The sequence below is a fragment of the Triturus cristatus genome, chromosome 6 (genome assembly GCF_964204655.1).
Source record: "Triturus cristatus chromosome 6, aTriCri1.1, whole genome shotgun sequence".
In the NCBI taxonomy this organism is placed as follows: Eukaryota; Metazoa; Chordata; class Amphibia; order Caudata; family Salamandridae; genus Triturus; species Triturus cristatus.
In genome coordinates, this window is record NC_140589.1 from 583,341,608 (window position 1) to 583,629,965 (window position 288,358).

Sequence of the window (288,358 nt, forward strand, 5' to 3'; positions counted from 1 at the left end):
AACCTTTCTCACGCAGGCACTCAATGACTCTGTCCAATTGGGTCTGAACTTCCTCTTGTGTTTCACCTTGGATCAAAATATCATCAATATAGTGACATATCTGAATTCGTGGATGAACCGGTACCTCAGCCAAATGCTCTGCCACCAGCCGATGACATATCGTAGGACTATGCACATAGCCCTGGGGAAGACTTCTAAACGTCATCTGATGCCCGTTCCACGTAAAACTGAATTGTTCCTGACACTCAGGGGCAATCGGAATCGAAAAGAAAGCATTAGCAAAATCAATGGACGCATACCATGTACCTGGATGTTTTTGGATTCTTTCAATTAAGGTAATAACATCCGGTACTGCAACAGTCAAAGGGCGTGTGTGTCTATTCAATTCTCGATAATCAACAGTCATGCGCCAAGAATTATCACTCTTACGTACAGGCCAAACAGGATTATTCCAAGCAGAAGTAACTGGGGTTATAACTCCTGCATCCACCAACTCCTGAATAGTGGTACTAATCTCTTCATGACCACCTGGAATACGATACTGCTTCTGACGAACCACTTTTGTCGCCTGGGGAACTTTTATGGGGGGCATTCTTAAACGACCAACCCGTACAGGCCTGGACGATATATAATGTTTAGTTCCAAATTGGTAACATCCATCATCTAAGTGCAAAGTCATTCCTTTCAAAATATCAATTCCAATTATGAATTCTAAGAGTGGTACCACTAATACAGAGTATTCTTTTCTAGGAATTCTACCTATTCTCATTTCAAGTAAAGTTTGAACTGCGGGAGTTTCCTTTCCACCTAATCCGGTAATTGTAAAAGGCTGACCTTTAAACTTCTTTGATTTTCCATGAATAAGAGTGGCCTCCGCTCCTGTATCTACCAATGCTCGGGCCCTTTGGACATTACGATGTCTCCAATAAATATCAATATCTACATAGGGTCTATTATCTCTGTGAGCCCATCTGTGTACTGGAGCTTGACCTATTTCCTAGTCATCTTTACTGCGTTCTGTGTACCAGGATAAATCAGGATAAAGACTCTCACGTTTCCCAGGTATCGATACCTCCTGTTCATATCCATCTCCATTACGAAATGGATTCCTGTTCTCTGCATTGTACTGCGGGTTTCGATCGGCCAATCTGTGTCGATCCTCTCTCCTTCTCAACTCAGGGGATTGATCCCTATCATCTCTACGTCTGCTGTTAACATAATCATCTCTCCCCCTCTCTCTTTCCCCCTCTCTCTCCCTGTCTCTCTCATGACGGGGGGACAAATCACGTACATAACGTGGATCATCACGACGATCAGAGCGCCCACGGCGGTCGTCATCACCACTACCGTCAGAAAAACCACGATCACACTCAGTTGTCCGAACACGCCGGGCACCCTCCTTTCGATCCAAGCCACGTTTGCGAAACATTTCCCACAAACGAGAAGTAGTCTCACCGTCAATGTCCTCCTTCCGCACACCATCGGCCATAAGACCAAAAAACATATCACGTCTAGTAAGTTTATTGTCACCAGGAGTACGAGTGTCAGGCCGGAATTGCCGTTCAGGTTTAAACCACTCACCCAACTCACCGAGTTGGCGTACCGATTCCAGCACCATAGACAATATGTTACCAGTCTGATTAATCAATAAAGTCATCATGACCTGCTTATAAGCAACAGGGGAAGAACGAATAATACGATTCCGCACAGAAGATGTCAACAAACCATCAAGCAACCTGTCAGCAGTATTCAAAAAAACTTGCCGTTTTCATCACCTCCTCTTTGAGACGTTGTGCAGCATCGCGCAAAGTATACCACGGTTTGTCATTCACAGGCCAGTCAGATTCAGTAGGATATTTTTGATTACAACCCGCAGTCGCCAATTGAAGCAAAGAAATTTGACCACCAACATTAAAGTTACGAAAATGATCCTGGACAGTAGAATCCGAACTCAAGGAACAAAACTTCAAACAATCGCCAGCATCCAACATAATGCCAGCAGCGCCCAGTTCATAAAGGCGCACCATCCATGTGAGTAAGGACTCACCAGCTCGCTGCCGAAATCGCTGCAAAATATCACTAATTTCTTGTTGAGTAAAATCCTCCAAAGAGTCTAAAGCAATACCATTCGGAGCACCGGGAGCCTGCTGCAACTTCCGCCGAAAAACTGGATGCACCGAGACCGCGGGACGAGCATCACAAGGAGCTCGACCAGTACACGTAGAGGAACAATCAGTGTAAGAAGCATCGACCCCACTCGAAGGACGAGCGCAATCACGGGGTGCACCATCAGAGGCGCAAGAAGCAGACTTACAATCACGGCCGGAGCGAGAGGACTCGCGCTTGGCAGACTCCTCACCCGAGGAAGGAGAATCACTCGAGTTCCAGATATTACCATCCCATTCATCAGGATTCCAATCCAGTCCGGCTTTCGCCACGACCAGACGCACCTTTCGCTTCGAAACCCGACCACGCCGATTTTTGTATTTATAACGAGCAATTCGCACAGCCGCCCTCTCGGCAATAGTTTGGTACGTCTCAAGTTTGTCAGCAAGCAACTTATTTTGACACCGCAACAAAGTATGAGCATTCTGAATCTCAACAAAGTTCGCTTCCACATCCTTATGCGATTTCTGCAAATTCAACAACCTCTCATGCAGAATCCTGTACGCAGACAGAACAATCCAACCTCTGCGCCCCAAAACGGGAAGCTCATCACCCTTAGATACCGGCGCCTTCTGTAAACAAGTAATCACATTAGCCGGCTCCGCCAGCTCCAAGAAAGAATTCCAATTCTCACTCAAACCAGTAGAATCAGCCCACTCACGGGCTAAGGCTTCATAAGGCGTTGAATCCCAGCCGGGAATATCAACGGGCAACTTAAAAGTAGATTTCGACTTTCTAGAAAACATTTCGGAAAAGAAAGAAAAAGAGAAAAAGAGAAAGAAGAAGAAAGAGCAAAAAACTACACTCACAATTATATAGAAATAATATACAAACGAAACCACGCACGCGCCGAAAGCAAACACGATACAACCACAATGCACACAGGTTTCGTAAACGGTTCGTGACGCCAAATGTTCTGCTTGGGTTTTCGGATCAGATAGAACCCGCTCATCAGAGCCTCACTAACCCAGTCAGAACGTTACCCCCTCCCTCTCCCTAGGGCCTATCTACAATAGGTTACCACATATATCTTACCACCTAAGGACAGGGACTTCCTACTATACATACCAAGACCTCTTATAATCGGCGGCCTCGCGATCCCATACGGATCCAGACCTCTCTGCCCATACGACAGTATCACAAGTGGCGGCCTCGCGATCCCATACGAATCCAGACCTCTCTGCCCATACGACAGTATCACCAGTGGCGGCCTCGCGATCCCATACGAATCCAGACCTCTCTGCCCATACGACAGTATCACAAGTGGCGGCCTCGCGATCCCATACGAATCCAGACCTCTCTACCTAGACGGCAGTCTCAGCACAATCGGCGGCCTCGCGATCCCCTACGAATCCAGACCTCTCTGCCCATACGACAGTATCACAAGTGGCGGCCTCGCGATCCTATACGAATCCAGACCTCTCTACCTAGACGGCAGTCTCATACGACAGTTCATCCTATGATCACCATAACATACAAAAAGGGAATCAGTCTCACTATTCATCAGATCACACAAAGATTGCCAGTTCGAGCATAGCCTGTTCTCAGGTTCGAGGGGCTCCTCTTTCCCTTATTCAGTTACCACTTACCTGATCAGGGTTAACATCTGTTCATGTAGCCGCAGCTGACTAGAAGAATAGGCTACCCTCTCATACAAGAACACGCAGCACATGTTGGTTCACTACAAACTGGGTACTTTATTACTCATTACATACACAATCACATAACATTACGATATAACACATAACCTGCAAAGAAAAGTGAAAGATTAAGTTGTACACTCTAATAAGAAAGGGTCGACATCACCTTAGTTGTATGTAGCCTGCACTCAGTGGTCATCTAGGTTCCCTTCTCGTCTGTGCCTCGGCTCGCCTGGAAGTCACACCTCCGCAGTCACGGATACATGTCTGCACCACTATGCGCTGTTCTCTTCACCCTTCTCCGAGTCACTGGGACCTCTTCCTTCTCGGCTACTCTCTCCTCTCTGGCTATTCTGCTAGGAGAGTATCTGTCTCTCGGTTCTTTTCCGCCTTCAAGATGGCGTCTGTCTTCCCTGGAATAAGTAGTAGCTTTACTGCTAACGGCTAGATGCCGCCTACGGACTGAACATGTAACTGCCTCAGACTTTCACTAATATAGAGGTGCGTTTCCTCATGGAAAATTCCGGCCTGTAACCTGCCGCCCACCAAATTCTTGTACCTCCCCGTACCAAGGACACGTTCCCAGCCGGCCGGCCTGATGTAGTGTCTTCGGCACGAAGAAAAATACAATCCTTCGATAAGGGCCGGCCTGAACCGGTTCTCTCCAAGCGAATAACACCTCATAACTAAAACATTACATTTGACCTAGAAGCATCCCAAGCTGCCGGAGCAGAAAGAAAGATGGAGTCTCTCCCGTTTGAGGCCTACCAGGCCTGAATTCAGCACAGCTCCATGAAATACCCTCACTACAGGACAGGTTATCCCTAATACTAACGAATCTATCCCCTAGGCTATGTGTGCAAGCCCTGATCTATGGGGAAGAGCACAGAATCATGTCGAAGTGCCTAGTAAATAGGCTCCATTCACTACTCTAACCCTTAGACTTGAATGATAAGAGACTGAAGTCACATTCTATCATTGTTCCTCACAAGAAGGCCGGGAAAATCGAGCAGAACACCTGTAAGCTGTGGAACACCATGCCATTCACATTGAGGTCTCAAACAAGCAGGCTAGGCTGGTTTTTAGAAACTCCTTAAAGACTTGACTCTTTGCTTTTGGGATCTAAAGTATTGTCACATGATCGCTGAGGACATTGTCGACATCTTTAAGTTAGCATGAGCCCGGTAGCCATGATGCTGCTTTTGTGCACGCTACTACATGTCTTTATTTTTGCAAGACTCTGTTTATGCCTTTCACATGAGAACTCTCTGCTGTGCTAATTCTCTGCCTGTTCCTGGAGTTTAGTCTGAACATTGTGAGCAAGGTCGATAAACACTGCTCCATGTTATTCTGTTCTGGTCAGACCCTAGCACCTAGACAAAACATACCAATGCAGCTGTTTGTGCTGGAGACTCGTACTTTGATATTGTGGGATGCATGCTTAGGTAAAGTACACTTGGAGAGGGACCAATCCAGAGAGAAGAGCACCACGCACCTGTGATGTAGAAATATTATCTATGTCCTGAAGTATGGGGTATGCTGACAAAGCCCAGAGGTCTTCTATTATATAATAATACTTCTTCTTACTAAGGAGAGGGAGCATAGGCACTGTAGTCCTTTCTCCATAGACTTTGAATAATAACGTCTCCCTTTATGATATATGGCCTTACTGCAATGCTAACGATATTGGTTTATGCATCTTTATGCTAGTTGTGGCATAATACTGCATTTTAGAGCACGTTAGTTAAAATAAATATGTTAAACTATCTTCATGTCTCTGTCAGATCTTACTGTAGACAAGTAAAAATATATATATATATTTATATACTCTAATCAGAAAAATCCAAGAGATTATTTACAAGGTGTTCCAAAAGGGCATCATTGTCGTTTATAAAAAAGAGGGATGCCATCCAATTCAGAAGAGCGAAGGAACATTCATGTTCTTCGTGTGCGGGTGCATCCAACAGTAGAATAGGGCAACTTGCGTGATACTTGATGAAACTCTCCTGTAAGAGGCGCTTGGCAGCCTCATAGGTATCCCAACAAGCCAATATTCCAAGAGCAGATGCACGCATCATACGGGCGTCACCAGAACAGTCCTGGTCATGGGCCAGCAAGGGACCCACCAACAGATCATAATCCGGGTCCGCGCCTGATGTTGTGGAGAGGCAGATATCCAAAGCCCAATAGAAAGGGCACCGTCTGCAATGGAACACAGGTTGCACGAAAGTGAAATAAGCGTAGCGAAAGATAAGCCCATAGCTCACACTCAGAGTTGCCAGTGGCAAGCTTCCGAAAAGTTTCTGCATGCATTCACGGTATAGTCGCCATGGGTTTGGTCAGTGCAGAACCACAGGATGGGTATCCATTGCCTAACAGGAGCAGAAGTACCAGCACTCCACACACCAGCAAGAGGATAAATGGAAAACCTCAGAAGGCGCAGGAAAAAATAGAATGTATAAAGGCCGGTATTACTCCAAGGGGAACAACCTTTACAACGCAACTTTTACAACGCACTACACTTACAACGCATGTTTTACAACGCAAAATCCATTACAACGCATTGCATTACAACGCATGACACTACAACGCATTTTTAAAAACTACCTTTACAACGCATTCCATTACAACGCATACTACTTTTACAACGCATACCATTACAACGCATAATATTACACTACACTATCCAACACTTACCCTACTGTTGCACCCCCTGGAGTTAGAATAGTAATTTTTACCCCTATACTATCCAACACTTACCCTACTGTTGCACCCCCTGGAGTTAGAATAGTAATTTTTACCCCTATACTATCCAACACTTACCCTACTGTTGCACCCCCTGGAGTTAGAATAGTAATTTTTACCCCTATACTATCCAACACTTACCCTACTGTTGCACCCCCTGGAGTTAGAATAGTAATTTTTACCCCTATACTATCCAACACTTACCCTACTGTTGCACCCCCTGGAGTTAGAATAGCAATTTTTACCCCTATACTATCCAACACTTACCCTACTGTTGCACCCCCTGGAGTTAGAATAGTAATTTTTACCCCTATACTATCCAACACTTACCCTACTGTTGCACCCCCTGGAGTTAGAATAGCAATTTTTACCCCTATACTATCCAACACTTACCCTACTGTTGCACCCCCTGGAGTTAGAATAGTAATTTTTACCCCTATACTATCCAACACTTACCCTACTGTTGCACCCCCTGGAGTTAGAAAAGTAATTTTTACCCCTATACTATCTAATACTTACCTTAAATTCAATTTAATATTATGCGTTGTAATGGTATGCGTTGTAAAGGTAGTATGCGTTGTAATGGAATGCGTTGTAAAGGTAGTTTTTAAAAATGCGTTGTAGTGTCATGCGTTGTAATGCAATGCGTTGTAATGGATTTTGCGTTGTAAAAAATGCGTTGTAAGTGCATGCGTTGTAAAAGTGTGCGTTGTAACGACATACTTCCTTACTCCAACAAGGGGGCCTAGGCGCACTAGTCGTACTTTCTGGCGGCGCAGTTACAATGGCTGTCGTACTGGACGGCGGGTAGGAATACAGGAGAAACTCATACGTCCCAGGGCCGGGTCCCTACCCCGGAACTACGTCGCCTACTGCTCCCAGGTACTAAACCTCGACGGACATATCCGTTACAGGTGTCAGTGGCCCGTCGATGTGTGGTAAATAATTTAATTACCGGGACTTAATTTGATACGGAAACATAATAAAAATAGCTCAGTAAAATAAGAGGCAGAATCCGTGGTATTAGAGGTTCGGAATGGGCTTTATTCCAATGGACGATTCGAATCGGTGTCTCCAAGTTCCATCACCACGAAGGTTCAGGAAGTGGAGTACGTACTTTATCGATAAGTAAACACTTTTATACAATAGGCATTACAGTGAAGCAAATGCAGGAGGCGTAACAATTGACAGTGAAGATAAAAGATACATGCGGAGCAAAAGTAGGCGTAACTGGGTGTAACTAAAGAACGTCATCAGGTGTGACGTCATAATGGGGTGGTTCCATGAAGGAATTTCGCAATGTCAGCAGAAATACTTGGTAGGAATGCGCGCACAGCAGCATGACGTGTGATTGACGTGCAACTAGGGGGTGAAGGGGACTTGACATTTAGCTCTACATGTGGCGACAGATGTCTGGAGGGTCAAGTCAACCTAATCCCAAATCATATCTAACATCCTATGTTTAAAGAACTATGTTATCCAAAAGAGAGGTCTCTTAGAGTAGAATCTTATTCTATACTGACTATACTGACTGTTAGTGCGTGTACAAGCGTCTAAGTGTCTACACTAGATGCGAGGGCAGAAGTCTTCCATAATAATAGGGCTATGAATTACTTGCATAAAGACAGAGAAGCCGGGCCTTTGCTCGGTAGCTGGAAGAATGTTTACTTAAACTACTAGACAGGAATGCATAGGGCAGGGAACGGAGCAGATAATTTCGAAGGTGAAATACAGTTTTTGGCAGGCAACAGGCTGATGTCAGGCATCGTGAGCCGCGCAGAGAATGAGACAAAGTTCATGGTCACAGATGCAGGCTCAGACTGGAGCTTTCATAGGCAGAAGGCAAGAAAAGCTTGATGACAGAATCAGGGCCTATTTGCCTGGACTGTAAAATGGCATAAGTGAACCATATAAAGCCGGTGGCCTTTCATACTTGGGAATGGAATATCCAGCCTATTCATGGCGGATCTGAAAGAGGACATGTCGACGGTGGACGCACATGTGTTTGCGTCTTCATAACTGGAACTGGAGGGAACATACATGTACTTGTGATTCATACATGAAACCGTTGGGGTCCAAGATAGGGGACATAACTGATCGGAAAAATCCATATTTCCACATTCCCTCCTTGTCCCCTACTTGCCCGTTAAGAGATATCAATCTTCATCAATCCGTTGATCTGTTCATATAACATCATTTGTTCTTCTTTTTTCTTCTGGGATGAATGAAATCCTGGTGGTGGAATACACGATGTGGCACACAGACCACAGATCGCTGGTCCACATTGTAGACATAGACAGCAACTGAATAGTATGAGAAAGCCAATACCTAGGAAGGATAGGACCTTCCATCCAAAGGTAGATAATACACTCCAAAACCAACCGGACCAAGTCCAGGTGCCTGGATTCTGGTGTATCTGGCTTACAATCTTGTGAAGGCGAGTTATGGCTTTATACACAGATGGCGAATTTTCTGGTATGAAAATGCAACAACTTGATCCGATGACCCTACAAGCTCCGCCCCTATCGGCCAGGATGACGTCAAGGACAAGACGATTTTGAAGCACAACAATCCGCATAGCAGACTGCTCTTCTGTTAAATTGCCTAAGGCGGAAATAGTTTCGTTCACTACTGCTTCAAGGGTTCTAGTTAATCTACGTATCAGCTTACTATTAGTAACGGTACCTATATAGGGAAAAAGACCTTTATTGAAATCTGTATATTTTTCCCATGCTGTTTCAGTGTAATCGACAATTGGGAGATCTCTCCTTTCTCTATTGTGTACTAAATGAGTATTTCTATGATAATCAGGAGGAGCTAGGAAAACAGGTGGCAAAAGGAATCCGATGTAGCAGGTACCATCCCAATCTAGTGGCAAACGTATGTATGCCGTCTGACCACATATGAAATAGGAATGGCGGGAAGCTCTAAATGTAGACTTGCCTTGATCACTAAATTCTATTACAGTAGTGCATCTACTATGGCCCATATGTATGGAACCATTTTTCCTTACACATAATTCACCTTTTACTGGGAATATTGACATAGCGGGCAAAATTGGAGTAACTTCGGATTCGACATTTAGAATCATAAGATTAAGTGTAAAATTACCTAATCCATACACTTCATTTTCTAGATCAGTTCCTGTTCTTTTGGGAAGTCCCTCCTTGTTAGGGTAGCAGACTTTAAGTAAAACTAAGTTCAAATTTCCCCATACCCCGTTGTCTTGATAAACTGCAGAATTCGAATCTAGGGAATTTATTAAACTAAACCATGCTCCACAGGAGCCGTTGTGTGTGAACGGGTATGGAAAGAGAGGTAGAATTCCTTTATAATTCTGATAGGGAGGGAGTCGGCCACATATCCAACAATTTGTAGCATTGTTAACCTGATGGGAATGATGTAACATACTAATAAACGTGTTATTGCGCAGCGCAAATCTATAAGGCAACTCATGCGGAGGTAATTCACTAAAAGAATGTTCAGCAGTAATATTATAAACATGTCTAGAAATAGGATAATATATGTGCAACAATATACTTGCAGTAATTATTAAAAGACTTAAGAAAAACAAAATTAATAACGTCACTGTGCAATGACTACGCAGTGATTTACAGTACGCATGTCGTTTCAACATTTTTCGGGTTTTTTCTCTATTCAGGTCTAAGGGATACATGTCAGAGACAAATTCAACCGCTTCACCTTGGAGAGGACTTAAACAATCAAATTGCCCGACTGGTTAGACCTGAGTTTTAGTTTATATTGTTCGTGTTTACTTGATTCAACCAAAGGAAGTTTTGAGTCAATGGGTGAAAACACACGAGGTGTGGTATTTACATCCGATGGTAGTCCATGAAATTTCTTGATATGACTTGAATGCACCCAGCCTTTCCTGCCTTCGATCTTCACGGCTGTCCTTGTGGTGAGCAGTACGAGCTGAGGCGACCTCCACCTAGGATCCAGCTGAGACTTCCGATCAAAGTTCCTCACTAAGACCAGGTCCCCCGGAACTACGTCATGGGGTTTCACCTCAGTGTTGTCGGGAAAAGTTGCAGCTACCTGTGAACGACAAGATTGTAGTGCAGACATCAAGGAAGCCAAGTAATCTGTCAGCATATTACAGTCAACATCAGTTATTTTGCGTGGTATAGGCATCCCCCACATATTTGGTGGTCTGCCAAAGATCACCTCATACGGGGATAGCCCTGTTCGAGAGTGTGCTACCATTCTCATGTAAAAGAGTGCAACTGGTAACGCTACTACCCAGTCGACACCTTTCTCCCTGCATATTTTGGACAATCTAATTTTCAGGGTCTGATTATGTCTTTCCACGAGACCTGCTGCCTCGGGGTGTCGGACACAGTGGAATTTCCACTGATAGCCTAACAAAAGTGAAACGTGTTTCATTAGTTCGGATGAAAACGGCTGGCCGTTATCTGAGTAGACAACACGTGGTAAACCGTATCGTGGGAAGAATTCTCGAACCAACTGTTTGGCAGTAGTCGGGGCAGTGTAATCTGAAACCGGGTATGCCTCTGTCCAACGGGAAAGAGCACAGACAACTACGAGAACATATTTGAATCCTCGACATCGTTCCATCTGGATATAATCCATCTGGAGGACTTCAAAAGGGTGATCAGGAGGCTGAAATCCACCCTGTTCTACGGGAATGCTTTTTCCTGGGTTAAACTGACAACAGATCATACAGGTACGGACCTTTTGTTTAGCTGCTGCTCGTAAATGTTTGTTGAACCAAATGTGTTGAATGCTGTCTAGCATAGCTTTTTCTCCTAGATGCGCTGGACTATGTACAGTGTTAATAATGACTTGGACCATTGAATCAGGGAGGAACCACACAGATTTTTCCTTCGTCATCCATCCTTGATCCGTTTGGATCCCTCCTAATTCAGTCCATTTCCCTATTTCGTCTGGTGTAGCATGTGTCTGTATGTCAATTACGTCAAGAGCGGGATCTTTAACCGTCATACAATATGTTGGCGTCGGGACTATTGTCTTTGTCATGTCGGATGTTTGAGTTTGAGCAGTCTGTTTGGCTGTTCTGTCAGCTAGATCATTGCCTTGAGAAATGATATCAGTAACTTTCGTATGAGCTTTACATTTCATAATTGATATTGCAGTGGGTAGGTGTATTGCATCTAATGCAATGAATGAGGGGTCCGTGCTGAATGTGGGCACCGTGAGAAGTTAAATAACCTCTCTCTCGCCACAGCACGCCGAAGTCATGTACAACTCCGAATGCATAACGTGAATCAGTGTATATGTTGACTTTTTTATTTGTGGCTTGAATACAGGCTTGTGTCAGAGCGACGAGCTCTGCAGCTTGAGCTGACAAGGTATTTATGCAATTTGTTTCAATGATTTCAGTGTCTGTTGTGACTGCGTAAGCGGCCACTAACTCTCCCGTACTTGTTCTCATACATGAACCATCTACATACAACGTCAGGTCTGGGTCTGACAATAGGACATCTGTCAAGTCTTGTCTGGGTTTCGTCGTGATTGTAATAACTTCAATACAATTATGAGCTAGTGGGTCTGTTCCGCTTACAGGTAAAAGTGTGGCAGGGTTCAATGTGTTACAACGTCTAATTTCTATATGTGGCTGAAACAATGTTAATTCGTAACCCGTGAGTCGTGCAATAGTCAAGTGTTGTGTTTGCGTTCGATTCACAAGAACCTCTACTGTATGTGGTACTTGAACTGTCAACGGATGTCCTAACACTATGGCATCGCTTTGTCTGATTGCTAAAGCTGTCGCTGCCACTGATTTTAGGCATGCAGGCAAAGCCTGAGCTACGGGATCTAGTGTACTAGAAAAATAAGCACATGGTTTGTATGATCCTGCTTGTTCCTGTGTGAGTACTGACAAGGCAGTACCTTCGCGCTCTGTAACGAAGAGTGTAAACTGTTTATTGTAACATGGTGTTGCTAAAACAGGTGCTTGGCATAAGGCTTTCTTTAGGCTTTCAAACGCTTGTGCATGTTCCTGAGTCCAAGGGAGGACAGTCGATGTGGCTGCCTCCTGTGTTGTCAATTGAATGAGTGGTTTTGCTAGAAATGCATACTGAGGGATCCACTGCCTACAATATGAAGTGAGGCCTATGAAAGCCCGCACCTCCTTCTGTGTCTTGGGTATTGGCATATTAGCTATTAACTGAATGCGGTCGGGTGTAAGCTGCCTTCCCTCCTTGGACAGCGAGTGTCCAAGATAAACAACTCGCTGGACACAGAATTGCAGCTTGGAAGGGGACACCTTGTGCCCCTTTTCGGCTAAAAATTGTAAAACTGTCAATGATGCTTTCTCACATTCAGGTTCGCTTCTAGCGGTGATCAGCAGATCATCGACATATTGAAGCAGGGCAGTGTTTACTGGCATGTGGATACTGTCGAGTTCTCGTTTCAGTGCTTGGCTATAGATGCTGGGGCTTTCTGTAAATCCTTGAGGTGCGCGTGTGAATTTAAAGCTACGTCCATTTAAACTAAATCCGAACAAGTATTGGCTTTCCGGATCTATTGGGACACTGAAAAAGGCATTCTTGAGATCAATTACAGTAAAGAATGTTGCCTCGGAATCAATAGCTGTCAGTAATGACGAGATATCTGGGACCACAGGGAATTGTGGCACAATGCATTTGTTCAATTCGCGCAGATCAATAACCAATCGATATACAGGCGGGGCTTTTGGATCTGTTCGTTTAAGAATCGGAATTATCGGGGAATTACATACATTGGAGTCTGTTTCCACAACCACTCCTTGGGCAATGAGCTCGTCAATGATTTGTAGTAAAGCCACTACAGCATCTGGTGGTAACTTGTATTGTCGCATTCGTGGTAGTACCACTCCTGCCTTTAGCGTAACTCGATATGGTGTAATATTCATGCAACCAACATCAGTAGGGCCTTGTGCCCATAAATGTGTAGGTAAAGTCTGCAGTCGGGAATCCATGTCTCGAGACACATAGTGACCTTTGAAATCACGTAAAAACAATCTTACTCCTTCCGGAGAACAACATATTATAGCTCCTAGAGCTTTCAGTGTTTTTATACCTAACAAGTTTTCTGGACATGATTTGGTAAGCAATAAATCTGTAGTTCTGGTCAAGGGTCCTATCGTAAGTGGAAGAGGCTGTGATACTTCATTAACAATAGGTTTTCCTGAAAAACCAAGGGAAATATTCTGTAAGCCTGAGAGGGGTGCCCCTGGAACTTCACTACGTTTTATGGTTGTTCGACTTGCCCCTGTATCAAGTAAAAATTTTCTATCTTGGCCTAATAATTCACTATGTACATAAGGTCCTTCTTGGTCTACAGGGACCTCGATAAGGGGTAAGTCAACTTCCCTCTCTAGGCTGCTTCATGCGTATCGTTGATAGTCAGGATAGTCGTACTGTGCGGTCTGGTACAGCTGTCGTGTCGTGGTTTGTGTGGCAGCAACCGGCAGCGCTGGTGCAGCTGGCACAAACTGTATAGACTGTTGTGGAGCTGGCATGGACTGTGCATGCTGCGGGGCTCCTTGTTCATTCTGATCCTGTCTAGGTGGCCGTGGTCTTTCCTGTGTTTTACCTGTGGCAATATTACGCTTCAGGACTGGGCAATCGTGTATGTAATGACCTGGTTGTTTACAATAGTTGCATGTCCCTTTTACAGGTCCTGCTGAATCACTGGACTGTGTCGTACCCTTTTTATGACCTTCAGCTGGAACTGTCTGGGAGACTAGCATTTTCATTTTTGTGTCTTTCATGCGTCTTTGTTCATGTTCTTGTTCCTCTCTAATTCTATTGTGATGATACTGTAACATTTGTAACATTTGTGATGGGGTGTTACCTTGCCAGGTACTCTCGAATTTTAATACTCTATTCTTCACTTGGGACAAGGAATTTTCAACTAATTTTGTCACAAACAGATGTGGATACGATTCGCTACTTGCCTTTATGCCACTATTTATACCAAAACATTTTTCAAATCGGGCATAGAAATCACTAGTGTCTTCATCTTGCTTTTGTTTACAGGCTGAGATTGCACCCCAGTCTTCCTTTTTCGTAGTTAATAAACGTGGCAATACCTGTACTAATAAACCTGGTAGCGCTTTAGTTTTATCCCCAAGCCCTGAACCTGGACCTCGAGCTTTTTCTTCATTTTCTAATGCTGTCCAGTCTATCTTTTGGTCTCCCACCTCCCACTCTTTTTCCTTAAGTTTTTCATAAATGCCAGCAGGCATTAATACCTTTAATATGGTCATAATGTCGGGATAGGTATACTCTCCCATGAGTAACATGTCTTTAATTTCACGGTGAAAACCCGCTGGGTCTTTGTCATGACTGGGTACCACTTTCTTCATTTCTAACAATTCTATTTTTGATATGGGTGTATATACAAATACACGTTTAAACTGATTGTCCTCGCCCTTTATTGGGTGTACTTCTCGTAAGGGATTCTGTCTGTCCATATAATACGTCGTTCTTTCCTTAATGGGCAGTGAGACATGTTCTGGGCATACAGAAAGAATGTACTGCTTTCTTGATTCTAGTATTTCTCTAATTAACTTAGTACCTGAACCTCTCCATCTATTCGTGAGTAGTTCAGTCAATATATCAGGTAAGGGACCAGGATCCGAATGTTGGCTTTTATATAGTATAAGAAGTTGTTGAATCATATAAATCCCAGCTAAACGCTGTTCATCTGGGGTGAGGTTCAGAAATGTGTGTGCTACTGTATCATCACCATATTTTCCGGGACTGTCAACCCAATGAACGGCTGACCTGGCTAATTCTTGTTCATCCATAGAATTGAGTAAATGGTAACCCCTTCGTTCTCGGAGTAATTTGTCAGCGGCTTGGAACGAATGCTCGGGTGACCTTATATTTATTATAGGTGTTTGGAAATTCCTGTTATTATCTGGACATATCGGACGTATCGGGTCAGTAGAACATCTAATACTATTACAGGATCTTCCTCTACCTACATAGGCTATGGTTTCTGACTGTCCTGTGGGCAGTCCTGATCCTTCCTCCTCCTCGTTTTGTTCAAACTGGTCTACCGCTAATCTCTCTTCGTGTAGGCGTTCTATTTCTTTACGGATCTTTCGACACATGGCTATTATACATTTTTGCCTATCATGTCTCCCTTCTGATATATTCTGGCTCCATCTGGTAAGAGTCTCCATTGTTTCCGGATCTACCCCCGGTCGGTCTTGATTTCTGATCACACAATTTATGAGGAAACGTAACAGTTCCCCCTGTATCTCCACTTTCTGATATTCCATAACTCTGTTAATACATTCAGAATCTCGCCCTGTTTGGACAAAATGGTATATATTATCTAGATGCATAGTCATTCCTGGTAACTTCCCTAAATACACCGCAGCTCGTCTGATACGTAATGATGCCAGGATCATTTCGTCCTCTTTGCCGGGCACAGGATCATATCTACAATCTACAAGAAGTTCCTTAAGCGTGCGGGAATTTATGAGTTTGGGGGTACGTGGATGCGCTGATTCTTGAAAAGTAAGTTTATTTATTCTGGGTGGCGTAGAAAAAGTGTTAATAGCACCTCCGGTAGCCCCGTCTGGGGTATCGGGCGTGAAAGGATTCGTTGAACGTGATACAGCAACTATAGGTGTGGACACAGCTGTAGAAGTAGCTGTAGGAACAGATGTGGAAACAGATGTGCTTGCCGGAACTTGTGTCAGGATCTGTTGTTGTAGAGATACAGATACAGGATCTTGGCGTTGAACTTCCCCGGCAGACGGTCTATGGGGGGCGGTGTTAGCATACTCGGGAGCTGCGTCATCTAAATATGAGGAAAGAAAAACATCTTCTGCGGTTCTAGTATGCCCCTTAGGATGCACTTTTATTGGAAATAATGGGGTTGGCAAGTCTTTTGGTATCTCTGGAGTAGCCTTAGGTAATCCTTCGGCCAGAAGGGGATACATACCATTCATAAGGGCATTTCTTTGTCTGTCTACTTGTTCTGACTTCACTCGTGTACCTTCTTCAATTAATAGATTTTCTCGGACTTTATTTGAATTCTCCTTATTTTTCTCCTCCTGTCGGAGTGCTTTTTCTGTACGTCTATGAGATTCTTTGCGCCATAACTCAACGGCGTCTTTCTGTGACTGTCTAGCTTTCCTTTTCCATAACTCTTCCTCTACTTTCATGATGCACTCTGCATCCCAGGTCCCCGCTGCGGGCCACCTCTGACTTTCTGGTAATTCCTTGGTGTAGTCTACCCATAAATCAAGAAATAATATAGCGTCTAAGCCGTGTTTATGATACATGAAGTACCCTGGAGTGTCCCTAGGAGGAATAGGAACAGCTTCTTCGAGTACCCCTTTTCTAGTTGTGATCTGTCTTAATTTCGAAAAGAGCGGCATATTGAGAACTGATCTGATACTGGATTTCGAACAAAACTTAATGAGAACTGATCTGATACTGGATTTTGAACAAACTTAATACAATAAACACAATAATGAACAGTCATTCATACCACAATATGCAGGACGTTATTAACACATTTAACATTTAACATATAAATGAGCAACAATGATGATGACGATCTAAGGAAACTTAATCACTGAACATAATACTCGGCATTAACTGAAATATTCGGACTTTATATACTTGATATACTAGATATACTGCTAAACAGTACAGATACACTGCTAAAACAGTGCAGACCGGATTTGTGTACCCAAACCCGTCTTGACCGGCACAGTTTATGTGCACGTCAGAACGCCTCCCCAGTAATGGTACTCACCGGGTAGCTCGGAACGGAAGGCCTCGGAACGGAACTGAACTGGACTGGACTGGACTCGACAACTTCGGAAACTTCGGGACATCGGGAACCTGGTGGGCCTCTGTATACCTCGGATCTTGCTCTCTCAGCTAGGCTCTGGTCGGGATACTTCGCACTTCTCACCGCCTCGTCTGGGTGTTGATCGCAGCCTCAGTCGCCCCCGCTTGACCGGAGGGAGATACAGGAAATCCTGCTGGTACGCGTTGCTGTCCGTCCAGCTGTGGCAGGAGACCGGGCCTGCAACGCACCGCCGGCGCGTGAGATGAGAAAGTGTCCCTGTTCGGGAGCCATTCATGTGGTAAATAATTTAATTACCGGGACTTAATTTGATACGGAAACATAATAAAAATAGCTCAGTAAAATAAGAGGCAGAATCCGTGGTATTAGAGGTTCGGAATGGGCTTTATTCCAATGGACGATTCGAATCGGTGTCTCCAAGTTCCATCACCACGAAGGTTCAGGAAGTGGAGTACGTACTTTATCGACAAGTAAACACTTTTATACAATAGGCATTACAGTGAAGCAAATGCAGGAGGCGTAACAATTGACAGTGAAGATAAAAGATACATGCGGAGCAAAAGTAGGCGTAACTGGGTGTAACTAAAGAACGTCATCAGGTGTGACGTCATAATGGGGTGGTTCCATGAAGGAATTTCGCAATGTCAGCAGAAATACTTGGCAGGAAGGCGCGCACAGCAGCATGACGTGTGATTGACGTGCAACTAGGGGGTGAAGGGGACTTGACATTTAGCTCTACATGTGGCGACAGATGTCTGGAGGGTCAAGTCAACCTAATCCCAAATCATATCTAACATCCTATGTTTAAAGAACTATGTTATCCAAAAGAGAGGTCTCTTAGAGTAGAATCTTATTCTATACTGACTATACTGACTGTTAGTGCGTGTACAAGCGTCTAAGTGTCTACACTAGATGCGAGGGCAGAAGTCTTCCATAATAATAGGGCTATGAATTACTTGCATAAAGACAGAGAAGCCGGGCCTTTGCTCGGTAGCTGGAAGAATGTTTACTTAAACTACTAGACAGGAATGCATAGGGCAGGGAACGGAGCAGATAATTTCGAAGGTGAAATACAGTTTTTGGCAGGCAACAGGCTGATGTCAGGCATCGTGAGCCGCGCAGAGAATGAGACAAAGTTCATGGTCACAGATGCAGGCTCAGACTGGAGCTTTCATAGGCAGAAGGCAAGAAAAGCTTGATGACAGAATCAGGGCCTATTTGCCTGGACTGTAAAATGGCATAAGTGAACCATATAAAGCCGGTGGCCTTTCATACTTGGGAATGGAATATCCAGCCTATTCATGGCGGATCTGAAAGAGGACATGTCGACGGTGGACGCACATGTGTTTGCGTCTTCATAACTGGAACTGGAGGGAACATACATGTACTTGTGATTCATACATGAAACCGTTGGGGTCCAAGATAGGGGACATAACTGATCGGAAAAATCCATATTTCCACAGATGTATGCAAAGAGTCCACCGCATGTCGACGGGGACCCCGCATTACTCCCTACGGCTATCGCTGGTCGGCCGGCCCAAGCGGGAGACATACTTTACAGCAGCTATGCTCCGTGCATGGACGGAATGCGATCTAACAGACGCGGAGGCACTGTTTGCAGAAGGGCAGCTCAGACCTTACGACCAGCTCACGGAGGATTACGATCTACCTGCGGGTCAGTTTTTAACCCACCGACAGCTCCTAGAACACTTTCGGCCACACGCGGACCTCTCCGCAGGCGAGCCCAAGACCCACCCGGTCATTCACACTATCCTACATATGGGTACAGGTCAGCACTTAGTTACATGGATCTATAAATCCATAAGAGAGCTAACGAATAAATCACTACTTGTTCTCCAAGCCACATGGGAGGACGAACTTGAACGTCAGCTACACGACAGGGAGTGGGATAGGGCCCTAGAGTTCCCTAAAAAAGTATCAAGGAACACACGTTTTAAAAATATTCAGTATTAGGTCTTACACAGAGCGTATTTAACACCAGCGCGCCTACAGCGGTTCTACCCGGACACTCTATTCTTATGCCCCAGATGTCACTCGTCAGACGCACACTTTCACCACATGTTCTGGAGCTGCCCCACCCTACGACAGTTCTGGTCAGTAGTCCTCGTGACCCTTAAAAGACTTACAGGCCTTCCGGATATACACACCTGGGATGCGGTCGCTCTCGGAATATTCCGTAGACCCAAAACACTCAAAGTGCCCATCCGCTTTGTCACCCTAGCAACGCTACTAGCAAAAAGAAGCATTGCCATGAACTGGCGAGCCCCATTAGGCCCCCCTGTAGAGGCATGGGCGGGAGCGGTGAAAAAATGGGCAACAGCGGAAGTAGAATCACTCCGGGAGGAGGAGGTGAAAGGACTGCGAAAGCATCCCATATCTACAGAATGGGCCATATTATCACACCAGTTCCAACACTTACAATCGCGCGCTGATACAGGCATATCTCAACATACCACTACCGACCTAGACGCAAGTACCTCGAAAATGAGCACACATGACACTGCCCCCATCTCCCCGGCTAACGGGTGAGGCACACAATACCCCTCGGTGCACTATACTACCCACTGCCGCTGGTTCGGCTGTCCTTGCGCCTGCCCCCAAACAACGTCCTACCAGCTGCATACTACAGCTAAACTGACCCAGACGCCATGCTTATGGCCCACATCCTGGCTTCCCCCCGCAAAGCATCCCCAGTTTTTATTCCCCCCGGTTCCCCCCCGGCATCACAGTACAGAGAAGATATATGGACTGTAACAACAGATACCCCCCTCAGAGGACAGGATGCATATCCTACAACTGGAGAGCATAACTACTGTCGATTACATAAGTGTAATGAGATGAGCTGTGGCTTTTGTTTGTTGTAAAAATGATAATAAAAAATATTTTTTTTTAAAAAGGCCGGTATTACTCCAAAAATCGTCTGAAAAGATTAAACAAGCCCGGAACCTATAAGTTTAAAAAAATGTGCAAGGCCTTCAGTATCAGATGCATTAAAGATATGGTGAATCAGTTTGCCAAAATGTAGTGGGAAATTCATGTTCAGCAGTGACTGAATCTCACTAGATGTTCGAGCCACCTGCAATTCGAAGGTCTCTCGATCAGAAATGAGAGCGACCTCTTGTTGAAACAATAGTGCTTTGAGCCTGCTTAGTTTATTGAAATCTGTTTTCAAAGTGGGAATGGAATGCCACAATCTATTATCCCATGCAGGGGTGGAAAAAGAACATTGCTGCAACAAGTAACTCTTTCGGAAACCGTTACTATATACGAAATGCCTGCCCATAACCTGCAGCAGTTGTGGTTATTTAGGATAAGATAACTACCATTAGAAAGCAATGTGAGCGTGGTAATTATTGAGGGAACAGGTGTTCCCTTTAGAAAACTGGCCAAATTTGGCGCTGATATGTTGCAAGCGCCGTGAAGTTGAACTTGTGTACAGACTAACCTGTGCCCCGCTGTAGAATCACAGTTCGACCCTGTCAGGAAAACCTCTTTATCTTCACGTAGACAGTGAAAAGTAAACGCTAACGACCACATTTTGTGCAGGAAAGTATTACCAAGGGGTTCAAATCTACCGATAGGATAATGTTTCATGCATGCAGTAAACTGAAAAAGAGAAATGGGTAATGAAATAACCCTGTGTATCAACCACACTGAAGAATCAGTCTCTGCTATCAAGAATGGTAGCTGCTCAAACTTTTCAATATGTAACAGTGTGCATGTTGAATCTTTCATGGACATAAGTTTTTGTTTATCTGTCAAATTAAAGGGCATAAACAGGGCAGTTGTGTCATCCCAACACACTTTCCCATTTTTCAATGTTTGCAAAGTCCAGGCGAATTTCATTACAGAGCGCAATTTATTTTGACTATGATACAAAACAGACACATCATTTTGCACAATGTCAATAACAGATGAAACAATATTGTGCAAAGTTTAAATACGAGAAGACAAAGTATTAATGCTGTTGTCAACCACATCCAAAACTTTACACAAGTTGTCTTGATCTAGTTGTCGCAATCTGAAAGCTGCCTCCATTTGGGACATGTTGGACCTGGCACCATTGGCGTGGGTCTCCCTTCCATTTTTTCGCTATGCCTCCTCTGTTGTTGACATGTTTTTGCTGGTGTAGATGCTTTGGGCACTTTGCCACTGCTAATCAGTGCCAAAGTGCAAGTGCTCCCTATGATAAATTGATGTATGGATTAGTGACTCCATTATTGGCTTATTTGATTTACTGTCAGACCCTAGTACAGTGCACCACGTGTGTGCCCAGGGCATGTAAATATAATGCCGCTTGCAGCACTATTTGTGCCACCCACTGGAGCAGCGCGGAAAGTGTGTCTCAGGCCTGCCATCGCAGAGCCTGTGTGCAGTCTAGTACTGCCATGTCGACGCATCCACTTACCAGTCACCAAACCTTCCCTTTTCTACATGTTAGCCACCCCTATGGTACCCCTATGCACCCTACCCAAGGGTAGGGTGCATTGTATGTAAAAGGTAGGACATGCCCTGATGTGTGTGGCATGTCCTGATAGTGAATTACCGACATTTTTGTTTTTCATTATTGCAAGGCTACCTGCTCCCATAGGCCAGAATGGGAAGTTTGATTATAACACCTTATAATCATAACTGACCCAGGGAACATGGTAGAAAAACTAATTTAGTATGCCTGAACTCAGAATGATAAAATACATCGTTTTGTGAAGTTGGTTTTAACATTCTGTGTTTGAAAATACCACTTTTAGAAAATAGGTATTTTCTTGCCTAACTATCCAAGCCTGCCTCTGCTAGGTTGTGTATTCTATGTCTGGTTTCTGGATGACAGGGGCTAGGGGGCTCCAGGAGACAGGGTGAGTCGGCACAAGACTAAATAGACCTATCTGCATTTGGAGTGGTGGGAGGAGTAGCACCTGAGCCTCAATAGGGCTGTGCCTGCCTTCCACAATGCTGGCTCCACCTCCTGTGGTGCGTCTGATAGCCCTGGCCCTCACTGACAAAGAAAGAAGTTGAGCACTGGCAGAAAGCACCCAGAACTGGTTTGGACTAGGTACAGGACCCTCGGCCTTCAGAGGACAAAGGATTTATGAGTATAAATATGGGACCCAGACCCCAAGACTTTAGATCACTCCTGGGAATCAAGATAAAACTTTGCTGAGGAAGAAGAACTGTGAAACTGAAGGAGGAGACTACCCCTAAGCTGCGTGTTGTTGGGGTTGGCCTGCAGTGGTTGCTTCATTGCCAAAGAAAGGAAAAAAGGACTGAGTATGCTTTCATCATCTTGAGGAAGAACTCCAAGGGCTTGAACTTGCGCTTGCCTCCTGCCTGAAGTCTCAGGGATACAAGACTTCACCCCTTCCGCTTGCCTGCATCTAGAACTGCGGTTTTAGTCACTGCAGAAGGAAATTGCAACACCGACGCCAGCGAGCGACACCGTCTTCTGCATCGAAGCCGCAAACGCTGCTCCAACTTGCACCGTAGACCCGACGCCGGCCGCCATGCCACATCGCCGCCAGCGAGCAATGCCGTAACCTGCCCGAAGCCGTGAGCGCTGCTCCGACTTGTGCCGTGGTCCCGACTCCTGCTGCAGTGCCGCATCGACTCGACGTGGGTGACCGAACATCCATCGACAGCACGACATCGTAAGGAACCGTGGTTTCGGCATCATCTTGACGTTACCTCCCCGACGCAGTAAGGAACCGTCGTCTCACAACCCCTGCGCTGCAGTAAGGGACCGAGTCTACACCTCCCCGGGGGTCATAAGGAACCGACGCCGTGCAGCGCCAATGAAGCCGCACCTCCCAGATGCCGTGAGCTGTCTTTGTTTTTCAGCGCTTTTCCAAGGTACTGTTCTTTGGGGGTCTGTTTGACTCCAGGGAAGACGCCGCGCGCCTTGTGGTCAGCGCCGTAGTTTGGGATTTCTCCTGTCACGACGTCGTAATAACCCCAGGTGGAGTTATTTGTTGCTAGAGACTGATTTTAAGTGAATAACCAATTTCTAAGCATATCTTGAGTACAGTATTGTGGATTTTTGTTGTTTGGGTCTTGTGTTAAGTCTATATAAAAATACTTATTTTTATAATACAACCTGTGTGGTGTCCATCTGTAGTGTTGTCACTGTATTACTGTATGTGTTCACAAATGCTTTACACACTGCCTCTGAGACAAGCCTGTCTGCTCGTGCCAAGCTACCAAGAGGGTGAGCAGGGGTTATTTTAGTAGTGTATCCCCCTTCCCCTGACTAGAAGCAAGGGTCCCTATTTGGCCAAAGGTGTATACCATTGCCAACTAGAGACCCCCAGTTCTAACATTGGTGGCAGCGGTGGGATTCTGGACTTGCATTTGTGACTCATATACAGTGATTGGTGTACACTACTAGTGAGTGCAGACCAAACGCAACCACATACATTTGGTGGAATTTCTTTTCTGGGATTATTTTTTGGACAACTGCCAATACTTACCATGGAGAGACCAGCATCCAACGCATCCGCAGATTTAGATTTCGAAGAAGAGAAGATTGACACCTACACGGTGCCACACCTGAAGGCTGTTTTTAGGCAATTCAAAATCCCCAGGAGAGGCCACGTCATGAAAGAGGCATATCAAAAGGCTCTGAGGGCCTGGTTGGAATCTAGGAATGCCGGTGAGCATCCCGAGGAGCCTCTCATGGAGGGGGAGAATATGGATGGGCAGCTGGAAGGGCCATTGGGCCTGGCTGGTGGGCGAGTACCTTCCAGGGCAGGCAACAGTGTTTCTTCAAAGGGCATGTCTCCAGAAGAGCTGCAGGGCAGGGAGAAAACCAGGATGCATGAATTGGAGCTCACAAAGCTCAGACTGGGGAAGGAAGATAACGAGTTGGCATTTCAGAGAGAAAAAATGTCCCTAGAGGAGAAAAAGATGCTTTTAGAGCATGAGAGAGGGTTGAGGGAGTTGGATCTGAAAGCAAAAAGTTTAGAGAATCCTCCCTCTGGTGGCAGCACACCGTCCATGCCTGTGGAAGCAAGGGTGCATATACCTAAAGATGTAGTGAAAGAGTTTTATAAGAATGATGACATTGGTCAGTGGTTCAGGGCCTATGAGGTAGCCATGTCCTCCCATACCTTCTATTCTTAGCAAGACTATTCTACTGAAAGACACCAAGATTACAGGATAGAAGAGAAGCAGATATATGCAGGGCCTTCCTACGTTAAGGCTAGGGTAATATAACACACTAAAATCAGGTAAAATAGTGGTGGTTGAGGGTCGTCATAGGGTGTCAGACCACAAAAGTGGCTCAGTCACTACATTGCACCCCATGACCCTCGATCCTCACCATTCACATATATCAGAAACAAAATCTTTTAACTAAAGGCACATCTATGAGTGAAGCACTGCATCTTTAAACTGCAAAATTGAATCACTGCAAAGCAAATAGCAACTGTATATCATAACAGAAAAACAAAACTATCATTGAAGCACTGAATGTCTCAATTGAAAGTAAAACCATTTAAAACTATATTTCTAAATTGAAAGACAATAAACTGCAGGCCATAATCGAAAGCATACCTACAAAGGAAAAAACACATTTCACAATCAAAAACACATCTGCTAAAAAGCACATTTTGAAACAGAAACTCTTGTGCTGATGTGGCTACACAAAAACATATAATTCAAAGCAAATCATGACTGACTATGTTTAAAAAACTACATCACATAACTGAAAAACATAGCAAAAGATATGATAATCACTATAGAGCAAGCAAAGACTGCAATACCTAAATACATGTAAAAGCAATAACTCAGGTGCATCTAGAAATAGCACACAGATATCTGGATATATGTTGAATGGATACACAAAATAAATGAATCAAGCTTTTGAATGCTCCTAATGCCTCTAATGGTTAAACTGGAAACTCTACTGCCAAACTCATCTATTATAGCAACAGCAACAGGTGTTTCTCTTCAGTCTTTAACTCAGAAAATATCTACTCTAATTTTAGTGTCTCTATTATTTCATCCCTAAAAAAAAAAGTTCTGCACTGTGAAAAAGAAAACACACACAGCCTTTTCCCATCGCATCTGAACTTAACGTTGATAAAACAGTTCACAGTTCTGGCAAAGCACATCCTGTAGTTCCCTCGTTTTTTTCTTCACTCGTACACAAGCAGTTCCCCTGTGTGAAAGACACACAGTCTTCATGCATGTAAAGTCAGCCTCACATGAAGGAAACAGTTCCAATCGCAGCACACTCTGCTGATCCCTCTTCGCTTGGAAAGAAGCAGTCCATCTGTGTAGGACACAGCTATCCGGCATCTATCTTCATCTGTATCTCCTTGACAAAGGAGGACCCCATCCGATCCGGTCAGCCACAGGACATCAGCTTCCATCAGCCACATGACATCAGCCGCCATCGTCTGTCTGGCGATCACGCCAGGCTTGGGGGGGAGGGGAAGGGAGGGGAACCCACTCATACGGGGACTGGGCACCATGCACACCAAGGCGTCGCAGTACGATAATCTGAAAAAAGAAACAAGCATCACTTTTCTTGCAAAAATAAAACTTCAATTCAAAAGCACACGTTTTCTGTCTTGCATTTCTGAGAGTACAATATTTTCATTTCTGTCTGCATAGCTCTCCTCTAGCTCTGGGGAATTGTCTAAGAATTCTACCCATGCTTTAGCCTCTGAATTCTTGGTAAAATCTCTCTTTTTCTCTACACAGCAAGAAGGGCTGGGGCAGTCTCCTTCACTCACTGCACCCCTCACAGGTGCTGCCCCCGCCTTCACAAAATCTCTGCGGACACTAACTGGACCCTTGCCAAACATAACAAACAGAGACTTCTCTGCTCCTTGCACTAGCCCCTCCTTTACAAAGCTTCTGCAGAAGCTGTGCAATGCCATCTTATCACACCAAGGTCAGGGCAAGCCAGCTACAGCTCAATCCACATGTAGTATTTTTCCTAACTTTGCAAATCCCTTTCTAGCTAAATGTTCACAGCCCAGAGCTGTGAAACTATTTTTTCTCAAATGAAATGCACAAAATTCAACTAAAACAATCCACTCAGCAGCTCACTTCTAAATTCAACCACACTTTCTCTGGCCAACAGTCCAGCCTTTTATTTTTTCTTCTTTCTCCCCTCTTCTCTTAGAAGGGAAAAGCACATTTCTGCATGCACCTTTTTTTTAGGAATACATGTCACACACTCCCAGAACTCCTTTCATGTCTCAGACGAAAAACAGCTTTAACCTCTCCTGACCTCCAGCAAGACTTCACATTCTTTAATCTGAAAATGCTATACAATTCTGTCTGAGTCTGTACCCCTTCTTGTGTCTCTTCCTATATCATCACATTATCAATGTAATGACAAAGCTGCACTCCAGAAATAACTGACACCTCATCTAATTGCTCTGCCACCAGCCAGTGACAGATCAGGGGACTATGCAGGTCCCTTTCAGGCAAATTCTAAACTATCATCTGTCTACCACCCCATGAAAAAAAACTGAACTATTCTTGACACTCAGGGGCTATTGATATAAAAAAAAGAAAAGCATTAGCAATATGAAAAGTCGCATACCAAGTCCCATGGTACTTCTGTAACAATATCTGGGACAGCATCAGTCAAAGAAGGTGTATGTTTGTCCATTTCGCAATAATCAACTGTCATGCGCCAAGAATTATCACATTTGCGCACCAGCTACACAAAATAATTTTAAGCATTAGTGATTGGGGTCACCAACCCTACCTCTATCAAGTCCTGTGCAAACTGCTTTTCTGTCTATATAGGCCATTTAATAACCATTGCAATCTCCCATAGGCAAATCACATTTTCTCTCACGCTGTTCTGTCCAGTATCTTTTAGTGCGCAAAAGCACAGCATTTGTCCAGCATCTGAATTTAAAAGTGACCTCTTCGTTCCCTGCACTTCCCTGTAACTAAAAAGGGCACATTGCTCTTGAATTAACTGACAAAATACATTTTCATATTTCTGAATTAACCACATATCAGAATTATTGTACACAATCTGCTGTTGTTCACATTCAAAATCATATTGGTGCATTTTTCTTGTGAAGCAAAATGTATCATTCACTGTCATGTCTAATTTATATTCGCAACCGGTGATCGTTAAGTCTAAAACACTGGTCTGTTTTTCTTCCTGTACATTACTTTCTGGCTCTTCGGAAGAATTAATTAAAACTGTCTGTGTAGCTTGTAGTCTGACTGCATTCTCTGTTACATTTATCACATCTGAATCCTTCTGGCTGGTCAAAGCAAACAGCTTCAGAGCCTGGTACACGTTTAATTCTGTCTTCAAAGATATATTTTCAAACTGGGCATCAACTAACTGTTTCTTCAGCTCACTGCGTTCTTTTTGCAAATGCTCAAATGGTTGATGCATATCAAACAACAACACATTCAGAATAACACCGGTGTCTCTGTCTAAAATATCATTAATCTCCTGCTGAACAAATTTTTTCTCTAATATCTCACATTCATGTTGCAGCTGAACACATTTTATATGCATTTCTTAATAAACACTTGAAAGGGATTCAGCCCTTTCTGCCTAATGTAGCAAGCTATTTATAAGCACTTTTTACAAAACACACCTAAACACACACACACCAATTCTAACTCAGCACAATTAGCTCACTTCACGAGCCAGCACACCGTATGGGCTACCCCCATTCAAATAAATCAATTGGTATCTGAGAGTCCGCTTTCAATTTCTAGAAAACAACACATTTCTTCCCCTTAATTCCACCTCTTCGATCCTGTTCGTGACGCCAAAATGTAATGAAAGGTCTCAGATCTCCCCTGGACCAAGGTATGTACCGCCACTTTCCCAGGGAGAGAAAATCAGTTCCAAACTTACGGAATATAACATATAGACAGCACTTCCTAAGGTGGGCAAACTTTCAACCCTACCCCAAAGGCAAGGCAAGAAAACAATATCACATGAGTCTCCTCTAGACCAAGGTAACACACACAACACTTCTCTAGAGCGAGATATACTTTGCACATCACTTGCCAGGAGGGCACACTCATCACCTCCTACGACAAGGAAAAGACGAATTCAAACATATGGAATATATAAATTTATTAACACAATACATCAATCACGGGCAGGCCGAATATATATTGATCAGGGCAGACTCTCACATATCAAATAACCGATTTGAAATACACAATCAAAGCAAATATATATGTAGAAATATATATGTATGGATATAAGAATCAGAAAATAAGAAGGAAAGGAAAGAATTCAGTAAAGAATCAAGAGACAGTTAGTAGCAGAGACACCTCACCCACTGCTTCATCATTTCACCCCACTTCGCTCAAGGGGAGTCCCTTGCTTGAACTGGGTGAAAGCTCAGAGGTGACACCAGCCCACACTCTTCCGTGACAACATGTCTGCTCCATGGCGTGAACTTCCACCAGGCCAGTGTAGGCTCCCCTTTTTAATGCAAATTCAAACACAACGAAGCTTCTAGCAAGCCTCGCCCCCTCGTTCTCATGAGAGCCCATACCAGCCTGCTCCAAGGCCACTGCATCGGTTGATCAGGCCTTTGCTATGGCTCAGAGACAGACCAAGTACATTCCTCTGATAAGAACTAGTTCTCTCTAGTCAGTAAAGTGCGAAAAACAGGAGAAGAGCAAAACATGCCCTCCCCACCTCTGCAGCTTTGTGCAGGCACAGAAAATAGCTTCAGTCATGAAAATGGAGTTAGTTAAGCCATGCACGCAGAAAGGCCCAAAGCAAGATGGATTCAGAAAAACAAGGATGACATGAAACCATGTCAAAGGCAATAATCAGCACTGCCATAAAGCAAGGTAAAGTCAGAAATCAGAATGACATGAAGCCATGTCAAAGGCAATAGTTCAACACATAATTCACATAACCCAAATAACACTATAGACTTTATCCCTCAGTATACAACATTGAGCACATGTGTGCACCACCACCCACAACACTGTACCTTGACATCCCATACCTTCTATTCTTAGCAAGACTATTCTACTGAAAGACACCAAGATTACAGGATAGAAGAGAAGCAGATATATGCAGGGCCATCCTACGTTAAGGCTAGGGTAATATAACACACTAAAATCAGGTAAAATGGTGGTGGTTGAGGGTCATCATAGGGTATTAGACCACAAAATTGGCACAGTCACTACAGCTCCCGGGTCCACAAGGGTCATGTGGGAGACTCCGCCAAAGGTGGGCACGGTCTCCAGCAGAAGAGTGGGGGGGACAAGGGTAAACAGAGGGAGCTCCAGAAAAGGCCCCAAAGTAATTCCCAAGGGAAAGGTTCCAAGCCTCCCCCTGAAAAGAAGTCAGGGGCCCGACAGAGAAGCCTATTGACAGGGGGCCCAAGACTTGCTTTAAGTGTGGTCAAGTGGGCCACTGCTCCTTTGATGTGAAATGTCCCTTGTATGGGAAGACAGCACTCACTGGTGCCCCTCACCAGCAGGTAGCTAGTGAAGCCCTGGGGGAGGAGATGGGTGCCCAAGGTGGGAGGGGTCTCGTAGAAATGTCCTTGGTCTCTTTAAGAGACAGTGAGATGGTCCCCAGGACCCACCTGCCTGATAACACTAAGAAATATAGGCAGTGGGGGACCATCAATGGCCAAAGGGTGGAGGCTCTGAGAGACACCGGAGCCAGTGTGACAGCTGTCAGTTGTCAGCTGGTGTCTGGAGAGCAGGTGATCCCCAATGCATTTTTCCCAGTAGTTGCCGCGGACAACTCAGAGAGCCACTGCAGAGTGGCTCAGGTTCCCTTTGAGTGGTGGTGGGGGGTCTCAGGTACCTTTCAAGTAGCTGTAAGGCTAGCCATGCCTGTAGACTATCTGTTGTGCACCGACTTAGAAAGTACACCTTGGGCGAAGGTGGAGAGAAAGTCTTATCTGGAGATGTTGGGTCTGCCTGAGTGGGCGTGCGCGACCACTCGGTCTATCGCCGCCAGTAGAGGTGTTCAAGAGGACCTGGAGCCTGAGAGTGTGGCCCAGGTGCCTGCTTTGAAGAGAAGAGGCAGGGGGCACGGGAAACCAGCCCCCATAGTTCAAACGGTCCAGGAGGAAGCAGAACCTGAGGGGGATGCTCTGGAACCTGCAGGGGAGCAAGTGGCCGAACTGGGGGACCTGCCTGAGCTGACCCATTGGCAGCAAGAAGGAGGACCCTCCAGGGAGGAGTTCTGCGAAGAGCAGAACACGTGCCCTTCTCTTGTGGGTTTGCGGCAACAGGCCACAAACCAGTCCGGATCACATTGGATCTAGTAGGAGAATGGACTTGCGATCTCCCATGAACCCTTTGCGGGTCCTAAATGTAAACCGCCTAAAGACCCATTTTGAGAGGTCCGAAGTGGGCATGCTCCTAGCAACAGATGATGCAATGGAAGAGGAGACCAAACCTCTTCCTGACCTCCTGTCTGCAACAGAGCAAGATGGGTCAGTGGAGGGTGTGAACCTCTCTAACTCCCTGACACCTGAGCAGCAGGAAGACTATCACCAACTGTTGGGACAGTTTCCGTACCTGTTTTCCCTGACTCCTAGTGTCACTGATTGGTGCTTCCATGACGTGGACACTGGGGACAGTCCTCCTGTAAAGCATAAGGCTTACAGAGTGACTGACAGAGTGAGAGCTTGCATCAAGGAGGAGGTCTCCAAGATGTTTGCATTGGGGGTGATTGAGTCCTCTCAGAGCCCTTGGGCCAGCCCAGTGGTCTTGGTCCCAAAGGCTGCCGCGCCTGGTGCCACGCCTGAACTACGGTTCTGTGTGGACTACCGAGGACTCAATTCAGTCACCAGGAGCTGATGAGCTCATTGATCGGTTAGAGGCTGCTCGGTACTTCAGCACGTTTGACTTAACGTCTGGGTACTGGCAGATCACCTTGACTGATGGGGCCAAAGAGAGGTCAGCATTCTCCACACCAGATGGGCACTACCAATTCCGGGTTATGCCCTTGGGATGAAGAATGCCCCTGCCACCTTTCAGAGGTTGGTCAACCAGGTGTTGGTTGGGCTGGAGTATTTCAGTGTCCCCCACCTGGATGACATCCAGTGTTTAGCACCAGTTGGGAAGAACATCTGCGTCACCTCTGGGAAGTGTTGATGGCTCTGCGAAAGGCAGGCCTCACGATCAAGGCAAGAAAGTGCCAGATCGGGCAGGGTTCCGCGGTGTACTTGGGGCACCAGGTTGGGAGTGGCCAGGTGGCGCCCCTACAGCCCAAGATTGATACCATTCTGGCTTGGGAACCCCCCAAGACCCAGACAGAGGTGAGAGCCTTTTTAGGACTCATCGGGTATTACTGGAGATTTGTCAAGGGGTATGGCAGCATCGTTGCACCCTTGACAGAGCTGACTTCCAGGAAGCAGCCCAAGAGAGTGATTTGAACGGATACCTGTCAGAAAGCTTTCGACGCCTTGAAGACTGCCATGTGCAAGGCCCCTGTGCTTCAGGCGCTCAACTTCTCAAAAGAATTTGTTGTTCAAACAGATGGTTCAGAGCATGGGGGTACGGGCTGTTCTGGCACAGTTAAATGAGGGAGGCCTAGACCAACCTGTAGCCTTCATCAGTCGGAGGTTACTTCCACAGGAACAGAGGTGGAGTGCTATTGAGCGTGAGGCATTTGCTGTTGTCTGGGCACTGAAGAAGTTGAGACCATACCTGTTTGGGACTCACTTCCGGGTTCAGAAAGACACAGGCCCCTCAGATGGTTGCTGCAGATGAGGGGTGAGAATCCAAAGCTGTTGAGGTGGTCCATTTCCCTACAGGGGATGGACTTTACGGTGGAACGCCGCCCTGGTACAGAGCACACCAATGCTGATGGTCTGTCGAGATGTTTCTGCCTTAGTGATGAGAACTCCCAGGAGGTATGGTAGTTCACCCCTCATTTCAGCTAGAGGGGACACGTGTTAGACCTGGCACCATTGGCGTGGGTCTCTCTTCCATTTTTTCGCTATGCCTCCGCTGTTGTTGACATATTTTTGCTGGTTTAGATGCTTTAGGCACTTTGCCACTGCTAATCAGTGGCAAAGTGCAAGTGCTCCCTATGATAAAGTGATGTATGGAGAGAGAGGGAAATTTTATTGGAGCCACTCTTAATCCCCCGGGGCTAGTATATATAAACAAAAAAAGAGTGTATCCGTTAGGATTTGACAAGTGCTGAGATATTCAGAAAAGCACAGGGGTGAATCACTTTGTTTTTAGAAGAACCCTCACTCACCAGCCTAGCTGGTGACATGCTTCATCATTGGGTTCCCACCGGAGAGACCGAATGTCTACCCGGTGTGCTACGACGCCTGATTTACAGCGGAGCTGGTTTTTTGTGTGTGTAAGGGTAGTGCGATCCGTGATGGTGCTGTTTAAAATGTGTCGCAATTTAAACCAATAAACAACTTTTAATAGTGGTCAACTGGACACCGTTAAAAATAGTGTGGTGGACGTGAGAACTCTGGTAATAAATGGACCAGCTACGTCCTAAGAAAGGTGCAATGTGAATAAGATGGTCAACATGTTTCTGCTTCTCACGATACTACATGAAGCATTCTTCAGGACCTAATGGTGGACCACCACGGCGGTATACGCTCGCTAAGGCGTACCCTGACCTGTGGGGTCCAGAACCGCTAAAACTTACGGTTGTTGTAAAATAACCCTTCAGGATTTCTGAGAGCTTTCAATTCTGTTGGAACAAGGCAGAAGTAAAAGAGAAAACAAAACAAACAGTGATTCACAACATACATAAATATTCACAAGGAACAGACCATGGACATTCAAACAGATTTGTGAATGAACTTCATGCTCATAAACGGTGAATTTTAAAAGAACCTGAAACACCGGGAGTTGACACTCGTATCAGCCCGTGCCGGTATAGTGGATTTCCCGTGCTGCTAATTAGCACTAGTCAATTGTGCCAAAGAGTGCTGTGCCCTAGTGATAAGTAATTGCAACAAGGGTAAACTTTCACGTGAAGTGCACTCTAGGTACAAGAGCTTCTTGCCCTCACACTATTAATCAGCGTTAAACTCTGGCTGACTACGGGAGGCAGAAGAAAATAAAATAACGCTTGGCTTTGTGAATGGAGACGCGAGGTATTGGCAAACTGATTGGTAAACACCCACACGGAGCCACAGAGATGTAGAAGCTTACGTGATGTTGAATTCAACGTCACTGCATGAGTCCGGGTGGGGGGCGGGACTTATAGTCACACGCTAAACAAAAGATAAATAAATAATAAACGTAAGTAACTTACGTGGTAGAAGTGGAGCGGGATTGGGCAAATCAGGACCTCTACTTACTACTCCAAAGTCACCAGCCCACGGAGAACCTATTTGGTCCACCTTCAGAACTCGAATGTTAGCAGCTGGGCCGGGAGGTGTACTGAAATAGAAGGCGTTCTTCCCATCGAGGAACGTAGCGTCATCACGCACAACACGTGATTCTGTTAGTGCGAGGATAAAAGACTAGACTGCTACCCTCAGTAAAGGGACGTAGCGTCATCACGCCGATCATGTGATGCGGGAGGGGAGGATTAGATTGCTGCGCTCGCCTCCTGTGTAAAGAGTAATACGCGGCCACAACGGTTTCCTAGGAAACCAATAAACACCAAGAGTTCCATTAGTGACGAGGTTATTTGGATGAAGTCGGTTAGAACGACACGCAGAGGAATGAGCATAATGATGTTAATGTTCATTTCACTGGAAAATGTGTAAAAATAAAGTTACATGATTCAAATAAATCAGTAAACACCAGGAGGTCTGTTGTTAACGTAATCATTTGGGTGATGTCGATTGTTGGAATGACATGCCGGGAAATGAGCATAGTGGTGTTACTGTTCATTTTACTAATAAATTGTATGATACAAGTGATGTAATCTAATGTAATGTAATGTTCAGCGTTTTAGTACTGTACCCCAAGGAATATTATCATTGAATCCCATAATGTGACTTGAAAGGCGATAGATCCAGCGATGTTCTTTTTCAAAGAGGATATTCGCAGACCTATTCCCTGGTCTAATCTGTTCAATAATTGTCCATTTCAGGTCGTCAGGGGTATGTTTGACAAGTGCATAATGTTCTGTCATTTTAGTGATGTTTTTCCCACAGCGGATGTTACTTCTATGTTCGACAATACGCTGTTTTATTTTACGTGTGTTCATACCAACGTATCTGACGCCACACGGGCATGTTAGTAAATAGATCACGATTGATGAGTTACAATTCGTGTGTGCCCGCTGGGTCCACACTTTGTCCTGTTCAAGATCTAGGGTCTTACTGGCTTTCGTAAGATGGCATACACTGCACTGACCACAGGGGAAATGGCCTGTCACTTTTGGGAGCCCCCAAACATGTAATACAGAAGGAGTATTGCCATTTGATTTACTGTCAGACCCTAGTACAGTGCACTGCGTATGTGCTCAGGGCATGTAAATCAAATGCTGCTGGTGGGCTTGCAGCACTGGTTGTGCCACCCACCATAGCAGCGAGTAAAGTGTGTCTCAGCCATCGCAGAGCCTGTGTGCAGTCTAGTACTGCCATGTCGACTTGGTAAGTGCACCCACTTACCAGTCCCCAAACCTTCCCTTTTCTACATGTTAGCCACCCTTAAGGTAGGCCCAAGGGCAGGGTGCATTGTATGTAAAAGGTAGGACATGCTCTGATGTGTGTGGCATGTCCTGATAGTGAATTACCGCCATTTTCGATTTTCACTATTGCAAGGCTACCTGCTCCCATAGGCCAGAATGGGCAGTTTGATTATAACACCTTATCCGTAGCTCCTGGGTTAGGGACTACCAAATTGGTAGCTATCCCTTTTTTACCCTGCCATCCACCACTATGCTCTAACCTTACCAGCAAACAATCTAATTACCTTACAAACTAAGGAGATTGCAACACTTCTTATCTGCTGGAGACGACGGCGGGCGATCAGACGACTCATCGATTCACTGACCAAGCTGCTCCTCGCCAGGACCTGACCCTCCAATCTCGTTTGGAGGTGAGTCCTACTCATCTCGCTGTGGTGCTGGGATGCCGCTCCACTGACCACCGCATCGATCCTCTGCCGCTTGTCTTTTCGGACGCCATGACAACCTCTGGCCTCGTCCGACCTGCTGCTCCCCGTGAAGATCGGACCCTCCTGCCGGAATTGAGGCGAGTCTCCCGGCGGCTGCTAGCATCACCCACGGCTGAGTGTTCCCTGTTCTGAGCCCCCCACGCCCTTACACCACCGCTGGTGCGGAGGCCCCGTTTAGATTGAGGGCTTGGCGGAGCTCCCCAAGCTGGTCTGCGCCCTGTCGCCTCCTATCACGGTGGACTGGTCGATGACAGGGGACCTATGGATTAACGTTCCACCCTGGAGCTGATCTGGACTGGGCGAATCTCCTCGGGGTGGTCGGCGCCCTGCCTCGACGTTGCTGAACCTGCGTCCTCTCCTCGGCTCAATCACTGCCACATTCAGTCCTTGTTGCTGGGACCTCCTCACCTTGATGTGGCCTGGTGCTTGCGGTGACTCGTGGCTTCACCCCGAACTCCGGAGGAGGCTGTCGTGGCTTTGTTGTGTGAGCCTCTCCTTGCCTTCTCACCGCCCCCTGTTGGAGACTAACGAGGCTTCGTCACTTAAGCCGAGCACGGCAGCGTCCCCGACTGAGGAGATGTCTGAGTTTCCAACCTTGACCGATTCAGCCACCCAACACTGTTTCCCTCTCCCGAAAACAGGTATTGTGGGATGAATCTGGACTGGCGCAGTATTGCCACACAGCCCTTGTTATCGTCGGTACCATCCCCTTGCCTCTCCCTAAACTAAGGAGAAGGTTTGTTACGGCCTCTTTGAATGAGCCTCTCCCTGCCTTTCACCCAACCACCTTTGATGACAAATGAGGCTCCGTTCACGTTACATGACCCATGCAGCCACTCGACGTCATAAGTAAGCTTCTGTAATGCCTAACCCGACTGTTTTAAGTCCTTGTTAACCCTCTTCTTAACACCGGTGTAGCAGGTTGAGTGTAATGACTGCTGATGCACTAAACCTCTTCTACAAGTTTTACTCCTAAAATGGTGGGGTCCCGCCTGGTCTAAAATGGCGTAGATCCTCAAAGCATCATCACACTCCAAAAAGACTTTCACTGCGACCATACAATAATCACCAGAGCTAATGTTTTCTCTCCACCCCTGTGACCGCCCCCCCATCAACAAGCCTTGAACCACGCCCTATCCGATGCCTATGTTACTTGAGCCCTGATTGAATTGATTAACCTTTGCTTCCACTGTTAATACTGACCTTGACCTAACTGGCCACAAAAATCCTATTCAATTTGATATCATACGTAAACTAAAGTGGTTTTGAATATGATGCTTATTAATGCCCTCTTTATGTCTTGTTACGCTTCCTTGCCATCGTTCTTCGCTCCCACTAGCTCTCCAGAGCCCTTTTAACTCATTAAATAATGGCACTAGAGTTTTTTCCCACCCTGAAAGAGCACTCCACTGTACCACGCACAGCAGCTGTGCTCCCTACAGCCCTTCTGCTCTGTTTATTGACCACCGATTTTTCGCATATTTTATGAAGTTCTATTTACTGATGATAGCTCTTGGTACCTTGTCCCTTGTGCTTTAATTCCTCTAGGTTTGGTTTTTAAGTATTTTTACATTGCCGTTCTTTCACCTTATATTTTTAGAGGCCAAATTTCGTTGTGATTAATCTCACTTTTCCCACCGATGGTGCGCCACGGCGTGTGACGTTGGAGCTATTAATTTCTCCGGTGCGACTTTGATTATAAATGAGTAAGTCACTTACGCCTAGGTTTTTTGAACCTTCATGAATCCTTTATTTGTTTTGTGGATCATCATTACAATGACACCTCATAATTCTTTGTAGGCGTCACTCACCCCACCCTCATTTGGAGCCTATCAGCCCTCGCGCCTTTTGACGCCAAGCCAACATTGACCATATGTCCACCTTCAAATATGGTAAATATAGCGATTCCTTCCATATTGAGTCCCCTTCACTTTTCCATTGTGGGACCTGGAATTCATTTGTAACACTGACCTAATATCATTGTAGGTGCCATTCCTTTGTGTTACACCGTCACTTCTGTCCTGAAGAAGACCCCGTTAGTAAGGAGCCAACTAACCTACCTATGTCCAGGGGTCGAAACGTCGACAATATGATGTTGCCAGTACTTTCAACAGTGCAATTCACACTGTGTTCTTCTGTCCGTACATGGTTTTTGTAAATAATCTACATTCAAACCAATGAATTTCATCTGGATTATGTGGCTTAAAATTGTTTTGCCTTACAATTAAGTTGTGACAGTTTCATATAATTTATATGTCACTTCCCCTTTTACCTCACTAAACTCACTACCCCCTTCCTTCCTATGGCACCCCGCACTGTTTGATTAATGTCATATCCATTTATGAAAAATGTGTATCTTGCCAATGTGTGATTAAATAACACTTTGACATCATTTTTTTATCCTTTGATATCGATTCTGTGTTAGCTCTTAATCAGCTTGTATACTCTGGGACCATTTTTCTCTTATACTGTTTATTGACCAACCAGAACACTATTCTCCCAATGTGTGATCTACTAGGCCCTCTAATGCACATTTTTTGTGTTCTATGCTTATGAATGCTTTCGCGATTTATTGCCCAGTACTATAATTAATCTGTCCTGTCTCTTAATTGAAATGGTTTTTAATGATGTTTATTAATGTCCTCTCTAAGTGTGATTCCCATCCACGCCATCGATCTACCACTGACTCGGATGCCTCCATGTCCTTTCAATTCCAGGCCTAACTAACATCGCCCCCACTAGCTCGCCAGAGTCCTTGGAATTATTCCATAACACCTCTAGAGTTTTTTCCTGCCCTAAACAGCTTTCTGCTACTCTACGTCCTACAGCCTTATATCCTTCAGCCCCTCTGCCCTGTATATTGACAAACCAGAACAGTTGCTCCCTGGTGGTGATCTACCTGGCCCTCCAATTCTAATCTTAATATAAGTTATACCTTTTGAAATCTTTTGTCTGGTTACTGTAATTTACTGTTCCGCCTCCTAATCTGACTCACTTGACTTGTCCCCTCTCTCTCCCAACTAGCACTGTCCTCCCTCTCCCTGTAACCCAAGTGATTTTGCACTCCCTCCTTGGCACTTTCCGATCGCACCCACATGTCTGCCGTCTAACGCAGACCTTGCTCTCTTACTGCTTTACTCCCCTACTTTAGTTGACTTCGTTATATGCTTTTCCTCCCTCCACCGAACCCCCCCTTTTCATCTCCTTCCCTGGTATCCCCACCCCTTCCTTTCCTTACATCTACATTGCCCACCAACCTTGCTTTCTTCTACCTCTCTCTATCTCTTCATTGCTCCAACATGCCCCCCATTAACCATGTCCCCAACCCACTGGACCCTACTCTATCCAGACATAGTCCTTACTCATGGACCATTCTTTACCTCCCCCCCCCAATCTCACCAAAAATGCCAAGAAATGTTTTAAACACGAATTACTCATACTGCACCCTGAAACACTTATTGTAGATAACTACCTCACCCTCACCTCCCCTATAAAAACTAACTACATCTTCTGTTCAAAGCGCCCCTCCAAATGGAAAAGCATCTTCCTAAGACATCTCCCAATCACTAAATCCACTAAAATCCCTTATGGATTCAAACTGACAACTACTCCCTCCCCAACTTTTCTAGGTGAAATTGACATCTCCATTTTCAAAACGGGAAACATCCTCATACAAGCCGCTGAATCCCACCTCACCATCTTTGAGCTCCATTTCAACTCCTTGTCACTCCAACTACACAAAACTATTCCTGACCCCCACCTACCCAACCTCACAATGCCATTTCGATCTCCCCCTTAACTCTGACCCTATCCTCCCCCTCCCCTGACATCTCAACAACTAATCTCATCTCCCAAACAACTGCACCTAAATATTCCCTCCCCCTAATGACCCTCCCACTTCCTGACATCCCATCTGCACACCCTCATTCCCTAATACACACACAGTTATTTGACTGGTCCCCTCCTTCCCCTAATATTACTTACATAAATCCTCCGGCCACCCAGCCTTTCCTCCCTGAATCCCTGCCCCCTCACCCTGAATCTTCCACTGTGTACCCCCTGACCTCATCATCTCCTACCCTGTACCAGTACGCACACCACCCCTAAACCCCGATGCTGCCTTTCTCCGTACTCCCCATGCCCTCTCAACTTCTCAAACCACACCTCCAGAGGCCACAAATCTCCTGTCCCCATCCACTCCACTCCCCTCACTCAACAACCTGAGTACTCCTCATTCCCCCCCTAATGGCCTCTTACTCCACTCACTTCCCCTACACAACAAACCTCCCTCCAAGGTATGCACAGAACTCTTCCTATCCTCTCCCTCCTCCCCCACTGTGTTCCCCTTCACTCTAATAACCCAGACACTACTCAACATTGAACACAATCTCTCCACTCTGACAATGGAACTCACCAGACTTAGAGATGATTTTAATTCCCTCAGTTGCATAACCCTCACCAAGCGTCCAAATTCCTCCTATACCGGCTTAAAAAAACACGCTTATGTCAAACAGTGGAGAACTACTCCTCTCTGCTGCTGTATTATTAGGCCTTGCCGTACCACGTGCCAACTCTCCCCATCTGACATTACTGATCTATGCAACTCTTACCATACTAGTTCCTTAATTAATGATCCTCCCCTATTCTAACATCCCAGTTATTCTGGGGACTAGCAGAATCCCCTCTTTGCCCATCTCCCCCAGACCCCTCCTCAACTCACCACTATCCGCTCCTGCTCACCCCACAAAAGCAACCTTAAACCCCTGGCCTTCATGCTTATAAACTGCCGATCTGCTGTCCGACATGCAACTGAAAGAGCTGAAACCGTCCTAAGTGAAACCATTGACATCGCCTTCCTCACGGAAACATGGCTCAATGACCATACTACGAGCATACTTAACTTACTCTCCCCATCCAGTTACTCTATCATCAGAAAAGACAGACCCGAGAGAATAGGGGGCAGTCTAGCCATAATCTTCAAAAATGAACTTCAACTCTCCCTTGTTAAAAACTCCGATCACTCCACCTTTGAATACCTCGAAGCTGAACTAAAAGTGCAGGGTTCCAACTAAATTTGTTTACATAATATTTACCACCCTCCAGTAGATCCTCTTCCTTTCACAGAAGAAATATCTGACCTTCTGACACAATCCTCCATATCTAACTCCAATAATCTCTTCCTTGGAGATCTTAACCTCCAATGGAATGATATTAATGACCCTACAATCACCCTCCTCTCCAACCTTCTTGAGATTAATGACCTTAACAGCTGTGCCAGTCCCCAACTCACACCAAAGGAGCCATCCTTGACGCCATTATAACTAACAATGACTTGGCCTGCCTATCCAACATCATCCCCATAGACTGGTCTGACCACCACCTCATATTATTCACCATTGCTAGCACACCCTCACCCCCACCCACTAACAACATTAAACCTAAGAAATTGACCAGAAATCTAAACCTTATCCCTCCCCTGGAGAATTAGAATCTAAACTCCAAGCCCAACTTCTTCTCTCCCCATTCTCCCAAAATGCTAATGAGCTTACCAAACACTTCAACAAAGTTGTTACCGATGTTCTAGACCTTATGGCCCTGCCTAAACTAAAAAATCAAAGAAGTATCCCATCCAAATCATGGTTCAACTTAAAGATCAACAATGAAAGACGCTCACTTAGACTGATGGAAAGAACATGGAGACAGCATCCTTCTCCCTCACACACCTCAGAGTGGCTAGATCTTCATACAAGAAACACATTTTTAAAGAAAAGGCATCCTTTTTTCGTTCACAACTTGACCGGGCCAAAAATAGACCTAGAGAACAGTTCAACATTGTTCGTAGCCAAACATCCTATGCCCCCCCAAAACCGACGGCCTCAACTGCTAAATGCGAAGAAATTGCCAACTTCTTCTTGGAAAAAATTGCAAAAATTGATCAATCGTTAACTCAAATCCCTACCAACTCACAACATACTGCTGATATCGCATCTACAGCTCATACCTTATTTCTCTTATCCCCTGATTTCGACTCGCACATGCCCACTACTACACCTGCCCCTATTTACTCCCTACATTTACCTTCTACCACCCGTCCTCTTGACCACTCCCCACACTTACCCACCAACACATCCCTTGAAACCAACCACTCTTACACTCAACTTAAAAACAATGCCTCCTGGCATAATTTCCACCCTGTTACTGAGCTTGAAGTTCTTAACATCATTGCCAAACTAAAACCGTCCTCTCACACCAAAGACCCCCCTCCCTTCAAACCTAATCCATGACCTTAAGCACATCATTGCTCCTCCTTGGACCACAATCATCAACACCTCCCTTGCCACAGGTTATGTCCCTATCTCTCTCCAAGTCGGACAAATCACCCCCACTATTAAAAACCCTAATGCCGACCCTAATGACCTAAACAATCATCACCCAATCTCTAACCTCCCCTTTTTTTCCAAAACCCTCGACAAATGTGCCCTGCTCCAATTAGACAAACAAATTGAAAATTTCAACTTAATGGATTCTTTACAATCAGGCTTTAGGAAAGGCTGTAGTACGGACATTTTCACGCTAAACATAATAGATGACATTCACCACTCCCTTGATAATGGCGAGACCTGCATACTTATCCTCCTTGATCTTTCCGCAGCGTTCGATACAGTTAACCACTCTGCTCTCCTCAATGTGCTCAGAGATCGTTTTGGCCTCAGTGGTTCTGTTCACAAATGGTTTGTCTCCTATCTCCAACACCGTACACAGCAAATCAAACTCCAAGACTGCCTATCTAATCCCACACCAGTCTCTCTATGGGTCCCTCAGGGATCTATTCTCTCTCCCTCTCTCTTCAATCTCTTTATGGAACCCCTCACCCTCATTCTAAAACAAGCCGGAATCAATTACCACTTCTATGCCGAATACACCCAACTCTACTATAAGATTAAATCCCACTCAGATGTCCTACACCTTAACAACACCCTGACAAAGGTCCAATCCTGGTTCCATTCTAATCATCTCAAACTCAACCCTAACAAAACGGAAATCATTCTTTTCTCCCCTAAAAATAACTTGCTTCCCATCCAAACCTGGATCTCTAATCTCAATGCGCTCAATTGTTCACTCTCCTTATCTAACTCAGTAAAATCTCTAGGGATTTCCACAGATAAAAACCTAACTCCCAATGGCTACATTAAAAACACGGCTAAAGGAGCCCTCTACACTCTCCACCATCTCAATAAAATTAACCCTTTATTCCAAATGATGACTTTAAATTAGTAGTCCAATCACTGGTCCTTCCGCGAATTGATTACGGCAATGCCATCCTCACTGGTGTTCCAAAGGTTCACCTAGCCCCACTCAAGTCTGTGCTAAACCTTGCCGCCCAGCTCGAGACCGACAGCAAGCGTTCCGAACACATCTCCCCAGTCCTTAAAACACTTAAATGGCTTCCCATTGAAGATAGATCCTCCTACAAGACTGCTTGCATTACACACAAAGCCCTCTATCAAAATACCCCCCCTTTACCTCTCCAAAAACTCAGCAAAGGGGGCAGCTCACACCTGATGAGAAGTACCAATGCTCACCTACTCGTCCCTCCCCTCCAAAAAAAAAAGCACACTAACTCGTTCCTTCTCCAGCAATGCCCCAAACATCTGGAATGCTCTCCCCAAAGACCAGCGATGTAACCCTTCCTACATCAGCTTAAATAAAGACCTTAAATGCTATCCACTCAATAATTACTGGGGGTCATAACAGTTGCCCTACAATCCTTCCCCCTTCCTACCCCCATTTAGGCTCTCCCCTCATTCTCTTACTGTCCCCCTCCATCCCCCCTCTCTTTCCTCGATTTTCCACTGACACTGTTGCACTTGCCCCTTTGTTACCCTTCTGCTCCTCCCCTTCTACTCACACCCTCTTATCTTCCATCTTACTCCCCTTGTCCATCTTTCTTCCACCTACTGCCCAATGTCTTACTTCGTTGTACCTGCAACCTCCTACTACTACCTCCTCTCATAAAGCATATCACCTAATGAGCATTATGTTTATATGTAAATAGCTTTTTGTACTATCTGATTGTTATTCTTGTTTTGTATAAGCGTAAATGTGAGGGGGCGGGGCAGGGGCCACGATGTCCAACCCCTTTCTCACCTGTAATACGGGGAGTGCGAGCGCCGGATGGACAGTGGAGATCTAGGGGCGCAGCTCCGAAACATCCTTCTACCACACCCCCCTTCCCTCTCTCCCCACAGACAGGCCAGACGCCGGAAGAGAAAGGGGCTAACCCCGGAAGCGATCCGTCTCCACCATTCAAAGGAGACCTGGCCCAGGAAGTGATCTCTCGGAGCGGAGCAGGAGGAGTAAGCCGAAGGATGACAGGAGCGGAGCGGAGACACGAGGAGCAGAACGACAGCGAACCGGACCAGGTCGGGAACGAGAGCGAGACCGAACCAGAGGATCTGGAGCGAAGGCTGGTGGTGTCCCCTGGAGGAGGCTGTGGAGCGGCCGCAACTCTGGAGAGTTGCGGCGAGGCCGGTGAGTGACGAAACTCCAGGGGAAAGACCGACAGGGAACACGGCGGAGGGAGGAAACTGAGCAGAGGGAGGGTGGAATCGGGTAGGGGCGGAACCCAGGGCACTATCAGTTTATTATTCCGTGCACCGTTTTGTCCTATACACCCTCACTGGTTATCCTGAGCCCAGAGTGCGTGTCCGGCAGCCCTAAACCTCGGGGAAACCCTCCTCAACCCGTGTAAATATCTTGACACACCTTTCCCCCCCCCTCCTTGTGTTTTAGTTCATCACGGTTATTCGTTAGACAACCAGGAGGTTCTCAAACCCCTTACTTTCCCATCCTATCCTCCACGATATAACTGAGGAACGCTGTTCCAGGTAGCGGGGACAACCCGACTAGGAAACACGGGGGAGGTGACGGGTAGAATAATACCTATTCCTAATTGAATGACCCTGACACTGACGGCCCACTGTTTCTTTTTTACATGAGCCTTCGGGAAGAACCAACCACGGCTGAAGAAGCAAGGCAGACGCCCTTGAGGTCCAGCTCCGAGGAAGAAGACGATGACCAGCGTCATCCCAGTACCTCTTCGCGGATAGGACCCGATACCTTCCCAACCGCCACAGCAAAGAGTGACCTACCTGACAATAAAACATTCGCATTTGGAAAATATATTCAGCCTCCGCGTCTGTATATCCGACCCGCCCTCCCACAGGTGGTGTCAGAAGTGGGATCCGGCGGAGACATGGAGGCTGCTTTGGCGAAGATGGCGGAAAAACAGGAACATCTAGGAAAAGTCATGGAAAGGTTCCTTACAGTGGTAGAGGAGGATCGAGGAAAAATTCAACAGGCTCTCACCGGACAAAGCCAGTCCCATGGAGCCGCCATGGATAAAATCACAGAGGTGTTGGGACATCAGCGAGGGCCTACCACTCTTCCGTCTATGGTTCTCCAGCGATATGTACCTGGAGAAGACCCTGATTTCTTTTTTAATAATTTCGAGCGCCTTGCTACGGCAGCGGCCTGACCGGCGGACAAATGGGGTCAGTATCTGGGTCCCCTCCTTTCAGGTGATCTCCAGGCAGCATACCAAGCTGCCACCGTGCAAGGAGCCATGCCTTATGCGGATATCAAACAATGTATCATGGAGCGTTTGGGAATAGACGACGAATCGTATAGAATAAAATTGCGGCAAATCAAAGAAGGTCCTCAGGAAACTCCTGGAGCACTATACTTCCGGGTGAAAGATATGACCGATCGCTGGATAAAACCCGCCACCACCGATAAAGACGGGATTATGGCGAAGATCTATTTAGAACAGTGCCTGTCCTCTCTTCAACCACACATACAAAAATGGGTACGTCAGCAGGCCCATCTCACACTGGAGACCGCCGTGGAAATAGCCAGTGCGAACAGCCGGGCACAAGAAGTACAAAAGGGGAGGGAAGACCAACCGTGGAGAACGGGAGGACATGCGACCCATAGGCCCCCTCGACCTCCGGTGGTAAAGAAGCATGATCACATTACCCTCATACCAAGTACCCCAATACTACGGCCTCCCACTCCGGGACCCCAGTGTTTTCATTGTGGTGGGATGGGTCATATTGCAAGGTTCTGCTCCCAAAAGGAAGAACCTATGGAGATTGGAGTAGCACGTAATTATTACTGCTCTTATTCAACAAAAGGAGTGCCCCCCTATCACTGTCAGGTAAAAGTAAATGGACAAGCCGCTATGGCGTTGGCTGATACGGGCTGTCGCCAGAGTGTGGTTAGGCCACAGGACTGGGAACCCAGAATACAAACCAGTGGGGAAATCGTGGCCATCCGCTGTGTGCACGGAGATACGAAACAGTATCCCACCGCTAACATCCAGATACAACATCAAAACGATGTAAGAACTCCCCTGAAGGTGGGTCTCATACCCAATTTACCGGAACAAATCATTCTGGGAAGCGATTATCCGCACCTACCCCAAATGTTGAAAAGTACCACGAAATCGGAGAAGGATTGGTGGAGAACAGCCCCTTTTGCGAAAGAAGAGGAACCAGAGTGGCCACCCTCAAAGCCACGGAAGACCAGGAAACAAAAGAGAGCGGAGAAAAAGAAAAACACCATGGCTTTAACCATCGTACCGGCAGACAACCCGTGGGAAATAGATCGGAACTTTCATGCTGCGCAAAGGGAGGACCCAGTACTGCAAGAAGCCTGGAACTCCGCTTTAGACAGCGAGGAACCCCAACGAGTAGGTCCCTACTTTTTCGTTAAAAAGGGATTACTGTGTAGAAAGGGAAATCCTACCCAGCGACCTCAGCTGCTAATACCGGGACCTTTCCGAGAAAAAGTACTCTTTCTGGCACACAGTCATTTGTTGGGGGGTCACTTTAGTGCCGACAAAACCGAAAAACAGATCATGGAACGCTTTTACTGGCCTGGCATATACCAACAAGTTAAACAATACTGCAAGGAATGTCCTATATGCCAAAAAACTAGCAGATACCGCCCCCCCCTGTTCCCCTCCGCCCCTTGCCGATCATAGACGAACCATTCAGTAGAGAAGGGAGGGATATTATTGGCCCCTTGTTACCCTCCAGAAGCGGGTGTCGATACGTGCTGGTCATTGTCGACTACACCACCCGATTCCCAGAAGCAATTGACCTACGTCGCCCCAACGCTGCCAATATTGCCAGTGCCATGATTAAGGTGTTCTCCCAAGTAGGGTTCCCAAAAGAGATCCTGACGGATCAAGGGACACCATTTGTGTCCAAAATCATGAAACAGGTATGTGTCCAACTAGGGATTAGCCAAATTCGAACCGCAGCCTATCACCCGCAAACAGATGGGTTAGTGGAGCAATATAATGCCACCCTCAAGTCCACCTTAAAGAAATGATTCGATCTTGAATCCCGAAAATGGGAAGAGATGCTGCCCCTAGCCTTGTTCGCAATTCGATGTAAGGTACAGAAAAGCACTGGTTATTCCCCGTTCGAGCTTCTATACGGGCGCCAGCCAAGAACCTTGCTGGAGATTGCCCAAGACAAATGGGAGAACGAACCAGAGAACAGCAGACCGTTAGTGGACTATGTATCCGCTCTGAGAACCCGCCTAGGCCAAATCCGAACCATAGTCCGCAACAATCTAGAGACGTCTCAGGTGAATCAGAAGAAACAGTACGATAAAGGGGCAAAAGAGAGGTCCTTTAATGTAGGAGATTCAGTACTACTTTTAATGGCTTCCTCGGATCACAAACTGCTAGGCCAATGGCAAGGCCCGTACAAGGTGACCGTAAAAGACCTATCGGATAGACATCGATCCTACAAGGGGCGTGTCCCAAATTTTCCATATTAATTTGCTGAAGAGATGGGAAGGCCCGGTACCGGTGGGTATGGCCCGAGTAGAAGACCCTTCCCCGCTGTTTGTCCAGTGCATAGAATCCACCTTAAACCCTGAATTGAGAGATGAGTTGATCACCGTCCTCTTTCCCCTTCAACATAATTTTTCCTTATCCCCCGGAAGAACATCCCTGGTAGAACATGCAATCAGGATATCCCCAGGGAAAAGGGTGCGACTCCGACCTTATAGGGTACACGAGGCCCGTCGAAACACCATTAAAGAGGAGATCCATAAAATGCTACAGATGGACATAATCGAACCGTCCATAAGTGAATGGAATTCCCCAATTGTATTAGTGCCAAAGCCCGATGGCTCTGTACGATTTTGTATTGACTTCCGGGAAGTGAACAAAATATCCAAATTTGACACTTATCCTCTTCCCAGAGTAGACGAGATGGTAGAAAGGATTGGATGCGCTCAATATATCAGTACCCTTGATCTCTGTAAAGGGTATTGGCAAATACCCCTACGACCACAAGATAGGGAGAAAACTGCCGTTTCCACAACCGATGGCCTATTCCATTTTAAAGTGTTACCCTTTGGGTTACATGGCGCTCCGGCTACTTTCCAAAGAGCCATGGACCTAATCCTACGACCCCATGAAGAGTATGCCGGAGCGTACATCGATGATATAGTCATCTACAGCAATTCCTGGACCCAACACATGTCCCACCTATCACAAGTGATACAGGCATTGGGAACCTATGGCCTCAAAATAAATCCGGCAAAAAGTCATCTGGCGGCTCAAACTGTAAAATACCTAGGGTATTTATTGGGAGACGGCGTCATTAGACCCCAGGGCTCCAAATTGTCGGCCATCTCTCAGATACCTTTGCCCCGAACCAAAAAGGACCTCCGGGCCTTTTTGGGGTTACTCGGTTATTACCGACGCTTTATCCCCAACTTTTCCCACATAGTGGCCCCCCTCACTAACCTACTGCAAAAGGCCGTAAACACAGAACTCACCCTGAAAAACCCCGGCCCTGAGATTGTGCACACATTCGAAACATTAAAGGCATCCCTTACTTCCGACACAGTACTAGTCAGTCCGGATTATTCCCTCCCATTTGTTTTACAAACTGATGCGTCCGACCAGGGTTTGGGCGCCGTGTTATCCCAGGTCTCTAAGCAGGGAGAAGAAAGACCCATAACCTACATCAGCAGAAAGCTATTTCCACGAGAGAGCAGATATGCCGTGATAGAGAAAGAGGCGCTGGCGATTAAATGGGCAATAGAGACTTTACGATATTATCTCGAAGGGAGAGACTTCACCCTATATACAGACCACGCCCCCTTGGAATGGTTATCCAGAAACAAAGTTAACAACGAAAGGGTAATGAGATGGTTCCTTGCCTTGCAACCCTATAGGTTTTAAACGAAGCATCGTAAGGGAACAGAACAAGGGAATGCGGACTTCCTGTCAAGATATCCCCAAGACTCAGAACCTAGTAGTAAGACAGCAAGGGAAAGGGGATGTGAGGGGGCGGGGCAGGGGCCACGATGTCCAACCCCTTTCTCACCTGTAATACGGGGAGTGCGAGCGCCGGATGGACAGTGGAGATCTAGGGGCGCAGCTCCGAAACATCCTTCTACCACACCCCCCTCCCCTCTCCCCCCACAGACAGGCCAGACGCCGGAAGAGGGAGGGGCTAACCCCGGAAGCGATCCGTCTCCACCATTCAAAGGAGACCTGGCCCAGGAAGTGATCTCTCGGAGCGGAGCAGGAGGAGTAAGCCGAAGGACGACAGGAGCGGAGCGGAGACACGAGGAGCAGAACGACAGCGCACCGGATCAGGTCGGAAACGAGAGCGAGACCAAACCAGAGGATCCGGAGGAGTTCTGGAGCAAAGACTGGTGGTGTCCCCCGGAGGAGGCTGTGGAGTGGCCGCAACTCTGGAGAGTTGCGGCGAGGCCGGTGAGTGACGAAACTCCAGGGGAAAGACCGACAGGGAACACGGCGGAGGGAGGAAACTGAGCAGAGGGAGGGTGGAATCGGGTAGGGGCGGAACCCAGGGCACTATCAGTTTATTATTCCGTGCACCGTTTTGTCCTATACACCCTCACTGGTTATCCTGAGCCCAGAGTGCGTGTCCGGCAGCCCTAAACCTCGGGGAAACCCTCCTCAACCCGTGTAAATATCTTGACACACCTTTCCCCCCCCCCCGCCCCCTCCTTGTGTTTTCGTTCATCACGGTTATTCGTTAGACAACCAGGAGGTTCTCAAACCCCTTACTTTCCCATCCTATCCTCCACGATATAACTGAGGAATGCTGTTCCAGGTAGCGGGGACAACCCGACTTAGAAACACGGGTGAGGTGACGGGTAGAATAATACCTATTCCTAATTGAATGACCCTGACACTGACGGCCCACTGGTTCTTCTTTACATGAGCCTTCGGGAAGAACCAACCACGGCCGAAGAAGCAAGGCAGACGCCCTTGAGGTCCAGCTCCGAGGAAGAAGATGACGACCAGCGTCATCACAGTACCTCTTCGCGGATAGGACCCGATACCTTCCCAACCGCCACAGCAAAGAGTGACCTACCTGACAATAAAACATTCGCATTTGGAAAATATATTCAGCCTCCGCGTCTGTATATCCGACCCGCCCTCCCACAGTAAACAATGTCTCCTTAATTTACCTGTTTGAATGCCATGCTATTGAATTATTATTGTTGTACCTTTACTGTCATCACACTTATGTAAAGCGCTCTGATACCTCAGAGTCTAGCCAGCGCTATATAAAACCTCTAAAATAAATAAATAAATAAATAAATAATTGAAAAAACTGACCCAGGGAACGTGGTAGAAAAACTAATTTAGTATGCCTGAACTCAGAATGATAAAATACATCTTTTTGTGAAGTTGGTTTTAACATTCTGTGTTTGAAAATACCACTTTTAGAAATTAGGTATTTTCTTGCCTAACTATCCAAGTCTGACTCTGCTAGGTTGTGTATTCCATGTCTGGTTTCTAGGTGACAGGGGCTGGGGGGCTCCAGGAGACAGGGTTAGTCAGTACAAGGCTGAATAGACCTATCTGCATTGGGAGTGGTGGGAAGAGTAGCACCTGGGCCTGAATAGGGCTGTGCCTGCCTTCCACAATGCTGGCTCCACCTACTGTGGTGTGTCTGATGGCCCTGGCCCACACTGACAAAGAAAGAAGTTGAGCACTGGCAGAATGCACCCAGAACAGAAAAACAATGGATTTAGGCCCAGATCTCTGTACTGGGGTGAATGTATGACATTGTTCTGCATTCTGTCCATCAACTGTTGTTTTTGCATTTGTCACCCCGAGTGGGAAGGGTATGCCCAGACGTGGGTCCCGTGCTCTCCATGCCACTGGAATCAAACTATCCTGGCTGAAGAGGGTTGAAACCCGAAATCGGTCCTAGGATGCTTGTTTCCAGTCCTGGGAGGACCTGGCTTGGCAAATCGGGCTGGACTGTTCCCATGAGGCACAGGGTCAAGACTGATTTGCATATGGCTGGGTTCAAACTGGAACGGCATGGTGAGCAAAAAAACAATGGATTTAGGCCCAGATCTCTGTACTGGGGTGAATGTATGACATTGTTCTACATTCTGTCCATCAACTGTTGTTTTTGCATTTGTCACCCCAAGTGGGAAGGGTATGCCCAGACTTGGGTCCCATGCTCTCCATGCCATTGGAATCAAGCTATCCTGGCTGAATAGGGGTGAAACCCTGAAACCGGTCCTAGGATGCTTGTTTCCAGTCCAGGGGGGACCTGGCTTGACAATTCGGGCTGGACTGTTCCCATGAGGCACAGGGTCAAGACTGATTTGCATATGGCTGAGTTCAAACTGGAACGGCATGGTGAGCAAAAAAACGATGGATTTAGGCCCAGATCTCTGTACTGGGGTGAATGTATGACATTGTTCTGCATTCTGTCCATCAACTGTTGTTTTTGCAAAGAAAGAAGTTGAGCACTGGCAGAATGCACCCAGAACTGGTTTGGACTAGGTACAGGACCCTCTGCCTTCAGAGGACAAAGGATTTATGAGTATAAATATGGGGCCCAGACCTCAAGGCTTTAGATTCCTCCTGGGAATCAAGACGAAACTTTGCTGAGGAAGAAGAACCGGGAAACTGAAGGAGGAGACTACCCCTAAGCTGCGTGTTGTTGGGGTTGGCCTGCAGGGGTTGCTTTATTGCGAAAGAAAGGAAAAAAGGACTGAGTGTGCTTTCATCATCTTGAGGAAGATCTCCTAGGGCTTGAAATGAGCTTGCCTCCTGCCTGAAGTCTCAGAGATACAAGACTTCACCCCTTCCGTTTGCCTGCATCTAGAACTGTGGTTTTAGCTGCTGAGGAAGGAAATTGCAACACCGACGCCGGCGAGCGACGCCGTCTTCTGCACCGAAGCCGTGAGCACTGCTCCGACTTGCACTGTAGACTCGACGCCGGCTGCCGTGCCACATCGACGCCAGCGAGCGATGCCGTAACCTGCCTGAAGCCGTGAGCGCTGCTCCGACTTGTGCCGCTGCTCCGACTTGTGCCCCGTTTCCGACGCCTGCTGAGGCGCTGCATCAACTCCGAAGCTGACATCGACATCGTGGAGCCGATCCTCGACATGGGTGACAGAGAATCCACGGACAGCACGACATCGTAAGCAACAGTGGTTTTGGCGCCATCGTGACATCACCTCCCCGACGCAGTAAGGAACCGTCGTCTCACCTCCCCTGCGCTGCAGTAAGGAACCGAGTCTACACCTCCTCTGGGGTTGTAAGGAACCGACGCCGCGCAGCGCCAACGAAGCCGCACTTCCCCGACTCCGTGAGCTGTCTTTGTTTTTCATCGCTTTTCCAAGGTACTGTTCTTTGGGGTCTGTTTGAACCCGGGCCCGACGCCGCGCAAATCGTGATCGGCGCCATACTTTGGGATTTCTCCTTTCACGATATCGTAATAACTCCAAGTGGAGTTATTTGTTTCTAGAGACTGATTTTAAGTGAATGAACTATTTTTAAGCATATCTTGAGTACAGCTTTATGGATTTTTGTTGTTTGGGTCTTGTGTGAAGTCTATATAAAAATACTTATTTTTATAATACAACCTGTGTGGTGTCCATCTGTAGTGTTGTCACTGTATTACTGTATGTGTTCACAAATGCTTTACACACTGCCTCTGAGATAAGCCTGTCTGCTCTTGCCAAGCTACCAAGAGGGTGAGCAGGGGTTATTTTAGTAGTGTATCCCCCTTCCCCTGACTAGAAGCAATGGTCCCTATTTGGACAAAGGTGTATACCATTGCCAACTAGAGACCCCCAGTTCTAACAGGACAGTTTACAGATTTCATTATGTGCTGCATATGCAAAACGTTTAGGATGAGGTGACCTTGGATCTAAAAGGAAACCTGCCAGACCAATGTTCCCAGATAAACGTGAGAGATGTTGTTTCACAGACGACAATGATGACTGTCCCAACCACTGTTGACACAATTTACCCACAGAGACACAATTTACCCACAGAATATGTAGTAACTGTAGGTGTTTGTGGAAAGCGAGGGGAAGGTCTATTTAGTTTAAATCCCCCTGCTGAATTTGAAAAACGCAACTGGCAAGTATTAGTACTGAGGGGCCATATTAACCAGCCCAAGGGAGTAATAGTGGATGAATTAAGGGTACCATTGTGGACCATACCATGTAAGTCCTCTAGAGAATAATTTGTGTACTGCTGCCAGTCGTCATAAGCTGCTAATGACGGGAATGAGGGAGAATTACATTTTTTAGCAGTAGCTAAACCATTCTGATTCAGGAATATCAGCTGTGATATTATCAAACACGCACAATGCAATGTATCAGTTCCCTGCCCCTGCCGATCTTTGGTACCCAATATTGATTTTAAATAAATTGTGTCTTCCCAATAATCATAACCTCTGAAGGATAAATCGGTTATGAAAGTCGAAGAATATACCAATTTGGTATGTGTGAGCATGAATTTAGTGTGTGTTTGTGCACTCAATTTATAAAAATAGGATCTCGGGTCAGAGAGATTATAGCCTGAAAGGTAGACACATTTATTTTTCTGTGTTTGCGAACTGCCTTGAAATGGAGCAGAGCAAAACCAAAGGGGGATGATGGACAGAGTGTTGAACATTGCAAGCACTCAGCCCCAGTCAACTGATCTGGGTTTAATCCATCATAATTATTTAGCTCACTCCGCCACCCCAGTTCAGACATGGCCGTATGCAAATCAGTCTGATCCTGTGCCTCATGGGAACAGTCCAGCCCGAACTGCCAAGCCATGTCTTCCCTGGACCGGAAACAAGCATCCTGGGACCGGTTTCTGGCTAATCAGCCGTCATCAGCTAGGCTAGCTTGAATCCAGTGGCAAAGTGAGCAAGGGACCCACATCTGGGCATACCCTGCCAACTTAGGGCGAACAAAGCAAAACTAAAGGAGTATCAGAGCGCTTTACAGCATACAAGAAACATAAACATTAGAATACAGTGAGTAGCATAAGAGTGCTGGAGGTCCTATAGATCGAGGTCATTGACCAGATGCATGGAGATGACGCTTGAGGAGAAATTCTTTTAGTTGTCTCTTGAAGTTTGTGAAGGAGGGATTGGTTCTGATGTGGGTAGGGAGTGAGTTCCAGATTTTTGGGGCGTTCCCTGAGAAAGAGTGGGCGAGGGCTTTTTGTTTTTGTCTTTTTGGGGGGATTAAGAGGAGCGAGTTGGAGCTTCTTCGGTTTCTTGATTGTCCAGCTTTTGTGAGTTTGGCTGCGAGTTAGTCTGGTTTGCCTGTGTGTAAGGCTTTATGGGTGAGACAGGCAGTTTTGAAAGTGCAGCATGCTTCGATGGGTAGCCATTTAAGGGTCTGTAATGCAGGGGTGATGTGGTCGTATTTCTTGGTACCTGTGACCATTCTTGCTGCTGCGTTTAGGGTGGTTTTCATGGGGGCTATGTGTGTTTTATGTGTCCCAGTTAGTGTGGCACTTCCATAGTCAAGTCTGGACAGAACTAGAGATTGGTTTGCGACTTTTAGGTCATTGGGGGTATGAAAGGTTTGATTTTGTTGAGGAGATTTAGGTTGTAGAGGGCACCTTTTGCTGTGGAGTTCATGTTGAGATGTGTGTCTAGAGAGATCCCTAGTGATTTAGCTGATTTAGCTCAAGGTTGTTTATCCATTCTTGGATCTGAGGGGGTTGTTCATGATTGGAGAAGACAAGGATTTCGTTTTTTTCTTGGTTGAGTTTGAGGTGGTTGAGTGTTAGACAATTTTCTACTTTAGAAAGTGTGGAGTTGAGTCGAAGGATGTCATTGAGGGAGGATACCTCGAGGTACAGCTGGGTGTCGTCAGCATAGAGGGGGTAGGCGATGTTTGCTTGTTTTAGAATGGTAGTGAGTGGTTCCATGTAAATGTTGAAAAGTGAGGGGGAGAGGACTGAGCCTTGAGGGACACCTCGAGTTGAGGGGGAGGTGTCGGACATCGAGTTCTTGATCTTTATGCTTGGGAGCGGTTATGTAGAAATGAGGAGAACCATTTTAGGACATTGCCATCTGCTCCAATGCGCTTTTGTAGGGCGTCTAGGAGTAGAGTGTGATCAACTGTGTCAAAAGCAGCAGATAGGTAGAGGAGGGCAAGTAGGCAGCATTTCTTAGAGTCAAGGGAGTTGTGAATGTCATCGGTTATGCTCAGTATAGCGGTTTCTGTCCTGCATCCCTTTCTGAACCCGGATTAGTGTGAGTCAAGTAGATTGTTAGATTCCAGGTATTGGTTCAGTTGGGTGAGAATGCATTTCTCCAGGATTTTAGCTAGGAAAGGGAGGTTGGTGATGGGCCTTAAGTTTTTGAGGTCATTTGGGTCAGCATCGTTTTTTTTAGAAGGGGGGTGACTTGGCCTTGTTTGAGGCAGTCGGGTATCAGACCGTTGTTGAGGGAGCTGTTGATGATCTTTGTCCACAGTGGGGCTAGGGTGGGGTTGAGGTTCTTCACCAGGGAGGCGGGAAGAGGGTCTGCATAGTGGTCGGAGGGTTTGGAATTAGAAATCACCTTGCAAATGTCCTCTTCGGAGAGAGGTTTGAAGTCCTTCCAACGCTTGGGGGAAGATGGCGGTTTTGGGTGAATGCTTAATTTGGTGGTTGACAGAAGGGGGGGTCTCGGCTTCGGGGAGAGTGTTGTGAACTAGGGTTGGGTTAGGTCTCGTTATGGGTGAGGATTTGCTGTGTTTGGATTGAGGGTGTTGGTCTGGGGAGAGCTTGATATTGGTGATTTTGTCATTGAAGAATTTGGCCACGCTGTTTCACTGAAGTTTCGAGGCAGGGGGGTTAGCTTTGGTGTGGTTGGAGGTCTGTTTCTAGATGATGTCGAAAAGTTCTTTGGGGCGGTTGTACTTGTACTGGTCAAGAGGAAGTAAAAACTGTGGCGCAGGATGAACTTGATCATACTGTAAAAACTCCTGCGTCTGCAAGGATGGTTCAAAGATAAAAGTGACATCAGCTGATGTCAAAGAACTCGCCCACTGAATCCAACACGGGTGAAAGGCCTTAGAATTGGGCTCGCCTTCGTGACCGCCTCTAGAGTAGGCACAGGCGATACCATAAGAATGTGTTTCCCCTGAGCCAAAGAGCATTCCTTCAGGATCACCATCTATACTGCTGTAAGAATTTTCTCAATGGGGAAAAACGCATCTCTGCTGATGTGTACAAATGTAATTTATAGGCAATGGGGACTGTATCTCCCTCATTGAATGTCAGGTAATTGAAACCCACTGTACCGGGTACAATCCGTATGACTAAGTTAGTCGTGTTATCACGAGTTAACAAGAAGTTGGTCGCAAGCAGATCAGACTGCAAAGACCGAAGAATATCTGTATGTTTCGGAAGCCAGCTGGTAGACGAAAAAGAGGGTTGTATCAATGCGTCAAGTGGTTTGATACGCTGAGTAGAATCAGGAATGTCGGTCCTCACAAAATTCAAAAAAACCAGCACAGATTGTAAATTCTTAAGATTGGAAATTAAGCAAATTTCTCCAGAAAGTGGGGGGCTAAGCCCCTCCCTTCATTGTTGAGTTCGTAACCCAAAAAGAGAACCTCCAAATAGGCGATGTGAGACTTAGCTAAATTGAACTTGTACCCTAAGTCTGCAAATGACAATATGTTGCGGTCAACACGCACCAAATGTGGTATTAATTCGTCATCCGTCAAATAAATATCATCGATGTAAGAGAAAGCATCAGGATCAATGTCGTGTAAAAGTGACACAACACGTGCAGCAAACGCACCAGGGCTATTCCTATAGCCCATCGGCAACCGTGTAAATCTTGGCTGATTGCCGACCGCAGTAAATGCAGTCTAGTCACGGCTCTCAGGAGCCAAATTGTGACTGTAAAATCCATTGGAAATATACAAAGTGGTTTTATACTTTTTTCAGACAATGTTATTTATTAACGCAGAGCTGTGGGTGTTCTGTATGGCAAACGTACAAACATGACTGTTCAAATTTCTGTAATTCAAAACTATGCGATATGAACCGTCCGGTTTCGATATCGGAAAAAGAGGATTATTCACGGATGAAACACAGGGTTCAATTACACCCTAACATTCCAACTGGGCCAAAATGTCACTAACGGACGCTTTCGCCTCCCGTTTGATTGGATATTGTGCCTGTGGCTGTGGCAATGATTGCAAAGGGATCTTATGTGCCGGTGAATCTCGATCCCAGCCCACCTGATTAAGATACACAGTCGGCGCAAGGGCTAAAGGCCATCCCGATGCGTAAGCCTGTTTAGCTTCTTCAGAGACGTAACGCGAAAAACTCAGAAGTGTCCCGTCCTCCCCTCGGGAAGAGGCTAAAACAAATGGAGAAGGCCAATCCTCCTCCGCCAACAGAATGTCATATGAAGAAGTTAGGTTGTCCCAAAAGATACCTTTAATTGTACGTTGTATATCACCTTCAATGTGGAGGACTATCTCATAAAATCTATCAGGGGGTGCAACTCTTGTATCAGCTGTTTCCACTATAAGGAATGTGTCAGTTGCTCTCGCCTCCAGACAAGGACGGAGTACCTCCCGTACTATGGTAACCTCCGCCGCGCAAGGAGGGTCACAGCCCATCTCCAATCGAGGAGCAGGGTTCTCACCATCTGAGGTATGCATCGCTGTCAAAGTGGCAACTTTTTTCTTCTGAAACGGGGCACGATATGGCGGTTGTCCCTCCGTTTTGGCATTTACGTCAAATTGGCATGGTGGATCAAGTTGCTGTTGTGTGGTCACGCCTTATCTCCAATCCTGTCGCTCCCCTCCACCGTACTGTTGGTCTGATGAGTCCTTTAAGGAACGAGAAGAGCGAGGATCAGGAACCTGAAACCTCACTGGTGTCTTAATCTTAGATCTGTCACGTAAATCATACCTACGCTCAGAAGCATCAGTGTTTCGGTGAACCAGTACGCAAACCTTGCTTCTGCTGTTGTTGTTGTTTATTCTTGTTCCAATTCTTTTTAGGAAAGAATGAACGCCCCTCCTTTTCAGGAGGGGGTTTATTTTGCGGTTCAATAAAAGGTCTAACTCCCAAATTATTGAGCCCTAATGATTTAAACACTTTAGCTATAATCTTAGTTAGTTTGCAGGTGAGTCAGCACCTTGAGGCAGTGGCTGACGTGGATAAACAACGCAAATTGCCTGTTTCCCCCTTGACGTTAGCTAGAATCATGTCGGAGACTATAGGGAATACCGCAACCAGTCTCATTCCCAACTCCAGGGCGGGCTCCGCCCCGTGTTCATCCTGTACTTTCTTAAGAACCGTCGGAAGCACAGTCATGGAGGGGGTACCAAAGCATGGTGAATAAACCGCCGCAAACACCTTCCCCCACCTGCTAAATTGCGAATAAGATCTTTTGGTAAGCTCATCGTAAGTATCCTGTGTTTATCCAAGGGAGTAGTATTGGGAAATACAGCTTTGAGTTACTCACATTTCTCTGCTAACAGAAGGGTAAATCATCCCTATTTTGCGAGACATATATTGTATCACACTTCTGTGTAAATGGACTAAAGATTGAAGCAGCTCTGCGTGTGTAACACCACGATAATTTGGGTGTGGTGTAAATCCCACCAAAACAGGCTATGTGGCCTCATCGACCGATAAAGGGCCTAAACGGACCACTGTAACAGGATGAGGTAGGGTGCCATTAAACCAGATGGTGTGCTCTCAAGCTGACAACGGAACTTCAAGTGGCATGTTCATATTCATGAAAGAAATTATCATTCCCATCCACCGCCGAAAATGTAACTCAAGAGTAAAAAACCTTGAAGCGAAAAGCAGCGTTCGCTTCAACCACAAAGTTAATATCTGCCCCCGCAACTGGGACTCCATGTTGAGTCAAATGAGCAGTTAATGCTGTGCGATTAGGAGCAGGAATATTTATAGCCATTATCTAATGAGAAAGGAAAACAAGGAAAACGGTAGTGCAACACTGGGTGTTAAAGAAGAAAAAACAAAACTTTTTCGAATCCAAGCTTGAAAAACCTATAGGGGCCGATTCACAGAACTAACTTAAGACAAAATCCTAAACTTACTACTTTTGGTATTCACAGAAGTTAGGATTTTGTCTTAAGTTTGTCTTAAGACAAATTTAAGACAGACTTAAGACAGTCTTAAGACAGACTTAAGACAGTCTTAAAACAGACTTAAGACAAACTTAAGACAGACTTAAGACAGACTTAAGACAAACTTAAGACAAAATCCTAACTTAAGTCTGTCTTAAGTCTGTCTTAAGTCTGTCTTAAGTTTGTCTAAAGTCTGTCTTAAGACTGTCTTAAGTCTGTCTTAAGACAGTCTTAAGTCTGTCTTAAGTTTGTCTTAAGACAAACTTAAGACAAAATCCTAACTTCTGTGAATACCAAAAGTAGTAAGTTTAGGTTTTTGTCTTAAGTTAGTTCTGTGAATCGGGCCCATTATCTCCAATATAGGGGTTAAATCCATCGCACCACGGATGTCTCCGGTAATTGGTGAGAGGGTGTTGTGGACAAGCAGAAGCTCTACTCAGGGGTATCACAAATAATTACCAGACCAAACGTTGGTGGCGCCATGTTGCAGGGATTCTGCACATACACAGAACGATGCGCAGGATTATGGGACCTCGGTGTATAGGGGCTGAGCCTTACTACCACCTTAATACCCAGGAGCCCAGGACCTACTAGCTATAGTGTCTCACTCGCTCTGCTAGTCAGAAATGGAGAAACAAATGATTAGACACCCCAGAACACAACGCTCCCAGATCTCTCAAGAATTGCAGTAACAAGACACACCTTTTCGCTCACACTCTCATACTTATCCACAATAAGATCTGACAGAGAAACGAAGATAGTTTAACATATTTATTTTAACTAATGTGATCTAAAATGCAGTATACGTGCCACAACAAGCATAAAGATGCATAACACCAATATCGTTAGCACTGCAGTAAAGCTACCTATCATAAAGGGAGACGTCATTATACAAAGACTATGGAGTGCCTGTGCCCCCCCCCCCTTGGTAAGAAGAAGTATTATTATATAATAGAAGATCTCTGGGCTTTGTCAGCAGACCCCATACCTCAGGCCATAGATCATATTTCTACATCACAGGTGCATGTTGCTCTTCTACCTGGAAAGGTCCCTCTCCAAGTGTGTTTTACCTAAGCATGCATCCCACAATATCAAAGTACGAGTCTCCAACACAAACAGCTGCATTGGTATGTTTTGTCTAGGTGCTAGGGTCTGAACAGAATAACAAGGAGCAGTGTTTATCAACATTGCTCACAATGTTCAGACTAAACTCCAGGAACGGGCAGAGAACTAGCACAGCAGAGAGTTCTCATGAGAAAGGCATGAACAGAGTCTTGAAGAAATAATGACATGTAGTAGCGTGCGCAAAAGCAGCATCTTGGCTCTACCAGGCTCATGCTAACTTAAAGATGTCGACAATGTCCTCATCAACCACGTGACAGTATGTCGCCCGGTCTCTTGAGTAGTAATAGCACTCATTAGTGCTAAGACGCCTTGGCATTAACATGCTTTAGAAAAACCTTACTTACTTACTTAGCATATTAATGTTATGCATGTTGTAAAGACACAAAGTCCGATGTAGTTAAACAAGTCACTTTTATTCCACGTGTACAAGTGGCAGCAAAACGATCTGCCTACATGCAGTTAATCGCCTGTTCTCCCGTGAACATTCCATGACATCATATAAGTACCACAGTGAACATTCTACAACATTTAAGATCTAAGAGTATAATCATTACATGACTGGCTAATAAAAGTGTTAGTGTGAATTATAAAGTGTATGTGACTGTAAAATGTACATGGGTGCAATATAAACTAATGCCATCACTGCAGATTATATTATAACTATATACAACATCTCCCTTTTTTAAATAAATGAACAAAGATGAAAACAATTTGCTGATACATAATGAAATCAGCAAACCTCTTAGGTACCTTAGCCCTTTTGCCAGAACTTAAAACATTATCGTCACTATCACTTTGCGAACAAGCATTTTGTTCTGTAAAACATAATTCTGTGATATATTTTAGTACCAATCTCTTTTTTCCAACTTCACTGTTACCCAGTGAGTTATTATTGTCACCTACAACATAATCACTCTTTCCTTCATCTGAACTTTCCTCACAAACCTCTCTATTTTCACAAACTACTTCCCTCATGCTTTTCATTACAAATCTTTTTGTACTCCTAGGTAAAACCTACTGGAAAAACGCACTTTCATCTGAGTCTTTCTCACCCTTATCATCCATCAACTTTTCTTTTTTTTTTTTTCGAAACCGTTTATTACAAGACTCAAAAATATACAAATATGGGCCTACAACCTTCCGGCCGGCCGCTAGCAATGAAAGGAGCATACGATATACATTTATAAAACACATGGTGCGGCTGAGCATGCACAGGAGGTAACATCGTTGCGAGCCACACTATCCAGACCCCACTATACGGTTCCATTTTAAACTTAAAGAACAACAAATACAAACAAACCCACAAGGCAATCCTCAATCGGAAATAGCAACACGTGCTCCCCTAGAGGGGGGATCCTAGCCATCCATAGGAATCTCAAGAGGGGGGAGAGATCAGAACTAGGGCTGGGTACACCTAATGCCCAGGTACCGGGGGGATGAGTTGGCTAAGGGGACGGGGCCGGCGACGGATCAGGCAATAACGGTGGAGCACAGATTCCCCCGCGGTAGGCGTTCCAGGGGCCCCACACTTTCACCCATGTCGCAGGCTTACCTCTCGCCACATACACCACCTTTTCCCGAAACATGCACCAATCCATATGTTCCTTCCAGGCCGAGACAGTCGGGGGCCTCTGGGATCCCCACAGCTGGGCAATATCACGCTTGGCAACCATATACCCCAGAGTCACCCACCACGTCTGCGGCACCGAGTAATCGGTAGGCTCCCACACATTCAACAGGCATCTCCTCGCCCCATCAACTTTTCTTGACCAGGTTTCAGTAGAACAACAGCACTCTTGTTACACCATCCTCTTTCTTTTAGCATGACAGCAAGATTCGACACCCTCGCAATTTGAGCAGGTGCAGAATAAACCGATTCTCCTTTTTGTACTTTGACTGGTATTTTGACAATTACCCAATCCTCTTCTTTAAATTCCTTTGATTTTGTTCTATTGACAAAATCATGATATAACTTTTCTTTCTTTTGTTTTGTCACAATCCTTTTTTGTACATTCATTTTCCTATCATGGATTTCTTCAAATTCATTTGTTGGATTATAATATCTACCAAACGGGGTGTTGCAGGGATTCTGCTCATGCACAGAACTATGCGCAGGAAACCAGGACCTCACTGAATTGCGGTGTACCAAAAACTCACCTCAGTACCCAGAACCCCTATCCGACTTGCGTCAGTGTCTCATTCACTCTCTGTATCATCTCGAAGCTACCAATGATTAGACAACCCAGAACATGCGACTTAGAGTAGTCTCAGGAATGGTGGGAATCAGAAATACCTGTTTGTTATTATTCTCATATCTGTCCACAAAAAGAGTAAGCAGAGACACAGTAATTTTAAAACGTTTATTTTATAAACTACGTGTCCTAAGATGCAGTACTTTGGCTAACATAAGCAGACAAATGATTAAAATTAAAACCATCAGCATTGTTACAATACCATAGAAAATGAAGGGAGAAATCATATTACAAATGATAGTGGAATACAACCGCCTCCCTTCGCTAGTAAGCTACTATTATTATAGAAGGTCTCTAGGTTTGAATGGGGAACCCCATACCGTAAATATCAGCTTAGGTGAATCACATCACAGGATCAGATTTGCTCTGTGCCTGGAAAAGTTCTTCTCCAGAATGTGTGTCTAATGCATGCAAACTGCAATATTAAATGCGCTCGAGTCTCAGATATTTGCAGCTGTGTGCGTGTTATGGCTAGAGCGTGGGCCGATCAACCTGAATTCAAAAGCATACATTGTTTTGTTGGCCCTGACTGTTTCTGCACACAATGTTCAGACCAAGGTCGCGGTGCACGGCTAGGGAAGTGAACAACAGACAGTTCTCATGTGAAGAAAAGGCAGGCAAGCAGTTTTCATATAATAACATCTATCTGCAGTGTCGTGTGCAAAAGCAGCAAAAGTGGCAAGATTGCGTTTCTAACTTCTAAGACGCTTATGCTAACATAGCAATGTGTGCATCTAAAACTCCGTCTCCACTACAGTGGGTGTCAATACAATGGTCCCTTTCCTTTACCGTTAACAAATAAAAAGGAGAATATCCTGTGACATCATTGGTTGCATTATTATAACTGCATACCTTTTCATGTATGAAATCACAGACTGATAACTATGATTCTACAGCTTGTTAAACAGCTTTTTTTACCAATTTGTTGATGTGTTCTGCTTGTCCGTTAGAAGAAGGACTTTAAAAAGGTGGGGTTTCTTGCTTAATATCAATATTGGTGTATGAAATTAGACATTTTGCCTGAAACTTGTTGTGTACCATTGTCTGGAACTAATATGTTAGGCAACCCTTCTATTGCGAAAATGTTCTTTACAAATCCAATTACTGTATCTGTAGTAATATGTGGAATAAATTCAAAATGAATCCATTTGGAATAAAATTCAGAAAGGACAACTATAAATCGATAATCAGCTTCCAAAATGTTAAATGGGCCCAAAAAATCAATTGCAACTTTAGACCATGGTACTTTTGGAATATTAACTTGATGCATTTCATTTTTACTACTTTTCCAATGTTTGTCGATTTTTAACATTCTACATAGTTCTGTACAAATAAATTCACTTTTTAATCTATGCCTGGCCAGCAATAGTAATACCGTAGTAGGATGACCCTTATGAGCTAAAGTTAACAATGTAGTCCTTATTAGACTTGGTGGCACAAATAGCTCATGTCTTAACAACAATCCATTTTCAATAGTCAATTCCTCTGCCATTTGTAATAAATTTGTCAAAAATCAGGTCTAAATTTCTCAAGGGTGGCCAGCCTCTAGCCATGTAGATCATTACTTTCTGTAGTACAACATCACTTTTTAATGATGCATCTAACCACTCACCATCCCGGATTTCTCCTTCACTATGTGTAACAGCATCCCCAGCTGCTACAACACATTCATAATCCTCAGCCTTATCATCTTCCTTATTCGCCCATGGTAACCATGATAAAAATCTGATTGTTTGTTTAACCCACCATGAATATACCTTACTTTAAAATAATAATCCTGTAATTTGTAAATTAACCATAACAAATGTGATGATGCTTTGAAATTTCATCTTCCACATCCATCCATCCATCTTGTAAAGTAGTGGTGTGTAATTAATTCAAACTCTTCACCCCACAAATAAGTTTTTAGTTTTCCAATTGCCCATACACACACCAGTTTTTCTCTTTCGATGGTACTGTAGGAACAACTGCTCCTATGCCTATAACACTGGCATCAACAGTTATTATACTCTTTCCAATGGAATCATAAGGTTGTATGAGCCCAAGTCCAACTAGCTATAGTGCTTCACTTGCCCTCCTAACCTTTCCAGAGAAACAAGTGAGTTGGCACCCCAGAACACAACACTGTCGACCCTCTCAGGGATCCCAGTAATAGGACACACTCATTTGCTCTCTCACTGGTTTTTGCCCACAATAAAATAAACAAGAAACATGGAGGAAGTTTAGAATATTTATTTAAACTATCATGTTCTAAGATGCAGTATTTGAGCCACAATTACAAAACAAATGGTGCATACTGAAAATACTGTTAGCATGATTGACAAACATAAAAAGCTCTGTCATTATAAGACATATTAACCTGACCCCCCCCCCTTTCTACTGAAGCTGAATGGTTATATATATAGCAAATATCTCTGGGTTTAGTGACGGACCCCGCACCTTAGCATAGGGATGTTCTACATCTCAGCTTACGCACCAATCTTGCCTCAAGACCTTCGCTCTCATAGTGTGTTTTTAGAGCTACTACCCTAAGTTATCTGACAAGATATGTTTGCTCACACGCCACAAACCGCAGCTGCATTCTCATGCTATGTCTAGGTGCTAGTGCCGGACCAGAGAGAATATCAAGGGGTATTGTTTTTTGACCTTGTCCATGGTGTTCAGACTAAAACCTAGGAAAAGAGCAGAACACGAAAACATATGCAGGTTCTGTGTGAAAATACAATATGGCACAAACGTGAGTGTATTTATATAGTAACCTGTGCAAAGAAATGGAAATGCAGCCTACAACGTGCACAACTCGGCTAACATAGGAAAAATGACAATGGGCCATGCAGGAAACACATGACAATTAAATGAACTTTCCTGTTCTGTTCCCCCCTCAAACGTAATCTGTTTTCGCAGTAAGCTTCTCATCAGTTCCAGAAGTAATGAGTACCCTGAAAAAGTTGTGAATAATATTCACTAAGACCTAAAAATTATTTAAGTGTTTCTTTTTCCTGAGGACTATATGTTTCCCTGATAGCCTTAACTAAATCATACTTTGATTTTAAGACTTCCATAGTTAATGTGTGACCCATATATTCAATTTTATTTTGTAGAAATTTGTACTTTGAAACAGTCATACCCTTCTTTTGTAAAATTGTTAGCACTTTATTCAAAATATCATTATGTCATAGATACCCTCTGCATGAATCAAAATGTCATCCTGAAATTTCTGGACACCTCTTACATCTTTAAATAACACATCCATTAACCTCTAGAAAATGCTTGCGGCTGTTGCTAACCTGAAGGGCAGGCTTACATATCTGTAAGCGCCAAAAGGTGTTACAAAAGTAGTGTAGTCTTTGGACTCATTAGACAACCTTGCCTGATGATATGCTAGCTTTAGATCCATCAATGAAAAATATTTTGAACTACTTGTTGCTGCCATCATCCTTGGAGGTTTTGTAATGGATGGCAATCCACTATGATATTTTTATTGAGTGATCTCAAATCAGCACATAATCTAATTTCTCAATTCTTTTTGTAATTACAACTGCAGAAACCCACTCAGAGGAGTCTGTTGGCTCAATAATTCCCTCTCTACAGAGTTTATCCAACAAATCCTTTAACTCATTCCTTACAGAGAGTAGTACTGGTCTTACTTTCTGCACAACCGGAATGGCCTTGTCTTTTATTTTGGTTGCATGTTCAAAACCTTTTACGCACCCAATGTGGTTAGCAAAAACGTAATTTTTTTTAAACTTCCTCTACGTCTACATTTCTTCCTCACAAACATAAGACACAAGTAGTTCACCAAGTACTATGGGATCTGGTGTACCTTGTTAAAAAATTACACCCTGCCTACCCAGATCTCTCCAACCAACTATGTTCTTTCCTTTTTCTGCAACATATATTTTGGTTATGATGCATCTACCTTTAAATTCTAACATGTTTTCAAAGTACCCTTCCATGTTTATGTTGAATTCCCCAAATGCTTTTGGAATTACATCAGTTTTTTGTAAAGTATTGTCCCTCCAACACTTATAAAAGTTTTGATCCGCTAGTATGGTGATGGGTGATCCTGAGTCAGCCTTAATGCTCAGTTCCAGTTCACCAACATGTACTGTTCCTAATGGGGCCCTACATTTCCCAGTACAATCTTCCACAGTAAAAATAATGTTAGAACATATTTCCCCGTCAAAATCTTCTAAAGCATTAACTTTAACATTGGTTTGATAATTAACTTTTGAACTTTTGCATACTGACTCAAAATATCCATACTTATGACACTTAATACACTTTTTGAATATTGCAAGACAACTTGGAAAGCCCCCATATGAGACCTAGATCCACACCTCTAACATATAAACTGTTTTTGTGTTGAACCTATTGTTTTTTAACTTCTCAGCTGTTTTTTGCTTTCATATGTTGTCTATTAATGCATAGACAGTTGAAGTTTGTGAATTTTCATTTGCTAAAGCTATGGTGAACATCATCGAACATTCAATCCACCTGGCAATATCAATAGCTTCATGTAACGTTGGGTTTCTACAAGCTAGTACTCCCTCTTGTATCTTGTTTGAATGACAATGAAAAGACAAATTGGTCCCTGATATGAATATCAACCAAGTCTTTAAATTCATAAGAGGCCGCTAGTACTCGTAATGCTGCAATGTATTGTTTTAGGTTTTCCTGTTCAGATTGTGTACGCATGAAGAAACCATGTCTTTCAACCAATACATTGGGTTCCTCCATAAACTGTCTTTCACTGCGTTTGTCTACTTCTTCATACTCGTATAATGGTATAAACTGGCCTGGTAAATTTTCATATTGTGGTAGATTGTCGAAGATTTCTTGCCCGGCATTACCATGTAAACCAAACATCACTGCTTTTTTCCTTTCTGAGTCATATTTTTTTGCCATCTATTCTCACTGGATACATTTCAAAGGCGCTATGTAAATTCTAACATCTCATAGATGGCTTCCATGGTTTATTCAAAAAGAGTGCTGGCTGACTTATGATATTACTTTGCATCATGCTATACCACTTTGAACGATCCTTTTATTTTTAAATTCTTTGCTTGCTTCTGTTGTGACAAAAAGAGCTGCTGTACAAAGATATGTTTATAAACTGCTCAGTGGTTTTTGAATTTCTTGTTGTCTTTTAACATGCACTTTTATTCCACTTTTAATCTGCTGCCTTTTTATTTTTTATTTCTAGAACAAAGTATTGCATAAACAATGGCACACTCAACGCTGCCATTTGTCAAGCGATTCTATTGTCTGAATGTTTTTTACTATAATCACTTACTCCGTTGCTGTGTGCTAATGTGATTCCTGCGTTGATAGTTCAAGTAATTCAGATGTGTGCCAAAAACTGTACTTTGTCTTCCAGCACTGCACTCGTTTAAAAAATGTTGTAAAGACACAAAGTCTGATGTAGTTAAACAAGTGACATTTATTCCACAAGAATTAAAGTTATAGGCCCACATGTACAAGCGGCAGCAGAACGAACTGCCTACATGCAGTTATTCTCCTGTTCTCCCATGAGCATACCATGGGGGAACAACCTTTACAACGCAACTTTTACAACGCACTACCGTTACAACGAAACTGTTACAACGCGAGTGCATTGACAACGCAGGACATTACAACGCAAGTCTTTACATCGACTTGCACTAGATGGCGTGCTAACATTAAAAATAGTGTAGTTTACTATCCCAACACCTTCCCTACTGTTACGTGGACTGGAGTTGGAATAGTAAATTACACTTTTTTAATGTTAGCACGCCATCTAGTGCAAGTCGATGTAAAGACTTGCGTTGTAATGTCCTGCGTTGTCAATGCACTCGCGTTGTAAAACTTTCGTTGTAACAGCATGCGTTGTAACAGCATGCGTTGTAACGTCATACATCCTGGATAATAAAGGTGTTAGTGTGAATTATCAGGTGTATGCGACTTTAAAATGTACATGTGTGGAATATTAACTAATGCAATCACTGCAGAGTATGTTATAACTATATACAAATATGCGCTCTAGGGCCCTGGTGATTTTGGGAGGCCTCTGGAGAAGAAACACGTGATACGTGGGGGAGGTGTTAGGGTGTGGTTAACATGGAGTATGAGATAATGCACAGTATGTGAGTGTATGCTGAGCAATTAAGAAGTATTGGACTGCAGCTCTTGTGTGACGTATTTCATTTGCATGCTCCCGGGCTGAGGAAGACGCTACACCTCATGACGAGTAGGGGATACGTGCCCCAAAGAAAACAAGGCTGCTCTCCCTGAGAGTTTGCAATGTTACAGCAAACTGCTTGTGCATGTCACGTGTACCTCAAATTGATTCAAAGCAGTCTGCGACTGGTACATGTGGAGTCAAAGCCCTGTTCCAGCTATACACGGCTAAAGAAGAAAGTGTAGGCTCAGCAGAGTTTCACATTGAAAACGCCCGACAAAACCGCTGTTAAGGCGGTCGACGGAAACGCTGTGCTACGCCCCGAATACGGAGTAATTACTTACATGAAGCAGAGAGATAACAGCAGCGACAACCAAGTACGAGAAACAGATAATTTACTCATCGTCAAAGACAAGTGAAGCATTCTGCGACTTTAGATCGGGCGTGATGACCCAAGCTCAAGTACAAGGTTTGTGCTTTCTGAAGTTGCAGGGGCTGCCGGGTCCAGCAAATGCTGTCTGAACAGCATGTGCTCTCAATGGCAGAAAAAAGGGGGCATGAAATACAATGCATCCGTGTTCCTGAAGCCACCACTGCCCTTTGACATTTCTAAGAAACAGAACATTGCTGCCAGGTGGGCTGTGTGGATTGAAACATTTGATGACTTCATAGATGCACTAGAAAAAGAAGATGAAAACTTTAAAAACCTTGAAGACAATGGGGTGAAAGAAGTAACAAAGAAAGTTTCACAGACTGAGGCAAAATCATACCAGAAGATAAAAGAAGTGTTGGAGGTCAATTTCAACCCAATGCCAATTGTTGACTATGAAAGGTATATCTTCAACCAAGCAAAACAGGTTGGTGAAACAATGGACAAATTTGTTGAAAGACTTGATACACTCATTAAACATTTCAAATTCTGTGATTTCACTGACAAAGAAGCCATGCGCCTCAGAGTCATTAATGGCTGCCTGTTAGATTAATTTAGAAGGTGCATGTTGAAAGAAACCCACAGCTTGGCGAAAATGATGATGGCTGTGAGAGCAGAAGAATGAGCAGACCGACAAGCTGCTCACATGAAAGCAGGAACAGCTCACAATGAAATGGCTTTGGCTGTGCAAAGCAAGCAAAAGCAAGATGCACGTAAGTCGACGTCTTCGAAGAAATCAAAGCTATGCTTCCATGTAAGAGGGAGGCTGGCCCGGAGCCCCAATCTCTGCCTGACGCTGTATCCCCAGGAGCCGACATGGAGCCAGGGCTTGTAAAATCGAGGGGAAGCACAAAAAGGGTTAATCCTTTAACCCTCCCCGTGCAGGTCGATGGAAAGGCCGCCTCACGAGAGAGCCAATCAGGAGAGAGAAGCGGCCTTGATGAGGAAGAGAGCCGGAACGATGAAAGCAAGCCGGAAGCGGAGCAGAAGAGGGAAGACGCCGAAGAACAGCATGAAGCTGGGGTTCCAGACTCCAGAGACAGGAGAAGAAGGACCTACGCGCCACCTTCCTGCCCTGGGAGACAGTGAGGATCCCGAAGACGACATCCCAGAGAGTTGGTCTGAGGAGTGGCAGACCCCCTCCCCCCGGAGAGCCGATAACGCGCCACCGCAAATCTGGAGAGTTGTGGCTTCTGTGGTGAGTGTTTGAGCAGGGGAATGAAAAGTAAGGGGGAAGGAGAGAGAGAGAGAGGGACAGAGAAAACCAGCTGATACCTGTTTTTTTTTTATTTCCCTTGTGCTCTCCTGACCTGGGGGTCTGTATTCTTCCCGGCATAAGATTTTGACCCGGTTTAGTGATAAAAACGCCCATAAGAGGGGCAAGGCATTATTTCTTAATTTTTTTGTTTTGTTGTGTCATGATATATTGTGCTCCTCCCCTACACACCGGCAGTGACTATACATGAGCCAGAATCAAAGGCGGGTTATCGCTTCAATTTGTTTATTTTTCTTCCCTCTTTTCTGCATTTTTAAACAAATGTAAAAGCGAGATAGGTAATCAAAAGACAGGACTTCAATATAGGAGCAAGCACTAGTATTTCGTGCTATTCACCTCTCTTCCCTACTACAATCCTTACGTTCTGCAAACCCATGTCTTCGGTGTGGTGGTGGTCTATTCTATAAAATAGGATAAGAATGAGCCATATACTTACCGCCTTCTCTTCTGGTTCCCTCCGCGAGCGACCTGGGGTGAGTCCATCATCGGTACCGAAACCTGTAGAAGAGTGAGAAGAGAAGAAGCACTGTGAGAACAGCTAGGGCACGGAAAAAATATAAAACAACAGGACACTAATCTGGGACAGAAAAATGCTCTAAACATCAGCAAGGAGCACAGGAAGAGAAAGAATAAGGGAAGAAGGAAAGAAGGACTGTAGCTTGACAAAGAATCGCTTTCAAGAATTTTTTTTCCCCTCATTTTTTTTGGATATAAATAGTCAAATAAACAGTCACATTTGAGCCCATAGTCCGGCCTCCTAGATTTTGTTTCCAACCACCCCTCCGACATTCCGATAGGGATTTTCGTTTCCCCTTGAATGTGAATGTCCAGCCATCAGGCAGGTCTGCAAAGGTTGTGGAAAAGGAAATAATTTCATAACCATGTGCTGAGCTAAAGAAAAATTAAGTGCTTCATGATGGAAAGAAAAGATGGACGTGTTAACGTTCTAGAAGCACTCTCACATGCCACAAAACAAACAAGTATTTGCAATGCAATAGCTCGCCCATTTGCGAGACTTAGAGATATTGGCATTGTAAATGACAATGTCTTTTATGTATGTGTTTTTGTTTGCAGTGGAGTGGATGTATGCGGTGTGAACTGGAACTATGCGGCTTGAATTGGAATTATTAGTTGTGGAATTGTGTGGTGTGTAGTGCATTTGTGTAGTGGAATTATGTGGCATGGCGAATAGATAGGGTGAGAGCTGCACAGATGAGATAGAAAGCAAGATAGAGAGGGATAGGTAATTTGTGCACAAAGCGGTGACTGAATCCAGACAGAGGAGCAGAATGAGTATGTGAGAAAGAGAGAAAGAAGGGGAGAGTAGGCGATAGATACATAAAGAGGGAGCTCCTGTGTATGCAAAAGATACCCTAAGAAGAGGAGGAGCAATTGGGTTTGCGGGACGGAAATCTTGAAAGGGAACGGGAAAGAAACTGTGATTGAAGACCTGAAGTGAAGCACATGAGAGAGGCGGGAAGAGTGCATGAGAGAGCAAAAGAGAAGTGTGAAAGAGTATGAGAGAGAGGGATGAGTGGGAGGGCAAACCAGGGAGGGTGGAGGCAAGTGGTGAACCAGTGCATAACACCAGTAGGAATATGAAGATAGTATGTGTGAACAAGCAGTATGGAGAGGGGATAGGGAGTGTGAGGGAGGGATGAGGGGGTCGCAGTGGAATTGCAAGATAATAGGGGTAGTGGTAGTGTGAGGGAGAGAGAGGAGGGGCAATGGGTGTGTGGGGGAGAAATGAGAGGGTTGGTTGAAGTGCGAGGTAGAGATGGGTTGTTTTTTAATTGTTTTGTTGTGGAATATTGTGTTTGGAATTGTGTGGTCTCGTGTGATGTTGTGTAGTATATGTTGCATGGTGTGCTGTGGAAATATGTGGATAGCAATTACATGATATTAACTCTTATGAAATTATGTAGAGTGAGATTGTGTGTGATGGACTTAATTATGTGGAATGGTACTATGCGTTGTGGAGTGGTGCAGGGTAGAGAGGAGAGGTGCAGGGTAGAGAGGAGAGGTGTAGATTAAAGAGGAGTGGAGTAGAGTAGAGTGACATCGAATGCAGTAGAGGTCCATAGGGTTGAGTGCAGTGGCAAGAGTGCATAGGAGATAGGGGTAGACTGTACTGGCATAGCAGTGTGGTGCACAGCAGATTAGAGTGGCATACAGTAGAGTGGTGCACAGAGTATAGTGATGTTCAGAATATAGTGGTGCCGAGTATATTGGCATAGTGTGCAGTGGCATAGAGTAGGGTGTAGTGGCACACAGAAGAGTATAGCCAAATGGCTTAGAGTGCATTGTAGTATAATGCAGTGGCGTAGACTGGTGCAGAGAAAAGTAACGTAGAGTGCAATGGTGTAAAGTAAAGTGGCATAGAGTGCAGTAGAGTAGAGTGGCATGCAGTGATGCACAGTACATTGGCATACAGTGCAGTGGTGCAGAGTGCAGTGGCGTAGATCCCAGTGGTGCAGAGTGGAATAGAGTGACGTAGAGTAGATTGTTTTGAGGTGGAGTGAAGTGGCGTAGAGTGCAGTGGTGCATTGTAGATTAAAGTGACAAAGTGTATTGGCATAGAGTGCAGTGGTGCATAGTATAGTAGTGTGGAGTAGAGTGCACTGGTATAGAGTACGGTGATGTACAGTAGAGAGGCTTTGAGTTAAGTTGCACAGAGTGGAGTGGTACAGAGTAGAGTGCAGAGACGCAGTGTAGAATGGAGTGGCATAGTGTGGAGTGGTATAAAGTATAGTGCAGTGATTCTCCTCCACCATAAGACTGTTTTTCTTTTTTTTTTTTTTTTCTGTATCTCATATACAACTGGAAATTGTGGGATGAACGGTATAGCGCCTTTTGGAAGTCTAGACATAGGATATTCCTACTCCCACATGTACCAAGAGCCTCTACGAATGGAACGGCTTGGTCTTCCTCACTGTTTGATGTTTCAACTATTTTTTCTGGCGTAATGTGGTAGAGGCGAGTGTATAGCTAGAGACAATACTAGACGTTATGGTATACCCTCTAAGTTTCAGCTGTCTAAGGTAGAGATGAACATATGACATGTTATCTGCCTTCAATGCTTATGATATCCATTATTAAAACCAGAGGTGTTCACTGTAAAAGGTTTACTGCAGGCATGTTTGGCTATGGATTGTGGAATGTTTGTTTTGCAAAATAACAAATTCCAATAAAAAAGATGTTTAAAAAAAGAATATCGTGCAGTGGCACCATGGGGAGTGGCACAGTGTGGAGTGGTGCAGAGTAGAGCGGAGTTGGGTAAGGTGGAGTATGCATGGTGTGGTAGCGCACTGCCATTACAGACAACACAACTTGAATTGGAATGACCATTACATTTGCACTGACATACAGTTTTACTGATAATAGTATAAAGCGCCCAAGCGATAATGTGTGGAAATGTCATCACCTCGTGTAATGATTTGTTTTGATCGCAATAAAATATTTGTTTCCGCCACATTCTAAATTACAAAAAATTATGCTTTATTCGTGTTTTCCATATTCTGAAATATCTGCACAGTTCATTTACAGACATTTGCATTCTTTTTGTGCTAGAAAAAAATACCATGGTACAGAATACCCCGAATAGCCAGCATGATTGTTATATAAAGCCTAACACTTTGAAGTCAGATAAAGAAAAGTAAACAACAAGATCCTTAGAAGATAGAGCCTGACATTTGACCTCTGTCTTTTAATACACAGCAAATGTGGCAAGATAAGAACAAGATTTAAAGGCGTGTTTACAGAAATTCTGTACTGCTGGAAGACTACACTAAAATAGGGTTTGGGCAAGGAAAGGGATGACCTCAAGCTGAACAGCCTAAAAAACATAAAGCCAGCAAACAGAAACTAAGCAAATGTGATTTACAAACCACAAAGCCAATGGTAAGCAATGGGCGGAATGCAGTCCCAAGGAACTTATACAAATGTCCCCAAGATGTTGTTAGCAAACCAGACAGTTGTGCTCTCCATTAGGCTTTGACCTAAAACAGTCTCCCTTGCATTCCACTGGAGGATACAGTAAAACAGACAAGAGAAAGATGGTGAGATGATCAAGGATGTGCCTAACAATGTCTCATGCCAATAGCTGAAGGTTACGGTGCTAAAGAAACCAACAGGTTGAGGAGTTACGTCCAAAGATGTCTTATGCCAATGGCTGAAGCTTGCGGCGCTAAAGAAGCCAATGTCTAGATGAGTTACATTCAAAGTCCATTAAATTAAGTACAGGAGACGCTAAACCAAAAAAAAAGAAAAAAAAGAGGCTAGGCAACCCGTTATCCGCTTACTCTCTTGTCACCTCCATCCCACATATAGTACTGACAATGTGCAAGAAGAAGCAAGTCATTCTCCAAAAACTCCATTCTGATTGCATATTATCTCAATCTGTTAATAGGTGCAGAGAGGTGATGATATGCCCTCCGTCTCACCAATGCTTACTCTGGATGTTTTTGGAGCTTTCTTTGTGTGAAACCACTCTTTCCTTGCATTTATCTTGTCACTGTCTTTTTTTTAATAACAAATGTTATTAGGTTTCTCAAAGCATATCATTCCATGTACTAACATACATATACAATATCAGTAAGTACATTGGGTCATATTTGGTAACAATGTGCTGTGGCATTAGTGAGAGTCAGTATCTAATACAGCAGTGATAACATAGTGACAGGTACCGTGCTGGTACAGTCATTGTTGCCTGTAATAGTTCAACCCAGTTTTAGGAACATAACAATTAACTGAGACTAATACTGCATGAATCCTCCCTCTACCCTAGCGACAGGTGCATCCAGTAGACTCTGATTCCATGAAAGACCTTCTTAGGCGATAGTGTTTAGTAGTGTGGGGTGGCTGAGGTACCCATCTGTTCGAGTTCGTGGGATGGCAGATATCGGGAAGACGTTATTGGAACCCACCGTGTTCGTAATCTTGTGTGTAGTAGTGAGGAGGGCAAGGGGGGCAGAGGGGGCACAGTGGGCAGGCCAACAAGAATTAGCCAATTGGGTAGAGACCTAGGAGGCAACTTTCCACCGTGTGCCACAATGTGCCCCCCACTACCTCCCCTAGGGCCGACGTGACCTGGCACCAAAATTGGAGCAGGGCGGGACAGGCCCAGAGAATGTGAAGCAAATCGGCATCCATCTTGTTCGAGGAATCTGGGACAAGCTGCTGTAGTGTTGGGAAAATGGGGGGTTACCGATGCGGTGTGAGGTATCCATGCTGCGTTATCCATGCTGCGTTATCATGTGTATGAATCTGAGTCGTGAGTTGGGGGATACCTGCTTGGGGTATTCTAATATAGTTTTTCACTGTTTGTCTAGGAGTGTTCTATTGATATCTCTCTCCCAGTTGTGCTGTACTGGTAGAAGAGGTGAGGGTTGGTGTGAGCGGATACTACAATAAAACCAGTGAATCAAGTGTCTGCCAGTCCCCATCAAATACAGTGAATCAACTAGGTCATTTGTGTCTGGTTCAGTCCCATCCAATGCCTAATGTCGATTGATGTATCGCACCAGACCTGCATGTACCATGAAGGGCACCCTGTGAGCCCTTGTTCATGTATAAAGTTTGTGTGGGTACGTAATGTTCCATCTCTGAACTGTGCCCCACTACTCACATGCCTGTCTGTGCCCATGGAGAAAGTCCACGACGCGTTAGTGTGCCGTTGGGGTTGGGAAGGCAGAGGAGTGGTATCTTGTCGCATTCTTTACACCTCCACTGCTCCTGTGTAGCAAATGCACCCTTTTCTCACCAGTAATCTTTGTCCATTGAGCACTCTTCAAAATGGAGAGCAGCAGGCCCTTGACTGAACTGAAGTTTAGAAGGACAACTGATTGACAAATTGTGCCAAGAAGCACTAAATGAATAATAGGAACGTGCTGCTCTTGAGCTAAAAAATGTATTCTCTGTATACAACTCAGACGTCACTTAGAGAGATGATTAGCTCAAGGATGTGAGGTTGGTGAGTGGCGGAATGGCATCCTGAATGTCTGCTGTGGACAAGAGTTCAGGCAAATAAAACAAGATCACCCTCACCAACAACAAGGGCCGGCTGAGCAAAGAGGAGATCGAGAGGATGGTGCACGAGGCAGAGAGATACAAAGCAGATGATGAAGCCCAGGGGCGTAACACAGGCCCCCGCATCCCCCGCAGTGCGGGGGGGGGGCCCCGAGCTGCAGGGGGCCCCCTCATCACTGTACTCACCCCAGAGAGCTCCGGATTAAATTCGGACCGGTGGCCCCTCTGTGTACCTTGCAGGGGGGCCCCTTCAACTTTCGTTACTCCACTGATGAAGCCTAGAGAGAGAAGGTTGCTGCCAAGACCTCACTCGAGTCCTACACCTTCAACATGAAAAGCACTGTGGAGGATGACAAAATAAAAGACAAGATCAGTGAAGAAGACGATAATGGAGAAATGTAACCAGACCATCTCCTTACTGGAGAGCAACAAGCTGGCAGAAAGAGCTGGAGAAGTAGTTTCGCCTGCATCATTTGTGGCACTTCAGTATGTCCTTGGTGAAGACTACTCCATCTCCACTGCTGACATACACCTCCAACGGCCCAAGAGTAGGGCCATCGAAGGTTTGGCCATTTGTCTGCCCACCCTATTTACAGTGGGTGGACAAATGCCCAGTTTTCACTGTCCGTCACCGCCAGGTAAAACCGAACGGTAAGGGACAGTGGAAACTGTAAAGTGACACTCAAGCCATGGGAGGAAACTACCATGGCAAGATGGTCATTGATTTTTTTTAATCTTTAAAAATAAAATCCTGGTTTGGTATTTTCTATTTCGGAAAAAAAAAAACTTAAAAGTTTGCTACACGACTCCATCAAACTTTCAATTCAATTCAGGAACAGTCTTGACAGTGGTTACAGTAAATACAAGAAATGTCGTCTGGGCCGGCGGGCATCTGAAAATTTGGTGGCAGGATACTCCGTCAGGGGCAACAGAGTTCTTTACCCCGTCACCCTGATGTAGTAAATGCCCATGTGCCAAAACTCTAGATTAGGCCTTTTAGTCTTTTACTCATTTAGTAAGTACATGGAACAAGCACTGGCAAAGCCAATAGGTCTGCGGTTGGATAGCATCCTTTTGGCTTTGTTAGTGCTTGTTATTGTTTTATCACGGTGCTAGCAAAATGTCCTATTGGGAAAGCTGTTGGGCCTTTGTCAATTTAAAAAAAAAAACACTGGCTAAAAGCAAAAATATATTTTTTTGTCTCAAAAAATGCACAGATTGCCATAGTAGTCAGTGGCGCTTAAAGGAATACTTTGAGCGTTGATGAGTTCATTGTGAAAGAGCAGAATGCCATCACTTTGAGAAAAGTTAGCCAAGGGATAAAGTGTGTTGACCCATTGTCCCATGCTGTAGTGGGCGGAAGAAAAATGTGAATGACAACAGTCGAATGGCTGAAGAGGGCTGTCTGAAATTCCCAGTAAGTATGTTATCATTTTAACAAACTATAGAGGTGGGCGATTGTGGTCCGGCATCGCAGATACACGAGAATTGCGATTCTCCTATTACCATGACTACAGAATCTGAATTTCATTAAAGACACGGAGGCTAACATTATGCATATTTCTCTTAATGCAGTCTCAAGGAGCTGCATACATCACAAAGCAAAAAGGTTCCAGAATAGAACATTAACAGTAAATAAAAGGCATGAGCCCATAACAGACTGCCTCTTTTAAATGTGGTGTAGAACAGGATAAGTCCCGAAAAAACTTGGAGTTGAAACAATTTCTTCAAACCATCAGCAAACGAAGGAAAGGAAGAAAGATTATGAGCCGGAGGTCAAAATTCTGAAGTTAAGAGAGATTATCTGAAAAAAAGAGAGAAAGATACAAGTAACTCCAGAATAGGAGATGGAAAACTGAGGAGGCAAGCAAAGTCATTAATTAATTTATAATTTAGGAAAAAACATCAAGTAAAGCGATCAAAATGCAATAACAGTAAGTACATTGAAAGTACATATTGTAGACTTTAAATATCCAAGGGAAAGTGGAGGGAGGGATAATGTTAGCCTCCGTGTCTTTAATGAAATCCAGATTCTCTAGTCATGGTAATAGGAGAATCGCAATTTCATTACAAAACCAGAGGCTACCATTATGCATGTTGGTAGTTTTGTAAGACTACATCAGACATATGAGTAATTGGTTTACAATAATGCTGAGCAAAAGTCCTTGCATTAGACCAATTGGCAGCCATAAGAATATCATCCAACTTACCTCCAGGCCAGAAGGACTTACTGGCCATAGCACCTCTGATCGAATGAGCTTTAAAGATTTTTAAATCAATACCTGCTAAATTCATAACAATTTTAACCCACCTAGCAATGGAAGCAGAAGTAATAGCTTTGTGAGGTTTGACAAAAGAGATAAGTAACTGATTCACACCTAAAGGGCGAAGAGCATTCATTCTGCTGTCGTACTCTTTCATACAATCCATAACACAAAGTTTCTTGCATGAATCAAATCGTGGATAAAATATAGAATCAGACATAGTCTTGGTTCTTCTAAACAAATCAAAATTGACTCCAAACATATTGTAGGATCTATTCGAGATTTCAAGAGCTTTAACGTCAGAGACCCTACGACAAGATACTAGGCAAAGCAGTGTAGCGAGTTTGATGGATAGATTTTTCCTATTTAAATGAATATTATCAGGCCAGCTAGAGAAAAGATCAAGAATCAACTTAACATCCCAGAGAGATTGATATCTAGGTTTAGGAGGTCTCCTGAGTCTAATACTTTTGAGGACTCTGCAAATAATGGCGTTTTTACCTACTGTTTTGCCATGAGCAAGAGAATGTCCCGCGGAGATAGCCGACCTATAACAGTTGATAGACCTATAGTTAAGACCTCTTTCGAATTGTTCTACAAGGAAATTAACTATGTCAACGATAGGTGCTTCCACGGAATCCAGATTCCTTTCTAAGCACCAATGTACCCATAATTTCCATATGTTGTTATACCGGCAGTGTGTACCAGGGGCCCAGGACTCTCCGAGGAGAGTTGAAGCTGTTGACAAAAGTCCTGTGAGATCATTGGATCTCCTGACACTCTCCAGGCAAGAATGTTCAGATTCCCTGTTTGAACTAGGGGGTGATTTCTTCCGTCTACGTCTGTAAGAAGATCCACAAGGGAAGGAAATAGGAAGGGAACGTAGTAAGCAAGCTCCAGGGTGGTGGGGAACCAAGCCTGAGATGGCCAGAAGGGAGTGACCAGGACAATTGAACAACGTTGATGTCTCACTTTCTGAAGAACTCTCTGGACCATTGCAAAGGGGGGAAAGGCATATGCGTTGGTCCCTTTCCAGCCCTGTAGGAACGCGTTTACTGCTAGAGCACCCGGGTCTGGCATCCAGCTGTAATAATTCTCCAGCTGGAAAGTCAATCTGCTTGCAAAGAGATCTATTTCCAGAGGGCCCCATATATTGTTGAGAGAATTGAAGACAGAGACGTTGAGCTTCCAGTCGCTGTGGTCGAAGAGGAACCTTGAGTTCCAATCTGGACCTGTGTTTGTTTTCCCTGGAAGATATTCAGCCCTTAGGGAGATCTTGTGTTCCAGGCAGAACATCCAAAGTTTCTTGGCTTCTTGGTTCTCAAGAGGTCTGCAGACTTTGTTCCACCCAGGCGGTTTATATAGGCAACCACGGACATATTGTCCATCTTTAGAATAACAGATCTGCCTTGAAGAGAATGTCTGAAACTCATCCGAGCATAGAGACCGGCAGTCAGTTCTAGATGGTTTATGTGGTGAGAAGATTCTTCTTGAGACCAAACCCCGCCCGTGTTCTGATCTAGGAAACAGGCTCCCCAGCCATGAAGGCTCGCATCGGATTCTAAGGCAAATTCTGGTGTTGACCCAAAAATTGCTTTTCCGTTCCAAGCATCAAAGTTCTCTAGACAGCAGGTTAGTTCTAATCTCGCTTCCTGGTCCAGGGAGACACGATCCCCATACCAGAGGCCTGATCGTAGGGCCTTTGCTTTTACTCTTTGAAGAGCTTGATGATTTAAGGGGCCCGTAAAGATAGCTTGGATAGAGGAAGAAAGGAGACCGAGTAATCTGGCAAGTTCTCTTAATGATAAATTCTGTTGTTTCAGAACGTGTCTTATCTCTTTCCTGATTTTGGAAATTTTCTTTGATGGGCGAAGAAGAAGACAATTCATGGTATCTACTGTAAATCCCAAGAACTCCAGGGTTCTGGAGGGAGATAGTATCGACTTTTCCCTGTTGATGATGAACCCTAGTTTTTCTAAAAGGTCTATTACTGTCTTCAAGTCTTGAATAATCTGAGAATGGTCCTGGGATAGAATGAGGATGTTGTCTAGGTATATGATCATACGTATACCCTTTTCTCTTAGGGAAGAGGTGACTGATCTAATCACTTTGGTGAAACACCATGGTGCTGAGGAAAGGCCGAAAGGGAGAGCTTTGAATTGGAAGAGATTGTTTTTCCACATGAATTGAAGAAAAGATTGATGAACCTTGGCCATAGGGATGTTAAAGTAAGCGTCTTTTAGGTCTAGTTTGACCATCCAGTCTCCTTCCAATAATAAATCTCTCAGAAGATGAATGATCTCCATCTTGAAGTGCCTGTAAACAAGATATTTGTTGAGTTTCCTTAAGTTTATGACAGGTCTCCAACCCTTGTCTTTTTCTGTACGAGGAAGAGTGTGCTTATAAACCTTAACATCTCGAGAGGAACTTCTGTGATTGCACCTTTCTGAAGCATGGAGGAAATTTCCTTCTCTATTATTTTTTCTTGATCTAAGGAGAGAGGGATGTTTCTGGGGAAAGAAGTTTGAAAAGGAATCTCTGTAAAGTCTATCATAAACCCTTTTACCATATTCAGAACTCATGGGTCTTGAGTAATCAGTTTCCAATTGTGAAAAAAGAATTTGAGTCTGCCTCCGACCTTTGGAAGAAAAGAAGGGGAAGGAAAAGGAACTGTTGTACTCACTTTGAGGGTTGTTGTCACTGGAGGGTCCTCTTGATCTGAAGCTTCTGGAGCGAAAACCTCTTCCCCTTGGTGGGTAAAACTGGGGGGTAATTGAGGGTTGGTAACCTCTTCCGCCGTATCCTCTAGATCTAGGGTAGGGCCTGCGGTTGAAGTGGTAGGAAGAGAGGCCTCTTCTTCCGGCCCTTCCAAAAAGGTTATTGGTATTAAATACTCTCCTCATGTTTTGGTGAGCCTTGTCCAATGCTGTAAAGGTAGACACATATTTACCTAGTGTCTTGATAAGGTCTTCCCGAAAAAGTAATCCCTTGGGGTTAAGGGAGGGCTCTTTGTCAGCCAAGTCACTCAATTTTGGACTGAGTTTAGTAAGGACTACTCTTCTCCTTTCTGAATTGAGGCTGGCATTGGCGTTGCCCAGTAAGATAAAGGCTCTCTGGTTGAGACCTCTAATTACTTCAGTGTTCAGGGGCGTGCTGTTGATGTGGCTATCTTCGGCTGTATCGATGATCCTGGCCAGAGGACCCAGGATATCAAAGACCCGGTCTTGACACCCTGTAAGGAATCTCTCCATTCCTTTTCTCGGGGCCCTCCTGAGTTTAAAGAGATATTTGATTAGTTCGGGGTCGAGGTTTGGGGTTTGGCAGATTTTCTCATCTATAGAAGGCCTTGAGCATTCAGCTCTTAGTAGGTACGATTGTCTCTCTCAAGAGGGTACCTTATCCATTTTTTAATGAATTTGTTCACGTGTTCTTGGGGGAACCACTCTGAACTTCTAGGGTGTTTTATAATGAGGGGTGAAAACATTTCCTCACCTAGAGGGTCTAAAATATTGTCTTTAGATGAAGAAGGGGGAACGCCGTCAAAATGTTGAGAATAAAACTCCTGGTCATCTTCGTCTAGATCCAGGATATATTCGTCTGGAAGGTCAGAGGCATCATCATCCTGAAAATCGTCGTCTCCCAATTGTAGATCATTATTATGAGCACTTCGATATTTTGTGCCGCTAGGGACACCCAGATAGTTTGTGCCGCTGAGGACTCCATTAAGAGTTGTGCCGCCTAGGACACCCAGTGTATTTGAGGTGCAGTGACCTCCCATAAAAGTTGAGGTGCTGGGACCTCCCTTAGTGCTCTTGGGGGTAGTTAGATCAATATTCTTATTTTTTCCACCTTACTTCTGTGAGATCGTCATTGGGCAGAGTATGTTGGTTTTCAATGACATCATCCTCCTCAGAGGGGAGTGATCTTTTAGATACAATAACTTTAGATAAAGTCTCCAACATACAGGATCTCATTTCTTTATGGATCATACTTTTGAATGCGTTGTTGTCCATACTAGGGATGGGGGCGCTAGCCTCATCAGTCTATATCAGACATAGGATAGATGTAGAAGGATTATTAGGTAAACGGAGAAATGTTTCATCTGACTTTTTTTTTATTATTATTTTTTTATAATGTATTAAAATTAGATAAATTGCGTTCCCCCTTTTTTTTTATATTAATACAGAGTAAATAGGTCAAGGGAGTAGGTTAAACAAAAGGACAGCCGGTAAAATATAGCCACAGTCGATAAAATATAGTTTTGTGCACCCTATTTGAGTGAAGGGAGACAGCTGGCAGAAGGGAGCCACAAGAGGGCGTGCAGCCAAATGGGATTATCCGGATTAAATACGTAGAAACGAGCATCCGATTCACCAATTCACTCAGCTGATAGTGAAATACGAGCAACTGTCAGTGTGCTCGCGCTTTCGGTCAGCTGAAGCTCGTTGCCATGGGGACCAAGTGCAGTCAGACGTGAGGAAGAAGAAGGCACCTTGGTAACGCGACAACGCGACGACGCAACAAGCGTGTCGCCAAGGTATTTTCCTTTAATGCGGGACCGGTACTCTCCGAAAAAACGGAGGAGTAGAAGAGGACGCGCAGGAGCGAGAATGAGGGTAATTTGAGCAGTAAGAGTATGGGGAGAGGTGCCAGTGGGAGGCAGACCTCTCCCTCAAAGGGCCAGAGCGGTGAGTGCCGATAAGGCTAAAATATATAAGGCAAAAATATATCGAGAAATGGGCAGAAGTAGCAAGGGGGCAACGTAGTATTATTAGGATGAAGAAAAACAGGTGGAGTAAGGAAGGTCAGGGGCCTATCTCAATAAATTGGTGATCGGGTTGACCAAAATAGACAAAACGGATGGTGGGGGGCGGGGGGGTGATAGCCCCAAAGCAGTTTAGAAAAGTCAAAAACATATGAAGGATATTAAGAATATAACATTTAAACAATATCACAAGTCAGAAAGTAGTAAATGAACTTATCTGCTTGGAGCCGCATTTAAAAGAGGCAGTCTGTTATGGGCTCATGCCTTTTATTTACTGTTAATGTTCTATTCTGGAACCTTGTTGCTTTATGATGTATGCGGCTGCTTGGGACTGCATTGAAAGAAATATGCATAATGGTAGCCTCCGGTCTTGTAATGAAATCCAGTAATTGCCGCGCCTTCTTTCCCATCGCCTCCCTGAGCAAACAGTCTACCTGTTGCAACGCATGTCACGATGATGCCAGACTCTAGACCAATCAGCGGCAAAGCCGGGCGGGCGCGAGCGGCCAGTTAGGAAGAAAAGAACAGAAGCAGGGTGTTACGAGAAGAAGAGGATGCGGAGAGAGAAGTCTGCGGTGACAGAGAGGCATTGCTGGAATCCGATAGCAAGGAACAGCATCCAGGAGTGAGGGGAGAAGACGGACCGGTTCCTGACAGCCCAGGAGAGGCAGAGAAGGCCAAAATGACCCCCGCCACAACCCCGGAGGGCCGTGGCTTCAGGCAAGTACCGGTCTTCCAATACTTTTTTAGGCAGTGGTGGAAGGGAAGACCGCGGGACACTAAAGACACTCCCGTCCCCCAGGGAAAAGAAAAGAGACCGCACGCTATATAAATAGGGGCACAGTCCCAGCCTTAACCAAGCATGTGGGTGTGGTGACGGGAACAACAGAAGAACACAACCATTAACGTAACACCCTTTTCTTTACCGAGGACAAGGTCCAAGGAAAGAAGGGGGAACACTGCCAGAGGGAGAAGAAGCGAAACAGGAGGAGACACGAGCAAGAAGACCTCGCTAAACATTCAAGCTTCTATTATTTAACTTCCTTATACATATTTACGTTCTATGAAGCTACCTTGAATAAAAAATCCTGCCGCACTCAAAAATTTGGTTGGGAGTCTCTCATTGCGTGACCACAGCCATCCAACAAATTGATAGAACGAGCTGAGCCAGAGCTGAGCCAAGGGTCTGATTTGGCTCTTACAGCCTATGCACGAGCCAACCCCTGGAAATGTTTGATGTGTGAATCATACAACAAACCACGCAAAACATGAAAGGTCTCTCAAAAAAGGGTACTTCTGTGTAAGCTTTGTTTTCTGATTTTACTTGGTACAAATCAGCCTCTAAACAGATATATTTTTGTCAATGCTAATTACCTTAAATGATTTTATTTTTTTTACCTTTGTGCATGAGGATAGGGCGAGGGTGACAGGCAGAACCCACATGAGCGATCTGCTCGTTATGGGTTCGAGGTTCCAACAGTAACTCGAGCTGAGCAGGTGCCAATGCATAATGATCCAGAAAAACTACTAGGCAAAAACAGTCTTCTACCAGACGCAGATATCAGTCAAATATATTCATGAATTTACTCAGAAAAAGATTGTCAGTTGCCCTGGCAAGATGAACAAAGTTGCAGTCCATAAAAATATGCATGCGGCGAAAGCAAGATGGCGGACGCAGCGTAGTTCGCCGCAGCAGCTCCCTCTTCAGCCCTGATGTACCCGTAATTGGTCATCGCTGAGGGAAAGAAAGAATACCCTTTGTAACTCACCTTTTCCCTTCTTGGTTAAGCGCTGCAGTTGGCGGTGCAGGCTGGTTTGCGTCGGATGGACGGCTTATTTCGATCTGCCGCGGGACTTCATCCAAGCGGCAGGACTCTGGTGGGAACTACGAACGAGACCTTTGGACGACGAAGTAAGGAGGCGGGGCCAGGTTGGGAACCGATCGTCACTGCAAGAAAGCAGTGTAACCCATTAATCACCAGCTCCCTACCGCTCTGACTTTGCTGGAGGATCTGGGTGGATTTTGCTCTAGTCTTTTGGCATAAAGTGGCACAGAATCTGCTGAAATTGCAGAGAATAGCCTTTAGCCCCAGTTATCGAAAAGCACAGAATTATGCCTCCAAAAACTGATGGGATCTAGAATTCGATATAGGTGGCATTGGCGTAATGTATCCAATATATGGGTTAGCATGATGTACAGCTGAAAGTGAACTGTCTTTCCGTTCTCTGAGGCCCAAGGCCATGTCGGGCCTTGGGCCTATGATAAACACATTCTTGCAGTCTCCGTTCCTGTACTCCCATGCCCGAGATAGAAAGGGAGGCACCTTCCTGACCTCCCCAGTAATGAATTGCTAAGCTTTGAACTAATCATGTGTGCCATATATGGACCTTCCTTCCCTCTGAGCCAACTTGTAGATTTCCATGTGCTGACTTCATGTGTTCACTGAAAGTATATCTGTCTGGTTTTGACTGTAAGCCAGCAGTCTTCTCCGCGCACCTCGAGGGGTGAGGATGTGAGAGGCTCCTCTGGCCAGAGTTCCTTTGTATAATAAATGATTGACCCTTCTTCACTGCCAACTGACTGATTATTGATAATAGATAATTGGGAATGGACTATTGGTAAGTGTGGTCCTATGATAAAATAATTTTGCATCCTTCAAAACATTAAAAGCTTGTCGGGAAGAACTTTGTGCAGACTCAAGGCGCAAGCCAAGTGCCTAAGCCTAGTGAATTACGTAACCAGGTTGGAAAAAATAAAGTGGGACGGAAGACAATGGCCTCAAAAACGTCGGAAGAAGGGGGGGCTGTCTCGAATGGGGGTCCTGCTCCAAACCCTGTACCACCACAGCCGGCTATTACAGAATTTTTTTAAACTAAAGATGGCTTACAAAGGCAATGTATTTCTGAATCCACGCAAGTGATGAATCCAGAATCTCTGGTCCAGTCCTTTTGAGAGATACAAGGGGGATCCCCAGGTGACCTCTTGATGCAGTCTGAAATCGTGGAAGAAGATGGGGACAGCACGCCAAACGAGTCAGCACAGGATGCTACGGTTAGCGAAGTCGGTGTGGTACCTGACCTTTCTGCTGGTACATCCATAACTATTCAAGAAGGTATTATTGACAACAATATTTCAGACAATACAGATAAATTCTATTCACTTCCTGAGGATTCCTTATCAGGCCTTTCGGACTTGGACCACAGTGGAAGCGAGGATGGTATTTTGACTTCGGACTCTAGCATTCTTGAGGCGCCAGAGACTGCTTTAAAGTGCCAAAAACAGCGAAAGCCCTCTAAGGGGAGTAAGGGCCTTGCTGAGCTGCAGAAAAATCAGGGAAGACGGTCTACCGGCATTGGCTTAAAATGGGACTATTCTCATACAAGGATCATTGGTCCTACGGAATTAGAAATGCCTGGGACCACAGTTTCTGCGGAGGATCGACATAAGGAGACAACAGATGTGAACTCTGCATTAAGTATGATTTTAGAATCAATAAAGGAACATCGTGCAGAGACTAGAGCAGATGGCAAGAAAGTTAGACAAGCAACAAAAAAGCTAGAAGGCGCTGTCCGCAAAGTTGGTAAAGCATGTGCAGAGATCGGGGAGCGGATGAGCGCAATTGAGGAGAGAACTGAAGCCGTCGAAAAATAACTATCTGTTGTAAAGGGAGACTCTACATCCCATGAAGCTCAATTAAAAGACGCAATGTGGAATCTGGAAGATATGGAAAATCGTCGAGGAGGAACAATCTCCGCTTCCTTGGGATTAAGGAAGGACTGGAGGGGGAGGACATCCGTGTTTTTATACTTGATTTACATAAGTCAGCCTTCCCGGAGTTGGGGGGTTGGGATTGGGAACGAGAAATACAGAGGGTACATCGATTTCCAGTTGTCCTCCGTAAAACCCCTGGCAGGGAGGTTAATCAGCCAAGGGCAATTTTAGTCTTTTTTGGTAATTTCCTGCTTAGACAGGCTATTTTTGAAAAAGCTCGCCCCAAAGCTAGAAGACAGTATAAGACTCTTCCTTCTTTGTTCGCCCCGATTTCTGCCATATCACGGTGGAACGTAGGTGGCGTTTGCGACAGTTAATTAAACCCTTCCAAGATGCAGGTTTCGAGGCATATTTACTAGCTCCGGCTAGATTGAAGGCTGTTGTTAAAGGCACTCTTAAGTTTTTTTCCTCAGAAATTCAGGCGAGAGAATACTTGGAACAAGCTATCGGGAAATAAGTAACGAGATAAGGACTAGATTAGGACATCCCTGTTTCTAATGTGCTCTATTGGTTGTATGTGCATTTTTCTTTCTTTTTCATGAAAAGGGGGATATAGAAGAGGTACAGAAGGGGCTGGGGAGGGACTGCGGTGTCCTAGCTACCTCTATCACTCGGACCCTATGGGTCCGGCTGCTTTCAAAGGGAGGGTAGGGAGGGGGTTGGGGAAAGGGGTTGTTCAGGGTGGGGGAGGGAACAGGCGAGGGAGGGCACAGGTTGAAACGGTGAAGAGTGATCAACAGCTGAAATATTTTTGGGTGGACTTTTGTGTTTCTTTAGAGAGTACTGTGTATCATGGACTAATTGTATTGAACGTCATGATTAGTGGATCTGACAGGCAATGTAATATTCAAGTTAAAGTAAAGTGGTGGTACAATCTAAATTTTCTAAAAAGATATAATGGCTAAACTGCGAATTGCTACTATTAATATCTGCGGGCTCAACGATGGCAACAAAAGGAGAAAGATACAAGAAGATCTTAAAGTCCTTAAGGCCGATTTGTATTGTTTGCAGGAAACGCATATTGTACGGAAAGATTGTGATCTGTATAAATCTCTAGGGCTGAAGGTCTTAGCATATACCTTACAAGATGTTAAGATTAAGGGGGTTGCTATTCTCTCAAAGAGTAGCTTAGACTCTCTGGGGGGAAAAAGATGGTGGATAGGAATGGCAGATGGGTCATAATGGAGTGCAAGAATGGTGCAGGCTCTTTTACACTTTGCTCTGTATATGCTCCAGTGTTAGACGACCCGGAGCTATTGCATTTCCTAGCTAATGAACTACCTTCCTGGCCAGAATCATATGTGGTATGTGGAGATTTAAATATAAATGGCTCAAGGGGAACCTCAGGTGATGTTGGAGTTTTTAGTAGAGGGAGCAAACCACGCTCTATAAGGGCCTATATTAGTTTACTAAAAGGTATAGGTCTGGTCGATGTGTGGGCTAAATTTAAACCTGATGACCCCGGCTATACTTATTATTCGTCCCCACAGGGTAAATTTGCTCGGCTTGATTATTTTTTAGTCTCTCCCGAACTTATGCAGCAGGCTCGAGTGCAGCTTTTCCCTAGAGTTATGTCAGACCACAACCCTATTGTCTTGGAGTTAACACTGAGTGGGGTACGAAAGGAACATACTGGTTGGACATTTGAGAGGGCATTGCTGTCAGATAACGAATATATCGAATATATGAGAGGTTGAATTAGAGAGTTTTTTGAGAATAATATAGGTAGTGCCCCTTCCGGGATGATGTGGGATGCCTTTAAAGCAGCAATGAGCAATATAGTCTAATTAAACAGAAAAAAGTGGCCGCACAAATTAAATCACTCTATCAGAAGCTTGCAGATCTAGAAACAGAACTAATAAGTAAAGTAGCTAAGGGAGAGGATCTCTCCGCAACTTTGAATTCTATTTCAGTAATTAAATCTTGTTTATCTGATTTCAATGTTGAAAAGACAGCAGGGAAATACCAAGCCAAAAGGCAAGACTGCTATGAATTTAGTGAAAATGTTGGCCGTTTATTGGCAATCAGGGCTAGATAACAGGTCGCTTTAGGTCATATTGAACGAGTTAAGAACATAAGGGGGGAGGTCGTTACAGAGCCAGGGGATATTAGGGAGGCTTTTAGAGAGTTTTATGAGGATTTATACAGTACCGCCTCTCCTGATACTCTTTCGGTGGAGGATCTCTCAGTATTTCGCCCGAGTGATAGAATATCATTGGAGGAGGGTATACAACTGGGGCTGGCTATATCGCAAGAGGAGCTAATTTGTGCAATCCAATCTCTACCGGCAGGTAAGGCTACTGGCACAGATTGTATTCCTATGGAGTTTTATAAGGTTTTTTCTACAGAGATATGCCAGGCCTTGCTTGGGGTATTTAAGGAGGTCAGGGAGGGTGCTTTACCACCCGGCTCGTGGGGCACAGCTAATATTGTTATTTTACTAAAAAAGGGTAAAGATCCTATCAGTTTGGGTTCATATAAGCCAATAACTTTGCTTAACAGTGATGCTAAACTATATTCGAAGATCTTAGCCACCCAGTTGAACTCGGTGATGCATCAATTGGTTTCAATTTGGCAACATGGATTTATACAGGGTAGGGGGACGGAAGATCATGTCAGAAGGCTAATTACACTCTTTGATGCCACTGAAGTCCTCTCCAAGCCTATGGGGGCTGCCTTCTTGGATGCCGAGAAGGCATTTGACCGGGTGGCATGGAACTATCTATGGAAGGTTTTGGAGCTTAATGGCCTTGGTGTCTCATTTATTAATGCATTACGGGTTTTGTATATAAATCCCACTGCACGGTTAAGAATAATGGGTGAGGAGTCAGTGCCTTTTTTAATCAAAAAAGGGACTAGACAGGGCTGCCCGTCCTCCCCTTTGTTGTTTGCATTATATATAGACCCTTTCCTTAGACAGCAGGGGCCTCATCTTGCATCATTCCGGTGAGACTGCATGGCTGGGACACCAAGATCCTTGCCTATGCTGATGATGTGGCTGTAATTACCTCTGACCCCGATAGAGCAATGCGAGCCGTCGAAAATTTAGCAGAGGATTTTGGGATACACTTGGGCTATTTGTTGAATAAAACTAAAACCCAGATACTGACAAATAGATTTGCCATAGCCTCAGATGCTCGAACTGTTGAGAAAGCCGTCTATCTAGGGATCTGTATTACAGCAAAGGTTGAGGATATAGTCGAGTTAAATATGGCTCCGATCATGGGAAAAATTAAAATTGATCTCCAGCGCTGGGACAATCTGAAGCTGTCAATAATGGGGAGATGCAATATCATTTAAATGATTGTTCTCCCAAAGCTGTTGTACATTTTTCGCACAATTCCCCTCGAAATACATGATTTTTGGTTTTATCTAATAGAGAGGGAAGTAGCGAGATTTATTTGGTCGTACGGCAGAACAAGGAGAGCTAATGCATTCCTTTCCCTCCCAAGTGAGAGAGGGGGATGGGGACTACCACATTTTAAATTATATTATATAGCTGCTGTTCTGCAATATTATGGAACTCTCCTAGGAGTTAAGGGCAGGGAAAGGAACGATCCTAGCTATGTGCCCTCAATATTTGAAATTTGGATCGATACTCGGGCTAATGGATGTCTTTTAAAATTCTATGAGCCTAGTTACTTTTAAAAAAAACGATTTAAGGTTCTAATAGCTGCCTTTCATAACTGGGCTGGTATAAGGAAAAAATTGGGAATGGGCAGATATAATAGATATGTCCCTTTGATTGGGAACGCCCGGCTTCCTACTGCCATACAAGATGTGTGTTTGGCAAGATGGTCCAGGAGTGGCTTTTATCGGATCGCCGATTTTTTGGAAGGGGATCATGTAGCTTCCTTTGATATAATTCGTGAACGATTTAGTATAGGCCCCGTGACTTCTTTAAATATCTACAGTTAAGGGACTTTCTTCTCAAAAAAGCGGGTGGCTCTACAGGCTTTGGAAAAGTGGCATTAGTCGAATTGCTGATTCATAGATTTGGCTCCTCTATCTCACAACTTTATAGCTGTCTGCTTGAGGGATTGCCAGATGATTTAGATAAACGTAGTCAAAGATGGCAGGATAAACTGGGGGTCTCTGACTCCCGCTTTTTGGAGTCAATTGAACTGGGGAACTCAGTGCTGTGTGCAGCTAATTTGAAATCTCAACATTTTAAGACCGTGTTTGACTTATATATCACGCCTGCAAAAATCGCGAAATGGGGAGGTGTGGAAGGAACTCATTGCTTTAGATGCAAGGCACAGGCGGCAGATATAATACACATTTTTTCCACATGTCCCTATATTGAGCCACTTTGCAAAGAAATTTCTGGATTTCTTCAGCTTGTTTTAAAAGAGGTGGTCCCCCTTTCACCACATCTTATGCTATTGGGGTGAGCGAATTAATAGAGAAGAAGGGAGAAGAGTTGACCATTTATCCAGCCAGAATGTATTGTAGGGCTATGAACGTTATAAAAGGCTGCCCGTACATATATCTCATTGCCTGTATTCAGATTTTCATATTGTTATTGGCTTCATATCAATATATGGTCTCTTTTGTTAATGGATTTTTATATACTTTATATAGATACTTATCCACTGTATTATAAGTATGGAGAATTTAAGTCTCAGCTGTATTTCTTTCGTGTTCTGAATAAAAAAATTAAAAAAATACATTTAAAAAAATAAGAAAATATGCATGCAGGGATTCCAGGCCTATAAAAGCCCATTAGTAACAATATAAGTGAGGGACGTGCGGCTTCTACATAGAAATGCCCTGCTGGGAAAACAACATTCCGGACATGGCACCCACAATATGCTCTGGGTTTCATAAGGTTTATACAACTCAAAAACAGAGTCTACACCTTAAATCCCGCTCCCAACTTTTAACCCTACTATTCATGAAATCGATTTACTGGACGGGCAATTTGAGAGCAACTTGAAACGTGCTTTGGTTAATGTACAAATATAAATGTAAACATGAAGAACTAGTGGATTTGCATTCTATGTTCTTGAAAGGGGAATTTCACCAACTAAATACAAAATGTAGCCTCTCAGGCTCAAGGGAAATGTTAATGGACACGGACAACAAATCTCCTCACCTCTGCTAGTTGGTGTTTGGGGGGACAGACACATGGTCACCCACCGTGCTTCCCAGAAGATCTGGGCATACCCCTCTTCAACTCATGACACACATATCCTACCTCATCATCAGTAGTGATGAATTGGCATGTCCGAGTAGAGACAAGGGTGTCCGGTTACAGCCTGTTTCATTTAGGCAGCAGGCAATAGCTGAAATAACATGTCTAACCGCTAAGATCGTGGTTTTACCTTCCTCATAAACAAGTAAAAAGGATTCCTTTCCACGGGTACAAAAAGCCTAGAGTGTATTTTCCCGTCATGAGTACATAAATAGGGCATTTCGTTTTTCCAGAGAAACTGAATCCAGAACAGAAGTCCCACTTTGAAAACTATTTCAATAAAATCTTAGCAGTTGGTTAGAAGAAGAAAATATATCTCCAAGACAAACAAAACGTGTACGAAAGAAACTCCCCTGCACCCGACGTAAAAGTGAAAGCAACCATATGGGTGTTCGGTGCACAAACAGGCGCCTTCTGGCGTTTGATCTAGGTCAGGCTGATAATAAAAAGCAGCGACGGACAGAAAGCAAATTAAAAAAATAAATTGTTCTCTAAAACAAAACAAATAAAGAATGAAGCCGTAAGGAGACTGTTATTGGCTGGTGCTACTCTGCCTTGAATGGAAGTGAGCTAATGGCTGCCAGAACAAGTCAGGATGCAGCAATTAAGAGGGGTACTGGAGTGAACCTATGGGAAGCAGCAGGTGGGAATAACGTTGTGTTAGTGATTACAAAAAGGTCTTGCAGACAGTGCACACGTTCTGTAGGCTTGACCTAAAAACCAACATCAGCATTGACAAATGGAAAACAAACTCAATCAATGGGCGTTAAGCTCATTGTACAAGGCTCTTTAATGTCACTTTTGAGTACCAGCAAAGAAGATGGGTGTATGCTGATGATATCTACCAAAGAACGGCATGCACATGTGGCAGTGGTGTAATGAAACTAGAGGGGCCCCCCTGCAAAGTGCATGCATCCACTTCCCCCGCTCTGGAGCCAGTCTGTAGCTCTCAGGCCAGGGACCTGCCAGTGCCAGAGGGGGCCCCCCAGAGCTTGGAGCCCCTCCACATGGCGGGGGCTTTTGTTACTCCACTGACATGTGGGATTAGCTGCTTGTAAAATAAATCACAGCTCAAAGACAGCTTATCAAATAAAGCGACAAACAATGTTTTGACAATGTCCAAAATCACATTTAAAGTGAACTATCACCGCATAAATGTCATCATAGACAGTGGTGCACTGATAAATATCATGCCAGTGTAAAAATTGAAATGCCTGTCTCCTGTGACTCGCCTCACTCCATCAGGCACAAAGGTATATACTTGGGCCACTTCGAGCCACTATAAAGCCACAATCATTCTCAGTAACAATGAGGCACAAAAAGACATTGGTGCGAGCCACCATTCATGTTCTACAAGGTGCTTCTTTGAGTGCCTGCTTGCTCAGTTTTGCCACCGCTTCAGACATGGGGTGACTATCCCTCAACTACAACCTCTGTGCTCACTCTGAGATCACAAGCCGGTTTCTGTAATTCCATGACCTGGGAAAACTCAAGAAAATTAAAGTACAGCTTCATATCAATGAATACATTCACCCTGTTGCTCAGCGACACTGTAGAGTTGCTTTTCATCTACAAGAAGCATTAGAGAAAGAATTAGGAGCACTCTTAAAACATGAAATCATTGAACGCTCCACAGTAGCAGATCAGTGCACATTGCTCTTAATATTCACCAGGCAAACAAAGCCATTGAGAGAGAGAGAGAGAGAGAGAGAGAGAGAGAGAGAGAGAGAGAGAGAGAGACACCCTGGTCCACATATCGCAGACATAATCATGCAATTGAACAGAGCCACATGGTTTTCCTGTCTTGACATAACAAAAGATACCATCAACTCGAGCTGGAGGAAAACTGCAGGCGCATTACTACCTTTCTGACTCATGTTGGTTTGTTCAGATATAAAAGACTGAGTTATGGAGTATCTTCGGCTGTGAAGATATTTCAGGACGTTAATCACCGAGTAATCCAACCTGTAATTCATGCTTTCAATGACAGTGGTGACATACTGGGTTTTGGGAGAACACAACAAAACTCTTAACCAAGTGTACCAGTTACTTGTTAATTCAGGTCTCACTCTAAATGCTAAGAAGTGTGAGTTTCACAAAACCAAACTCAAGTTTTTTGGGCACATATTCTCTGATGGGGGAATGACTCCAAACCTAGACAAGATGCAAGCACTGTTATCCACTTGCTCCCCCATACCCCAAGATATTACCATGCTGTGATCCCTTCTAGGCATGGCCAGTTATTGTTCAAGATACATTTGAAAATTTGCTACAGTGAGTGCCCCATTGAGAGACTGGACATGAAATGTACCGTTTCAGTGGTCTCCGGAATGCGATCAGAGTTTCAAAGACATTAAACATGTGATTGAGAATGCAACTGAAATGGCCCACATTTACCCCAAAGTACATACTGAAATAACAGTTGATGCGAGCACGGTAGGGCTAGGGGCAATCCTTGCCCAACACAATGGCTATTCGAATTCTCATAGAGACACATTGTGGCCTATGCCAGTCGAAGCCTGTCTGAAACGGAACGTGCCTCCTCTCAGTCAGAGAAAGAGAGTCTGGCTGTGGTGTAGGCCTGTAAACATTTTTATGAATTTCTCTACGTAAAACAATACACTGTCATCACAGATCACAGGCATTGCTTACAATTTTTGGAAACACGAAGGTTAAGATGCCCCCTCGCATCAAAGTCGTAGACTGGCTTGATGACATCTTTGCAATGTGGGGCATCCCCGAAATCCACAAATCGGATAACGTTCTGCCCTATAACAGAAAAGAGTTGAAAGAGTTTCTTGTCCGACACAACATCAAACACCAAAAGAGTATGCCTCTCTGGTCCAGGCCGATAATTTAGTTGAATGATTCATTGGCACCCTCAAGAGGGTCATTCAACGAGTGCCTATGGAGGGAATCGATCTAAACCAAGCCCTGTGCCAGGCCCTCTGGGCATATTGATCAACCTCTCACTCCACAACTGGTGAGAGTCCAGCCACCATGCTATTTGGAAGAGCCATCAGAACAAAAATACCCCAATGGACCCCGGAACGATCATTGAAGGATGACAAGGTTCGAGATACCAACGCAACTTGAAAAAGAAAAATGAAAGCGTATGCAGATCAATATCGCCATGCTCAGGAGACAGTTCATCATCCCCTTTGGTTTTGCTTTGTTCGCCCTAAGTTGGCAGAGTATGCCCAGACGTGGGTCCCTTGCTCACTTTGCCACTGGATTCAAGCTAGCCTGGCTGATGACGGCTGATTAGCCAGAAACCGGTCCCAGGATGCTTGTTTCCGGTCCAGGGAAGACTTGGCTTGGCAGTTCGGGGTGGACTGTTCCCATGAGGCACAGGGTCAGACTGATTTGCATATTGCCATGTCTGAACTGGGGTGGCGGGGTGAGAAAAGAATGATGATGGATTAAACCCAGAGCAGTTGACTGGGGGTGAGTGCTTGCAACGTTCAACACTCTGTCCATCTCCTTTGGTTTCGCTTTGTTCGCCCTATGTTGGCAGGGTATGCCCAGACGTGGGTCCCTTGCTCACTTTGCCACTGGATTCAAGCTAGCCTGGCTGATGACGGCTGATTAGCCAGAAACCGGTCCCAGGATGCTTGTTTCCGGTCCAGGGAAGACATGGCTTGGCAGTTCGGGCTGGACTGTTCCCATGAGGCACAGGGTCAGACTGATTTGTATATGGCCATGTCTGAACTGGGGTGGCGGAGTGAGCTAAAGAATGGTGATGGATTAAACCCAGATCAGTTGCCTGGGAGTGAGTGCTTGCAATGTTCAACACTCCGTCCATCATCCCCTTTGGTTTTGCTTTGTGAACCCACTAGTGGCATTTAATTTACGGGCCCTGGGCACCTGTAGTACACATTACTAGGGACATAAGTAAATTAAATAGGCCAATTGGATACGATCCAATGTTACCATGCTTTAAGGGAGAGAGCACAAGCACTTTAGCACCGAGTTGCAGCACAAAAATGCACAGAGTCCTAAATCCAGTAAAAATGGGTACAAACAAATTGAGGGAGGCAGGTGAAAAAGTTAGAGGAAGGCTGTCAGGTCGAACATGTGTCCTCCCCAGCTGAAAGTGGGGAGAGCTACCCAACCCCTTTGGAGCACTCTTCACTAACACATGTAGAGAACGTCAGCATTGGTGTGGTCATCTCCGGGTGATGCTCCACCATAAATTCCATTCCTTGTAGGGAGACGGACCACCTCTAGAATTTAGGAGTCTCCTTCCTCATCTGCATGAGCCATCTGAGGGGCCTGTGGTTGGTCTGAACTAGGAAGTGAGTCCCAAACAGGTATGTGATAAGAAGTGTGACGGACGCAGTAGCAGGTTCTCAGTAGTAGTCTTTATTGTAGGGGTACAGAGAGCCATCCCAGCTGGCTGGCTGTCTCAACTTCTTTAGGGCCCAGACCACAGTAAAAGTTTAGCGTTTAATGGCACTCCACCTCTGTTCCCGTGGAAGTAGCCTCCCGCTAAGAAAGGCTACTGGTTGGTCTAGGTCCTCTCATTAATCTGTACTAAGACTGCCCCTATGTCTGACAGGATACATCACATTTTATACATCTATCACCACACTTTTTTGAGTCCTGAAACCATGCGTGAGGCGACCTCGCCCGCAGGTCTGGCTCAAGCGCCTGAGCCTATGTCTCCGTTGCAAGATCAGGGTGGACCTTGATGATCTCCAATCAACTGAGCCAGCAGACATTTAATCGAGGAAATGTGATTTTAGTGATGTCCGCCACTTTTTATTTAACAACAGGGGAAATGTTGCATATTGATGTTATGTGCTCAAGGGCCCTCGTGTTTCTGGGCGGACTCTGTAGAGGAAACACGTGATATGCGGGTAGGTGTTAGTGTGTGGTTAACGAGGCATATGAGATCATGCACAGCGTGTGAGTGTGTGCTAAGGAATAAAGAAGTATTTGACTGCAGTTCCCATGTGGCGTATTTCATTCGCAAGTTCCAAGACTGGAGAAGACGCTACAGAGTGTACAATGAAGGTGAAGGTAGATTGTGAAATGTGAGTGAGTATATGTTCGAATAAGAGGAGCAAGTGCTCATGGGAAGGCACGGCGAAGGAGGTTGTATTTATTGGTCTTACCGTGTAAATGTGGGCCTATCTGTGTGAAAATTTAGAATTTTCTAGCATTCATGTAAGCACCAACAGACCCAACTCAGGTTGGAGCCTCCTGATTTTTTTAAGCAAAAACTGCTTTGTTTTAGCAATCTGGAACCTGAAATTGCCTCTACTTTAATGCAAATCTGTGGGAAAAATATAGGGGCATATCAACAAGGGCTTTATCTCTGCTTAATTGGCTTTAAAAGCCAAAAAAGGAGAGATAAAACTAGCGCCCTATCAACAACAGGGTGCTAACATGCAAATTTGCATGTTAGCACCCTTTTACTCTACGCTTCCACTTGCATCTCTAATGAGATGCAAAGGGGGCGTTCCAGAGTAAAATAATAGGAGAAATGTCGTTAAGCGACATTTCTCCTATTATCAAGAATGTCGCTAACCCTGTTAGAGACAAAAAAAGCAGCGCTAACCGCGGTTAACGCTGCTTTTTTACGTCTGGTATTTTTCTGACTTAGCCATGATATCCTATGGAAGGAGGATATCATGGCTAAGTTTGCCTGTCCCTATCAACAAGGTAACGTGAGATTATCGCTGGGTTTCCAGCGATAATCTCACGTTAGCCTGTTAGCGTGAGAATTTTTATCGCTATTGAGATAAGCGTTGCTAATAGCACGCTATCTCAGCGATAAAAATTCACGCTAGCCGGCGATAATTATCCTAGCGCTAAGTATGCTTAGAGATAATTATCGCCGGTTGTTGTTGATATGCCCCTATGTGCCTTGATTTATTTTCCAAAATCTTCCTCTTTTAAATTTCAAAATGTTGCCATGTAAGCCGTCATGAATAATAATACATTTCAATTCCGTTAAGGACACAGAGATGAGCATTAGCACTCTTCTTCTTGCATTTAAGTAAACAGTAGCCCAACATCAATCACAGTAAACCACGGGCAAAGTATGAACTATAGTGCTTGTCGTACTTAGATGAAAAAACAACAACTCCCAGGATGGGAGTACATCCACCAATAACAATCCAGTAAAACAAATACGTAACTGCAGTATAGAGGTTTTTTTGCTCCTCAGATCACGCATAATCAGTACATCTCTTTTGTGTTTTGAAGGTTTTAAAGGTGTTAAATGTGATTTTGATTTCAGTTTGGGTTTCGGCACCACACAGACTCTCGTTGGGAACGCTGATGGTCTTTCATTTGTCCCTCAGGCTCAGTTAATGTTATCCTGCACATTGCTGCTCGTCATTGCCTTTCTACACTCGGATGACTGGCATAGGGGCGTGGGTAGGGGACGCCCTCTCAGAATCACTATTAATGATATAATATCTGGGGGAACTTGACCGCTACCTAACCTGAGAGATTCATGTTGTAAAGGTGAGTTGGTTCATGAAACCTGGGAAACTCCTTTTATCATTAGTTGAAACTCAGTCACTCTACTCACTCTACTGAAGGAATCCCTCCCCATCTTAACACCTACCAGTGGACAGAAGCAATTACCCTAATTGCTAAAGATGATGCTTTGTGACTGGGACTTTGACAGACAGTGCAGAAAATGTTCCTTTCAGGAAATATGTCTCAGGAAATCTAAGCACTCCTGCAATTGACGTCACCCCTAATGGAGCTGACCAGCATGTTTTCAATAGAGACAGATCAGTTTTGGACCAATCCATAGAAAATTATGTGCAGAGGTCTGTATCTTTCTCATTGGGCCTCTTAGCGCAACAACTGAACGGAAGACATTCCTTTTCCACTTACCGGTGCCTGGTACCCCAGCCCTCCCAGCTCCTGCCCAACAAGTGTCTTTTAGGGAATGCAAACTGCATTCTCCCACGGAGAGGAGCAGATCCATTATATTAAGGATTGAACCTTTAACTTAACCTTCTAGCTAATAATGAGGCAGGCAAAGCAGATATTTTTTTTTTTTGCAGAACGCTTTTTAAAAGAAGTGAAACAAATTGTCAGAACACTCAGTTCTTAGACCAAGCCCAAGCAGCTTTGAAAACAGATTTATTCAAAAGATTTCTGCTAGGAGAGACAGGGTGCGCTCCACTGGCTGGGCCTCCTTCCAGCCTCCTTCTCAGGTTTTCTGAGAAAAATAAGAGGCCACTGGGATGCTCATTTCCCTCCAGAATCAAACCCTCTCGAGGTCATAGGTTTTGTGTATACTTCAGCAAAGGACAAAGGCAACCTCCTCATTTTCATGTGAGATTTCATATTTCTTACCCTACGGAACTAAGACGCAAGATTCAATGGTTCATTCGCTTGGGCTTAGATTACTCAGGATGCTTGGATTTTCCATTCTGTGACAGGCTTTCATGAGGAGTTTTTCACTACCACACATTAATCCTCTCTCCAAATCTAGTTCTTTTTTCACTGAAGAAATAAGAGTTCATATACCAAGAGATATTCTCCTTGCTTAAAAACAAAGAAATTCACCTCACTATTTCTCACCACCAACAGCTTTGTGAGTAATACCTTCCTTGTATACAAGTAAGGAGAAGGTTACAGGTAAATCATTAACCTCAAAGACTTCAAAGCATGGATATTTTATATAAATATCAAAATGGAAAGTATCCACCTCTTAAGAGATCTGTTGAGAGAAGGGGACTTCTTGGTGCGTCTAGGCTCATGGACGCGTACCTCTAATTTATCATTTTTCTATCTCACAGTCGCTTCCTTCAATTTCACTGGAGAACATCAGCTTATGAATTTTTGGTGCTTCCCCTTTTATCATCATCAGCTCCTTGGTGCTTTACCAAGCTAATAAAATCTGTGCTCCATTTTTTTCAGTGAGAGGAAACTTTGTCTGATAATCTACCTCAACAATACATTGATGAAGGCACAGAACCCAGCTCTTTTACTTCAACATCTTCATCTGACCATGATATAAGAAAAACAATAGGCGGTGGACCACATACAGATGCCATACCCACACAATTATCTCCCAAGAGGTTATATTTGAGTATCTGAATAGGACTGTGTGCACTCCCTGTAGACACCCTCTGCCCAAAAAGTGCCAACCTAAGTTAGGAAAAACAGATGAACATAACAATCAGAGGTGCACCACTTTTGCAATATCTATATTAATTCAAAGTATATCCACAAAGTTTCAGAAGTCATTAGAAATCCTCTCTTTATTGTTGCTTGATAAGTAGGTGTCAAAAAACAGCCAACGTGTTTTGTCCACGTAAATGTAGACTTCTTCTGGGCACAGAAAATTTCTATTTGTCATCCATAAATAGAGATTCTAAGTCTGTTCACTAATATCATCTGGAATAGAAATAAAACTTCCTGAAATAATCCATCAAATAGGACAAACATGAGTAGAATCCATCAAATAGGACAAACATGAGTAGATAATCATAAAATGCACAATGTCTCCTCCATCATGAAAATCATCGTAACAAATCTCCCAGTCCCTATGAGACGATGAGCATGGTGGAAGGCAATGATCATTGTCTCGTCAGGACCGGGGGACCGCTACAGTCTCTAGAGGTCCGCACCAGTTGTAGTGCTGGGCGAGGGACGGATTTGTCCCCTTTTTTCTTGTACATCTGTCCGGTCTGTGGGATATACATGTCCAATGATTTTCATGATGGAGGAGATACCTGGCATTTTATGATTATCTACTCATGTTTGTCCTATTTTCATCTGACCATCTCTGACCTTCAGGGTTTGTGATTCATGATACACCAGACCAAGTCTCTACTGAATCCAACCAATCAAATAGGGTTTTTTGGTTTTCTTATAAATTCTGTTACAGTGTTACAGTGACCCTTTCTTTCTGGATCAGAAGATCAAATTAATAAAAAAGTAAATTCTTCAAGTCCTAGCAAAAGACAAAGTCTCCTTGGAGCTTGTCATATGGGCCTGCTACCAGCCTCCATTCAAGCAATCTTTCCTGGTCCGTTACCCTACAGAGCCTTGCAGTGTTTGAAGATCCAGCAGCTCTCAAGGGTCTTTCATATGCTCAAGTAGCCCGCTGTTCTGGAGAGAGCTTCAGTGGTGGCTAGCCTATAAAGAGGCTTAGACGGGCCAGGAAATGTGTGAGAAAGCCTCTAATATAGTGCCTTGGGCAACGTTTCAGTGGTTCAATATAACAGCTGCTTGGGGGAACGAGATCTAGGATCCTAGCAGACATTGCAAAAACGTTTTTGCAATTCTTCCTGACCAACAACATCCCTGGAAAGGACAATCAGATCACAGACTAAACCTCTTGGTGCCTCCACGACTCCAGTGAGTGGAAACACTATCCATTGATGCTCTTGAATCTGATGGACAGGTAGCGACCTTGTTGGACAGACCTCTTTTGCCTCCATATTGACTTATCAGATCCTGTTTCTTTAGCTGAAAAACAGACCCATTAGCCCAGGCAACCAATGCTTTTTTCCTGGAGTGGTCGGAACAGAACTATGCTTTCTTCCCTCCACAATGATTCCCAGAGTAGCATGCCAGCTCAGGAGACAAGCAGAGATCATCCTGATACCTAATTTATGGAAGATACCGCCCTGGTTCCTGATCCTATTTCAACTGTTGTACAAATCTCCTCTATATCTTCCATCCATTCCAGACCAGCTGTTTGACCAATCAGGCCAACCCCATACCCTGGTCCTTCAGAACCAGCTCAAATTGGTAGGATGGAATATTTCAGGTCTCATTGGTAGATGCCAGGACTTTCAAGCCAAGCTGTCTTCTTCATGGACATGATCTGGTTGGACTCCACTCATGGACATGACCTGGTTGGACTCCACTCATAGATGTTATCAATCTGCATGGGATAGATAGGCATGCTGGTGCTCTGAAAGGGATCTTGATGCCTTTGGGGGCAGATGTAGATGTTGTAGTCAATTTCCTAGCAATTCTAGTGGTCGAGGGTCTCTCCTATGGAACAGTTAATTCTTATCAATCAGTGATCTCAGCAGGGAAATCCCCAGTAGCTGCCCCCCAGAACTAAATATTCTGTCCTATGGGATATCACTGTTGCTTTATAATTTCTTCAGAATTGGTCCCCACATGATTCCTTATCAAGGATGCAATTGTCTGACAAACTTACCATGTTCCTCTGCCTTTCATCCTATCAGACAGTTCCTGACATCAAAGCCTTGTATTTAGCAAGTAAATACTTCACACATGAGCGTGCTATCTTTATCTTGTCCTAGAGAATAAAAAAGAATTCAAGATATATTTCCTATCCTACTTTTCATGCAGATCTCTGTGTTGCTTATGCACTTATGAGAATGTCACGAGAGAACTCAGGCCTTCTCGTTCTGGCCTTTGAGGGATACTGTGTCCCCCTTATTACAAGTGCTTTACAACCTATAGCCCTGGTTATAAGGCAGTCTAGTTATTGTCATGTTTCTGACAAAGCAGTGAAAAGATGCCTAAAAACACGGTAAATTAAATGAGGTAGGATGGACTTGCGAGGGATAAGTTGTATAGGGAATGTTATGGTGTATTAAAGCTCAACATTGTCACACTTTGTGGTATCCAATACAGTATGGATAAAAAACATATTGCTGCCTTGCACGCATAACATTGTACTCATGGAACCGAATAAAGAGCTATTTTAAAAAACAATGTATGCTGCTAAGTAACCTATCCACCAAACGTTTGAATAGGGCCAAAATTGTTCTCTACAGTGCTTCTTGTGTCAAAAGCATGCATGAGTATTTTGAGTTGTCAGACATATCTTTGCGGAGCTGTCAATGACAGTCGAAGCTTAGTGGAACACTGCATTAATCTGGCTTAGCTGCGGATCTGTAATTTATGGATTTAAAACTTTCTGGTTTTGGGACTATGTCCACTTTTTCATTATAAAACTGTGTAAGCTACCTTGAAAAGCAGGTGGCATTGTTTGACAAATACTTTATGAGTCCAAGAATCCTAAAGCACTCAGCTTGCATGCACATAGGATGCCGCTGACTGACAACTTTGCATGGACTACACTGGGCTTGTGTTGCTTAAAAGATGAATATATCACACAGGAGAAGCTGCAGCTACGGAAACCCTCCTAATGAGTGTGAGTTGAAAGATATGGGTTAGTGTTCAGTCTTGTGCAAGGTCCTTGAGCTGGTGGCCCATTCAGGAATTAGGCATGCTCAACATGCGTAGACACTCAAGAAGACTGCTTGGATAGGTTGCCGAATCTAAATGAGAGCTCGTCTACATACAAATATATTAATTTCTCCCCTTTTGTAGCTGCTTCTGACCGCATGGAGGAATGAATGAATGTGTGTCACCAGAACCTACTTCTTGATGTCAAAGGTAGACCTCAGCATAGAGCATAACATCCCTATGCAAGATTAAAAGAAACAATATTGTAAGGAAATGTCTATTTTTGCATGATCACTCCCAAAGTTTTGGGCTGATGCTGCTGGTTTTTGGACTTTAAGAATGCACTGAGGCCCCCTAAAAGGAACTAAACACCAGTGCTCTGACCATCGAAATTGTGTGTTTGATTGGCATTTACCCAATTGGCATAAGTTAACTTACTTATAAGTTCCTAGTACTTGGCACCAGGGGTAGCCAGGGCCTCTAAGTTAAAGTGTCCCTCATAGGCTTCATCACCTATTGTGCCACCCTATGTGTGACAAAGTAAAACATGTCTACCAGCCTTAAATTTCAGATTAGTAGAGCAGTTTTAAAATGCTAACTCAACTTTGCCATTTACACTAATGACAAAATCCAGATCTCCCTTTTTACATATATTTCAGCCCTAAGGTAGGCCCATTAAGTCCATTGACAATATGACACTCAGAAACATCTGACCATCATGTATAGGCCCAGTCCCAACACCTAAACTGGAAATAAAGAGTCTGGGCATTTGGCTAGACCATAATCTGACTTTTAAGGTGCAAGCGAGGAAGACGGTCGCAACCTGTTTTGGCTTGATCAGAATGGCCAGGAAAGTGCTTCCCCCTGCTCCCTCCCCAAGCCAAGAAAACCATGGTAAAATCCCTCGTGCTTTCAAGGCTGGATTCTGGAAATGCGCTCTACTTAGGAGCCCCGATCTCAGTAATTAACAAATTGCAGACCGTCCAAAATTGCGCAGCCAGACTACTATCAGGAACATCCAAGTTCCTTTCCGCAAAACCGGTCCTCCGCTGCTTGCATTGGCTACCAGTGAAAGAACGAATTACCTTCAAATCCTTCTGCATTGTTCACAGATCCTTGCAGGGGATGGGCCCTCCCCTTATCTCAGCCATGATTCGCCCCTACAAAGCGAGGAGAATGCTTCGCTCGAATGAACTCAACCTAATCAATATACCTAGAATCAATCTAGCCAGAAGTGGCGGCAGACTTTTTTCCGTGAATGCCGGAAAACGGTGGAACACATTGCCACTCCACCTCCGGAAAGAGCTCAACCATCCTGCCTTCCGTAAACAACTAAAAACCCTGCTGTTCCCTAAATAATTTCTACTCTGCTTGATCACCGGTCATGCCTAGCGCTGGGAGGCCTCCTGGTAGCCATGCGCTTTACAAATGCTCCTTTCATTTCATTTCAAGTCCTAAGGCAGGGTGCTGTATATTAAAAATATGTCCTAACAGTATAAACCCAAATGTCATTTTACAGTGGAAAGGCTAGTAGCCCTATTGGCAAGCACAGGGTTACACACTGACCACTTAGCTGTGCTAGCTCCTGAATCGGACTACTAAAGTTGGTATTTCAAGGTGAAGAATCATTACATTAAACCCAACTTGATACCGAAGTCGAATTTAATCTAACTTTTGAGTAAAAGCCAACTTTAGAAAGTTGCTACCCTGTTGCCCAAGTTTACCAGACAGCCTTCTGAGGAGAGGCGTACATGACTCCCAGGAAAGAGCACAATAGAGGCCTGCTGTTGGAAGAGGTGATACTTCTCCGTGACAGGAAGCCACACAGGGTGTGAGCCCGTAAGGCGTGCTTCCAAGGGGAAGCAGCCTTTTATGGGCAAATGGTGGACACACACAAGAGGGGCTACTCTTTTTTTTCAGGTAGACAGGTGGGCGTCGGGGACAGAGAGATGGAAATGGCTGTCAAACTGTTTTTTCCATGGGCGTGTAGCTCTCAGGTAGCCACACCTTTAGTGTGCGCTGCCAAGCTCCACACATCGAGAGAGAGGTTCTGCCATCTTGGGAGTGGGCAGAATGTTGAACTCTGGGATATCTGGATGCCACACTTTGCAGAAAGCAGAAAGTTGTCATCAGGTGGCAGGGGACTTGGCTGCCCATTGGCCAGAGTCATTGCATCCCCATAGGGCAAGTTGTGGGCATAAAAGTGGCACCCTGAAACCCAGGCCTCACACTACATCTGTATTGGAGAGTGGACCAAAGAAGGACTGCCCTGCTGTTCCCTGGACCTGGCAAAGAGAGGCTGCAGCAAAGAGTCAACTGCACCCGCTGTTTGTGGGCTAGCAAAGGGAGGACTGTGCCTGTGGTGCATTGCTAGAGGAAATACGTTCCTTACGTCCCAGGCAGAAGAAGTAAACTCCAAGAGTCAGTTGGCTGACATCCTGCCACAAAAACTGAAGAAGCAGCTTGGCAAAGATAGTAGCCACAATTGCTTATTCACCAATGACTGCCGAAGTGCAGCCCAGGAGACCAAACCCTGAAGCACAAAAGGTTGCACAGAGTCTGCTGGATCTGAGAGTAGTCAAAGTGTAGACTGGTCGCCCAAGAGGGACACTAGCTGCAGTTAAAGGGAACTGCTAGTTTTGCTATGTCCGGAAACAAGTTGACCAGTGGCAACTGGTTTTTGTCTGGACTTCACCTGAGCTTGAAGGGACATCGACCTCTGTGGCCAAAGTCACCCCACCATGTTTGTGGACCAAGGGGTGGCCCCAGGTAGAGCTGCATCAATCGGATCAGAATTCTGAGCAGCTTCAGCATCCTGTATTTCTTGCATCAGGACCACTCCATTGTTGTCTATGACAGTTTGCCCATAGATCCTGGAACAGAATTGGAGACTGCTTTAACATGAAGGTAACTGTCCTGCTAAGTATGTCTGGCCCCCTGATCTACTCCCTACTGGAGTTGGTTGCTCAAAGTAGGCCGGAGTAGCTGAACACAACTTTACAAAATGCTTTCAAAAGCTTCCAAAGATACTGATAACCTCAGTAGATGTCAACGCTGGATTGCATTTTGAGTGAAAGTGTGTGATTTAACTATGATTTACTTTAAAATTCAGATCACCGGAGCTCTCTGGTGGATTTTACTCATTTTGGGGTCGTAAAATTCATAGGAATAAGACCTATTTTTATAAATTGGTGTTGGGTTTAATTTGTGTTGCATTTCTTTCTTATTCAATTGTGTTAGTACTTCTAAATGCTTTGCACTTGTTCCTTTTTTTAAAGCCTGACTGCATGAAGATACAGCTACGCAGGGTTGAACTAAGGTCTTACAAACAATCATGCAACACGGTAACAATAAACATTACAAATTGATGGATGAGTCCAAAAAAAAACCACAATAACACTTCTTTAAATTATAGAACAATTAAATGTATTTCTTGAATATATCAATACAATATTAATGTCATTAGTTCTTCATTTTCATTTTGCAAGTTCGTACTTTTACATGCGTAACATTGCTTACAAAACTCAGTGTTGCTTCTTTAAATGTTATTGATGTAGTGTAGCTAAACAATTTCAAATTTCAATACAGTCACTTTCCATTTATATCAAGTGCAATAGTTGATTTCTTTGTTGTTGTGCAGCTAACAGGTGTTTTGCAGCTTAAAGTGAACTTCCCCTTTTCCAGGGCTGTTAAGAATTAATATTTTTAAAATGATTAGAAAACACGTAAAACACGTGTTGGCTGCACCTACAAGTTCATCACTTCGGATCATCCCCAAGGAAATGGTCTGGTTGCAAGGTTTAACAAGACCATGAAAGCCATGATTATAGTTTACCTGAAAAACTCAGGAAATGGGATGTTGTCCTAACATGCCTGCTTACAGGGTGGTACCTCAGAAAAGAGTGGGTTTCAGCCCTTTTGAGCAACTCTTTGGTCACCCTGTAAGAGATTCACAATGTTTAGTGAAAGAAGGATGGGAGAGGTCCATCAAGGAACCTAAACAGATGTTATGGATTATGTAATAGTCCTTCACTCAAAGATGGCAGAGTACACAAAGAAGGCAAACACAAATTTAGAGGCCTGCCAGGAGCTTGTGAAGCACTGGTATGGACAAATGTCCTGTATAGTAGAGTACCAACCAGTGCCGTTGATGTGGGTTTTAAAGCCTGTAGCTCCAAGGGCCCTCCAGGAGAAGTGGACTGGGGTCTATCCCATATTGGAAAATAAAGGGGTAGTCTGATGGACTTAGGTACCCAAAAAACCTTCCTAGAATTATCCAGTTCGACAGGCTGAAACTCCACCATGACAGAGCATACATGACTATGCTCATGGTGACAAGAGCAGGAGAAGAAGAGGAAATTGAGCTTCTCCGTGATTTACTGTCAAGCAATGTCAAAGATGGTTCAGTGGAGTCCTGTCCTCCACTCTTAACAGACAAGCAGCAAATAGATTGTTACAGGCTCCTGAAACGGTTTGTTAGTCTGTGTTTATGGACCCTAGGTCTTGTAACTTGGTGTACCCAGGAAGTGGACACAGGTGGCAGCGTGTCAAAAACAAGATTTATTTTTTGTCAGATCACGTAAAATCTAGCATTGTAGTTAAGGTTGCTTAGAAACTTTAGGGGGGGCGTAAATGAGTCCTCTAGTAGTCCATGGGCCAGTGTAATGGTACTGGTGTCCAAGCCAAACCCCATACCCAGAGCTGATTAGCTCACAGACAAGTTGGGGGGTGCCAGTTACCTATGCACATTTGACCCGACCTTACTGTTAGATAGCCACCCAGGGTTACTGGCAGATAACCATAACCGATGGAGCGAAGGAGAGGTCAGCCTTTTAAACCCCTGAAAGCCACTTTCAGTTCAAAGTGGGTTATAAAATGCACCTGTCACCCTCCAAAGGCTGATGAACAGAGTCCTTTTGTGTTTGGAAACTTTCAATGTAGTCTATCTAGATGACATTGCTGTATTTAGTTCCACCTGGGAGAAGCACATGGTCTACCTAAGGAAAGTGTTTCAAGCCCTGCAGCAGACAGAACTGAATATCAAGACGAGTAAGTGCCAAATAGGGTAAGGCTCAGTTGTGTATTGGGGCCAAGTAGGTGGCGGCCATGTACAACATCTCCAGCTCAAGATCCAAACCATTCTGGTCTGGGAGGCTCCTAAGACACAGGGTCAGGTCAGAGATTTTTTTAAGAATGCCTGGGGACTATAGGAGGTTTGTTAAAAATGTTGTTGCCTTTGTGGCACCATTGAGAGAACCTACTTCCAAAAAGCAATCCAGAAAGGTTATCTGGACTGAGCAGTGTCAAAAGACCTTTGCCACCCTCAAGTAGGCATCGGGCACTGCACTTGTCAATAAAGACACCCAATTTCAGTGAAGAGTTTATTGTTCAGACAGATGCTCCTGGTCATGGGATTTGGGCAGTGTTGGTACAGGTAAATGATGAGGGCCAAGATCAACCAGTTGCCTTTATTAGTAGGTGACTCCTCCCCATGAAGCACCACTGGAGTGCCATTAAGAGGAAAACCTTTATTGTGGTTTGACCCCTGAAGAAGCTGACACTCTACTTGTTCAGGACTCGCTTCAGAATTCAAACCAACCTCACCTCTCTCATGTGGCTTATTCCTCTGAGAGGAGAGAACCTGAAATTGTTTAGGTGGTTCATTTCCCTACAGGGTATGGAATTAACAGTGGAACACAGACCTGGGACTCTCTATGCCAATGGAGATGGTCTTTCTGGGTGCTTCCAGTCACATGATGAGAACTACCAGGGTTAGTTGCTTCTCACCTTTTGTCTGAAGAGGGACCATGTAAGAAAATGCCTCTTATTGCATGATCTATCAGAGTTTTGGACTGATGCTGTTTTTGGACTCTGAGAGTGCACTGATGCCTGATAACCAGACCTCAGTGCCCTGTAGAAGCGTTTTTTTAAAATTGAGAAAAGTGTTAATTAATTTGCTAAGCTAATGAGATTTAAAACACAAATTTAATACAAATTTGCACTAGACCAAATACACTGAGACACTGCCATATTAAAGTTAGCAGTGCTACGAATTGTAAATGCAGCATTTAAACTTGCTCTTGACATTTTTATCATAACTGTTTTTTGAATGGTTGCTGTGCAAAAAAGATTTCTTTCGCTTAGACAGATGTTTATACTCTTACATAAACCATTGTAAGCTAATGAATAGATTTGTTATTTAGAAGGTTAGAAATTTAGTTTTATACGTGGGGAAACTAGGCTAGAATGGGGGAATGACTCATGTGAAACTTAGAAATGATAAAATTAGTTTCAGACTTAGAAGTTGCTATCTGAAGAATACTGTATTCCTGTGACAAGACAGGGATTAAACTCGTTCCCATGGGTGCATCGGAAGCTGATTGGTCGACAGAAGACAAAAGAAGCAACATGAAGATTGAAACAATATTTGTTTGTCTGTAATAGTGTGTGATCCTAGAGTAGGACACACTTACCCCACACCATAGCATTCCTCACCATTTTATCACTCATATCCCTTTGTTTCACGAGACTCTGAGTTTCTTGAACCTCTCTGTGAGAGGACCACGGACATTACCATGACTACACCTCTTCCCCGCTCCTACCTGTGGACTATGCCCGGGGAGACCGTCCTCGTGAAATCCCACGGTCGGCGGTGGTACGGTGCTGCAGTACAGAACGTCTCTCTTCCCCCTTCCTCACCTTCCCGAAGGTACACACCCAGAGTGCCCGCGACGTGTTTGGTGACAGGGTCTTTCAACTTCCTGCCCCAGCCTAAACCCTAGGTGCAGTGTCCTAACCTTCCATCCCTTAAAAGCCACGGGTGCGGTGACGGATCTTTCCTTTAATTGTAGTCCAGATAGGGCAAACTCCCTGACGGCCTCTCGTTTTTCTCTCTATCTCTCTCATGAGCCTCCCTGGGGAACCCATCTCGACCATCCCAGAGTCTGCAACCGGAGGAGGAGACCGCCCCCAAGAGGAAGAAGAAGAAGCGATCGTGAGACCACGTCAAGAGCCCCTGAAATCCGATCCAACGGCCATATCTACTGCCATACCAATAAAAACCTATCCACTGGCTCATTACATTCAGCCTCCGCGTCTGTTTATCCGGCCGCTCTCCCACAAGTGGTGTCAGAAGTGGGATCCGCCGGAGACATGGAGGCTGTGCTCGCTCGAATGGCGGAGAACCAAGAAAGCCTGGGGAAAGCCATGGAAAAATTCCTCACTATTGTAGAAGAAGACCGGGGAAAATTGCAACAGGCCCTCACTGACCAAGGCCAGACCCATGATGCAGCTATGGGGAAGATTGCGGACGTTTTGGGACAGCAAAGAGGTCCGAGTACCCTTCCGTCGGTGATATTGCAAAAATACGTAGCCGGGGAAGATCCAGAATTCTTCTTTAATAACTTCGAACGTATGGCCTTGGCCGCAGCATGGCCAGCGGACAAGTGGGGACAATACCTGGGACCTCTCCTATCAGGAGAACTACAGGCATCATACCAAGCCGCTAACATCCTGGGTACAACCCCTTATGCAGAAATAAAGCAATGCATCATGGAACGCTTAGGAGTAGACGACGAGAGCTATAGGATGAAGCTACGACAGATAAAGGAAGGACCCCAAGAAACCCCTAGAGCCTTATATTTCCGCGTGAGAAACATGGCTGATCGTTGGTTAAAGCCTACTACCACCACGAAAGAGGATATTATGGCCAAGGTCTACTTGGAACAATATCTGACCTCCCTCCATCCCCCAATTCAAAGATGGGTAAGACAGCATGCACACCTTACCCTGGATACTGCTGTAGACATCGCCAGTGCCTATAACAGAGCACAGGAAGTGCAAAAGGGGCGAGAAGAGACAAACTGGAAAGCTGGCCCAAGTGGGGCCCATCGACCTCCCCGACCAGTCCTCAACAGAAAACCAGACCCCGTCACGATAATCCCTGGACCCCCTATCTTCAGGCCCCCTGGACTCCCTGTGGTGCGAACCCCTACCCTCGGACCTCAGTGTTATGGATGTGGAGGACTGGGTCACATAGCTCGGTTTTGCCCACAGAAAGAGGAACCGATGGAAATAGGCATGACCAGGAACTTCTATTGCCTTCCCCCGAAGACCACAGTCCCTCCTTATCGCTGTGAAGTGGCTGTCAACGGACAACGGATGACGGCCCTTGCGGATACCGGATGTCGACAGAGCGTGATACGACCCCAGGATTTAGGGACCCGAATCGGACCTGTGGAAGGGACCGTGAACATCCAATGCTTCCATGGAGACACTAAAACTTATCCCACAACCCATGTACGGGTACAAACTTCCACAGATCCTGGGTCAGCATTGAAAGTGGGCCTCATTCAGCGCCTCCCAGAACAGATCATCTTAGGGAATGACTATCCTCATTTGCCCGCTTTGCTCCAGGAGGCCCCGCTATCTGACAAGGAATGGTTGAACACGGCCCCTTTTTCCCAAGAGGAAAATCCCGATTGGCCCCCATCCAAACCCCGGAGATCCCGAAACAAAAAAAGAAAGGAAAAAGGGAAATCCATATACGCCCTCCCAGCGACCCCAATAGAAAACCCGTGGGAACATAATCGCCAGTTCCACACCGCCCAACAGGAAGACGGAAGACCCGGTGCTACAGGAAGCCTGGAGTAAAGCCCTGACACAGGAAGATCCGATGTACGTATGTCCTTATTTCTTTGTCAGAAACGGGCTTCTTTATCGGAAGGCAGACCCCAACAGCAACCCCCAGTTATTGATCCCTTCCCTCTTCCAAGATAAGGTCCTCTATTTGGCGCACAGTCATCTTTTAGGGGGGCATTTCGGGGAGGAAAAAACGGAACAGTTAATAACCCGACAGTTCTACTGGCCAGGGATTTACAAGAAAGTAAAGATGTATTGTCGGGAGGGTATGTCAAAAAAATAGCCGGTACCGCCCTCCCCGAGCTCCCTTGCAACCCCTGCCCATTCTCGATGAACCGTTCTGTAGAGTGGGTATGGACATCATTGGTCCCCTCTTACCTTCCCGAAGCGGGTGTCGGTATGTGCTGGTTCTCGTCGATTACGCTACGCGGTTCCCCGAGGCCATCGCACTATGACACCCAAACATCATGAAACAGGTGTGTACCCAGTTAGGAATCAAGCAAATAAGAACGGCAGCATACCACCCCCAAACGGATGGGTTGGTGGAACGTTACAACGCCACTCTGAAAACCACCCTAAAAAAACTCCTCGACCTTGAAGCCAAACGGTGGGAGGACCTGTTACCCCTGGCCTTGTATGCCATCCGCTGCCAAACCCAAAAAAGCACAGGGTTCTCCCCCTTTGAATTATTATACGGACACCAACCCCGATCCTTATTAGACATGGCCCGTGAGGCCTGGGAAACCGAACTTAATAGTAGTACACCCCTGATTGACTACGCCACCAAGTTGAAAACCCATCTAGGGCAGATCCATACTATCGTTCGGAATAACATGGAGAAAGCACAGGAGGCGCAAAGATCCCAATACAACAAAAAAGCGAAGGACAGATCCTTCGATGTAGGGGATGCCGTACTCCTGATGATGACCTCTTCTGACCACAAGCTGTTGGGTCAGTGGCAGGGACCCTATGTGATCCTAGAAAAAGTGACCCCCGTTACCTATAAAATCGAGTTGGACAAACAGAGAGGTACCTCCCAGGTGTATCACGTGAATCTATTAAAGAAATGGGAGGGACCCCTTCCTGTCTTAACCTCCCTGGAGGAACCCCAAGCCCCTTTATACTGCCAGTGTATAGACAGAGAGGTGCCGGGCGACAACGCAGCCACGCTGATAAAGTCCCTACTACCGTTACAGGACGTATTTTCCAACACTCCGGGAAAGACCTCTGTGGTGGAACACGCCCTCAAAACCATTCCCGGGAAGGTAGTACGCCTAAGACCATATCGTATTCCCGAGGCCCGCCGACAGGTCATACGCAATGAAGTACACCAAATGTTGCAAATGGGGGTCATAGAACCCTCGGTGAGCGATTGGAACTCACCTATTGTGCTCGTACCGAAACCTGATGGTTCGGTGCGTTTTTGCATTGACTTTAGGGAAGTCAATAAAGTGTCTGAGTTTGATACCTACCCCTTACCCCGGGTAGACGAAATGGTAGAGAGGATAGGAAGAGCTAAGTATGTCAGTACCCTTGATTTATGCAAAGGGTACTGGCAAATCCCCTTACGAAAACAAGACCGAGAGAAAACAGCGTTTTCCACTCCAGACGGCCTATATCAATTTGTTATGTTACCTTTTGGTTTACACGGAGCCCCCGCCACATTTCAACGGGCTATGAATCTCATTCTACGACCGCACGAAGGCTATGCCGGGGCATACATTGATGACATCATAGTATACAGCGAGACCTGGGAACAGCATTTGTCCCATCTATATGAAGTGGTCTAGACCTTGGGGAAACATGGGTTTAAAATCAATCCGGCGAAAAGCCACTTAGCTGCCCAAACGGTGCAATATCTAGGCTACCTACTAGGAGAAGGCATGATCAGGCCCCAAGATAAAAAACTGGCAGCCATTTCCCAAATACCATCCCCACTTTCCGCAAAAGCCCTTAGAGCATTCCTGGGTTTACTAGGTTACTATAGGAGGTTTATACCTCGGTTCTCCCACATAGCCGCCCCTCTCACCGACCTACTGCGAAAGTCCGGGAAAACAGAAGCCAGACTGAGGGATCCCAGCCCCGAGGTTGTACAGTCCTTCCTCGCCTTAAAAGCCTCTCTGACATCAGACACGGTGTTAGCCAGTCCTGACTTTTCTTTGCCATTTATACTCCAGACCGATGCATCGAATTAGGGTCTGGGGGCTGTGTTATCCCAAAAGAACGACCAAGGGGAAGAAAAACCTATCTTGTACCTTAGCAGGAAACTGTACCCCCGGGAACGGAACTACGCCGTAATCGAAAAAGAAGCCCTAGCCATCAAGTGGGCTATTGACTCCCTGAAATACTATCTCGAGGGACGAGAATTCACGCTTTACACTGACCATGCCCCCTTGGAATGGCTAGCCCGCAATAAAGGGAATAATGAAACAATATTACGGTGGTTTCTGTCACTACAACCGTATAGATTCCACACCCAGCATAGGAAGGGTACAGAACAAACCAATGTGGACTTCCTTTCCCGCTATCCCAGTGACACCCCCTCTAGAAAGACAGCAAGGGAAAAGGGATGTGAGAGGACCACGGACATTACCATGACTACACCTCTTCCCCGCTCCTACCTGTGGACTATGCCCGGGGAGACCGTCCTCGTGAAATCCCACGGTCGGCCGACACCATTACGGAGGCTGGCCCCGCCCCGTGACCCTCAGATTCGAACAGGTCATGGCGCCGACAGGAGTGACCCGGAAGGGGGAGGGACTAAACCCGGATGTCCTTCTTTACTGCAGGAGAAAAGAAGGACCACGACAGAAGACGGGCGCACTTGTGCCGGAGAGAGACGGGAGACAGAGGAAGCAGCGAAGACGGAGCAGGAACCGGAGGAAGAAAGAAGCGAAGCGGAGAACAAGGAGCAGCGGGACGAGGAACCGGAGTCGAGGAGGACCGAGCCGGAGCAGCGAGGAGTGAGCGCAATGCGGCAGAGTCCAGAAGCGGAGGAAGCAGCGGAGGCCCCGGACGAAACGTGGTGCGAGGACTGGTGGACCTCACAGGAGGAGGCTGGAGAGCGGCCGCAACCAGGAAGTGTTGCGGCGGGGCCAGTGAGGGGCTACACCACGAGGAAACGGGACTGGGAAGCGGGTGGTAGACAAGGGTAAAGGGGAGGAGGGTGGTTACAGGATCACAGGGTGTTGCTTTATTGTGGTGGTGGTACGGTGCTGCAGTACAGAACGTCTCTCTTCCCCCTTCCTCACCTTCCCGAAGGTACATACCAGAGTGCCCGCGGCGTGTTTGGTGACAGGGTCTTTCAACTCCCTGCCCCAGCCTAAACCCTAGGTGCAGTGTCCTAACCTTCCATCCCTTAAAAGCCACGGGTGCGGTGACAGATCTTTCCTTTAATTGTAGTCCAGATAGGGCAAACTCCCTGACGGCCTCTCGTTTTTCTCTCTATCCCTCTCATGAGCCTCCCTGGGGAACCCATCTCGACCATCCCAGAGTCAGCAACCGGAGGAGGAGACCACCCCGAAGAGGAAGAAGAAGAAGCGATCGTGAGACCACGTCAAGAGCCCCTGAAATCCGATCCAACGGCCATATCTACTGCCATACCAATAAAAACCTATCCACTGGCTCATTACATTCAGCCTCCGCGTCTGTTTATCCGGCCCGCTCTCCCACACTGTCTTTATGGGAAGTTCTGCTTTGATGGTTTATTGAGTTATTGAGCTGATTTAATGCTGAACAATTATGCTTTAGGAATTCTCTCAATATCAGAATTCTTTATGGGTTGCTGAGACTGACACCTTTTCCTTCTCACTTTTAGAATAGGGATTGTGATAATTGATTCATTGCACAGCTCTGATCTTCTCTAAAATAACGGCAAAGATCCATCAGCCTGAATAGAAAGAAAAGAGTAGAAGGAAAACTTTGTTTTTACTATCCCTACTCTAGCAGCTCTGAACTTCCAAAGTGCATGTTTAATTGGCGTATACGCTATTGGTATAAGTTAACTTATTTATAAGTCCCCAGTATATGGTACCAGGGGTATCTAGGGCCTGTAAGCTAAACTATCGCTAAACTATCCCTCATGGGCAGCAGCACTTATTGTGCCACTCTGAGTGCGACAAAGTAAAACATGTTTTCGCAGCCTGCCTCTGTAGACTGGTAGAGTAGCTATAAACTGCTAACTCGACTTTGCCATTTAAACTAATGATAAAGTGAAGATCTTCCTTTTTAATATATATACATGTTTGTGGACTGAGGGGTGGCCACAGGAAAAACCTTGTCAACCAGATCAGCATCCTCAGCATCTTCCCTTGCATCAGGACCACTCCATTGATGTCTATGGCAGTTTGCCCATAGAGGGTAGAACTGAACTGGAGTCTGCTTTGACTGCACAATAACTGTACTGCTAAGCCTTGCTGCCCTCCTGGACCTGCTCCCTCCGGGAGTAGGTTCCCCAAAGTGGGCTGAAATAGTCAACACAGAATTTTACAAAATGTTTTGAAAGTAACCGCTATCTGCGGTAGTTGTCAAGGCTTGTTTGTATTTTGAGTGAAAAGTAGTAGTTTACGAAATACTTAAAAATTAATTTCTCTGGAACCCTTTAGTGGATTTTGTTCATTTTGGTGTTTAAACATTCATAGAAATAAGATCTATTTTGCATCTGGCCAGGGAATCTGACCACCTTTCTCGACGCCCCGCTGTACGTCCACACCATGCCAATGTTGCTCGCCCTCCTGGTATGTAGATGCTTGATTACACTGGGATCTACAAACAGATAAACAGGATGAACCATTGCTAATCCAAGACACTTCGAATGCAGTGCTAGAAAGCAAGCTAAAAGACAGAAGGTGGCGGGAGATGTGCCTGCGAGTCTGAGAGCTGAGGGTTGAACCATCAACCTCGTCAAAGACAATGACTCCACTGGGAAGTGGGGACCTTTGACCAAGCAACGGAACTATGAATGAATCTTTGCAAAAACGACACCAGGGTAGCAGGGGAAAAAAGACTTAAAAAACAGCATAATAAGGCCAGCTGCGTGACCCTAAAAACAAACTGTGACTCCCTTTTAATCCATAAAAGCAAAATACGACTGACTCGCCAGGTAGTGAAAGCAGTTCTTTTTTACTGCAACCAACTATAATGTCACCCCCAAAGGCAGCAGTTGAACATACAGGTAACATGCCACAGGTATTAGGCCACTGCAATGAACCCAGGCAAACCCCTGTGCACATGGGGGAAGGCCCACTGGAGAAACAACAAACCCGACCCAAGAAGAGTCAAATAATGAACCTGTGCCAACATTATCCCCGATGCCCTCCGTTAGCGGATCAGGAGTTTCAACATTCAACATAGACAAGGGAAATGTGACTATAGCGCAGCAAAGAAAAGTAGCTTCAGAGCAGCACAGCGAAGATCCAAGGTCGGCAGGCAACAAGAGAATTTGGATAACAATCGCAAAAGTACGTAAATGTGCCCCTAAAAAGGCAACTCATCAGCATTATGGTCATTCCAACAAGCACAAGCAAGGGGTAACAACAGTCTTAAGCATGAATGAATCAGTACACATAGGGGACAAGAGCAACAACATGGACCCAGGACAGGATATGGCTGCTACAAATCAAACATCCAAATTGCTGTTTATTCCAGAGTATCCCTCTCAAGGCCCGCATAACATCTTAAACAGAGGGAACCTCCTTAAGCTGTTTAACTTTATTCCCGAATTCTTTAAACTGGAATCCAGCAATATAGCAGCAATAGAATGTATACCCCCTAAAGGCCAACAAATCATTGAACCAACACTAATTACATTGACATCAGTAGCAATCAAAGTGCAAGTTTTATCAAGACACGAGCAGTTTAACAGATGGGGTATCAAAATAATTGCCCAGAAAGACCCAGGGTATCCGACGGTATTAGCAAAACCTTTGATTACCGCTAATAACATCAGTAATCCTCCAATTTCAATATTAAAAAATACCCTAGGCTGAGCCGTAACAGGAAGTAAAGCCCAAACGACAGAGATGCCAAACCATCTGAAAGATGACTGGACCTGGCTGCTGCCAGCCCTATCCAGAGGAAGTCACGACCGAAATAGCATTCGAACAGCAGTCAACGCTAAAACATCCGGGCTATCAGTGTGCTCTTGGAACATCAATGGCCTTACCCCAAAAATCCAGTCCCCTGATGTTATAATGTTCTTAAACAACCACAAGGTCATACTTCTTCAGGAAACATGGACCGAGGCAAGCCTTCCATTAGAGGGCTATTTAGAATACAGGACTCCAGCCACAAGAATTCATAAGTTTAGTAGACCAAGGGGCAGGGTATCGATTTATGTCTCTGGCAAATTAAAAGCAACAACTGACAAGCTATCATTTGAAGAGGACTGGATCACTGGTGTAAGGATTAGAAGTTCGAAATTTTATAACCAGCTGCTTCTGATAAACGTGTATATCACCCCAAGTGCCAGGGAGAAAAGGTCGAAGTTTGACCACTTAATTCACATCATGAGCGGCTTATTAAGCGACCATGGTAGTACAGTTTGTTTGATCTCAGGTGACTTTAATACAATTCTCATCCAAGACCTTCTGGAAGATTACAAAGAAACATGCCCAGGCAGACATCAATATATCACAGAACAAACAAAGCCCAACAGCAACAAGCACAGCAAGCGTGGTGAATATATGGTTCTACAACTCACCAGTATGGGCTACATAATCCTGAAAGTTCGCTTTCCCCAGGACAAACCACCAAACTAGACAAGAATAAATGGCTATTTCTTCTCTTTCCTTGACTATATCATCTGCAACAGGGAAATGCTTCTCTTGATAGAGAACTATAACAGCGTTGCACGGGGGGATAGCGACCATCGCCCACAAGTAATTACTCCATCTTCCTGCATAGTACAATATACCATTACGAGTTTGACAACCTGTGGAATCTACATGGAGAACCTAAAAAGGTTCAAATAAACACTTTTCTCCATATTGATTATTATGACAATATGCAGAGCCCTTTTAGGCATGAGGAGCATTGATGACATCTCACCAACGACAACATGGGTGACTTTCACCGGCCAACTGCTTCAGAAATTTGCCTACACTACTCGACAATTTAATAGAGGAAACCATACTATCACTACACCTGGGATTAAGAAATTGAAGAACATACGTAACTCTGCATTAAGACGATCTCGGAGGTGCCCGGGGGCGGAATTGCTATTTAACATCTATAAGCAAGCACAAAAAGCACTCAGACGAGCAGTGTCTTTAGAGAAACAAAAACATTCTGATCAGTTCTGGGCAAAATTAGTTCATGTAAGCAAAAACTTGAACACAAACGTTTTCTGGTCCCTCGTGAATGGGAGAATGCATGGTCAATAGAGACAAAGAGGTGCAAACATCCAGGAAGAAGAGTGGGCATCTTTCCTAATGACTCCCTTTGAAGCTACTGATAAGGAAGACGATCTATCAGATAACTTGATAAAAATGGCCCCCTCGATAAAACAAGTCAATTGCAGCCCCTCTTGGGTACATCCCCTGCCTTGGAAAGTGAGCAATCCCCGGACAGGACTAATTGGACATTATCAACAACAGACAATAAAACCCTCTCCCAGCAATGGACGTTGAAGCCAAGTACTATCCCAGTCTGTTGTTGGACGACCTGTCGCTGTAGGTTACACAAAAACATCCACTCCCCTTCAATCAGACAGGATTTGTGGCAACATCAGGAACTCTAACCAATCTACTTGCAATATCAGTTTTGACAGACAAAGCAACAGCCTCAAGATCTTTAATTCACTGCCGCTTTGTTGATTTTAAGGCGGCGTTCAACCGCATGCCAAGGGGATTATTGTGGTCCAAGCTACAGAAATAGGGGATTCCACATCTTCTACTGGAGGCCATCATCCAGCTCCACACAAATACATGGATCCGTATAAAACTGGGCAAGGAAGCTCACATCTCGTGGAAATACAAACATCGCGCAGACTAAAACAAGAGTGTGTGCTGGCCCCCTACTTTTTAACCTCTTCAACACAAACCTATCACAATCCTTCAACGACAATTATTGCCACCCCCCAAAAATTGGTGGCATTTGTGTCAGCAACCTGCTGTATGTAGACGACCTAGTATTGTTTAGCCACACAAGGGTAGGCTTACAGCGGCTGCTTGACCAGCTTTACACCTACACATTTACAAATAAACTGGAGTTAAACCTGACGACAACAAGGGTAGTAACCAACGGGAGAAGAAAATATCAGGGAGGAGGATGACTCTATAATGGTCAAAGCATTGAAAGGGGATCCTCCTATAAATACGTAGGGGTCCACATAGATACGAGGTGTACTTTTTAAAAACAACGGCAGGAGGTTGGAGCTAAAGCATTGACGTTCAAGGTGGCATTCACAAAGCTAGCAAAGAGGCTATCCGGCCCAAGCTTGTCCCACTCATAACAGCTATGAAGGCAAAAATATCCACCTCTTTATCTTATGGACAAGACTCCAGTCTGTTGAACAAACTAACTGCAAGAATTTATAAGCAATCACTGAGTTCACCGAAAACCTCATCTCCTGACCCAGATCAGACTTGAACTCGGCCTCCTAGACCAGCAGGCTGCAGGGGACGGTGCCTTTTTCAAACTATGCAATAAACTACAAACGTCTAGAGCTGGCAGCTTGGAGACAATGCTGTGGTGGGAAATAACCACCAGTCAACTGGGGAAAAAACATCGCTGACATCTAGAAGATTCCCTGCAGCTTTTAGAAGGAAAAGAATTTTGGGACACCAATCTACCTCAGCAGGTCCTCAAAACGTACATTAAGAAGAACGCATGCCTCTGGTCATTCCATTCGGACAGAGCACAATTGGCAAAACGCAAATACGCCAATACGCCTGGTCGATTATAACAGGGTTTAAGCCAGGTATTATGGCACCATATCTTTCTTGCACCTATGTAGTCTTCTGGAAAAAAAGATTTATGTCCCTCATGTTGGGGGAGTGGCCTTTTCTTTACCATCTTGCCAGTCGGTGTCGCCTAAATGACACTACAATGTGCAGAGGTTATGGGTCCAGTAGGGAATCACTTGAACATTGTTTTTACCTATTAGTAAAATGTTTTGGCAAAGCCAGGGGAACGGCTATTAGTTCTCTCGTAAACAGTCATTTTTCCTGCCTCATCGGTAATCATATTGAGGCTCAATTGTTTATTACTGTCCCCCAATTAAAAACCAACCAAGGGATTAAGGTTTGCAGTAAGTCATGACACCCACAAATCCTACTTAAGACAAGTAGTATGGATTTTGGAATCGATGATATTTTAGTGGGTTTCTTCATTTTATGTATTTATTGATTTATATTTCTCTGTTAATCAATGCACTGACGATTGCCATTGTGATGATTGCTATTAATCGAACAATAAAGTATTTATATATATTATATATAATATATAATCTACGATTATTTTCTATGGAACCCTTGAATGGATTTGTTCATTTTGGTGTCTAAACATTCATAGAAATAAGATCTAATTTGCATCCGGCTGGGGATTCTGGACCTCCTTTCCTGACACACTGCTGTTAGTCCACACCATGACAATACTACTCGCCCTCCAGAGATGTAGATGCTTGATTACACCAGGATTTGCATGCAGATAAACAGGATGAGCCCTTGCTAATCCGAGACGCTTGGAATGAAGCGCAAGAAAGCAAGCTAACAGACTGTCGGGGAATTCCTGGGGAGTGGGACCCACAGATCTGTCACAACACTGACGCTTTGACACTCCTCAGTGTGCAGGACTGGGGTGGCCCCTATAACTCCACTTGGATTCAGCGGGAGGAGGAGACAGGAAGAGTGACGACGACCCCTGCCCTCCTATCAGGGACTCCCGCCGAGCAGAAAGAGGAGGAACGCTTCAGAAGCGGGCAAGCCGGAGAGGAGAGGAGTGGAGCCGACGAAGAGAGACCAGAGAAGCAGCAGCGGAGTCCCTGGAAAACCAAAAGTCCTGGAGCCCAACCGGAGAAGCTGGAAAGCGGACTAACACCAGGAGGCTAACGACCCCACACGTCACTCCGCCACTCTCCAGGAGGAGTGTGGCTGGAGCAGGTAAGTCGCCGTCGACAGGGGTTTTCTAAGTCACGGGGAGGGAACGGGTAGAACTTCAAGGGTGGGCACCGATTTCTGTTCTCTGTACACTTGGTGGCAGTCCTCGGTGAACCCTCGCACTCCACTTATAACCAGTGGCCCAGAGTGCCTTCCACTGATCAGTGGTTTCTTTTATTTTATTGCTTCGGGACGGTCTTGGTTGGAGCAAAGAAAACGGAATCCTTGTCGAGCACCAGCAAACCCTCCCCGAAACGCCCAAGAACCAAAGAGACTTTCCCATACAACAAGAGGCTGAAGTTATTGCTTCGTTTTTTTTGTCAATAAATTCCCGTTGAGACTTAACCATCCAGACCTACTCCTCGTTTTGTAAACAATATCCTCCAGAGTTAAACCAACCCCAGTGGCACGTGCCACAGACAATAGGTGGCGGGATGTGTGCCTAGGAGTTTAGATGGTCTCTATTAAGGTGTAATTCAAACTTATACAATACAACTACACTCATATGACATACTTTACCCTGTTGAAAATACACATGATATACCCAACTACCACAGCCAAGTGTGTCCGATGCGGGTCACGGTTGTAGGCTGGTGAAGCAGGGTTTTGAGAAAATAAAACCTGCTCAGATTGATTCCTCAGTAACATTTATTGTTAGTGTACTGTGAAACTAGTGTGCACAAACACAAGTACAACGCGAAAATGCTTTGCGCATGTGTGCAATAATATGAGACTAATGCATGCCAGACTAGGCCACATTTTGCGTTCTGCTTCTAAAATAAAATAAAATAATGCTGCTTTTGCACATTAATGCTTTTGCTAGGGACTTAACATGGGATAGTACAATGGTGGGTGGTAAACAGTGAGAAAATGCTTTTTCGTGGAATTAATAATGTCTGTATTCCATTCATTGTAGAGAAACGCATGGGCCTACATTTCTGCAAGTCTGTAACGGGTTAAAAGAGAGAAATCCATTTAATAAGCCGAAAATCGAGCTCTGAGAGAGATGTGGCGTTGGTTGAAATTGATAACCTTCACAAGGCTTTTTGTTTGTCTACAAAGTAACGGAAGGATGGCCATGAGAAGCAAGAGAATGTACAAACTTCTTCTGCAGAAGCCGACAGCAATGAACAATAAATATGTAGTATTTTGTAACATGTTATTTTCCAAGGGAAATATGAAGTCATCGGATGTGGCTAGTGTAGTGTAACTTATGAAAAACATGGAACGTTAAGAAAATATGATCGCGACTATGGTGGTGTGATAGAACACCCCCCGAATCAGCCAATGAGAGATCGAGTTACTGTAAAAGTTTCAACTACTGTGGGTTGCACATGTGGGTTTTAAGGTATAATTGAGGGGGGCCTTAGGGGGTGTGGTGAGAGCTCGGTAGGAGAAGCGCGGTTTGGAGAGAAGCTTAGAGAGTGATTGTCTCTGTCGGTTTGCTGAGACCTACCTGTTTCCTGTTCCTGTCCTGTAACCTGTTAATCTTTGTTCCCTGAATCTATCTCGGGGGACCTCCTACTATCTACGTGGCCTGGGGTGGTATTTCACTATTTCCTTAGGTTAGTATTAGCTAATGATTCCGTACTTTGCATAAATATTTGCAAATATATTTTGTCTCTGAACTTTTATCTCTAAGCCTATTCACTCCTTCATATGCATTTTTGTTCATTTGATATGAGTTTGACACTTTTTGCATGTTGTTAAATGTTTTTCTCTCTCTGTGATTAATGCATTTGTTTGCCTTGTGAATATGTACATGTCGAGCTCTTATTTACTGCATTATTTGGTGATAAACTTTATTAACTTTACATCGAGTTTGTGGTTGTTTAGTAATAAGGATAGATAGATAGATAGTTAGTTATTATTATTACCATCAACTTCTCAATTTTAGGTCCATTGACCAGAAGAAAGAAGTTGATATGCAGACTCAGTTATGTATTTAGAGTGTAAGAAAGGAGTCTGCATAATGATCAACTGATTTTGAGTGTTCATTGGTCTTGAAACTCACTCAGCGTCATTTCAGCGGATGTGTATTGGGTAAGTGTTGTATGGGCCTGTGTAATGTTATTGATTATCGATCCCTGATTGGCGCTGGGATCAAGGCTTCCTGCTCTTGACATGGTAGTACTAAGGGATCCACATATTCTAGCAGGTTGTGGTGCTAGCAAGTTAAGTACATAAAAGGAGGGACTACACTCACAATAAAGAGCTACATTCTCATTATCCTACTGAAGAGGAAAAAACTAAAATGAATAGAGGCTAAATTCATCAAACTAGGTGCGCTACTGGCCAAGAGATGCATAGCCATACACTGGGCCAACCCCAGGTCGTCCACGACCAACACCTGGAGGGCGTACTTGATAGAACAGGCTACAGCGGAAGAGGCGCATATGCGAATAGTGCGATGTGATGACGAACTAATTGACAATCTGGAAACGTGGGTGAGATGATACAAGCAATCTCAGACCCGACCCCAGTGATCCGTACTAAGACACTGAAGAGACCTTGAGCAACAGCATGAATCCTACATATATATATACACCCAAATAAAGGTTAGGAGCAGGAGGGGCGAGGGGGAGCAGGGGAAGGGCCACGGTGCGGTCTGGTGGATTAAGCATAGTTCAAACACACTGGTGGGACAGCTGGAAGGGTGGGCTAGGGGGTGGGGAGACAAAGAAATTCAGGTGAGAAAATTGTATGAACATACAAAGAGAAAGTCTGATCGAATTAATGAGTGTTTTTTAGTTATGTAATGTTTACTAAGTTCCGGGAGTTACAGAAAATACTGGAAATAACACTATGCAGGGTGGGGCTGGCATCACAGTAAATACAATGTATGAGTGTTCGGGACAGATATGTGGATCCTGTGATTCCCTACAGGGTGATGTACTTCTCCTGTTCTGATTGTATTCTCAAAACCCAATAAAAACATTTAAAAAAATAAGATCTATTTTTATAATTTGTTGCGTTTTTTGCTTATTCAATTGTTCTGGTATTTTAAATGCTTTGCATTTGTTTCATTATTAAATTCTGACTGCTTGAATCCACAGTGGCCCAGGGTTGAGGTAAGGTTTTACAAACAAGCCTGACTGGATCCAAGACAGGATTGTGAGTTTATTACACGGTGAGGTCGCACAACCACATCATATAATAAACCACATTGCCTCACAATTATGTACAGATTACAGTCTCTTTAATTGACATGGATGGGCTGAGGTGCATACTTTCCCTGCACTTGAAATGTGCTACTGTCTCTAATGCTTTTGGTCATGGCTTAGGTGCCCTGTCTATGCTCTTGTTGGTGTGGGATACTTGGTGAAACAGGTTTGGACTAGACTATAGCTCTTCTGAGTTAATTTCCAACCAAGAGGATTTAGTGTCGCTGGGCAAATGCTTGTTACTTTCTTGGACGCTGACACACTTTAGTCATCTTCTTATCATCTCCAGCTATGACCATTGTGGCACTGGTGTCTATTACTATACACAGGGTATGTTAATAGGGTATGCAAAAGTTTCCTCCTCGATTTCCATCCTGTAGAAGTACCATTTCCACAATTCAGATGGTGGACATTATTGTGAGAAAACATGTGGACCAGAGCACATTCCTAGCGAACCTGTCCAGGCAGCTGGCGCCCTTCATGACCTCCCCGATGATTTGGGGTGGAGATTTTAATTGTGTAGCAGATGTCAGTGCGGACCGCTCCCACCCCCCTTTACTCACAGACTGTACGCACACCCTGTACTTACAGGGGGTGGCAACAACATTGGGGACTAATAGACTCGTGGAGACAGATGTACCCAACTGGGAGGGACTACTCCTTCTTTGCAGGTCTCCATGAAGAATAGTTTCCTGTGCACTCCGGATGCACATAGCTTAGTACACAGTCGAATATTTAGTCCGTACTATGTAACACGATAACCCCGTCCTCTTGCGGCTGCAATGGGCTCAGCCTCGCCCATCCATTCCTAGGTGGAGACTAAAGCCAGAATCACTGGAAGGTCAAGCCTTTCGTGAAATGATACAGGAGAAAATACTCCAGTACTTTGCTGTCAACGCTGGCACGGCGTCTTCCCTGCTGATGAGCCACTGCTTGGCGGAGGCAAAAGGTATACGGCATACCCTGATGGGGGAGGTCCAGACAGCTGAAAAAGCGCTCAGGGACTTAGAGATCCAAGAGCCAGAATGGCTAGACGTACAGACGGTGCTAGTAGAGGCTAGAGAGGAAGTGGTGACCCAGGTGGAAAGCCTCAGGTGCTTTTATAATAAGAAGTACATGGATGCTGAGAGGGGCAAATCTGGTTCCCTGTTAGCCTGGCTGGCTAACCTGACGAAATGAGGTTCAGCCATCGTAAGATTGGGGGATGGGAGAGGTGACACAGTGTACACCCAGGAAGGAATTAATAGCATATTCGCCAGATATTATGCAATGCTATATACTAGCATTGCGCCGTTAGACATGTCGGCAGCACAAGCATTTCTGGCAGCTCTGCTGTTACCGCGTCTAGAGGAGGATGAGGCGAGGGCCTTGGGAGAAGAGATCTCCCTGCAAGAAATATTATATGCCATCAAACATATGGCATGGAATAAGACCCCTGTGACGGGTGGCCTCTCGGTGGAATTTGATGCCACATATTCCGCGGAACTGGCCCCCAGACTAACTGAGCTGTATTTAGTGGCTAGAACCACCAGTATTCTGCCGGAAAACACTAGAGAGGCAGTGATAATTCTTATCCTGAAGCCAGACAAACCAGCACATGATCACTCAGCTTATAGGCTGAATATCGACTATAGGATTTTGAGCAGGATGCTGACGAGACGACTAGTATCGCCATTGGCACCCCTCAGTCCCTCCTCCAACAAAATACATTACCCAATAATAACACACACTCAGACTGTTTGATTGGGTACAAAATGGTGCAGGTTTATTACATACACCGTTATGTAATAGGTGGGTTATCATAGGGCGATCCTAGGGCAGGCAACCAACTGGGCCGCCTGCCCGCCTGATGAGCCGGGCAGCACTGGGGCGAACCCCGCCTATGCTGCCGTCCAAGTGATTCTCTTCCAGGATCACGTGACCGTTGGTAACTTCTACTCATGCCCCTTCCCGGGGCGGAGCGTAGCATAGCAAACCCCCGGTTGTTCAGGCCCACAACCTCCCGAAGGACTAGCGGGGCGCCGACATGGCTTCCGGGACCCTCCCATGAGGCTCCTCGGATTTGGCTCTGGCACCCCCTATGGTGCCGCGCAGAGGTACCCTTGGTACCGGCCTGCTTCCAGATCGCCCTGTAACTCCGCCTGCAATGAAAAAAGGAAATATTACAATATTCTCACCCCCACCTGCCAACCACGCCGGGTAAGCGGTAGGGAGGGATGCGGCGTGTGAGGCGACATGAGGTCGCCGGCATGGTGGGGTAGGGCTATATAGCCTCCCCCCACGCCCAGAGGAGCCCCTTAAGTGACGCCCGTCGCGTCACTTCTGGGCAGGAAAGAGGAGGGGGACACCGGCCGGAGTCCCTGCCCCCCAGGAAGGGGGGGGGCGGGGAGGGTTGACCGGTGCCCAGGCGACACTAGGGCGCCGACCGCTCTAGTGGCCCCTTGCGGGGGCCGCGGTCAGCGGCATAGTTTCGCCATTGGCACCCCTCAGTCCCCCCTCCAACAAAATACATTACCCAATAATAACACACACTCAGACTGTTTGATTGGGTACAAAATGCTGCAGGTTTATTACATACACCATTATGTAATAGGTGGGTTATCTTACGGGCGATCCAAGGGCAGGCAACCAACTGGGCCGCCTGCCCGCCTGATGAGCCGGGCAGCACTGGGGCGAACCCCGCCTATGTTGCCGTCCAAGTGATTCTCTTCCAGGATCACATGACCGTTGGTAACTTCTACTCACGCCCCTTCCCGGGGCGGAGCGTAGCATAGCAAACCCCCGGGTGTTCAGGCCCACAACCGCCCGAAGGACTAGCGGGGCGCCGACACGGCTTCCGGGACCCTCCCATGAAGCTCCTCGGATTTGGCTCTGGCACCCCCTATGGTGCCGCGCAGAGGTACCCTTGGTACCGGCCTGCTTCCAGATCGCCCTGTAACTCTGCCACAGCTCTGGAGGTGGCCACCGTCGCCGCCAGAGCCCCCCACCAAAGCAGCTATAGTCTTACCTGCCACCTCTCCTGTCTGGAGCTTCCTGCAATCCAGATGAAAGAGAACCCCTGCTGGTTATAGATGGCCCCATCTGTATCCCAAGCCCTTGACGCTATCCTGGGTCAGATAGTGTCTCCTGAAACCAGAGGCCCGTCAGGCCTGGGGAGTTGTGCCAAGAGCAATTCACCCCCATGCGTGAAAGTTCCACTGCTTCACTTGCCTCAGCCCTGAGCCAGCTCTGGGCGGGGTGACCGCTGACCCCCAGGCTCGCAAGGCCCCGTTTATGTGCTGATCTCACCTAGCTGTCATTCTCCTAGCACTGAGTGCGCCTCAAAACCTGCGCGCCCCTCTATGGGACAGCAGTCCGCTAGCTAGGTGACGACTCCCCCACCCGCCTGGCTGCTCTGGCTATTCTGGCGAGGGGGGTTCTATTTAACCTATAAACAGTCCCTTTGTTTGCTAAATCCTGACGCGTAGGAGAGTTCATAACTGAAGTGTGTGGCCATGGGCAAGCGACTCTCATGCCCTTGCCATTTATCCCTTATTCCCTATGGGCATTATGCCCGCTCAGCTCCTTCTGTGGAGAAACACCCCCAGGCATACTGACTTAGAGAATCTGTCTGATTTAAGCAGTGCTCATTGCCTGCGGCATGGTCCAAGCATTACGGATTGGCTAAGTCCTACTTTACCCATCCTAGAATGCTCCCAGATAAGAGGGTGTGACCATGGGGGCGGGGGGGTACCCACCGCCAGCCCAGGGCATCCCCAGCGGTGACAAATTACCTGCTCCATTGAAGTTTAGTTTTAGTTACACACTGGGCGTGCCAAATGTTCTATTGACATAGTGTCCCATTGTGTTGACACGCTGCTACCCCCTTATTGGGACGGCAGCACACTATGTTGGCTGACCGCAACCCCACCAAGCGAGGTACAAGTGTCAGTATCCCAGGTTCCCAGTTTCCTGCTAGCTCCAGTACACTTCCCGTGGTTCCGCTGGGCGGTACCACAAACCGCAGTGGTCATCCGAACCTTAAGAAGTGCCCCATTGCAGAACTCACACCCTTGGGCTGTTAGCCGGTGGCATGGCAGGCTGTAGTTTAGCAGCTCATGACATTGCCTCCGTGTATAAACCCAAACACCGTGCCTCACTACATGCCAGTGCCTTTGGCTTAAACAATGCTTGTTAGTTGTATAGGAAAGATGAAGTAAAATTCTAGCTTCCCTGCGTGGCCTACTGCGGATGCTTCAATTCTGACCTGGTGGAACTGTCACCTTAACGTGTTGAACCTTCCTCAAACCGTCTCCCTTCGATGAATAGCGAGCTCAACCGCAAATGAACCAACACACTAATCAACTTCCGCAACAGCCAGAAATGTCACATACACGTGATCAAGGTGCGGGAACGGGAGCCCTTTGGAAACGGAGTGGTGGCGCACAATCCCCGCCTTGGAGACAAAATGTTTTACCTCGTTGTACTGCGAGCTCGGTGCATGCAGGAACAACATAACTATCCTTTGCCAACCCTGGGCCAGACCATAACTTTAGTCTAAATTGGGACCAGGGAAGACCCTGGTAATGTCACTGATCAAGTCTGTGATGTCATATATGACCTCTCCCCCTGTGCTTTGTGTAATATTGGCCCTCCTAGGTGTGGGCAGAGCCCCGGGAAGTATACATGGGTTCTAGGCCGATAATGCACCCTTGTTCGTGGGGAAAGCTGAAGTCATGCTTGCCGGTAACCGGCCAAAACCGAAAACCCTTTTACCCTTTTTCAACAGCAGCACATGCATCAAAAGAAATTGATAAGGTCCACATGCCTAACTCCTGATGTCCAACGGACTTAGTAGGCCAAGCAGCGGAAACTCACAAAATGCAATAATACGAAAGTCTTCTCACGGCGCACGCCACAGAGGCGCCGGCAGGACACCGAGGTTTACACCTAACAACCCGATTCCAAAGTAATCCCAATGTGACCTTGGCTGTAGAAGAGCTATCCCTGTACCTACCGGAAAAGAAAACTTTGGAGCTGAAGCCACGAAAGCTAACTAAATGAAGACCAGAGACCGGGGTAGTCCACAGGAGTCTATACTCGCAAAGCTGGAGTCATGGAACACGATACGTATAGGATACCAGAGCCTGTACAGTGGACAGCGAGTCAACCGATACTCATTTAAATATTGACCGATTTTGAGACACAGGCACCCTCCAAACTACTGAAACAAAGTTGGCGAGACTAGTTCTATGGAGAAAGCATTGAAAGAAACGTTCCTCTACGCCAAGTGACACAACTACCCGCTTACGTCCACCTTGCTGGGAAAGGTGGAGCGATGCCCACTATCGGAATAGTGAATGAATAATCTATTCCTACAGCCAAATTGTTAGAGACTGCCCCCCGAGTGGTCTTTCCGCTTAGTGGCCCCCTGGCAGTGCACTTGGTTAGGGCACCAATAATTAACCCCAAACTGGTGTGCTGCTTTGCCCCACCCAGGGCACCCTGTTCGGTAACCACCATGGCAGATGTACCGCAATGCAAACTGAAGGCAGAGTAAAACACAGTTCTGACCTAGGGCTGTTCGCGGCGACACATACATCGTGACACCCAGTATAGCGCAAAACTAGGATCGGCATACGCGCGCGCTACATACCGCAAGGCAGTTCTAAGGAACGCCTGACAATTGTGCCACTATAAGCCAGGACTCCAGTCCGGCGCCACTTCCTTATGCACCACACCTTGCTCCTGCCATGCTGCCGCTCAATAGTAACACCACAACTACGGACCTGTGTACTCGTGCAAACGTGAAAATTCAGCCTATTTCAAGACCTCAAAATTAAAAGGTTGGCTTGGGCAGCTGGGAACAGTGATTTAATGCCAATTGCATTAATCCACGCCTTCGGGGTCATCTCTACAATAGACAGACAGTGCCAACCCGTGGTAGACTGTCCCAAGCGCCAGCGAGCAATTAAGTCCCGGGCAGCGCACCAGTACCCACTTAGTCCAATTACAGTGGCCCTATACTGGTCCTCTTGGCCCTTCTGCGACCATGTCGACATCCCCTTGGACTTTAAACTGTACAAACCAGCTGGCCCTGTGCTCCCGGCCCTATAATGGCCCCTGACCGGTCACCTGCGGCCCTCAAGCGCGGCGACTGCCAACTTGGAGCGTGACCATACACTTCATCACCTGGTCCCTTTTCACCATCACGGCCCCCTGTCCCACTTCACTACAAAGTCCTTGCAACCCACAAGAACATCACACACATTTCTACAATTGGCAAAACATTTGGGAAGTGCACAGGTACACCGCAGCAAGCCTACGCACTTGTGGTCTGCGCCAGCCGGCAAACAGCGACCACAGCCTCTGCAGGCCACCGCATGCTCAGTGGCACCTCCACCCAGACAGGGCACACCATGCTTCCTGTAGACAAACTGCGCGCCCCCAGGCTCCGCTGCTCTATACCCCCCCAACTACGCGCCATGCTTCCATCGAGCGCCGCAAAGCAGGGGAATCTAGGGAATCGGAAGGGCACGTGTGTTTAAGGTATACATGACCCACCCCTGTTGGATTAATTTCATAAACCTGAGCATGACATCGACGTGAAGCAGCATTAGAAGTATCTCTTCCCAAGGGAACAATGCAGAGAGACAACGGGGTGCAGAGTCCTGTGACATGCAGAGCTCATGGTGCATCCAGTGGCGTGTAATGTGGACGTCACATCCAGAGATGAACCAATTACACAACGTGCGTAGAAACTGCGCGCAGAGGAACGGGATGGCCCGGCAACGGTTACAAGTAGTAGGAGCGTAAACACTACACTGCTGACTAATGCACAAAAGTGTCGAGGAGGGTCGCAAATGTGCACATGTCTGGTGATCACAACACTGCTCATGCTCTGGATAATCAATCGACGCAATGGACTGCATTTACCAGTAAGGCCACCGCGATAACACGCCAGAAAGTATCCTAATAACAAGCAAACCCTAAAGGGTGGTGAATCACATCAAGTTCAATGGGATCTCAACCATTTCAATCATGAGAGCTACTTGTGCCCAATGAAGCTTGTCCCGAGCCACAACCTTATTAATGCTATAATAAGGGATCACAACAAACATGGTTACCTTGGTGGCCCTCCTTACTACACGCACAGGACAACTTACATACTCGCTAGAACCTACGTAAGTGCCCGAACAGAAAAGACAACTCCGCATGCATACTGCAATGCCTTACCGTTTTAAATCACCAGCGCCCTCATTACAGCCCTTAGCGTAGTTGGATTTATTAATCGGTCCCTCCCTATGAGCCTGGGCTCATCATGCCACGGGCCTACCCCATGCGTTGCTCTTATTGCCTCTGCCACGGGACAAAGCAGTCCACTATGGGGTGGCCCAAGCCGCCCACTCGGCCATGAAGATATAACTCCCATCGCATAACAGTCAGGGGTCCCAGGGCACACAGGACATCCCAAAGCCGCTCCCCCCGGGCAACCACTGGATCGGAGCCACGCGGTGCACACACAGCGAGCAACCACGACCCCAGGGGACACAAAGGCCGCGCCGGACCACATCGCGGGTCCTCTCCATGCAGTCCCCCACGCAACAAAAAACCCACCCTCCGACCCTAGGCGGTGAAAATGTTTATACAGGCGAACTCGACCCGAAGGTATAGGAGCGCTCTGCGAGATACCAGTTGCGTTACACGAAATGTAATTTGATGTATGCGCGGTTCATAATACGTTTTTTTTTTTTTTTGCATATTATATAGCGCGAGCTCGACCCGAAGGTATTGGAGCGCTTTACCTGAGCATTGTATTTACATTACACATTCAGACACAAGGAGATTAAGTGAATTGCCCAGAATCACAAGGTTCGACCTGGAGGCTCGAACTCCGGTTTCCAGCACCAAAGTCGGCAGCGTAGCCTACGGACCACATCTTCTCCCCCTAAGGACATATTCATATTGGGTGGGCACGGCCTAGCATCCATGATGCTGAGCCAACGCAGAGGCTCGGACCGGTTACCCAGCGCCCAAAGTCGGCAGCGATGGCCTTAAGGCCACATCCTCTACATGACTGTAGGTGAGGGAGGGGGGGGCAATGCTTGGGCACTCACCGCGACAAACTAGCGCAAGACAGGGGGCATGCCAGCGGTCCCGCGGACTATAGCACCCACAAAGGGATGAGGGGAACTCCCCGCCGAAGGCAACCACTGGCCCGACGCGTGAGCGGTACTAGCAGGCCTGACTAGACGGTGCAAAACCACGATGCCCACTCCACGCACCGCTAGACCGAGGGCGGAGCAACCGGCCCTTCGCATTGCCTCAAACCCCCTTCACTGCCATGCCAAGCCCGGGGCTCTGCCCCCGCGCACCACTGGCAGGCCTGACTCACTCCTGGCAAAATCCTCTTGGGGGGAGGAAGGCCCCAAAGGTACACTCTGTCTCCCCAAATTCACCGCGCGTGACAACCGCCACTTGGTACCGGGTACACACAACACCCGAGGTGCGCTGCCGAAACTGCGTGTCCAGCGGGGGCAAAGAAGTATACATTACACATTCAGGCACGGGGAGATTAAGTGTTTTGCCCAGAATCACCGTATGGGACACGGTCCGAGGCTGGAACCCTGGTTCCAGCACCAAGTCGGCAGCACAAACTCGGCCCAAAAGTATGGAGCGCTTTCAGGACCAGTTTTTTCATTACATATTCAAGGTGCATGCGAGTTAAGTGAATTGAGAATCCCGAGGCTCGAACCCAGGTTCCAGCACCAAAGTCGGCAGCGCGAACTCGACCCAAAAGTGTGGAGGCTTACATGAGCAGTTTCTACATTACACATTCGGGCACGGGGAGATTAAGTGATTTGCCCGGAATCACCGGATGTGAATGCAACCCCGAGGCTAGAACCCTGGTTCCAGCACCAAGGTCGGCAGCGCAAACTCGACCCAACAGTATGGAGCGCTCACATGAGCAGTTTTACATTACCCATTCAAGGCACATGCGAGTTCAGTGATTCGCCCAGGATCACCGTATGAGAGCGCGACCCCGGGGCACGAACCCTGGTCCCAGCACCAAAGTGAGTCTAGTTCAAGTTCAAGTATATTGCATAATTAATAAAAATTATTACAATTCACATTTAATATAAAAGCAGTGCATGTTATAAACTTACATTCGTGAATATTTAATTTCGTTTCTCTTTCCCCCTTTTTTTTTTTTTTTTAAACCCTGTCACGTAGTTCCCAAAAAATTGTTCTATTAGTTTCTGAGTCTTGGTCTAACGTGTTGAGTTAAAATCACGTAATTAAACATCCGGCCTTGGTCACTATTTCCACTTTGAGTCTAGTGTAGCACTACTCATTAGTCCGGGAGTAGTTTGTTTACTTCAGTCATGAATTTGAGCCCCCGGCAGGCTAGAATGGAAGAAGAACCAAAGTGAGTCATCTAGCCAACGGACCACGTCCTCTCTGGCCATGACGGAAGAACCAACCCTCGAGGGGGGGGCGCGAACGTGCAGTTGAACGTTGCTCCTACAGATTTCCCCCAGGTGAGCCTCTGAGGAGGTGCCACAAAAGGGGGGACGATCGGACCCAGATATATCCCAGGCGAGGCGGGGGCTACGCAGGCTAGATACCATACCGAGGGTGAAGGGAGGCCCGTGTCCCCAGGATAACGGGAGAAATGTCGCTAAGCGACATTTCTCCTATTAAGCAGCATAGTGACAAGAAAAGTAGCGATAACCTCTGTTATCGCTACTCTCCTTACGCCTGCTTTGAAACTGACTTAGCCATGATATCCTATGTAAGGTGGATATCATGGCTAAGTATGTGAGGCCCTATCAGCAAGCTATCGCCAAACTTCGTGGGATTATCGCTGGGTTTCTAGGGATAATCTCACGTTTGGCAGTTAGCGCTAGGATTTTTATCGCTTTTGAGATAAGCGTTGCTAATAGCACGCTATCTCAGCGATAAAAATCCACGCTAGCCGGCGATAATTATCCTAGCGCTAAGTGCGCTTAGCGATAATTATCGCCGGTCGTTGCTGATATCCCCATAAGTTTGACTAGGGAAGGCTCTAAATCCTCCAGGTCTAAAGCCTAACAGCCTGGCTCCCTCACTGCTTGTGCAGTTGATTATTACTGGAGGGATGGTGTCTAGACTCACGGGGGATGGGGGGGAATGTTATGTTATTTCATTTCAATGATGACGACATGCACTGCCCATTATGTTAATACTTATTGAATCCTCACACGTGAGATATAATGTGCACTCTGCTAATTTCTGAAAACTCAATAAAATCTGTTTAAAAAAAAAAGAAGTGGATGGCCCAAATGCAGAGACCATCACGGGTGCCTGGGCCTCTAGCACAGACACATAGGATGGAAGGAATCAGGCCCAAGCAGCGGCCATTGCTGCCTCTGCTGCTCGTGCTGCCTGCCCCAAAATATAGGCAGGGGACTTGTAGAGGAGACTAGCGGAACAACAGTGTCATCTGCTGATGAGACCAGTAAGGAACCCCACCCAGGCACGGATGGTACACTGAGGGTAAGTGAATCTTCCCACCTGGCCCTAAAGACCAAAGTTGGGAAGGTAGGCATTGACATAGCACTACTCTAACAAGATCTGACAAACACCACAGTTGAGTAGTGCAAGCTGAATCCGACAAAAGAACTACACCAGACAGTCCAAAAACTAAAAGGCCTTTCTGGAGAGATGGTAGCCCAAGCCCACGATGCTGAGGGGTGCTCCAGGCGCAACAACCTCTGGTTCCTGGGGTTTTCCGGAGGGGGTGGAGAGCCTCCATCTGGAGCAGTTTATTGAGACTTGGCTGCACACCTTTCTGTCCTTTGACCAACTTTCACTGTACGTTGTAATAGAACTGGCATATAGAGCTCTGTTGCAGAAACCTACCCAGGGGCGGTTTAGAGACTGATGATGGCCAGCTTTTTGAATTATCGAGACAGAGACTTAGGGCCATGTGTACGATCACATTTTCTCATTGAAACAGAATGGGCAAAAGCCTATCATACATAAGGCCCTTGGTGCTCCACATGGTCAGGGGGCTGGAAGAGGTCAAACATGAATCTAGATAAATCCTTTTTTTCCCAATTACAGTAGGATGGTGCAGCGGAATAGAAAAAAGTACAATCTAGTGAAATAAAGATTGTGGGCCATGGATATAAAATATATGTTGCTTTACCCAGCCAAGCTGAGGGTGCTGATCCAGGGCAAGGCTTACGTATTCAACCCTTCATGGGAGTGGATCGAAGAATGACAGCCCAGAGATCGGATGAATGAATGGATCCTTTTCCCTGGGCCACCCCCGGGGCCGACAAAGAAAAATCTGGGGGAACAGGGGCATCACCGCACTCACAGAGGCTGTCCTAGATGATCGAAGTCATGGAGCCGGGGGAGGCAGTCCAGCTGCCTGAGGAACCGCATCATATAGTGATCCACGAGGAGGCCTCAGACACAAATGACTAAGCAGTACCAATCATGTTATGATTCATACGGTGCAGTGATGTTGCATGATTGCTGAGAAAAAGGGGGAGTGCTTGATCCGATTTGCGGTGTGATGCAGTTTATTATTTGAGCATGGGGTGGGGTGGGCAATAGACGTATCCCAAGTTGAGTAGTTCAAGACCCATGACAGGAAAAAGTGGGCTGAGGGAACAATTGGGGTTGTCAGTTCTAGTTGTTGATTGTTGGGTACAGCACGACACACAGCCAAGCACACATACCAGGGCAGGGGAATGGGAAAGGCAAGCAGACATGCAAGGGTTAAAATGCAGTTCTGGTGCAGGAGGCAGCCCAAATGAATAAGCAAGGACTTGACTCACTAACAATCCTTTGGTGGAACGGCTGAGCTGCTAAGATCAAGAGAGGGGTCATAACCCAAAACCTTTAAAGAGATTTCCCTTATTTAAAACTCCTACAAGAAACAGTGGCATAGACAGCAATCCTCGGAGGCAAAGAGGGCGGTCAGTACTCTGGCCGAGTGAGCTGGCTGTTGGCACTCTCTCACTCCCGATGACCTGCTGATTCTGCTTTGTATGTACAGCATGGGGCAATCAATTTAATCAATTTAATATATGCTCGTAACCTGAAATGCTTCGGCGCATCAGCTGTCATTTCCGCAAGCTACGGCATCGCTTTCTGCTAATACGACCCACATCGGCGGCTGGATTGTTACCTGTGCTTGCCGCCCATCATTTCTCTCGCTTTGGATCCTGCCGCAGTGGTGGCAGCGCCGTGGGGATGCCTCCAAAGGTAAAGAATCCGCCTCGGGTCTCGATCAAATCTGCAATTCAGACCCCGGTAGCGGCGGTAGCAGTGGCGGCAGAGGCGATGCTGGTGTCAGCGCCATTGGCGGAGGTCTCCAAGCGAGGCCAGTCGGGCAGCAGAGCTGGGAAAACATTGAAATTGACTTCGCCTCCGGTGCCGGCAATGTTTAAAACCCGGGCGGCCGTGAACATCAACAAAAGTCTTCAGGGCTCCGCTATCATCGAATCTTCCTCTCTCTCCTCTGCTCCCCCTACGGACACCGCAAGCTCTTCAATCGGCAAGGTAAACACCGCCTTTGTAAAAACTTCCTCCACAACTCCGCTTGGAAAAACTGCAAATGCAATGACGACGGCGCTATCTCTAGAGCACATAACGGAAGATATTCAAAGTGCAAAATCCGTGTTACTCTCGGGTGTTCAATTAAATGGAATGCTGGGAGATGTAGTCCCGTCAGGCCCATCATCCATTATACAATCAGCAGACGCAGACTGTTTTTCCCACACAACTATATCGCAAGTTTCTTTGCCTTCTGTGCCAATAAATAACGATGGCGACACTGACGGTGATAATCTTTACTCCTTATCGGACCATATGGGGTCTTCTGCTGATGATGATGGGCTAGATAAGGTTTGGTCCGACGATGATGATGATCAGAGCAGTGAGGTGGGTGATTGGCGTATTAATGATGTTTTGAATCCTACCGATCCTCCGAATGCCCCCCCTACAGTTCGTAGGGTACCTCAGGATCCTGGTACGGATGACGGTTCTCTAGCCTGGGACTATTCCTTTTCTGCACAGCCTGGCTCACATGCTAACCCTAAAGATTTAGCCGCTAATGATTTTGACCCCAAGACGGACCCTTCTACTGGCCCCATGACATTAGCTATAATCTATCAAACGATAATGGCACATCGTGAGGAGACACGACAGGAGAGCGCCAGAGCACAGGGCGCGTGTCGCAGGGTCCAGAATTCACTCCGAAGAGTGATCAAGACTTGCACAGACATAGCATCTAGGGTCGCAGAAGCTGAGACGCGGATTTCCACTTTGGAAGATGATCTAGTAACCCAAAAAACCGCCATAGATGCTATTCAATCTCAGCGGGAGGATGTCCAATGGAAGCTTGTGGACATGGAAAATCGAGCTAGAAGAAACAATCTAAGAATTTTGGGGGTTCCCGAGGGTTTGGAGGGGTCCGATACTAGGCAGTTTGTGGTTGATTTATTTACAGAGGCATTTCCAGAGGTCAAGGAATGGGACTGGCAGCTGGAAATCCAGCGTGCTCACCGCTTTCCTTTTAAGCCCAAACATCGTCCGGATCAAACAGCCTATAGAACCCGTGCTATTTTAATTTGTTTGCACAACTTTTTAGCTAGAGAAAGGATCTATGATTTAGCCAGGCCAGACAGGCAAAGGTCAGGGAAGGGCTGTCATTTTTTTGTAAGGCCGGACTTTTGTCCAGCCACTGTTGAACGGAGGTGGCGGCTCCGTCAACTTATTACCCCTTTTCAATCTAAAGGGGCAAAGGTTTTTCTACTCTTCCCTGCCAAGCTTAAAGTTGTCCATCAGGCTCAGACGACATTTTTTGAGTCTGAAATCTTGGCTAAAACATTTTTGGATTCAATTTAGTAAGCAGCTGTAGTTGGGATCTAAGCTTTTTTCTTTCTCTCTAAGAATCCGTATTGTTGTAAGCTCCTCTGTGGGGGCAATCCCTATTTGTGGGGTCGATGCTGCTCTCAGCTTATTGTGATATGAAAGGTTTTTCTAAATTATGCATTTTCCCCGAGGGCATGCCCCATAGTATATATATATATTTTTTTTTACTGTTATATTTTTCTTCAGTTAGCAGCGTCTGCAGGGGGTGGGTGCTCTGGCCACTACCAGCACTTCCATCACTCGGACCTCGGTCCGAATGCCTTGGATGGGGGGTATGGGCTCGAGCGGAATGGGGTGGGGTGGGTGGGCTCTGGCTCAGGGGAGTCAAGGGTGGGACGCTCCTCGGGGAGGGGGGTGGGGGTGGGTAATTGGTGCACTTAAAAAAGGAAAAAACCTTGATAAATTGAACAGTTTTCATCATGGTGTCATTGCTATTATTACAGTCATCTCATGCATTGCTTTGCTGTGTGAAGGACTTAATGGCAGTGGGTAAAATCCGAATAGCATCGTGGAATGTTTGCGGTCTTAATGATGGGAAGAAGAGAGCATTATTTTCGAGGGTTGTTCAGGCTCTACATCTAGAGATATTATGTTTGCAGGAGACTCACATACCGTGGAACAACCGTGATCAATTGAAAATTCCCAGGTTTGACTTAATAGGTTGTTCTAGACAGTCCTCTACGATTAGAGGGGTGGCAATTTTGGCGAAGCGGGGGCTAGGTTCTTGTGTTAGAACCTCTCAAGATAATGGGGGGCGCTGGGCTATTTCCGAGTTTCTAATTAATGGCAGATCACTGACCATTTGTACTGTATATAGTTCAAATGCTGATGACCCTGTAGTCCTCCATTATTTAAATGTAGAATTAGCTTCCTGGCCCCATCCTATTTGTTTCTGCGGTGACTTTAACATCAATCTCCCCGCCGATTTTAATCTTCTAGGAGGGCAAATAAAATATGTGGGCAAGAAACCTAGAGTATTCAGAGCGTTGCAAGCACTGGTTCAGGAGCACTCAATGATTGATTTGTGGTTTTACCATAAGAAACACCTGGACGGCTGTACATACTTTTCGGCCTCCCATAAAAAAATGGTGCGTTTGGACTATGTTTTTTTCTCTGATCAGTTTGTAGATAATACTTCAATTTCAATCTCACCTCGTATCTGATCATAATCCGCTGATCATCGATGTTACATTAAACCCCCACTCGAAGCCTTTTAGAGCATGGACTTTCGAGAGAAAGCTTTTGTCTGAACAACTTTATTTAGATCACATGAGGCCATGGGTATCTGAGTTTTTAAATCTTAATAGGGGATCGGCACCCAGTAACTTTCTTTGGGATGCACTCAAGGCAGTAATTCGCGGCGAAACAAAAAGTTTTTAATATTTTCGGCAGAGGCAAATACATGACCAGACTAATGCCCGGGTCGACGCATTAAGGTGCGCAGAGGTGCTTCTTATTGATGCAATTAAGGAGGGACGCGATACAACATATAGTCAAACTCAGGTTGCGCTTATCAAGGCTTCCTTGCTTGAGTTTTTTGGACAGGACCTGGCAGCTAAATATCTTCAGTATCGTCAGATGATGTTCGAGTTTGGTGAACAATCTGGCAGGGTCCTTGCCAAACGACTTCAGCAGCGAGCACACGCTAATCGTATTGTTAAGATCAAAGATACCCAGGGGCACATTCAAGATACTCCTGAGGGAGTTCTGGCTGTTTTCTCCGAGTTTTATAGCTCCCTATATACTGAGGAATCTTATGATAGTAATACAGATAACGAGTTTGCCACCTTTGTTAATGATCTTAACACTTCAAAAGTAATGGATCAGCAGAATATTATTTTGGCAGCCCCAATAGAATGGAATGAAGTGGAACTGGCATTGAATTCGCTAGCCAAGGACAAGGCGGCCGGTCCGGACTCTATTCCTTTGGAGTTTTATTCCACATTTCGCACCGAGATACGGGAGGACTTTCTAGCAATCCTCAGAAATGCACAATTGGGTCGTATCCCAGACTCCTGGCGTTCTACAACTATTATTCTTTTTAAAAAGAAGAATAAGCCAGAGCTAAACCCTGCATCATTCCGGCCGATATCATTGATTAACACTGATAATAAGATTTTCGCAAAAATATTAGCTACAAGTTTGGCATCGGTGATATCACCATTAGTGTCTATTCGTCAACATGGTTTCATTCCCAGTAGAGACACGGCAGACCATGTTCGCCGAGTTATAGCCTTGTTGGACTGGGCTCAAGTCATGGGTTCCCCCCTTGGTGCAATCCTGTTAGACGCGGAAAAAGCGTTTGACAGGGTTGCCTGGGGGTTCCTGTGGAAAGTTCTGCATTGGAAGGGGTTCTGCTCAGAGTTTATCTATGCCCTGCAGTCATTATATCAAACCTCTCGCAACCCTATCTATATCAGGGCTCATATCAAGACCGTTTGATATTAGCAGGGGCACTAGGCAGGGCTGTCCCTGCTCACTCCTTCTATTTGCACTTTATATAGATCCATTTCTGTGCAAACTTGAGCTCTCTTTAAATATATCTCCGGTTAGGATCAATACGTATGAATTAAAAATGTTGGCATACGCCGATGATATCATGGTACTGACTAGTGATGTTTCTACTGCATTCTCTGCTATTAAAAATTTAGCACAACAGTTTGGTCAGTGCTCGGGTTATAAACTTAACGCCCAGAAAACGCAGGTGGTACAATCTACAGCAATGGCTCCCACTGATGCTCCAGTGGTTTAAAGTGCTGTGTATTTAGGGATAACAATTACATCATCAGTTGATAAGCTACCTGATATGAACATCCTGCCTATTATAAATGCTGTTGGCCTGACTCTACAAAGATTAGATAATCTACACCTATCAATCTTTGGTAGAAGGAATGTCCTAAAGATGCTAATTCTGCCTAAATTTCTCTACTTATTTAGGACTATTCCATTAGAATTTGCTCAGTCTAGCCTTGTCCGGGCAGAGAGATGCTGTAGCAGGTTTCTATGGGGATACTGCCAGCCTCGTAGGGCAGCTAAATGGATGCAACTACCATTGCATAGGGGTGGGTGGTCTGTCCCTAATTTGTTGCTATATAGTTGGACAGCCCTACTGCAACATCTGGCTGTCCCACTGTTTGGCGATAGAGCAATACTTCCGCCATGGCGTGCACCTTCTATATTTGAAAGAGGATTAGGAGAGGAGGCCAAGGGAATTTTATTGTCAGTTCTTGAACCTAGTTACTATAAAAAAACTAAGTTTAAAGTAATCATCTCAATGTATTCAGTATGGAGGAAGGTACGGCATAGATGGTCTATCACTAATGTTAATTTTTTTACCCCTTTGTCGTCAGCTAGACTGTTACCTTCTATCTTCCAAGATCAAATCACATTTCGGTGGAGGCTTCACGGTGTTATCATTTTGGGCGATTTAGCACATGAGGGCACCATGGCGTCTTTTCTTTTACTAAAAAATAAGTTTAGTCTGGATACGCATGAATTCTTTAAGTACCTGCAGCTTCGGAGTTATTTAGTTAAACTTTCACATAATACCCCCACTTTGTTTGTTAAGCATAACCTTATGGATATGATCTTGAAGAACTCGCGAATTAGGCCGCTCTATCAAAATCTATTGTTAGGCCTCCCCGATGATCTCCTATTCCATAATTTCAAATGGGAAACTAAGTTAGGTAAGGCTAGTATAGATATTACTCATACATTAGAGCTATCTAGCACGGTCTTAATTTTAGGGAGCTTACGATCCCAAAGCTACATGGCTCTATTTGACCTTTACTATACCCCAGCTAAAATATCTAAATGGGGAGGTAGGGGCCTGCATAGTTGCCCGAGATGTGGTTTAGTAGCAGCTAATGACGTACATATGTTTTTTACTTGCTCTAAATTGGCTCAGTTTCTTCAAGATGTTCAGGCATTTATGAATACAAGTCTTAAAATTCCAGTGGAGTTATCTCCGGAACTAGTAATATTAGGATGTGAGACAGATTCTTTTTTTTTAAGAGCGAGTTATATCACAGCTCTAATATTTATTGCTATGTCTGTTACACGACTGTGCATCACATCGGAATGGGTTAGCCCTACCCCCCCAACTTTTCTGAATTGGAGAGCAAGGATTCTAGCTCTCCATAATCTGGAATCAGCTGTGTTTATGACGGGTGGTAGGAGGAGACGCGAAAGGGGGGCACAAATTTGGGCTTCAGTTACGCAATGGTTGAATAGTTGATGCGAGATATTTAGCTTTGCTATTGAGTAATTGCATTTTTTTCTTTTATTCTCTCCCCTTTTTGTTTTCTTTCATGGATATATTGGCATGCCGTGTCTTATCCACACTGTTCATTTCTCTCTTCCACAAAGTCGTCAGTTGTGCTCTGTGATATGTATAATTTTTAATGATACCTATGATGTATGAATATAGTATGAATTACTGTATTATTTTCAAGCTGATTAATAAAAAAAAGAAAGAAAAAAAAAAGAAACAGTGGCATAACAATGGGCGGGCGGCACGAGTTTTGAGGGTGGCGAGACTCAGTCCCCCTTACCTGTGGCTGTCTCAGTGGTGACTGCCGCAGAAATCGCTAGCATTCCCCCCCCCACTCTTCAGACAGGGCCGGGGCGGAAAACTCAGGGGCTGCCATGGGCAGCCGCAGGTCTAGCTACGCCACTGACAAGAGACCTACTTGTTGAGCAACATCTGCCACTGCCTACACAGGGGAGGGTACACTGTACTGGCCCACGCATGATACACAAGAGGCTCCAGGTAGTAGCTATCTTTTACCCCCCCTTTCCAGGTGGAGAACAAATGGGTAGATCCCAAGGGCTGCTATGTGGCGGTGAAAGGAATGTGGAACAGGAGGAACATCCTTATCATTATTGTGTATGCTCGACCGAGAATCCAGAAAGGAGCCCTGGAGAAACTTGGCTCCATCCTAATAGATTCAATTGGCGATCTTCATATTCTTGGTGGGACGTTAATGGACTAGGACCTAAACAGGCGCTCGCCCTGCGGGATGAGAACGAGAGCACCTTTGGAGTTAGCGCGTTCTTCCCGTGCACTAGGTCTAGGTAATATTTGGAGGTCCCTCCTTCTTAAAGACCAAAAATACTCATTCCTGTCGGGGGCTCATGGAACCCTGTCAAGGCTGGACTATGTGTTTGTTTCCATGACTGAGCTAGCTGGGTGAGGGGGTGCGATCTTCTCGGCCCTTGGGATTTCAAATCATTCACCACTGCTAATTAAAGTGGGTGCCCAACAGTAGGATAAGGCATAAAACTGGAAACAAGAGGTGCGTGCCCTAAAAGAGGTGGACATAGAAGAGACCCTTAGAGTTGACACCCAAAGATATTTCAAAGAGAATAGGTGACTCTACAACGCATGCTATTACATTGCATACCGTTGCAATACAAACTTTTACTCCGACTTTGTCGGGGGGGGGCGCTGGAAGTTGGAATATTCCAACTCCAGTGTGTGTAACAGTAGGGAAGGTTTTGGAGTTAAATCCAACACCTTCTACCCACTGCTGCACACCTTTTGCGTTGCAACGACATGCTATGTAAAGGCATGCGTTGTAACAGTTTCGTTGTAAAAGCTGTCTCCCTTTCAAAGAGAAGAAGGGATCGGTGACCTCGACGGTTATTCTCTGGCAGGCGTACAAAACCATTATCAGAGACTAGGCCCAAAACACAATCGCCATAAAAAACGAAACACGCGTTTGGAGAGGATGCAACATTATGAACGTTGGTTCCTACATCTAGAGTGGACTCGAGGAGCCCATCAGCAACTAGATAATTATACCATAATCAAGTGTTACAGGCAGGCTGCCAACACGTGGGGGTGCAGAAGAAATTGTATGATACAGGGGAAAAGGCAGGCCATCTCCTTTTGTGGTTGGGAAAAAGAGAAGAAGAGGCATGCTGGGTGGAAGAGGTGCTTACAGAGGCAGGAGAAGTGGCCAGCTCTGACAGGGATATATCCCAAGCGTTTCACGAGGTATTACCGAACTCTCCATGCCGCCCGGAGGGACCGCACGGAGCAGGACATTGAGGCATTTCTGGAGGAGGTGTCAGTTCTTGTCTTGATGGAGATGACCTGGAAGTAGACATGATGATAAATGAGCTAGGACAGGCAGTGGTGAGCATGCAGTCAGGCAAGACTCCGGATGCCAATGGCCATCCTGTAGAATTGTACAAACAACTGTCCTCACTCCTCAATCCGCACCTACTGAATTTGTTTTGTGCAGCCCGGGACGAGGGGACCTTAACCATGCACTCATTGCAGATATCCCCCAAAAAGGTAAACCAAGTAATTGATGTTCCTCCTACAGCTCTGCCTCACTGGAAAACACAGGGAGCAAGAGTTTTTTTTATCAATAGTCTATTTATTGAGTTTCATTAAGGGTAAATCAAACACAAAGTACCACAACCATGAGGACAAATCAAACAAAGAAATAAGCAGAGCAAGACCATATTATCAGTGCAGAAAGACAAGCAGATTGAGTGACAGCACCACAGGACTGTGGACAGTTCACAATTATAACCCAGTGGATCCACGTTATGTCATTACACAAGTCTAGGAGCCGCTAGATTCTGTAGGTCCTATGACTTCCTGACCAAAAGGGTAACACACCAGCTGGATGGCTGGTGCCATCAAGGGAAGAGGGATTTGCTATGTGGGGTGTCCGCACTATCAGGGGAGACCACCCCCCATTCAACGGGGTTGAGGGTGTTCTCTGCTCCCATAGAGTCTGTGCAGAATGAAAGATATGCAATGATAGGGATTCAGATATGTACCGGGACGGGAACCCAGGGGCAGCAATTCCCAGTAGGCCGTAAGTTGCTCTTGGCAATGTTACATCATGCAACCAGCAATCTATATGAGGCACAGAATGGCACCCCGGTGTATTGAAAGTCTATGCCTAGCCAGAAGTAATAACATTGTGGTCAGGTATGGACTCCACTAAGAATATCCTTGACATAGCCTAAAAGGGCAACCAATGGAGTCTTTTGGGGCTAATAATCAGTGATCGAGGCAACTGCATCATAGACAAAGGACCAAAAGCAGTCTGCTGCACGACATTCCCATGCCAGATGAAGGAATGAAGCACCATTGCAATTGTACCTACAACAGCGCTCATCATCTGAGAGCCCCATACACTACATCTGTGCAGGAGTATTTTTTTTTTTTTAAGTTTAAAGTTTATTAAAGGAAAAATTGAGGCAAACATATGAAAAAACATTATATAAGTGAAATCACAATCTAAGAGAAGCATAAAATTAAAACAATTAAAAACCTATTGCTGATAATCGAAAAAGGAAATAGAGGAGGGGGGGGAAGAAATCAAAATATCTATTACAATAATTCTTTTAAAACAATAAGAAGAAAAGCGATGACTAAAACCTTAATCTCTTATTCAAATACAAAGACATTAATAAAAACATTATAAAATGATATCGAAAAACAGAAGTATAAAGACAACAAGTATTTCACAGAGGTTTTCTGACTTCATCAGGAATATTAGCGGAGGATAAGGCTATATCAGTTAAGTAAGTGGATAGAGGGAGCCAAAAGAGATCTCTTTTAATGGTTTAGATACGGGAGTGACATTGCTTGTATCAAGTTCATGATGAAAACAAACAGCATTCCACCATACTTTGACAGTAACTTTGTCAGCTTGTTTCCAGTTAGAAGTTATTAAATGGAGGGCTATTGCTAATAATAAGTCAATTAAAGAGTGGCTAGCGGAAGAATGTGTCCAGGATGGTGATAAGGAACCTAAAAAGACATTAGTTGGAGAAAAAGAAACTTGAGTTTTAAAAATTCTATTGATTTGAGACCAGACTAAAAGCCAAAAACGGGAGAGGGAGGGGCAATCAAAAAGCATGTGTTTCAAATCAGCTGAGATACAAGAGCAAGACCAACAGGCTGAAGAAGATTCTGTAGAGAAAGAAGCTAACTTCTCTGGGGTAAATAAAAGGCGTTTGTAGATAAAATAAAGAGTCTGAGAAGTATTAGCTGCTCTCGATGTCTTATGAATCTTTAGCCATAATTTATCCCAAAATGGTATAGACCAACATTCTGTTAGATCCTTTTCCCAAGCCAATTCAGCCTTCCCCTTGGCCCTATCTGAGGAAAAGAAAAGATTTTTATATAAAGAAGAAGCAGAGGAGTTAGTAGATAATAAAGGAAAAAGAATGGAACATCTGGTAGGGATAACGGGATCAGGGGATAAAGAAAGAAGGTATTGTGTGAGAGAAGGGAGGAGTGAGTCATATTGAGTTTTACAGGACGAAGGTAAGCAGAATTTTGATTGGAGAACTGAGAAGGGTAGAGGAACATTATCATGTACCAACTGTGAAATCCAAATTAGACCTCTGAGTCTCCAAGATTTCCAATAGAAAGTACGGCCTCTAATACGCAATAAGTGATTATGCCAAATTGGTTGCTGATCCAACGAGGAAGAAGAGGGGTAAGAGGACGGAAGAAGAGGTGCTAATATTTTACGTGTATGGGAAATAACTTGAGAACGAAAAGAAAAAATATTATTAGTAAAAGTGAGAGATTCTTTAAAATGGAAAGGGGCTATAAAATGTTGTTCTATATCCAACCAAAGAAGAGGATGAACACATTGATCAAGAGATAACCAGCGAGAGGATTGTTTTAGAGAAAAAGCATAATGATAAGATTTAAAATCAGGAAACTTGAGACCTCCAGAATTCTTGTCAGTCTTGAGAGCATTGAGAGCTATTCGGGGAGATTTGTTTTTCCAGAGGAATTTAATTAGCATAGAGTCAATTTTTTTAAAGTAGAAACCAGGAATATGCACTGGGATCATAGACAGAAGATAGAGAATTAACGGCGAAAGCATCATCTTGATAGAGTCCAGCCGTCCCCACCAGGAGAGAAAGAGCAGGTGCCATCGGTCAATAGACTCAGATAAAGTTTTAATAATATTATCAACATTTTCCTTTGAAGTTTCTGGGATAGTAGGAGAGAACCATAAACCTAAGTACTTTATTTTTCAGGTTTTCCAAGAGAAACCAGTGGAAATAAAATCTTGTTTTAATCTGAATTAAGACGATAGCCACATAAATGAGAAAAAGTATCAACTTGGGATAGAAAGGCTGGAAGAGAAGTAGATGGGTTCGAGCAATATAGAAGGATGTCATCAGCATAAACAGACATTTTAACATGAGCAGTGTCAAGCTTAAAACCAGTAATTCTATTATCTAATCTAATTTTCGTTAAAAAGGGTTCCAATGCTATTATAAATAACAGAGGGGACAAAGGGCATCCTTGACGAACTCCTCTAAAAAGAGAAAAATAATCAGAAGTTTTCCCATTGACAAAAATAGAGGCTTTAGTGCCAGAGTAAAGTTAAGAAACAAGAGAAATCATTTTATCAGGGAAACCAATCCATTTTAGTGCCTAAAACATAAAATCCCAACCAATCCTGTCAAAAGCTTTCTCAGCATCTCGTGCTATCGCGGCAATGGGGTAATCGAGAGAGGAAGCTTTACTTAAAATGTTAAAGAAAACTCTGGAATTATCTGAGGACAAACGACCCTTAACAAAACCTGATTGTTCTGGACCGATAAGGTTAGGCAAAAAGTGGTCAATACGGAGGGCAAGAATCTTTGTGAAGATCTTATAGTCCAAATTAACTAGGGAGATCGGGCGGTAGTTTTTGCAAAACGCGGGATCCTTGTTTTCTTTGGGAATTAAACAGATCACGGCTTCCTGAAAAGTTCCTGATGAGGATCCGTCATTAACGAAAGACTTATAAAGCAATAAGAGTTGGGGAAGTAATAAAGATGCGAAATGGGCATAAAATTCAATAGTAAATCCATCAGGACCAGGTGCTTTTCCTCTTTTCAGTACTGAAACGGCATGCTTAATTTCAGAGAGAGTGATGTCAGCTTCTAATGAAGAAAAATCAATATTATAAGAGGGTGGAGAATTTATTGATTGATAGAAAGAGGAGAGGGCGGCTGAATTTGGTTGTTGCTCTGGCGTATAAAGATTTTTGTAAAATGAAACAAACTCATTCAGGAAATTATTATCTTTAAATAATGAGTCACCTACATTATTACGGATGGAATCTATTTTAGTCCTTTCGCGTCGAATCTTTAAATAATTAGCAAGAAGCTTTCCCATTTTATTTTGGCCTCCATAGTAACGGGCACTACTTTTTAAGAGATAGGAGGAGGCAGCTTCTGTAGATGATTTGTTAAAAGAAATTTTTGCCTCGACAAGATTTTTTAACAAAACTTCAGAGTTGGAGCGATAATAACAATATTCAAGTTGTTTAATCTTAGCTAATAACTGAGCATTTTTGGCTTCAAAGAACTTTTTTTTCGTGAAACAAAATTTATGATCAAACCTCTAGCTGCAGCTTTGAAAGAGTCCCAAATCATTACTGGAGAAGAGTCTGGGGTGGAGTTAAGAGGAAAAAATTCAGAAGCAAAGGAGGTGAATTGGCTTGTGAAGTTAGGATCTGCTAATAATGCGTTATTAAAACGCCACCTACCAGCATGAGGGGAAAAGGGTATCAGATCAAAATCCACAAAAACTGGGGCATGATCCGATATCAAAATAGAAGCAATCTCAGCGTGAGAAACAAGTTGAGATAAAGGTTTACTGAGGAAAAGATAATCAATTCGGGATTGTGAATGATGAGGGGGAGAATAGAAACTATATTCCTGGGTATCTGGATTCCAAAGCCTCCAAATGTCAATTAGAGCTTTACAACGTATGGCAGAAGTAAATTGTGTATGCATCTTAGAGTTGGAAAATTTTAAAGAGGAATGTCTATCTAAAATGGGGTCAAAAACCTGATTACAATCACCTCCAAAAATAATATAGACGTCATCAAACATAAGAAGTTTATCAGATATCTGAGACTAAAACGTATTATCAATATGAACAGGTGCATAAACATTAAAGAGAACTAGAGGTATTTGATCAATAAGCAATTTAACAATTACCCAGCGACCTTCCAGGTCATTATCCTGATGAACAACTGAAAACTGATGTTTTTTATGGCATAGAATAGATGTCCCATTTTTCTTCCCTAAACTTGGGGAAGAAAAAACATGACCCACCCAACTTCTTTTCAGTTTAGTTGCTTCAACATCTGACAGGTGAGTTTCTTGAATTAAAGCAATATCAGTATTCAATCTAGCTAAATGAGTTAACACACGTTGTCTTTTAATGGGATTGTTAACTCCTTTAACGTTCCAAGTTACAACTCTAAAGGAAATCCTTTAAAAAGAACATGCACACTTATTATAACAGTAATGGAATAGTAAACTTGTTGTTTAAAGAAAGAAATAAAAGCAGTTGATGAGAGAGTAAAAAAGAGAAATGAGATCAAGAAAGGAGAGAAAGCAAATTTGAAGAAGATAGTTTCAAAGAGAGAGGGAAGGAAAGAAGAAGGGTGAAGGGAAAAGGACAGGGATAAACAGAAAGAAAAGGAGAAGACAAAAGACAGTACAAAGAAACAATACAAAACAAACCATTGACATTGAAAAATAAAATCAAAGGGACATATCACATAAAAACGTTGAGAATGGGGTGGATGGAACCACATGAGGAAGGTAGCACACCAGACCGAGTCCTCCACGGAGACGCAGCAGAGAGAGACAATCCCCAGGCACAAACGAAGAGGATACAATTCAAAGAAGCACAAAACCAGATCTGAAAAAATCAGACAAATAATAAAAGTGATGAACAAAGCACATAACTTGACAAAAAACAGAAAACAATTGGGATGAGAATCAGAGAAAAAACAGTGACCAACAATGCTTTTGCCACAAAAAACAATTAAACTCGAGGGGTGTCCATAGAATCAGCTCTACAAGTATCTAGGAATTGTTGAAGAAGTGCTGGATCTTCATAGGACAATGTTTTATTATTATAAGTCACTTTGAAGAGACATGGATGGAATAAGCCATAACGAGCATTCAAGGATCTGAGAGCAGGCCTCATCTCCAGAAACTTCTTTCGACAATCCGCAGTAAACTTGGCGTAATCCTGTGCAAAGAAGAGGGTTGAACCATTCCATGTGATCTTCCCTTTCTGTTTAGCTGCTTGAAGAACTTTAAGGAGATCCGTATATTCCAGAAAGTACAAAATTACCCCTCTAGGTTTCAATGAAGAGGAAGAAGTAGCAAATGAACGGGAGATTTGGCCTAGACGATGGACTCGCTGAATATTCAAAGCTGGAGAAGTTGGAAGTCCAAGAAGAGTGGGCAAAAAAGGTTATAGGGTTAGACCCTTCAAGACCTTCCGCCAGTCCGTAAATACGCAGATTATTGCGTCTGCTGCGGTTTTCCAAATTTTCCACTTGTAGCTTAAGGTTCTGTATTTCTCTATGTAAGCAGGGGACTTGGTCAGTAATTACCTGAATAGAAGCGACTTTCCTTTCTAATTCGTCAACTTTTTGTGCAGTATGTGACCGATTATACTCCAAGTTTTAAAGACGCAAATTCGTCTCTGCCATATATGGTTTAAGAGAACGGATTTCATCAAGTTATAGTTCCATAGAAATAGTGGAAGAGGAAGTAGTGGGCTAAGGAGGATTAGTTTTCACTCTTTTACCCGGGGTAGAGGCAGATGTGGAAGGAATTTTGGAAGTATTTTTATTGCTTGAGCGTGAATTTTGCGAGGAAGAACCTTTTGTCGTAGAAGTATCCATTGTTGCTTCTTCCACATTATCTGATAGGACACTAAATGGGTTAATGTCTTCCTGTGACCCATTATTTGAATTTATTTGATGAAAACCACTCCGAGCAGCGCGAAACGTTGCCATTTTAAGAAAAGAGGAGGTAAAGAATCAGATTGCAGAGCACAAAATGGCGAGTGGTAACTGTATTATTATTCACTAGTTCAAAATAGGGGAAATAGTCCAAACAGTTACATGAGTAGATAAGATGTGAAAGCCTGAGGTCACTGAAGGAAATGCATATGTAATTCTCAGGAAAACATGTTGGCAATTCACCTCCTCAAAATATATAAAAAGCAGGCAGAGGCAAGTACATAGGCAAAAATACGATTTAAAAATGAACAGTCACTGTGGAGACGCGAAGAATCATTACCCAGGCAAGCATGTTATTTGGTCGGCAAAAAGCAAATGGAGAGTTATGTGGGCGAGATAGCACTGTCCATGAGTGACATAGAGGACGAAAATAAATCAAAATGGCAGCTGTGTTTCACTCGCGGACCCCGCTGAAGTAGAACGAAGAAAAAAAAGGTCAAAAAACGCTCACCCCGCAAGCTGCAAGTGATACATTATAAGCAGCAGGAGCTCCGGCAGATATATCCGCAACTTAGGAGGTCGCGCGTCAGGAAATAGAGCCTGGAGAATCTCCGTCGCGCTACGCGTCAGCGGAGCTCTCGAGAGCGGCGGCCATCTTCCTCGGCACCTTAGCCATGTGTGCAGGAGTAATTCTGATGAAGAAATTTAATGTGGATTAAGCGTAGTTTGTAATTGGAGGCGAGTGCCCTAGTCAGCCAGCAGCAATATTGGTACTGTGTTGCAGAGAGGGGGGGAATCAAGCAAAGCTTCCCGACTGGAGTATGCTCTGGGGCTACATATGGGTGCCTTCTTATGCTTGACGGGGCAGCAGGAAACGTATTATGCAAGGCTCGGCGCGCACCCCAAAATCTGAAGTATATGAAGACATCAAGCGGAGTATGCAATGGGAGAGTAGTTATGTGTTGCGTCTCTGAGAGACATAACCAGGTCAGTTGGGGGCATACTTCATCATCTGTTCCCCGGAGTTGCGAGTGCTAACTCAGGTGAGTAGTTGGTGAATATAGAGTGTTTAAGCTGGCATGAATGAGCAGCCTATATCACACCCAAGTTGTACAAGTAACAGTATCTAATACAGCCCAAGGGCAATGGACTGGCAGGTATAACTTGCTGTTTTATGGGCAAGGGGCTGCAGTGGCTGACTCGATGGCCAAATGTTGTTGAAAGGGGGGCGTATCAAAAAATGCGTATATCTTATTTGTGCGCAATTGTAATGAAGTTCCATGTCCGGGCTGCCCTGCTGAAAGGGGAGGGTCAGCGTTTCCCAGGAGACCCTGGTTTGCTTGCCAGCCAAGGTCAGTGTCACAAGTTGTGTGTGTAGTTTTTTGTTTTTTTAAATGTGTAGGATGGGTTATGGGAATATTAATAAATAATTACAGGAATTTTGGAAGGATAAACATCTTAGCGATAGCCATTCTCCCAACCATGGAGAGTGGTAGACAAGTCCAGTCAGGCACACGGTTTTAGAACCATGTCATCGTTGTGCTGTAGCTAGTTCTCCATATCTCATCAATATCTCGACTGATCCATATACCTAGGTAGCAAATCGGGCCTTCTGCCCATTTTAGGGGGTAATCAGGAGTGAAACGGCCTGTCACAATTGTGAAGTGGTAAATAACCGATTTTAGGCAGTTTATATGGATACCAGTGAAGCCACCAAAATGATGACCTCATGAATCACCGGGGATATGTTAGCATTTAGGTCCTGCTGGCGTAAATGTGCCGCTAAGGGCTCCATCACGACGGCAAATAGAATAGGTGAGAGGAGATAGCTTAGCCTGGTTCTCCTAGTTATCTTGAAGGGGGCCATGCCCTCGCCCTTGATGCACCACCTGTTTTCTCAGGCAGGTCGCTCCCCATGCCGCACAGCACCACCTGTGTGTCCGTGTCCCCGTGAGCCCGCCACTGCCAATTGCCAGAAGTTCGAGGCCCGCCTCCACCCGCATGCTACCACCTGCGCCTCATCCCTGGTGGCCAGTGGTAAGCCGTAGGTCCTGTGCACTCGCTCTGCCCCCTTGTTGGCTGTCTGCCTTGCTGTGATTTGCCTTCTATAATTGTGCCGTATTCTGTTGATTCTGTTATTGTTTTTTTATTCTGTTTTTGCCCCTTATTTGATTCTGGTATTGTGTTTTTATTCTGTTTTTGCCCCTTATTTGATTCTGGTATTGTGTTTTTATTCTGTTTTGCCTCTTATTTTTCCTGTACTGTGCCCCTCTGTTGTTTCCGCCCGTTCTAACTCCCGTTTTTCCCACCGCTGCGTCCCCTGCGGCCCCGCCCCACTGCTCGCCCATTTGCTGGCACGCTCCCGCCTCCCAGCTGCTCCTCCTTCCCACCTCCACTTATATGGCGGCCACTGCGCAGTGAGGAGAGCGACCCTTGACCCTGTTTTCTCAGGCAGGTTGCTCCCCACGCCGTACAGCACCACCTGTGTGTCCGTGTCCCCGTGAGCCCGCCACTGCCGATTGCCAGAAGTTCGAGGCCTGCCTCCACCCGCAGGCCTCCACCTGTGCCTCATCCCTGGTGGCCAGTGGTAAGCTGTAGGTCCTTGCGCTCGCTCTGCCCCCTTTCTGGCTGTCTGCCTTGCTGTGATTTGCCTTCTGTAATTGTGCTGTATTCTGTTGATTCTGTTATTGTGGTTTTATTCTGTTTTTGGCCCTTATTGGATTCTGGTATTGTGTGTTTTATTCTGTTTTTGCCCCTTATTTGATTCTGGTATTGTGTGTTTATTCTGTTTTGCCCCTTATTTCTCCTGTACTGTACTGTGCCCCTCTTTTTTGCCGCCCGTTCTAACTCCCGTTTTTCCCGCTGCTGCGTCCCCTGCAGCCCCGCCCCCCTGCTCACCCATTCGCCGCCCTGCCCCCGCCTCCCAGCTGCTCCTCCCTCCCACCTCCCCTTATATGGCGGACGCTGGCGTGCCAAAGGCGTGCCTAAGGCAAGCCCATCAGCACCTGGCTGCGCCTGGACCGCGCCCAGCACTAGACCACCTGGCCCCTGTGAGCGCCATGACACCCGATGCCGCTACGACGCCAACACCCTCCACACACTCAACACCGTACGACCGCACACCTGCTTCCAGGCCGCCACGAAGCACACCAAAGGACCCTTCTCCTGCTGGAGCTGCAGCTTCACCAGCCTCCGAGCCGCCAAACCACCCACCGTGACAAGACGCAGCCACCTCCGATGCATCCTACTGAAAAGCCGCTCCGCATACAAACACGCCGTCGAACTCTGGGACCTGCTCGACATATCCTCCCCGGACATCGCCTTCCTGACAGAGACCTGGATGAACGCCTCCTCGGCACCCAATATCGCCATGGCCATCCCGGACAGCTACAAGATCACATGCAGGGACCGCACCAACGGAGTAGGAGGTAAAATCGCCATCATCCACAAGAACATCCTCAGGGTCTCGACCAGCACCTTTGACACACTCAGCACCGCCGAACACCTGCACTTCCAGATCAACACTGATCTGAACACCACCCTCAGAGGAACTCTCGTCTACAGACTAGGCCTGGGCCAAAATTCGGTTCCGTTCGCGGAAATTGCGATAATTTGGCATTATCGCGTTCCGCGGAAAGCGCGAAAATGTCAAAATTTCCGCATTCCGCAGCTTAGCGATAATTTGTTTCTTGCTCGCGCTGTAAAATAATACATTCTCACGTGCGCGCGATCGCCTTACCTGAATGCCCGCGTTCGCCGACAAGTTTTCCCGATCCGGTCGCGTTCTCCACGAGATGTTGGATTGTTGGTAGCCATTTGCGCTGTCTCGCGACAGTTCGCGCCCGCAGTAACATCATGCGTCGCGCAATCACGTCTTTCTTCTTGCGATCTTGCACCGCGAGACAAGTGAAAACAAGATGGCCGCGCCCGCGAGCAACCGCATGGGTAAGTTGGCGAGCCGCGACCACGCAGAAAATACCGCGAACGGGCAGGAAAAAAACTTACGCATCTTCGCGATATTTCCGCGTGTTTGCGGAGATTTTTAACATTTTCGCGATAATTTGCGAAAGTGAATTTCGCAAATTCCGCCCACCCCTACTACAGACCCCCCGGACCCCGGCCTCAGTTCACTGATTCCATCGCCGACGTCATCAGCATGCACGCCCTTGTTTCCACTGACTACATCCTCCTCGGTGAGCTAAACTTCCACCTCGAGAACAACAATGACACCAACTCCACCACCCTGATTGACAACCTCGCCAACCTCGGACTCAGACAGCTCGTTTACATCACCCACCCACTCTGCCGCCCACACGCTTGATCCCATCTTCTCCGCAAGCCCCCACGTCACCTTCAGCCACACCACCGAACTCCACTGGACCGACCACCACTGCATCCACTTCACCTTTCCGGAATATATGTATCTGTATATCCATGGGTGTTTTTGAAAGTAAGATGGTGTCATCAGCGAACATCATGGCTGGTACTTTGCGGCTCACAAGCTTGGGGGCATCTATGTCCTACCCTGCAGTTAAAGCCTCGACTAATCTATTTATGAAAAGACAAAAAAGAGTTGGGGCAAGGCACAGCCCTGACAAACACCTCTGTCTACGGGTATGGGCTTTGTAAGTTTTCCGTATTTTCCAAACCTAATTTGGGCAAAATTACCTTTGTGTAGTCATTTCAGGAGTTGGCAAAGGTAAACTGGAGCTCTCAGGTCCAGAAGGGTTGGCCACAATTCGTCTCTCTGCACCAGGTGAAAAGCGCATTTTAGGTCCACAAATATTAAGTAGAGACTACCACCCTCTACACACACAGTTTTCCAGTGTAGTAATTGGAGCCTGAAAATTTGATCTAATGTAGACATCTTTTCTCTAAACCCGGCTTGAAATGGGCTGAGGACGTTGTGCTCCTCCATCCAGCTTTGGAGTCGACCCAACAGCATTCAAGCGAATATTTTTTGGCTGATATCGATGAGGCTTACCGTTCTATAGTTTGTAGGGAGGAGTGGTGAACCTTTTTTATAAACTGGTACAATTTCTATCCCTTCCCAAGTAGCAGGAATCGTCATTCCTTGCAGGATGGTATTGAACAGGGTCCACAGATAGGGGGCCTAGATGGTAGGTTCACTGTGGTAGAAGTCCCCGGGAATTTTATCAAGTCTTGGAGCTTTAGATGGTGCTACTTTGCTCAGGGCAGCAGTTATCTCTTTGAAAGTTATCACAGGGGCATCTGCTATCTCCTTAGAGGTTATCACGTGTGCCTCAATGCAGTTGGCCTGTGGGGGGGAGACTCATTACCTGTTGCACCATCCCCTGTCTCTACCCTTGAGTAGAGGGACTCAAAATGAGCCTTCCACACATCTGCCCCTATATTGGTTTCTATCGACTGTTTGCCTTCAGAAGAACCAGTGTTTACCACGTTCCAGAAAGTCTTAATATCATGAGTACATAGGGAACTTCTCAGGGTGTCCCACTTGTCACATTCCCACCCTTTTTTAGCCTCATCCATCTTACTTCTGTAGGCCGTCCTTTTTTCTTTAATTAACAGCATATCCTTGGCCTTAATGGCAGAGATCAGAGCTGATTTGGCCATACTACAGCTTTCGCTGAACCAAGGGTGTCGAGATTTTTATGTTCCCTTATTCTTTTATTAGGGTGAAAGAAATTGGCCTTAGGGGTTATTAGTGTTATGTGATTCTCAGCCACTTTCATGAGTGCGTTTGTGGTGCCGTTAGCCAAAACAGATTGCTTTGCAATCATAAGCATCGGAATGATAGTTTGAAATAAGGAGGACAATTTTTCTAGGGTTTGGCATATGTCCACCCATCAGACTCTCTTGCTACAGTTAGTGAGAATTAATCTATCATCAGCTGGGGATTCTGGGCTGAATGCGCTCTCAGGGCATGGTGTGACCATCTCTAGTATCAGGGCATTCTGGTCGCTATTGTGACGGGGCACACTATTAAAATCTATTACCCTATGTCAGGATTTGATATCTATCAAGATATAGTCTAAAACAGAAGCATGCCCTATTCTGTTAAAGGTGTAATTCCCCGGTGCGTCCGATTTTGTTCAGCCATTGCATGCCATTAACAAATGTTTCAGTGTGAGGGAATTCATCTGGAGCACCAATGGGGTCCAGGCCCTAGCTGGCGGAATGTTAGTCTCTGGGATAGCCCAGTGTAGGTCTTCTTCACTCGGGTTGCCTCCGTTCAAGCTATCCAGAGGCTCGAACTGGCAATTGAAGTCGCCGCCAAGAATCACCAGAAAGTTGTCAGAGATGGTAGACAAAAAGTTGTTAGCTTATCGAGAGTCCTTGACTCTTGGATATAGCTAACCGGTCTGAAGTAGACATTGACTAGGGCAATTTTAATCCTTGATGGAAAAGTTAGAAAAATGCATAGGATGTCATTTGAGAATGTCTCCAATTGTTTTGCTACACAGCCCAAGTGCACACCGACCCAAGTGCAAAGCCCACATGAAGGCCTTCCCTTCCCCCCCCCCCCGGCGTGGCAGCTACACTGAACGATGCCTAGTGTAATCTGAAGGTGTCCACCCTAGCCCAGGTTTCTTGGAACATGCAAACTTCATGTGTTGTTCTACGAATACCCCCCATTCAGGGTTGTCCATTTTGGAAACAAGTCCGGCTATGTTCCAATTATACCCGCAACCTGGGTGGGCCAGAACAATTATCTATGCTAGTAAATTGGCCAGTCATCAATGTTGAACCAGTCACTTCCTGAAGAAGGTTGGTCCTTTTCCCCCCAGACTCATAGGTCCAATGTTAGCAGCGCTGTTATCAAATGTGGGGGGTGACGATTGTGGGGTCTCCACTATGGTTGAGTCGGAGGCCTGCACAATCTCATTAGGTAGGTTTAGCAGAGGTCTGCTTGTTGTGGCCCTATGGTTCCTGTCAACTCCGTTCATTTCAGCAGCGCACACCTTGCCATGGACCCCAACCTATATAGGTGACATGACTGTTGAGGAATCTCCCCCTGTCGGATTTTCTCTAACTAGTGCCATTCAGGTACAAGTTAGTCGACTGACTCTAGGGCCCCATATCTATTTCGTAGTATAATGTTAAAAAGTAGCTGTCTGGGCTGTTCCTGTTCTAGATTAACAGACTGATATTTCTGATTCCAAGTCCCCTCCTCTCATCCATTCTGCCATCTAGTTAGTGGAGCTCTTCCCATGGGTTTGAAATAGCCCAGCGGAAGAAATCTTATGCCCCCATCCTGGCTATGATCGTTCCTACCTAAAAAGGCATGGACAACCGATGGATTTCTGAAGTTGATCACAATACAATCCCCCTGTACATCTCTTGATCTCCGACTCACCCAACCAACTCTGCATGTCAGGAGCATCTCACCCGCATCTTTATAAGAAAATTGCCTCTATTTCACCAGCCAAATCATGCATTTGTTTTTTAATTCATAGTGTGATTCTCTTTGCCCCCTCGTAAGCTCTGGTACGCCATTTAGAACAATAACATATGCGGTTGAGGTGGGTGGAAGATTAATGCATGGCAGGACTGGCCATTCTTCACTTGCTTCTATACATCGGACAGACCCCTGCCCCTCCCGCTGGCTGTGCCTGTGGCACGGCCTGTTGTCATGTGCTGGCCGCATAGTTGGTTTAGCACTACTTACATTTGTGGAGCCCTGATTGGCCTGGTTTGGGGCAATAGTGGGGATTGATTTTTGTACGGGTGGGGAATCAACCCTGACAGTACAGGGTGCGGCTTGTGTTGCCTGGCAACTAGCATTCTCATTCCGACTAGTTATTACTCCTTGATTGCCTACCCAAGCCTCAAACAGTGATGTCAGCTTGTCAACCCACGCTACAAGAGATTTGAGCTCGTCTTTCACAATGTCCCTGACTTTGTTCCTGTAAATCCCCCACCAAGTTTGTCACCCATGCTGGGTTAATCCTTGTCTATTGCTGAGCAACCAGCTGTTCCCCCCTCCCTAGTGTCACTGGTGTCCGTTGTTTCTTCTACACCCTTCTTCCGTTTTGCCCCAGATCTCACAGCTAACTTAGACTTCCCTTTTTTCGCGGGCCGTGGTAGACCAACCCCCAAATATGGATCAGCGTTAGGTGTTTCACAAATAGTCACATGACTCTTTGACTGAACCTTGAAATCCCTCTAGGATAAAGTCAACCCCATTCCCTGAAGTGAGAGACTGTGGGACCCAGATTTGCTCTCGAGATGGACAGCCCGTGAGGGACGTCAGACCACTGCGAGCTGGAGTGTCTGCATGCAGGAACCTCAGCGTCTTTGGTCAGTGTGTCAGCATGAAAGTCCTTTTGCTCCTCTCCCTGCCTCTGCAAAGATATGGTGTTTATATACCCAAAGTGGTACCCTCAGGCGATCTACCTTACTGTGTCATGTTGGACTAGGATGACAGAAGGAATGACCCTTTTGCATAGTTATTATGCAGGAGATTTAATTTAATTTAATTTAATTGTGGGTTTATATAGCGCTAGAATCGACTCCCGGAGGAGTATCTCCGCGCTTCGACCGCTGGGGAACCCATCCTGGCTCACCCTGAGAGATGGTCCCTAATGGGTATCTCTAAGGTGCGACCAAGCATCCCCGGCGGTCTGGGGGGGGCCGTTGTGAAGATGAGGCAAGCTAATGCCCAGAGTTGCCGAGTGTGGTCCCTGACTGGAGTAGGCACCGAGGCGAGAATTATCGAGCCCGCTGACCCTGGTCCACGACCCTGCCGCGTCGGGAATCGAACCCTGGTCCCGGGCCGTCCTCTGCTTACGGGTCTGCCGCCTCTAACCAGTGAGCCACACCTCTCCACTAGTCCTGCTGAGATTCCAAGAATCCTCATGCATAATGAATGAGGCTAGTTTTCGGAAAAAACCCCCACGTCATTTAAGCAGTATCGTAACTAGGTAAAAGATCAGTACCAAGAACCGTTATGTAGTGTAATGGCAGGGGAAATATATGTGAAAGGTTTGGTTACTACCTGAGCCTATATCGGGGTACCTGTATGAAACATAACACTTGCGAGAAACTTTCAGGCCACCCTGGGTCCGTGAAAGATGACTTTGATCATGAAATCAGAGACACAGATTTGCAGAGAGATATGTAAATATTGCACCTCAGCCTTCTGAAGTAGGCGTTTAGCTTGGAGAAATTCACGACGGGTCATTTGTGCTGACAGCATGAAATAAAGAAAATACAAAAGTGCATTTCCTTGGTACAGGATATTCCGGAGCTCTCTATCCAACCTCAAAATAGTGCCTCTGTCTTTATAGGCAAGGAGGAATAGGGAAGAGGTGTGGTGCAGCGGCCAGGGCGTCTGACTCCAGAACACGGGGCTCATGGTTCAATCCCCGATGGCAGGTCAGTCCAGCACCTTGTGACTCTGAGCAATAGCTCACTTAATCTTCCCGACGGCCCCCAGTGCTGGGACACCACGCCCGAGGAAGCTGTGCACTTTACAAATGCTGGTAGTTAGTTATTTATTTAATATCACTATTGGGCACTCGGGCCCCTAGTGGGGGGCGAAGGCCCAGCGAGCTGTGGGCATGCGGGACAATGTCTCGCTAAATAAGGAGTAGAGCATGCCCTGCAAGGATTAATAGATGATCTAAGTGACCCAACACAGGCCAAGATTGCCGTGACTTATACATAATTCTGGCTCTACCACTCAGGATCCTCTCTCAGCGTTCTTACTTTTATTTTAGTCTCATATGTAGCTTTGCTCTAGTTTTTTTCCAAATTGTTGAGATTATAATTAGACTTCTCTTGACTTCCTTAATTAAATTGCTGCACCTCTGTTAAGTGCCTGAGACCACCCAGCATATGTATGTCTCGCTGTCAACCTGTTTACTCACCAGTATAATGGGTCTGGTGCCAAAGGTTCTGCTCAACTCTGTACCATACCTTTTTCAATTGTTTTAGTTGGTCTGCTAGTTTTTTTACACACTTTCTAAGTAAATGTAGTTGCACTTTTCTCTTTGCTGCATATGGCTGAGCTCATTTTCTAAAGCAGATGTGCCTGCTGCCAAAATAAAGTGGTGGGCCAGCGCGTGGTCAAATTATTTTTAAAAAGCACTTACCTGCTACTCCCGCTGCTGGCCGCCTCGGTGCTCCTCTCTTCTGGAAGTCATTGGACCAGCACAGGCTTCCAGACTCCCCAACCAATCCAGACACTGCTCCCATGCTGTGCGAGCAGCACATGGACTGGTCTAAGTGGCCTGGTGAGGTGCTCACTAAGGTACTGGGAGCCTGTGACACATTCTCTAACCAGCCCTACAATACAGCTGGGTTGGAAAAATTTAAGTGAGCATGTCTGTTTGGCCGGCCTAAGACGGCCGGCTCAACTGACATGCGCACTTACAAGTGCCCTCCGCTCCTCCTCCCAGTCACTGCGCTGTCAGGAGAGGATTGGTGGGTCCCTCTGTAGAAATGGCAGCATCGGCTACCAGTTAAAATAACACGATAATAAAATTATTTTATTATCGTTTTATTTTTCACTCTGCAGTGGGCCGATGCTCTTCCGCCATTAAGGAGGAGCCACTGTTGCTTTCATGCCTATCACCACATTATTTATCCTTACCATACCACTCCTGGCAAATACACTTTCCACGCTTCTTCCCACACCACAACTATGATGGGAATCATGGCCGCACCGTTATTATTTGATACCCATCTTCGTTATTTCTGGCTTGATCAAATTCCTTTGATCTCTTCTGATTCTTGTGGTGAATTCCATCCCAATACAACTGGGATAACTTTGGGTTCTGGTTGGAATACATGCATTTTTTTCTGATTAGCTTGGTGCCCACATTTTACCTTACTCTACCATTGTTTTGCTTTTTAAATTGTACAATTTCTTGTTTTCTTTGGGTTGGATCTCTTGATGCTTTTACCTACTTGGGTTGAATTTTCCTTTGGTTGTCTTTTCCTTGACATGACTAACCACAAACCTGTGTTGGTGTCTTCTGTCTTATTTTAGGTTCTCTTCACTACTTTGGTGCCGATTCCGATCCGGTAAAAATATTTCCCGTACGTATCGTATCCGTATTTTTTTACGTACGAGTCGTACAAGTCCCGTACAAACGGGCAAGTACGATTCGTACTGTCAAATTACATACGAATTGCCTCGGGAAAAGTCTATGAGACGTCCCCGGACAGATTTACGTACGAGTCGTAAAACTGAAGTCCGAGCGCACAAGTCCGATCCGTACCGGCGTTCCGAATACACAAGCGTATGGAAAACGTCCCGTACGGAGCAAACTTTGTATGATCACTACCCCGGTACACTTGGGCACGGGGTACGAGTCGTATGGACCCCCCACCCCACCCGCGCATGTACGTGCCGTACCCCAGCACCCGTGTATGTACGCGCCGTACCCCCCACCCCAGCACCCACGCATGTACGCGCCGTACCCCCCAACCCAGCACCCACGTATGTACGCGCCGTACCCCCCCACCCCAGCACCCGCACATGTACATGCCGTACCCCACACCCCAGCACCCGCACATGTACACGCCGTACCCCCCACCCCAGCACCCGCGCATGTACGCGCTGTACCCCAGCACCTGCGTATGGTCACGCCGTACCCCCCCACCCCAGCACCCGCGTATGTACACGCCGTACCCCCCCACCGCAGCACCCGCACATGTATGCGCCGTATGCCCCACCCCAGCACCCTCACATGTACGCGCCGTACCTCCACCCCAGCAACCGCGCTTGTACGCGCCGTACCCCAGCACCTGCATATGGTCGCGCCGTACCCCCCCCACCCCAGCACACGCCTATGTAAGCACGGTACCCCCAACCCCAGCCCCGTACTCGGACGCACCGTACCCCAGCATTCCCCCATGTACGCGTCGTACCCCAGTACACGCATATGTAAGCTCTGTACCCCCACCCCAGCCCCGTACTCAGACACACCATACCCCAACACCGTAACCCAGCATCCCCCCATGTATGCGCCGTACCCCCCACCACAACACCCGCGTATGTACGCCCCATACACCCCACCCCAGCCCCGTACTTGGACGCACCGTACCCCAACACCGTACCCCAGCATCGCGTATGTACGAGTCGTACAACACCATTGCACATGTGAACACTGAACAACAACAAAGCCATGGACGCACCTTACCTATGCGAAAAAGACTCGTACTGAACCAGGACACTGTAAAACAGCACAAGGACCGTCAATTTGACTCGCACAACACCAGAAAACACGTCTACAGGACAAAAAAATACTAAAAGACTGACCTGGCACATCCAAGCAGTCAAACAGAAGCCCAAAATCACAACCACCACTTATAACACACCCACCTAAAGTTCAAACACAGCTACACCCACAAATGGACTAATAAAAAGGCCCTACTAACACAAACCATGAGCCTTTGCAACAGACTCACTGCTGACAGACATCACACACAAACCACTGCACCCATACACCTTAACTCACACACCTTCACACACCCTCCTTCACACAGACCCCCTCTACACATACACACACACCTACACCTTCACACCCGCACACCCACAACCATCCACACCCACACCCCACACCACGTGCCGTACCCCAGCACCCGCATATGTACGCGCCGTAACCCCCACCCCAGCACCCGCATATGTACGCGCCGTACCCCCACACCCCAGCACCCGCGCATGTACGCGCCGTACCCCCCACCCCAGCACCCACGTATGTACGCGCCGTACCCCCCACCCCAGCACCCGCATATGTACGCGCCGTACCCCCCCCCACCCCAGCACCCGCGCATGTACGCGCCGTACCCCCACCCCAGCACCCGCACATGTACGCGCCATACCCCCCACCCCAGCACCCGCACATGTACACGCCGTACCCCCCACCCCAGCACCCGTGCATGTACGCGCCGTACCCCAGCACCTGCGTATGGTCGCGCCGAACCCCCCCACCCCAGCACCCGCGTATGTATACGCCGTACCCCCCCACCCCAGCACCTGCACATGTATGCGCCGTACACCCCACCCCAGCACCCGCACATGTATGCGCCGTACCCCCCCACCCCAGCACCCGCGCATGTACGCGCCGTACCCCCCCACCCCAGCACACGCGTATGTAAGCGCCTTACCCCCCACCCCAGCCCCGTACTCGGACGCACCGTACCCCAGCATCCCCCCATGTACGCGTCGTACCCCAGTACACGCGTATGTAAGCGCCGTACCCCCCACCCCAGCCCCATACTCGAACACACCGTACCCCAACACCGTAACCCAGCATCCCCCATGTACGCGCCGTACCCCAGCACATGCGTATGTAAGCGCCGTACCCCCCACCACAGCACCCACGTATGTACGCCCCGTACACCCCACCCAAGCCCATCACACACAAACCACTGCACCCATACACCTTAACTCACACACCTTCACACACCCTCCTTCACACAGACCCCCTCTACACATACACACACACCTACACCTTCACACCCACACACCCACAACCATCCACACCCACACCCCACACCATGCCCACAGACAAGAATCCAAAGTTCACAACGGCGGAGCTGGACATCCTTGTCAACGAAATCATCAGAGTCGAGCCACAGCTCTTTGGAACATTGGTCAGACAGACCAGCATATCCCAAAAAACTAGCCTGTGGCAGAAGATCGTCGATCGGGTGAATGCTGTTGGGCCCATCAGAAGGACCAGGAATGAATGTCAAGCCAGGTGGTACGATCTGCGCAGGGCAGTCAAGCGCAAAATGAACGAGGAATACGCCCAGAGTAACATCACAGGAGGTGGGCTGCCCCGCAGACCGGTACATTACCATCCCTGGGAGGAGAAGGTGATGGCCCTGCTTCCGCCGGTGGGAGTACACGGAGTCGAAGGAGTTCGAGAGCCTGGTGAGTACACAAACAACTCACGTAACATGGGGGGAATGGCATCCACACCCCAACTACAACAAATGCACTCACCTACCCCCAAGCCTTCACCTGACACAACCACACTCTAAACAACGCTCAGGCCACTAACATGAGTATGCCCCATTTACAAAGCAAGGCCATGCCATGTCCCAGCCTACACAAACCACAAACCCAAGACAGGATGTCCGGGATGCTGGGAGGGTGGGGATCATTAAACATATAGTAAAACTCAGAAAAAGACACCAATGCCCTCAGCCCATATGGCCCAGGTACATACCCATGCACCATGCGCAATACACAGGGACTGCCAAAGTACTGACAAGGTAGCTGACACTTGGGCCTGCTGTAGGCAGCAGAAGGCCCTCCTGTGACAACAGAAAAATCTAACACGAACACAACCAGCTCAGATAACTAGGACAGGAACTCACACTCACTGACATGGCAGCATGCGCCATGGGGGGACAGATACATCACCTGGGAGACCAACCGCAAAATCACACTACACCCACCAGCAGGCACCGTCAATCAATCAACAATCGATCTGGGTACTTGTAAGGCGTGCAACTCACCTGTGAGTGTCTCAAGGCGCTGAGGGGGGTGGGGTTACAATACTGCTTGAAGAGACAGGTCTTGAGGAGACATCAGAAGGCAAGTAGGTCTTGGGTCGGTCGTAGGTGGGTTGGGAGTGTGTTCAAGCTCCTTGCGGCAAGGTCGGAGAAGGATCTGCGGCAGGCGGCTGTACATTGGATGTGGGGGACAGCTGCGAGGGCGAGGATGCCGGAGCGGAGCTTGCGGGTGGGGGTGTAGAAGCTGAGTCTGATGTGCAGGTAGGCATGTCCATGGGTGTGGAGTGCCTTGTGTGCGTGGCTGAAGAGCGTACAGGTGATCCTCTTGTCGATGTGGACCCAGTGCAGGTCTCTCAGGAGGGGGGTGATGTGGCTGTGGCGGGGGGCGTTGATGATCACTTGTGCCGAGGCATTGCAGAAGCGTAGTATCCGCCGTTGGTGTGTGGATGGGAGTCCTGCGTAGAGTGCAGTGGCGTAGTCCAGTCACCTGCTGATGAGGGCCTGTGTCACTGTTCTACTTGTTTAATTCGGGATCCACTAGTAGATCCGGCGGAGCGTGCGTAGGGTGTCGTAGCAGGAGGAGGAGACGCCGTTGACCTGCTTGGACATGGAGAGGGAGGATCAATCCTAGGTTGCGTGTCTGTTTGGTGGGTGTCGGTGATGTCCCCAGAGCAATTGGCCACCAGGAGTCACCCCAGGCTGAGTGTCTGTTTCCCAGGATGAGGACCTCCGTCATTTCCGAGTTCAGTGTCAGATGGTCACTCCGCATCCAGTCGTCTATGGCTTTCAGACCCTCGTGGATGTGTGTCTTGGCAGTGTGAGGGTGCTGGGTGAGAGAGAGCATGCGCTGTGTGTCGTCGGCGTAGGAGATGTCTTAGAGGTTGTGGTGGCGGACCACTTGTGTGAGGGGGGCCATGTGGATGTTGAACAGCGTCAGGCTGAGTGATGACCACTCACCCCTCACACAAGCACACACCCCCGGGGCAGCCAAGGGAGTCACACACTCTCACAATTGACATGTGACACAACAAGATCAAGCCTCAGCCAAAAAAGCATCCAAGGCCAAATGCGACATGTCAAAGACCATAGATAACCTTTCAATCTGTCCCCTGCAACAGACCCATCCACAAGTGAACATTGATGTGAATGCTAGGCACATACAACTACCTGGAGGAACTGTGGCAACCTGAACATGTATGAAACATGGATGTCGCATGAAAATGCATTAACATTGTCTCCCTCTCACACACAGGGCAACGTCATGGATCTCCCCCCAACACTGGGGGGGAACAATCACAGGCCCAGGCTCGGCAGGAAGATGATCCCACCAGCAGCGACCACTCTCAGCTGTCAAGAACCCAGTAGTCTTCGCAGAAGCAGAAAGGATGCTGATCCCAATGCCCGCCCACCGGTGCCGCCGCGCTTCTCACAGAGCAATGTCACCAATAGGGGGGAAAGGGGAATGGGACAAAGAAGAGACACTCCTTCTTCAGCTACCACCCTCGTGCTGCTCCCAGGAATCTTCTATTGTGGCTGTTCCTGACTGCCGAGTGGGTGCCTAATACACAGAGGGGAAGAGAACATAAATACAACAATCTACTGCTAAATTACACAACCTCTATTGGCTCTTAGGTTACTATCTCCCTACCAGCTATAGCAGGAGCATAAGCTTCTCTTCTATATTTACTGTGTTGTTGGTGTTATGATTCTCAATCTGTGATAGAGGAAATTCCCTGTAACCAAGAGAAGTTTACATGAGTTGAGCACTTGAAAACATCCCTGTCTCCTATGGTAGAGTCTATTCCTAAATATACCTTCTATGACAAATGGTAGCAATGATAGATTACACTCTTCAACAGTGATCTTCAGATTGGTTGTCTTGTGTTCTTGGTAAACTCTAGTCTTTCGCCAGTTCTTTGGGTCCTCTGTTCTATTGCGCGCAAAAAGGTACCAGGGAGGGAAAAGAGGGAGGAAAGGAAAGGTAAAGCGCAAGAGAGGGAATAGCAGAACTACCTTAGCGCCGGGTAGGAAACTTTCTGCTAACTGGCATTAGGTATTTATTTATAAGTGCTACTTTCTTGGGTGGGTCTTACTTGAAAGAGAAGTTGCAGATATCTTTTCAAACGCTCCGTAGTCTCTTTCTTGTAGCGTTGCAGAACGAGTGGAAACTTTCTTACTGATAAGTCTGACTCTGAGGGGTAAACTTTGAATACTGGATGCTTGACGAGATGAAAAGACGCCAAGCTGACTCTAGGAATTTCTCTCTACTGGTCGAGAGTTCTCTGGAACTTCGGACAATTTCTGAGGAGACTTCCCTCACAGGAATCAAAGGGGAGACTGGACTCTCCCGCGACGTCTTCACCAGTTAATTTCCGAAAGCGGGAATCTTCGTATTCCCGCGCTACGAACTGCACTACTCAAACCCGTTCTCTCCTTTTCTACATAACTGAGAAACGGCAGGTACGTGCGAACTCAAAACAAACTTCAGTTGAAGTGTGCAGTAGAGACCGCGCGCACTTCCCTTAACCACTAGACTGTACAGGTGTTTTCAGGTGTGATGATAACAATGACTAATGCAGCGGCCATCTTGTAATGTGCAATTTGCCTACTCTAAATCATACCAAAAATTAACCAAACGAGGTTTAACAATGACTTTTGCCTTTTTCAACGTATTGCATGGATTCTGATTCATCATAGTGGCAACCATGAATTTCCTGACACTCAGCACTCTGTGGATGACCCCAACCAACCTGGACCCTCTGGTACCCCAGCCCCTGCAGCACCTGCGTCAGGTACATCTGTGCCAACCACCACCCCCGTTCCTGCCACATCCCAGGAGACACCCAGGAGCCCTGCCCGCACAGAACAACTGAGCCAGTCTGACCTGGAGGGACAAGGCTCTACTGCCACCCAGGAGGAGGCAGACAACCCTGCAAATGCCATCCCTCAGGGGTCCGGTAGACCTGATGTGCCCACAACGGTAGGCCAGGCTCGTGTGGGCAGGGGTGGTGGGAGTGGAGGCAGGCGGAGGCGCGAACCTGACCAGCCAGCTGAGGGAACCAGTATGTCACACATACGCCACATCTTGGAGACATACCGGCGTGACACCAGGGGCATCAGCCAGGTAGTGGGGAGCCTCACAGAGATGAAGGGGACCCTCAACGAGATGAAGAACCTGCAGGCCGAGCAACATGCCAGTCAACAACAACACCAAGGACGGATGAAGGCAAGACTGGCTGAGCTCCTGGCGGTGCAAACGGATATAAGCCGTTCACTCCGTCGGATCGCCGACAACATGGGCAACCCTCCCTGTGCCACCAGGCGAAGACCAGCACCAGCCACAGGGAGGGAGGAGGAGGAGCATTCATCCGACGGAGCGTCCCAAGCATCGTCAAGGCCTGCATCGGACGGTCCCCCGAGGAAGGTGGGTCGTCCACGGAAAAGACCGTGAGAGGCAGCGGACCATCCACATCTCCCAGGTCACCCGGCCTGGCACCTGGCCCTCTGGCGCAACAGCAGCACCTCATCCAATGACATTCTCTGCCACATGGACTTGCTGGTCACAGTCTGACCAATGATGACCAACACTGTGGTCTGGACTCTGATGACTCCAACATGCAAGGATGCCATCTCCCCCTGTGAACTTTGGATTCCATGCACACTTTATAGCACCAATCTGTCCACACTAAACAGGCCCCCACCGAGAATAAATCTCTTTTCCTACAATTACATGTTGCATTCATTTTGCATGAGTACACAACCTACGTGTGGGGAAATGTCAAACTAGGCATGAGTGTTGAACTAACTCCAGCCATCCATACCCTGGAATCTGTGTCTGGGACAGGACACACATGGGTCACAATGTATCATACTATACAGACATGGAGCACAATACTCACCCGTGATGGCCTCAAGATGCTGAGGGGGGGCATGCATTACTGTGCGGACAGACCAATTGGGAAGAGTATCCTGAAGGCGTAGATGTCATGGCTCATGTGGATGTTGCCGGGGAGGGAGTAGCAGGTATGTCTTGCCTGGTGGGAGAACTATGTCCAGCATGCTGGAGTACGGTGGATGTGAAGAATGGTGGCCAGGGCAAGGTTGGATGCACAGAGTTGGTACAACGGGGTGTCGGATGACAGACGGTCAAGGTTGGTGTGGGCTCTGGGGTTGTGTCCTGCCTCCTGAGTGTGGGTGAGGAGTCTGAAGGTCATCCTGCAGCACACAGTGATACATTGCAGCTATCTCTGGTGGACGGTGAGGTAGCTGGGGTGCATGATGTTGAAGCTGATGTGTGCACATGCATGCTGGATATGGACTGGTTTCCCGGTTGTTAGGATGTACTTGCTCCGTAGAGGGCAGGGCAGTAGTTGACACGGCTGGTGTTGTGCTCCTGGGGCATGGTCTGTCTTTCCCTGGAGTGGATCTATCTGTGGATCATGTGCATCATGCAGAGGGTGTTGCACCCTGAGGTACAGATGCTGGTGATTAGCATGGTAAATGTGAGTGACAATTCCATGATGCACACCATCTTGTGTGCGTGGCCACTGGGTGCATGTGCAGGGCTCTTGCGTGTGGGACACAAGCAGTTGAGCCACCTGTAAGGGGACAATCCTCAGATGATTACCTCAGTCCTGTACAAGTTCAGCCTCAGGTGGCTGATGTTCAGCCATCCATCAATGGATCTCATGCCTTCTTGAATGTTGGAACTGTCAATGGCTGCGTCTTTGGTGAGGGTGAGGAGCACCTGGCTGTCAATGGCATACGAGCTGATGAAGAGGTGCTGTGTGCATGTGATGCCGGTGAGGGGGACCTGGACACATTGAGGATTGACACGCTGAGAGATGATACCTGGGCCATGTGCCAGATTATGCCACTATACTACATGCTGAAGGCATGAGTCCCACTCCCATGGGCTTGCTGGTGTACGGAGCCGGTGGGGATCAGGAGGGACATTACCTGGTTGCTGTGACAGGGCCTGGAAGGCAGGGCAGCGCTGTGTAGGCATATGGAGTTGCACAATCATCATGCAAAGGTGTTGTGTGTGCGTCTAGGGTATGGCTGAGAGCAGGCGGTAGCTCCTTGGATGGGCAATGCTTGGAGGGTGGCTGCAACATCAGACTGTAGTGTGATGTGGGTCATGTGAGAACATGAGGTTCGTGCAATGTGCACGTTGCATGTGCTTAAGGTCCAGCCTTTGGCACCGCGTGTGCGCAACAGTGGCACAGACAAGATGATGCCAGACAAATGCATGGGTGGAGGGAGGAGGGGAGGAGCATCTTTGAGTTGTGTGTGTTGCAGAATCTGTAAACTCTCAGTGCCCTCGCTGCAGGGGCTGCATCAGCAGGCGGCATGACATGGAAACTATGCCACTAGTTGCACACAATGACAAGGATGTCAGAAAGGACTACTGCAACAGGCGTATGTAAAGGAGGAGTGTCCAGTTCCCCATGGCACACCCAGAGACAATGGATGCACAATCCCCAAAGATGACTGACACCGGATCATTAAACTGAAGGACGAGCTGCTCACAGGATACACACCCTCAGCAGGTGTTGATGGTCTGTTGTGGCAACCAACATGCTCAAATACATACACAACCATGGACATCATGCACAATGGATAATCTAATCCCTGAAGAACTGCATGCATGTTGCTAAACTACACATAGACTCATATGCCCAATCTTTGACAACTATGCCAGAGATGCCGCATGCAAAGTGGCAAGAGACCAGCATTGACAGAGATGAGGCACCTTGGAGGGTGAGGTACACCTTTATTACTCAGGTTCACACCTAGGGAAATGCATCAATAGGAACAGACTCACAGGTCATTTGGCATAACATGTGGGACCGACACTGGACACCCCCTTCACAACACAGATGCTGTAAATCCATTGAACTGGCACACAAGTGAAGTGTGTGAGCCAAACACCCCCTGCTGCACACGGAGGGGCTACAATTTCCCATTTATCCTCTCATGGGGATGTCCCACACTATGTCCACCCATAGCATCCCGTATGTTTCCGAGGGAAGTTGTACACACATTGATGCCTTCATCAGAATCCACTGTCCCATCACAGATGACTGCTACGAAAGGTGACTATCAATACATGGGAGTCATGCAACATGTCATGTGCCCCATGGTGAGTCGACATGTATGTATAGTAACACAACATGAACAGGAGCAGTGCCCACACATTACAAACACCTACCAACACCAAAATGCCGTGCGGCAATCCTTAACCAAATAGACTTTTCACCATGTCCGTGCATGGGACGTTGATTCAGCACACGTTGCAATACTCATGAGGAATAGCGGGAGCCCAACGATGACACGAGCAGACAGCATGCCAAACAACCTGGGGATGACAGAGACACAAGAAGTCAGGGAAGAGATTGTCATCCGCATGCATGGTAATTTACTCAACAGGAATAAGTCTGTCACCATGCTATATTATAATTGAGTGTCTAAGCTAAAATGTGTGGAAGGACATCATCACTCGAGTGACACATCTGAACACACATCAAAGTCACTTAGCATACAGTCAGCTGGACACACACATTGCAACACATGCCACACAAGGCTCCAGCCGTGCACACTCAGACCCATGGACTCACCATTATGAGAAGAAGTTGCGTATGAGCTGACTCCGGATGTCGTCGTCCTCCTCCTCCTCATCGTCACTTGCCTCATGACCAAGCCCTTCATCCTCCACGGGTGGATGGTCCTGCTCATCCGGATCCAGGATGAGTGGCACAGCCTTCTCCACTGCCATGTTGTGCAGCATGCAGCACACCAGGAAGATCTTGCAGGCCTTCACCGGTGCATATGGGAGGGACCCGCCTGTCTTGTGAAGGCACCGGAATCTGCTCTTCAGGAGGCCAAAAGTCCTCTCAATCACTCGCCTGGTCTGCCCATGTGCGTTGTTGTAACGGTGATCTGCAGCTGTTCTGGGGTTGCGGAGGGGTGTCATCATCTGGGATAGCCAGAGTCCCCTACATGGAAACATCATGTAAAGAAGTTTGTCAGGAGATGCCGTAAGATTATAAAATAGCGCTAAACAGAGGACAAACAGAGTATACCCACCAACAAGACATGCTCGTTCGTTGTGCAGCCCCAGCATCATTTCTGGCACCCTGCTACGCCTCATGATGTAGGCATCGTGTGCTGACCCTGGAAAACGTGCACAGACATGGGAAATCAGCATGTTAGCAAGACACACCACAAGGGCATTTATAGAGTGGTAATGTTTACGGTTGCGATAAGTCACCTCATGTGCCTGTGGTGGTACCAAAGCCACATGTGTCCCATCAATATACCCTATGACATGGGGCATCCCTCCCAGGGAATAGAACTCACCCTTGACACCTGTCAACTGCTCACGAGTTGGAAAATGGATGAATTCATCCAGGTGCTCCAACATGGCTTCTAAAAAATCATGCAGGACACGGCTGAACATGGTCTGGGACATGCCACCAACATCAGCTATGGTGAATTGAAACGTCCCGGTGGCAAAAAAATGTAGGGCTGCCATCACCTTCATCTTGGGGGTCAGCGCAGTAGGATACCTGTGTCGTGGTTGGAGGTGTTGTTCAAGCTTTGTGGTCAAATCCTCAATCAACTGTTGCGAAAAGCGGTAACGTCTTAGGCAGTCACGTTCCCTCATGGCAGCCAAGTCTGGCATTGGTCGGGGGAGAGGTGGTGCCCTGCAGATAATTGGAAGGAAGAACGAAGAGTGAGTACCTAACAACATCAATGTCAATGAACTGAGCACATGCTCAACTGCTACTACACATCAGCTAAATACAGAGTCAGGTCTGTGCTACACATCTACAAATTTAGCTATCCACACACAGGTACGGTGCATTTCACACGTACTCCTACCGCACCAGTTGCACATTGCGTTAGCCACGTACGTGGACTACCAGTGTGAACACGTACGTGGACTACCAGGGCGTACACGTACGTGTACGACCAGTGTGTACACGTACGTGGACTACCAGTGTGAACACGTACGTGGACTACCAGTACGTGTACACACTGGTCGTACACGTACGTGTTCACACTGGTAGTCCACGTACATGTACGCCCTGGTAGTCCACGTGCGTGTTCACACTGGTAGTCCAGGTACGTGTACCCACTGGTCGTACACGTACGTGGCTAATGCAATGTGCAACTGGTGCGGTAGGAGTACGTGTGAAATGCACCGTACCTGTGTTTGGATAGCTAAATTACATAGGGACACATGAGTGACAAGTATTGGGGCCTAAATGCATGCTGGTTGTCATGGATACCGATTTTCAAGTTAAAATTTTTGATCATGTGGCCTGGAATAGGCAGTTGGCAACTAAATACAATGTTGCAAAGTGGTTGTTGACTTCACATCATGCTCAAATTTTGAACCATTCAAAGGCCCTCACTGTGGTATGTTTAAAGGGATTGGAGGAAACGTAGGATGCAAATGAGACTGACCAATCACTCTGTACTCCTGTAAATGAAACAGCCCAGCAAGGCAGATATAAGTCAGCCAGAACCCATGAGAGGGCACTTGCCTGCACTACCTTACACTCAACACCACTGCTTCTGCTTGTGATTCCTCTGGGACCATGTCAGGGACTGTGGAGAGGGCCCAACCTTTCAGCCATGAGGAGAATGAGGCATTGCTTGATGTCATCCTCCCACAGTACCCCAGCCTGTATGGGAGACCAGGGGAGCAGGTGAGTGCTGACTCCACTAGCTTTGACTGTGCCCCTTTTTTGTGACTGTCACTTCTGGCATTGTGTCCAGGTGTGACAGACATACAATGTTGTTTAGCGTGGGTCCCAGGGGGGGAATGGCTTATGTCTCCCATGCAGAGCATGATGTAATTCCTGTGTGCACTCCTCACTTGCATTGTGCTTACTGTGACATTCACTGCATAGTGCAAGGCACATTCAGCCTACCCAATCCTTATGCCGAATTTTGTCCTATTGTCCAGAGCTGATTCCCTGGCCCCCTCGGTGTGACAGGTGACTGTACCCACAGATGTGTGTGAGTTGAGTGGAGCTGTGCTGAGAGTGTCCACATGATGTGTACGCCCCCTGGACATTGATGTGTGTGAATGTTCCTTGTCATATGGGTGAGTGTCTATGTGGAGTGTTGCACCCCAGCTGCATGGAGGAGGCAACAGCTCCACCCATCTGAGGGGTTTAAGTAAGCCGTGCAGAGTGTCTGACTTGCTGAGCTAGCACCACACCTGTGACACCCCACAGGCAAGTGGCACATGTGCAGAGTGAGGTTTGTATCCGCTGTTGCCAATGGCAGGTGATTGATCTGTGCCTGTGTGTGTCTGTGTACTCTGCTGAGGTTGCGTCAGTGGCCTGCAGCATGTGACTGCTTGGAGGTGCTGTCCATCAGCCTGGTGTTGCATGTGATGCACAGCGTGTGCCATGATCATGGAGTGTGTTGCACCCCTCATGCCACCTGTGTACTTTCAATGCCATGTACTGCTTTGGGGCTTCCACATAGGCTAATGTCCCTATGAGAAAGGTGCAATTGATTGCCAGCATAATATGCCCTGTTCTAAATATCAAATATGTTCAAATGTGTGTCTCTGGGACATGGAGCAGGTGTAGTGATGTTGTCTCACTTTGTCATCCTCACAGGTAACCGCCTACGCCAAGGGGGAGATATGGAAGCAGGCCGTCAGGGCTGTGAGATCTGTGGAGGGTCACAGTCGGCGCCTCGCCCAGGTGAGGAAACGCTGGCAGAACATCCGGTGCTGGACCCGGAGGATCGCCCGGTGGCAGCTCAAGGACTCACCTCCACACAAGCACGGCAGGGGCCGACGACTGACCCAACAGATGAAGCGTGTCCTGGCGGTGGTCTTCCCTGAGTTGGATAGGCGGTTACAGGAGTTGCAGCAGCAGGAAGGGGGTAGGTACATGTGTGTTTGTTGTGTGTCACCAGCTTTTGTAAGTGCTCAGTTGCCTGGATACACAGCGAGGGTTAATTTGTGCAGTGCATATCATGTTCTCCAAAGTCAAACGGGGCTGTTCCTCCTCCCTTCCCCTAAATGACATGTGTTCCCTGGTCTGTGTGTAATCACTATTGCACATGGTCATCTAGGCTGCCAGTTAATCCAAGTGCACATTGCTTTCTGCATCATGTGGGGGGGGGGGTCTGAGACATATGTTGTTACCTTGCCTGTGCCCTGTCCTGTACAGTCATTTGGGTGTCCATGTTTGTTGGCACTGATGCTGAGTCTCAACATAGGAGTGTGAGTTTTCAAATGAACAGACTTGCAGCATGCATTAACAATGTTGTGGCCTCAGACATGATGTGCATGAGTGGGAGATATGCATAGTGCAGGGACGGTAGCTCAGGTTACAGTCAGATAATTCCAGGACAATGGAGCTGTGTTCCCACTACAGTCCCATAAGACACCCTTGCCTCTGAATCATGTGTGTCATCCAACACTGTGCCCATTCTCTGTGTGTTCAGCATAGTTTCGCCTCTGTGGCATAGTTCCCTGCCCTCATTTGTATTTCTCTGAAGTGTGCTACATGTGCCCATTGTACATGCTGACCCTATTTAGCTTGTGCATCCTCACACTGGGCAGTGCCTGTGTGTCTATGTACAACTATCTGTTGATGGTTGTTGGTCACAAATATGTGTTGGCAGCCTCACAAGGTGATGTGGAGTACATTTAGGAATTTGTGATGCACATTGGAGTAAACCCAGATTAAGAGGTGTCACTTCTTGATCTGTCTCAATCACATTGTCTCAGGTATGGGGGTTTGTGCGGGCAAGGCATACATGTCCAAACCTTATGTCTCCTTGCCGTGTCTGACCTGTGTGTGATAATTGTCTGGAAAGACACTCAACATGCAGTGACCCAGTCAGGTTTTGCTGGGTTTAATGTTTGTGATTTGCAGCATGTGTCAAAAATGGAAATACATGGCTCATGCTCATCCATTTTTGCCACCAGTGTGTGGTCGAGATGCTATGTAGTTTGGTCTGAGTGTGCTGACATCTTTGTGGACATTCTTGCTTGCCATGAGGGTGTCTGCTCAGTGCAGGTGCTCCTAATTCAGAGACATTGCAGGCCCATTATCTAATGCATTGTCCTGTGTTTGGACATGTGCGCCACTCCACATGACAGGTAGTGGGTCAGATGTGTTGCCAACTGTGTCATCATGGTACGGATGGCCATGTGACAGGTGGCATGATTCAAGTTTTCAGTCAATAAGTATTGTACCTTGGCACTCACTACACTTGTCAACATGTCTGCATTTTTCCTATGCTTCTTTTTGCTAGTTGGTTGTGAAGGACAATAATGTGCCTGCATGACAGATGTCTCCCAGGGAAGTGCAAAAGAAAGTACTTTTACACTTTCCGTGGACACGCAGGCACATTTCACTGGAAGGCACAGTTTGATTACCACTTGTCTTCTGAATATACATATCCATGTTCACACAGTGTGTTTGCATGTGTGTAAGTCCTTGGTTGTTGCTGATACGAACTTACGAGTGTCAAGTCATCCAGACCACCGTGGTGCCATGTATATGTACTTACTTATACACCATTTATTATTTACAGTGGCTTTTTAGAATTCGGCTGCCAGCTCATACAATGACTGTGTAAAAGTATTTTTGTGTGCACATCATTGTGTGACTTCTGTCATGCAGGCAGATGTGTCTTCTGTTCACAAAGTGGCACATTCACACATTCTAAACATGTACATTGTGTAAAGTGTTGTGAGTCCCAAGGGTTTGCTATGTTTTTGGCTATGGTTTCCTAAGTACTCGCAGGTCTCAGAGTGTGGGGACACCTTCAGTATTGAGGTGTGTTATTTGGCCTTGGGTGCACCAATACTGTTTCGTTCACAGTGAACAAGAGGTGGCATGGATTCATATTCTTGCTGTGCTCAACTGTCCCCAGACACTAGCTTCTCAGTATAATTCGATATCAAGTTATTTGCTGTTGTGTCATGATCTCCATTGTTTCCAAGTATCATGGTGGGTCAACCAACTGGGGAGTGCATATGTGCGGACTATTCTAGATGTTACTCATGATGCATTTCCTGATATGCACTGTGACATTTTAATTGTGACTCATGTGTCTGTTGTATACAGGTGACTGATTATTTTCTGTCTCTTCACCTTGCCCACAGCATCATCGGAGGACACCGAGGGAGACACCTGCACGGACGTGGAGGAGGGATCCAGCACCGCTGCCACCACTGCTGCTGAGTCTGCAGGAGCAAGTGGCACGGAGGGCGAGGGGAGTCAGGCAGAGGACCTGTCTAGTGACAACACTGACTACGACGCAGACGGGTCCGATACTGAACTCCTCCAGGGAGCGGAGGCTGCTACGACACCTGGCAGCAGCACTACATCTGTCACCACCCCTCCATTCCCATCACCGCCCTCCCAGTTGCTCCGGTCCCTTCTGTCTGTGCTAGGCAACACTGTGTCTCCTTCGTGCCAGGCACCGCACCCCCTGCCCCTGTCCCCCCTGCTGCCCTCACTGCAGAGTCTGTGGATATTCTGCGACAGTTGCAGGTTGGACAGACATCGCTGCTGAATGTCCTCCTTGGCCAGACCTGAATGATGACGCAGATGGTGTCGTACATGGAGGGCATGTCATCAGCGATGTCTGACCAACGGATGTTGCTGAGGTCCATGGACTCTTCACTGACGGCAGCAGTGAGTCTCCTGCAGCGCTTCGTCCCCCCCTACCCCTGCACCATCCACACTTCCCACTCCCATACCTGTCCCAAGCACACACAGACATTCACAAGCACGCACCCCACCAGACACAGCCAGCACACCACCACGTAAGGGCAAGCGCACTCCTCCTGGCACACACACTCAGGGGGATAAGGGCACACCCACTGGGTCTGGGGCACACAGGCATACACGCAGCCACAGTCCGAGGCCGCATGGTGCACTAACCAGTCCCTCCAGAGGCACTCCCCTCGGCTCCCCTACCACACCTCCAGAGAAAGAGGCCTACTTGGCTGTGCTGGGCCTCAGCCCCTCTGTCTCTCCAGCCTGCAAACGGGAACGGCACTCCACGGGTAGGGGAGTTGAGCCCCCCCCCTGTCTCCCTCCTCCCCCAGTAGCGCTGCACCCCATCACTCCGACCCCCCCTCTCCTTTGAGGCTGTGTTGTCTTCGGATGAAGGGGAGACGCTTGACGACCTGGCAGCAGTGTGCAGCGCCGAGCTGACCTCCACCTTTGGCGCTGCCCCACCCCCTGTGGTGGAGGCGTCCGTCCCTGCACCCACCACACCTACCCTTCCACCTCCTGTCCCTGCGGTGCCTGGTCCTTCCCCACATGATTCCCCCCCCCAGTCGAGGAACCTGCGGGTTCTAATGTGCAGGCAAGCTAGGGGAGACGCGTGGCCATGTGCCCCCCCCAAGGACTTCATATCTGGACTGGCCATGTGCCTTTGTTAATAGTGTCATTAACTACTTTTTCTTTTAATTCTGAATAAAGCATTTTGTTTTCCGTTTGAACACATTTGCATTTCAGGTATTGATGTGGGTGCTGATGGTCCCGGAGTTGGGTTGGTGGTAATGTGTTATGTGTCAGGAGAAAGTTGTCGTCTGATGCTAATGGGGTGGACCATGGTATCTGCCTGCCATCACAATGTCTCTAAAAGGTATATTTGGTCGTGTGTGCTATTTGTGTTTGGAGACATTGTCCCAAGGACTGTTCCTTCCTCTGGGGCACCTGACATCTACCCTGCAGGGAGTTGCACTTTTTTAGTGCTGACCTGTGTCTAAATTTCCTTTGTTGGTGACGGATCCCTTCAACTATGGCCATGCCTGCTCAGCAATGTCTCCGGCTGCATCGTCTGTGCCATCCGTGCTAGTCACTGTACTTGTGTATTGAGTATGTTGTCATGCCTTAATGGCGACAATCAGCATTTTCCACACTATGCATGTGTGTTATCCCAGTCTAGCACACATTTGGTACTTGTTCTGCAGGGTATTTGAGCACCTGACTGACAATTGTGGGCATTGTATCTGTGGGAAGTCCACCCTATTCCTTCCATGAGAGGCAACATCTTGGTGGCTGTCCTGGCACCTGTACATTCCTATCAGTCCTGGGATATGCGTGACAGTGTGTGTTCCCTTTGGCTCTCTTAGTGTAGTGGGCATTGACATGAGTATACAGTCTTGTGGCATGATCTCTGTGTGTGTATTGTGCTGCATCCGCCAGGGGTGGGTATGCATGTGTCATTTGTCCTCACACCCACATGTGTGGTGTCATGCAGTGGGGGAAGGACATCCATCCTCATGGTAGTGAGACACTGCTGTCAGTGATGTGTTGTTATGAAACTATCAACATAGTTGAACATTAGGGATGCGTACATACACCCATGGAGTTGTGCTCATCTGATCATGATGTACACACACCCATGACTCTGTCCACTGCTGGGAGTCCTCTGCACCCACCCCTCACATGTGTCTGTCCACTGCTGGGAGTCCTCTGCACCCACCCCTCACATGTGTCTGTCCACTGCTGGGAGTCCTCTGCACCCACCCCTCACATGTCCCTGGGCACTGCTGGGAGTGATATGCACCCACCCCTCATATGTCTGTCCACTGCTGGGAGTCCTCTGCACCCACCCCTCACATGTGTCTGTCCACTGCTGGGAGTCCTCTGTGCACCCACCCCTCACATGTCTCTGTCCACTGCTGGGAGTCCTCTGCACCCACCCCTCACATGTGTCTGTCCACTGCTGGGAGTCCTCTGCACCCACCCCTCACATGTCTCTGGGCACTGCTGGGAGTGATATGCACCCACCCCTCATATGTCTGTCCACTGCTGGGAGTCCTCTGCACCCACCCCTCACATGTGTCTGTCCACTGCTGGGAGTCCTCTGCACCCACCCCTCACATGTGTCTGTCCACTGCTGGGAGTCCTCTGCACCCACCCCTCACATGTCTCTATCCACTGCTGGGAGTGATATGCACCCACCCCTCATATGTCTGTCCACTGCTGGGAGTCCTCTGCACCCACCCCTCACATGTCTCTGTCCAATGCTGGGAGTGATATGCACCCACCCCTCACATGTGTCTGTCCACTGCTGGGAGTCCTCTGCACCCACCCCTCACATGTCTCTGTCCACTGCTGGGAGTGATATACACCCACCCCTCATATGTCTGGGCACTGCTGGGAGTCCTCTGCACCCACCCCTCACATGTCTCTGTCCACTGCTGGGAGTGATATGCACGTGATATGCACCCACCCCTCATATGTCTGTCCACTGCTGGGAGTCCTCTGCACCCACCCCTCACATGTCTCTGTCCACTGCTGGGAGTGATATGCACCCACCCCTCATATGTCTGTCCACTGCTGGGAGTCCTCTGCACCGACCCCTCACATGTGTCTGTCCATTGCTGGGAGTCCTCTGCACCCACCCCTCACATGTCTCTGGGCACTGCTGGGAGTGATATGCACCCACCCCTCATATGTCTGTCCACTGCTGAGAGTCCTCTGCACCCACCCCTCACATGTGTCTGTCCACTGCTGGGAGTTTTCTGCACCCACCCCTCACATGTCTCTGTCCACTGCTGGGAGTCATCTGCACCCACCCCTCACATGTCTATGTCCACTGCAGGGACTCCTTGGCAGACACCCACCCACCCACCCGCACCCTTGGTGCTGTACACTGCTGCCCTGGCCATGTACACACCCCAATATACTGGTTATATGCTGCACCAGGCCCTAAGCCAACATATGTGGCGTGTGTACGCCTTGTATCACTAATGTACTGGTGCCCTAGAGGTACGGGTGATGCGGTCCGTACCCCCGCTCTGAGGGCGTGGGTACGGCCCGTACCACCATTGGAGTGGTGATGTAGGGGTACGCGTGGTACGCACCATACCCACGCCCTCAGAGCGTGGGTACGGCCCGTACCACCATTGGAGTGGCGATGTAGGGGTACGCGTGGTACGGGCCGTACCCACGCTCTGAGGGCATGGGTACGGCTCGTACCACCATTGGAGTGGTGAAGTAGGTGTACGCGTGGTACGGGCAGTACCCACGCTCTGAGGGCGTGGGTACGGCACGTACCATGCATACCCCTACATCACCACTCCAATGGTGGTACGGGCCGTACCCCTACATCACCACTCCATTGGTGGTATGGGCCGTACCCACGCTCTGAGGGCGCGGGTACGGCACGTACCCCTACATCGCCACTCCAATGGTGGTACGGGTGGTACCCACGCTCTGAGGGCGTGGGTACGGCTCGTACCACCATTGGAGTGGTGAAGTAGGTGTACACGTGGTACGGGCCGTACCCACGCTCTGAGGGCGTGGGTACGGTGCGTACCCCTACATCACCACTCCAATGGTGGTACGGGCCGTACCCACGCCCTCAGAGCATGGGTACGGCCCGTACCACGCGTACACCTACTTCACCACTCCAATGGTGGTACGAACCATACCCACGCCCTCAGAGCGTGGGTACGGCCCGTACCACGCGTATCCCTACATCGCCACTCCAATGGTGGTACGGGCCGTACCCACGCTCTGAGGGCGTGGGTACGGCGCGTACCACGCGTACCCCTACATCACCACTCCAATGGTGGTACGGGCCGTACCCACGCTCTGAGGGTGTGGTTACGGGCCGTACCACCATTGTAGTGGTGACGGGTACGCGTACGCGGGGATTGGTGGACAAGCCCCCCAAAGTGACCAGACCCTGGAGGTAATGTTAGGACAGTATATGGTATTGTACAAATTTGGTGTAGGTTATGTTTCCTGCCCCTCGCCCCCCCTTTGCCCCTGGGTGTTGTGCTGACCTTCTGCGGTGTCTGCGGCGGTTTCTGTGCACCAGGTCGTGGGCTAGGAGGGCCGGGATGACACGTAGGATGGGGTCCATGGCTGTCCGTCGCGTCCCGCAGCTCCTTCTTCGCTTCGTCCTCACTTTCCCGGGAGTTTTTGGCTGCCGTAAAAAATGATCCGTGCGGAGTGACATAGGCACGAATCGTACTTGCTGGTCCGTAGAACGCTGCCTGACTCCGTCCGGACGTCACGTACGCGATGTCCCGGATCGGAATTGTGGGTATTTTTTCGTCGCACGTAGTTTTTTACAACACATACGGAAATGGTATTTCTGTACGAATCGTACTTGCTGGTTTGTAAGGTGCATTTCCCGGGTACGAGTCGTACGGAGAATACGCTCCTTATGACGATTCGTACCCGGGTTTTATCGGATCGGAATCGGCACCTTTATGTTGTTTGCCATGTCAGCCTTGAGAAAGCCTCAGGCCTGCATGCGGGAAGGAGCAAAACAAGTGTTGGCGGTTCCTACATATGTCGGTTCACCTCTTGGAACCTCGTTTAATTATAAAGAATAAAAATCCTCCTGAACAAATTCAAGATAACTGAATTCATTAACTCATTTGAACTACAAAAAGAACATATGGCTCAGTTACTCAGTTTTGTCCTTCAACTCTCCAGAGAGAGTGTTATGCCTTGGAGAATCTGGCTTGGATCGCTGTGTGGCATTATTCCATCCCAGGTCCTGAGTTTAGAGAGCTGCCGCCATGGAGGCTACAGGGTATTCTTGAAGCATCCTGGATTTTTCTCTTGGACAGTGTCCTGCCAGTGGAGTAGACTTTGTTTCTGAAACAGTTCGGGAACTAGGATGACGTGACAGATACTAGGCAGAATTGCTCACACTGGGTCTATAATGTAAATTGAACATGTGAATTTTGAGTCACTCGCTTCTCTATCCTAGGAGATGGGTGTGATTATGTTCCCTTAAATTGCAGTATCTGGGATTTGCAGGGCCAGACTGGAAAAAAAGCGAACCTGGCAAAAATGATCAAACCAGACTCGCTCACTTTCTCTCCTCGCTTTATCACTCTCTTTCCATTCACCCTCTCTTTCTTCTTCTCTTTCAACTCCCTATTTGATTGCTCACTTTCTATCCACCTCTCCCTAATCCTCTCCACCTCTTTAAACCCAGTGTCACCTGCTTCAATTAATATCGGGGACCTAGGAAAACGAACAGTGCAACATCGTCCACTCTGGACTTGCAAAACTGGGCCTTCAATGCTACCAGTCAAATAGGGAAATGCCCGATGGAATAAAAGGCGTGTCTGGTACTAGTGGTTTGTGGCATGTTACTACCTCAAATTAGTTCCATAATAGGTAAAGGTAAAAATGCAGGTATCCCTACTCTATTATGAACACTTCTTTCTCAAGTTGCAAAAACCACATTGACCTCTACAAACTGAGTAAGATGAACAATGACATTTATGGTCAGAGGTAAGTCATATAGGCGCCGATCACGATCCTGTAAAAACCGGGTACGACCGTCGGACGGAGCATATTCTCCGTCCGACGCGTACCCGGTCGTCAAAATATACAAACATGGAATTACGATTCGCACGGGAACACCATTTCCGTACGAATCGTAAAAAACCCCGACCGAACAAAATAAACCTACAAATGCGATCCGGGAAAGCGCCGACCTGACGTCGGGACGCTCGCAGCCTGCCATTCACGAACCAGGAATTACGATTCGCACCGACGTCATCCCGCACGGTGAATATTTTCTGGCTGCCAAAAACTGCCGGGAAATCAGGACGACGCGAACAAGGACTACCAGTACGCGACGGACAGACAGGACGACGCGAACAAGGAGGACCAGTACGCGACGGACAGACAGGACGACGCGAACAAGGAGTACCAGTACGCGACGGACAGACAGGACGACGCGAACAAGGAGGACCAGTACGCGACGGACAGACAGGACGACGCGAACAAGGAGGACCCGTACGCGACGGACAGACATGGACCCGAACCTACGTGTCATCCCGGCCCTCATAGCAGTCGACCTCCTCTACAGGTTCCGACGCAGACGCCGCAGAAGGTCAGAACAACTAAGGGAGGGGGGAAAGTGGGGTGGGGTGGGGGTGGCAGGACCAGGGCAGGCCACAAACCCCCCACCAAAGTCACACAGCACACATGCCCTGGACATACCTGACTCCCATGCCCTGGTCACTACGAGGGGGTGGGGGCGTGTCCAGCTAAGCCAGCGACCGCCACAATGGAAGTCCGTCACGACGCGAACCGGCAACACAACCAGACAGGTACGTCCCGTACCCACGCCTGAAGAGCGTGGGTACGAGTCGTACCACGCCCACACCCACGTCACCCCAACAATGGCGGGATGGCTCGTACCCACGTGGCAAAGGCCTGGGTACGGGCCGCACAAGCATCACATAGCGTGGGGACGGATATGTACGGACCCTACCCCCACCCCGTATGCATGGAGCGTACCCCCACCCCAACAGTGTAAGTACGACCCGTACCCCCACCCGCGTACGTATGGAGCGTACCCCCACCCCAACAGTGTAAGTACGACCCGTACCCCCACCCGCGTATGTATGGAGCGTACCCCCACACCAACAGTGTAAGTACGACCCGTACCCCCACCCGCGTACGAATGGAGCGTACCCCCACCCCAACAGTGTAAGTACGACACGTACCCCCACCCGCGTACGTATGGAGCGTACCCCCACCCCAAGAGTGTAAGTACGACCCGTACCCTCACCTCGAATGCATGGAGCGTACCCCCACCCCAATAGTGTAATTACAACCCGTACCCTCACCCGCGTACGTATGGAGCGTACCCCCACCCCAACAGTGTAAGTACGACCCGTACCCCCACCCGCGTACGTATGGAGCGCACCCCCACCCCAACAGTGTAAGTACGACCCGTACCCCCACCCGCGTACGTATGGAGCGTACCCCCACCCCAACAGTGGAAGTACGACCCGTACCCCCACCCGCGTACGTATGAAGCGTACCCCCACCCCAACAGTGGAAGTACGACCCGCACCCCCACCCGCGTACGTATGGAGCGTACCCCCACCCCAACAGTGGAAGTACGACACGTACCCCCACCCGCGTAGGTATGGAGCGTACCCCCACCCCAACAGTGTAAGTACGACACGTACCCCCACCCGCGTACGTATCGAGCGTACCCCCACCCCAAGAGTGTAAGTACGACACGTACCCCCACCTCGAATGCATGGAGCGTACCCCCACCCCAACAGTGTAAGTACGACCCGTACCCCCACCCGCGTACGTATGGAGCGTACCCCCACCCCAACAGTGTAAGTACGACCCGTACCCCCACCCGCGTACGTATGGAGCGTACCCCCACCCCAACAGTGTAAGTACGACACGTACCCACACCCGCGTACGTATGGAGCGTACCCCCACCCCAACAGTGTAAGTACGACCCGTACCCTCACCTCGAATGCATGGAGCGTACCCACATCCGTGTATGCCATGAGCGTACATATTGGGAAATAGGAGGGGTGTGTGCAGAGTCCTCCCAGCAGTGCCCAGACACAGGAGGGGTGTGTGCAGAGTCCTCCCAGCAGTGCCCAGACGCAGGAGGGGTGTGTGCAGAGTCCTCCCAGCAGTGCCCAGAGACAGGGGGGGTGGGTGCCTAACACTCCCAGCAGTGCCCAGAGACAGGAGGGGTGGGTGCCTAACACTCCCAGCAGTGCCCAGAGACAGGAGGGGTGGGGGCCTATCACTCCCAGCAGTGCCCAGACACAGGAGGGGTGGGTGCAGAGTCCTCCCAGCAGTGCCCAGTCACAAGAGTGGTGTGTGCAGAGTCCTCCCAGCAGTGCCCAGAGACAGGAGGGGTGTGTGCAGAGTCCTCCCAGCAGTGCCCAGAGGCAGGAGGGGTGTGTGCAGAGTCCTCCCAGCAGTGCCCAGAGACAGGAGGGGTGGGTGCCCATCACTCCCAGCAGTGCCCATGGAACGCAAAGGGTGGAGTAGTCACAGATACCATTCCCACAAATGTCAGTCAGGTGCACAAAGACCCTGCAGTACATGTACCACATGTGTGCGAGGCTGGGAGTATACGCATGCATAGCGCAGAAAAGAAAACATGTACACATGAAGTCATGTCAATAGGCCACATACACAAGTACAATGACTACCAAGGATGCCACGAATGATGCAGGTGGAGACATCGCTCAGCATGCATGTGCAAAGGTGAAGGACTACGTCACACACCCAGCTAATGGACACACAGCTCTGTGCTAAAGTCAGGGGACACCCTGCAGGGAAGAAGTCAGGGCACACAGAGGAAGGAATACACCTTGGGACAATTGCAACATGCAGCAACTGCTTACATGAATGGAGAAAGGTAGCTAACACCGTGTGATGGCACACAGATCCCAGGGTCCCCCCTATGAGCAGCACACTACTACATTACCCACACACCCAACACATGACCAACACCCACAACCATGTAGCAGCGCCACCAACAGCAATGCCAGCAATGCAGGAGTGTTCCAAGGGCAAAAAATAAATAGCTTTATTCAGCATGAGCAAAAAACTAGTATGACGTAAGTCCAATATTTACAAAGCCCATAGGGCAGTCCAGGAGTCCCAGCTGGATGGGGGACACAGTGGGATGCGTGTCCCCTAGCTTGCCTGCACAGTTACAATCCGTTGTCTTCCACAGGGGTGAGGGCATCATGTGGGGGGGAAGAAACAGGCACCGCAGGGACAGGAGGGTGAAGGGTAGGCGTCGTGGGTGCAGGGATGGAGGACTCCACCACAGGGGGTGGGGCAGGGCCAAAGGCGGAGGCCAGGATCTCGCTGCACACCTTAGCAAGGTCCTCCAGGGACTCCCCTGCACCCGAAGGAACCACAGGCCCCAAGGAGGGGGGGGGGTCAGAGGGATGGGTCGCAGCGCCACTGGGGGAGGGTGTGGACAGGGGGGGGGACTCAAGCACCCTGACCGGGGACCTCCTTGACCGCTTGCGGGGTGGTGTCACTGTGGGGCTCAGGGACAGAGCGGCCATGAAGGAGTCTTTGGGGGAGATGTGGCCAGGAGAGCTGAGGGGAGGGGATTTGGAGGGAGTGGATTGGGTGGAATGCGGACTCCCACTCTGGCTGCGTGTCACACGTTTGCCCCCCGACCCAGTGGGTGTGCCTACTGCACCCTGTGTGTGCGTGTCAGGAGGTGTGCGGCGGACCTTCCCTGCTGGTGTGGTGCCTGTGTCTGTTGTGGTGGGTGCATGCTTACGTCTGGGTGTATGTGGGACAGGCATGGGAGTGGGAATTGTGGAAGGAGCAGGGGTAGGGGGTGGGACGTAGCGCTGCAGGAGACCCACTGCTGCAGTCAGTGTGGAGTCTATGGACCTCAGCAAGTTGCGTTGGTCAGCCTGCGATGAATGAATGCCCTCCAAGTATGCCTCCATGTTGTTGAGGACCTGGCTGTGGCCATGGAGGACATTAAGGATCGCAGTCTGACCAATCTGCAACTGTCGCTGGATGTCCACAGACTCAGCATTGGCGGCAGCAGTGGAGACAGGGGCAGGGGGTGCGGTGCCTGGCAGGAAGGAGACATGTGGTGACCGGGCACGCTGGGAAGGGACACGAGCACGTGGGAGGCGGCTGATGCCAATGGAGGGGGCGGTGCCAGATGTAGGGCTGCTGTCAGATGGTGGTGCAGCCACCGCCCACTCGGAGAGATCATCCTCGGACCCGTCAGCTTCATACTCTGTTGTGCCAGTCGACAGGTCCCCGGGTTCACTCTCCTCCGCCTCAGTCCCACTCGAAGTGCCAGCCCGGATGTCACCGCTGGCACTGGTGCTCGGTCCCTCCGCGCCGTCTGTGTCCATGTCTCCCTCCGTGTCCCCCGACGATGCTGTGGGCAGGGTGAAGAGACAGAAATTAATCATACACCTGTATACATATGTCACATGAGTCAAATCTACGTAGGTTACAGTGCATAGCCTGAAACAAAGGATGAGTTACAACTACAAAACAAGGTACATACGTAGGCCCTGCAAGACACAGTTGTGTGACCCACCATGCCATGGAAAAACTATGGAGAGCATGACACAATAGCAAATGAGATGACATGGTATTCTGACTGAGGAGCAAGGCCCTGGGGACAATACAGCACTGCATCTGCACCACACAGCGTGGCAGGAAATTGGGATGAGCAGGGACCAAATACAGGAACTAGAGGCACATGCAGCATAGGTAATACTGAGAACATGCCCACCCTGACTGGCACGCTGCACCTTGAGTGTATGTCCAGACAAACATCACACACTGGCCAGTCCGAGCAAGGAGATGACAGGTCTTGACATGTAGGCCATGGCCGCCCCACCCACCCCCTACATGAGACAAATCTGTGGAGACACAGGAAGCACTTACATCTCTTAGTCTGGGTGAAATACACATGGGATGCAACAATTCAAGATTGCACACCAAATACCCAAGGTGCGCCTGTCCAAATAATCATGTACAAATGGGCATCATCAGATGATTGCAACAAGACACACAGGCAATGGCCACCGTGAGTATGTACTTTGAAAATCAGGTCAGGCTGGACAGTGGACACTTGTAATACATCTCACGTCAAGAAACATGGTGCCAGGGGACAATGGCACAGAGCACAACCTATGCTGTAGACACAGAGATTGTCGACATTCTCGGATTACACACATGATACCTAGGAAAATATGCCCCTGGGGACAGTAGTGGCCACACAACTCCATGCTCCTGAATGGGAATGACTGCAACACACGCTAACATCCCTGCACTATGCGTAACGCACACTCATGCACATCATGTCACAGGCCACCACATGGGACATGCCTGCTGGAAGGCCTGGCACTCGAGAGATTAACTCCCATGTCTGGACTCAGCATTAGTGCCAACTGACATGGAACCCACAAGTCCAGAACTGGACAGGGCACAGGCAAGGTCACAAAACCTGTTACACACCACCCCCACACATGATTCTGCAGGCATTGTACACTTGGAGAAGGTGTCAGGCTACATAACCTTGTGATGGAGTGACTACACACAGACCAGGGAACACATTGCAAGGAGGGGAAGGGAGGCAGGAGAGCACTGCAATACTGTGGGGAACAGGATCTGCACAGCACCATAAACCCTGGAAGTGTATCCATGGAACAGTGCACTTACAAATGCTGGTGAAACACAACAAACACACACATGTACCTACCCCCTTCCGGCTGCTGCATGCCCTGTAGACGCCTGTCCAAGTCAGGAAAGACCACCGCCAGCACACGTTTCTGGATGTGGGAGAGACGGCGGCGCCCGCGGTTCTTGTGGCTCTCAGGTGAGTCCCCCAGCAGGACCCGTGCGATCCTCCGCGTCCAGCACTGGATATCCTGCCAGCGTTTCCTCACCTGGGACAGGTGCCGCCTCCGACCATCCGCACTCCTCACGGCGCTGACGGCGTCCAGCCATATCTGCTCCTTGGCAGAGGCGTCTACCTGTGAGGATGAACAAGTGACACTACATCAATACACCTTGCACATGTCACAGGGACACAGATTAGAACACATTTGCTGTTTACAACAAGGCATAGTGTGCATCCAACGCATTGCAACTTTGTCATAGGGACATGATCCTCTGGGTGAAGGCCAAAAGCAGTACGTGCCATTGAAAGGACACAGGTGGAATGAGGGCAAATACACAATCCATGAGCCAGGCTCACACTGTGCATCACACCCACCCCTCCTGTCTCAGGGCACTGCTGGGAGGACTCTGCACACACCCCTCCTGTCTCAGGGCACTGCTGGGAGGACTCTGCACCCACCCCTCCTGTCTCAGGGCACTGCTGGGAGTGATGGGCACCCACCCCTCCTGTCTCAGGGCACTGCTGGGAGGACTCTGCACACACCCCTCCTGTCTCTGGGCACTGCTGGGAGGACTCTGCACCCACCCCTCCTGTCTCAGGGCACTGCTGGGAGGACTCTGCACCCACCCCTCCTGTCTCAGGTCACTGCTGGGAGGACTCTGCACCCACCCCTCCTGTCTCAGGGCACTGCTGGGAGGACTCTGCACCCACCCCTCCTGTCTTAGGGCACTGCTGGGAGTGATGGGCACCCACCCCTCCTGTCTCAGGGCACTGCTGGGAGGACTCTGCACACACCCCTCCTGTCTCAGGGCACTGCTGGGAGGACTCTGCACCCACCCCTCCTGTCTCAGGGCACTGCTGGGAGTGATGGGCACCCACCCCTCCTGTCTCAGGGCACTGCTGGGAGGACTCTGCACACACCCCTCCTGTCTCTGGGCACTGCTGGGAGGACTCTGCACCCACCCCTCCTGTCTCAGGGCACTGCTGGGAGGACTCTGCACCCACCCCTCCTGTCTCAGGGCACTGCTGGGAGGACTCTGCACCCACCCCTCCTGTCTCAGGGCACTGCTGGGAGGACTCTGCACCCACCCCTCCTGTCTCAGGGCACTGCTGGGAGGACTCTGCACCCACCCCTCCTGTATCAGGCCACTGCTGGGAGACATCAGGCATTCCCCCCCTGGGACCCCCCCTACAGTACATAGCATGTGTGTCACACCTGGACACAATGGCAGAAGTCACAGTCACAAAAAAGGGACACAGTCTGTGGCAGTGGACACTGCACTCACCTGATAACCTGGTCGCCCATACAGCATGGGGTACCGTGGGAGGATCACTTCCACCAAAGCCATGTTCTCCTCCAGGGTGAATGGCTGTGACCTCTCCACAGCCCTTGACATGGTTCCAGGGAATCAGTAGCAGCAGCTGGGTCGTGGAATACAGAGATGTGCAGGCAAGTGCTCCCTCATGGGACCTGGCTGCCTTATATCTGCCTTGCTGGCCCATCTCATGCACAGGAGTACAGAGTGATTGGTCACTCACATTTGCATCCTATGTTTCCTCCAATCCCTTCAGACCTAGCAGTCTGTGGGTTCTCTATCGGTTTTTTTCTCCTGCATGATGTCAGCCCCACAAACACATTGCAACAAAGTAGATTCATTCCAACTGACTTCTGCTGTGCACCTTCCAGAACAAATTCAAAATTTGAACTTGGTCTCCATGACAACCAGCATGCATGTAGGCCTTAATACTTGTCCCTCATGTGTCCCCTATGTAATTTGGAGCTTCACACACAGGTACGGTGCGTTCCGGGGCCCTAGGGCACCCCAAATGCATTGCAACGGCCCGTACACGCGTGCCTACGTTCACTATCACTATGGGTGTCCTCGCGTATGCGTACTCATAGTGGTATGGGCCGCACACACGCCTGTACGCTCCCTATCACTATGGGTGTCCTCGCGTATGCGTACTCGTAGTGGTACGGGCCGTACACACGCCTGTACGCTCCCTATCACTATGGGTGTCCTCGCGTATGCGTACTCATAGTGGTACGGGCCGTACACACGCCTGTACGCTCCCTATCACTATGGGTGTCCTCGCGTATGCGTACACGTAGTGATAGTGAGCGTACAGGCGTGTGTACGGCCCGTACCACTACGAGTACGCATACGCGAGGACACCCATAGTGATAGGGAGCGTACAGGCGGGTGTACATCCCGTACCACTACGAGTACGCATACGCGAGGACACCCATAGTGATAGGGAGCGTACAGGCGTGTGCACGGCCCGTACCACTACGAGTACGCATACGCGAGGACACCCATAGTGATAGGGAGCGTACAGGCGTGTGCACGGCCCGTACCACTACGAGTACGCATACGCGAGGACACCCATAGTGATAGGGAGCGTACAGGCGTGTGTACGGCCCGTACCACTACGAGTACGCATACGCGAGGACACCCATAGTGATAGGGAGCGTACAGGCGTGTGTACGGCCCGTACCACTACGAGTACGCATACGCGAGGACACCCATAGTGATAGGGAGCGTACAGGCATGTTTACGGCCCGTACCACTACGAGTACGCATACGCGAGGACACCCATAGTGATAGGGAGCGTACAGGCGTGTGTACGGCCCGTACCACTACGAGTACGCATACGCGAGGACACCCATAGTGATAGGGAGCGTACAGGCGTGTGTACGGCCCGTACCACTATGAGTACGCATACGCGAGGACACCCATAGTGATAGGGAGCGTACAGGCGTGCGTACGGCCCTACCACTATGGGTGTTGTTGCGTATGCGTACTCGTAGTGGTACGGGCCGTACACATGCCTGTACGCTCGCCATCACGATGGGTACACATACGGCAGCACTCCCATAGTGATATGGGAACGTACACAGGCCCTCTTAGCAGCAGTACAGCGGTTTTCACACATCACAGTGGTGACAGGCGGCACACAGGTAGGAATAGGGCGGACATACTTGTCCATGGATGGACATACTTGTCCATGAATGGACATCAAGGCATCGTCTGTGCATTACTACATGTGTGGGGCACAGGTGTGACAGGCTGTGATGTGGAACATTACTCCTGAGTCGAGAAGGCACCAGATGTATGATGAGATGTGTACAGATGTACTGTGTGACGGTGCAATGTGTGCCAGGCATGCCCTTGACTCCTTTGACATGTGTGCATGTCGTACTGCACACTTGGGGTGAGCGTCACTGGCATGGCACGGACACCAACACACGGAAGTGTCCCCTGGTGCCCGGTACAGGGGTTACCACACCTGATTTGTCACTACCCGCGGTGCACAATGTGACTATGTCATGTATGTGTGGGGGCTTCCCATCAGGTTGATGTTGGAGCACCCTCAAAAGCTGCAGCTGTTGCAGCAACCAACATGTGTCTGTGTGTAGATTGACATTGCACACTGTTCCGCACACCATGCCACATGTGGTATCGGATGTGAGGTGCACATGTATGCATGGGACACGGAGTAGCGTGACAAGGACATGTCTGCATCCTCACAATGAATGTGTGGTGAGTCATGACATGTGCACCTTCATGGCAAGGTGTGTGGGCTGTCCTAGTATAATGTCATGTGACCTGTGGCTCTAGTGTTCCGCTACCAGTCTCTGCAATCGGCATCCTACTTCTGCTGATGTGTGGGCGTATGTCACTCCTGTCTTGCGTCTGGCTGTTCACTTGCACTGGGACACAGCTATTCCCATGGCATGGCATGGGGAGGTTCTCAATCTCCGTGTGTAGCTGGGTCTTGGTAGGAGTGTCACCTGGCAGCCATACGTGTCCAGGGCATGTAGCACATACCTGACTCCCTATGTAGCATATGTGTATTGACAGATTAACATGTGCTCAGTACATATGAATTGTTGTCGTAGTGCACTCACTCTTCCTTGTCACTTCCAAATTACTGCAGAGCGCCGCCTCTTGCCCGACCAATTCCGGACTTGGCTGCCATGCGGGAGAATGACAGTATCCGGTGCTACCGCTTCCCCCAACCGTTGATTCTGGAGTTGACGGCGAGACTGGCACCACACCTGCAACCGCAGCACAGGTATCCTACGGCACTGACACCCCAGCTGAAGGTAATGGCTGCCCTACATTTTCTTGCCACGGGTACCTTTCAATATACCATAGCTCATGTTGGTGGCATGTCCCAGAGCATGTTCTGCCGTGTGCTGCATGATTTCTTAGAGGCCATGTTGATTCACCTGGATGACTTCATCAAGTTCCCAACCCCTGAACAGTTGACTGCGGTCAAGCGTGGATTCTATGCCCTGGGAGGGATGCCCCATGTCATTGGGTCCATAGATGGGACACATGTAGCTTTGGTACCACCACACGCACGGGAGGTAGCGTACCGCAATCGGAAGCACTACCACTCCATCAATGCCCTTGTGGTATGTCTGTCCAACATGGTGATTTCACATGTCTGTGCTCGTTTTCCAGGATCAGCACACGATGCCTACATCATGAGGCGTAGCAGGATGCCTGAAATGATGATGCAGCTGCGCAACGAAAGAGCATGTGTTGTTGGTGGGTACAGTCTGTCTGTCCTGTATTTTGCATAGCCTACCAGCACGACCGCTTCACCACTTCTAACGATGTCCATGTGCTTCCCATGTAGGGGACGCTGGCTATCCCAACATGCCATGGCTGCTCACACCTCTCCGCAACCCCATCACGCCGGCCCAGCTCCGCTACAACACCGCCCATGGCCGGACAAGGCGAGTGATAGAGAGGACGTTTGGCCTGCTGAAGAGCCGATATCGGTGCCTCCACAAGACCGGCGGCGCACTCCCATATGCCCCTGCGAAGGTCTGCAAGATCTTCATGGTCTGCTGCATGCTGCACAACATGGCAGTTGAGAAAGCTGTGCCACTCATCCTGGATCAAGATGATGAGGACCATCCACCCGTGGAGGACGAAGGGCTTGGCAATGGGGCTAGTGATGTGGAGGATGTGGAGCCGCAAGAGGACATCCGGACTCAGCTCATACGCGACTTCTTTGCTTAGTGGTGAGTACCAGTGTCTGAGTGTGCACGCATTGGTCCCCGTGTGGCATGTGTTGTGATGTGTGTCTCCACCTGCATGTATGGCACGTGAGTCAGAGGTGTGTGTGGGTGTGTCACTGGAGTGATGGTGGCAGTGATGGTTGTATTTCCCCAGTCATAATTGTGACCTAGCATGTTGTCATCCATACATGTGTCGAGTAAATGCACATGCAAGTGGCTGTGCTTTTTGTGGCTGACTTCTTGTGTGTCTCTCTTCCCCAGGTACTTGCGCATGCCGTCTGCTGGTTGCATTGTTGTGGCACTGCTATTCCTCATGGACACGTCATCGTGGGCTGACTCAGCGTTACAGGCACGGACACGTTTGGAAGTCTCCATAGGGTAAGGGATGCATCAGGGGTGTATTGGGTGTGGCAGTTGTTCACGATGTATGCACACTGCCCCTGTCGATGTTTGGTTCCTCTGCAGACATGTAGCATCACCATGGTACACATAACATGCAGCTGGGTACACCTGAATAGATGGTCAGACTTGTTGACAGTCATCAGTGATGGGATAGTGGATTGTGATGATGGCATCAATGTGTGTAACACTGCCCTCGGACACATACGGTTTGCATTGGCTTGACATGGTGTGGGACTTTTACATCAGCGGATCAATGGTGTATGGCAGTCTCTCCGTGAGCAGCTGTGGGTGTTTAGCTGTTGGCCAACAATTGTGTGCCAGTTCCATGGCTATCACGCATTTGTGCTGCAGAAGGGGGGGGCCAGTGTTGGACCCACATTTCACTCCACATGATGTGTTCATGTGTACTTCAAGTTGCCTCTGCAATCACGAAAACATGACTAATAAAGGTGTCCCTATGCCTCCAAGGTGCCTCTTCTCAGTCAATGCTGGTGTGTTGCCACGGTGCATCCAGCATGTCTGGCATGGTTTTCCCGGATAGTGGCTATGTGTCGATGTGTCGAGTAGCAAGATGCAAGCTGTGTGTGTGGGCTGAGACTGTGTATTGGGCATGATGTCCATGACTGTGTGAGTATTGTGACATGTGCCATCCCCATGCATCCAACGTTGGCCAGGCCCCCATTCTCTGCATCCACCGGACTCAAGCTTGCAGGACATGGTTCTGCCACCTGTCTACACATACCTGGGTGCCCCCCAGGACACTCCACATGATCCCTGACCTCTGCGCATGACTGTTGCTGTACTCAATGTGTCTGTCAGCACGGTTGTGCGGCCACCCCCTCAGCTGGTTGGGCCCATCACGGGTGTGTATGGTGCTCCATGTCTGTCTTGCCTAATACACTGTGACCCGTGTGTCCTGTGCCAGACTCAGGCCCCAGGGTGTGGATGGTTGAAGTCAAAAGAGAACTCAGGCATGTTTAGACTTTACAACACACATGTAAGGTAATAATGCAACCAGCAGGCATCTTCTCTTCATGGTGTGATATTTTATTTGGGGGGGGATAAAGTGAGGGGCTTTCCGGGAGTTTGGAATCCAAAGTTCAGTAGGGGAGTTGGTGTCCTTGCCATTGGAAATCCTCATTGTCCATGCCACAGTCTTTGTCAACATTGGTCAGACAGTGACCAGCAGGGCCATGTGGCAGAGAATGTCTCTTGATGCTGTGATGCTGTTGCTCCAGTGGGCCAGGTGCCAGGCCAGGTGTCCTGGGAGATGGTGATGTAGCGCTGACCCTCACGGTCCTTTCCGTGGACGACCCGGCCTCCTGCGGGGACCCTCAGAAGCAGGCCGTGACGATGTTTGGGATGCTCCGTCGGATGTCTCCTCCTCCTCCTGATCCCTCCCTGTGGGTGGTGATGTTCTACGCCGTCTGGCACAGGGAGGGTTGCCCATGTTGTCGGCCATCCGACGGAGTGTATCGTGAATCCCCTGGAACACCGTCACTTGCTCAGCCTGTCTGTCCTCCATCCTCCGTTGGTGTTGCAGTAGACAGGCATGTTGCTGGGCCTGCTGGGTCTTTATCTCATTGAGGCTCCCCTTGATCTCATTGAGGGTGGACACAACCTGGGCCATGCCCGTGGTGTCCTGCCGGTATGTGTCCAGGATGTTACGGACATGGGAATATACCGGTTCCCCAGCCAACTGGTCAGGCTCGCGCCTCCGCCGTCCTCCACTCCCACCACCCCTGCCCACTTGCACCTGGCCTGCCCTTGTGGGTACATCGGGTCTCCGGGACCCCTGAGGGGTGGCATTGGCGTTGTCGCCTGCCTCCTCCTGGGTGCCCGGGACACCGTGTCCCTCCTGGCCAGCCTGGCTGCATTGTGGTGGTGGGGCAGGGATCCTGGGTGTCTCCTGGGATGTGGCAGGAGTGGGGGTGGTGGTTGGCACAGTTGTACCTGACGCAGGTGCTGCAGGTGGTTGGACACCAGAGGGGCCAGGTCGGTCGGGGTCGTCCACAGAGTGGTGAGAGTCGTCGCTGCCGGTGGGATCGGGCTCCCGCAGATCCGGGTCCTGTGAGTCTTCCCCCCCAGTGTTGGGGGGTGAACCACGACGTTGACCTGTGTGTGAGAGAGACAATGTTAATTTTGGTCCATGCAACATCCATGTTTCATCAGTTTCAAAGTTGGCACTTTTCCTCTTGGAATTAGGATCTGTCTTGCATTCCACTCACAGTGCACTTGTGCATGGGTGTGTCCCTTGGGCACCACTTTGGCCCCTTTAACTATGTGTGGCACAGTCTTACTTGCTGCGTCAAGTGTGACTGCAGTCAGCAGTGGAGTGGGCAGGTGTGGCGAGCCATGCATTGGCGCCTTCCGTGTAGCACTGTACATGTGCACATGGAGTGGATCCACACACTTATATAATGCAGGTAGCTGTCGTTGTGCTCGTGAACAGGTTGTGACATGGCCCTGTGTTTTGCCATGGTGAAGAGGGGGGGTTCTGGCACTGGCCACCCTTGGCTACATGCACGCAGTCTACCTGCTGACGAGCAGACATTACCACACACCACACGGCTGATTTGCTCTCCCTGTGTCTCCCTCCCTCTCTGTCCCCCTCTCCCTCCCTCTGTGTGTCAGCATCCTCCCTCTGTCCGTGTCCCTGTGTCTCCCTCCCTCTCTGTCCCCCTCTCCCTCCCTCTCTGTCCCCCTCTCCCTCCCTCTCTGTCCCCCTCTCCCTCCCTCTGTCTGTCAGCCTCCTCCCTCTGTCCGTCTTCCTGTGTCTCCCTCCCTCTCTGTCCCCCTCTCCCTCCCTCTGTGTGTCAGCCTCCTCCCTCTGTCCGTCTCCCTGTGTCTCCCTCCCTCTCTGTCCCCCTCTCCCTCCCTCTCTGTCCCCCTCTCCCTCCCTCTGTGTGTCAGCCTCCTCCCTCTGTCCGTCTTCCTGTGTCTCCCTCCCTCTCTGTCCCCCTCTCCCTCCCTCTCTGTCCCCCTCTCCCTCCCTCTCTGTCCCCCTCTCCCTCCCTCTGTGTGTCAGCCTCCTCCCTCTGTCCGTCTTCCTGTGTCTCCCTCCCTCTCTGTCCCCCTCTCCCTCCCTCTGTGTGTCAGCCTCCTCCCTCTGTCCGTCTCCCTATGTCTCCCTCCCTCTCTGTCCCCCTCTCCCTCCCTCCGTGTGTCAGCCTCCTCCCTCTGTCCGTGTTCCTGTGTCTCCCTCCCTCTCTGTCCCCCTCTCCCTCCCTCTCTGTTCCCCTCTCCCTCCCTCTCTGTCCCCCTCTCCCTCCCTCTGTGTGTCAGCCTCCTCCCTCTGTCCGTCTTCCTGTGTCTCCCTCCCTCTCTGTCCCCCTCTCCCTCTCTCTGTGTGTCAGCCTCCTCCCTCTGTCCGTGTCCCTGTGTCTCCCTCCCTCTCTGTCCCCCTCTCCCTCCCTCTCTGTCCCCCTCTCCCTCCCTCTGTGTGTCACCCTCTGTCACCTCAGCCCAGCTTCCTAGACACACACTTTTTCCAGTCCTTTGAATGGCCCTTGGCTTGTTGATGTGAGTTTGTTTCTGATCTCCAGGCACCCAGTGGCTGTAGTGTCTGTGTGTGCGCTGCTGCTGTGGTTGTGTGTGCTGCCACTCTTTCACAGTGTTGGCTGTTCATTAGCTGCTGTCATGTGCAAAACAGTGCCTTCACCCCCATGTGTTGATGCAAGGCGTCCGCCATTTGCTGGCGAGTCTTTCCTGTGTGGGGACACACTGTTTGTCTGGCTGTGACCTGGGCCATATGGGCAGAGGGCATTGTTGTCTGCTTCTGAGTTGCACTATGTGATTTTTGGGGCCCACCCTCCCGCCATCCGGGTTACCGTGTCATGTGTTGGTGTCTTCTGTGGCCTGTGACTTGACATTGTCCAGCTGGGTGCATGGGGCATGGAGGCGCCAGTGGCATGTGCGTGTTCATGGAGTGTGGTTGAGTCATGCGATAGGTTGGGGTGGTTGCGTGCCTGTTTGTGAGTTTGCTTGTGGATGAGGTCCCCCCCATGTGAGGTGCGTTGTTCGTGTACTCACCCGGGTCTCGGAGTCCTCCTAATCCTTCGACTGCCTCCACCGGCTGTATGGCCATCACCCTCTCCTCCCAGGGCTGGTAGTGTACGGGTCTGCGGGAGGGCCCTCCTCCAGTGGCGTTGGCCTGGTTGTGTTCCTCCAGCATCTTGGCTCGGACCCTCCTCCGCAGATCGTACCACCTGGCTTGGCATTCCTGCCTGGTCCTTCTGGTGTCCGCAACAGCATTCACAGCATCGACGATGGTCTGCCACATGGCTGTTTTTGCTGCAATGCTGGTCTGTCTGACCAATGTTCCAAAGAGCTGTGGCTCGACTCTGAGGACTTCATCAACAAGGACCTCCAACTCTCGGTTACTGAACTTTGGATTCTTGTTAGTGGGCATGGTGAGGGGTGTGGGTGTGGATGGTGGGGGGGGTGTGTGAATGGTTGTGGGTGTGTGGGTGTGGTTGTGCAGGTGTGTGTGTGTGAATGTGATGAGGGGGTGTTTGTGAAGGTGGTTGTGTGAAGGTGTGCAAGTGTAAGGTGTGGTGAAGCTTGTAGTATGGTTCCGTGGTGTCTGGCAGCAGTGAGTCTGTTGCAAAGGCTCATGGTTTGTGTGTGTGGGCCCTTTTTATTGGTCCATTGGTGGGTGTGGCTGTGTTTGAAGTTTGGGTGGGTGTGTTATAAGGAGTGGTGGTGTTTTGGGCCTCTGTTTGTTTTTGGCAGTTGCAGGTCAGTGAATGTGTTTTTTTAGTGTTTGTTGGCCATGTTTAGTGGCTTTGTGCCATTCGAATAGTGTATTCTTGGGTTGTTTTGTTTTGTCCTGGTTGTGTACGTGCGTTTTGAGCGTGTGTACGGTGTGTACATGGGCCATTTGGTTGTACGGTGCTGTCCTTGTGTGTGGCTTGGTACGACTCGTACATGCGGTTGTGATGTTGGGGCCTGGGGTGCGCTCCGTACTTAGGAGGTTGTGTTGGGGGTGCGACTGGAACGTACTGGGGTGTACATGCACGGGGGTAGGACACGTACAGGGGTGGGGGTACGACTCGAACGTACTGGGGTGTACATGCACGGGGGTACGACACGTACAGGGGTGGGGGGTATGACGCGAACGTACTGGGGTGTACATACACGGTGGTACGACACGTACAGGGGTGGGGGTACGACGCGAACGTACAGGGGTGTACATACACGGGGGTAGGATACGTACAGGGGTGGGGGTACGACTCAAATGTACTGGGGTGTACATACATGGGGGTCGGACACGTACAGGGGTGGGGGTACGACTCGAACGTACTGGGGTGTACATTGACGGTGGTACGACACGTACAGGGGTGGGGGTAGGACTCGAACGTACTGGGGTGTACATAGACGGTGGTACGACACGTACAGGGGTGGGGGTACGACTCAAACGTACTGGGGTGTACATACATGGGGGTCGGACACGTACAGGGGTGGGGGTAGGACTGGAACGTACTGGGGTGTACATTGACGGTGGTACGACACGTACAGGGGTGGGGGTACGACTCGAACGTACTGGGGTGTACATACATGGGGGTCGGACACGTACAGGGGTGGGGGTACGACTCGAACGTACTGGGGTGTACATACATGGGGGTCGGACACGTACAGGGGTGGGGGTACGACTCGAATGTACTGGGGTGTACATACATGGGGGTCGGACACGTACAGGGGTGGGAGTAGGACTCGAACGTACTGGGGTGTACATTGACGGTGGTACGACACGTACAGGGGTGGGGGTACGACTCGAACGTACTGGGGTGTACATAGACGGTGGTACGACACATACAGGGGTGGGGGTACGACTCGAACGTACTGGGGTGTACATTGACGGTGGTACGACACGTACAGGGGTGGGGGTACGACTCGAACGTACTGGGGTGTACATACACGGGGGTCGGACATGTACAGGGGTGGGGGTACGACTCGAACGTACTGGGGTGTACATTGACGGTGGTACGACACGTACAGGGGTGGGGGTACGACTCGAACGTACTGGGGTGTACATTGACGGTGGTACGACACGTACAGGGGTGGGGGTACGACTCGAACGTACTGGGGTGTACATTGACGGTGGTACGACCCGTACAGGGGTGGGGGTACGACTCGAACGTACTGGGGTGTACATAGACGGTGGTACGACACGTACAGGGGTGGGGGTACGACTGGAACGTACTGGGGTGTACATTGACGGTGGTACGACACGTACAGGGGTGGGGGTACGACTGGAACGTACTGGGGTGTACATTGACGGTGGTACGACACGTCCAGGGGTGGGGGTACGACTGGAACGTACTGGGGTGTACATACATGGGGGTCGGACACGTACAGGGGTGGGGGTAGGACTCGAACGTACTGGGGTGTACATAGACGGTGGTACAACACGTACAGGGGTGGGGGTACGACTCGGACGTACAGGGGTGTACATACACGGGTGGGGGTGTACATACACGGGGGGTACGTCTCGGACGTACGGGGGCGGGGGGGAGTGTTGGGCGCGTATGCGGGCACATGTCTCCATGGTTGCTATGGGAGTTCGGTGCGGACGGTGTTTTTTCCATACGGTTGTAACATCGGACGCACGGGATGGATCGTGAGGACTACTAAATTGAGAAAAATCCTAATTTTAAGACTTTCGGTATTCACAGAAGGCATTTAGGAGTCCTAAAGTTAGGAGTCCTAACTATACTACTACTAAACTGAGAAAAATCCTAATTTTAAGACTTTCGGTATTCACAGAAGGCATTTAGGAGTCCTAAAGTTAGGACTCCTAACTTCTGTGAATACCGAAATGAGTAAGTGCCTTCTGTGAATACCAAAATGAGTAAGTGCCTTCTGTGAATACCAAAATGGTAGTAAGTTTAGGATTTTGTCTTAAGTTAGTTCTGTGAATCGGGCCCTATATTCCTGGGGAAGGCTCCCAACCCCACAGAGGAATATTTGAGCACCATAATATGTCAATATCAAAGAGAAATAAGGTCCACTGCTCAGCCCTCCAGTTTCTAATCGTGTGGAAGGGAAACACAAGTAAAAAACATTTTAGCTCACCCACATACAACTTTAATATTTATCTAACAGTTTAACAAAGGCAGAACATAAATGTCAGTATAAGTGACATAACCACACCCAATCTAGAGCACCTATAACTAGAAGATTGTACATCCAGTGAAGAGTAGTACTCTTGAATGCTTCCTAGTATGGAACCCACTAATTAGGCATACGGTGTAAGGCAGGTGAGCATTCAACATCCTATCTGAGACAAGAATGTATGGTAATTCAATAAGAGGTTTGGCTGTTTCTTCTGGATTTTTCTACTCCTTGTACGTTTATGTCTTGTTATGGAAATCATACAACATTAACACTTCTCACTCACTCGTTAGTGTGCTAGTTGCCTGTGTTGTACCTTTCCTGTATGTGTGAGAATAGTGTTATGTTTCTTCTACTAATGCCACCTGTCATAAGCTTATTTGCATTAGGGATGGTTGTGCTGCTGGTGTCCATGAAAGATGACCAGTTAACCTTGTGAAGTTCCTTCTAGTACACAAGAAAACATGTTGCAGTGTTTTAGTAACTTTGGATCAGTTTGAGATAGAAACTGTTTGATTTTTGTTAAAATGTGCAGCTATTTTAGCATATGATGGATTATGCAGGAAAAAAATATTATTATTATTATATTGTAACAATGTAAATATAAATGTAAAAAATGCCACAGAATATCATAATTCCGGTGGACCTGATTTTAGCCAACAACACTTTGTCTACAAGGTTTAGAGCCCACGATGAAACTGTTAACAGCAAAACTACAAGCCTCACAATGAACATGCTATTGGTTGAAACATAAAACAAAAGCGGGTGATTATATCATTTGACATGATGTCCAAGTTCAGAGTAGTGAAAAGCAAAATTAAATCTAGTTCTTGGCTTTCTGCCTTTTTTCTTGTAGGCCATCATGGGTTAATAGCCTAGTGGGTGAGAAGGCAGAGGTAGCCATTGAGATGCAAATGCCAGCGTCTCACTTATAATGGGTTAACATTAACACACCCGAGACAACAAAAACGTTATTTACTAGGAAAATGCAAGAAACAGCAGTTAGAGGTGTCTAAAAACACAGAGAAAGTAAGAATAAATACCTGTCACCCCCACTATCCAAGCACATACTCGGTGTAGAAGCTGGTGCAGTTTTGGAGACATGCTGTGAAGCTCCCTGCACTGAATAAGTGCAGCACATGCTGCAATTGCTGCCCCGGGAAGAATGGCAGTGCCAGCGGAGAGGAGGAAGAGGGATCCCTCAGACAGATTTGTGTTTTGTCGCATTCCTGTAAGCTGGGTGGGACACACACTGGGGAATGGAGGGCAGGCCTCCCCTGTACACTTCAAAGGGTGCTTTTTAGTTCAATGAGAGATAACAAGGAAGGTCTCTGGCCACATCTCAGGAAGGGGATGGAGCTGATAGGAGAATCATAACATTTAGAGCTCGGGACCCAGGGCTAACCTTTTGATGCACATATCACGGTGTCTGACATCCAGGTGTGATCTCTAGTCACTCCCATGGCCTGTGTTGTGGGACTATCAGCAGACTGTTTTTTAAGAAGAAGAGGAAGCAGAGGAGTGGACATTTCAAAAGAAGCAGACACCAACATAAAAAACTTCACAGACTCAGACCCTAAATCACATTTGCTGTCTGGAAATGTACTACAAGAATAGGAGATTGAGACCCCAAAATGAGTTATCTGCTAAGCAGCCAGAGGGGCTGTTTGAGGAGGGGAAGCTCTGCAGGATGTCTGCCTGTGACCAAGCTGGCTGAGAAGATACCTGCCCTGGAACTTGGAGTGTCATGTAGTTCTTAGGAATCCCCCAGAACCTGTGCGTTTTGGATTACCTAAACTGAGGGCTTGGTGTCCAAACTGCTTCCGGACACCACCACAGGATATGTCAGACATTAGACCAGCTAGCTCTACAGTTCCACTACCACCCTCCTGTATCTTACAGTGGGGCAGGTAGTTTCTGGAAACCACTGATCATGACAACCCTGATTCCTCAGGGATCGTGGAAAACAGCACAGTACTTTTCGCTCAGTCACATGTGCTTACTTATTCTCAGAAAATACACAGGATGGCGATTAGGACATTTCATTAAGTATTTATTGATCCAGCGTCAATTTGTGTAAAACATATTTGCTGCGACAATCAGGAGATAGAAGCATATGAAAGAAATCGCAAGTACTAATATAGTAAACAGTAGATACATTTCTACCATAGTGCTACGAAGATGAACATACACAGTTCAGATAAAGCAGCAGCATTTGCATACTCGGATAATGCGCTCCCTAAGTAATTGTCCTAAGTGTACCTAACCTAGATATGGAGGTGTAGAATGTCTATGTGTATATAGCCAAGAATCCTCTAGGGAAGAACCAACCCCCTCACCTGATGATAGAGAATGAAGGACCCGGTCTCTGCTTCTAGGATGACACCCCGAAACGATGTCAGAACGCTGCGAGTCGAAGATTCAGCATGCAGACCCCGTGTCAACTTGGAAGGAATTCTCCTCTAATTTGCATGGGAAATAAGGGTCTTATATAGTAGAGTGGTCACTCCAGGGTTTCTTCTAGAATTGATATGTTTTGGAAACAATCATAAATGTTTTGAAAACAATCATAAGTGTTTTTTTCCAAACAAATGCGATCATGCACAGCAGGCTGTTGGCCAAGGATGAAAAAAGTGGTGACCCCTATACAGAATAATTATGCCATGCCTGTGGACATGTTTATGTACGTCAGGTGCAGGGATTACGATAGAATACTAAGAGCCTGGTGTCGAAGAGACAGAGCAAGCTACTAGGTCAAAGGTCACCGGATGTATGACGTTACAACGCGTGCTGTTACAACGCGTGCTGTTACAACGAAACTGTTACAACGCAAGTGGATTTACAACGCATGTCATTACAACGCAAGTCTTTACATCGACTTGCGCTAGATGGCGTGCTAACATTAGAAAAGTGTAATTTACTATTCCAACTCCAGTCCACTTAACAGTAGGGAAGGTGTTGGTATAGTAAACTACACTATTTGTAATGTTAGCACGCCATATAGCGCAAGTCGATGTAAAGACTTGCGTTGTAATGGCATGCGTTGTAAATCCACTTGCGTTGTAACAGTTTCGTTGTAATGGCAGTGCGTTGTAAAAGTTGCGTTGTAAAGGTTGTTCTCCAAGGTCACCTGTTCAGAACCGTTATTTTGTGTGGATGAGACAATGTATGTAAAAGGAGCATACATGACAGGACTAACCTAAAGGACATGACAGGAGCAACAGCGACTGCCTGCTTGCCAGTATCAGTGTGCCCTGTGAGGAAGAGCAAGGAAAGCATTGGAGGGAGCAAGGCCCAGTTAAGTGGAAGTGGACTTACTGTTTGCATTGGGAGGGAACAGCTGCTGCACTGATCGGGTTGTTGCCGGTGTGCAGGACAGATTTGGTGACCCCCCATATGCCAGGAGAGGGCCGCTGTAAAATTAGCTGTGTATCGTGCTGCATCAATATTGCCAGCATTGTCATAGCCCCAGTCATCAGGAACCGAACAAACACTTACCCAGCAGGAAGAGCTGCAGAAAGCCTCCAGTTGCTTCAGGAGTGCTGCCCCCTGGGTCGCGTGCAGCTGGATTACCCAAACATAGCTGCAGTCACTGTGAATACTTTGAACGGTGCAGGTAAGACTGGTTTCGGACTTGTCAGCCTCTGGGGGAATTGCTGCTAATTTAACGCAAAAGGGCTGGAACACTATAGACTTAAAGTTAGAGTCGTAGTGGCCTCTTGAGACTGGATGTTACCAATAGTGATTGGGAAATAACCACAATTGCCAATGCTAGGACTGAGTGGGACAGGGAACAGCCAAATAAACATTAGAGCCCTGATCTCAGGCGAACTCTATGTAATTGTTTGTGAATGTCATATTCTTCCTTTGCGTTGGTAAGTGGTAGAAATAAAATACTTCTCTTTTTCATAAAAGTGTGTATTTGGCTGAACAATGATTTATTGCTGCTGCGCGTACATTGAGTTGTGAACCTGTGTTCACTATCCTGTATCCACAACTCGTCCCCGAGGGAGCCTTGGACTGCACAGACCACATCTAACCTGAGAGTCAAGTGCAGAAGGGATACTTGGCCCAGTTTCTCGGAATCAGTAGTGAGTTGGGCCCTCATACATCAGGAGTAAAAGTCCTCAACCCCCCACGGTTTGGCCAATTTGCGAGTCAGACACTCCGGCTCGCACAGGCTGTCCGACGCGTGCATCGTACTGGCTCGGTCGTGAATCGCATCCATTGCACGCCACGGTTAGCTTACGACCGAGACGTACGGAGCGGTTCGGACCCGGAAACTACTCGGTCGGTGAATTTCATGTAGCTCGCTTCGTACTTGCTCGCTCGTACAGCTGTACGAGTCGGCAGGAAAACACGCGTACGGCTTGTACTTTTTCCGGCCGGATCGCGTTCGGTGCCCTTCCGACACGGATCATAATCGGTCTCAAAGTCTGCTTCCAGACAGGTTTTCCTGGAGATCTGAAGCGTTGTGTGGGTAACTGGGTAAATACATATGAAAGCATTTCTATGGGTCTCAAATACTCACCCTCTGGCCAACTACTAATTGCAATTGTCCAATCTTACAGCCATTTCATGCCCCATGGTGGTCAGGTGGATTAGGTGCGGTAACTAGACAAAATATCGGAAAAAAAAATATAGAATGGACAGAATATTGAAGTCAAAATATAGAATGGACATAATATTGAATGGACATAATATAGTTGTTAAATATATCGAAATGCAGGTAAGTAATATCGACTGTCAAAATATCGACGTACATAATATAGGCATTAAAATATATCGAATTTGTAATAATATCACATTTTTTAAAGTGTTTTCTATGTTAGTATATGTATTAAAAGTGTATAATATTTTTGTAATGTATGTTTAATTTTTTTAAAGTAATGAATTTTATGTTATTTAATTTTTGCGTAATTTAATTCCGTAGCGGGTTGTGGGTTTATAGGGGAATAGGGTGGGAAGTAATTTAATTATAGTAAATTAAATATTATTTTTTAAGTATTATTAATTATTTTTAATTTAATTTTGCGTTTTAGTTCTGTAGCGGGTTGTGGGTTTATAGGGGAATAAGGTGGGAAGTATTTTAATTGTAATTAAGTAAATATTTATTTTAATTTATTTGTATTAATAATTAATTTATTGTTAATTAATTATTCATTGGTAATTCATTGTTATTTATTGGTAATTCATTTTCAGTAATTGATAAATTGGTAATTATGTTAATTGTATTAATTTATTATTCGGAGCGGGTTGTGGGTTTATAGGGGAATAGGGTGGGAAGTAATTTAATTGTAATTAAGTAATTATTGAAATTATTTTTGTGTATTGATAATTATTTATTGTTAATTAATTATTAATTGGTAATTTTTTATTACTTGTTACATTTTTGGTATTGAAAATTAATTGGTTGTTAATTAATTAATAATAAGTAATTAATGTTTAATACATAATATTTAGTGGCATTTATAATTAATTAATTATTAAATATGTTGTGATTGGTAATTAATTGTAATTCATTTTTTATTGGTATTGATAATTAATTTATTTTTATTTAAATATTAAATCATTACTTTCCCTACTGTTGCGCTCACTGGAGTGGGAATAGTAATTTTTACCCCTACGCTATCCAACGCTTTCCCTAATGTTGCACTAACTGGAGTGGGACTAGTAATTTTTACCCCTACGCTATCCAATGCTTTCCCTACTGTTGTACTCACTGGAGTGGGAATAGTAATTTTTACCCCTACGCTATCAAATGCTTTCCCTATTGTTGCACTCTCTGGAGTGGGAATAGTAATTTTTACCCTCCTGCTATCCATCGCTTTCCCTACTGTTGCACTCTCTGGAGTGGGAATAGTAATTTTTATCCTCCTGCTATCAACGCTTTCCCCACTGTTGCACTCTCTGGAGTGGGAATAGTAATTTTTACCCCTACGCTATCCAATGCTTTCCCTACTGTTGCACTTACTGGAGTGGGAATAGTAATGTTTACCCTTCCGCTATCCAACACTTTCCCTACTGTTGCACTCACTGGAGTGGAAATAGTAATTTTTACCCTCTCGCTATCCTACGCTAAAAATATTGAATATTTTTTATTAATATTAAGTTAATATATATATATGTATTAAAAAATTAAAATGTAGGTTTATTTTTGTATAACTTACATTAATTATTTATTAATTTTAAGGTTATTTAAGTATTGTTAAGTATGTTTTAGTTAATTATATTTATTATTTCATTAATTTTACATTACTTTTAAGACATTAAAAAAATTCAATATTTTAACAAACTATGAGGCATATCAGCAAGGGCTGGCGATAATTATCGCTCAGCGCTCTTAGCGTGAGGATCATTATCGCCGGCCAACTCTGAATTTTATCGCGGAGATAGCGTGCTATCAGCAACGCTTATCTCCAAAGCGATAAAATTCAGAGCGCAAGCTGCCAATTGTGCGATTATCGCTGGAAATACAGCGATAATCTGTCATGAATGCCGCCGCTCCTGCCCTAAGATGGCAGCCGTGGAACGCGCATGCGCGAAGGGGTCAGGCAGAGACAAAAGCCTGGCTTCCCCCGGAAGAGGCGCTTTGCGTTCAGGATCTTGAAGCCCCTAGGACCCGAAGCTCGTCTGGTTTCCTGTTAAGCTCTGTACTACGGAGATCCTTGTCCCGCGCTTTCCTTGGAACTTCCCCGTTTGCCCGTGGAGACAAGAACCTTTTCTGGATCTCGAACCCGTTCTAATTTACCCCGCTGTTATCTACCGTGAGGTATTATTTTATTTGTCCCGGCGGCTGAAGTACGGAAGGAGGGGTTCCGCGGTGGAGTGGGGACGGAGGGAGCTGTAGGTTCCGCTTGCTGGCCGGACCTGTGTTCCGCTTATGTGTCGAACCAGTGCTCCGCTTGCCGGCCGGGCTGAAAGCTTTCCGTTCAGCTTCCCTGCCGGACTTCCTTAACTCTGTGCTCCAGCTACTCGTTTATATTTCCCCTTTGCTCGGCTCTGAGTATCCTTGGGCAGAGGTTGCCTTGACTTAATCGTCCTGAGGTTCTGATACCTCTTGCTGAGAAAAGACCATTTTAAGCTATTCCTGCATTCCTCCTGTGATGGCACCGGACTTCAGATGAAAGGACAAAGTAATCCTGAACAACGGTAACAGTAAGAAGGACGCTTCTTTATTTTCGTTTACCTTTTGATTAACGGCTGCTCTAGTGTATATAGGTAGAGACAGAAGAATAAGGTTAACCCTGTCTTATCGAATACAGTGTACTGAATTTATACCTTAAGCAAAGAGGACCTATATGGTGAGCAGGAGTATAACTATTCACAATTATTGCCATCTCCTTTTGAAAGACATTCCGGGTAATGTTCTTGTTTTCTGTGTTACTTATTTTTCACAGCCTCCTTGGTGCCCCGCTTTATATGTTGCCAGTTCAAGATAGGAAGAAGGGAGAATTAAGGTATAGCACTGAATTGTGAGGGTTAGACAGGTTACAAGTTTACAGTCTGTAAGCTAACCCTTCCTTCTTTCTTTTAGTTACTTTGAGGTGAATCGTTTGAAGGCTGTGACGGGGCACGAAGTTCATCCCCTTTTTCTATCCTTGTTTTGTCTCCCTTCTTCCCCCAGTCACCTCTGCAGTATAGAGTCTGATATACTTGGGTGGTGTTTGAGGGAAGTTGCGGATCTTGTCATCAGTTCCTGGGCGTCTCTGCAGAAACACAGGTGAGAGTCATCACCAACCTGACAAACCCGACAGAACGCAAAGCCCAAAACGAAATAGCTACTTAATTCTGCCCAGACGCCATGGAACTGAGTCAAGTAACGTTGGCGGATTTAGCTCATATGATAGGAAATCTACAGGCGGAGACTCAGTCTCTAGCAACTAGGGTAGATTCCCTACAGAGGGACAGGAGAGTAGAAAGTGAAGGAGGCCGACCAGGTTCTAGTGCTTCCCCTTCAGTGATACAGGTGTCCACGCCCCAAACTATACCTTTAGCACCCCCTGAAAGGTTTTTTGGGGACTCAGCCAAATTCGCTGTATTTATCAGTCAATGCCAATTGCACTTCATGTGCAAAGCTTCTTGCTTTCCCACAGAACAAGCCAAGGTAGCCTTTGTTATTTCCTATCTGGGAGGGGTAGCTGCTAATTGGACCATACCACTCATAGAGAGAGATGATCCCTTATTACATGATTACAACTCCTTTCGAAGAGAGCTTAGGAAGTTATTTGATAAACATACATTCACACATTCAGCGGACACTGAACTCTTGAATTTATGACAGGGAACCAAAGATTTAGCCAGTTACATTACTTCCTTCCAGAGATTAGTGGTTGAGGCCAGTTGGCCTGAGGAAAAGCGGAGTGCGCTTTTCTATAAAGGACTAAGGGACGATTTAAAAGACGCTTTAGCGCAAATAGTGGATCCTCCCGATACTTGTCCAGCCTTGATAGATTTAGTGGTGAAGATAGACCACCGTCTCAATGAAAGAAAAAGAGAGAAGGGCAAGGGGGACTACAAGTGGGTGCCCTACCGCGATAAGAAACCTGACACGGAGAAAGGTATTGATCATGCGGAACCTATGCAGATAGGGATATTGAAGGGACCGCTAACCAATGAAGAAAGACAAAGACGGAGAGATAACAAACTATGTTTGTACTGCGGGAAACCAGGTCATTTCCGTAGAGATTGCTCTGTGAGACCGAAACAGACCACCCGGTCGGAAAACTAACAAGCTCGAGACCTAAGGAGACAGGGTTCTCGGGTACTTCAGGGTTAATTGTCTCCTCTTCCGACATGCCGTTAAGGCAAGCTGGCCATTTCTTTGTCACGGCTTGTATCTCATGGGGTCGGAAATGGGTAGAGGTCCAGGTGATGATTGATTCAGGAGTGTCAGGTAATTTCATTGACCTCCTATGGGCCAAGAAACACAATATTGACCAGGTATCCAAGGCTGTTTGGGAGGACGTAACTACCATCGATGGCAGTACCTTAACCTCTGGTCCCGTTACCCACCATACAGTACCTCTACGAGTCGACATAGAAAGCAAACACTCGGAAACACTGGTCTTTGACCTGATCGGTGCTCCTCAGTTCCCAGTTATATTAGGTTTGCCCTGGTTACGCCAACACAACTCTCTAATAAATTGGAGAGACTTAACCTTGGAGTTTAGACAAACCTCCACTCCGGCTAAAAATCCTTCCCTTTCAGTCCTTGGGAGTGATCAAGTAGTCTTGGTTAATATCGTGATCTTCAATCTATTTTTGATGAAAAAGAGGCCACTAGTCTTCCCCCGCATAGAATTTATGACTGCCGGATAGATCTACAGGCAGGAGCTCGTATACCATGCAGTAGAGTGTATAATCTTACTGAAAAAGAAAACATCTATCTCCGAGAATATCTAGCCAAGATGTTACATATGGGGTTCATCCGTCCCTCACGCTCTCCAGCCTCTTCTTCTCTTTTCTTTATACCTAAGAGAGAGGGAGGTCTGAGATGTTGTATTGACTACAGAGCGCTAAACCTAGTTACTATAAAGAACAGGTACCCATTGCCTCTGATTTCTGACCTTCTCGATCGTGTAATGGGTGCAACAGTGTTCACAAAGCTGGATTTACGCGGAGCCTATCATCTCGTCCGTGTTAGGGAGGGGGATGAATGGAAGACGGCATTTTGCACTAAATATGGATTATACGAATATTTAGTGATGCCGTTTGGACTGTGTAATGCCCCTTCGGCATTCCAGTTTTTCATCAACGAAACCCTCAAGGATATGATTGATGAGTACGTCGTCGTTTATATTGACGACTTGCTTATTTTTTCCCGTTCCATGGCAGAACACGAAAGACATGTAAGAAACGTATTAGAGAGGCTAAAGACTAACAAACTCTACTGTAAACTAGAGAAATGTATTTTTCACGTACAAGAAGTGCCCTTTTTAGGCTTCATCATTTCGCCACAGGGACTTAGGATGGATCCGATAAAGGTGACAGCCATTCACCGATGGGCGGCTCCCCAGACGGTTAAGGAGACACAGAGCTTCATTGGCTTTGCCAACTTTTATCGAAGGTTTATTCATAACTTCTCCCACTTGGTTTCTCCCATTACTGCACTCTTAAAGAAAGGTGTAAAATTCCTGTGGACTCCAGAAGCTGAAGAGGCATTTCAAAGGTTAAAGAAAGCATTTACTCAAGCCCCTGTGTTACGGCACCCGAATCCAGCTCACGCATTTGTAGTAAAAGCAGACGCCTCCCAAGTGGCAGTGGGAGGAGTCCTCTCCCAGTCCGACCCCCAGACAGGGATATTGCATCCAGTGGCCTTCTTTTCACGAAAGCTTACCCCCGCAGAAATTAATTACACCATAGGGGACAAGGAATTGTTGGCCATAAGAAAGGCGTTTGAAGAGTGGAGGCAATACTTACTAGGAGCCAATCACACCATAACAGTACTAACTGATCATCGTAATCTGCAGTATTTAAAATCAGCGAGAGCCCTTTCCTTGAGACAATTACGATGGACTCAGTTTTTTAACGAATTCGACTTCCTTATCCGTTATCAGGCAGGAAGGAAGAACGGGAAGGCGGACGCCTTATCCCGCCTAGGCTACAAGCACGAAGAAACCTATCCGGAACCACCCCTTATTATAGTCAAGGATAGGATAGTAGGGGGAATCTGCTCTGAAGAAAACTTTCTTGAAAGGGTGCAGCGTGAGCAAACCTCTGAAGATATGAACAGCATAACAGGTTCACATACAGTCACAAAGGAGGCTGGGTGTTTTTATGTAGAAGGTGGGCTGGTGCTTCCAACTAACGAGCTACAAGAACAAGCATTAGAATGGAATCATTCACATCCTCTTGCAGGACATCCAGGGTACGTGAAAACATTAGAGTCCCTACGTAGACAGTTCTGGTGGCCTGAAATGAGAAAGACACTAAGCTCAATATTCAGCAGTACAACATATGCGCCCAAGGCAAATCGTCCCACCAAAGACCAGTGAGACTGCTGCTTCCTTTGCCCACACCTCCACGCCCATGGCATACTGTCTCACTCGACTTCATAGTAGACTTACCGCTGACAACAAAAGGGCACACTACCTTATTGGTGGTCGTGGACGTATTCACAAAACTGGCATATTACATTCCGTTAACCCGACTTCCTACATCACCAACACTGGCTTTGATATTCCTACAGCAAGTAGTCCGCCTACATGGACTCCCATCGGTTGTCATTTCGGACAGAGGGGCTCAATTTGTTTCTAAATTCTGGAAGGGATTGTGCACCCTGTTACAGATAGACGCCCGTTTGTCATCCAGTCACCATCCTCAAACGGATGGACAAACAGAGAGGGTAAATCAATGCTTTGAGCAGTATATCAGGTGTCAGATCATGCAGTCTACTAGAGAATGGGATGAATTAGTGTGGGTGGCAGAGATAGCTTATAACAACAGCTACCATGCATCAATCAAAACCACCCCGTACATGTGCACTTATGGTTATCATCCCAGAACCATCTGTCAACCCGCATACTCCTCTTGCTCCGCTCCCAAGGCAATAGAAATGGTACAAGATCTTGAGAGGATCCATCAGACAGTTAGGACCAATCTTGAACAAGCTAAGATCAAGTATAAGGAAGGGGCAGATGCTCACAGAAGGCCAGGGCCCGAGTATAAACAGGGAGACAAAGTGTGGTTATCTTCAAAGAATGTGGCTTTAAAAGGTTCTTGCAAGTTTAAACCCAGATATATAGGGCCATACGACATACTCAAGGTAGTAAACCCAGTGGCCATGAAACTAGCTCTTCCCACGTCACTAAAGATACACCCTGTCTTCCATGTATCCTTGTTGAAACCTTTAGAGCCAGGAACTCGTTTACCACTCACTCCGGCACCCGTCCTTATTGACGAGGAACCGGAATACGAGGTGGAAAAGATCATAGATTCTAGGAGAGTCAGACGAAAGTTGCAATACTTAATCCACTGGAAAGGCTATGGAATTGAAGAACGTTCATGGGAACCTGCTAGTAATGTGCATGCACCGGTAACAGTACGAAGGTCGCTTCTTTATTTTCGTTTAACTTTTGATTAACGGCTGTTCTAGTGTATATAAGAAGAGACAGAAGAATAAGGTTAACCCTGTTTTATCGAATACAGCGTACTGAATTTATACCTTAAGCAAAGAGGACCTATATGGTGAGCACGAGTATAACTATTCACAATTATTGCCATCTCCTTTTGAAAGACATTCCGGGTAATGTTCTTGTTTTCTGTGTTACTTATTTTTCACAGCCTCCTTGGTGCCCCGCTTTATATGTTGCCAGTTCAAGATAGGAAGAAGGGAGAATTAAGGTATAGCACTGAATTGTGAGGGTTAGACAGGTTACAAGTATACAGTCTGTAAGCTAACCCCTCCTTTCTTTTAGTTACTTTGAGGTGAATCGTTTGAAGGCTGTGACGGGGCACGAAGTTCATCCCCTTTTTCTATCCTTGTTTTGTCTCCCTTCTTCCCCCAGTCACCTCTGCAGTATAGAGTCTGATATACTTGGGTGGTGTTTGAGGGAAGTTGCGGATCTTGTCATCAGTTCCTGGGCGTCTCTGCAGAAACACAGGTGAGAGTCATCACCAACCTGACAAACCCGACATAATCCCACAAGGTTTGCCGATATCTTGCTGATAGCGATAGACATACTTAGCCATGATATCCACCTTACATAGGATATCATGGCTAAGTCAGAAAAATACCAGACGTAAAAAAGCAGCCTTAACCGCGGTTAGCGCTGCTTTTTTTTATCGCTAACAGGGTTAACGATATCCTTGATAATAGGAGATATGTCGCTTAGTGACATTTATCCTATTATTTTACTCTGGAAAAACTCAAGAATTACTCATTATTAGAGAGATCGGCCAGTTCAGCAGTGTATGTAAAAAGACTAAAAGAGAGAGAGAAGATGTCAGAATTAGTATAAAGGGGTATAAAGGGGCCTTCATAGCAAATAACAACTAAACCACAACTAGCCTACCCTATATTAAAGGTATCAAAAACAATCAAAAGAACTTACATAGAGCAATATAGAAAATCACTGAACTGGCCGATCTCTCTAATAATGAGTAATTCTTGAGTTTACTTTGATTTTGACATATTCTCTGCTCACTTCAGTCCCCGGCCAACTGGATGCCACTTTGTGATTGACTCCCAGAAGTGTGTATTGTGTTTTTATTATTATTTGTCTTTTACTCTTGGGTCACTCGTCATGGTGTTTCTATATTCCTGTCACTCATGTATGGTTCTGTAGTGTTCTATCTTTTTCTTTCTTAATTTTTCCCTTACCACTTATATACCATATCACTTCTTTTTATTCTTCTCTTAAAAAACTTATTTAGTTGCGTGCTAAACTCTCCTGGTGTACTGGCTTCCTTTTAAATATTTGCATTAATTGTTTTGCTGAAAAATGTATTGTATAAAAGGATAACAGAGGCATCTCTTCCTCCACAGATTACACTCCCGAGGCAAAGTTAGTTTATTCTTTGCTGTCAATTTTGAAGTATTGATTATTTGTCACTTTTAGTTGAATTTCCCTTGTCCTTTGAATCGCCATCAACGCCCTGAAGAAGGAAGGCTCCGAAACGCGCGTCGGCGTACCTGTTGATAGGCTTAATTGTCTGTGTGTTTTCTCTCCATGTTTAATGCATTTTTTGTATAGTTCAAACATTTGTATGGTGTTCTACTTTATTTTTTGCACTGACTGTCAATTTTATATGTTTTTGCGGTTTATTTGTCTGTTAATTGTATTGCCTCGTTGATTGCAGCCTGACTATTAGCTGGCTATCAATTAATATTTTTTGAACAAAAATGAAAAAAACATTTTAAATTATGTATGTGTAAAAACAAAAAATATTGATTAATATTTCTATATTTTTATAATAAAAAATGCAAGAAAAAGCTATATATATATAAAAAGTTCTTCTTGACTTCTTCTGTGGTAATTGAGATGCTTCCTTCTAATTAGGGGTACAATTTCTGTTTTTTGAACTGTTTAATCCCTGCTTACCTACCCCTCTTTCATAGTACAGGGACCCTCTGAAGTTTATTTTGCTTGATTCCCGGCACGTTGCTGTGAGGGTTTAATTACTTTACTCTTCTATTACTATTTATTATTCTTATTCTCTGGTTGCCTATTACGTCGGTTTGAGAGTTTTATTTCCCGCTATCTATCTCTCTTTTCCTTTCTTTCTCTTTTTTTCTAAATTCTTTATGTTCTCTGTATACTTTCACGATTTATCTACCTGTCTCACTGCGCGTTATTTCTTTTAGTATTCTTTCTTATTATTATTTATCCCTACCTTTCTCTACATATCCTTGTATTAGTTATATTCTATCTTCCCCAAGACTATTATAACAGCTAACATGGATAAAATCAAAACCTTTGGGTTCTCTGACGATGATTTTGCTAGACTCATTGGGGACAGTTCTACTCCTGGTAACTCGGGTCCTACCAATAAAGGTGAGAATGAAGAATGGTTTAGATTACTTAATCTTAAAAAGAAAGCGAGGCGCACCCAGTCCCACGCAGAATTCATGATTGAATATCTTAAAGCCGGAGTGATTCCAAATGGCCTTAGAATTAGGAACATCCCAGACTTGTTTACAGAAATAAGGAAATTTCTTGAGCGTTGGTCACTTATAGCCAACAAATGCTCAAGAGACTTCATGATTCTGATAATTGAAACAGCTAGAGAAGTGGTTGAAGTACTAATGAAAGAAATTGCTGAGCTCGAGGACAATATGAAGAAAAGTAATTCATTAGAGGACGCTAAAAGAAAACTTGATGATATTAACACGGAACTGACCTCGTTCAGTGACTACCTCATTAAGAAAAAGACGGAAAAACTACGAAAAGATATTAGATACTTCTCGGAGGAGAAAGTCTATCCTTATTTAGGACCACAATATTACAATGTCTCTAGAGATTTTCCCAATCAGGCGGATCGACAATATTGGTCCAGTAACAGAATTCTCACCTTCTCAGATACGTCTGGATCAGAAGGTGAAGATAGTCATGGTCCATTTGATAATTACAACAATAGGAGAGGTGCCTATGAAGGACAGAGGAGAAATTCCCGTTTTTTAGGCAATCGACGGGGGAACATGAGAGGGAGATACAGAACCCAGGAGAGGGGTCGGTATCAACATACGGAGAACAACCCTCCACAGTTCCTCCAAACGAGACGCAACCAATACTGGAGAGAATAGGCCACACTCTCCAGGTTGAAGCTATCCCTATTTTTAATCTCTCTGGAATCAGGCTTGACGTCCATGCTGAGGATCTACTTACTAGAGGCCTTTCTTTTATTCCTAGTACAGGTCTTAATCAATTTTGAATTAAACCATGACTTACAATCTTTCTTTCGTAAAATTCGTCTACATAGATTTTTCGAAAATCGTGAGGTAGGTGAGATAGAGAACAAATCTGGACTGAAACCTAAATCTATATTCACCCCGAGTTTAGAAGAGGTAGGTCCTGAGGTCGGGATCTTTGAAAGAGTTGTCAATAAGAAAATCAAACAGATAATGCTATTTGTACCTAAACCCCCTTACAATCTTACCTATGACGAATACCAAGCCATGAAATCTCTGGCTAGTAATAAGAATATCACGATTAAACCGAGCGATAAAGGCGGGGGTATCGTCATAATGAATTGTGACCAATACAAAACCGAAATAAACAACATGCTTAAGGTCCCTGAGAATTACACCAAGGTCAATAACTACCCTGCACAGAGAATTAAGAGCAACATCCTAGAGATTACCAGAAGAGCCCTAGATACGGGCAGTATTTGTAAGCAAGAATTTGAATACCTTAATAAAGAATACTTTCAGATCCCCAATATGTATGGCCTCCCCAAAATACATAAAAGTCGTGACAGGCCCCCATTTAGACCTATCGTCTCTACTATTGGTTCATTAACTGAACCTCTTTCAAAATATGTTGACGTGTTTCTGGCTCCTCTAGTTAGTAACCTGCCAGCTTTTGTTAGAGATACGGGAGATCTTATTTCCAAAATAGAAGGTATTGAATTTAACCCTCTTACTGACATCTTGGTCTCGATGGATATCGAGGCGCTTTATTCCAATATACCCCTTGTTGGGGCTTTGGAAGCTGTTAACAGTATCCTAAATGAGACGACCAGTAATCTTGACAACCTTTTCATTCTTGAGTGTCTTTCTATTGTTCTCAATGAGAACTATTTTGAATTTGACGGAACCATATACAAACAGACATTGGGCATCAGCATGGGAGCAGCTTGTGCTCCAAATGTGGCAAACCTCTACATGGGGGTATTTGAGAAAAGGTTTATTTACAACGAAGTGGCACCATTCTCTGAGAATATTACCCATTATTGTAGAATCATTGATGATATCTTTTTTATTTGGAGAGGGATTGAAGAGCAACTTACTGAATTCATTCTTTGGATCAACCTTTGTGATCCACATTTGAAATTTACATCCAAAACTAGCAACGAAAGAATTGAATTACTAGATATTTGGATAGAGGCCAACAATAACCATATTGAAGTATCTTTATATACTAAACCTACGGCCCGCAATACCCTCCTACAATACCATAGCTTCCACCCGCGGAGCCAAAAAGACAGTATCCCCTTTAGTCAGTTCCTGCGTCTCCGCAGGAACTGTACTAATATGCGAGCTTTTGAGTATCATGCAGATATCCTCAAAACTAAACTGAAAAACAGAGGATACCCGCATAGGATTATTAAGGACTCCTATAAAAGGGCGAAATACCATGACCGCGACGCCCTCTTGATGCCCAAAAGAAAAAATCCTCAAGAGAAATTAGTCTGTGTTACTAAGCATTCCACTTTCAATAACAAATTGCGTCAAGCAATCAATTCATCTTGGCACATCCTTAATTCTGGCAATCTACAGAAAGATCTCCCTAAACCTATCTTTGCATTCCGAAGGAACATGAACCTTAGAAACATCTTGGTTAAATCCACCATGCCCAGTGAAAATCCTATGGTCCAACATTCCATTACGGGCTCCCAAGCTGTCCAGGGTACCCATAAATGTGGTGGATGTCAAGCATGCCCGTTTGTTAAAACCACTCCTATTCTAATATGGGGTAAAAAGACCTTTACCTTCACTGAAATGACCAACTGCAGAACGACCAACGTGATTTATCTAATCTTGTGCCCCTGCGGTAAAGGCTACGTGGGGGAGACCGGTAGAGAGATGCGCGTCCGCTTTCGCGAACACAAATCCTCTGTTAATACCAAACGGTCAGGTGCTCCTCTTGTCAAACATTGGCTTGAGAAACAGCACCAGATTCAAGACCTTCAATGGCTCATTCTGGAACGCGTGAAAATACCTAGGGACCACAACACTGAAGCATATAGAAAGAAGCGAGAAGTTTTTTGGATTTTCACCCTACGTACCTTCGATACTGGCCTCAACCAATGTCTGCCCTGGGAAAATGCGATCTACTGAGATAACCTCTGCCACTGTCCTGCGGTTATTTTCTTCATTTGATACCCCCCTCTTTTGCCAATTTTTGCCATCTTGTCTATTTGGTAGTACTCCTTGTATCTTTATTCAGCCTTCATTACCTACTGATTTTATATTCTTCATTTAGAGTTCTGCTACCCTGGTTATCCACGGATGTCACCTAGTATTTCATGTCAGCTGACTTCTTATCTGTTTCTGCTTTGTGTTTTCGTTAATAGTTCCTATCCTTACTATATAGTTAAATGCCCGTTCCAAGATGGCGACTGCTTTCTGCCCGTATCTTTAAATTAAGAATAGTTACCTCTTTGGGATTTCACTTTGTTATTATTTCATTACTACTATCCTCCGTCCCGTCAGGCGTTCTTGAGTATCAGTTGTTGGTTTGATTAGGTCTTCTGATTATTGTAGAATTACATCTATTCCTGTTGTGGTTTCTGCTTAATACACCGTTTCAAGATGGCGCCCATGGAAAGCTAGGAAACCCGGGCTCGACTTTCTTCTATTTCGTTGCTTTGGACCTTGCTAATTGAATCCAGGTGAGAACCTATCTGCCTCTCCCGCCTTTATTCTCACTTCATCTTTAGTATTTAAGAGGTCTCTTCTCTAGAGACTCTCTAGATCCTTCTTTGCTGACATCGACTGGTTGCCGCCCGTTATCCGCCTCACTCGGTTTTCTTCTTCTAAATCCCATACCAAGTAAGTCTCTACTTAGGATACGTGATGTGCTATACAGCTAGTTTATCCATTTATCTCTTTTTTTTCTTGATATCCACTAAGCGCTTACTCATCAGGACCTATTGTTTTCTTTTATAGATCACCTCCATGTAAGACTTGCCTGTGATTTGCTCATCAGTAAGATGGCTTCAATTCTTATCAGTCATATCCGGACTTGTTTTGGCTAAGGCTTTTATCTTTCGCCTAAACCACTAATCCTTTTTATGTAAGTTCTGGTCACACACTATTTCTCTAACTGACATACTTTGATAGTTTGTCTTCAGCATACGTTATGAACCACAGTAGCGAGTTCACTCGTCACTATCCTTTGGCATATGTTTGTATGGTCCTTTTATCAGGGCTTTATGTTTTTCCTCATAGATTCCCCTGATTCTATACCTACCCGCGATTCCTTTCTGAACTAGACGGCGCCTATCTTTGTCAGCTAGATTTGAACCCGATGAGCTGTGATTTTCTATATTGCTCTATGTAAGTTCTTTTGATTGTTTTTGATACCTTTAATATAGGGTAGGCTAGTTGTGGTTTAGTTGTTATTTGCTATGAAGGCCCCTTTATACTAATTCTGACATCTTCTCTCTCTCTTTTAGTCTTTTTACATACACTGCTGAACTGGCCGATCTCTCTAATAATGAGTAATTCTTGAGTTTACTGTGATTTTGACATATTCTTTGCTCACTTCAGTCCCCGGCCAACTGGATGCCACTTTGTGATTGACTCCCAGAAGTGTGTATTGTGTTTTTATTATTATTTGTCTTTTACTCTTGGGTCACTCGTCATGGTGTTTCTATATTCCTGTCACTCATGTATGGTTCTGTAGTTTTCTATCTTTTTCTTTCTTAATTTTTCCCTTACCACTTATATACCATATCACTTCTTTTTATTCTTCTCTTAAAAAACTTATTTAGTTGCGTGCTAAACTCTCCTGGTGTACTGGCATCCTTTTAAATATTTGCATTAATTGTTTTGCTGAAAAATGTATTGTATAAAAGGATAACAGAGGCATCTCTTCCTCCACAGATTACACTCCCGAGGCAAAGTTAGTTTATTCTTTGCTGTCAATTTTGAAGTATTGATTATTTGTCACTTTTAGTTGAATTTCCCTTGTCCTTTGAATCGCCATCAACGCCCTGAAGAAGGAAGGCTCAGAAACGCGCGTCGGCGTACCTGTTGATAGGCTTAATTGTCTGTGTGTTTTCTCTCCATGTTTAATGCATTTTTTGTATAGTTCAAACATTTGTATGGTGTTCTACTTTATTTTTTGCACTGACTGTCAATTTTATGTTTTTGTGGTTTATTTGTCTGTTAATTGTATTGCCTCGTTGATTGCAGCCTGACTATTAGCTGGCTATCAATTAATATTTTTTGAACAAAAATGAAAAAAACATTTTAAATTATGTATGTGTAAAAACAAAAAATATTGATTAATATTTCTATATTTTTATAATAAAAAATGCAAGAAAAAGCTATATATATATAAAAAGTTCTTCTTGACTTCTTCTGTGGTAATTGAGATGCTTCCTTCTAATTAGGGGTACAATTTCTGTTTTTTGAACTGTTTAATCCCTGCCTACCTACCCCTCTTTCGTAGTACAGGGACCCTCTGAAGTTTATTTTGCTTGATTCCCGGCACGTTGCTGTGAGGGTTTAATTACTTTACTCTTCTATTACTATTTATTATTCTTATTCTCTGGTTGCCTATTACGTCGGTTTGAGAGTTTTATTTCCCGCTATCTATCTCTCTTTTCCTTTCTTTCTCTTTTTTTCTAAATTCTTTATGTTCTCTGTATACTTTCACGATTTATCTACCTGTCTCACTGCGCGTTATTTCTTTTAGTATTCTTTCTTATTATTATTTATCCCTACCTTTCTCTACATATCCTTGTATTAGTTATATTCTATCTTCCCCAAGACTATTATAACAGCTAACATGGATAAAATCAAAACCTTTGGGTTCTCTGACGATGACTTTGCTAGACTCATTGGGGACAGTTCTACTCCTGGTAACTCGGGTCCTACCAATAAAGGTAAGAATGAAGAATGGTTTAGATTACTTAATCTTAAAAAGAAAGCGAGGCGCACCCAGTCCCACACAGAATTCATGATTGAATATCTTAAAGCCGGAGTGATTCCAAATGGCCTTAGAATTAGGAACATCCCAGGCTTGTTTACAGAAATAAGGAAATTTCTTGAGCGTTGGTCACTTATAGCCAACAAATGCTCAAGAGACTTCATGATTCTGATAATTGAAACAGCTAGAGAAGTGGTTGAAGTACTAATGAAAGAAATTGCTGAGCTCGAGGACAATATGAAGAAAAGTAATTCATTAGAGGACGCTAAAAGAAAACTTGATGATATTAACACGGAACTGACCTCGTTCAGTGACTACCTCATTAAGAAAAAGACGGAAAAACTACAAAAAGATATTAGATACTTCTCGGAGGAGAAAGTCTATCCTTATTTAGGACCACAATATTACAATGTCTCTAGAGATTTTCCCAATCAGGCGGATCGACAATATTGGTCCAGTAACAGAATTCTCACCTTCTCAGATACGTCTGGATCAGAAGGTGAAGATAGTCATGGTCCATTTGATAATTACAACAATAGGAGAGGTGCCTATGAAGGACAGAGGAGAAATTCCCGTTTTTTAGGCAATCGACGGGGGAACATGAGAGGGAGATACAGAACCCAGGAGAGGGGTCGGTATCAACATACGGAGAACAACCCTCCACAGTTCCTCCAAACGAGACGCAACCAATACTGGAGAGAATAGGCCACACTCTCCAGGTTGAAGCTATCCCTATTTTTAATCTCTCTGGAATCAGGCTTGACGTCCATGCTGAGGATCTACTTACTAGAGGCCTTTCTTTTATTCCTAGTACAGGTCTTAATCAATTTGAATTAAACCATGACTTACAATCTTTCTTTCGTAAAATTCGTCTACATAGATTTTTCGAAAATCGTGAGGTAGGTGAGATAGAGAACAAATCTGGACTGAAACCTAAATCTATATTCACCCCGAGTTTAGAAGAGGTAGGTCCTGAGGTCGGGATCTTTGAAAGAGTTGTCAATAAGAAAATCAAACAGATGATGCTATTTGTACCTAAACCCCCTTACAATCTTACCTATGACGAATACCAAGCCATGAAATCTCTGGCTAGTAATAAGAATATCACGATTAAACCGAGCGATAAAGGCGGGGGTATCGTCATAATGAATTGTGACCAATACAAAACCGAAATAAACAACATGCTTAAGGTCCCTGAGAATTACACCAAGGTCAATAACTACCCTGCACAGAGAATTAAGAGCAACATCCTAGAGATTACCTGAAGAGCCCTAGATACTGGCAGTATTTGTAAGCAAGAATTTGAATACCTTAATAAAGAATACTGAAGGAGGTGCCAAGATGGCGATCGGGATGGCAGCGTAGGCTCCCGGCTCCGTGAACCTCCACATCCCGCACAGATATCCTGCATGAGATCCTTAGCCTGCGCTACATGCCCGTGTTGGTGGTTGAGAGCGGCGACCGATCGTGTGATTCTGAAGTTTCTGGCGGCGGTACCGCCGGAGAAATGTTCATTTGAAGTTTGCGGCCTGTGCAACCCTGGAACCGGGACCTCGGGTGGACAACATGGCCGGGTAGCAGTTCAATAACAGCGGCCATTGGTGACTGGGTGGAGTCGTAATACCGGAGTGGTGCGAATATTGGCCTGAATTTCGCTGTGGTCATTCCTGCCACTGAGCGTAGCGGAACGAGTGCATGCCCGAGGTGGCAATTCCAAGATTCTTCGGTAATTGCCTGAGCCCTCGCCAGTGAGCTGCTCGGACGCTGCCTGTAACCCGTCCCGATTTTCGCGGGCTACTCCCGAATGTTCGCGGGTACTGGTCCAGGGTGAGGATGGCTGTTACCTGTGACCACACACTGGACACATATTTTGCCTGCCCCCGGAACCCTGTTTGCAGTGACATGGAACTGGATGCGCTTGTGCCTGAGTCCCAGTCCCAATCTGGGGTGGAACTACCCTGCGGCCATCTTGATAGGATGGAGTCTATCATCCTGTATACTGGGTCTCAGCAAGATTGGGAGTGTGTGGCGAAGAGGAGCGTAGCGGAGCGGGCGCGGGGAGCTGTGCTGGGGTACGGTGACCTTCTCGAAGCTCTCGGTGCCCTTCATTCCACCCTGGTTCACGGCGCCCGGGTATTGGGGAGAAAGCTTGATGGTATCGCGTCAGCATCGGAACAGTTGCGATCTGCCTGTCCCCAGGTACACAAGGATTTGTTTCACTTTACACAGGAGGAAAGTGTCGTGGCCGCCCCTGTGAATAAGGGAAAGCTGGAAACTTCGGACAATGTGGCAGCGTGTGGTCGGCTGGCTGTGGGTTTGGTCTGTTCCGGAGGTTTTAGATTTGAGCAGAAGGTGGTGACTTTGTCCCACGCACGGCCTCCGGCGACCCAGGCAATATTCAAGCAACGGTCGCCTGCTCTGGCTGATTCCTCCTTCCTGGACCTTGTGTGCAACGCATGTCCTGGGGCAGTACCGGGAAAGATGATCCTCCATGATGATGACTGTGTTGGTATTCAGCGACGTCCACACTACATGTGTGTGTCGCTTTCTGGTCTTTTTTGGACGCTCCTCTTCCTCGTCACATTAGACATGGCAATGGGTCGAGGGGTATGCATTGGTGGATTCGCAAAGAGAGGCCAAGGATAAGGCTGATCCTTCAGAGGTTGTCATTTAATAGGCGGGCGGGCACGGGGGATGCGTGCTCTCACGGCATAACTAATAGTATAGTAGGTGAATAATGCTCCCCATTTCTCTTTGACATGGTCGATTTTTGTTGTTTACTGTTTACCTTGGGGAGGAACATATTGTGCGGGAGGGAGAAGCCGGGGGCATGTTTGAAGGCCCTCCTCCAGTTTATTAATAATCTCTCCATTTCCCCGTTAGGTGGGGTTTCCTTTCTTTCTCCTTTTTCTCTGTTTCTTCTATATTTCGGGTCTGGTTCTGGGGCGACAGGCACACTGCTGGGGGGGGAGCCGTAGTCATTTGCAGGGGTGCAGGGTGGGGGGTTGGGGGAGGGGATTTTTTAGTTTTTTACTTTGTTTCTATGGCCTCCTTTTTCTTCTCTTATCCTTCTTTGTCTTTCTTTTCTGGGGTCAGTACGGAATGTTTCCTTCGCTGTCAATCACTGCTTTTTCATCTGTGCCTCAATTTCCGTGGTGTTTTCTGGGTCTTAGGGCAGGGGACTGCAGGCGCAATTGCTCGTGATATTCCTCCACATCCTGAACCTCCTGTTTCAGCGCCATTGACTTGATCGATTGCTGTTTATTGTTGACGTTTACTATTCTGCCTGCCATTTTTCGCTCCTGGGAAATTGTTTGGCACCTGATCCTTCCATCCTCTATTATAAAATGAAAACCTTTTATATCCTGGTTTCCTACTAGTGCTGTTCAGTGGCCAATAGTATACTAGCATGGAGAATCTGCTCCCCGAGGTGCTGCATGTGATTAAAATTTGCTTTCTGTTACTCTAACTGCTTAGCGGCCGGCCCCGTGGGTTGTAGGCCCATACTTGTCTTTGGTTGAAATGTCAATAAAGGTTTAAAAAAAAAAAAAAGAATACTTTCAGATCCCCATTATGTATGGCCTCCCCAAAATACATAAAAGTCGTGACATGCCCCCATTTAGACCTATCGTCTCTACTATTGGTTCATTAACTGAACCTCTTTCAAAATATGTTGACGTGTTTCTGGCTCCTCTAGTTAGTAACCTGCCAGCTTTTGTTAGAGATACGGGAGATCTTATTTCCAAAATAGAAGGTATTGAATTTAACCCTCTTACTGACATCTTGGTCTCGATGGATATCGAGGCGCTTTATTCCAATATACCCCTTGTTGGGGCTTTGGAAGCTGTTAACAGTATCCTAAATGAGACGACCAGTAATCTTGACAACCTTTTCATTCTTGAGTGTCTTTCTATTGTTCTCAATGAGAACTATTTTGAATTTGACGGAACCATATACAAACAGACATTGGGCATCAGCATGGGAGCAGCTTGTGCTCCAAATGTGGCAAACCTCTACATGGGGGTATTTGAGAAAAGGTTTATTTACAACGAAGTGGCACCATTCTCTGAGAATATTACCCATTATTGTAGAATCATTGATGATATCTTTTTTATTTGGAGAGGGATTGAAGAGCAACTTACTGAATTCATTCTTTGGATCAACCTTTGTGATCCACATTTGAAATTTACATCCAAAACTAGCAACGAAAGAATTGAATTTCTAGATATTTGGATAGAGGCCAACAATAACCATATTGAAGTATCTTTATATACTAAACCTACGGCCCGCAATACCCTCCTACAATACCATAGCTTCCACCCGCGGAGCCAAAAAGACAGTATCCCCTTTAGTCAGTTCCTGCGTCTCCGCAGGAACTGTACTAATATTCGAGCTTTTGAGTATCATGCAGATATCCTCAAAACTAAACTGAAAAACAGAGGATACCCGCATAGGATTATTAAGGACTCCTATAAAAGGGCGAAATACCATGACCGCGACGCCCTCTTGATGCCCAAAAGAAAAAATCCTCAAGAGAAATTAGTCTGTGTTACTAAGCATTCCACTTTCAATAACAAATTGCGTCAAGCAATCAATTCATCTTGGCACATCCTTAATTCTGGCAATCTACAGAAAGATCTCCCTAAACCTATCTTTGCATTCCGAAGGAACATGAACCTTAGAAACATCTTGGTTAAAACCACCATGCCCAGTGAAAATCCTATGGTCCAACATTCCATTACGGGCTCCCAAGCTGTCCAGGGTACCCATAAATGTGGTGGATGTCAAGCATGCCCGTTTGTTAAAACCACTCCTATTCTAATATGGGGTAAAAAGACCTTTACCTTCACTGAAATGACCAACTGCAGAACGACCAATGTGATTTATCTAATCTTGTGCCCCTGCGGTAAAGGCTACGTGGGGGAGACCGGTAGAGAGATGCGCGTCCGCTTTCGCGAACACAAATCCTCTGTTAATACCAAACGGTCAGGTGCTCCTCTTGTCAAACATTGGCTTGAGAAACAGCACCAGATTCAAGACCTTCAATGGCTCATTCTGGAACGTGTGAAAATACCTAGGGACCACAACACTGAAGCATATAGAAAGAAGCGAGAAGTTTTTTGGATTTTCACCCTACGTACCTTCGATACTGGCCTCAACGAATGTCTGCCCTGGGAAAATGCGATCTACTGAGATAACCTCTGCCACTGTCCTGCGGTTATTTTCTTCATTTGATACCCCCCTCTTTTGCCAATTTTTGCCATCTTGTCTATTTGGTAGTACTCCTTGTATCTTTATTCAGCCTTCATTACCTACTGATTTTATATTCTTCATTTAGAGTTCTGCTACCCTGGTTATCCACGGATGTCACCTAGTATTTCATGTCAGCTGACTTCTTATCTGTTTCTGCTTTGTGTTTTCGTTAATAGTTCCTATCCTTACTATATAGTTAAATGCCCGTTCCAAGATGGCGACTGCTTTCTGCCCGTATCTTTAAATTAAGAATAGTTACCTCTTTGGGATTTCACTTTGTTATTATTTCATTACTACTATCCTCCGTCCCGTCAGGCGTTCTTGAGTATCAGTTATTGGTTTGATTAGGTCTTCTGATTATTGTAGAATTACATCTATTCCTGTTGTGGTTTCTGCTTAATACACCGTTTCAAGATGGCGCCCATGGAAAGCTAGGAAACCCGGGCTCGACTTTCTTCTATTTCGTTGCTTTGGACCTTGCTAATTGAATCCAGGTGAGAACCTATCTGCCTCTCCCGCCTTTATTCTCACTTCATCTTTAGTATTTAAGAGGTCTCTTCTCTAGAGACTCTCTAGATCCTTCTTTGCTGACATCGACTGGTTGCCGCCCGTTATCCGCCTCACTCGGTTTTCTTCTTCTAAATCCCATACCAAGTAAGTCTCTACTTAGGATACGTGATGTGCTATACAGCTAGTTTATCCATTTATCTCTTTTTTTTCTTGATATCCACTAAGCGCTTACTCATCAGGACCTATTGTTTTCTTTTATAGATCACCTCCATGTAAGACTTGCCTGTGATTTGCTCATCAGTAAGATGGCTTCAATTCTTATCAGTCATATCCGGACTTGTTTTGGCTAAGGCTTTTATCTTTCGCCTAAACCACTAATCCTTTTTATGTAAGTTCTGGTCACACACTATTTCTCTAACTGACATACTTTGATAGTTTGTCTTCAGCATACGTTATGAACCACAGTAGCGAGTTCACTCGTCACTATCCTTTGGCATATGTTTGTATGGTCCTTTTATCAGGGCTTTATGTTTTTCCTCATAGATTCCCCTGATTCTATACCTACCCGCGATTCCTTTCTGAACTAGACGGCGCCTATCTTTGTCAGCTAGATTTGAACCCGATGAGCTGTGATTTTCTATATTGCTCTATGTAAGTTATTTTGATTGTTTTTGATACCTTTAATATAGGGTAGGCTAGTTGTGGTTTAGTTGTTATTTGCTATGAAGGCCCCTTTATACTAATTCTGACATCTTCTCTCTCTCTTTTAGTCTTTTTACATACACTGCTGAACTGGCCGATCTCTCTAATAATGAGTAATTCTTGAGTTTACTGTGATTTTGACATATTCTCTGCTCACTTCAGTCCCCGGCCAACTGGATGCCACTTTGTGATTGACTCCCAGAAGTGTGTATTGTGTTTTTATTATTATTTGTCTTTTACTCTTGGGTCACTCGTCATGGTGTTTCTATATTCCTGTCACTCATGTATGGTTCTGTAGTGTTCTATCTTTTTCTTTCTTAATTTTTCCCTTACCACTTATATACCATATCACTTCTTTTTATTCTTCTCTTAAAAAACTTATTTAGTTGCGTGCTAAACTCTCCTGGTGTACTGGCTTCCTTTTAAATATTTGCATTAATTGTTTTGCTGAAAAATGTATTGTATAAAAGGATAACAGAGGCATCTCTTCCTCCACAGATTACACTCCCGAGGCAAAGTTAGTTTATTCTTTGCTGTCAATTTTGAAGTATTGATTATTTGTCACTTTTAGTTGAATTTCCCTTGTCCTTTGAATCGCCATCAACGCCCTGAAGAAGGAAGGCTCCGAAACGCGCGTCGGCATACCTGTTGATAGGCTTAATTGTCTGTGTGTTTTCTCTCCATGTTTAATGCATTTTTTGTATAGTTCAAACATTTGTATGGTGTTCTACTTTATTTTTTGCACTGACTGTCAATTTTATATGTTTTTGTGGTTTATTTGTCTGTTAATTGTATTGCCTCGTTGATTGCAGCCTGACTATTAGCTGGCTATCAATTAATATTTTTTGAACAAAAATGAAAAAAACATTTTAAATTATGTATGTGTAAAAACAAAAAATATTGATTAATATTTCTATATTTTTATAATAAAAAATGCAAGAAAAAGCTATATATATATAAAAAGTTCTTCTTGACTTCTTCTGTGGTAATTGAGATGCTTCCTTCTAATTAGGGGTACAATTTCTGTTTTTTGAACTGTTTAATCCCTGCCTACCTACCCCTCTTTCGTAGTACAGGGACCCTCTGAAGTTTATTTTGCTTCATTCAGCGATAGGTGCAATGGCATCCAAATCTTTCACTCTGGGGGCACGTCTTGGAAACATTATCCATAAAGCAGACTGGTTTTAAGATTACAGATTAAAGCAGTTCTATTTTAACCAGCAAGTAATACTTTTTTTCTGTGGTTCTGGGGCAGCTTTGAACGTGCATACTCCAAGCCTTCAGTCCTGACATAGAATTAAACATTTTCTAGCCGTCATAATCAAGAATTGTCAATTCTGTTAACGATATGGAAGTGAGGATTGTCCCTCCCTGTTATTCTCAATTGAGAGATTTCAAGATGACCTATGTGTCATCATGGCTATGCTTTAAAATTTCTTTTGCACCCAAATGGAAAGTTATGATAAATTGTAATCGTTTTAATATTTAATTTCTGTGTTCTGTTTAGATCATAACCAAGTGTCAAAGTTAGATATGGGGTTTAGGATGTCTTATGTTTCAAACAGCAAGAAGAGGCAAACTTATGAACGTGAGCAGTTCTTAGATGGGCCTTGGAGCTGTGATTTGTTAAAAGACTTTAGGGAACTTGGTGCTTGTAGTTCTTTTTTGAATGTTGGTATTGTAGTCTTCACTTTATTCTACCACACTCAAAATATGTTGTTTATGGTTTTGACATGGGGGCGCTAAATAAAGATACAAGAAAGATAATAATGCTTAAAACTCACCCCCATGTTCTTAAATTGAAAATTCTTGACCAAGACTGCTATAAAAATTATGATTCCCTAACATCTCCATCACCATACCTATCAACTGCTTCAATAAAAAAGCATTGGCAAAGCCTATATGTTTCGTTTATGCAAGAGCTATTGACTTTGCCAATGTGGTTTAGCAATGTTGTACACCAGTGTGGCTGCTGCTCAGCATGTTTAAAATGTATTAGTGTAGAGAACAATGGCGTGGAGTGTAGTTGGGTGTTGTAGAGTGGAGTGCCATTGAGTAGAGTGGAGTGCCGTTGAGTGGAGTAGAGTGTCATAAGTGGAGTGGGGTAGAGAGTCATGGAGTGGCCTAGAGTGCAGTGGAGGGTTGTGTAGTAGAGTGGACTGGTGTAGAGTGGAGGGGCATAGAGTGGAGGAACATCGAGAGAAGTAGAGGTGAGTAGCATAGAGTGTTGTAGAGTGAGGTGGCATAGCGTGACGCAGAGTCGAGTTGTGTAGAGTGGAGCAGTGTGTTAGAGCAGAGTGGAGTGGCATAGACTGGAGTAAGGTGGAGTGGAGTGGCGTAGAGGGAGTTGTGCAAAATGGAGTAGAGTGGAGTGGCCTAGAGTGGAGTACAATGTTATAGAGTGGAGTAGAGTGTGGTAGAGTGGAGTAGAATAGAGTGGGGCATAGTGTTGTGGAGAGGAGTGGCATAGAGTGTTGTAGAGTGGAATACAGTGGAGTGTCATAGAGTAGTGTGTTGCGGAGCACAGTGGTGTGGAGTGGCGTACAATTGAGTGTCTTGGCGTAGAGAAGAGTTCAGTTTTGTAGAGTGGAGCAGCGCAGAGTGAAGTAGAGTGGAGTGTTGTGGAGTGGATTTTCATACAGTGTCGTACAGTGGAGTGTCGTAGAGTGTCTTATAGTGGAGTGTAGTAGAATGGAGGGTTGTAGAGTATTATGGAGAGGAGTAGAGTGGCGTAGAGTGGAGTAGCGTAAAGTGATATAGAGTGAAGTAAAGTGACCTGGAGTGGCGTAGAGTGGAGTAGCATGGCTCAGAGTGGCGCAGTGTAAGGTGGCATAGAGTGAAGTAGAGTGGAGTACAGTAGAGTGGAATAAAGTGGCATAGAGTGGAGTATCGTAAAGTGGAATGTCAGAGTGTTGTGGCATAGAGTGAAGTAGAGTGTGGTAGAGTGGAATGGAATGCCAAGGAGTGGGACAGAGTGGAGTGTCGTGTAGTGGAGTGTTTTAGAGTGGAATGGAGTAAGGTGTCATAGAGTGGAGTATCGTAGAGTGGAGTGTCAGAATGTCATGGCATAGAGTAGAGTAGGGTAGAGTGGTGTAGAGTGTTGTGGAGTGGCACAGAGTTGTGGTGTGGTGTAGAGAGGAGTGGTGTACAGTGAGAGGTGTTGAGTGGAGGGGTGCAGAGTGAAGGGGCATAGAGTTGACTAAAGTGTTGTAGAGTGGAGTAGAGTGTGGTACAGTGGAGTTTTGTAGAGAGGAGTGGAGTATGGTAGAGTGGAAAATCATAGAGCAGATTGGTGTACTTTGGAGTGGGACAGAATAGATTGTCATGGAGTAGAGTGGAGTGGCCTAACGTAAAGTGGAGTAAAGTGTCGGAGAGTGGAGTTCAGTGTTGTGGAGTGGCATAGAGTGGAGTAGAGTGGTATAGAGTTGAGTGGCGTGGAGTGAAGTAGAGTGTCATAGAGTGGAAGGGCATAGAGTGGTATAGAATGGAGGGTAGTACAGCAGAGGGTCATAGAGTGGAGTAAAGTATTGTAGAGTGGAGTGGCATAGAGTGGGGTAGAGTGGCATAGAGTGGAGTATTGTCCAGTGGAGTGTCATAGAGTGTTGTGGGATAGACTGTCGATAAGTGGAATGGAGTGTCATGGAGTGGAGTAAATTGGAGTGTCGTAGCGTGGAGTGTCACAGAGTTGAGTGCCATTGAGTGGAGTAATGTGTCGTAGAGTGGAATTAAGTGCCATGGAGTGGAGTGGAGTACAGTGATGTATAGTGTAGTAGAGTGGCGTAGAGAGACACAGAGTATTTGGAGTGTTGTAGAGTGGAGTGTGATAGAGTGGAGTGTTGTAGAGTGGAGTGTTGTAGAATGAAGGGTCGTAGAGGATTATGGAGTGGCATAGAGGGGAGTAGAGTAGGGTGGCCGAAAGTGGAGTGGCATATAGTGCATCACCGTGGCGCAGAGTGGCATAGAATAGAGTAGAACGGGATAGAGTAAAGTAGAGTAGAAGGCAGATAATGCGCATCAAATATAAGTAAGAGAAGACTGCATAGCACAACACTTGATTTGGTATAAGGTTTTCAACACGAAGAGGAGAGGCATATAGCTCTTAAAAAGGCTGTGTATACTTTATGGCTACAGATATGCACACATAACGAGTGCTTTGAATATCCATGTTAAAGGTGGGGTTCCTGGGCCCTACCTTGCAAACTCCAACGCGAGCGGTGTTCATGAGCATCAATGTAAAGCTTGTCACACAATGGACTGTGAATGCTGAAGGTGGAACACACGCCGGGCTGTCCTTTGAAAACCCCATTGTGGATGGTGGTTACGGACATTTAGGTGTATCTAGTCACACGCAGTATGATTTTACCACAACTACACGGCCATGGTGAATCTTTCATGCTGTGGTTACGATTGTTTTTAAATAAGGCGCACCCAGTTGAAATGATACACCAGTGGTGCAATACCATGGTGCACTGTATGATAGCTGCCAAATGAGCACAAGTGCGATATGTGGACATTTTGGTGCCGATTCCGATCCGTTAAAAATAATTTGCGTACGACCCGTATCCGTATGTTTTTCCCTACGAGTCGTACAAGTACCGTACAAACTGCCAAGTACGATTCGTCCGTGAAAAATAACTACGATTAGCGTCGGGAAAAGTCTACGAGAGTGCGTCGGAAAGTATTCACGTCCGAATATTGTCAGGAAAAGTGTACGAGAGTGAGCCGGACATTGTTACGTGCAAATCGTAAAACACAAGTCAGAGCGTGCAAGTACGATCCCGACCGTCCGTCCGAATACACAATCGCACGTAAAATGGCCCGTACGGAGCCAACGCAGTAGCACACATGTACACGGGTAAACTCATGCCCGTGTACGAGCCGTACAGCCCCCCCACCCCCAAATATGTCAGCACCGTACACCACCCTGTCCACACTGTACCCCAGCCCCGCAACTGTACGCGCCGTACCCCCATGTACGCGCCGTACCCCCCCATGTACACGCTTTACCCCAGCCCCGGACCTGTAGGCGCTGTACCCCCCCATGTGCACGCCTTCCCCCCCTTGTACGCGCATTACCCCCGCATGTACGCGCCGTAACTCCGCAAGTACGCGCCGTACCCCAGGGCCGCACCTGTATGCACCGTACCCCCACCGCATGTACGTGCCGTACCCCCCCATGTGCGCGCCTTCCCCCCCTGTACGCGCATCACCCCCCCATGTACGTGCCGTACCTCCGCATGTACGCGCCGTACCCCAGAGCCGTGCCTGTAGGCACCGTACCCCCACCGCATGTACGCGCCCTCCCCCCCATGGATGCCCTCCCCCCCCATGGATGCGCCTGACCCCCCCATGTACGTGCCGTACCTCCGCATGTATGCGCCGTACCCCAGGGCCGCACCTGTACGCACCGTACCCCCACCGCATGTACGCGCCCTCCCCCCATGTACGCGCTCTCCCCCCATGTACGCACCGTACCTCCGCATGTACGCGCCGTACCCCAGGGCCGCACGTGTACGCACCGAACCCCCACCGCATGTACGCACCGCACTCCAACACCGTACCCCAGCACCCTCACCCAGCATTGCGTATGTACAGATCGTACCTACGCGAAAAAGACTATTACAGAACCAGGACACTGTAAAACAGCACAAGGAGGGTCAATTCGACTCGCACAACACCACAAAACACGTCTACATGACAAAATACATCTCAATGACTGACCTGGCACATCCAAACAGGCAAACAGAGGCCCCAAATCACAACCACCTCTTATAACACACCCACCAAAATTCAAACACAGCCACACCCAAAAAAGGACCAATAAAAAGGGCCCACACACACAACCCATGAGCCTTTGCAACAGACTCACTGCTGCCAGACCCCACAGACAAACAACTCCACTGAGAAACAACTCCACATTACACATACCTCCACTACACCTTCACTCACACACCTTCACACAACCTCCTCCACAAACATCCCCCTCTTCACATTCACACACACACCGTCATATTCACACCCACACACCCACAACCATCCACAACCACACCCACACCTCACACCATGCCCACAGACAAGAATCCAAAGTTCACAACGGCAGAGCTGGACCTCCTTGTCAACGAAGTCATCAGAGTCGAGCCACAGCTGTTTGGAACATTGGTCAGACAGACCAGCATAGCTGAAAAATCTGCCATGTGGCAGAGGATTGTAGATAAGGTGAATGCTGTTGCGCCCATCCAAAGGACCAGGCATGAATGCCAAGCCAGGTGGTACGATCTGCGCAGGGCGGTCAAGAGGAAAATGAACGAAGAGTATGCCCAGAGTAACATCACTGGAGGTGGGCCGCCCCGCAGACCCGTACACTACCATCCCTGGGAGGAGAAGGAGATGGCCCTGCTACCGCCGATGGGAGTACACGGAGTGGAAGGAGTCACAGAGCCTGGTGAGTACACAAACAACTTACGTAACATGGGGGCAATGGGGTCCACACCACATATACACCAAATGCACGCAACTTCCCCCAACCACTCACCGCACACAACCACACTCAAAAACCACGCTCATGCCACTAACGTCTCCATGCACCCTTCACAAATCAAGGCAAGGCCATGTCCAAGGCTACAACAACCACAAACACAAGAATGGATGTCTGGGAGGCTGGGAGGGTGGGCCCCACACAACACATTGTGAAAATGAGACGCAGACACCAATGCCCTCAGCCCATATGGCATAGGTACATACCCATGCACAATGCACAGGGACTGGCAAAGTACTGACAAGGTACCCCCGGGGCAGGCAACGGATTTACACACTCCCACAATGGACATGACACAACAAGACCAATCCAGAGTCAAATAAGCATCAGAGCCAACAATCTACAGGTCAAACACTCAGGAGAACATCCCAATCTGTCCCCCGCAACATACCCATCCCCAAGTGGACATTGAGAGGAATGCTAGGCACATCCAACTACCTGGAGGAACTGTGTCAACTTGAATATTTAATGAAACAGATGTCGCATGAAACACCATTAACATTGTCTCTCTCTCACACACAGGGCAACGTCGACGATCTCCCCCCAACACTGGGGGGGAAGAATCACAGTCCCAGGCTCCGCGTGAAGACGAGACCACCGGCAGCGACGACTCTCACCACTCCGTGGATGACCCTGACCAACCTGGACCCTCTGGTGCCCAAGCCCTTGCAGCACCTGCGTCAGGTACATCTGTGCCAACCACCACCCCCATTCCTGCCACATCCCAGGACACACCCAGGAGCCCTGCTCGCACTGAACAACAGAGACAGTCTGACCAGGAGGGACAAGGTTCTCCGGGCACCCAGGAGGAGGCAGGCAACCCTGCAAATGCCATCCCTCAGGGGTCCCGTAGACCCGATGTGCCCACAAGGGCAGGCCAGGCTCAAGTGGGCAGGGGTGGTGGGAGTGGAGGCAGGCGGAGGCGCGAACCTGACCAGCCAGCTCAGGACATCGGTATGTCACACATACGCAACATCCTGGACTCATACCGGCGTGACACCAGAGCATCAACCAGGTCGTGTCCAGACTCTCCGAGATGCAGGGGACCCTCGATGAGATTAAGAACCTGCAGGTCGAGCATCATGCCAGTCATCAACAACAACAAGGACGGATGGAGGCAAGACTGGCTGAGCTCCTGGCGGTGCACAGGGACGTGAGCCAATCACTCCGTCAGATCGCCCAAAGCATCGGCAACCCTCCCTGTGCCACCAGGCGTAGACCAGCACCAGACACAGGGAGGGAGGAGGAGGAGGAGGATTCGTCTGACGGAGCGTCCCCAGCATCGTCAAGTCCTGCATCTGAGGGTCCCCGGAGGAAGGTGGGTCGTCCACGGAAAAGACTGTGAGAGTCAGCGGACCATCCACATCTCCCAGGTCACCTGGCCTGGCACCTGGCCCTCTGGCGCAACAGCAGCACCTCATCCAATGACATTCTCTGCCACATGAACTTGCTGGTCACAGTCTGACCAATGATGACCAACACTGTGGTCTGGACTCTGATGACTTCCAATGCCAAGGATACTATCTCCCCCCGTGAACTTTGGATTCTATTCCCCCTGTAGAGCACATAGAGCACATAATTGCATCTACCAAACCACTTACCCCACCACAAATAAATATATCACTTTGGACATGAGACGTTACTGTCATTTTGCATTATTCAACGACATATGTGTGTGGAAATGTCAAACTATGCCTGAGTGTTGAACTAACTCCAGCCATCCATACCCTGGGATCAGAGTCTGGTACAGGACACACATGGGTCACAAGGTATCATTCAACGGGATCTAGGATGACAGACGTACAAGGTTGGTTGGGGTCGGGGTTGTGGACTGCCTCCTGAGTGTGGGTGGGGAGTGTGGAGGTCATCCTGCAGCAGACAGTGATCCATTGCAGCTATCTATGGTGGACGGTGAGGTGGCTGGGGCGCAGGGTGTTGAAGCTGAGGTGTGCAGATGCACCCTGGAAGTGGACCAGTTTCCTGGGAGTTTGGATGTACTTGCTCCGCAGAGGGCAGGGCAGTATTTGACACGGATGTTGTCATGGACCAGGGGGATGGTCTGTCTTTTCTTGGAGTGGATCTATCTGTTGATCATGTGCATAATGCAGAGGGCATTGCAGCATGAGGTACAGATGGTGTGGACTAGCATGGCATATGTGAGCGAGCCAAACATGATGCACACCATCTTGTGTGTGTGGCCACTGGGTGCTTGTGCAGGGCTCTTGCGGGTGGGACACAGGCACTTGACCCAGCTGGAAGGGGACAATCCTCAGATGATCACCTCAGTCCTGAACAAGTCCAGTCTCAGGTGGCTTGTGTTCAGCCATTCATCAATGGATCTCATGCATACTTGAATGATGGAACTGCCAATGTCTGTGTCTTTGTTGAGGGTGAGGAGCACCTGGCTGTCAATGGCATACGAGCTGATGATGAGGTTCTGTGCGCATGTGATGGTGGAGAGGGGGTCTTGGACACTCTGTAGATTGACATGCTGAGAGATGATACCTGTGCCATGTCCCAGACGATGACACCATACTACATGCTGAAGCCTTGAGTCCCACTCCCATGCCCTTGCTGGGCTACAGAGCCTGTGGGGAGTATTAGGGACGTGACCTGGTTGGTGTGACAGGGCCTGGAAGGCGGGCCAGCGCAGTGTAGGCAGTTGGAGTTGCACACTCAGCATGCAAAGGTGTCGTATGTGTGCCCAGGGTATGTCTGACAGCAGGCGTTAGATGTGCGGTTATGCAAGGACAGGATGGTGGTGCAATGTGCACCTTGCATGTGCTGATGGTCCAGCCTTTCAACAAAGCACTATGGGGCATACCCAAATCACCCTCCCAAGCCTGGGTATAGACACATCTAGTATATATAAAGAAAACGGCGTAGAGGGATAAATCTCTTGTTTATTTATACACAAGAAACAATACATTTTCTTGGCAATATATTTTCTTTTTGTCAGAAATTTCAAAATTTTATTTTCAGAAGCAGATAACTCTTCGTACACATCAGCGTATTGAACACATAATATATCCAATTACACTCTATTTACAACTTCATACAACATATATATATCTTATATACACCACAATATATCATATATACAAAAAATTGCCAGACCACCCAGATGGTGAAACTACGAATTTTACAACATAAATCCAGAATTAGATGTAGAACACAGGGAGCACCCTTGGTACAACATTATGTTGAAGTTGGTCACAGTGAGCATGACATAGAGTGGACAGTTCTCGCCGTAATTAAGGCAAACAACAAGAAAGAAGTAGAAATTAGGCTTAATCGTATAGAAGCTCGCCTCATTGAAAGATATCACACTGCCACAGAAGGTTTAAATGAGAGAGAAGAATTATGGGCCTTGATCTAAGAAATGCATACTGGGAAGTAGGGTCAATAACTAACTTGTGCGCCATTTTAGAGGACGTTTATGTGGCTCGTAATGTTTGGATTCGATCCCTCTTGTTCAGTAATTGAGATGAAGAATCCTGTGAATAGTGCCATGAATGCAGGTGAGAATGGAAGCCCAGTCGTTTGATCATGCAGTGCCTTGGAATATTTAGAGGGTGGATATATGTGTGGGCTGACCCGTGTATTTATACTTTGAAAATTTATATTTTGAAAGTGTCATATGCTAAGGTATGTCTCTCCCCTTTTTTTCCCCCTCTTGGGTGTAAGAATTAATAACTGCCAAGATAATACGTGAGAGTATGATTTATACCTTGGAGGCGATGCTTTTTAAGATATCTGAGGCAGCTTGAAATAATGATAATACTAGAAGTGGTGCACTTACGTAGCTAGCAATTAGAGATTCTCCTTATATTTAAGAGATGTGGGCTTTGATGATGTCCCGCGATGCGGGTGTTCCTTATATACTTCAGTGATCTGAAAGTTGAGGACGATAGCGCTATGTATATTGCAGCCTCGATTTAGTATTGCAGAGGTGGACTGGGGGACGCCCATTGGCCGCGCCTGAGCGACCCCAGCATGTACGGTTGGGTGCGGGACCCTGAGAGTGCTTTGGAGTAGATTAGTCCTTTGTTTACTTCCATGTAATTCTATTACGTTTTGACGCACGTGTACGTTCATAGGCTTAAGGGTAGCGCAATAGCGCATGCGGTTTACAGCGTTTGAATTGTCTGACTGAATGGCGCGATTCTATCTCAATTTCCACGTAAGGGCATATCAGGCTACACCACTTTGATTATTATAACTGGCAAATGAGAGGTGTTGGTCTCTATCCAGTATACCATGCGTTTGTTAGCGTTGGGTTAAATGTCGGACTTAATGGCGTTACTTTAATACGATTACCATGTTAGTATATTCGAGGTAACGCTGTATATATTTAGACTGGCCACCCCATAGACCAATACCTTCCGATAAGTAGCATTTGTTGTTGTTATGATCCAAGATTTTTATGGTAACTAGGAGCCTTGTGGCAGCGCTCTGAGTTGATACTACTCGTTCCCTATAGCTAGACTTATGTTTGTCTTTCAGCAGAAGACGTTGCGGAGACAGAAGGGACGAGAAGTAAATGACCTTTGACTTCAACAATTATATAAAGGTAATTGGGAATAAGCGCCCCATCGTTGGCGATATATGAGTAAAAATGTGAGTTTGTAACATCGTTGATACCTTTATGTACCTCTACAGGCACAGAGATGGAATATTTAACTTAGAGCCGCCCCTGCAGAGGGACTTGCTCGGATTATTGACAGGTACAGAGTAGGAGACACTCATAAAGTGTGGTGTTTTGGTCTGGGTGTATCTCACTCTAATTATTAGCATGCACTTACATTTGCATGAAAATTGAATAGGGTAATCCGCACTGTGGAGATTTTTATACGCTTGGTGTTTTTATACGCTTGGTGCTTTTCTGGTGTGATTTGTTTAGTCTTAATGCGTGGTATAAGGGTGGTATTATGCTTTCGTTTGCTCACTTTCGGACCCTTTGGATTTTTTCAGGGCACTGCATGGGCAAATAAGGGATAGAAAAATCAGAATAGTCCTTTATGTTTGATGTGTATTATTATTTTGTAGATAGACTGTTATCCCCGTCCTGACTCAGCCAAATAATTGGAGGCTGAAACGCGAACGCGTCAACACACTGATTATTGAGGAGTCCACTGATTGGGTTGACTAAGAAATTAGTTTTTGGCGCATTCCAAAAAATCAGGAGAGGAGTAATGCCCTCGACGCAAAGAGGACTACCTCTAAATGTACAACTGTGAATAAGAAGTGTACATAGGTGTAACAACAGTTAGGGGAATTTTTTGTATATATGATATATTGTGGTGTATATAAGATGTATATATGTTGTATGAAGTTGTAAATAGAGAGTGTTGTGTGATGAATTTTGTTGTTTTTGTAATTGGATATATTATGTGTTCAATACGCTGATGTGTACGAAGAGTTATCCGCTTCTGAAAATTAATTTTTGAAAGTTCTGACAAAAAGAAAATATATTGCCAAGAAAATGTATTGTTTCTTGTGTATAAATAAACAAGAGATTTATCCCTCTACGCCGTTTTCTTTATATATACTAGATGGTCCAGCCTTTGGCACCGCGTGGCGGCAACAGTGGCATAGACAAGCTGAGGACAGCCAAATGAATGGGTGGAGGGAGGAAGTGAGGAGCATCTTGGAGGCGTGTGTGTTGCCAAATCTGGATACTCTGTGGGCCCTTGCTGCAGGGGCCGCAGCAGCAGGCGGCATCTCCTTGCAAAATGACAGAATTTGCACACATAGACTAGGATGTCAGAATGACAACTGCAACAGGCGCGTGTGTAAAGTAAGGAGTGTCCAGTGTCACATGGCACACCCAGAGACAATGCATGCACAATCACCAAAGAAGCATGACACTGGATCAGGAAACTGAAGGCCGACCTGCGCACAGGAGACACACCCTCAGCAGCTGTTGATGGCCCATTGTGTGGACCAACATGCCAAAAAACATACACGACCATGTACTCCATGCCCAATAGGGAGCCTAATCCATGAGCATTGCATGCATGTTGCTAAACTACACATGGACTCCTATGCATAATCTTCCACAACTATGCCAGATATGCCGCATGCAAAGTGGCAAGAGACCTGCATTGACAGAGATGAGGCACCTTGGAGTGTGACGAACACCTTTATTACTCAGCCTCACACTAAGGGAAATGCATCAATTGGAACAGACTCACAGGTCATTTGGCTGACCATGTGTGACCCACACTAGACACCCCCTTCAACACACAGATGTGTAAATCCTACTGAGCTGGCACACAAGTGAAGGGGTTGAGCCTAACACCCCTTGCTGCACACGGAGAGTCTACAATTCCCCATTGAGCCTCATATGGGGATGTCCCACACTATGTCCACCATTAGCATCCCGTCTGTTCCTGAGGGACGTTATACACACATTGATGCCTTCATCAGAATCCACAAACCATTACAGATGACTGTCAGGAAGGGTGACTATCAATTCATGGGAGCCATGCAACACGTCATGTGGCCCATGGTGAGTCGACATGTATGCATGGTAACACAACATGCACAGGAGCAGTCCCCACATATCACAAACACGTACCACCCACAAAATGCCTTTCTGCACTCCTTACCCCAAATGACTTTTCACCATGTCTGTGCATGTAACTCTGATCCAGCACACGTTGCAATACTCATGAGGAATAGCAGGAGGGCAATGATGACATGAGCAGACAACAGCCGCAAGAACCTGTGGAGGCCAGACACACAACAAGTCAGCGAAGAGCTAGTAATCCTCAGACATGTACATGTACTCTACAGGAATGATGTTGTCACCATGCCCTTAATAAGTTTAGTGTCCCAGCTAATATGTGTGGAATGACATCATCACTTGAATGACACATCAGAACACACCTCCAAGTCACTTAGCACACAGTCAGCTCGACACACACATTACAACACATGCCACACAAGGTTTAAAGCGTGCACACTCAGACACAGGGACTCACCATCATGAGAAGAAGTTGCGGATAAGCTGACTCCGGATGTCCTCATCCTCATCCTCATCCTCACTTGCCCCGTGCCCGAGCCCCTCATCCTCCACGGGTGGATGATCCTGCTCATCCGGACCAAGGATGAGTGGTACGGCCTTCTCCACTGCCATGTTGTGCAGCATGCAGCATACAATGAGGATTTTGCAGACCTTCACCGGGGCATATGGGAGGGCGCCGCCGGTCTTGTGGAGGCACCGGAATCTGCTCTTCAGGAGTCCAAACGTCATCTCAATCACGCGCCTCGTCTGCCCATGGGTGTCGTTGTACCGGTGTTCTGCGGCTGTTCTGGGGTTGCGGAGAGGCGTCATCAGCCATGGCATGTTGGGATAGCTAGAGTCCCCTACATGGAAACATCGTGTGAAGAAGTGGGTCAGGAGATGCCGTAAGATACAAAGATAGTGCTGAACACAGGACTAACAGAGTATACCCACCAACAAGACATGCTCGTTCCGCGTGCAGCTGCAGCATCATTTCTGGCACCCTGCTACGCCTCATGATGTATGCATCGTGTGCGGACCCTGGAAAACGTGCACAGACATGGGAAATCAGCATGTTAGCAAGACACACCACAAGGGCATTAATGGAGTGGTAATGTTTTCTGTTTCTATAGGCTACCTCCTGTGCCTGTGGTGGTACCAAAGCCACATGTGTCCCATCAATGGCCCCAATTACATGAGGCATCCCTCCCAGGGCATAGAACTCACCCTTGACACCTGTCAACTGCTCACGAGTGGGAAAATGGATGAATTCATCCAGGTGCACCAACATGGCTGCTATAACATCATGCAGGACACGGCTGAACATTGTCTGGGAAATTCCACCAACATCAGCTATGGTCAATTGAAACGTGCCGGTGGCAAAAAAATGTAGGGCTGCCATCACCTTCACCTTGGGGGTCAGAGCTGTAGGATACCTGTGTTGTGGTTGGAGGTGTGGTGCAAGCCGGCGGGTCAAGTCCTCTATCAACTCTTGCGAGAAGCGGTATCTGCGTATGCAGTCATGTTCACGCATGGCATCCAGGTCTGGCATTCGTCTGGGGAGAGGTGGTGCCTTGCAGAGATTTGGAAGGAATAACGAAGAGTGAGTACATTACCACACCAATGTCACTGAGGTGAGCACATGTTCAGCAGCTAATACACATCTGCTTAATACAGAGTCTGTGCTGTGCAATACATCCAGGACACGTGGGCCAGCCAGGTGATACTCCTACGAAGAGCCAGCCACAATAGTTGCATGGCAATGTTGACGTGACATGCCATGAAAATAGCTGTGGGCCAGTGTAAGTGACAAGCCAGACACATTACATGAGTGAAAGACATCTACATATCAGCATTTGAAGGATGTCATCTCATACAGACAGCTGGTGGGAGTCTAGACGCACAGGTCACATGTTATCTGGAAATGGACAGATGACACACATTTCCATTAAGGGGTCCATGTCAAAAACTGATGACACAGACATTGAGAGAACGCAGATATTGCCTCATGTCAGGAAGTCATCTTCGAACCATCATGACACATGTAACGTGTGAGTCCCCATGTGGCATGGTGTGCGTATATGTGTGTCATGCACATATGCACACAGACACATGTTGGATGCTGCTACAGCAGATGGAGTTGACGGAACACCAACGAAAAGCTCATGGGAACACATGACACACACATGACATAGTCACATCGTGGCACACTGGTAGTCACATGTGAGGTGTAATTATCCGTGTACCTTGCATCAGGGGACAGTTGCGGGTGTTGCTGTCTGTGCCATACCAGTGATGCAGTGCCACATCACTGCCTGAGACACCTAGGCCCTGCACATGAAGGACTGCACTGACAATGACTTGATGTACAGCCTTGTGTGAGTCTGACACCTCCATTCCTTTCGTGTGCGCCTCCTATCACCAGTGTAAGCAGTGAAACGCAGTACACACGCTCTGAGGGCGTGTGTAGTGCCCGTACTCACGTGTGAGTACCTGCCGTACACGCGTGAGTACGTGCCTATCACTATAGTTGTGTTAATGTAGGTCCGAGTGATACGGCACGTACTCACGCGTGTACGGCCCGTACACGCGTGAGTACGTGCTGTATCACTAGTCCCTACGGTACCCCCAACTATAGTGATAGGCATGTACTCACGCGTGTACGGGCTGTACACGTGTGAGTACGTGCCGTATCACTAGGCCCTACGGTACCCCCAACTATAGTGATAGGCACGTACTCACGCGTGTATGGCCCGTACACGCGTGAGTACGTGCCTATCACTATAGTTGGGGGTACCATAGGTCCGAGTGATACGGCACGTACTCACGCGTGTACGGGCCGTACACGCGTGAGTACGTGCCTATCACTATAGTTGGGGGTACCGTAGGTCCGAGTGATACGGCACGTACTCACGCGTGTACGAGCCGTACACGCGTGAGTACGTGCCTATCACTATGACCTACGGTACCCCCAACTATAGTGATAGGCACGTACTCACGCGTGTACGGGCCGTACACGCGTGAGTACGTGCCTATCACTATAGTTGAGGGTACCGTAGGTCCGAGTGATATGGCACGTACTCACGCGTGTACGGGCCGTACACACGTGAGTACGTGCCTATCACTATGGTTGGGGGTACCGTAGGGCCTAGTGATACGGCACGTACTCACGCGTGTACGGCCCGTACACGCGTGAGTACATGCCTATCACTATGACCTACGGTACCCCCAACTATTGTGATAGGCACGTACTCACGGGTGTACGGCCCGTACACGCGTGAGTACGGCCCGTATCACTGTAGTGCCCTAGGGGTACGTGTGAAAAGCTCCGTACCTGTGTGGGGATTTAAGAATTACAATGGGAACACATGAGGGACAAGTATTAGGGCCTAAATGCATGCTGGTTGTCATGGATACCGAGTTTCAAGTTCAAAATTTTACATCATGTGGTCTGGAAAAATCAGTTGGACACATTTAACATTGTTGCAAAGTGGTTGTTGACTTGACATGATGCTGCAAAATCGAAAGATGCAAAGGCTGTCACTGGTGTATGTTTAAAGGATTGGAGGAAACGTAGGATGCAAATGAGTCTGACCAATCACTCTGTACTCCTGTAAATGAAATAGGCCAGCAAGGCAGATATAAGGCCGGCAGAACCCATGAGAGGGCACTTGCCTGCACAACATGTCAGTCGATACCACTGCTGTTGTATTGTCTCCCTCTGGCACCATGTCAAGGACTGTGGAGAGGGCCCAGCCTTTCACCCAGGAGGAGAACGAGGCCCTGCTGGATGTGATCCTCCCACAGTACCCCATGCTATATGGTCGACCAGGGGAGCAGGTGAGTGCTGACTCCACTACCTTTGCCTGTGCACCTTTATTGTGTCTGTCACTTCTGGCATTGTGTCCAGGTGTGACAGACATGCAATGTTGGGTGGAGTGGGTCCCAGGGTGGGGGGGATGGCTTATGTCTCTCATGCAGGGCTTGATGTAGTTCATGTGTGCACTCCTCACTTGCATTGTGCTTACTGTGACATTCACTGCATAGTGCATGGCACATTCCGCCAGTCAAATCCTCTTGGGCATTCTTGTTCTATTGTCCTGCGGTGATTCAGTGGTCACCCCGGTGTGACAGGTGACTGCACCCACAGATGTGTGTGAGAGTTGAGTGGAGCTGTGGTGAGAGTGGTGAGAGTGTCCAAATGATGTGTACGCCCCCTGGACATTGATGTGTGTGAATGTTTCTTGTCATGTGGGCGAGTGTCTATGTGAAGTGTTGCACCGCAGCTGCATGGAGGAGGCAACTGCTCAATCCATCTGATGTGTGAAGTAAGCCGTGCTGTGTGTCTGACTTGCTGAGCTAGCCCCACACCTGTGACCCCCCCTGGCAAGTGGCACATGTGCAGAGTGAGGTTTGCATCCGCTGTTGTCAATGGCAGGTGATTGATGTGTGCCTGTGTGTGTCTGAGTACTCTGCCGAGGTTTCGTCAGTGGCCTGGGGCATGTGACTGCTTTGCGGTGCTGTCCATCAGCCTTGTGTTGCTTGGGATGCACAGTGTGTGCCATGATCAGGGATTGTTTCGCACCCCTCATGCCACCTATGTACTTACTATGCCATGTAGTGCATTGGTGCGTCCCCAGTGGAAAAAGTCCCTATGACTAAGGTGCTATTACTTGCCAGCATACTATGCCCTGTTCAACAAATCTAAGATGTTCAAATGTGTGTCTCTGTGACATGGTGCAGGTGTAGTGATGCTGTCCCACTTTGTCATCCACACAGGTATCCCCCTGCCACCAGGGGAAGATCTGGAAGGATGCCGTCAAGGCCGTGCAATCGGCGGAGGGTCGCAGTCGGCGCCTGCCACAAGTGAGGAAGAGATGGCAGGACATCCGGTGGTGGACCCGGAGGATCGCCCGGGTCATGCTGAAGGACTCACCTCCTCGCAAGCATGGCGGGCGCCGGCGCCTGACCCACCAGATGCGGCGGGCCTGGCGGTGGTCTTCCCTGACCTGGATAGGCGGATACAGGAGTTACAGCAGCAGGAAGGGGGTAGGTACATGTGTGTTTGTTGTGTGTCGCCAGCTTTTGGAGCTGCTCAGTCGCCTGGATACACTGCCAGGCTATATATGTTCAGTGCATATCCTGTACCCCAAAGTCAACCTGTGCTGTTCTTCCTCCCTTCCCCTCCTTGACATGTGTTACCTTGTCTGTGTGTTATCACTATTGCACATGGTCATCTAGGTTGCCAGTTTATCAAGGTGCACACTGCTTTCAGCATCATGTGTGGGGGTGGTCTGCCTGTGCCCTGTCCTGTTCAGTCATTTGGGGGTGCATATTTGTTGGCACTGATGCTAAGTCCCAACATAAGAGTGTGAGGGTTCAAATGAACAGACTTGCTGCATGCATTACCAATGTTGTGGCCTCAGACATGATGTGCATGAGTGGGATATATGCATAGTGCCGGGACGGTTGCTCCTGTAACAGTCAGCTCATTCCAGGACCATGGAGCAGTGTGCACACTACAGTCCCCTGACACAGCATGCTCTCCTACTCATGTGTGTCATCCAACACTGTGCACATTCACTGTGGGTTCATCATGGCTCTGCCTCTGTGGCATTGTTCCCTGGCCTAGGTAGTAGTTTTCACATGTGTGATACATTTGCCCACTGGACAGGGATACACCAGTTTGCTTGTCCATACTCCCACTGGGCAGTGCCTGTGTGGCTATTCACAACAATCTGTTGATGTTTGTTTGTGACCAATATGTTTTGCCAGCCCTACAAGGTGATGTCGTGTTAATAAAGCTAGTTTTCAAGCACAGTTATTGTAACCCTGAATAAGAGGTTTCACTTCTTGATCGGTATCAGTCACATTGACTCAGGTATGGGTGGGTGTGTGCGGGAGGGGCGTACATGTTCAACCCTGATGTTTCATTGCCAGTTCTGACTTGTGTGTGATGATTCGCAGTACAGAAAGTCATCGTGCAGTGCCCCCGTGATGTTGGCCAGTGCTTGATGTTGGTGCTTCATTGCCTGTGTCAGTTTTTGACAATCATGTATCCTGCTTGTACATTTTTGGCACCTGTGTGTGGTTCAGATGCTACACAGTTGTTACTGTGTGTGCTGACATCTGTGGGTACATTCTGCCTTGCCATGAGGGGGTACCCACAGTACAGCTAGGCTTTTTTGCTAAACAATTGCAGGCCCATTAGCTTATGCATTGTCCTGGGTGTGGACATGTGTGCCACTCCAGATGACAGTCAGTAGGTGATATGTGTAGCCAACTGTGTGATGAGGTGACGGATAGCCATGTGACAAATGACATTATTCAAGTTGTTGCTCAGAGAAAATGTCCATTGGCACTCACTACACTGTCAACATGTCTCAATGTTTCATATGCTTGACCTTGTTGTTTGGTTGTGAAGGACAATGATGTGCCTGCATGACAGATGTCTCCCAAGGAAGTGCACAAGACACCACCTTTACACTTTCCAGGGACACGCTGGCACATTTTAAAGTAAGGCACAGTTTGAACAACACTTGTTTGGAGTTCATACAAATACATGTTCCCACAGTGTGCTAGCATTTGGGGTAGTCCTTGGTTGTTGCTGATACCAACTTACGAGTGTCAAGTCATCCAGACCACCCTGGTGCCATGTATATGTACTTACTGATACGCCATTTCTGCCTAACAGTGGCTGATTTGAATGAGTCTGGCAGCTCAGACAATGACTGTGTACATGTAGTTTGTTGTGCACCTCCTTGTGTGACTTCTGCTATACAGACACATGTGTGTTGTGTTCACAGAGTGCCACATTCACACATGCTAGACATGTCCATTTTGTAAAGGGTTGTGATTCTCCAGGAGTCACAATGTATTTCTTTGGGGTGTCAAAAGTTCTCACAGGTCTCTGAGTGTGGGGACACCTTCTGCATTGGCATGTGGTATTTGGCCTTGGGTGCGACAATACTGTTTGTTTCACAGTGAACAAGAGGTGGCATGCCTTCATAGTCTTGCAGTGCTCAACTGATCCCAGACACTAGCTTCTCATGATCTTGTGATTTCAAGTTATTTGCTGTTGTGTCCTAATTTTCATTGTTTGCAAGTGGCATGGTGGGTCAACCAACTGGGGAGTGCAGGGCTTACATATGTGCGGAGTATTCTAGATGTTACTCATGATGCCTTTCCTGATATGCACTGTTGCCTATTTTGTTTGGACTCATGTGTCAGATGTATACAGGTGACTGATTTTTTCCTGTCTCTTCACCTTGCCCACAGCATCATCGGAGGACACCGAGGAAGACATCGGCACGGACGTGGAGGAGGGATCGAGCAGTGGTGCCACCACTGCTGTGGAGTCGGTGGAATCTAGTGGCACAGAGGGCGAGGGGAGTGAGGCGGAGGACCTGCCCAGTACCAACACAGACTACGAGGCAGACGGGTCCGAGGCTGAGCTCCCAGAGGGGGCGGAGGCTGCTCCCACAGCTGAAAGCAGCAGTACATCTCTCGCCGCCCCCTCCATTCCCATCACCGCCCTCCCACTTGCTCAGGTCCCTTCTGTCCGTGCTAGGCCACACCGGGTCTCCTTCGTGCCAGGCACCGCACCCCCTGCCCCTGTCCCCCCTGCTGCCCTCACTGCCAAGTCTGTGGACATTCAGCGGCAGTTGCAAGTTGGGCAGACATCGATCCTGACTGTCCTCCATGGCCACACCAGACTGCTGACCCAGATGGTGTCGTACATGGAGGGCATGTCATCAGCGATGTCTGACCAACGGATGTTGCTGAGGTCCCTGGACTCGTCACTGATGACAGTAGCGAGTCACCTGCAGTGCTGCCTCCCCCCCTACCCCTGGCCCATCCACAAGTCCCACACCCATGCCTGTCCCAAGCACACCAAGACATCCACACACACGCACCCCACCAGACAGAAGCAGCACACCACCACGTAAGGGCAAGCGCACACCTCCTGACACGCACACTCAGGGGGTAGCAGGCACACCCACTGGGTCTGGGGCACACAGGCAGGCATGCAGCCACAGTCCTCGTCCACATGACTCACTCCCCAGTCCCTCCAATGTCACTCCCCTTGGCTCCCCTGCCCCAGATTCGGAGAAGGAGGCCTACTTTGCTGGGCTGGGCCTCAGCCCCACCAGTTCACCTGGACGCAAACGGTCAAGGCACTCCACGGGTAGGGGAGTTAAGTCCCCCAGCCCATCCACCACCTCCCCCAGTAGCGCTGCAACCCATCCCTCCGACCCCCCTCCCCCTCCTTGGGGCCTGTTGTTTCTCCAGGTGCAGGGGAGACGCTTGAAGAACTGGCAGAAGTGTGCAGCGCCGAGCTCGCCTCTACCTTTGGCGCTGCCCCACCCCCTGTGGTGGAGTCGTCCGTCCCTGCACCCACCACACCTACCCTTCCCCTCCTGTCCCTACGGTGTCTTGTGATGTGCAGGCAAGCTAGGGGAGACGCATGGCCATGTGTTCCCCTCCCAAGGACTGATGATATGGACTGGCCATTGGCCTTTGTGAATAGTCTCGTTTACACATTATTATTTTCATGCTGAATAAAGCATTTTCTTTTTCGTTTGAAAAGTCTTGCATTTCAGGTATTGATGTTGATGCTGATGCTACAGGAGTTGGGGTTGTGGGCATGTGTTATGTTTCAGGGAAATGTTGTAGTCTGCTGCTCATGGGGTGGAACCTGGTATCTGCGTGCCATCACAAGATCTCTGCAAAGATTCTTTGTTGTGTATGCTCTTTGTGTTTGGAGACATTGTCCCAAGGGGTGTTCCTTCCTCTGTGGCACCTGACATCTCCCCTGCAGAGAGTTGCACAATTGTTGTGTTGCCCTGTGTCTACATGTCCTTTGTTGGTGATGGATCCCTTCAACTCTGGCCATGCCTGCTCAGCAATGTGTCCGGCTGCATCGTCTGTGCCATCCTTGGTACTCACTGTACTTGTGTATAGAGTGTTTTGCCATGCCTTCATGGATAAATGGTCCCTTTTCCGCACAATGCATGTGTGTAATCCCAGCCTAGTACACATATGGTACTTGTTCTGCTGGGTATTTGAACACCTGACTCACAATTGTGGCCATTGTATCTGTGGGAACTCCACCCTATTCCTTCCATGACAGACAACATCTTGGTGGCTAGCCCAGCACCTGAACATTCCTATCAGTCCTGGGATGTGCGTGACAGTGTGTGTTCTCTTTGGCTCTCTTAGTTTGTTAGGCAGTGACATGACTATACAGTCTTGTGGCATGATCTCAGTGTGTGTATTGTGCTGCATCTGCGAGGGGTGTGTATGCATGTGTTATTTGTCCTCACACCCACATGTGGTGTGTCATGCAGTGGGGGAAAGACATCCATCCTCCTGGGAGTGGGACACTGCTGTCAGTGATGTGTTGTTATGGCACTATAATCATTGTCCTAAGTTAGAGATACGTTCATTCACCCATGGAGCTGTGGTCATCTGATAATGATGTACACCCCCCATGTCTCTGTCCACTGCTGGGAGTCCTCTGCACCCACCCCCATGTCTCTGTCCACTGCTGGGAGTGATGGGCACCCACCCCTCACATGTCCCTGTCCACTGCTGGGAGTCCTCTGCACCCACCCCCGTGTCTCTGTCCACTGCTGGGAGTACTCTGCACCCACCCCCATGTCTCTGTCCGCTGCTGGGAGTCCTCTGCACCCACCCCCATGTCTCTGTCCACTGCTGGGAGTGATAGGCACCCACCCCTCATATGTCTGGGCACTGCTGGGAGTGATAGGCACCCACCCCTCATATGTCTGGGCACTGCTGGGAGTGATAGGCACACACCCCTCATATGTCTGGGCACTGCTGGGAGTGATAGGCACCCACCCCTCATATGTCTGGGCACTGCTGGGAGTCCTCTGCACCCACCCCTCATAGGTCTGGGCACTGCTGGGAGTCCTCTGCACCCACCCACCCACCCACTTGCGCCCTTGCTTTGGTACACTGCTGTCCTGGGCATACACCACCCCCAATTTACAGCTGATGTGCTGCACCAAGCCGTACACCTACATCCGTGGCGTGTGTACACCTTGTATCCATCATGCAATGGGGCTGTAGGGGTACGCGTGGTACGGCCCGTACCCATGCTCTGGGGGGCGTGGGTACGGTCCGTACCACCATTGTAGTGGTGATGTAGGGGTATGCTTGTACAGACCATACCCACGCTCTGGGGGGCGTGGGTATGGTCCGTACCACCATTGTAGTGGTGATGTAGGGGTACGTGGGTACGGTCCGTACACGCGTACCCCTACATCATTACTACAATGGTGGTAAGGGCCGTACCCACGCTCTGTGGGTACGGTCCGTACCACCATTGTAGTGGTGATGTAGGGGTACGCGTGTACGGACTGTACCCACGCTCTGGGGGCGTGGGTACGGTCCGTACACGCGTACCCCTACATCACCACTACAAAGGTGGTACGGGCCGTACCCACGCTCTGGGGGCGTGGGTACGGTCCATACACGCGTACCCCTACATCACCACTACAATGGTGGTACGGGCCGTACCCACGCTCTGGGGGGCGTGGGTACGGTCCGTACCACCATTGTAGTGGTGAGGTAGGGGTACGCGTGTACGGACCGTACCCACGCTCTGGGGGCGTGGGTACGGTCCGTACACGCGTACCCCTACATCACCACTACAATGGTGGTATGGGCCGTACCCACGTTCTGGGGGGCGTGGGTACGGTCCTTACCCACGCTCTGAGGGGCGTGGGTACGTCCCGTACCACCATTGTGGTAGTGACGGGTACGTGTCCACGTCCACTTCCGTTGTGGCGGGACGTGGGATTGATGGACACGCCCCCCGAAGTGACCAGACCATGGGGGTAATTAATGTGCAGGATGTATTCGTATTTTGTGGGGTGTGGGTTATGTTTCCTGCCCCTTGCACCCTCCCCCCCTTAGCCCCTGGGGGTTGTTCTGACCTTCTGCGGCGTCTGCGTCGGTTTCTGAACACGAGGTCGTAGTCTTTGAGGGCCGGGATGACGCGTAGGTTCGCGTCGTCCTCAATGTCCCGGCAGTTTTTGGCTCCCGTAAAAAATGCTACGTGCGGAGTGACGTCGGCACGGTACTTGCTTGTCCGTAAAAAACGCTGCCTGACTCCGTCCGGACGTCGCGTATGCGCCGTCCAGAATCAGATTTGTATGTATTTTTTTGCCGGTCGGTGTTTATTACGACTCGTACAGAAATGGTATTTCTGTGCAAATCGTACTGGCGAGTTTGTAAGGTGTTTTTCCCGGGTACGAGTCGGATGGAAAAAACGCTCTGTACGACCATTTGTACCCGGGTTTTACCGGATCGGAATTGGCACCTTTGTGTTGTTTTTGCAGCGTGACATCTGAAATGGCACAAGTGTCTCTGTGATGACTTTTGAGACATTTAGAAATTGATACCAACTCACACATAGGATTGGTTACAAATATAAGCGTAAGTCAATCAATCAATCAAGTTGTATTTGTATAGCACAGCTAATCAACCCAGGGGAAATCAGGTGCTGTGCTGTAGGTATCAGTTGATGAGCCAGGTCTAGAGTCCCTTTCTGAAGTTGTTCAGCAATGGTAAAAAGCGGAGGTGGAGGGTGTTCCAGGCTTGGTGAGGTGGGAGAAGGAGAGTCCACCGGAGCGGCTGCTGCGTATACATTGTGTCTGAGCAAGGGCAAGGTTTGTGGAGCTGAGTCTTATGGTGGGGCAATGGAAAATCCGGTGGTGGTTCATGATGTCCAGTCCATGGTTTTGGAGGGCTTTGTACGTGTCAGTGAGGAGCTTGAACAAGCATCTCTTCTGGATGGGGAGCCAGTGGAGGATTTTCAGGTGCTGGGTGATGTGTGTCCTCATGGGGTGGTTGAGGATCAGTCTGGCTGTTGCGTTCTGGATTGTCTGGAGTCTTTGCATGAGTTCGGCAGTGGTGCCGCACAGAGTGCATTGCCGTAGTCAAGTCGGCTGGTGATGAGTGCCTGTGTCACAGTTTTCCTTATGCTGAAGGGGAGCTATTTGAAGATTTTGTGGAGCATGCGGATCATGTGGAAGCAGGCTGAGGAGACAGTGTTGACCTGACATTTAATGGAGAGTTCACTGTCCAGTATGATGCTGAGGTTGCGGGTGTGGTCTTTCGGTGTGGGGGTAGGTTCGAGCTCCGCTGGCCACCAGGAGTCGTTCCACAGGGAGGTGTGTCTGCCAAAGATCAGAACAAGCATATTATTTATACATGATCAAGGTGGAACACATGTTGTGCCACACCATGGTGACTTTAGCATGCTTGCTGTCCATTATCATTTAGTTAATAGACTTGACTCACTGAATAATGGCCTATAAATTGCAGACTTACTCTGGCATGCAGAGGTCAATGAGCACATCTAGGAAGCATGGAATACATGCACCTGTGGAAGGGCCCTACATTCTTGTGAATAACTACTTGTTCATGATGACTTGAACCCCATTTTTGGGTAACGAGAAAAGTCAATTAGTAGCATTGGTTTACTTCCATTATGATGGATTTCGGGTGAATGGCTATAGAGCATTAGTGATTGTTGGCAACCTGGTACCCTTGGTGATGGACCGTAGGGCTTGACTAATCTGAATGTATGTTGGATGGATTTATGTAGGCACTTCTATGATTGATGGTGATGTAGCCTTGAAGTAGACTGTAGGTCCAGGAATTACTCCCAATTGGTGAGTGTTTCCGAGGTCTTATAATCTTGCGATATGACCTGTTACTCCTACAGTTGTGTGTATTGACCGACGATTGGTTCTGGGTTTCTGTCGCCACTTATATGCAGGTTCTTGCCAGATGACTTAGGGCCCAATTTAGATATTGGCAGATGGGCTACTCCATCACAATGGTAATGGATATCCTGTCCGCTTAAATATAAATCGCATTATATCCTATGGTATTTACATTTTGGCAGGCCGGATATCCATCACTGTTATGAGGGAGTAACCTGTCTGCCAAGATCCAAATCAGGCCTTTAGTCCTGAAGAGACCCCTTCATTCACTCAGGGTCGAAACGTCCTCTCCCCCCTCCCAGTTATCAGATTGAGTGTGATCAATAGGGATTGTGTAATAACCCACAGTATCCTAACTTGCATATCTAAAATCATGTATTGAACCAGTGACCTTGTACATTGTCTTATGTATATGTTTTGTGTGTTTATGCACTCACTTGAGGACTGCGTCGTCTTCTCTTTTTTTGTACAATGTCATACTGACTACTACATATATTCTGGGTAATACATCAACAGGACCCTCTCAGTCTCTTGTTTTTCTTGTATATAATTTAAGTAGGAGTTCATTACTGAATTACTGAATTAATATATTGATTGGTGGACTGACTCCCCTAAAAGTTCATGGGGTGTCCAACTTGTTCAATTAGACCCACAGTACACTGTATACCAGTGGCGTAAGGAAACTTGAGGGGGCCACCCTGCAGGGTTCGTGGAGAGGCCCCCTCCAAACTTAATCTGGAGCTCTCCAGCTGAAGTGCGGTGCTGAGGGGGCCCCTGGATGTTGGGGCCCCCCCGCACCGCGGGGGATGCGGGGGCCTGTGTTACGCCCCTGCTGTATACATAGTAAATACTGGCCCTGGTCCCCAAGAGCATATAGGGTTGTCCTTGAGATAAACTACACCCTCAGAAGACAGAGCCTGACATTCTACCTTTATCTTTGAATGCACAGGAAATGTGACAAGAACAACATTTAAATGCCTGTTTGCAGAAAGGGAGCACTGGTGGATCAGGCTATGGAAGAATACAGTAAATAGGCTATGGTCCACCGGAAGGACAAAGACATGATAGACAGCCTAAAATAAAGCCGGCAAATAGAAAGCAATCAAATGTGAGTTACAAACTACAAAGCCAATGGTAAACAATGTCCGGAATGCATTTTTAGGTCAGCATTCAGAATGTCTCCAAGAAATCTTTGGTAGGCTTCCACTTAAAAATGGGTGAAGTCCGCGGTTTAAGAGGGTAAATCTCATTAAAGGAATGGGGAATGAACACGAAAAAGAGGGAGAATTGACAAGTAGGCATCACTTTACAAATACTTGCATATCAATTTGAAATGAAAATGAAAAAGTCACTGTAAGGATCGACTCAACAAAGTACGCAGGAACTTCTCTCTTTATTGAAGTCGTATACACCAACATGCTTCAGTGAAGGACGGTGAGGTAAATTACAACATGTTTACTCCAAACAGTTCCCCTAAACAGCTGACATTTAACCTACAGACCAGCTTCTAAACTACCAGCTGACTACATCATAATACGAGGGTTCTAACCCTGGTACAGTGTCCTATGAGATACGCTCTCAGATACCTACCATCATAACAGCCCAGCCCTGCCAAGTACCACGCATTAGACTAATGCATTTCAGTGTGATGGTCCAAATCACCACACTGAAAAGGAAAGTCAAGCATTTATAGTGCCTCCTGAAGCTGTCAAGCCAAGTGCTGAAAATAACATTCAGCAAAGCAGTGCCCTGTACGTGCTGCTCTGGCAGCTGCAGAGTCCAATCCTTCCTTAAGGAATATCGATGTGTACAAAGCTGCTACTTCTGTTGTAGCTCAATTTTTGAACCATTTTAATAATATTTAGATTTTTCTTCCAACCGTTTGAAAAATATTGAAGATTGTATGTCAAAGATACCACAGATCTCCTTTTACGTCTTGAAGCACTTCCATAACAAGGTACCGCCAAGTGGTGGTTATGTAGAATGGATGTAACAGCTATGTACACATCAATTTACCATCACAAAGGATTGAAAGCAACGGAATGGGTGTTGTTAGAAAAACCAGCAATTAAAGTCGACAAGGTGTTTTTATTAGAAATTCTACATTTCTGTCTACACCAAAGTTACTTTAAATGGGATATAATTTCTTTCTGCAGTTAAACGGAACATCAATGGGATTTGCGGGAGCTTCTGCGAATATGTTTATAGCAAAATTCAAGCAAGATCACATTTTCAATGATCAAAAGTGGCAAAACAATTTCATTATATATTGTTGTTTCATTGATGGCATCTTTTTAATCTGGAATAACACAAGAGAAAGTTTGGAACAAAAGTTTGTAGATTTGAATTTAAAGGATCCCAGAATACAATTTAATAATTCAATAAGCAACGTGAATCTTGCCTTTTTGGATGTCAAGATACAAATGACAGATTCAGGTATGTAAACCCTGGTCTCTAAAAAACCGACAGATCACAACAATACTCTATTGTATCAAAGCTTTCATTCTCCCAGACTCATTGAGAATCTACCATATTCTCAGTTTTTGAGAATTAGAAGGATAACTTTAGACACAGCCAGGTGCAAAGAAACATTGGAAGAGAACAAACACGGGTTTATGGCATGAGGGTATCTGCAAAAGATACTGGAGGAAACTATATCCCGGGTACTGGCATTAAATTGGAAGGATCTTTTGTCAAAACAGTTTAAGACACAATCAGACAGAGTAGCTTTTGTTTAAAATGTTCCATTAAATCTACAGCAATAAAAAGAATAATACATAAAAGAGGGGAGTTGTTACAAAGCGAACTGGGATTTTGAGGTTTATTTGAGAAGAAATTATTATTTGCACATACCAGGAATTTAAAAGAGTTATTGACCTCATCAAGAGCCAAATCATATTATTAGGCTAAAGGTATGAAGGAGTGCAACAACTGTTTCAAGTTCTGACTATGTATGCGTACAAGCTCCTCGAGATCAGAACAATGTTCAGATTGGGTCCATCCCCTAATACCCCCAATTCCACATACCATAAAGGCACAGAAGCTTGGAGTGATTGAGTGAGGGAAAGGGTAGTGGGGAAAGAAACTGCAAGGAAGGAGACCTGTAAAGAAAAGATAAAGACAATTAAGGTCTCCACTCTCACTGCTATTAGAAGATAACTTATATATATATTTTTGCTATGAAAAATACCCAGCACATGGGGTGCAGCCTTATGGAACCAAAGACTTTCCTTATGCACCACATTTAGTCTCATATATCCTTTTTTGCTGATATGTACAAAAATGCTGCAATACAAACGAATCACAAGTAAATTAAAAAATCCTCATTCATAACCTTTATGGTACTAGTGTAAGGCAGGCTATATGTTATATAGAAATTCATACATACCATACACGCACTGTAAATCCCATGTATGTTTGTCAATGATGAATAGTCTCATCAAGGAACCAAATAATGTCACCAAACATTAGATTCAGAAAATCCTTTCTGCTCTGTGAATGGGAAATATGCAGCTAATGGACCAAAATCAGCAAAAATCCTTTAGGTAAATGATAGTTACTCACAAAAGAAAATGTTCATCCCAAAGTGTTCATTTATCTCCCAAGTTTAAATGTCACAAAGAAAAAACTCTTTTCACAAGATTTTGGAGTTTAGGAAAAAAGCAGGAAGTAAAAAATAACACTGTGATTCAGTAGCAAAACAATCAAAGTAAAAAATCAAATATTCACTTATCTGTATGATGGCAGAAGCCCAGCACAGTTTGCCACAACAGGATAAGAATTATAGCTAATTAGTTGTTCCTGGCAACAGGCCTGTAGAGTGCAAAAGGTCATGAGACTTGCACAAGAAGAAATTAATTCAAATAAATCAAGGGCTCCTTGCTCTTCAGAGAATGAAAACACACCAGCTGGTGTGTATTGAAGAACAACTACAGAAATCCTTCCCTGGTACTTTAACAGGAAAAGAGAAGGACACAAAAGGCAGACCTCCTTATGCCACCAAAATCCACAGTTCCTTTTACTGGAAAACACTGACATGCTGCCAAAACTGACAGCCATAAATTATCACTTCTTCAGCTCACTGGAGAACAAAACTGATTTCACAGATTAATGGAATTTAGAACATCAGCCTACGTGCAAGTACTTATAGTCACACCCCCTAATGACTGATTGAGCTGATCGCAATGGACCGTGGTAGCTGTAGTGAAATATGCCTATAGGGGAAATAACATTGTATTACCTTTTCTTTTATCGTGGGTTTCTTGAGCCTGGATATGAATCATGAAGGCTCCTATGACTGCCTTTTCCTGACAGCAGGCCCTCCTCCCAGGTGCCTCTTATAGACAGTCTTAGTTGGCTTGCCAAATGAAACGCCTTAATCAATTGAGGAGCGTGGATGTGATTGTCAGGTTCCCAAGAACCATCCTCAGCTGTATATCCTTTCCAAGACCACTGTACAAATATAGGAGTTCCCCTGACAATGAATTAAGTTCCTAAGCTAGGGACAAAAGAGCAATTGGCTTAAAAAATGCTTAGGCAACAATATGTTTTAAAAGTTCTAATAAACAAAGGAGGGGGCTTCAAAACTATAAGACCAGAAACTACCCAAATACTGAACTAAATTTGGTATATTTATTGTATCAAAAATAGAGAAAGAATGAATAAATATTTATTCTTTTAGCACAAATTTTGGGTATAAAAATATCTTATCATTGCTAATAATGAATCAAAATCATTCATACACCCTCATTCGTACTATCGTGAATTATTCATAGTATAGTATTACACAATTATATCCTCATTTTAACATGTTATTCCTTCATTAATCTGTTGACATTAAACATTTGTAATCTTGACATGGAAGATATAACCTCCTACATTTGATCCAATTACATTAAATATTCAATGAAATAGGGTTTTCATCATGTGTTTTTTATAACATTGTTGTTGTCATTTTTAAATAAAACTCTGTCAAATTGTGAGGACTGTAAGAATTAATCTTTTGTCCAACATCATGCTGTGTATTCCCATCTCCTACGTGCGTTTCGGCTAAACAGCCTTCATCAGGAAGCCATGTACAATTGGGAAAGTCCTATAAAAACAGATATAACACAGATTTGAGTCGATGTCTGGAAAAATGCCCTCTTAAATATTTAAATAACTACTATTATTTAGTCTGTATGCCCTGTTCCTAATGTGCCACCTTATAACTTCTGCAAAAATGCATGGGCATCCTTGTAAATATCGCGATGTACATTTCGCGATATTTTACAAGGTAGTCCGTCAAGGGTACGCCCAGTAACGCCCACTTTGCATCTCATTAGAGATGCGAAGTTAGGCGTGCTGGAAACGGGCGCTAAGTCAAGGAAACACGCACTAGTGTGTCCTTGATGATATTGCGATAAAATTATCAACGCTTTACGCCCTAAAAACGGACACTAAAGCGGCAATAATGTTATTGCCAGCCCTTGTTAATATGCCCCAAAATTACCCATTTTGGTTAAACTGTCAATTGTCACTAGTGTGGCGGTATACCTTTGATCTTTTGGAAATTCTGTGACAAAATCCATGCTAATGGTTTTCCATGGCTGATTGGGGTGGGTATAGGTTGTAGCAACCCTCGAGGTTTGGAATGATCAGTCTATGCTTGTGCACACACTTCACATCTCTGTACCCAATGCTTAATGTCTGAGGCCATCTTTTCCCAGCAGAAGTTTCATTGAACTAACTCCAGAGTCTTTGCAACCCGGGGTCAGTAGGAAGAGTTTTTTGTTTGTTGCTTTGGTTTCCACACACAAAACCTTTGATGGGGCCACAATAGATTCAACGAGTCTCTCTTTTTGTGTACATTTTGAGTCCTGTCTTGGCAAGGCATCCGCCTTACAATTATCACTCCCAGGGCAAAAAGTGACCACAAAATCATACCTCGCAAAAAAAAGGCATTTAATACATTTGATGTTGAGATAATTATCTGGCATCTTTCATATATTGCAGATTTCTATGATCTGTATATACAGTCACCAAATGACTAGCCCCCCAGAGGTACTGTTTCCATTCAGAAAAATCTCTTTTGATAGCTAAAAGTTCTTCTTCAGCTACTGTGTAATTCTGTTCTGCCGAATTTAGCTTTGTGGACATATATACTACGGGATGCAGCTGTCCTGGTGTTTCTTTATGACAAGACTGCCCCAATTGCCACATCAGAGGCATCCGCCTCCACAATGTATGGTTCCTCTGGTTGAGGGTGAGCCAAAATAGGTGCAGTAGTAAAAGCCTTCTTTAGATATTTAAAGCTTTGTTAGCATCAGGGGTCCAAACAAAGGTGACTCTCTTTCTCAGCAGTCTTGTTATGGGGGCCACCAAATGAGATATAAATCTCCTATAATAGTTAGCAACCCCCAAAAAACATTGCACATCTCTCACACACTGAGGCACCTGCCATTTATGGACTGCTTTGATCTTTCTCTCAGCCATTTGTAACCCGGACGGACTCAGAATGACTCAAAATTTCACTTCTCTCACGTGAAACTCACATTTACTGAGTTTGCAGTATAAGCAATAACGTTTCAAACACTGCAAAACCTGTGACACATGTTCTCTATGTACATTCTAATCTGGTGAGTACACCAGAATGTCATCGATGTACACGATCACAAACTGATCCAGAAACTCTTTCAAAGCATCATTCAGAAAATACTTGAATGCTGTTGGGGCGTTACAAAGCCCAAATGGCATCACGGTGTACTCAAACAATCGGTATCTGGTCTTAAACGCTGTCTTCCACTCATCCCCCTCCCTCATCATCACCAGATGATAGGCTCCTCTTAAATCTAACTTAGTATAGGTGTTGCCACTTTTCACCTGATTCAATAACACAGAGATGAGAGGAAGTAGGTATCTGTTCCTAACTGTGTTAGTATTCAATTTTCTGTAATCTATACAGACGCGTAGATCCCCATTCGCTTTTGATATGAAAAAAAGAGGAGGGACTGCGGGAGACTGGGATGGACGAATAAAGCCGTTTGCAGTGAATGATCCAAGTCTTCCCTAAGATGACGTGTGTCTGGCTCTGACAACGTGTGCACTCTACAAGACGGAATAGTAGCCCTGCCATTAAGGTCAATCTTACAATCATATGTCCTATGCGGGGAAAGTGTCTCTGCTTTAGCTTCACTGAACACATCTTCATACATCTCGTAACAGATGGGCAACTCGATATCTTTTTCTGCTTCAGTGGCTATGTGTAGGGTGTTACATAACACTGCTATATGCGATGACGAGGGTCTTATGCACTTTTCTCTACATTCAGGGGATTGAAAACTGAATGACTTTGTTTTCCAATCTATTAACTGATTATGTTTCCATAACCATGGTATCCCCAGAATCACCCCATACTGAGGGGCATCAATGATGTTCAGGACTATTTCCTCTGTGTGCCATTGTGATTCTGCCAAACCTGATAAAGAAAATGGGCCAGTTTGTTCCACAATGGGACCTGATGTTAATGGTTTCCCATCCACAGCTAGAACGGTTTCTGGTTTAGCGATCGAAATCCTAGGCAATCCAAACTGGTCCACCAACCCTTGATCAATGAAATTGCCTGTAGCTCCTGAATCGATCATTACGAAGGTCTGAAAGGACTCATCCTTCTCTTGGATAGTCATGGGCACCAATATATGAGAGGCAGGGTCTTTTGGAACTGAAAGTTATACAGAGGGTACACTCAATCCATCGGTTCTCTTTATCTCACCACAAGAACCCTTAATGTGCTTTGTTCGCTTTCTACTACAGAGGCCATTACCTTTTCCCCCCTACTGCCTGAAAAAGGGCCTTTTGGTTTAACAGGACGTTCTCACACACAATGTCCTTTTTTGTCACAATATATACACTGTCCATTTTGTCTACGAGTTTCCTTTTCTTCACGGGAAAGTGGAGACCGAACCACTCCTATTTCATGGATTCTACACTTTGTTCTCCACTATGAAAATGTCTTTGAATGTTTTTCTCAAATCTAGATACATTTCTTTCCCCCTTCCTCTTGTCTGATATCCTGTCAAACCATTGCTCTATCAAAGGGAGTTTTATTCTGCTTTTCAATTTGGTCTCTCAGGGCAGCGGTTTCTGCTCTTGAAGCCACTAACTCCAGTTGAACAATAGTTAAAGCCTGCAACACCTCATCCATGTATTCCATATCTGAACACACACTGATCAAAAGGAGCTATATTTATGGGTGCATAATTCTGTCATGTTCTGACTGTGTATGTGTACGAGCTCCTCTGGATCAGAACAATGCTCAGATTTGGTCGACCCCTCAATAGCCCCAAATCGGCATCCCATAAAGGCAAATAAGCTTGGAGTGACTGAGTGAGGGAAAGGGTAGTGGGGAAAGAAACTACAAGGAAGAAGACCTGTAAAGACAATTAAGTTCTCCACTATAACTGCTATTAGAAGATAACTTATTTATATATTTGTGCTATGAAAAATATCTATAACATGGAGTGCTGCCTTATGGAACCAATGACTTTCCTTATGCACCACATTTAGTCTCATACATCCTTCCTTGCTGATATGTACAAAAATGATGCAATACAAATGAATCACAAGTACATTTTAAAAATCCTCATTAAAAACCTTTGTGTTATATAGAAACTCAGACATACCATGCACACACTGTAAATCCCATGTATATTTGTCAATAATGAATATTCTCATCAAATACAAAAATAATGTCACAACATATTAGATTCAGAAAATCCTTTCTTTTCTGTGAATGGGAAATATGCAGCCAATAGACCAAAATCAGCAAAAAGCAAAAGTTCTTTAGGTAAATGATAGTTACTCACAAAAGAAAATGTTCATCCCAAAGTGTTCATTTATCTCCCAAGTTTAAATGACACAAGGAAAAAACTCCCCTTACAAAAATAGAAGAACCAGTCTTGCATTTTGGGAGTTTAGGAAAAAAGCAGGAAGTAAAAAATAAAACTCTATGATTCAGTAGAACAACAATCTTATAGTAAAAACACAAATATTCACTTATCTGTATAAGTCAGAAACCAAGCACCTTTGCCAAAACAGGATAAGAATTACAGCTAATCAGCTGCTCCTAGCAACAGGCTCGTAGAGTGCAAAAGTTCATGAGACTTCCACGAAGAAGAAATTAATTCAAATAAATCAAGGGGATCCTTATTGGTCTGTATTGAAGAAAACCAGAGAAATACTTCCCTTGTACTTTAACAGGAAACTTGAGAATGACAGAAAAGGCAGACCTACTTTAGCTACCAAAATCAACAGTTCTTTTAACTGATAAACATAGAAATTCTGCCAGAACCGGCAGCCCTAAAAATATTCACTTCTTCAGCTCACTTGAGAACAAAACTGACTTCATAAGTGAATGGAATAACGCATGTCAGCCTACGTGCAAGTACTCTATTCATAGTCACTCCCCCTCATGACTGATTGAGCTGTTCGCAATGGACCATGGGAGTTGTAGTGAAATATGCCTATGGTGGAAATAACATTGTATTACCTTTTCTTTTATTGTGGATTTCTTGAGCCTGAATATGAAACTTGAAGGCGGCTATGCCTGCCTTTTCGTGACAAACTGCATTCATTGTAGCAATGTAGTAATCACCAAAAACATAACACATTCAAATACAAGAGAACAAATCAAACTTGCATTGTAACAATTCCAATATAATCTACTATATAAAATGTCCTTGCAGATTAATTTACATTGAAAAAACAGAAAGGAAATTGAAGATAAGATTAAATGAGCACAAAAGTATGATTCGAAACAAAAATCCAAATTCAAATTCAGCTTTACATTGGGAGGATTCCAGACATAACATAGCACAACTGCGATTTCAAACTATAGAGGTCCTTGAGAACCTCCCAGGTTGCAGCAACTCAAAACTCCTCCCACAAAGAGAAACAATTTGGATTAAAAGAGTGGACACCATGACCCCCCCAAGGGATTAAACGACAAACTGGAAATGAGTTGTTTCCTATAAAGACCTGAATGAAAGAAGATTAAAACAAGTTTAGATTTTTCTCTTCAATAAAGATTGCATGTTATATCAGAGAATGATGAGTGAGCACCACAACATAGAAAAATAATATAAGACACATTTCATCCAGTCAAGAAACTTGAGGAAATAAGTATTGAGAAATCTGTTGATTTCTTGAGGTGAAAAACACACAAGCAAGGGATAGAGCTCACAGTGTATTCAGTAATACTGAACTTCAATACGTTACTTGAGGTGTTTAACTTGTTGGCCCCATTGTCAACACATTCAAAATACCAATTTATGATTATTCACCATATACACACAACACAACTCACACATCTTGTAGAGGTGTTTCACTTAATTGTTCGGGTGAAGGTGGGGTATTGTTTTTTCTGGTTAGTTTGGAAATTTGTATAATTTAGAATTATTTTAACTCAGGAGTTGATAGGATTAATTTTCATTCTCATATATAGTTTGTTTTATTTACTTGTGTACTTTTAAGTTGGACATTTTATTTAAAAAACGGTCTTAATATAACAGTAAATAGAAAACCCATAGGTTAACTGTCAGCTAAATATGGGTGTATTAAGCCATTGCAATACTGTGGCGGATTAACATATAGCAAAAACATAACACATCCAAGAACAGGAGAACAAATTAAACTTGCATTGACAGCTGATTGTAACACTTCCAATGTAATCTACTGTCTAAAATTTCCTTGCGGATTATTTTACATTGGAAAAACAGAAAGGAAGTTGAAGATAAGAATCACTGAGCATAAAAGTATGATTCGAAACAAAAATACAAATTTAAATTTACATTGGGCGGGTTCCAGACAGACGTTAGCAAAACTGCAATTTCTAGCTATAGAGGTCCTAGATAACGTCCCAGATCATAACAACTCAAAACTCCTCTCACAAAGAGAAAACATTTGGATTAAAAGATTGGATACCATGACCCCAAGGGGTTAAACGACAAACTGGAAATGAGTTGTTTCCTATAATGTCCTGAATTAAAGAGGATTAAAACAAGTTTAGCTTTTTACTCCTCTATGAAGATGGCATGTCATATCAGATAGTGATCAGTGAGCATCACTTCATAGAAAAATAAAATAAGATACATTTCATCCAGTCCAAAAAACTTGAGGAAATAATAGAGAGAAATCTGTTGATTTCTTAAGGTGAAAAACATACACAAGGTACAGAGCTCATAGAGTATTTGGTAATACAGGACTTCAATATGTTACTGCAGGTGTTTTACTAGTTGGTTCTATTATCCACACGTGCAAAATACCAATTTATAATTATTCACCATATACACATAGAAAAACTCGCACATTTTGAAGAGGTGTTTCACTTAAGTGTTGGGATGAAGGTAGGGTATTGTTTTTTATGGTTCGTTTGGAAATGAGTATAATTTAGAATTATTTCAACTTGGGAGCTGGGCGGATTACTTTCTCATTCTCATACATATTTTTGTTATTTACTTGTGTACTTTTAAGTTGGACGTTTTATACAAAAGCGGTCTTAATATAAGAGTGAATAAGAACACATAGGTTGACAGTCAGCTAAATACGGACGTATTAAGCCATTTCAATAATGGCGGATTAAAATATAGCGAGGATGGGTTGTTCTGTTTCTATGACTAACACGCATGATGCATTGCGATTCAACCACATAAATTAGACACCGAAGAGGGGGCCGTATAGAGACGGCTCGAGAGCACCGAATTTTCATGTTTATAGGCTGATCAGAAAAGGTATGTTGGAGCCGGTGGATACATTTGTTTATAGATTGGTTCACAAGGTTTTAATTCATTAACATTACAGGATATAAAGCTGACTATTACAGTTGGTCGAATGTGTAGCCTGTCAGGGAACTGAAACGATTGTCACTGGATGTACCCTACATATAGAGGAAGGGAGGAGCATGTACGGAGTACATTGTTGTGATCAGATTAACTGGTTTAAGGTCGTAATAATTTTTTACATTTTGTTTACACAATGAAATGGATTTCTGGATAGATTGCAAGTTAGTTATTGTCTTCATTAGAGATCGTGTGAGTATTATGTGTGGAATAGATACTCACTAAGCATATGGTTGAAGAGCACAAACTGGCTCACTACAGGTAGGGCATGGACAGGTGGAAGGATTCACACGTGTGGTTTCAAAATAACAATAAGGAGGGTTTCACACAAAACAATTCACACAAAAAAACAGAACATGCACATTAAGATTGGTATTCTTTTTTATTTACATTTCACTGAATGTATTGTTTTGCACACATGTTGTTTTGATAAGCATGCAACAAATTTAGTAAATAGTTTAACAACTATACAGTCCCGAAATGCATCTGGCATAGACAGAGTTTTTGTTTAAAGCAAATTGTTAATCAACATTGATGGATTGAATGTAAAATGGATTGTTGTTTGTTTAAGAATTGGACATACTTGTCCATAAGAACAGGAGTGGCTTATGTATTAGCATGGAAATAAAACATGAATTCTGGATGTTAACAGTCTAAAAATACAGGACATTGAAAAACACTTTCATTTGTATTGTATGATAAATTTGTCAACAGTGCACACAGTATCCAAGTGAGTAGCAGTACTCGGAAAAGTCAGAGATTTAACGCATGTGTGTTTGGAAACACACAATAGAAGTGTGGCACGCAATAGTGGAGTAATTTTGGTTTTAAGAGAGAGAAAGATAAAATTGAGGAGCTACACAAGACTTGGTGTGCACAAATACACTTTAATACAGGAGAAAACAAGTCAGGTTCTGTAAACATCCACATGATGGCTTTAACAAGGGAGGTTAGAGTCCAACCCCACGAGCATGCCTCATTTATTGTGCATTTTATTCAATAACACGAGAAGTCAATCAGACACTGACAACAATGCGCACCACAGAGTTCGATCTGTTAGCCCGCAGATCCACGCCTGAACCCTTCAGCTTATTATGTAGTTTCATTTTGCACGCACACACCCAGCCTGGGAGTGGTGAAGTCTCTTGCCATGACTTCGGTGCTTCCTGCTGGACCTGTCTCACTATTGCGGTGACCAATGAAGCCCCGCCACTTGAAAAAGTCGTTTAGTCACAGATGACTGACAAGAATCTACTTGTAAAGGCTCTACTCAGAAGTTAGTACAAATACAGAATTTCGTTATGAGCAGTTCAAAGTAAAGCAAAGAACCATAGACTGTTCACCATAAAATATGGCATAGATATGGCTTCATAGAATGGGGAAAGGGTCTCCCACGTTGCAGCAGAAATGACACTCTTTTATAGCAAGTTAAACAAGGACTGCATGCAGTTACTACATTAGTGTGAGGTTCTCATGGTCTACTCTAATAGAGATTTCTTCACAGGGCAAACATTGAGACCTGTAGCAGTTCTGTCCTATGTCAGTGCCTGAGACCACTCTGACACCTCCAGCATTTACTTAGTGTTAGTGCCATTTCGTTTCTGGTACTTTGCAGCCGTTTTAAGATCTTCTTAGTTTCTCGCTCAAATGGATGTAATTTCTAATATTTATGTTTCCTTCTTCTTCCTTTGGGAACCCAGGGTGAGCATGGCACGAGCCGGTCTCCCCCTGGACTTTTTCGTGCAAGTGGAGCGAGCCACCTTAGTTGATAAGTTTAGACAAGTGAGGGGGCAGGACTTAGGAGTTCTATATGTAGAGGTGGCTTGGTTGGAAGACTCTCATTGTGGTGTCAGTACCCCAGGGGTGTAGTAGGACTTCGTTGACGTTATTTTCTGTCAGGTACTTCATATCGGGGATTTTCGCTAATTGTTCCCCTTTTGTGAATAATGTCAAATAATACCGCTGTTCGCGACGCAATACGCGTTCTTTGTGAAGATGAGCGGGAGGATCTGTCACAGCCTGGTGTCCCTGGGGAGGCATGGGTGGGCTTTGAACGCCCGAAACGTAAGGCGGAGAAAGGGGTTGCTGAGGCAGCTGCCACCTGCTTATCTGCGCAAGATAGGCCCCCTAATACGTCACATAACTTAGCTTCAAAGAAAGCTTCGACTCGCACGCCCGCCCAGCTTTCCCTCTCAGGGCCGGTTGCTGGCACGTCCACTTACGTTGTTGCTCCTTTGGGGATATCAAAAGCGGAGCAGCTGCAATTAGTTCCAAGCTCTCGAGGAGGTAGGCTGGCCAAGCGTTTGGTATCCAGGGGGACGGAGCTTCCAGGGCAAGGCTCGCTGTGTTTCTCTCCCGCAGGGGGCAGAAGTGGGGGAGGGGTTTAAAAACTAATGTTTCTTCTTCAGGGCTGCGTAGGCGGGCAAGCCCATCTCTCGCAGTGCAAGGCAGGGGGGCTGTGACAGCTCGTAATGTTTTAGTGAGTGTAACACTGGTTAACAATAAAGAAAACATCACGCCCCACAAGAAGCTTTCTCGCCGGTCCTCCTCGCTTGTTGCATATTCCAGTGACAGCTGGAGTAGGGCTTTTCGGAGTCTATTAAGTTACCGGCTCCTCCTGCCACAGTTATTCCTGCAACCCATCTTGGTGGAGTTAATTCAGGGAGTTTATTTCCTGGAGAGAGGGCAGCATTGGTTAACGATAACAGTTTTGAAGTGCAGGCTTTCTCTGACACTGTACCTGTGTTTGGTGATTCTGGCCAGGTATCAAGGTCAGATGAATACTTGTTGATGGATCAAAATGTTGGCTCTGAAGTTGAACATGTTGGGGTCCCACTTGTTCACAGTTGTCAGGGCGATTCAAATGTTTCACTGTTAAGAGTTGCTCCTGGAGGAGATTTTTTTTTCTCTAATAATTGCAATCCTGTTTCCCAACCCATTTCATATTTTGACTCTGTCTTAGGTCCACAGTTTGGTCAGTGGGTTTGGGTCGCTCACTCAGAAGTAGCTTCCTCAGCGGCGTCAGGTGGCACGGCGTTGCGGAGGGTGGAAGGGAGACAGGGTATATCGCCTCCTTCAGGCAAGTGCGGCTTGAAGGCACAGGTTGTTTCTTCTACTATAACGGAGTCTGGTGAACACGGATTTCTGTCAGCGGAGCAAGATGTCGCTTCCCTACGTGGGACTAAAACTCAAGGAAGATCAAGCGTGGATGTTCTTTCATCAGCTGGATATTTGAAGTGGATGTCAGCGCATAACTGGAGGTCGTATGATGGGGGTGTGGGTGATGGGGAAAAACCGGGAGTGAGTAATGCTGGGTTGGATATGCATGACGACAATCTGGATTATGGAGATGACAGTGATAAACTGGAGGAGGGGAGTTGAGTGAGGGAGATTATGCTAAACCCCTGATGGTTTCACATCCAACCAGTAGGGTGCAAAGGGGATTGTTGGGGACAACAAATGCGTTTAGTGTATTACAGAAGTCCAGAGCAAACCGGACAACGGATCAAGATCGGCTGAGCGGCCCTCGACAGCGGGACGATCCTAGGGAATTTCACAAACGTTCATCTCAGCTACCGTCAGGTAAGGCTCAGTGGTGGTGGTGCAGTTTAGAACACAAAATCTCCTCCTGCTTCCACAGACAGAATGACTCCTCAGTCACACGCACATACACACATCACATGCTGGTGGGGCCCATAACACCAACATTCGTTCTCATGAAACTATCCGTGCCTTACAGAGGAGAGATATCCTGTTCCCAAACTGCAGCTATTCACTTTGGATAGAGGAAAACTCATCTATTGACTTACACTAACAGTACCTCTATCCGGAGGTCGAATAGATCATTTAGTTGTTTTGATATTTGATAGAAACACATTAACTCTGGTATTAATCAATAAAACATTACAAAAAATAACCACCCGACACAGTTCTTCAAACAATGATTTTTCTTTATCTAATTAAATTTGCAGGTTAAATCCTAACAATGCGATATTATCTTTTGTCATAATTACCTATTCTGACTAATCGTCGTTCTCTAAGTCAGAAACTGGTCCTCAGATATTCATCAGAGATTCTACCGTCCCGTCCTCTGCTGTCAGCGTGGAGTGCCGCATAGAGTAGCATCGATCAGGGTGCGTCTCAAGCTCTTTGGGTGGTAACCTAATTTCTCTCTCTAGACTACTAATATTTATACTAAAATTTACATATTACAGTATCATTTTTATTACTTCCAGGTCGTTGATTGGCTGAATTCAGCCTCGTCCCAATACATTAAGAAACATTCTCAAAAGTTCACATACGGATGATGTATAAACTAGGCGCATGGGAAAGTCATTCCCAGGTCGGGAAAGTATCAGTCTATTGTGAAATTTTTATCACCACAAAACCCACGCATGGCAACCAACTCAGTGTTTACCAAGAGAAACCCTCCAGCGGTGCTTGTCGACAAGCGATCCACTATGGTTGACAATTTCCGAATATTATTTGCATTCCAAGATATTCTCACTGCTGGTATCAAGGCTCCAAAAATATCACCTACAGTTTCTAACCAAGTTTCTCTTCTGCTACGCATTAGTAGGTTATTTGGTCCACTATTTTCTACTCTATCCATGTGAAAAATCTTTGGAAAGACCAGGCAAACATAACATGTGCCATACCAATGGTCGGGCAACCTGTAGTAAGCCTTGTTCCCACAAATATAGTACAGTCCAGGGAAAACTGGATCTTCTCCACCTCTAAATCCCCATCCGGATGCAATAAAATAAGTATCATGACAGTCACTTGTCCCTATATAAATATAATCATATTGGGACCTTTCCCTCATGATGCATAATTTGCCTTTCTGGGGTGAGTCTATAGCTATTGTCGGTTTAACTCCACCCGGTGTCTCTTTTTTCCCATCTATCTCCCAGATGTTTTCCCCTTCCTTATATCCCTCTGCATTCTTGTGTATTTTCAATCTTCTCTCTTCAACCATATCCAAAAATGTTTTCTCTTCTGTTTTCAAACTACAAGTTAAATTGTTCTTCAAGATATATTCTAGAGTTAGTCCTTTAGTTTCTATAAAAATTTCTCCTAACACATTAGCTTCTTTAGCTGGATTTAATTCTTTATTCATAGGTAATCGCCCAAGAATATTATCTATATTAGATAAATTGTACTCTAATTTCCCTACTTGATAAAATATACTAGTTAAAACACTACATGTTATTCCATAAGTTGCTGGGAGGTGATGATAAGTCACCCCTTCTGAAACGGATGCAGGTAATTGCATACAGACGTAGCAATCCCTTACTTCCATCGTTTTAACATATTCATACAACAATTTCAAAAACACATTACTAGAAAAATCATTTATTGACCTATCTTGATGCACATGCTCTGTGCTTGTTCTAACCGGTATTACTTTTTGTGAGTTTTTCACTATATTAGTCATATTCTCAGTATGTCCTGCTAGTGTATCTAAAGTTACTTTGAAAGAGATCAAAAGAGCGAGTACGCTCCAAAGAAGCATTAATAGTCCTGTACAACAGCAACATGTCTTGCACCATCATCTCATGAAGGTACATTTACTCTTGTTATCATCTATGTTAGCCATTAAGTTAGAATTAACCGTGTCTTTTGACTTAGCCTCTTCTACTCCGCCTCTAAAAGCTTTCCTACAAGAGCTAAAACTTATCAGGTCGTCCAAATACTTCGATTTTCCTATTCAATACTGTGTATTGCTACAAGGATCAATATACGTTTCTCAGCTTAGCTTTTCGTTGTTTTTCACTTCCTTCTCGTCATCCACATGCAGGATTTCCTGATCTTCCGCTTCTTCTCCAATGTCGGATAAGATAACTCTCAGGATTTGCCCAGTTTCTTCTTCTTTTATCAATTTCAGCCAAGTCTCCTCTGGATTTCCTAGACTATCTGCCTCTTCTCCTTGTTCAGGCAGTGCCACGTACGTCCATTCAGGTGACTTATACTTCTGGTTTGGTTTTCTTGCTCGTTTGTTTGCTTCTGACACTTCTGTTTCTCCCTCTTTCTCTGGATGCTGACTGGTTACTTCATTCACTTGTTCAGCCTTTGAGGGTTTAGCTCGTGTCAATCGATATCTCTGTTTTTTTATTTTGTTTGGCCAGAGATCACCTTTAGCATTTCTTCTTTGTTTGCCGTTTCTTTCCTCAATCCAAGTTCTCTTTCTCAGAACTCGACCCTCTGGTATTTCAGTTTCACTGTCTCCAGATTCTGTCTCGTTTGGTTTTTCTGTTTCAGTAATCTCCTTTTCCACCTCTGGTGATGGCCCTACTTCTGTCCCTCCTCGGGTCTCCGGCGCGCAATCCTCCTGCTGACTATTTGTCCCTTCACCTAGCTGGGTGTTGCAGTTCCCTACACCTCCTCGGGGTTTTTCCGCAATCTGTCCCTCTCTTTCTGTAGCTGTCCCTTCTTCTTCTTCCAGTATTTTCTCAGGTGGAATTTCTTCTACTCTCTCATCTGGCGTAAAAGTTACTTCTGACTGGACATTCTTTTCTTTTCTTTTCTTCTTTCTGTGTTCACCACTAGCGTTTTGCTCATCTCCAGAATCTAAACCATCGGAAATCTGCAATCTTTTCCTCAGAATTTCCTCTCTGGGGGTCTGAACTAGTCTTGGCTCATTTTCCCCCCTTGCAGGATTTTCTTTTGACTTTTTATTCTCATTGCTTGACTCATCACTTGATTCTGATTCGTCAAAGTATTCTTTTCCAATGCCGTCTGCTGGATTTGGAACTTTCAGAGTGTGACTTGCATGTATCCAATTTTTCAGTCCAGCACACTTCACAGCAGTTGTAGTCAAGGTGACCTGTCTTGGCCTTCCCCACCTTGGAACCAGGCAATTTCTTCTTCTGTGGACTTTTATCCTCACCCAATCCCCTGGGCTCAAATCATGGGCTGGTTTCTTTTCAAGTGTGGTGGCATCCGCTCCAACCTGGTGAAACACAGAATGAACTGCGTCAGCCAGGCCTTTACAGTAATCCAAAATCATGTCATCAGTTATAGTCATCAGCTTGTTGACTGGCACAAACACGTGTCTCATGGTACGTCCCATGATGATCTCGTGCGGACTCAAACCTGTGGTTCTATCTGGAGTAGACCTAATGGTCATCAAAACCAGAGGCAAGACATCAGGCCATTTCAAACCTGTGGCTAAACACATTTTCCCTATTCTGTTTTTGATAGTACCATTCATTTGCTCAACCACACCAGAAGCCTCTGGTCGGTAGGCACAATGCAGTTTCTGTTGTACACCCAATGCTTCACAAATCAGTTTCATGATCTCATTGTAGAAATGTCCTCCTCTGTCTGATTCTATGGTTATTGGGAACCCGTACTTGGAATGAATTCCCTCAACAATAGCTTGGCCACTGTGATTCCATCATTTCTTCTGGTCGGGTATGCTTCCACCCACCTAGAGAACAGACAAACTACCACCAACACATACCTCAATTTGTTAAAAGGGGGTATTTCAATGAAATCTACTTGCATTATGGTGAAAGGTCCTCCCTCCCGACCTATGGTGCCTAGACTCACCACAGTTTTCCTTCCAGGGTTGTACTGCTGACATGTCAGGCATCTTTGACAGAGACTTTCTGCTATCAGCCTAAATTTTGGATTGTACCAGGTCTACTTAAAAGCCCTTATCATGGCATCTCTTCCCAGATGTCCTTGGCCATGATACATCCGTGCCATGGTTGACATCATGCTATCAGGCATTACTGGTCTTCCATCCCGATAGACCCACACATGATCCTTTTCCCTGGGTGCACATCCTGCTTTTACCCACTGCCTCATTTCTTCATCCACTGCTACATCCTGCAATTGCCTCACTTCATCCCAGGTTCCCACAACGTTAGTAAACATTATGGAGCAAGAAGACATTTCCTTTTCTTTTGACCGATTAATTGAGTACTTGTTTCGGGCACAATACTGAGCCATGTCGTTGGCGAAACGGTTTCCGGTAGTGATGTAATCACTACCTTGTCCATGAGCAGCACATTTTACCACAGCCAATTCTTTGGGCATTTGTATTGCCTCAAGCAATTTTCCAACCACTTATGCATTCCTTATGGGAGTTCCACTTGAGGTCAGGAAACCTCTTTGCAGCCATAATTGGCCGAAGTCGTGGACAACTCCGAAGCCATACTGGCTATCAGTCATCACAGTCACTCTCGCATTTCTCCCAATTTTGCATGCCTTAGTTAATGCCACTATTTCTGCTACTTGAGCGGATTTAACTCCTTTCAAGGGTGATGCTTCTCTAACTGCTGAGACTGTGCACACTGCATAGGCTGCGCTCAACACTCCTTCATCCGTTCTCAAACAGGATCCATCCACAAAAAACACATGATCACTCTCTGGCAGGGGTAGATCTCTTATATCAGGTCGAGGTTTCGTGCAATAGTCAAGCACATCCAAACAATCATGATCAACCTCTTCTCTTATCTCCACTCTGTCTGCATCAGGCAAAAGTGTAGCTGGATTCACATTCACACATCTTTCCAGACTCACATTGTTTGCACCTAGAATGACCATTTCATACTTAGGCAGCCGACTATGTGACATGAACTGTGTTCGACTCCTTGTTAAAAGGATCGCCACACTATGGGGTACAAACACTCTTACTGGATACCCCATCACAATTCCCTCACTCTGCTCTAGGCTTCGGCATGTAGCCGCTACTGCTTTCAGACATCCTGGCAGGCCTATCGCCACTGGATCTAACATTGACGAGAAATATGCCACTGGTCTCCTTTGCCTTCCATGTTTCTGTATTAACACTGAAAGTGCGCATCCATTTTGCTCACTACAGTATAGCTCAAACTCCTTTTCATAGTCTGGCATACCCAGTGCAGGGGCTTCACAAAGACTGTTCTTCAACTGTTTAAACGCTGCCAATTCTTCTTTGTTCAGTTCAAGGGGGTCTTTTACCTCACTTTTTGTCAATTTCACCAATGGTTTGGCAATCAGGGAAAAATTACTTATCCACTGACGACAGTAACCAACCATTCCTAGAAACATTCTCACCTCTCTTTGGGTCATTGGAGCTCTCATTCCTCTAATGATTCGGATTCTGTCTATGGTTACTTTTCTCAGGCCTTTCTAAATATTATGTCCCAAGTATGTCACTTCCTTTTTACAGTATTGTAATTTGGTTGGAGATACCTTCAGTCCTCCATCTGCCAAATGATTTAACAAAGCTATGGTGTCTGTTTCACAGGCCTCACGTGTCTTTGACGCTACCAGTAGGTCATCAATATACTGGACTAAAACTGAACTCTCGGGCATAGTAAGACTTTCCAGAGATCTCTTTAATAACTGATTGAAAATGGAGGGGCTCTCTGTGTACCCCTGTGGGATTCGGCACCATGCCAAAATACGGTTTCCAAACCGAAATGCAAAAAGTGGCTGGCTGTCATGATGCAACGGAATGGAAAAGAAAGCATGACACAAATCAATTACGGTGTACCATTCTGCATCATGTGGGATCTGATACAAAATCACTGAGGGATTTGGAACAATTGGACAACATGAGACAACAATCTTGTTGATCTTTCTCAAATCTTGCACAATCCTGAATTTCCCACTTGGCTTTTTCAGTCCCATGATAGGCGAATTACATGGACTGCTCATTATCTCCCTCAACACTCCTTGCTGGATCATTTTCTCAATCAAAGGGGTTACCCCTGCTATTATTTCTGGGATCAGTCTGTATTGTGGAATGTTTGGGTAAACAGCTCCTTCCTTCACAGCAATTCTCACTGGGTCTACATTTCTCATCAGGCCTACGTCTTCCCCAGTGAAGTCCCAGACTGCTGCTTTCACTGTCTGTTTCAATTCCGGGGGTAATTCATCTGGATTGAATACTGCATAGGTTCCAGCAACCTCACACTCTCGGTTAGCTATGGTCATTTTGTACAGAACATCTTCATCTGGTGTTTCAAAGGCTATTCCATCTGGTGTACAGAATATGGTGCAATTCATCTTGCAGAACAAATCCCTTCCTAATAGATTCACGGGACTGGTGTCACACACCACAAATCTATGCATGTCTGAAAATTTCCCTATTCTGACTTTTACAGGATCAGTAAGATACGTTTTAATCTGGGTGTTAGACACACCAACTACTTGGATTGTTTCATCCGAAAGAGGAAGATTTTTCACATCTGCTGATCTGACAGTGGATCGTGTAGCTCCAGTATCTACTAGAAAAGTAATGTTTTCATCATTAACTTTCCCATCTACAAATGGTCCTGTCTGATCTATTTTTAGAGATGCGCCAAGTACGCACTCTGCTTCCTCTTTTCGGCACTGTCAATAAATCTCTTCTGGCTCACTTTCGTCATTTTGCAGCCAATACTGTGACACAGCGCTCGCGCGTTGCGGTTTGTTTACCTGTTCTTCATTGTAGAATCCCGTTTCTTTGCTATATCTCTGTGTGCTCCGGCTCTGTGGTAAAGGCGGTTTTGGCACCTGATTCAGTAGATTAACAGCCTTCTGCTGTTGCGGCGATGGGCCACTCCCCTCACACTGCACCTGTGGATTTAATGACGGATTTTCATCATTAGCAAGAGGTGGATTTTTACACTCGGATTTCCAGTGCCCTAATCTGCCGCAATTGTGACAGGGAAACTTTTTCTTGGCTTCTTCTATATTACCCTTTCCTGGACCAAACATTGATTTAATGCCTGTATTACTGGCTTGTTCTATCAGCTGAGCTTCCTGTCTCTCTGCAACTTTCACTTGAGCCCACATTGCTTTCTCTTTTAGTTTTCGCTGCTTTGCCTCAATTTCATCACTAAAGTATTTAGCATGCCTCAGGATCTCATCTATTTTCTTGCTCTGCCAGACCACGGTGTGCTGCTTGATCATGTCCCCAATCTCGGGACGCAGACCATACACAAATCTGTACACAAAATGACTCAGGTCCTTCTCTCCCAGACTGTCATCCCCACTAAACTGTTTTAAAGCCAGAATTAGCCTCTCATAGAATGCGTGGACTGACTCTTTCACTTCCTGATGTGTTCGATCTATTTTAACCCAATCTGTTTCTTTTGGAGGCATTTGTTCTTCAAGAATGCCATGACCTGTTCGTATTTCTTCATAACCTCTGGGTCTGGGGCTCCTGTTTTGGGATCTCTCGGGTATTCTTTAGTGGGCCAATCTATGACTATCTTACATTCTGCCCACAAGTCTGCTGGCACTAGTATATCAAACAGACTATTCAAATCAATCCACAGCACTTTTGACAATTTCACAAATCTGTCTACCTGTCTGTACCACTCGACCGGCTTTTCCCGTAATCGAGGGAAGTCATTTGTAAATGACAAAATATCCTGTCTGGTCCATGGAACATGCACATATCCCCCTCCTGGGATCTCCCTCATAGGGAATTCCATCACCACCTTCTCCTTTTCTCTCACAGGAAACGCTGGAAATGTTCTGTCCGAGATGTCATCCTGCTTCCTATACCACCTGCTCTTTCATTTGTCCACATCTCCCCATTTTGTTAATACCGTGATTATGTCCCTAATCTGCCCTATTCGTCCTGCAGCGTTCAGATTCTCAATGTCTTTTTCTGTAAAATCCACTCGGTATGCTTTCTGTAAAGCTTTTACCTTGTCCATGTCAATTCCCATTTCACTCGCTATTTCTGCTAGTCTGTCATGTAAATTCTTTGCTCTCCAAGTGACACTTTTACAAAGGAACAGTAGTTCCTCATCTTGGTAATTTTTCAGCTTTTCTGTGGGGATAGTCCCTACAATCAACTCTTCTAGCACCATCCGTAATTTTGCCACATCAACAGTATGAGATTCTTTTTCTTTATCCTGCAAGTTTTTCAGCCATACATTCAATTCTTCAGTAGTTATTCTCACTGATTTCTCTACATTCCCTGGTTCTGTCAGTCTCTGCGGTTCTAATATTGATCCTCCTACCATTCTGCTTCTCTCAGCAGTATCTGAACAGTAAAATGGGTTCTTTGACATATGCAATTCACCTTTACCCATAGAATATTCCCAGGAATTCTCTTTTGCTCTCATCAGGGGCTGTTCTTCCTGTCTACTGCTTACATACGGGACTGTTAGTCCGTGCTCACTATCTTTCTGCTTCTGAAAAATTGGCATAACAGGACCTATGGTCACAGGAACTGTAACTGCTTCTAGATTTTTCGTTAATTCTCTTATTTTCTCTGTCAGTTCTAATGTGGTTTTTGCTAATTCCTTAGAATTTTCACTCTCAGCTGTATTTTCCTTTCCCTTTTTCTTCTTCTTACTTCTGGGGTCACAACTTCTGTTTTAATGATTCTCAGAGTTTCCCTCACTGGTGTACCTGCGGCCGGCGTTTCTGGTTCCTGCCTGTATGGAGGTGGACTTTTGTAAAACATATCATCTAGGACATCGTCGTCCGTTTCGTTAGCCCCATACCTGCGGGTTTCTACATGATTTTTCTTTTCTAGATGGGAGTGCTGCCAGACAACGAATTGCTAGTTGGTAGTGGTTTAGCTTAGGTTATGCATTGGTTCATAGCAGCTGGATATGACTGTCGGCACGATGATAATTGATGACGGTAATTGTAACTGTGTAAAGCAATAAAAAATGTTTTTGCAAAAAAAAAAATGATTTTTCTTTTCTAGGCATTTCCTTCCTCCACTTTCTCCTTCTGTTCTAACGGGAAACAATCCTTCAGTCATACTTGCATCTCGCCACCTTCTCATCCGATCACAATGAGTTTCACGATCGTTTGGCCTTCCAAACATATACCGATACCTACTGCCATTTCTCTGTTTCTCTCGCTCATGCATCTCATCTTCCCACTCTGTTAATGCCTCGAACTGCGTAGGCCTAGGTCGCGGATCTAAGCTCATCATCCTCTCCCGTAAGTTCCTCAATATTGCCAAATTAAAGGACCCATCTTCTGGAAATGCTAGAACTCCGTCTTCCTTTGTATACTTTGCCCAATTATCTAACCAGATGCATGTATGATACCCATATTTCACAACCATGAAGGATGCGGGGGTTTTCGCTGGGGGAAGTAACTGTCCCTCCCTAGTCACAATCTCTTTGTCCTTCACAAACCAATTCCGTATTCTACTAAATAATGATTTTTTCTTCTTTTCGGGTGAATGATAATACATTTCCCTTCTTTTCGTGAACCCCTTTTAATCGTCCCTGCTACAGTACGATCTTTAGTCCAATAGCAACGCGACTCTTACTCCTGCACTAATCCTGGCGCGTCTACGTCACTGTCACAATTTCCAATCCTTGCACGACTCACACTAACGTACCAATCCTGGAGCGTCTACGTCATGGTCACAACCTCCAATCCTAGCGCGGCTCACACTAACGCACCAATCCTGGAGCGTCTACGTCACTGACTAACTGTCCAATGCCAGCGCGGTCCACCTGATGTCAACAGTCGCTGCAGCAGCTCCTTCTCCTGTCTCCTGTCTACAGTCTACCCCTCCTTTACAAGACTACTCGGTAGACTTTGTTTCGATTTTACAATACTTGTTAGTTACAACATACAAACATCTCCATTGTCTGCTCCGCTAACCACAGAATAGTAAAAGATCTTTCCCACGAGAATTCTGTCTTCCCGAGAGCAGCGCTTACCTCTGCCCTACTACAGAATTTTTACGTCCATTGGCAAAATAGCACATCCCTCTACTTTACCCCTCTTTCAAACATCAATTAACTGTTTTCTCCGGTATTAAAACACATAAGTGGAAACGCAATGCTCCTGAGAAATAAAACCAGAGTTCCGCAATTAATCCGAATGCTATTTCATTCACACACTTTCACACAAGAAAATACCATTCATTCACACAGAATCCTGCTTTCCCAAGAACAGCGAACAGTCTGTTCTATTACAGAATTATAACATACGTTAACAAAGCAGCGCTTACCTCTACTTTGTCCTTCTAACAAGCTCAGAGAACATCTGCTACCTTTTCAGTGATAAGCGTTATCGGCATACCAATTGGTTTCCTGGTACTTAAAACCAAAATTTCACAGATAACTCTTTGCTATCATATGCACTTCTCTCACACAGAAATTGTCTCTAATGGCAACACTCAGCGATGTCACCGAATCGAACCCAGACAATGCGACGCGCAACTTCAATTTTTACGCGTTTCCCGTGTACCTACGGGCAACCACAATTCCGTCTTTCCCGAGAACAGCGCTTACCTCTGCCGTACTACGGAACTGTCACCGACTTCTTACATCCCAGAAACCGTACAGACAACATAGAACTCAATACGACTTCAACATATAGTGTTAATACATACATCAATACCAATCAATAATCAATAAGCTATATATACATGCCAAAATCATCAAACCAAAACAATAAAACCATCATCTTGCTACCAGAAATACTGGTGCAGTTTAGAACACAAAGGGCCTCATGTAGGTAGCGAAATACCGGTCGGTAACGGCCGATTTTCGGTAAATATGCCGTTACCGACCGGTATTCAGACAAGTGAGATGTAGGAGTCCAAAAACCACTTTTCGGTAAATATGAGGCGGTAAATACCGATTCATAGTTACCGAATTCTAAAATACCGATTCATATTTACCGAATACATTATTAACGAATCGGTAAATATGAAGTGGTAAATATGAAGTGGTAAAAATTTAAAATGACATGTAGGAGCAGTCGGTAATTAAGAAATCCAGGAAAATCGGTAAATAAGAGTCGGTAATTAACACGGATGGAAAGCAGGTGGTAACCATCAACAATGCACATAAGCAATCCCAAAATGCAACAGCGTGGACAACATGGCCGCCATGTACGTCATTGCAAGGCGCCTACGTCTACAGGCAGCAGGACTGAGGGTGTGGCGACGGGAGGAACAAATCTACAGACAGCGCATCACACTATTCCAGCTGACTGATGCAGAGATACATGAGAGGTACAGGCTACACCCCGAAACCATCATGGACCTGATAAGGGACCTGCACCCACTCCTGGACCAGCCAACAAGAAGGGCGCACGCCATACCACCACATGTGCAGGTGCTCTGCAGCCTACATCTACTGGCATCCGGCAGTTATCAGGTGGTGACAGCTGCGGTGGGTGGTGTATCCCAGAGTTGCCTGTCCCGTTTCTTCAGGAAGTTCCTGGATGCCATGATGCAGAGAATGCACCACTACATAAGCTTCCCAAACACACAGGCTGCACTGCAGAAAACAAAAACAGACTTTTATCACATGGCACAGTTCCCCCATGTCATCGGCTGTATTGATGGTACACACATCCCAATCTGTCCACCAGCTGATACAGAGCACATCTACAGGAACAGGAAGTCCACCCACTCCATCAATGTGCAGGTGATCTGTGATGCAGGGAACATCATCACAGATATTGTTGCAAAGTTTCCTGGGAGCACCCACGACTCTTACATCTTCCAGAATAGTGGGATCTACACACGACTGAGAGCCGGAGAATTCGGAGAGGGATACCTGCTGGGTAAGTAACAGTGACGCCCCTTGAAACCTGCAAATCAGAGTGTATAGAGGCATGTAACTGATGGTTCCCTTTTACTCATCCAGGCGACAGTGCATATGCATGCCGTTCATTCATCCTCACTCCCTACCTACACCCAGCAACCCAGAGTGAGAGACGATACAACGTGGCCCACAAATCTACACGCAATGTGGTGGAGCGCACGTTTGGACTGCTGAAGAGCAGGTTCCGCTGCCTCCACAAGAGCGGAGGCGCACGCCAGTACAAACCCATCACCTGCTGCAAGATAATTGCCACTTGTGCAATGCTGCACAACCTTGCCACGAACAAAGGTACAGATGTGGAACTAACATATTTTGAGGACAACGAGGATGAGTCAGGCCAGCCAGAGGGCAGCGCAGCTAGAGTGCCAACTGCAATCGATGGGAGAGAGAGACGGGCAGAGATCACATGCAACTATTTCTGAGTAAGTGAGGGGACACAGCGAGTTGTGAGAAGTCATGACGTAGTTTAATGTGGCACCACGCCATGAACACATGAACAGGCCAATCTGGCAATATGCCATCTATACAATGAGTATGTCCAGGGTTACGTCACCCAATGGCAAGTGGATAAGCAGGGCCACATCAATGTTTGCGCATACGCGCTGCAGTGGTGGATTGCACGGCCTGTGCATCCTCACTAGAGCCAACCCCAAGCCGCCTGCTGCTCCTGCGTGCTTCGGGGACGGGGGGTGTGATGCTGCTGCTGGTGTCGATGCTCTCCGCAGCATCCCCTGCAGCAGTTGTCGACGCCTGACTAGTCAATAGCACCCCTAGTGCACTTGTCACCTGCACCATCCCCCGAGACAGGTCGCTGCAGCACTGTGTTAGGCCCTCCTGCATCGTCACAGAGCGCCGGCAAAGTAGGGAAGTCGCAGTTGCCAGACGGTTGAGTGCCCTGCTGGTAGTGTCCCTTCTCTGGCGTTCCCGGCGCCGTGCTTCGATGTCAGCATCTAATTTGCTGCACAACTGCTGGATTGACTGGGACATGTCCCGAATGCCCGCAGCCATGCCGCCAATGTTTGTGTCCATGTTGACTAAGCTTGTCCTCATCACCCGCATGTGCCTCTGGACTGACATAACTGCCTTTGATTGCAGGCGCTGTTGCTTCAACATTTGGCCCTCGAGCCCCAAGAAGACACCATGGCCGTCAGTGGGTGCCGGTGGACTCTGGACACGCGACCTGCGGCGCCCTCTTGCTCCCGTCTGTGCTGCCTGTGAGGTGTGGGGCACAGTGGGATGGCTCCCTTCCTGGGGCCCGGTGCGGTCTTCTGGGCCCATGCTGTCGTCTGACGAGGTGTCTAAGGCTCGTAGCCTGGCTGCTGGACGCCTCCTCATTCTCACACCTGCAAGCGGAGATGTGGCCGGTGAATCGAACATGAGTGGCGATGCTGGCTCTGGTGGTGGTGATGCTGGCTCTCGGTGAGGTGATGCTGGCTCTGTGTGCGGCGAGGCTGGCTGCGTAGGTGGTGCGGCTGCAAGTGGGCCTGCTCCCTGGTCTGAACTCGTGCTGGCTAGAGGTGATTTTTGTGGCCGGTGTGCCGTCTCCCCTGCAGCATGCCCTGTACTGCATGATGTCACATCTGTGGACAGAAAAACAACATTGGCTCAGTGTCCCCGAAGGGCTGCATTGCAAGCGTCACAATAAATCATTTCACATTCCAATCTGTCCTCTGTCTCCTTGTGCCTCGAGTGCGTGACATGCCTTGTTGCCCTGTGACATTTACGTCATGGTTAGTGTTGCCCTGACTACATCTCCCGGAATGCATTGCCTGTCTGCACTGACACGTGTGGACTGCAGTGTGATTCTCGTTTCACAATGGGGGATGTGGGATAGGGGTAGGGGCGGCTACATTGCTGTGCTTTCGTCTTACCTTGCTGTGTTGCGGCTCTGGCAGAGCTGTCGGCGTCCCCAAGACCCACGACGCTCTCTTGCTCGAGTGTGGCCGCCACCAGCTCCTCCAGTTCGGTGAGGGCAGGTGCCCTGTTGGTTCCACCTCCGGTCTGGCTGGCCTCCTTCTGGATGTCGCCCATCTTCCTCTTGGTCACAATCCTCAGGTCATACCAGCGCTTTTTGAGGACCTCAATGTCCCTGTGGGTCACTCCCACAGCATTGACCTGCGCCTGGATGGCCAGCCATATGTTGCGCTTTTCGGCCTCAGGCACTTGCAGGGATTGCCTCCCAAACAGCTTCTGGTGCTGCTTCACCACCTCCTCCACCAGCACCTGGAGTTCCTTGGGGCTGAATTTGAGCTTCCTCCTCCTTTCCCCTCCGTCTTTCTGTGTTCTCTGGCTGGACATGCTGTTCGTTTCCCGCTCGCACATGCAACTGCTCCCTGCCTCTCCTCTGCACTCCGAGCCTCTCCAGGGTCGGCTAATTATGTACACCTGCCTGGGTGTGGCCACTTCGGCTAATTGTGTACACCTGCCTGGGTGTGGGCAGTTCCTGGTTGGGTGGGCTGTCGTTGCACAGGATTAGCTGTTTCGTCAAGTCATGTGATGTTATTTACCGAATCCGTACGTACCGATTCGGTATTTTCCGATTCGGTAGATACCACCTCGGTATTTTCCGATTCGGTAGATACCACCTCGGTATTTTCCGAATTGGTAATTATCACCTCGGTATTTACCGAATCGGTGAATTCCGATTCGTATTTACCGAATGTTACCGAATCGGTAACTGTTACCGAATTTTTACCTACATATAACTTACCGATTCTAATTTACCGATTCGGTACGGCTCGGTATTTAAGAACCGGTAAATTTTATTTACCTACATGAGGCCCAAAATCTCCTCCTGCTTCCACGGACAGAATGACTCCTCAGTCACACGCACATACACACATCACACGCTGGTGGGGCCCATAACACCAACATTCGTTCTCATCAAACTATCCGTGCCTTACAGAGGAGAGATATCCTGTTCCCAAACTGCAGCTATTCACTTTGGATAGAGGAAAACTCATCTATTGACTTACACTAACAGTACCTCTATCCGGAGGTCGAATAGATCATTTAGTTGTTTTGGTATTTGATAGAAACACATTAACTCTGGTATTAATCAATAAAACATTACAAAAAATAGCCACCCGACACAGTTCTTCAAACAATGATTTTTCTTTATCTAATTAAATTTGCAGGTTAAATCCTAACAATGCGATATTATCTTTTGTCTTAATTACCTATTCTGGCTAATCGTCGTTCTCTAAGTCAGAAACTGGTCCTCAGAAATTCATCAGAGATTCTACCGTCCCGTCCTCTGCTGTCAGCGTGGAGTGCCGCATAGAGTAGCATCGATCAGGGTGCGTCTCAAGCTCTTTGGGTGGTAACCTAATTTCTCTCTCTAGACTACTAATATTTATACTAAAATTTACATATTACAGTATCATTTTTATTATTTCCAGGTCGTTGATTGGCTGAATTCAGCCTCGTCCCAATACATTAAGAAACATTCTCAAAAGTTCACATACGGATGATGTATAAACTAGGCGCATGGGAAAGTCGTTCCCAGGTCGGGAAAGTATCAGTCTATTGTGAATAGGTGGCTTTTGGTTCCCAGATGGCAACATTTGGTCCATGTTCAGGGACATTGGCATCTCGCCCAGAGTAGTCTTCATGGACCTGGTTCGGAGGTTCAAGGAGAGGCCACGACGTAGTCAGTGCAGGCGCATTCCTCCATTGCTAATTTCATGAAGTCATGTACTTTAGTGAGGATTCAGTCGGCAGCCATCTTTTAGTAGGCCGAAATAGTCAACTTAAGTAAAAGAAACACAAAATCGTGATTAATACATCAAAATGAATTAAACAATGTTATTCCCTCACTAATACCCTTATGTGTATGCATTTATCTAGCCATATGCAACATTTTAAGCCGTTAATGCTGGTTTATTTAAGCGCAAATCACGTTAACACTGCTTAAGCTAAACATATAAATTTAATATGCGTACAAACTTAGTTCACTTATTATTTTAGCCATGCAAATGCATTCCCACGTGTATTCTCTTGGTTAATTAGGTTGGTTAATTCGATCACAACACTTTATTATTCATTAGAATTAGTTCTCTAGTCGTTTTAATATAAACATATATAAATGGATTGGGTATACCAAATTTTTTTATTTTACCCGCTCCATCAGTGGGACACGTGGCATCAATCTGGCCACAAAGAAAATAAAATACATTTTGTTGGTGTAGGGGAGGGGTTTTTGAATGCTGACGTTGTCTCGCAACCTGTAGTTGTATTGCAGAATCCAGGCACTCAGGTTAAAGATACAGGTAGGGGTCTGATAGATGCGACTTCTACTATTCAGCCAAAAAAAGTGGTGGAGATAGCTCATTTTGATAAAGACGAGAAGGAAGAAGATCAGAAAACCCATAAGAAGCTTCCTTATATGGGTATTGCGATGCCTTTGGGGGTCACACCTTTTAGACAGAACAAGAAACAGAATTTGGAAGAATTAGTTTGTAGATGTTTTTAAATCATTACACAGGGACATCCAGGCTAAGGAGGGATCTAAGGAAGAGGAGTGGGAACTGGCTAAAAGGCCCAGGGTTCCCAAAACCATTGAAAATTGGACATCAGCTTTTCTCATCTATGCGAGCATATATTGTGAACGTCACCAAGATAGGGCAGTAGCTATGTTCAAATATATGTATATCATTCCCAAGGCCCAAATGCATTTTGGTGATTATGCCTAGTTAAGCTAAGATGAAGAATTCAGAACCAGGATTAGTAAATTTCATGATAAGCCATTGGGGGATGTAGATTCCGAACTGTGGCTTCAATGGATATCTTCTACTCACCCACCAGCCACAACACATATGGCAAGTTGTTTGCTGGTCACTTATCAGCCCTTTCAACCCTGTCCCACCCAGGCTTGGGTGGATTGGTATAGGAGAGGACAACCGTTGGTTACAGGAGCCTGCTGGAACTTTAATAGGGGATTTTGTAACAGACAATTTTGTCGGTACATACACGACTGCTCACAATGTGGAGAAAAACATCCACTCAATCAATGTTTCGCGGGTTCCAAGTTTGGTGATCAATGGAGATTCCAGAGGGGGAGAGGTTCAGCATTTCAATATCCGCCAAAGGGCGCATACTCCAATTAAATTATAGGTTTTGGAACAATGGTTGAGTTCATATCCAGACGTAGAGGCTGCTGCTAAGCTGCACTGGGGTTTCAGAGAAGGTTTTAAAATTGGATATCAAGGGACTAGGCAGAGGCGATGGGCAGACAATTT